Source organism: Narcine bancroftii, chromosome 6 (genome assembly GCF_036971445.1).
Source record: "Narcine bancroftii isolate sNarBan1 chromosome 6, sNarBan1.hap1, whole genome shotgun sequence".
NCBI lineage: Eukaryota > Metazoa > Chordata > Chondrichthyes > Torpediniformes > Narcinidae > Narcine > Narcine bancroftii.
In genome coordinates this window covers 77,648,711-77,937,068 of record NC_091474.1, presented here as the reverse complement: position 1 = coordinate 77,937,068, position 288,358 = coordinate 77,648,711, and the positions used below count along the sequence as shown (strand labels likewise).

General features: G+C 40.6%; 8 protein-coding genes and 2 long non-coding RNA genes across 25 annotated transcripts in view; 4 read left to right on the top strand and 6 right to left on the bottom strand.

The window, feature by feature from the left end:
* Positions 1–49,153, bottom strand: part of dlg5a (discs, large homolog 5a (Drosophila)) — a 159,136-nt gene extending 109,983 nt beyond the window's left edge. For all 5 annotated transcript variants that reach the window (XM_069885456.1, XM_069885460.1, XM_069885457.1 and 2 more), the window contains exons 1-3: positions 48,983–49,153; positions 18,546–18,656; positions 2,988–3,056 (exon numbers count right to left, since the gene is read on the bottom strand). In XM_069885456.1, the coding sequence (XP_069741557.1) occupies positions 2,988–3,056; positions 18,546–18,564 (88 nt within the window). In that variant the 5' untranslated portion in view covers positions 18,565–18,656; positions 48,983–49,153. The remainder of the gene's footprint in view (positions 1–2,987; positions 3,057–18,545; positions 18,657–48,982) is intronic.
* Positions 37,750–44,689, top strand: LOC138736255 (uncharacterized). Its single transcript, XR_011340183.1, has 3 exons — positions 37,750–38,248; positions 43,531–43,634; positions 44,295–44,689. It is a non-coding gene; the product is annotated as an uncharacterized lncRNA (long non-coding RNA).
* A 133-nt stretch (positions 49,154–49,286) lies between the features above and the next one.
* Positions 49,287–57,195, top strand: LOC138736250 (jerky protein homolog). Its single transcript, XM_069885452.1, has 2 exons — positions 49,287–49,418; positions 52,498–57,195. Exon 2 carries the CDS (start codon positions 52,753–52,755, stop codon positions 54,493–54,495), a length of 1,743 nt encoding a protein of 580 aa, XP_069741553.1. The 5' UTR covers positions 49,287–49,418; positions 52,498–52,752; the 3' UTR covers positions 54,496–57,195.
* Positions 57,196–58,580: 1,385 nt separating this feature from the next.
* LOC138736251 (very long chain fatty acid elongase 6-like) lies at positions 58,581–136,285 on the top strand. 3 transcript variants are annotated; one of them, XM_069885454.1, is made up of 8 exons: positions 58,581–59,051; positions 62,902–62,963; positions 67,141–67,238; positions 69,529–69,565; positions 70,930–70,991; positions 125,411–125,542; positions 130,358–130,509; positions 133,282–136,285. In XM_069885454.1, the coding sequence occupies exons 4-8, from the start codon at positions 69,551–69,553 to the stop codon at positions 133,701–133,703; spliced, it is 783 nt and encodes a 260-aa protein (XP_069741555.1). In that variant the 5' UTR covers positions 58,581–59,051; positions 62,902–62,963; positions 67,141–67,238; positions 69,529–69,550; the 3' UTR covers positions 133,704–136,285. The 3 variants fall into 3 exon arrangements, with proteins under 3 accessions (XP_069741555.1, XP_069741556.1, XP_069741554.1); XM_069885455.1 differs by lacking the exons at positions 58,581–59,051; positions 62,902–62,963; positions 67,141–67,238; positions 69,529–69,565 and adding an exon at positions 70,473–70,527; XM_069885453.1 differs by lacking the exons at positions 58,581–59,051; positions 62,902–62,963; positions 67,141–67,238; positions 69,529–69,565 and having other exon boundaries at positions 70,549–70,991.
* Positions 136,286–146,437: 10,152 nt separating this feature from the next.
* LOC138736247 (ferroptosis suppressor protein 1-like) lies at positions 146,438–165,647 on the bottom strand. Of its 3 annotated transcripts, XM_069885448.1 has the most exons (10): positions 165,419–165,647; positions 163,110–163,324; positions 159,725–159,906; positions 157,897–158,012; positions 157,362–157,481; positions 157,159–157,251; positions 155,007–155,115; positions 153,476–153,628; positions 148,677–148,877; positions 146,438–146,814 (listed from the first exon to the last, which is right to left on the bottom strand). In XM_069885448.1, exons 3-10 carry the CDS (start codon positions 159,897–159,899, stop codon positions 146,660–146,662), a joined length of 1,122 nt encoding a protein of 373 aa, XP_069741549.1. In that variant the 5' UTR covers positions 159,900–159,906; positions 163,110–163,324; positions 165,419–165,647; the 3' UTR covers positions 146,438–146,659. The 3 variants fall into 3 exon arrangements, with proteins under 3 accessions (XP_069741549.1, XP_069741548.1, XP_069741550.1); XM_069885447.1 differs by lacking the exon at positions 163,110–163,324; XM_069885449.1 differs by lacking the exons at positions 163,110–163,324; positions 165,419–165,647 and having other exon boundaries at positions 159,697–159,859.
* cdhr1a (cadherin-related family member 1a) lies at positions 164,403–288,132 on the top strand. Of its 4 annotated transcripts, none has more exons than XM_069885439.1 (24): positions 164,403–164,530; positions 166,503–166,624; positions 204,766–204,861; positions 205,953–206,098; positions 208,210–208,260; positions 209,322–209,411; positions 209,513–209,599; positions 211,618–211,734; positions 212,083–212,226; positions 214,590–214,668; positions 216,252–216,352; positions 217,304–217,507; positions 219,664–219,816; positions 219,909–220,073; positions 223,751–223,818; positions 225,157–225,385; positions 227,157–227,411; positions 266,616–266,679; positions 269,023–269,179; positions 269,860–269,981; positions 272,469–272,622; positions 274,745–274,862; positions 281,601–281,714; positions 287,824–288,132. In XM_069885439.1, the coding sequence occupies exons 3-24, from the start codon at positions 204,825–204,827 to the stop codon at positions 287,980–287,982; spliced, it is 2,814 nt and encodes a 937-aa protein (XP_069741540.1). In that variant the 5' UTR covers positions 164,403–164,530; positions 166,503–166,624; positions 204,766–204,824; the 3' UTR covers positions 287,983–288,132. The 4 variants fall into 4 exon arrangements, with proteins under 4 accessions (XP_069741540.1, XP_069741539.1, XP_069741541.1 ...); XM_069885438.1 differs by lacking the exons at positions 164,403–164,530; positions 166,503–166,624 and adding exons at positions 188,356–188,379; positions 199,491–199,640; XM_069885440.1 differs by lacking the exons at positions 164,403–164,530; positions 166,503–166,624; positions 266,616–266,679; ... (4 more) ...; positions 281,601–281,714; positions 287,824–288,132 and adding exons at positions 188,356–188,379; positions 199,491–199,640; positions 232,820–233,406.
* On the bottom strand, positions 170,188–188,250 carry LOC138736246 (ferroptosis suppressor protein 1-like). Of its 4 annotated transcripts, XM_069885444.1 has the most exons (10): positions 188,021–188,250; positions 186,350–186,455; positions 184,176–184,357; positions 182,450–182,565; positions 182,227–182,367; positions 180,005–180,097; positions 176,586–176,694; positions 174,623–174,775; positions 173,486–173,686; positions 170,188–170,754 (listed from the first exon to the last, which is right to left on the bottom strand). In XM_069885444.1, exons 3-10 carry the CDS (start codon positions 184,348–184,350, stop codon positions 170,600–170,602), a joined length of 1,143 nt encoding a protein of 380 aa, XP_069741545.1. In that variant the 5' UTR covers positions 184,351–184,357; positions 186,350–186,455; positions 188,021–188,250; the 3' UTR covers positions 170,188–170,599. The 4 variants fall into 4 exon arrangements, with proteins under 4 accessions (XP_069741545.1, XP_069741544.1, XP_069741546.1 ...); XM_069885443.1 differs by lacking the exon at positions 186,350–186,455; XM_069885445.1 differs by lacking the exon at positions 186,350–186,455 and having other exon boundaries at positions 182,227–182,346.
* Positions 241,831–246,808, bottom strand: lrit2 (leucine-rich repeat, immunoglobulin-like and transmembrane domains 2). Its single transcript, XM_069888216.1, has 3 exons — positions 246,735–246,808; positions 244,228–245,009; positions 241,831–242,636 (listed from the first exon to the last, which is right to left on the bottom strand). Exons 2-3 carry the CDS (start codon positions 244,994–244,996, stop codon positions 241,831–241,833), a joined length of 1,575 nt encoding a protein of 524 aa, XP_069744317.1. The 5' UTR covers positions 244,997–245,009; positions 246,735–246,808.
* On the bottom strand, positions 252,148–260,143 carry lrit1a (leucine-rich repeat, immunoglobulin-like and transmembrane domains 1a). The gene is made up of 4 exons (XM_069886872.1): positions 260,133–260,143; positions 259,478–259,950; positions 256,364–256,669; positions 252,148–253,232 (listed from the first exon to the last, which is right to left on the bottom strand). Exons 1-4 carry the CDS (start codon positions 260,141–260,143, stop codon positions 252,148–252,150), a joined length of 1,875 nt encoding a protein of 624 aa, XP_069742973.1.
* On the bottom strand, positions 272,038–284,276 carry LOC138736249 (uncharacterized). 2 transcript variants are annotated; one of them, XR_011340181.1, is made up of 3 exons: positions 284,204–284,276; positions 283,485–283,604; positions 272,038–272,234 (listed from the first exon to the last, which is right to left on the bottom strand). It is a non-coding gene; the product is annotated as an uncharacterized lncRNA (long non-coding RNA). The 2 variants fall into 2 exon arrangements; XR_011340180.1 differs by lacking the exon at positions 272,038–272,234 and adding an exon at positions 274,575–274,848.
* Positions 288,133–288,358: the final 226 nt, after the last annotated feature.

The following is a 288,358-nucleotide window of genomic DNA, read 5'->3' as shown; positions in this document are numbered from 1 at the left end:
GAGAAGGCGCAGCCTAGGAAATGACCCTACTGGACGGTGACCAATTTTACCATAGGCTCAATTATAAAAACGAGTCAAGATCCTACGGTTTATTTCTGGTCACAAGAACTTCACCAAACTAAATAATAACCCCAAAACACTTCTAATATTAATACATAGGGAGAATGGGTCACAGGAAAAATTAGTGGGTGAATGCAATGGGCTCTGTGAGCTGCCATGGACTCGATGGGCCAAATTCCCAATTTCTCTTAGGGGGTAAAGAAATATGGAAGAGATGTACCATTGCTGTTGTTAAACCAACGTATAAGGGGAATTTGAAATCTTGGATATCAATGAAGTACGTAATGAATTTAAATCAAGTATGCTGAGCATGGACAACACTTTCTTGTTTAATCTTTTAATAATAATCTTTCAGTAATCTAGACAGATATCTCTGAAAAAGAAATTATTATGCATTTAAGTTTTAATTGGATTGTTAGTAATTTGGCCATGCAGATCACAAAGCAAAAGTCAGTTTGTTTCACCTTTTAGAATCTGGCCATTTTTAATCTTTTATAATATATAATCCAGACTGAGTTTTTACAGTACAAACACCATTATGTACCAGCTGGTGGTTGGGTATAAAGCCAATCCTGGAAAATGGGGACACAAAATATATGCACTTGTTGGTAGTCCCTGAAAACTGGGACATGGAATCCAAAGAGTTAAAATTTCCACTAACGTGGTTTGGAGCTCAAAGACCACTCCAGACTTCAGCACATAATCCAAATGAACGACCCTCCTCAGACAACAAACAAATTAATTGGTGATTAATCTTACTGCTGTTTCTGAGAACTTGTTGGCACAAAATGGATCCCATAGTTGCCAGAGCAACAGTCTGCATGGAAAGATTTATTTACTTACAGTGCAAAACATGATGTGGGACTGCCGAAATAACAGAACTAATTAAATGCAAAGGAAGGCTATCCTGTTTATTTCACAAGTTACCAGGATCTCTATATATACATAGTTTGCTCAGACAGAAATAAGATATTGGGACGATCATTATGGTTCAAAGCTTATTAATGTCAGAATAAAAGTAGAAACCTTTTCTTAATTTTTAAAAAACAATCATGATTGTCCTATTGCACCTTATACTTTAAAAATGATTAATCAGTTTCAAGGGTTTTTATAAAATGCTGGAAAACAAATGGGCACTGTGAAACATTTTAAAACAAATCTTTCCTTTCTCAATAAAAACAACTTTCAACATATAAATGTTCAATGGCCTACAAAATCTATGCAGAAAAATGCAGATTTTCACTTTTATTTGCATGTACCCCGTGCTTTTTCCAAATCACCTTCAGTGTCGGTGAAATTCTTTCAATCACAGTTTCTTGTTTGGAGAATAATTTACTTTCTGGGTTTACTACATGAATTTTAATGATTCATCTAGTGTCTAGATATTAATTTTAATATCTTGGTCATCTTTACTGATCTTATTTTTTTATATAAACCCAAGATAAAACATATGAAACTATTTTGCCCCACGTTTATAACCTTGACATTCTTTGAAATGTAAGCTCCCTGAAAGATGTATAAGGAATTCTGTGGTTGTAATAATTTGTTTTAGCATTTTGTACTAGATTGTTGAATTAGATTTAAATGGATGGAGTGAGATTTTGGAAACAAAACTGTGCAGTTATGGATTCATATATAAAATGAAAGTCACTCAACCCCATATTTCATCCTTAATCACACTTTCTCATAATCCTGCAATTTCTGCTCATCCATTTATTTCCCTTTGAAAGTTATTAACTGAATCAAACTGCACCACTCACTCAGGCATTCCAAATGCTCACCATTAATTTTGGAGGAAAGTTTCTTGATGCTCTTGTCTTTTGTCATTTCCCTTCAACTTCCTTCAGTTCCCTTCTGCCATTGGAAATATTTTATCCATCAAATCTCTTCAATCTTGACTGATCTAAACGGAACCCAATTTATCCTGTCTAGCTGTTATAACTGTAATCCCTTATTTCTGGTTCAATTTGAGTAAATCTCCTCTGTCACCTTGCCAAAGCCTTTAGTCCTTCCTGAGTAATAGGTTAGGTAAGTTATTAAGGACACCAGTCATACCTAGAATAATTCACCTATTGAAACAGCTAGACTAAGTACCATAAAATGTATGTTTTATTTCACTCTTGCCCTCATATAACCATAGCCATATAACTGTTTACGGCATGGAAACAGGCCACGTCGGCCCTTCAAGTCCACGCCGGTTCACTTGAACAACTCCACTAGCTTCCCCCTCCTGCTCTCCGCCCATAACCCTCCAACCTCTCACATCCATGTACACAACCAACCTTCTCTTAAATGACAGAAGGGACCCTGCCGCAACTATCTCTTTTGGAAGATCATTCCATTCTGCCACCACTCTCTGAGTGAAAAAGCATCCTTTAATATTTCACCTAAAGTTTTGCCCCTTTACCCTTAACTTAGGCCCTCTTGTTCCAACCTCCTCTGCCCTCAGGGGAAAGAGTCTACTTACGTCTACTCTATCTATTCCCTTCATAATTTTAAATAACTCTATCAAATCCCCTCTCAGCCATCTACATTCCAATGAATAAAGTCCCTGTCTCCTTAATCTTTCTCCATAATCTAGATGTTGTAAGCCAGGCAACATCCTTGTAAATGAATGAGATTCCAAAATATACCTTAGTTGCAACAAAGTGATAGGGAGATGAGGATATCTGCCAGTTATTGGGCTAAGGTGGTTTGCATTGAGATGCATTAAAAGCAACCATCGTCACATTTAGTTGCTTTCGAGTTGTTGAAGAGGGATTTTTGGATCTTGGATTGAGAATATGGATCGTTAGGCATGAGATGACAGTGGCACGTTTGGATGAATCTACGCATACCCTTTTATACATTCACACTTTGGCTCATATATGTCAAAGACACAGCAACAATGAGTTTGGGATCGATCACTGATAAAGTTGAAAACTTACCAATACTGCTGAGGGAACTGCTACTTTCTGAGTCAGAAGGCATTGTTGACAACACGCTATAGGTAGATCCTGAAAAATAAATTTTAGGCAGGATATTAATAGAATTCTTAATCTTCAAAAAGAGTCCATATTTCAAAATCAAGCTTACGGAGTGGGTCTGAACTCAACTCAACTGTTTCAAGTTAAAACACAGCACTGAAATAATTCAACAGGTCAAACAGTGTACTTTGTGTAGCGAAGCTCAAGCACAAAACGTTGGTTATGTATGTATCTTATCTTTGTTGTATAAAGGACACTGTTTGATCTACTGAGTTTCTCCACCATTCCGTTTTTACTTCAACCACGGTGCTTTCAGACTTTAGTGTTTTACTTTCATCTGTTTTAAGATGAAATAACAATACTCAGTAATGCCCCAAGCTAAGCACAAGTCATATTCTTTTTTTTTCTTTGGCTTGGCTTCGCGGACGAAGATTTATGGAGGGGGTAAAAGTCCACGTCAGCTGCAGGCTCGTTTGTGGCTGACAAGTCCGATGCGGGACAGGCAGACACGGTTGCAGCGGCTGCAGGGGAAAATTGGTTGGTTAGGGTTGGGTGTTGGGTTTTTCCTCCTTTGCCTTTTGTCAGTGAGGTGGGCTCTGCGGTCTTCTTCAAAGGAGGTTGCTGCCCGCCAAACTGTGAGGCGCCAAGATGCACGGTTTGAGGCGATATCAGCCCACTGGCGGTGGTCAATGTGGCAGGCACCAAGAGATTTCTTTAGGCAGTCCTTGTACCTTTTCTTTGGTGCACCTCTGTCACGGTGGCCAGTGGAGAGCACGCCATATAACACGATCTTGGGAAGGCGGTGGTCCTCCATTCTGGAGACGTGACCCACCCAGCGCAGCTGGATCTTCAGCAGCGTGGACTCGATGCTGTCGACCTCTGCCATCTCGAGTACTTTGACGTTAGGGATGAAAGCGCTCCAATGGATGTTGAGGATGGAGCGGAGACAACGCTGGTGGAAGCGTTCTAGGAACCGTAGGTGATGCCGGTAGAGGACCCATGATTTGGAGCCGAACAGGAGTGTGGGTATGACAACGGCTCTGTATACGCTTATCTTTGTGAGGTTTTTCAGTTGGTTGTTTTTCCAGACTCTTTTGTGTAGTCTTCCAAAGGCGCTATTTGCCTTGGCGAGTCTGTTGTCTATCTCGTTGTCGATCCTTGCATCTGATGAAATGGTGCAGCCGAGATAGGTAAACTGGTTGACCGTTTTGAGTTTTGTGTGCCCGATGGAGATGTGGGGGGGGCTGGTAGTCATGGTGGGGAGCTGGCTGATGGAGGACCTCAGTTTTCTTCAGGCTGACTTCCAGGCCAAACATTTTGGCAGTTTCCGCAAAGCAGGACGTCATGCGCTGAAGAGTCATATAATATACATTTAACAGCACATTTATGAGCCGAGACATCTCAACAGTCTCTGGTTGCCGCCTTATTTTTCTGAATCAAAAATAATGTTCATTATCAGCAAATTTAGTGATGAGAGAGAACAATGAAAAAAAGTTCATGAAATATTGATGCTCCAGTTAATCAAGTTTATTTCCTACAATCTTTTTCCTCAGCTTCCCCCTTCATAAATACTAGTGACAAAAGACCACAATATTATAGATGAAGAAAGCTGTGACTGAATACTTTTAACATTAACTACTGACATTCATTATGCTAGTTTGTTTGAAATATTTTTAATTGATACAAATAGTCAATTTTAAAACTCATTAATCATTTTAATTGTGCCATCACTTTCTCCGAAGGAGATCAGCGTGAACTGTCAGAATTTTATATTGTTACCTCTCTTCAAATTGATATAGACAGTGCAAAAAACAGTCTTCCATCTCTTGGCCTTAAGTTTCCAACTAAAGCATGACTTACTGCTATAACGCCACACTTTAAAACATGAGCAAACCAGATTTGAATCTGGCTCCATCTACACGGAGTTTGTACGTTCTCCAAGTGTCTGTGTCGGTTTCATCCAGTTGCTCCAGTTCCACCTTTCAAATACATGCAAGTTTGGGTGGCATGGGCACGAGAAGGGCCTGTTACTGTGCTGTATGTCCAAATTTAATTTAAAATGTAATTTTTAAAAAAATCATTACTTTAAGAGAATTCAGAGATTAACTTCTGAGGTAAAACCATAATTATAGGGACAGAAAAACAATGCTGTGTTTTTTTCACAGGCTTGGCTTCACATGAACCAATTGGTTGCATTCATTTAAGATGCAAGCAAATGGGAGAAGCATAGAGACTCTTAAGGCAATAAAATGCATAAGTACCCAACTATGATAAGAAAAGACATCATCCTATCTTCAAAAAGAAACCACTACTTACAACCAAGATAACTTGACAATGAGCTGAATGAAACACAAGACACTGCAGACAGTGTACACTGTGATTGTAGAAAACACACCAAAATGTTGGAGGAACTCAGCTGGTCTTTTCAGTTTATTAAACATTACAAATCATTACAAATCTTTAAGTTAAAACACAACACTGAAATAATTCAACAGGTCAAACAGTGTACTTTGTGTAGCGAAGCTCAAGCACAAAATGTTGGTTATGTTAAATTATCATATTATCATAAACCATAAATTATCATAAACCACGTGAAAACTTTAAAGAAAATAATCTTTTACATCTTGAACACAAAGCATTTTCCTTCATTAGCATATGTGCCCTCCCTTTAAAGGTTGATCCTAAAACCTTAAAACATTTGAGTTGCACTGTTAGTGTAGTGGTTAACGTAACACTTGCAGCACCAGCGATCGGGCCTGGGGTTTGAATCTGGCGCTGAAAGGAGATTGTACATTCTCGCCGTGTCTGTGTGAGTTTCTTCCCACCATTCAAAAAAATTACCAGGGGTTGTCAGATAATTGGATGTAATTGGGCAGCGTGAGAGCGTAGGCCTGTTACCATGTATATGTCTAATTTTTTTTAAAATCTGTCTTTTATAGCTTGTACCTACAGAATATAGATCCCCAAGCAATGAATATAAACATTCAACAATTCTGGGTAATGCTGCATTGCAGGCAGGAACTTCCTTTGGAAATTACTCTTCCCTCCACTGGCATATGATTAGTTTCAGTTTCTTTTTATTGCAATTTTACCATGGTTGGAGTACGAAGCTTTTCCAGAATCACACACAAAATGTAGAGGTGCACATTCTGACCAGAATACTGTCTGTCATAAAGCTTAATGCAAAAGGTCACAGCTTGTTGAAATGTTTTAAATCTCGTGTATATTTTAATAACATAAGCATAAAAGCAGGATGAAGTAGCTTGGATATCCATTGGCGTATCAGAATTCTTTATGAATCAGAGAACAAGACATTTTTAAAATTATTTATTCATTTGCTGAGATTTTGAAGCATCATGTGCTGGATTATCATTTACTGACTGTTCACACATGATGACTTCTACTGCTGTGATCCTCTAGTAGAGGCACTCCCACAGTGCTGATTACTAAGGAGTTCTGGATTTGGACAGAAATGGAGACAGGTCCTCCAGCTAATGTCCCATGCCAGCCAAGTTGGCATTCTGGGTTAGTCCCACTTGCCTGCAAGTGGTCCAAATGCTTGTAATCCTTTCCCATTCATAAATCTCCCCATATGTATTTTAACTTAAGAGTTGTGCTCTGATGGTCAGTCTCTTCTGGTAGCTCAAGAAGGTGCCAGAATCAGAATCAAAATTAATTGTCACAAACATGCCACAAAATTTGTTGTTTTGTGGAAGCATCACAATGCAAACATTACATAAACCACATTACAAAATCAAGAAAAATTGTGCAAAAAAAAATCAAAATTAAGGCAGTGTCTGTGATTCATTGTTCATTCAGGCATATGATGACAGATGGGGATTTCCTTGTGTCGCTGAGTGCTCATCTTTAAGTTCCTGTACCTTTTTCCTGATGGTTGCAAAGTGAAGAGGAAATGACCTGGGTGGAGAGGGACTTTGAGGATAGAGGCTGCTTTCGTAACACACCGCCTCTTATAGGAGTTAAGACTGGTGCCTGTGATGCCGCAGGCTGAGTTAACAACCCCCTGGGTTTTTTTTTCCTTGTCCTGAGCATTGGCACCTCAATGCCAGACGGTGATGCAACCAGCCCAAATGCTCTCCACGGCCAACAACATTAAAGGATCCTTATCACCCTGGTTGCAACTTTTTCCTCGCTGCTACCTTTGCGGAGAAGGTTCTGTTATGAACCGTGAGGTAATGAGCAGCAATAGACAATGAACCTGACAGTGTTTAATTTTAAAACACTAATTTTATTGCATACTCTTAAACTATAGTCTTAACTCAAACTATCCATAACCCTAAATATATCCCCAACTATGCGCAGGTGTCCTAGTGTATGTGTGTGATATACCCAAAACATTACAGTCCAGGCCAAAATCTAGAACATTACTTCAAACTTCAGTCTTTCAAATTCAACATTGAAGTGTAAGCTTTTGAAATTTGATGCCAAGAATTAATGATGAACTGATGGGAAGACTGGAGTTGTCGCTGCTACAGGCTCACGAATTCTCCTTGTGTTGCCTTTGAAGAAATGTCCATCCACACTCCTGTTCCATTTGTAGGCGAGACTTGAACTGGGCGGCTTCCACAAAGCTTCCAAGATCCTGGCACCAGTCTCGACAAGTGACTGTCACTGTTAAGTCACGCACAAAATGAAGTGGTCTCTCCAAGTGACCTTCACTGTTAGTCATAATCGAAATGAAGCACTTTGCTTCCCAAAAAACCCTCCTGGCACAGGTCAATCCCCCAAAAAGGCTCTGAATTCCACAAAAATGGCTGGCCACAAGAGCTGCTTGAAAAAGCTGTTTTCTCTTCAGCAGTCAGAATGGTTCTCTCTTGCAAAATGTCTTTGGAAATGTTTCAAATCTGGAACAGACTGTGACAAACCTTCCCTCAGCTCTTCCAATGTATCGAATTATCGCTGGGCTGTGACTTGTGTGAAATATTAAATGTTAACTGTGACCATTCAGTTCCTCCTGTTTGTACTATCCATTATAGTGATAATCCCATTTTACTAAAATGGGAGCTCATAATAGTTCAGCACCTCAAGGCTCAAGAACAATTTTTATCCAAACATGATCAGGCTCTTGAACTTCCCCTTACCACCTTAACCATAAATCATTTCAGGACCTCAAAAAAGACCTGCATGCACAATTGAAACACCACTTTCCTTGCACACACTGGAAATATTTATTAATCTATCATTTATGTTTTTAATTTTAACAATACAGCATGATAGAAGGCTTCTCCAGCCCATGAAATTCATGCTGCCCGCCCGAAAACATCCTACTGACACATCTCTTTCTGTACTGGAGAATTTAGTGTATGCCATTATAGTTAAACAAGAAAATCTGCAGCTGCTGGAGTCGAGCGCAATGCATAAAAGTGGTGGAGCAACTCAACAAGACACTCGCAATCCATAGGAAGTAAAAGGTAGTAACCAATGAAGGGCTCAGGCCCAACGAATTGGGAATCTAGAAAGCACTTTTTTTTAACAAAAGTACCTTTTTAGCTGCAGCAAGCAAGAATTTCACTGCACATATACACTGCATGTATGATAATAAACTCATTTCATTACCATTGTTTATGTGATTTTATTTACCCCCAAAAATGTACCTTAAGCAATTCATGTGGTTTGACAGCAGTGTTATTATTAAAAAGATTTTCCTAGTTGCATGTTTTGTCCAAGTTTTTTTTTCTGCTATACTGGAGCTACATATTTCAATAACATTAAATGCTTATCCATAAATAAACTAAAAAAAAATCTTAATATCCCCGTGGGTCTTATATGCGATCAAATCTGGTGGAGTGTAACTTTCTTAGGGTGCCACATTGTAGGACTGATTTTAAAACAGATTTCCAATTTATTCATGAATCAGTAGTGTCTGAGCATTCAAGGTGAAAATACTTTGTCTGGTTTCAATGCACAATATTGTGAAAGAAACACAGTAGTGCAGTGGATTGTTGCATCGGCAAGTTTTCTGTTTTGTAAGCTTTAACCTTCTTTGTATTTAATGCATTTGATCATGTGACTTACTGGAGTAGTGATTATGTATGCTGCCTTCTGACAGTTCTTGGTCACACAGATCTTTGAGAAAGAAAGCCACTGAGGTTCCGTGTGGTATGCCCACGTGATGCCTTCAGTTTTCTGCTGCATTGTTTTCAATGATGAAATGTGAAAGGATTTTATAAGCTGGGTCTCTTCCAATTTCAGTGCACTGGTACCCCACACCAAGTTGGTCTGCCGCCAACTCTTCGGATTCATTACAGCTTCAGCAACATACAGTAAATTGAAATGCTTGACGCATAAAAAACTTGAACATTAGGCCTCACAAAGTAATACCTTACGAGAAGAATTGTATGAATTTCAGAAGCTAACAACTTCCCTCCTGGATCTTTTAAAACATGATTTTTTTTCCAAAAAACACAAATCTTTCAACTCTGTATTCCAAAATAAATGGCATATTTATCATGTCATGTAATAATGAATAAAATTGAAGAGTAACAGTGACATCTGACATGGACTTGTCAGCCACAAACGAGCCTGCAGCTGACGTGGACATTTACCCATCCATAAATCTTCGTCCGCGAAGCCAAGCCAAAGAATCATTAATATTGATACTGCTTAGAAGCATAATTAGCCAAACATTTTTATGGAAAATATAGATTTGAAATGAATATATCTATATGCCTGTGATGTGATCATGCTTGAGGTATATAATATGAAAGCAGAGGTTAATGTTAGGCCATGTTTGAGTACTGCAGACAGTTCTGGTCACTTCAAAACAGCATAAAATATGAACCACTGGAGAGAGTGCAAGAGTAATTTATGAAATGGTAATCGGTACTGGAAAACTGTAGTTCAAGCAAGATCAAGTGAGAACAGTGGAGGCTGAATGGAAACTGGAAGAGGGGAGGTGAGGAGAAAAGTATGAAGCACTTTTTTCTTCACAAGTGGAATCATTATTAAAAGCAATTGATAAGAGAACTGGAGGAAATTAAAATCTTTTCATCCAGAGGGCAATGATGGAATAGAATTCCTCCTGGTTGTGGAGACATGCAAAAGTAATTGGGTATATTAGAGAGCCATCACTGATAATATGCTGGACAATGGGATTTGGCAAGACAGTTCTTTCTCAATTGGCATCAATACAGCAAAGTAAATGGCTGCCTCCTTGGGTGTAAATTTTTCATGAATTAGATGTTATTAGCACCATTTGTGCTTTGGCTGGGGGCATACAAAGACATTAATCCCTCTATCTTGAGAGTTACTTTGATTCATTCGAGATCCACACTTTAAAAGTTTTAAATACAGTGAATTTCCAAACCACAACATTTCCCACTTATATCAAGGACAAAACACTTCAAACTCAAATGATAATTCCTGAGAAATAATAAACAATTTTTCATCATAATAACAAATTGGAGACAAGTTTTCAAATTGCATCAAATCTGGCCTTAGGAGTTACGGAATTGTAATTTTCTCTAAAGATATATATCCACGTTTTAATCATGAGTATTCACAGTTTAATGTAATTTAGTGACTAAAAGTGAATAATAGCTGTGTACCAAAATAGTTCAAATGAACTTCTTAATAACAAAGTAAAAAAAAATCAGAAAAACTGCAGATAGTGAACATCTAAAAGAAAAACAAAAATCACTGGAAATACCCAACAATCCGACAACATCAAATAACATTAACTTTGTCTGCACAGATGTGTTCTGAGCTGCTGAGCATTTTCTGTATTCACTTTATGTTCAATAATAAAGTTCAATACACAGGACTGCACACAGTGAGCTATTACAAGGAATATTACACTCATCTTAAATGAAATAGCATGCACCGAGTGTGCCATGGAAGAAGCAACAAATGTTATCAAGAACAGTATCAAATCAAATGAACTAACACTCAACTACATTTACAACTCTGATTATCTGAAATCCTCATATATCCAGATTTTTTTTTAAATTTCAGATCAATGAGGATATCCGAAACAAATCAGAAATCCTTATTTATCTAAAAATTTTTCAGACCCGAACTGACCTTACCAGTTGAAAAAAAAATTCATCCGATACAAAATTAGAATGACGGTTGTCCTCGTTTCAGGAAACTTCCTCCCCTCTCTCTTTCCATTTCTTCTTTACCTTCCCCAACTGACTTTTCTCTCCAACTCTCCCTCTCAATCTGCATGCCACTGTCTCCCAGCCGCAAGCAGTCAGAAGAATCCCCTGTCCCGGCGTCATCCCGGGCAGAAGCGGGACCTTGGGCTCAGTGGCATTCCCTCCTCTCCCCAGTGCACGTGTGTAGTAGGCTGAATGGAGATTCGGATTCAGGCATCAGGAGCTCCAATGACTGGAGAGGCGGGAACCCGCCACTTCGCCGGTGAGTCTTCCACTGGCCCGGGAAACTTTCCTGGGGATCAGCAGCAGGGATCGCAGTGGCGGCTGGGAGGTCTCGATGATCAGCAGTGGCGATAGGGACATGTCGGGGTTGGTGGCGGCCAGCATTTTTTCTGATAAGAATTAAACATTATTTTAATGCTTAAGAAGTCTTCCCTTGTAGTTTGTTGTTGTTTAAACATTGATACTAGCTGTTGCTACTGGGCTGTTTTTTAAAAATGGCCAGTTCACTGAAAAAAACATTTATCCGAACATTTTGGATAACTGGAGTTTTACCGTATATGCAAACTACGTCTCTTTAAAAATTTCAGTTAGTTTAAATCTTTGGTGTACTAACTACCTGACTAAATCTTTCTTTCTTTGGCTTGGCTTCGCGGACGAAGATTTATGGATGGGTAAATGTCAGCTGCAGGCTCGTTTGTGGCTGACAAGTCCGATGCGGGACAGGCAGACACGGTTGCAGGGGAAAATTGGTTGGTTGGGGTTGGGTGTTGGGTTTTTCCTCCTTTGTCTTTTGTCAGTGAGGTGGGCTCTGCAGTCTTCTTCAAAGGAGGTTGCTGCCCGCCAAACTGTGAGGCGCCAAGATGCACGGTTTGAGGCGAAATCCGCCCACTGGCGGTGGTCAATGTGGCAGGCACCAAGAGATTTCTTTAGGCAGTCCTTGTTCCTCTTCTTTGGTGCACCTCTGACACGATGGCCAGTGGAGAGCTCGCCATATAACACGATCTTGGGGAGGCGATGGTCCTCCATTCTGGAGACGTGACCTACCCAGCGCAGTTGGATCTTCAACAGCGAGGATTCGATGCTGTCGGCCTCTGTCATCTCGAGTACTTCGATGTTAGGGATGAAGTCGTTCCAATGAATGTTGAGGATGGAGCGGAGACAACGCTGGTGGAAGCGTTCTAGGAGCCGTATGTGATGCCGGTAGAGGACCCATGATTCGGATGCGAACAGGAGTGTGGGTATGACAATGGCTCTGTATATGCTTATCTTTGAGAGGTTTTTCAGTTGGTTGTTTTTCCAGACTCTTTTGTGTAGTCTTCCAAAGGCGCTATTTGCCTTGGCGAGTCTGTTGTCTATCTCGTTGTCGATCCTTGCATCTGATGAAATGGTGCAGCCAAGATAGGCAAACTGGTTGACCGTTTTGAGTTTTGTGTCCCCGATGGAGATGTGGGGGGGCTGGTAGTCATGGTGGGGAGCTGGCTGACGGAGGACCTCAGTTTTCTTCAGGCTGACTTCCAGGCCAAACATTTTGGCAGTTTCCGCAAAACAGGACATCAAACGCTGAAGAGCTGGCTCTGAAAGGGCAGCTAAAGCGGCATCGTCTGCAAAGAGTAGTTCACGGACAAGTTGCTCTTGTGTCTGGTGTGAGTTTGCAGGCGCCTCAGATTGAAGAGACTGCCGTCCGTGCGGTACCGGATGTAAACAGCGTCTTCATTGTTGAGGTCTTTCATGGCTAAATACAATTCTACTATCCATCATGGCTGACCTCAAGGTGAACATGTTTTCTACTAAAAAAATATAGATGTGCAAAATTTACATTTAATTATACAATAGTTGATTAGCTTTTTAAAATGAGGCTCGATTATTGTAAAACTGATAAAAACTAAGACTAATATCAAAAAGCCTAAAGTAAAAATATTCAAGTTAGAACAAGTATGTCTCATCATAAAGATGACAAACATAAATTGTGTATGCTTTACTAAATAGCACAGGCATTTTTGCCCAGCTGAACATACTCTTCAAGGACAACAAATAAATATCTCCCATTATTCAAAGTTTGCTTTAAGGGATTCGGCCTCACTCCAGTAATACGTTAACAAATGCACAATCATCAAAAGGACTTGAACGCTATTGTTTACATAAAGAGAAAGTTGGCTCAGGAAGACTAGTTATTTTTGACTACAGAATAGTTTGTGGGTAATTTTGATTAGAGTGGCAATGGCAAACAGCACAAAAAATTATGGCTAGTTTTATTATATTTCTGTCGCCAACACTTTGTTTTGTTTCGCCTATGTTTGATTTTTTTTTGACTAATGCTAGAAACATCCTTTTCTATCAGTTTACATGAGATTTTAAGATTTTTATTAGTTGAAAATAAGAACAATAGTGGTGGTGGTGGTTAGCATTACGCTGTTACAGCGCCAGCGACTGGGACTGGGGTTTCAAATCCCATGTTGTCTGTAAGGAGTTTGTACATTCTACTTGAGACTGCTCCAGTTTCCTCCTATTTTTCAAAAAAATCTACTGACAGTATAAGTCAATTGGGTGTAATTGGGCAGCATGGAGCTGTGGGCCAAAAGGGCCAGTTACCTTGCTAGATGTTAACATTTAAATTAAAATTAAAAGAAAAATAGAGTTGAATTTTGGTCAAATTCCCATCACTTGCTTAATTACAAATTTGACAGCCAGTGGCCCATTGAATACATCAATCTCAGGATAAGACAAAAATCAGAACTCGTGGTGCATTCAGAGCTGTAATTATGATAACAGAAAGAAACCCAATTACCATGGAAGGCTATGGTGCTAAGAAGCAAAAAGGTTGACTATTAGATTATTTACTTCTGAAAATACATAAGCATAGAGCTGACTTTAAAAAAATCAACAGATTACGTTTATGTTGGAAGAATTCTTGAATTTTCAAATGGCAATCAAAATTCTACAATCAGTAGATTTCAGATTCAGATTTATTGTCAGAGTACATACATGACATTACATACAACACTGAGATTCATTTTCCTGCGGGCGGGCAGAATTAACACATTGGCAGAACGAAAAAAAAACTGGCTCAACGTGTACATGTAAACAAATAAACTGACTATGCAATACAAAGAGACAAAGTCCTTAAATGAGTCCCTGATTGAATTTGTTGTTGAGGTGTCTGATGGTGGAGGGGGAGCAGCTGTTCCTGAACCTGGTGGTGTGAGACTTGTGGCACCTAGACCTCTTTCCTGATGGTAGCTGCAAGAACAGAGTGTGCTGGGTGGTGTGGATCCTTGATGAATGCTGTATCTGGTACCTATGGAGATTAGTACTGAAGTTTCTGATTGCTTGCTGCATGATTAGTGAACTAACAACAAGGCACACAAAATTTAAAATTCTGTATTTTTTACCTACTGTATATGTTGGTGTATAAGAAGGTACTTTGACCTTAAAAGCGTCATCCCAAAACTAGGTGGGGGGGGGGGGGTGACAGTGCGAGAGAGACTGCGGGCAAGCAAGGAACTAGTTGCCTTTTCCTTTAAAGTCGCAGTGTGCCTTATTATAAGGGCTGTATGCCCAGAGCACTCACGTAAAGGTTTTCTGCTGCACGGAGGACAGGTCCGCTATCGCTCAATGGGTCACTCAGGACGTCATCACTGGAAGATAGGTGTTCCTTTGTTCTGTGCTACTAGGTTGGTCCAGTGTGAACAACGCTACTGGTTTTTCTAAATAGTTCATTCACCCACCAATTTAGTGGTTTGTAAATGTTAAAGGGGCTTAAGGGCACAACAGATTTCAAAGCCACTGCTTCATGGTATAGTCATTTTATGAAAATAAATTATCTAGTAACGAGGCAGTAAACTAAAATATGCAGAAATTACCAGCAGATCTTGACGTTAAAATTACTACTTTCCATCATTATGTCAAACAAGTAAGAAACATAATTGTCTATGAAGCAACATCAGAAACATGGATGTAACACCTATGAATTTGTTTGGTAAAGGACTGTTGGCTCAGCAACAGTGCCAGATTTGCAATAGTCTCATCGAGCGAGTATAGTTCAAAACCTATATTTTAAATGGAAATTGGGGTGGGGGGGGGGGGTAAAGAGGCGTCACCTTATACATCCAATTACTTCTATGGCAACAAATACGGTATTTGTTTTCCACAATTTTTCTGCCAGTTACTTGAATTCTGGTTAACAGAGCTTTTACTGTATTTAGGATAATACCCCATTGTCAGCATCCTTTTATTGAAGTGAAATGCTGTTCGACAAGTTGATCACATTTTTGTTTGAGAATTTGATGAGCAAGATGGATAAATGGGAAAATGTATATACTGAACATCAATTCCCAGAAGTATTTTTGCAAGTGGTACAAAGGAGGTTACTCACAAAGTAAACCAGAAGTTCTTGTGGCATGTTCACCTGGAAGGAGGATTAACTAATCAGTTAAATAAATGGATCGCATTCAGATTGTCAGGCTGTAAACAGTGGGATACACAAGAATCAATGGTGAAGACATGACTATTTACAATCTATATTAATGAATTGGATAACAGCATTTATTGCAACCAATTTAATGATATAAAGATAGGTGGGAGAGAATCTATAATACGGAAGTGGATAAAAATCTGGCAGTGGATTGAATGTGCGGAAATACCAATTTACTCATCTTCTTTGGAAAAGCAGATTATTTGAATGCTGGAAGTACTGTAGGATCTGAGTTTCTTCATGTATTAACCACAGTGTGCATAACCTCAATTAGGAAGGTAGAGTACTGATCTTCATTACAAAGTGGTTGAATGGTTTTGAAGTTGGGAAGCCTTGTAACAACTTCGGAAGAGAGCATCAAACAAGGACGCAGTGTCAGAAAAAGTTTGTCACATTGAGACAGGTATGAGGAGAATTTTTCTCTCAGAGGATCACGCATCATTAAAATTTATATCAAAGAGAGTGTTGGGATCTATATGACCCCTGGTATGCAGAATTAAAGCAACTGGCAAAAAAATATGAGGAAAATAAATTTTAAAAATTAAAATAAATCAGAAATAATAGGCTTTAAAAAAAAAAGCAAATTTGAAATTGTAAAAGTAACACATAAACCTTTGGTGAAGATGGGAGCAAATATTCAGCCAGCGGTCTGCTTTGCTCGTATCAGCTATTTGAATAAAATGACGTTGCCCAGGATGAAGAGCTGGTTGATGCCTCTTGCTATTGGGGTGACTCTCTTAAAGATCTCCTTACCCCACTTAGTACAAGTTGCCCCAGTCAGAGGCTTTATCTGTAAACTCAGGAAGGGGGCGGAGTTAATTATCTGTGATGTTATTGTTTGTCTTTTGGGTAACTTCGTGGAGGGGAGGAACTTGCAGATGCGCGACGGCTAAATATTTTTAAAAAAATGTAACTGAAAATAAAGTAAAATGTTTTAAGGCTTATATATTCATGCAAGTTTATTCAGTGCAAGTATAGTATTTTTGTTTTTTTAAACTGTTCATTCTTAATGCAGGTATATTAGTTATGCATTGTAATAAAAAGCCTCAGGCAACCAGAAAATTCACTTATCCATCATCTTACCAATCCCCGTAGGTGCTGGATATTGGGGTTTTACTGTATGTGATTTAGGAGTGGGAGTAAGCCACTCAGCCATCCTGCCCCACCATTCAATATCATCGTGAATCTGACTCAATATGTCTAACAACCAAAACAACTAGTTCATTCCATCTATTTGTTTAACCTGAATCACTTCAAACGTTAACACCCTTCTTAAATAAGCACTAAAATGTTCAGATGTGGTCTCACAAATGCAGCACAATACCATTGCAGGTATTGCAAACGTCTGACAGCTCCTGCAAATAGAGCTTGTTCCAGACCTGCATCATTGTCCGACTAGAGTGTGCACTTTCTCCCAATGGATTGAAAGCTCTTCCCCCAGGTGCTTCTGTTTGTCTCCCTTTCCATGTCTGGTGGCTATTGGTTAATTGGCAACCGCAAGGTACCTCGTATGTAAATAGCTGGGAGCATGGGAAATTAGTGCTTTCCCATCAAAACTGACAGTCAACCCAAGAAAGATAAGATTTTTAATCTGTTCAAGAGTATTTTAATTGCTCAAGAGGTCAGACACTATCTTTGCAACACAGTTAATCTTTTTGCACAATAACCTTTGATCAACATTTTTTTTCTGAACAAAGCCAAAATTCAGAAGGGCTTCCAAATTTATTTTCTTTCTATTACTTATTTTGTTGTAGCATCAACAAGTTAAAAGTTTGATACCAATAACTAATAATGTAGACATGAATGCTGTGGAGGATATGCTGATATCTTAGAGTTGCTTTAAGATGTATGTATCCATGGCACTATTCTAAAGAAGAAAGTTGGGTTTTTTAATATTCCTGAAGCAACAACTAAAAGAGATCATCTGATCATCGTATTCCTTCTTGTGGGATCCTGTGCACAAACTGAATGGCATATTTGTCTGCATTACAACACCAAATGACCTCAAAAGTTATAGAGGCTGTGAAGTGCTTTAATACACTGAATGTTCACAGTAAATATACAAACTCAGTTCTTCATCACAGCAGACTGTGAAAGCCCCACTGGATTTACTCAAAAGCAAACTTAATCTTGCATACACTCTACTTGATTCAGCTTTGCCTAACTCCTCTCAAATTCTTTTGAATGTGATTTTAAAAAATGAACACAAATCTGAAAGTACTCACTAAACTGCCATTGATCTCATTTAACTATTGAATTAACTTCGCCAATTTCACGATAAAAATGTTTAGATAATTGTCTTGCCTGACATAAAAATTGCATCAACTTCCTATATGTTTTTATCTGAAATATTACCTCAACAAGAACTGGTACTATACTTTAAAAAAAAACAGATTTTCTTTCTCCCACTCAAGCAGTGTTTATTGAAATCACACAAGGGAAATGAAGAATGAAGTTAGTAAAAAAAAATGTAGACTAAAAAAAAAACTGCAGACTTTCTAGTGGCAAGATCCACTGGTTTAACTAATTCTGTAGAGAAGGAAATAAAAATCAAAGAAATATAGTCAGAATCTGAAACAATTGAGCAAGCTACACAGTGATATAGCTTAAAAATAAAAATGTAACTATGACATGTTCTCCATAAAGAGGTCATTGAAATTTTAATTGATTCTCTATCCATAATTGCTGCTCGATTATTTTCTACAGATTCTGCTTTATTACACAGCACTGCCAGTTAGTTAACTTCTGGAAGTAAAAAATACAAACCCTGAATTGAATTCATATCTTTAAAACTGAAGTTATGTGCATTTAAATACACTGACATCAGCCATCATTTTTTGTTAACTGCTAATTTGTAGGTAACTTATTGTTAACCCTACTGTGGCCATAATTAATATTCAAAACAACCAGTAACAGCAAACTCACCAACACAATCCTCAGCCATGTTTCTTTTACCACATTCTGCTTGGTTTAGAATGATTCAGCTTGCAACTTTTGAATTTCTTAATGCAAGAGTAGGGCCATTCATGCTTCTTCCTGCAATGGAATCAAAGAATTTAGTTACAGGAAAAACTGCTAATCAATATATGAAACCAAGCAAAAAAGAACGACTTTAACTACTTCATCATTTTTGTCAAGTGATTTATAATAATCTGAGACACAACAGACCAAAAGAGTTTGAAATCTGTTGTGACAGGACTCATCACAAGATCTTACACGTGTCAGGAGATCTAACGTGTGTCATATGAGGTGCAGAATGACTGGGTTCAATTTCTGAGAATGTTTCACAAGTCGGAACTGAACAGTATGTGGGAGAGGATCACAGAAACAGTTGCAATGAAAGAGCACGCAGGTGGGGGACGAGTGGCCGCTGACTCAGCGCGTCTCCTCAACCCTCCCAGCATGTTGGCATGCCCTGTTCCCACCTACCAGTCGGTGCTTGCTGCAGCCAGCAAGTCCAACTCCATCTATCCTGCCAGTCTCCCAAACACATGTATCTCCATATGTTATATATTCATAACCCATGGAGGACCTGTAATGACTTCCAAAGCAACAAAATGTTACTATAGCTTTGGGTGTTTTGAAGAGTTAGCATGTGCAAGGTAATACTTTTTTTTTTTCACAACTTTATTTATTAATTCAACAAGGTCATTACATACAGTGGGAAAAAGATACATATTGTGAACAATAAAAAAAAATTAATAAAAAGGAAAAAAGAAACCCCCCCCCTCCCTCTCTCAGCCAGCTCTCTTTAGGAGAGCCAAAAAGAAAAAAAAACTAAAATATAAACTAAAAGATATTCACTAAAATCTAATCAAAATAAATTTAAATGTAAATATTCTGAATATAAAGACCACTTATTAAGAAAAAAAGAATAATTAAAACATACGTAATTTTTTCCATTACCAAACAAGTTTTCATCTCATTATTGCCATCTGTTAATATCAATCACATTAGCATTTTTCCATGTTCTTGCTATACATTTTTTTGCTACAGATAAAGCTAAATATACAAAAGCAATCTGAAATTTATCTAGTCCCAAATCTTTCAAAGGTTTCAACTTACCCAACAAAAATATTGTCGGGTCTAAAATATTTTAATCTTATACAAATGTTCCAAAAACAGTTGAATTGCTTTCCAAGGTAATATATTCTAAAACAATGTTGTGGTATTGATTTTGGAGATCAAGTTAAGAGCCAAATGTATGGAAATATAAAGAGCTAAAGTTTAATTAAACTAAAATAAATACAGAATAGAGCAAGTTGTTTCCATTGGTAGGGGAGATAGCCTCAAGATTCAGGGTAGTAGATTTAGGACAGAGATAAGAAAGGATTTTTTTTAACCAGAGGATGGTGAATCTGTGCAATTTGCTGCCCATTGAGGCAGTGGAGGCGTCCTCAGTAACAACATTAAAGACAGAGTTGGATAGATATTTACATAGTAAGGGAATTAAGGGATATGAGGTAAAGATCAGTAGATGGGGATGAGCTGACCATCAGATCAGCCACAATCTCATGAGATGGCAGAGAAGTCTTAATGGGCCAGAGAGCCGACTCCTGCTCCAACTTCGTATGTTCTTGTGTAACACAGGTGACAGTCTGCCCTTTTTTGCCATGTGTTAGTGGAAAGGAGGATGAAATCACAAGCTCTTCTTCAAAATAACCCCTAGCACTTATGAGCATCCTCGTGAACATTAAAATAATGCGACAAACCTGGCCGAGTGGTTCCAGGTGATTCTAGAATGAGAGGGCAAAAGGGGGAAAATTTGAGAGGAACTTAAGGGGCAACTATTTTTCACCAAGGATAGTCAGTATCTGGAACAAATTGCCAAAGGAAACTATAGAAGCAGGTCCAATTACAACATTTAAAAAACCTTTAGATAAGTATGTTCATAAGAAGGATTTGGACCAAGTGCAGGCAAATAGAACTTGCTTAGAATGTCAAATGATTTATGTATTGAATAGAATTATTTGTCAAATCCATCAGGAAGAAAGTGGGCATTATATTGATGATGCTAGGTAGCAGAGACACACATACTGAAGCCTCTCTGTACATAATGTCTGCTTGGATCCATGGTTGGTCACAGGAAGAATGAGCCAGTGTTTGGGCGGCATGGTTGTCACAGTGGTTAGCTCAATGCCTTTACGCACCAGCGATCGGGATCAGGGTTCAAGTCCCACGCTGTCTGCAAGAAGTTTGTACGTTCTCCCTGATTATGGGAGAAAGCAATGGCAGACCTGACTTCTCAGAATGCTGTCCAGCAGAGAGACCCCGCCATGAATGATCCGTTCATGCAGCCGGGCACACAGCCCTTTCTCTGGGAGGGCAAGTCCGCCATCGCTTTATACACTGTTTATAAATTGTACACAATAGCGCTACCAACGTTCCCATGCTATACAAATTGTACGCTATAGTGCTATAAACTTTCTCACTCTATATAAATTGAGCACTTATAGTGCTACCAACGTTCCCACACTGTCTAATAATTGTCCACTATTGCTATTTATTGCTAGTACTTTACCACAGTCCCTTATAGAGGTTTATAAAGGTCAGCACAACAACAACAGGGGCTGAAGGGCTCATTCTGTGCTGTACATAAAGCTTAATTATGTTATAATTAGGCATGATTAATTTTGCTCAAATATAAGATTTAGGGCAGGTCCACTATCGTTTGATGCGTCATGACATCACTGGTAGAAGGTAGAACAGTCCTAACCCTGGGGATGACTCCTTGCAAGTGTGAAATCATTCAGTGTCCCAGTTAAGGGTGGTCAAGTGTGAAAAGGCAAACCCACATTCCTATCCCAGGACTCTGAACGGTCAATTGCAGAAAATAAAAAGGAGTAAAGAGGAAATATGTTATTTTGTCAAACTTTCAAATGACCTCCAAATCCAACCAAAAGAGCCAACTACAGGCAAAATATTAGATCTTGATAATGATGCAAGTTTTATTTAGAAGCCTGAAAATCTTGATGCCAAAATCAAGCTATTTAAATAAACAATTATATTAATGTGAACATTAAAATGAAATTAAAACAGAAAATCTGAAATAAAAAAAAGAAAATATTGGAATCATTCAACAGGTCAGACTGTGTAAATGGGAAAAAAAAAACAGGGTTAATTTATTGTCATGAACAGGTCACAAAATTTGTTGTATTGCAGCAGCATCACGGAGCAAAACATTTATATAAACCACCTTCCAAAATAAATAAAAAATAATGCATGATAAAGTCAAAGCAAGGCAGTGTCTGTGGTTCACTATTCACTGTGGTTCAGAATAAGGGACCCTTGGACAGAACTGGGAAAGAGAGAAAACAAGGTAGAAATCAGAAATGTAGGGGAAGGATTGATTTGGCAATCTCCAATAGAGCAAGGCCAGGGTTCCCATTGGGTAAGTAGTAGATGTCATCTAGTCAATGGAGCAGGTAGAGAGAATAAAATATGGAATAAAAGCAATGAGATCAGTTAAGAGAGTGAAAATTCAAGGAGAATTTGAAAAGTCCAAAATGTATATCTGCAAGACATGCCCAGCAGGTTGGGATGATTTCATAATGGAAAAACTAAGTCAATGTTTGTATGACAATCTGTTACTTCCAGATATGGGAAACATTCAATCATAATCCTGGAAGGGCCAGTACTAGTTTGTTTTTGACAATGTTTAAGTGTCAGTGATTGTTGCAATCTGGAAGCTGGCGGTGTTTTTTTTTACGAGATTAGTCCAAGCTTGTATCAGGAGGAAAATGAAAACTAGGATACCCTTGTGTGTATATTTATCAGGGTCCTATCAACTATCATGTCTTACAAATTTGAAAAAGCTTTTATTGAGGAAGTGATAAAAATGGCTTGATTGTGGTAGGGCAGTGGATATCGTCAGAAGGTACAGGTGCATGGGATCCATGGTGAATTGATAGTTTGGATTTGGAATGGTCTTGCCTGTAAAAGACAGCAGGTAGTGGTGGAAGGGAGACATTTTGGCTTGAGATCCATGACAGGTGGTATTCTGCAGGGTTTAGCATTGGGTCCTCTGTTGTTTTCAAATGAACCAAAGATTGGTACAGCTGTGGACAGTGTAGAGAGCAATCAAAAATACAACAGAAAGTAAATATCCCCATACTTGCCACTGTATTTGGGGCTGTCAAGATTTAAAACGATCGAATCAGGTTTAAATTGAGCATGACTCTTTGTTCACTTGGTTCAAAAGAAAATAAATGAAGCAAAATTCAGGTAAACACGAAATTTGCATATGCTGAGATTTAGTCAGTAATCGTGAAAAGCAAAGGGCAGTCAACATCACAGGCCTGGGTCCTTCCTAAGGTACACCAAAAATCAGGAGGACATCTGAATAAAAATGTGGAGTGGGGGACCACAGGTTCACAGATGAATATTCAGAGTCCATTTTGTAAACTATTTGATTCTGTGGTCATTTAGTGACGAACTAAACTCACCAGTCACTGTAATTGAGTTAAAACCAACTGCCTTACTCAACTCATGTGCATTTTTAAAACACCCGCGCTCCCAACAGCCTTCACGATGCTCAGCCTAGAAATGATGTCATTTCCCATTGTATATACCCCGATGCCTCCTTAGGTGGGAGACCTCTCCTTGGCGGCCATGCAACTGTCACTGGTTGCTGCCATTCCATGTGTGCTGGCTTGAGGCGGTCAATCATGGTGGTCTCTTGCATGTCCACTACACAAGTTATGCTGTCATGCCGAATCATTCTGAATGGGCCCTCGTCGAGAGGCATAATGCGTGTCACTTTCCTCATATTCACAGTCCTTGAGTCCTTTGGGATATATGAGTGGTTGCACCATGCCTTGAGGTACGAACAGGTGCTGACATGCTGACTTTCTCCCAAAACCTTGTTAGGAGTGCCGAGGGAAAATCCATCTATCCTCTTGCCACTGGCGTGAACTCCCCGAAACAGTGAGTGACATGTCATACACTAGCTCAGCAGAAGACATGGCCAGATCCTCTTCTGGTTCCAAATGAATGCCCAGCATCACCCAAGGCAACTCATTTATCCAATCAGGGTCTTTAAGGCGTGCCATGAGGGCCAACTTCAAATGGCGGTGGATTGTGGATGGTACACCTTGGTATGATGCAACTTTGTGTCAAGTAGCCGGCTAGTGCTGTCCACAAGGTTGATGTGAATTGTGCGCCGGCCCCCCCACCTATGTCCACAGGTAACCCAAAACAAGCCACCTAGTTTGCAATAAATACTCTGGCACACACCACACAAAGGAGGTGTCTGTGAGTGAGTGGGACAGCTTGCAGCCACCTTGTAAACCTATCAATCATTATCAGAGGGTACCTGGCCCCTCACAATGGTGGTAATGATTCCATGACATCTTATATGTACGTGGTCAAAATGCTTGTGTACGAGGGGAAAAGATTGGAGTGGTGTTTTTATATGCCGCCGTGATTATGAGGTCTGACATTGTACACAAGTTCTGGCCCAGTGTGCAACCTATTTCCTTAGGCCGTGCCATACAAATTTTCCTGCTACTAGTGCATGGTGGCTTGTATAAAAGGATGCACCAGGGGCTATGTATCGTGTCAAATACTTGGCATCTCCAAGCTAAAGGCATAATTGGTCGGCACTGCCCTGTGGACACATCACATAAGGATTGTAGCCGTTGAAGGTCTGAATCTCAAATCCTCCGGCTTAAGACTGTATACTGCAGTATGGTAGGCAGCGATGTCATCCTCCTCCTGCTATGCTACTGTGAGAGCTGAATAGTTTAAACATGGAGGCCATGCCTGAATGGACTGGTGTGTGAGATAGCACATCTGCTATGTGATTCTTTTTCCCCACAATATGGTAAATGGATGTGGTATATGTTGATATCTTTGGCTTGGCTTCACGGACGCTTCTGTTGCCTTGCCAACCATAGGTCTGAAACCTTAGCAAAGAAAAACTACAGGGGCTTGTGGTCTGCGAATACTGAAAAATTTCTTCCTTTGAGAAAGTACCTGAAATGGCAGATGGCCATGATGGATACAACAACTGTGAGAGCTGTGGGCACATTGGGTCAAGGGTGCACCAACATGGTCATGTTGGCCAGTGCTTCCCTGGCTTTGTCGAAAGCAGCTTATTTCCTCATCCTAGTTCAGGTCTCTGGGTTGCCCAGAAAAACATCAGGCTGCCAATGGCAAAAATTTACTCTTGCAGTACTTTAACCGTGTTTGGCCTGGAGAACTTTCTTTTTGCCTCCACCTTAGTGGGGAGAAGCACCACTCCATGCCGATCAATCTGATGGGCGAGGAAATCAATGGAGGACAGGCCAAACTGGTATTTAGCTGGATTGATAGTTCTTGGCATAGTTGATGTGTGATGGCTATGCTCTTGACGAGAGTGGGTGGCGATCAGTATATCATCAAGGTAAATAAATACAAAATCGAGGCCATGACCCACAGAGTCCATAGGTCAGTGAAAGGCATATGCAGAAATTCAAAAAGGCCAAACATTGCGATGATCATCGTCTTCGGGGCGTCATCAGGGTGGACCATAATTTGATGATATCCCCTCACCAGGACGATTTTGGAGAATATCTTGGCGCTGTCCAGGTTTACGGTGAAATCCTGGATGAGCAGGACAGGGTACCGGTCAGCTGTTGAAGTCGTTTAATCAGCAATAATCTCCACATGATCTCTATCCTCTGGTAGCTTTCGGCACCATGTGCAAGGAAGATGCCGATGAACTGACCGAACGACGCATTATGCCCATGTCCTCCATTTTACTGAACTCCTCTTTCACGATTCGTAGCTTGTCCAGAGGTAGTCTGCGCATCCTGGAGTGCAGCAGAGCTCCTCTCGTGGGGATATAATGCTGGACTCTGTGCTTGGGCACGACAGCAGAGTGACTATGGCTGTAAATTCTCCAAGATCTTGGCATACTTGTTCGAGGAGAATGTAACCAAGCCCAAATGACACACCAGCAGAGTGGCCTGATGCAAGGCGAGAAATTCAAATGTTTTGGAGTAAACCTATCGCTTTCCTTTCAGGTCCACTAACAGAGAGTTAGCTCATAGGAAATCTGCACCTAGCAGAGGTTGTGATACATCAGCCAATGTGAATGTCCATACAAACTGGCGAGAGGCAAAATCAAGTGCAATAGTCTGCACAACATATGTTCTAATATTGCTTTTGATAGCAACTGTAAGGGATGGTCCAGACTTTCCATTACAGGTGTCCCAGCCAATAGGAGGCAAAAAACTGACCTCCACTCCTGCATCTAACAGGAAACGATGACTTGAATGCTGGTCCCATAGGTAGAGGAAGATGTCTCGATGGCCAGCTGCCGCAAACACTAGCGACGACCTGCCCGGGTGTTTCACTGGTATGAAGAAGGCGAACAGCACGGGCCACAGAACCTCAAGCTTGATGACAGTAACACTAGTGGTCTTTATTTGGACTGTCGTCCACAGTTGTTGTCACTGCCATACATCCTGGAGCATTGACCCATCAAGTGCTCTGGTGTGGTGCAGCAAATAAATCTACGGTCGCTCCTCCATGTTGTTGTGCATGCCAGAGGATATCCGTGCAGCCTGCCAGTTGTCATTTGCCAGGAGCAGGTGAATATCCCCAGGCATCTGCTCCAGGAACAACTGCTCAAAAAGCAGATAGGGCCTGTGGCTTCCCATCAGCTCCAGCATTTCATTCATTAGGGCAGACCGTGTTCAGTCACCCACGCCATCCATTCGTAACAGCCTATGCGAATCAGTCATGCCTTAATGGCATCATACCTGTTATTCTCAGGGGGTTGATTCAGGAAATCAACAATTCTTCTTTCAGTGTCCTGGTCCAATGAACCAACAATGTAATAGTACTTGGTGGAGTCCATTGTGATTTTATGAATGTGAAACTGGGCTTCTACCTGCTGAAACCAGACTACAGGCTGCGAGGTCCAAAAGGTAGGCAGTTTGAGTGCTACAGTCAACTTGGGTCCAAATCGCCAATTGGGCGCCATTGGGGACACCACTGTGGTCATTTAGTGATGAACTAAACTCACCAGTCGTCGTAATTGAGTTAAGACCAACTGCCTTACTAACTCTGATGCATGCTTTAAAACACCTGTGCTCCGGCCTTTGCGAATGCTTGGCCCGGAAATTATATCATCTCTGATGATTGGCAGCAAGCCCGGTATTCCAGGGCTTTCTGTTCTTGCCAACTCAAACCTCCAAGAGCCTGTTCATTGTTTCACACAGTTCAGCCCACTACAATACAGAATTTTTTTTTTGCCTTATTCTATTACTCTAGGTGTAATAAAAATGGAATTGACTGGTTCATTAAAACATTCCTTCTCATTACTGGCTACAGAAAATGTCTTTTGTGTAATTGTATAATTTCACCTCTTTTAATTACTGCAGATCAGAGCCAGAACTCAAGAGCAAGAGTAATATATTCTAGGCAAATGAGCACACAATTAACATCATCCTGCTGCACTAAATGCATTTGGCCTGTGCTACTCTCTATTAACATCCATTACCAACACATATCACATAAATTGCTCAGTAGCAATAAGATCTTGAGTTAATTTCATACCTGCAAGGGCAGTAGACCAATAAGAATAGCATCATCCTCCACGTCATACACCATTTTAACTGAAAATTATATTGCCATTCCTTTATATTGCTGGGTATAACTCCTCAAATTTTCAACCCAATGTTCTATAGAAGCACTTTCACCCAACATTGCATCAATTTGAGGCTGTTTACCTCCTACCTTCCCATGGAATCTGAGTATAAGCCATGAATACAGGAATTGCCTTTAATGTCCACATTAGGAAGATAAATTTAAAAAAAGTTTCATTGACATATTTTGAGTGTTGAGTCTTGGGTTGCATAGCAGAAACTAGTTGTCACGGTGATATGGGAGATGCTCAGCAACGTGAAACCACCATCAGGGTATACAAACAGTATGTTGTGTCAGCTGCAATGAACAAGATTTTATTGTAGCACTAGAACTGCAGAAATTACATTGAGAGTAATTAGGCTGCTTGCCATGGTTACCACTGCTTCCAGATGACAAAGAGAACAAGTGCACAATGGCTTCATTTCTTCTCCCGGTACCAATGCAGTAGATGCAATGCCAATCAAGTTATCTGAACTATAGGGAATAATAATTGAAAGTGAAGTAGTTGCCACATTATTGGACAATGGAACTACTTGTAAAATAATCCACAAGAACTAATCATATAGTAATTGGTAGAATTTTGAATATGGATTTGGAATTTCAGAATGTACATAAAATTAGAATATCAAAATACATAAGTCAGTATAACTGTGACCATTCAATTTTTGAGTGAATGAAAGCAATTAGAATCTTCTATTTGTTCCCTTTCATGCACCAAACTAACACTAGTTCTTGAGTACTGTGTATTTTCACAATGGGCCACTCAACCCTTGAATACAGTTTCGTATCTGAAGTTTAAAAATGTCTCCCATTGCTTCAGTGGCGAAACCAGTTGTTCCACTATGGCTGAGAACTCAAGCACAAGACACTACAACCTTAGGAAGTAATGAACAAACTGATATTAAATTACCACACTGCAAAGGAGTGTGTGAAACACCATAATATAGCCAAAAAATTAACAATCAAATACATTCCCCTGCAAATAATTTGGCCAAGGCTAGACTACAATTAACTCAGACTGAAAAAGCATGTATTTGAATCTCTCAGGGACAAATTTAAATTTAGACATATACCACGGGAACAGGTCTCTCTGGCCCGTGAACCCATGCCCCTGCCCCCAAAATTGACCAATTAAACTACAATCCTGGTACGTTTTTGAAGGATGAGAGGAAACTGAAGCACCCGAAGGGAACCCATGCAGACAGAACGTACAAACTCTTTACAAAGAGCGCTGGATTGAAACCCACGATGCTGTTGTTGAAATAATGTAGCACTCACTGAATAAATTCAATTCCTCGAGATTGGGGAAATCGCATTTGGGTTGCAGAATAGTAACATTTATAACCCTTTTTTATTAATGTCTCTGGGCCTCTATATGGTCCAGGTATGGCTGCCAGACAAAAAGGTCTTATTTATTCTTTAAATTGTGGTTCTTTATACAGTTGTTCATTTCTCCAGTCCATCATGCTGTAAGTAGAGGGGAGTTGGACTTCCAAGTGATCGCAATACATTGTTTTTTTTTTGCTTCCGCCCGTGCTATTTTTATAAATGAGATTTGTTCCTTATTTCCACAAAATTACCTAGTAGCTATAACTCTGGGTCACCCATGAAGTCCACTCCTGTTGTCTTGGTTAATTTTTCTGTGATATCTTGCCAAAACGGCCCCACCCTCATGCACGACCATGTAGTATGTAAAAAAAGTTCCTGTCTCAGTCCCACATCTGAAACAAGTCTCTGATATTTCGGCTTTTGATCTATGTAACATCTGTGGGGTAAGATATAATTGGTGTAAAAAAAATTATACTGAACCAATCCATATCTTGCTTTTATAATTGATGTCATGCTGTCCTTACACCAATTATGACCCAGCTTCTTTATGAAATCACCATAATCGAAGTCCAATTCCCATCTTTCTTCTGTAACTCAGTTTTGCACTTTTGTTCTGGAGAGCAGAGTACATTTTTATTATAAATTTGGGTGTACTTCCCCATCCAGACCATTCATTCCATTTGACATGACAGACTCTTGAGAAATATTGGATCAAAGCATTTCAAACTTTCTCTGCACTTTTTTAAAGTTAATTTTAAACCAAATCCCTTAACTGATTAATTTAGTATCGTTGGAGAGAGTGACATAACATTAACGATATCTGTGCATGTATTAGCTTTTTATTTCCCTTATGGCTCGATGGGTAGAGTTGCTCAGATGGAGGGATGTTACCCCACCTAACCCTGCTCAATGGCTAAGTGACATGTTTAAATTTAGAGAAGATTAGATGCTCAATTCCCGATTTGAATGTAAATTTTCAAACACTGTGGGGAACCTTTCTGAATTACTTTTATAATCTTTGATTTCTTGAAAGGTGGAAATGTTGACTAATGACGTAATTTATCATTCTGATAAGAATTCAGTCTTTCTTTTTTTGGCCAAACAGCTTCTTTCTTGGTTGTGGGTTTACATTTTTCTCTTATATATATATATATGTTTGATTAAAATGGGGAGTACCTTGGATGAAATGATATGAATTAAGTCTAATGTATCTCTTGAATTTTAAGATATATCCATATGTACTCTGTATTTTTGGATATTAAATTTCAATGTTAAAATAAAATATTGAAAGAGAAAAAGTGAACCAGGAGTCTATAAAAATTACCATTTATTCCTGAGCTAAAAAACGGTTTGTGCAACCAAGTAGAACAGTAGGAAATTTGCACATGACATTTTGTAAATCAGAGGTCAAACCATTTTTGATCATGGGTTTTGAATAGGGATAAACTCATCTGCTCAATTCACACACTAAATGAATTGTTAAAAGATAACAGGCAAGGAAGGACAACTAAAAGAATTGAAGAACATTTATATCATTTGTTTCTCAGGAAAGTGGCCCCAAAATCTGAAGGTACTAGTAACATATAAACATGTTCAGATTAATAGAAAAGGTCTGAACATTTGATGGAAAATTTATAATTTAGCAGGCATCAATGGCACGGAAGTCATTTCAAAATCAAGATTTATTGTCATGAACAAGTCCTGAAATTCAGAATTTGGCAGCAGCGTCACAGGGCAAACGTTCATACTATAACCACCTTACAACATTACTACAAAAAATAATAAATAACAATAATCGTGCACAAAGAGTGAGGCAGCGTCTTTGGTTCATTGATCATTCAGGAATCTGATGGCAGTGGGGAAGAAGCTGTCCTTGTGCCACTGGGTGCTCGTCTTTAGGCTCCTGCACCTTTTTCCCAATGATAGAGTGAAGGGGCCATGGCCTGGTTGCTGGAGGTCTTTGAGGATAGAAGCTGCTTTTTTAAGGCACCGCCTCATGTAGATGACCTCAGTGGAGTGAAGTCTGACGCTTGTAATGTCACAGGTCAAGTCAACAACCATTTGAAATTTATTCTTGTCCTGAGAGTTGGTGCCTCCATACCAGGCAGTGATGCAACCAGCCAGATTCCTCTCCACAGTACACCTGCAGAGGTTTGAGTCTTCAGTGACATAATGAACCTCCTCAGATAACTCACAAAGTATAGCCGCTGGCCAGCCTTCTTTGAGATTGCATCAATGTGGAGGCTCCACGACAGATCCTCGGAGATGTTGACACCCAAGGATTTGAAGTTCTTGACCCTCTCCACTACTGAGTCCTTGATGAAGAATGGGTTATATTCCCCTGGCTTCCTCCTGAAGTCCACAATTATCTCCTTGGTTTTTCGGACGCTGGACGCAAAGTTGTTGTCATTACACCATGAAACGAGCTGATCTATCACTGCCCAGTACACTTACTCTTTGCCGTTTGTGAATCTTATGGTGTCACAGACAAACGTAGATGGCATTAGAATTATGCCTGGCCACCATACGTGGGTGTGTAACGAGTAGAGCACACATCCTTGGGATGCGCCTGTGTTGATGATCAGTGAGGAGACATTGTTTCCAATTCTTACTGACTGGTTTCTTCCGATTAGAAAGTCAAGGATCCACTTGCAGAAGGGGGTACAGAGGTCTGGAGTTTGTAGCTTCTTGACTAGCACTGAGGGAAGAATGGTTTATGAAGGGCAGCTGTATGTACGAATTGCTGTTTTCAAGATGATCCAGAGCTGAGTGACGAGCCAGCGATATTGCATCTACCAAGGAGCGATTCTAACAATAGATAAAGTGGGTCCAGATTTTTACTTCAGTTTCTACTGTCACATGTAAAAATTAATAATCAATTATTTCTTTTTAAATTCCATCAATATTTCCTTTGAACATGAAAAATAATGGTTCTGAATAGTAATGTAGCTTACTGATAAATAGTTTATCAACTATATTGCTATTCAGAATCAATATCAATTCAGAATCAGGATCAATGAAATTTGAAGGAGATCGACAGAGTCTTGTGTGCACAAGACAATAAATAGTGTGTTGTGGATTACCTTAGCTTCAATTCTATAATCAAATCTATTCAATACACTTCAATGGATAATTTGGCATCAAGTTTCATCATGAAATTTAGCTACAGACAATACATAATGTGCAAGAATATTGGAATTAGTTTCACAGCATTGCTCTTAGCTGCACAGGATTATTCGGCCCACAGTACTACACCGTAATGCAAAACCACGTAACCTCGAAAGATGAGGGCCGCTTCAAACCTCAGACTATGGCAGGCAGAGGTGTTAACTATCTTATAAAACCATCCTTATTTTGATTCTCTGCAATAAGAAGCTTTTAGTACCATTGAATCCTATGTTACCAGTGAGCATGTGCTCCAATCAAAAGTTTACTCTCAGCAATAATGCCCCTATGGATTTGTGGTCTAAAGGCAAGAGCATTCTGATTATATTGGCAGGGGAGAAAGAGTTGTACTGATTGAGTAAAAAGGTTTGATAAAGTTTCATTATAAGAACATCAATTGAAAAGACTGACTCATCAATTTCCGAAGCAAATTCCTTAAGTGATCTTTGCCGTTGATAATATTTTGCATTTAATTTTGCTTCACAAATTCTGTCTGAATGAATTTTTATTCTGTATCTCAAATTTTTTGGCTGTGATTTGTGAATTATTTGACACAAACTGTCATAATTTGGGGTGGGGGGGGTTGGAAATTACATTGCAACTACAAGATGGTATTTGCAATAATGTGGATTTTTCATCTTTCTCACCATCAGTTACAAAGAAATTTGCAATATTCATTAGTGAAGAGGCCAAGATATAGATTGGTACAATATAACTTTCTACATCAGTTATATTTAGCACCTCAAAGATTAAATTTTATTTCTTCATATTTATTTTTTAGATGTCATCAAGAAATAGGTTCTTTTTTTCAACTTGGCAGTGTATTAAAGTTAGGTCTTTTTGGATACAAATTACATTATTTTTAGAAAAAGTGTTAAAGGTTAAATTTTCATTAGATCCAATGATATTTTTATTAGGAAACATTAAAATGTATAGTTTAAAATTAAGGTTAACTATGTATCAAATTGAATTTTTATGACTGGTGTTGGCTGATGCAAGGAAATGCGTAGCCATTACATGGGAAATCTGATACAGATTTTGGGATACAAAGATAGCATATTGAAATGAGGTCTTGTACCTCTCTTGAAAAACAATAACATAATTTACGTGATGAGTATCATTTCTTTTTGAAAATATGGAGCCCATATTTACAAATAGGCTTAAAAATCTAGACTCTCATGACTCGCCCTGGATGGTACTTGGCTCCACGGCAGAAAATAAGAATTTATATTTTCATTGATAATCTCTTTTCTTTCTTTGGGGTGTTGGGGGATGGTCCGGAGGGAGAGTGGATATACCACATGTATGCTTTTTTTGTATAATCTTTTATTAATTGAATGTACTGTGGGGGTTTTTTTTCCTTAAAATATTTAAATAAAATAGTGCAAAAAAAAAGTGAAGTGGCCAAGTAGGCAGGCAAAAGGAAGAGTTCTCCAAAACAAAAACAAGAAGTACAATTAAATTGGCTAAAAAAGATTTTATATTGTGTAGAATGAAGAGTGGAAGACCAATTTAATGTAGAAGTTGAAATTGAAACTTACAAAAATTATTAAACCTCTTAACATAGTCTTCTCTAAAAGAACCTGATTTATTTGGTCTTCAGTTGGAAAACACTGGGCCTGGTTTAGCATACCATGAAAACCTCTTACTGCTTGCAAAGTGCAAAATTTTCAAGGTTTATTCTAGGAATCATTCGAGTCTTATTTCTGAAGATTACAATGACAAAAGATGCATATTAGCACATTTGCCAGAAGGTACTGCAGTTATTATTTCACTGATAAACTCACACGTTGACTTCAAATTCACAAATGCCAACCGTAGTTCAGCAGCCTTGGGAATGTAAAACTCTTCTTCATTTGAAGATAATTAGAACTGCTGCCAGTCTTTAACATCATTCATGCCTGAACATGTAGGTTACAAGTTTAGCTGCCACTGGACATTCAGTATAATCAAAAGTAACATTTGAGGCTAACAAGTGACCACCAGAGTTGCTGTCATTCAGGTGACCCATTTATCTCGTCATCCAAGTGTGTTTTTATGTCAATGTAAAAGATCCCATCTCCCATTCAGTAAACTGACAGGATATCCCCAATATCTTGCATGTAGAACAGAGAACACAAAACTGTCAGGATTTCTTCAAGTACAATACAAAAATACCAGGTATATTATTTTTTTACAAATAAAGAATCATTATCCATATGCAGACACTTGTATGAAAGCACTAGTAACCTTTGTGCTCTTGGTTCTCATCCTCTGGCATCTGCCGAGATCTAGCCCTTTTTCCACTGGCACCTTGTCCCACCCAGGAATTGAAGGGTCAGTATTAAATAACATCAAATCATACCAGGGATTGACAGCCTCGACCCCTACTCAGCTGATGCATGCATGTCGATTAAACCAGTGGAAAAAGGATAACTTGTATATTGGTACAGAAATTACCACATTTTTCACGTGACCACGTTCTACCACGTGCTGATTGATACTCTTCCTCTCCTCAATTAGAAGTGCAATCCAAATGATTGTAGTTTATAAATCAAGTGTGCATTTTAAAAAGCGAGTATTATAAAATTTAGTGTACAGTATTAAAAGATCAGATACAGAATAACAAAATAAATTCTGCCTGCAAACAGAAGGGATAGGGAAATACAAAAGCTACTCTCGCTGAGCTTGGAGAAGGCTGTAGGGAATGATTTGATGGGCACTATTAGTTTTAGGATAGGGTTAAATAGGTCCCAGGTCAAGACACTTCAGAGGTTTCATCAGGTGATGGTCCACGACAGGAGGAGTGGGAAGGGCCATTTAGACTGGTCTTATTTCAAGCATGCATATCATATCTGGGGTACCAGCAAGCAAGCTGAGTCCCTCTCCCTCGTAGCCAACATGCAGCCTAGTGAGAGGGCTGCTGCATCATCTCCTGATCAGTTTGCAACTGGAGGAGGAAGACAGACCAGAGGGATTTGAGGACCAGATGCCCCTTGTACCTCACCTGCCTCAACTCCCCCCAGTGGTCTTCTCTTTCCACCCCCTCCTCCTCCAACCCATACTGAACCTTCTCCCAGCAGACTGAAAATGCCCAGAAAAGAGGGACCTTCTCTGCTGCTGCACCAGAGATTGGTAAGAATCATATTTCATCTGTTCATTGTCAATTATTTGCTTATGAGTTCATGGTCTTGACATGGCATGTAAATCTCATGTGTTACACTTGTCATCCAGGAACTGAAGGGAGGAAGTAGTGCAGGAAGCCCACAAGAAGGCAGAAGGCAACAACCGAACTCCAAGGGTTCCTATGTGAACTAGATCTGATGGACCAGGAATGAGTACAGGAGCATAGGAAGAGGCAGTCAGAGATGATGCAGGGGCTGGTGGAGGCATACCTGCAGGAGAGTCTGGAACGTAACACTGACGAGCAGAAGCGCCAGGCAAATAACAAAGGATTATAGCACCTGATCACTGAGATTCAGCAGGAGATGCAGGCCCAGATGGGAGTGATAAGGAACCTGGCAGCATCGATCAATGTGATTCACTGTGTCCAGCCTTGGCCCTCCACCATCCAGTCTCCGACCACCATTAGCCAGCCTACTGCATCCTCCCTCCAACCAGCTGCCTCTACCCTGCAGCCACATGCCCCATTCAATAGCCCTCCATCATCTCACCACCAGCAGTCATTCCCATACAATTCTCCTCCATCCTACCACCTTCCACTGCCTGGCCCTTCCAAATTCCTTCCTCTTCCCACTGCCATCTTCCTGCACCTGTGAACCCCACCTACATGCCCACTACCATAACCCCCCTCAAGAATGGTATGCCTGTCACAGTGTGGTGATGAAGTTTCTACAGATGACTCCCTCATTTACCCTTTCCACTCCTCTTACATCCAGTTTCTGGAGGAAGAGTGATGAGAATGCCAAGCAAGCAAGTGCACATGATCCCACAGAAAATTAGATGTTTCTCTCCAAAGTCGGAATGCTTCCAATTGTTCATAGTTGTAATCATAGATGAGCAGTGCAATACGTTACATTTATTTATTGTTGAGTTACAAATGTGATTTCAAATGTGGATTACAAACTTTTAGAATTTACAGTTGCGCTATTTTGCGATAATGTTTATGAGATAAATGTTCGTGAAGACCTTAAGGAATTGCAAGATGCAAACACTGTTTACCTGACTGTTATGTTAAATGTTGATTTCAGAAATGCACTGCTTTTAATTAGATTTTAAGTCGATGTTTACAAATGTTATACATGACTTTCCTATGATCGTTCAGAACTATATTCTTACACTTTAAGAAGTTGATGTTGCATTACGTTCTAAGATGCACAATAAATCTTAGTGACATTTACATGACATGCCTCAGCTGTCTTCTTCACATCAGCACAAGACGGACATAATAGCCTCACGTATGGCCTGGTGATTCCAGCTTGTTGGACCCTTGTAGGGAACCCTTTTTGGCAGAGGGAGATCCGCTTCAACAGTCCTCCACTCTCCCAGGAAGCGTTCTTTGTTAATCTCAAATGTTATGCAAGACAGCAAGCAACAACAACCTCTGGCATGAAGGCAGTATTAATGTCCATTCTTTTAGGCAGGCATCTCCAGCAGCCTTTGAGACATCCAAATGCATTTTCCACAACTATTCGTGCAGAGCTCAGTGCATAGTTTAATTTGCGATTATGCCAATTGATGATATGATACTGCGTGAACCCCTTCATCAGCCATTTTCTGAAGAGGTAGGATGGGTCCACGATCAAATGTGCAGGGACTTCCAATCCATCAACATTTTTGGAAACCTGTGAGCAGAGCAATGAGAAGTCACGGGATGCTCATAAGTACAAGGCACACAAAAAAGAACTTGAGGCCTTTACATGACACTCGAGATGATTATATGTGCATGTTACAAGCTTCACCTTACAAAGTTATATTTACCTAGATAGCCGTCTGCATCCTCAGCCATTCAGTAAATGGGAGAGTTGATAAGAACTCGAGCATCATGGATGCGACCATGCCTCCCCATACACCTCTGTGAAGCAGGAAACACAAAAGGACCATGTATGGAGTGACACAAGGCCTGAATTATTAAGTGACACAATCGACATTAATAGCCACATCATCCTTACCAGCAGTTGTGGTTGACAACAGCTTGCAGAATAGTTGAGTGCCAACCTTTGTGATTGTAGTAGGAAGATGGATCTTCATGTGGGGTGATAATGGGAAATGTGTGTGTGCCACCGATGGCATCTGCACCCATTGCACAATTCACCCCTTCTTTCAAATGCAGCAATCATCTCCTGAAGCAGCTCTCCATTCGGCAGCTCAATGAAACCTTTCGTGAGGAGCATTTCACTGCAATTCTCACTTGCCTCACCACCTTAAATAGAGTGGCTCCACCCACACCAAACAGAAGACTGATGGAATGATACTCACAAGGGGTGGCATACCACCACAAAGCTATTGCAAATCTGAGCAGAGGATCCAGAGGCTTCCTTCCCCTAGTTGGTGATCTTATGCTTCAGCTGTGGCTCAAGGATTCCTGCAATGAAATCAAAGGTTCCAAGACACATTCTAAGATTCTCACGCCACTGCTTATCATCATATTGATCCATGACTGCGTTCCAGAACACGAGTCCTTGAAGTCTCTCCCTCTTCCACATTCTTCTGCTACTATGCACCTTTTCAAAATACTGCATTATAACCAGGCATTTTCTCTGGTGGCTTCTCACCACTGCTCAACTCTCCTCCTCAAATCCCTCCCAGGTTATCTGCAATATTTCGACGGATTCTTCCACCCAAGACCTCATACACAGGCTTAATTAGGCTTCCCCCATTGTTTGCATCGATTTGCAGATAAGGAGACTGATAAGACCTAACTATATGAAGACAGAGTCACACAATTTCAGGGCATCTAAAGTGACCTGTTGGGTGTCTGCCATTGTTCTGAAGAATTATGATGTCATTTTCTGCTATTGTGTGTTTCGTCACACAGGACATTTCCAGTCGAAGGTAGACTCTCCGATCCTGGGGGTGACATCTTCAGTGGGAAAGTAGGTAGTATCCTGGTTAAAAGTGGCCCAGTGGAAACAGCAAAAACGACTTCTTTAACCGAAACACTGCACAGCCAATTAACTGGGATGCCAGTGGAAAAAGGGATTAGATCTTCGCTCTCCTTTTTTTGTCAACCAGAAATACCAGATATTTCAGCATATTAAGTCTTCCGGCAGATAGGTTGAAGCCACATCTTTAGCCTTATTTTAATGGCTTTATGTTATATCTGGCATCTAAGTCAACCCCCATTTTTTGGGGCTGTCCAGGACTCCCAGGAACAACCCAACATTTCTTAAAACACCCCAATTGAAAGTGACAAAGCTGTAAATTAAGCAAGTAAAAAAAATAACCTCAGGACCAGTGACAGCTCATGGAGCTGGAGCAGCGACATCGTGCTCCTGGCGCGAGCAGAAACCTCAGCCGACCAGGCAGAAGTGATGACGGCAATATTAGGGTCCCAGGTAGGAGCAGTTATGGCGGCGCCCAGCAGTGGGGAGGTGTCGGGGAGTGGCAGCGCTGGCGGTGGGGCGGTGAGCATCAACATCGATCTGATTTATTCAGTGAATTAAAGGTCTCAAAAGTATATCTGGCATACAAGTCAACCCCAATTTTTTGAGGGATTTACAAATTAATTTTTTCGCCAAAATATACAGTAGTTCAATTCATTCCAACAAAAAAAAAAGCTACTTCAGCTTTTCAGTGCTGGACAAATGAGTACCATCATCAGTAAACTTTTAAATTCACAACTTACCTCTTCCATTGAAAACCACAACCTCTTTTTTTCTTAAAGATTCTTAAATCTTTACAAAATATTTTAATAAACAAGCTTCAATTTTCCTAAGCTCATGCAACATATTATTCCAATGGATAAAATGATTAAAATATGAGTTCCATGTCAATCCATGATCCAGAAACAGCTCTGAGCATTTTGATCATATTAAAAAGGTTATCTAAAATCATTAATACATGCAGAGAAACTATCAGAAGGAAATGTACACTGTACATATACAATGTGCATATTGTATATACAATATGAATGCATATACAATGACAGCATACAAATGCTCATGAAAAGGCATATTAAATTTCAATTCTAAAACTTTTTACAGTTTTAACAAAAATAATAGAACCAATGAATATAGAAATATACTGCTCAGGCATTAGTCCTCTTGGCCCACCTCATTGACCATGATGCCTACCTCTACTAATCATATTTGCCTGCATTAAGTGAGTTTCCTATTCAAGTACCTGTCCAAATACCTTTTAAATATTGTAACTGTATATTTTTCAGCCATCTCCTCCGGCAGCTATCCTCTGTGTGAAAAACTTACCCCTCAGATCTCCAAGTGAGACAAACACATTCTCCACTTACAACTAAAAATATTATTTGGCAAGTTCTTTGCACAAATTGTGTATTCTCTGCCAAATGTACATTTCTCAAACTGTAAAGGGGGAAAAATGTCACAATTGGTCATTTATGGCCCAAGTTACTTCCCAAAAATTAGGGTTCTCAAGGATTTGAAAAATTCACTACAAACTCAAAGCAGCTTGAGATATGTTAATCTGTAAATGCCCTATGAATTTTAACACGAGCTCACTATATTTTGAAAACAGACTTGCATCTCAGTGGTTATTTCAATTGATATTTAAAATTAGCAATGAAGGGAGATGAAAGTTCATCACAAATTGAAGTACTTCATTGAAGGTACTCAAGTTTTTAATGTTATAATGAATCAATTTGAGAAGCCTGTAGGTAATTTGTTAGCTTCACATTTTGGAGCAGGATCTGGAGAGTGGTTGAACTGGATTATTCCTGTGAGCAGATCAGGGGAAGAAAGGCAGATTTCTACCAGCTTGCACCCATGTCAAAAAATGTACTCATAATGGGAGAAAAAATAAATCTTTGCAACCCTTCAAACAAACAGAAAGTCATTTGTACCACAAAAGCCGTGGACACTCTGTGACCTGACTCAAGCAAACCACACAGTCCTATATAATCGAAGAGCATATTCGCCCATTATTGTTCTTCACATTTGGAAATCAACACTCAAGCACAGTAGAGAGCAGACTGGAATATTGAGCTTTGGTTGCACAATCTTACAGTTTTCAAGAAATGAAATGATGAAGTTTTGAAGAAAATATTGTAAATCAGTAGATGAGGTCAATTAGTCATTTAAAATTAAAATCATATAGCATTTAATCTATCATGGTCTAACCAGTATTTTATTATAGTCAACTAATCTATGTTCAAAATCCTCAATGATTTTTCTTTTACACCACCGACATTCAGAAGCAAATATACTCCATTCTTTCACCTTCACAAATGTCAAGATTGTAGTCCAGTCATTTATAAAATTGATACATGCTGTTGCAATCTATTTGTATTAATAACTGCAATACATTTACATCGACCTTTTCCAAATCCATGAATTATATACTAGCTTCACTATACAGTGCACTGGATTAAAATAGGCAGATTTCTTGCCCCTTAGGGATTCCATTATAAACAATGAGAGATCTTGGATACACAAATTACTCAGCTTCAATTCTAATTCCAAATTCCACAAAGCATTGCAAGTTACAACAGAACAAAAATTTCCAACAGTACAAGCCTGTTGGTTTCAGTTCTGCATGTACATTTTTTTTCATAAATAGACACTTATAAAAAGATACTGGCTGAATAAAATCTTTTCCCATGCAATCTAGACAATATCAAGTCCTAGATCTCAATTTGGAAAAGAATTACAGTAAAAGTCCTAAAATCAGGACTGCTCAGGGATTGATTCGGTCCAGATTTTCAAATTTTCCAAATTCTTGGGCAGTACTTTTAAAATTCAAATTTCAGGAAGAATAAAGAAGAGATGAACAAGTAAAGTTTGATAGTCAAGTCATATTTATTGTCATGATTGCATGAGTGAACCCCGATAAAGCAGCGTTCTCCAGTCCTAGTTTAGAATGATAGTTTATTCATTAACACATACAGCATGCTTCATTTATAAAAACGAGCATTGTAAACAAACAATTGTTTCCACAACTGAAGTGGTAATGCTTGAAATTATGTTTAAAAATGAACATTGTAAAAGAAAAATGCAGTATACAAATGAATGTGATAAGATTACCTGTATTAAATACGGTCGCTTGTTGTTGCTGGGCATCTGTGGCCCTTACACATGTATGCATGCAAATGCTTGTGAAATTTAACAAGTTTGAGGGTTTTGAAAAGTCCGGATTCTCAGGTAGACCAGATTTCTGGACTTCTACTTGATAGGAAATGCATCCAGCAGTTTTGTTTCTTGTCTATCTGATTGCAAACTATTTCAGCATCTCTGCTACATAAAGAATGCTGCATGACTTATTAAATTTCTCCCTCATTTTTGTGTATACTTCACTATGGATTCTCTTTTCACTTTTAGTCCTCTTTTCCTCCTAAAGTAGTTGATTCATTGGTTGGATTTAATTCCACAAAGCTAGGTACCCTCTGGAACACTGACAAACTCTACCCTAGCTACACTTAACCTTGACAGCTGCAAAGAGATCAAAAAAAGCACTCTGCTATTGTAATCATACTTTCATTTACCTTATCCAAGAGAAATCTTTCACAATACTTCAATAATGAGATAATTTAGTGTTATTATCTGTGGACAAATGAGGCAGCCATTCAACATGACCAAAATTCCACAATGAAATTAATGACCAGTTAATCCAATTAAAACATGCAGAGGATCTTACTTCACCATTTCAATGAAAATACTGTACTTCAGTATGTTTTTTTCCCCCGAACAGTGCAACAAAATGCCAGCCTAAATTACACATTAAACATATGCTTCAGATTCATAATTCATTAATTAAACTTAACTAATACTTCCAAAGTAGATATCCTAAAAGTATAGCCAGCTTTGGAGCACAGGGATCCATAATATTTTCAAAGCATTTTCTGCATTAGTTTTTAGTCCAAGACTGAAATGTTTTTAAAAAAATGTTCATTCAATTTAATTTGAAATATGATGTGAAAATTTCTTGAATGAATGAAGTGTCCTTCTCCACCACAGCACTTTACAAAAGAAAATGCAGTCAATATTCCCAAATAAGAAACATAGCAATTAATCTGTAGTGTTTAAGAAACAAAGCACGTAACCAAGTCCAGATAACGGTTCAGTGATATGTAATTGAGGGAATAAACCTCCACTTCTGCTTTAATGCAGTTACATGGAATCTTCATGGATGTGGCCTTCTTTTACTATCTTATTCATAAGACAATTGACAGAGCATCGCATCCTTGGAACTCAATTAATGAATCAGTTTAAATTTTTGCTCAGATTGCAATGACTGAAATTAAACTATCAATAACAGCATGGTTAGTGCAACGCTGTTACTGTGCCAGCGATTGGAACCCGGATTCAAATCCTGTCTGTGAGGAGTTTCTACATTCTCCCAGTGTCTGTGTGGGTTTCTTCCAGGGGCTCTGGTTTCTTCCCACTGCTCAAAATGTACCGAGGATTGTAGGTTAATTGAGTGTAACTGGGCAGCATGGGCCAAAATGGTCTGTTACCATAATGTCTGTATTCAGAGGCAAGGGTGCTACCCACTCAAACATCATCATGGATAATAGATTACAAACATCCTTGGTGGCTCTTTACTTTTGAACACAAAAACTATTTTTTTTAGAGGGAAAAAAAAAGTCATTTCTAAAACAAAGAGAAAAGTCCCTTCAGAAATATTAAATAGCTGCAGATCTTGCTGCCACCTCCATCACATCCTGTAACCAAACAGCATGTTGTTCAGCAGTGAATCTGAACTCAAGGCTCCAAATTAAGATCACATGTTCTTGACCCTCAGTCCTAAATCCCCAAAGCATTATGAAGCCGTCAGCGCCAGAGGTCTTTCAGGGACCTGGCTTATCAGAGTATTTACTTGAATCCTATTGGTTGCCAGAAGCCAGTCATTGACAGTTTGTGGCCTGGCGAGAGGCCTCCAGCCACTAGCCCATTTTACACAGAGCCGTAAAGCCGGGTTTTATCCGCCTTTCGAGCTCCGTAGGGGAAAAAAAAGTCAAGGGTGAATTAAGTGTTCCAGACTTGCCTGTCTTCAATCCTCTGGGGGGGTTGTCTCAGTCATGGAGCATATTTACTCAAGGAGCCGACTTTTATTTTGGTTCTGTATGAACACGCAAGTCAGCTTCCTAATACGGGTCATATCTATGGGAATTCTGCAGTAGAAAAGGAGCTACTGATCCCAAGCTGGGACCTGCCATAAACAGCACTTAGCCAGGGCTATCATATAATTATTTTGAAATAGATGAAAACAAGAAAAATTATGCAGATAGCAGCACAAATCTAAAATTCACCATCCAATAAGCTTACAAAGTTTCTAAAAATATTTAGAAATTAAAACCAAATTGTTGTTTTACAAGAATGAAGATAAACATGTATATCAGTGTTGAATACAATGCAGCCCCCCATACAACATTTTCATTCAATCCATTTAAACCTTACTGCTATAAAAGCCCCATTCCCATAATTTTAATATAAATTTTGACATGAGACATGTCTAAGAATCAGAATTTCTAATCTTTTTAAATGACCTTATATGCAAATAATGACAAATATTCAACTATTAAAAATTAATAATTTTGATGCCAAACTCAAATCAAATAAAATTAACCACAAGAATTGAATTTAACATTAACTCATTTATGGAAAAAAAAATTGAAACTTAATGTCTAACATGATGTTGATTCATTCAGCAGGCAAATTTCCAACATTATTAATGACAAATGATCAGATGTTGGCATTCCATCACTGGATTCCATGAGGATACCATTGTCTGGACTCAGTCAGAATAACAGTGGTAAGGATCTTAAGTGAAGAAGTGGATTTTGTACAAATGACACTCAAGGCAATTTGGTTTGTCAATCTGGTCCACCCAATTACAGAACAAAGGTCACACATCACTTGTGTATAGCCAAAAAGCAGATTTCTACTCAGTAGCCACATGCAGTAAAATATATCAATAACAATTGGTCAATTTAGCAGATAAGCAAACTGGAAATGGTTCATAGTCACTGGTAGATGAACTTTGATGTGCTCCATTACCAGTCACTCAAAGCACTTCATGATCATGGAGGTCAGTGCAACTGGATGGTAGTCACTTCGTCCAACTACCATCGCTCTCTCGGGCATGGGGATGATGGTGGCTGTGGGGGATCATTGACTGTTGTAGTGGGGTACCAAAGATGTCTGTTAGGACCTCAGCCAGCTGGTCCACACAGTTTTGGGGGGATGGGGGGGGGGGGGGGGGGAAACAGCCTTGTAGGCTCCAGGGATGCTTGTATACACCCTATCCAAGATGTTCTGTACTCTGGTTAGAATGTTGAAATGCTGTTGAAATTTTGGCACAGCTGTTTTCAGCTTAGCATGGTTGAAGTCACCAGCAATAATCATACAGTTATCCAGGTGTGTTGCTTGGACTTCACAGATGGCCCTCTAAAGCTCTTTCATTGCTTCTCAGGAGAGAGAAAAACCGCTGTGATCAGAATGGCTGTGAAATCCCTGGGTCGGTAGAAAGGCCTGCACCTCACCATTAAGAATCAGTGGTCTTTACTATGGAGACATTTGTACACCAGTCTTTATTTATGTAGATGCACAGCCCTCCTCCATGGTTCTTGCCAGAAGCAGCTGCATTTCTGCCAGAAAGGAGAGAAGGCCTTCAAGCTGGGTGACCAAATCTGGAGTTGAGTCCTGCTGTTTGGATCAGGAGAAAGCGCCGGATTGAATACTCCACACAGATGATGAACATGATCTCCAAAATGGGCTGGGGTTGGTTGGAAGGGTGGAAATTGAACGCTTTACACAGACATTAATAGAACAATCCAATCTGAATCAAATAAAATCATGTCACGGCTACTCACTCGCCTGTCTTATTTGTGGTTTGTGTCTAGTCTTTTGTTGAATCTATCAAAAACACTGGCATAATAGGAATTACAATGCCAAGCCATGGGGAACTCAAATCAAAGCCTCCCTGTACATGGATGACATCACTGCCTTCTGCTCAGACCCACTGATTGATCAGTATTTTCAACTAGTTTCAACAGGTCTCAGGGACGAAAGTCAACTGCAGCAATAACAAGGCCACATTCTTTAAAGATTGGCCTGATTGATGCTCTGAACTCTTTACCATCAAATCAAACAACTTGAAGGTACTGGCAATGTGGTCCAGAAGGGCTAGGACATGTCTGGAAGAGGCTGAAACACTGAAACAGATCGAACAGAAATTGGGAACATGGGAGCTGCTCTATCTCTCAATGGCAGGCAAAAACTTGATCAGTAAGTAAGATATGCAAGATCTGCAGCTATTTAATATTTCTGAAGGGATTCTTTTTGTTTTAGAAATGACTTTTTTTTTGCCTCCGGGCAAAAAAAAAAGTTCTTGTATTCATAAGAGCCACCAAGGATGTTTGTAATCTATTATCCATGTTGATGTTTCACCAACAAGAGTAGCACCCTTGCCTTACTCCATACCTTACCTCTGTGCCATGCTTTCATTTCATTTGGAGATGTGAATGAAACAAGTTCTTCAGCTTGTGAAGTCTCCAGAGAAAAGGAGACTCAAAATAGCCCTCATCCTGATGTCTACCTTTCATGATTGCTGCATTAAAGTATACAGACTTGAGCACACAAATTCAAAATATCTGCCTGTGTCAAGTTTCTACTTACCCCTGTCGTGAAGATGGACTTGGTCTAGTTGATGTGCAACACTTCATTCAACCGAACCTTAACATACTATCTCTCCTTCGTAAAGGTTTCAACACTTTATACTTGGCTGTTTGCTGGAGCAGTTGTTTTTATTCAGTGATTTGAAAATAGCACTTTTCTTTGCTCTTCTGGTTAGATGCTGGTTGCATTTCATTGGTTTTGTAATATACTTGGCACAAGGACAATAAAGTTGAATCTAATCTAAACACTTTCACATGTCCATCAGGCAGTGTTCAGCACAGCCCTGTGGGAGGACAAGGGGGAATGGTTGCCCAAGCTGACTAGCAGCCATTTGGCAGAATGCTTCATCACGAGAACTCACAAACTAGGTCTCAGGTGGTTGTCGGCAAAATAGGTCTTCCCCATCAAATCATTTCCACACAGTCGGAGTCTCACTCTTGCCACACTGTGCCCTTGAATGGCTAAAGTATAGATGAGACCTCTTATCCACACCTCTCAGTCCTTGCAGACTGTGCGCTGGAAAGAAGGTCTGGGAAAGAATGTGATGGTCCTTGTCGAGACTCACCAAGATGTTGCACATTTTGATCTACAGGCTACATACTCAGAAAAACATCACCTGCTGCTGTTGGATCAACAACATGGCAGAAGGCGCACTTATGATGAGCAAAACATATTGATGTTCAAGTAATAGATGATGTCTGCAAGCAAAGGCAGGCAATTAGTACATTCTAAGGTGCAGGAGTATGTGCCGAAGAACACACTGAATCTCAATGTGGTCACAAAGACTCTAAGGGACCACAGACAAGTCCTGCGACACCTGGATATTGAGGGGACGAGCCCTGAGTATTAACCTCTCAAAACACTTCTCCCATGTATTATTTATGAAGAAAACATGAAGATTTGATGCACTGTAGAATGTACTAAATTAATAGAACAGTAAGTGTAAAGAAAGATGTACAAATAAAGTTCTAATCACATTGTTGCTTTTGGGAATTTGCAGCGCACTAACTGAATGCTACATTGCTTGAATAACAAGTGACTCAGCATTAATTGTGAGCCGTGCTTCACTGATATTTTTGATAGTAATTCAGAAATTGGGGAAAGAAAAATGAAAAGAACAAAGGAATTTTGCATACTGAGGAAGATAAAGCAATAACATTAAAAAAGTACTCCAGAGAGACAGATCTGTTATTTGATTAGTCTTCACATTCTTTCAATTTCCTCTCAATTCCAAAGTAATATCCACTTTTTAAAAAAAAATGCATTGATTCTGCATCAACAACCTTCCACCACATCACACATTCTTCCAGAATTTTTTTTCCCCCAGATCAGTTACTGACAGGATAACAGAATCAACGATAAATAAACGTCTCTCTGGTGCTATAAACATAGAACCACTTCTCAACTAGAGAACCATTTATTTACTTGTTTTTTATTACTCAAAACGTTTCTACTAAATCATCCTTTAATTTCAATGCCAAGGAATAGGTTGTTGACTCAATCCTTCATTTTGGTTGACACCTCGTAAATTCCTGTAGGAAGTAAAATTGTACAATGTACCCTCTTTCAACAAGCAAATTTTAAACAAATCACAGGAGATCTGATCAGAAAATTATCTTGCAAGACTGGCTGAGTTCCTCCGGCATTTTGGTGTGTTTTTACTACAATCACAACATCTGCAGACTAATGTTTCATTCAGCAAATTAGCAATCATTTGTAACACACAAATGTAAAATACATGCTTTAGTTTTAATTGCATTCAGATGTTCACAGGAAAACATGTTCCTGACTTCAATGTCTCACAGGCAGCCACAAATGATACATCATCCACTCAAATTCACTGGTAGCTGCATCCTCACCTTTATGAGCAAAAACATTCAAACAAAAATATATACATACATGAAAATTTTTCTTTCATTCAAAGAATTATTCTTCCGTCGACATCTGATCACAACAGCACTGTGCTCATAGAAGTAGATCAGGTATGGAAAACTGGATGTTAACTCACTCTTTCACTTCCATTTAGAAACAGATGGATACATAACCTTTGACACACATACAGGAAAGTGCAAAGTTCCTGCACTCGCATGTAGACTTTCTCAAGCAAACAGAAGTGCACAAATTCTTCTACAGGTACACACAACTTCGCAGCAGGTTGAGTCATGAGTATTCAAACGTCTGGCAGAATTACCCATATAGCTAGTCTGACGGTGAGACTAACTTGGCCAAAATTAACAGTGTATATTACCCCGCGAGTAATATACTTTTAAAATCTCACGCCCCAATTTAGAATTTCAAAGGCCAATAAATAACATCATTTTTAATAATTTCATTTTTACTTCAGTATCTTCAAGTAAGCAGGTGTTTTACCATACCAACATGCAAACACTGTACCAGCCTCCCAGAGGTGGTCACAAAAACAAACATATACAAGTTCCAGTTTTATTCTCAGAAATCAATAATGGTTAAAATGCACTGTTTCATTCTACTACACAGACCACAGAATATTACAGCACACAAACAGGCCCTTCAGCCCTTCTAGTCTCATTGAGCTGTACACTGATATAGATGGATTCAACTTCTCTAATGCTAAAACATTCATGGAGAAAGTTACAAATAAACAGACAAATTCACACCCCGTGGAGACCGATCACAGGCAAAAATCCTCAAAATCAAATCAGATTTGTAAACAACTACACAATCTCACAGACTAGTTTGAGTTTTGTCACACAAATAAAAAAAATTAAGACTCTCAATTATAATCAGAATGCTCCCTTACACAATAAGGTTCAACAGAAGAGTGGCAGAATTTCTCAGGTCAATAGATGCCTCCATCAAAGCTCCTGCATGTACTAAATGAGTGGCAGATGAGGGGAAAGCAAGGATTTGGAGTGGAAGCAAATGGGTGAGATTGGTATGTTGTGGAAACTGGTGGGCATTAGGGGAAGAGGTGGATGTTTGGAGCAGGGGGTGATCTGTGAGGACAGGGGAATGGCCGGTGTGGGGCAACAAAAGGGGCTGACCAGAGAAGAGGTAAAATTAAAGGGATGATGATTTGGCGAGTGGAAAAAACAGCGGGGTGTCACCAAAGGTGGTGGGGGGGAAGAAAAGAAGATGTCAAAGTTCTTTTATATAAAGGGTGTTAGAGAGAGGAGAGTTGGGTGTGCTGGGGTTGAGGAGGGAATTGATGAAGGATGGGGTAAATGCAAAGGGGGTTGAAGTGTTATGGGAGTTGACAAGTGGGGAAGATGTAATGGGGGTTGGTATAAGGGGTGCTGCGGGGAGAGCTTCTGGGTAAGGTGGGCACAGTAGGCACTACCGGCCAGGGAAGGTGCTGCACGGCACGGCGGGTGTTGCTAGCCAGGGTGGGAGCTGGAGGCAGCGATGAGCTGTGGGAGCTCGGGGAGACACAGCGCCCGCCCACCCACCCCGCGGGTGGGCCATTGCTTCCCCGGACACTCCCTGCCACAGCTCCCCTCTCACCTCAGCTTTCCCCCAGCGGCCGACCCGCACCGATCCTCTGTTATCTGCTCCGCAGCGAGCTCGGACGGCGGGGAGCCGGCGCTGCTCGGTACCGGTACCAGAGGCCGCTCCTTGACCCCATTCCCGCTCCGAGGGCGCCCTGCTTCTCTCCGCTCGGCCACTGCGTGACGCCAACTCCGGGCGCATGCGCGCGGGCTGGAGCCAGCGAGCCCGACGCAGCTCCCCACCGCGCTTGCGCGCAGCCAGCACCACCGAACCGCTCGCGGACTGCAACCGCCTTCCCTCGCCTCCACAATGAGCAACTGATTGGTGGGGAGCAGCACTCAAAGTCCGTCACTGCGCATGCCCGGTCAATCGAGTCTCCCTTCTGCGCATGCGCGCTGAGGTGGTTGACAGATTGATGGTCGTTTCACCGGCGAGAGGACCGATGTGAAGAGTAAGCGCTTAACTTATTATGACCACTGTAAATTTTTTTTCGTTTTCTGGTACTGATGGATCTTATGCATGCTCTATCTGGTCAATTTATCGAGATTATATCATCAAAACTGCGAAAGCGGTTCAAAATGGGTCTGCTTGGCCCGTTTGCAAGCTGTTTAGTACTTGCCAAAGATTAATCTTGGCTGAGGACCAATACAGTTCGGAGCACTGCATCATTTATACATATTTTTCACTCTTGATAAACCAAATAGAATGCCAAGCCAGATTCCTCACGTAACAATTAATTGTTATCGAACCCCAAAGCTATTTTACTTCTTGCTGTTTACCACTTAGGAAAATATTTCAATGAAAATGACTGCGGTTGGGTTTTTTTTTTGCATTTGGTAATGTAGCAGTATTTTTTGCAGTAAGATTGATCGTATGTGCTGGAGGGAGAGGTGGATATCAAAACTTTGCCTTGCCTGTCACAAATAGAACTATAAATTACTTTCCAGACAAATTTAAGTACTTGTTGAAGTTTGATACATTTTCTTTAAAGGGAGGGAACACAGCAGACGATTTGTATACAGCGTGCAATATGCTGAATGAATGTAATCGTTTCACTAAAATGCTACAAAGTTGAACTAAGTCTGAGAAACAAGGGCAGAATTGGACTATTTCATCATTAAAAATTGTTTTCCCTTCTTGTCCTCCTATATTTTGATTCTGAATGACATCCAAAATTTGATCATCTGATTTCTTGATGAAGGCAATGGCTGAGCTTCCACATCCTTTCAGAATAGAGAATCCCAAATATTCACCATGGAGAAATTTCTTATTTCTGTCTTTTTTTTCATTTAGAGATACATGGCAGTTACAGGTTCTTCCAGCCCACAAGCCCTCATTGTCCAAATACATCTATGTGACAAATGTAACCTTCTAAGCCATATGTCTTCTACTTTTTTTTGACACTGTCTTTAAAGACTCCTCAACTGAGGGAAACAAATCCCCTCTGTTCACCCCTCCAAAATTAATTTTCTTTTCACTGAGGTCACCTATTGTTCTAAACTATAAACACCTAACCTACTCAAATTGCCCTTAAATGAATGACCTCTTCATAGGAAATAGGCTGATGAAAATTCTATTGTACTTTTTATTTAGGTCAAGACAGTGTTAAGTAAGTTGTATAAAATACTCTACATATGTTCTTACCAATGGCCCTACATAATAATAAGCCCCCTTCACTTCTATGCTCAAATCCTCTAACATTCAAGGCCAAAATGCCATCTCAACTATTGGTTGCAAAGACGCTCAGGTCACTGGAGATCAACATTACCCAATCTCTCACCAAAAATTTCTTTTGTTGATGCTCCTTAATTCAACCTTGAAATTTCTGTATATCCTCATTACTAGTCACATTCCCACTTAAAAGCAGAATATTCCGGAAGTATTCAGGTAGAAACAATGGAGAGGAAACAGCTTTAATGTGTTTTGAGTAATATTGAGTGTTGAATTAAGAATTAATTAAGATATAAAGAAAACTATGTTCCTGCTCTTCTTCAAAATAATGCTGTGAGGGTCTTAGTTTAACATAAATTAAATCAGATAAGTCCATTAGACTTGTTCTGCCATTTAATAAATCAACACTCATGTATTAACCCCAAAAGCCCAATCTGCTTAATCTTATCATGCAGGACAATTCAATCCTACTTGATCCCATGATTCAAACTGATGAATAGTAACCCTTAGTTCCAGATTCTCCATAAGAGGAAACATTGCACATGTTTCAATCAAGTCTCCACTCCCTGAGAGGGTTGTGTGATGTCATGTATGTACTCTGACAATAAATCTGAATCTTTTCTAAACCCCAGTTGATACCACTCTGGTCTGATCACCTTTTCCTGCGAAGACAAGCTGCCCCTTTCAAGATATTAATATGGCATACTTAATCTGAAATTCATCTAAGCATTCCCAATGAGGTCTTGACCCTATCAGCTCGAATAATTCAGCAAGGTTGAATTAAGGAGCATCAACAAAAGAAATGTTTGGTGAGCGATTGGACAGTGAGGGTCTCAACATGAGCCCACCTCACTGACAAAAGACAAAGGAGGAAAAACCCAATACCCAACCCCAACCAACCAATTTTCCCCTGCAACCACTGCAACCGTGTCTGCCTGTCCCGCATCGGACTTGTCAGCCACAAACGAGCCTGCAGCTAACGTGGACATTTACCCCCTCCATAAATCTTCGTCCGTGAAGCAAAGCCAAAGATATAGTCTACAATTAACTAACATTTTGATTTACTGTTCTAACTTGTCGCTTTTTGTTTTACTAATTCACAAGACTAGTGATTTTGATTTAAATGCTACCTTTATCAACTGGCCATGACCACTCTAGTAGGGGTTATAATCTCTGAGGTGCAAACTTTCTACTGCAACACTTCTTCCTGAGTTAATGCTGTGTGAGTAAAACTGATATGAAAATATGAGAGATGAAGAAAGCTAGTATGGATATATGTGTAATGAATAAAGCCAGTATGAATAGGATAAGGATAGATAATAGAATGTAGGAAGTAAAGTTAGTCTGAATAAGTTAAGGGTCTTCTAGCCTTAGACAGAGTCAGCAAGTTCCGCATATGTAATTAGTAAGCCTTAGACAGAATTAGCAAGTTCTGCATATAAGAGTTAGTAAGCCCTGAGGGTTGGGAAGGTGTGAATAAGGACAAAGGCAGGTTTGTCAAAAAGGACAATGACATGATGGGACACCGACAGGATACCCCCTGGTCCTCCAAGTTCACAGAAACAGCATGTAGGCAGATAGGATTGCCTAATGCCAAACTCATCCAGGAGGCAGAAGAATGTAAGGGGGAGGGTACTTCTATACTGAAATGAACTGTATAAAAGTTGGGTGAGCCCCAGTGTGTGTGTGTGTGTATTCCCAGGGTAAGGGGAAGCACCCAACTTTGCATTGTTGTATAATAAATGTTCTTTGTTCTCAATTTTTGTCTCGAGCAAATTCTGTGAAGGTACTTCTGTTTCTCACAATGCTTATGATGGCTTTGACAGCCTTTTTTTATATGATTTTTCTTCTAAATACAGTAAAATCCCCATTATCTGGAATTCAAGCAACTGGCAACTTCAAGAAACCAGCAAAATAAATCACAGAAATAAATATGTTTTAAAAAATTTAAATAAATAAGAATAAAATAATCGGTCAAAAATATGCAAGTTTAAAATTGGGGCGCCTCACCAGTATTTTGCCAATCTACCACTCACGCACCAGGAGACACCTGCAATCCACCTTGTGACCGAGGTAAACAAACAAAGATTCCTTTTCACAGGACATCCTCCAAGATGGACTTACTTGACCAGGCTCTTTTTGAATGGTTTACTTTGAAAAAGTCGGAAGGTGGTTGCATAACAGGACCCATGTTGCAAGAAAAAGGAAAGGAGTTCCACAAGAAGATGAATATTGAGTCCGAATGTTCTTTTTCAAATGGCTGGCTTAGCAGATTCAAGATTCGCCATGGTATCCGTACATCAGACTTGTCTGGTGAGCAGAAATCAGCAGATCATGAGGCAGTGGATAAGTTTTGCAGTGTTTTTCAAGAGCTAGTTGCCAACAAAGGCTTAACCCCAGACCAAATTTACAATGCTGTTGAGACGGGGTTAATGTGGAAATGTCTGCCTAACACTACTTTGGCTAGTGTTGATGATAAAGTTACTCGAGGTTCCAAGCGGAATAAAGAAAGAATAACTGTGCTTCTTTGTGCAAATGCATCTGGCAGCCACAGAGTGAAACTGACTGTGGTTGGAAAATGTGCTAAGCCAAGGTGCTTTAAAGGCATTGCTCACCTTCCTGTTGGTTATCAGTCACAGAGCAATGCTTGGATGGATGTTGACATCTTTACCAGGTGGTTTCATCACATCTTTGTCCCCAGTGTCAAAGTGAATTTACGTAGGAAGGGTATGAAAGAAAACAGTAAAATTATGTTGCTTTTAGATAGCTGTCATGCTCATCCTCCTGCTGAGGAACTTATGAATGGTAACATTTTTGTATGTTATCTCCCTCCAAATGTGACAAGCCTGATTCAACCCATGGATCAAGGGGTTATCCAAAATGTGAAAATGTTGTATCGACGTGATTTCATGCGAAAAATGACAAACTTTGACGGCACAATACTGGAATTTCAGAAGAAATATTCACTCAAGGATGCTATTTACAATGTTAGTTGCGCTTGGGATTCTGTGAAGCGTGAAACATTAAGGAGATGCTGGCAAAAGTTGTGGCCACTTGTAATGTTTGAGGAAGGATCCGAAGACGAGTTTAAGGAGTTTTCAACACACGGGATGAGAAAGAAAGTTTATGATGAGGTGCGTGAGTTGGTTGACTCTGCTCGTGATAAGATGCCTTTGTCACGCTTTGACCTTGATGAATGGCTTAATGTGGATCAAGATGCTCCCGTTACTCATACACTAAATACGGAAGAGATAATACAAGCGGTTGAGAATCATGGAAAAGAAAACCAAGCAGAGGAGGAAAGTGATGAAGAGGTCGAAGAGGTGGGAAAAATCTCCTGGAAAAATGCTACTGCAGCATTTAAAACCATCTTTGCCTTTGCAGAACAGCAACCTTTCTTAACTTCTCAACATGTTATGCAGCTGTACGTCATGCAAAACCTGACTTTGCATGAAAGGAGAAGGGCCTTCAAACAAGCTGGTCAGAAATTATTGAAGAAGGCAACCCAAAAGGCTGCCAGTGCATCCACTAATCCTGATCCGCAGCCATCCACATCATCTGCTGCAGGACCGCAGCCATCCACATCATCTGCTGCAGGACCACAGCCATCCACATCATCTGCTGCAGGACCGCAGCCATCCACATCAACTGCTGCAGGACCACAGCCATCCACATCATCTGCTGCAGGACCACAGCCATTCACATCATCTGCTGCAAGACCGCAGCCATCCACATCATCTGCTGCAGGACCGCAGCCATCCACATCATCTGCTGCAGGACCACAGCCATCCACATCATCTGCTAACCTTGATGACCTTTCAGTTGTTGCTGGTGATCTTTATTTTTATTCAAGCTAATTGTTTTTTTAAATGTTTATTACTTTCAAGTAGCAAGTTAAGTTTGTTCAGTGTAAACGGTTAACGCTAGCAGATAGAACAGTACTGTTACAGAGCCAGCGACTGGGGTTCAAATTTAAATCTTATCAGTTAGGGGAATTATCTGATTGAAGTGAACTTTACATAATTAGGGGATACAATACTGATATGTTTCAACTTACTTTTCGGATTTTCTTTTGTCTTTTAAACTGTTTATTCTTAATGCAGTTGTATTACTTTGGCATTGTAAGAGTATGTCTCAAGCAACCAGAAAATTTCACATATCTGGCATCAGCAGTAGGTGCTGGAGACTGGGGATTTTACTGTACTCTCTTTGTTCTTGCACCTGCCCAGGACCCTTTCGACTCCAAAGTCTATCATACAAGTTGTCCTTCATTCAAGGACTTGGCAAACAAGACACATCTGTTTCACCCTCCAGAGCAGAGGGTTCATTAGTTGAAAGGATGCTTGTTAGCCTTTTGCAATTCATCAGGCCGTCCCTTTCACAGGATGTCAGTTCTCAAACACCCTATCTGATCATTTTATGTCCCAAGATCAGATCACAGAACTGTCAAAGTAATTCTTCTTCCTCAAGTGAATGCTGACCAGCTGTTGGTCATGTGATCTTTCTACACTGTGTCTGTCCTCTTTCTATCTCTTTCTCTCTATCTGTCTCAATCTCCTATCTACATATATCTCTAGCAGACTGTCCTCCCAGAGTTTGTCAGGACACTTGACATCTTGTCTCCAGCAGCAGTGTTTCATAACTGACACATAACTTGTCTACTTTTGTATTAAAAGGGAAGGTTTAGCTTTCCTATTACCTACTTTTACCACACGTTTACTTTTTGAAAATTATGCATTAACATGCATTGATTCCCCCCTCTGCAATGCAAAGCTGTGCAATTTCACCATTTGGACAACTGACTCATCTATATTTTTCCACATTATAGCAATGAACAATTTTGCATTTTTCTGATATTACACTCCATTTGCTAGATCTTTGAATCCTCACTTAACTCAAGTCCAAATGCATCCATCTGATGTCTCTTCATAGTTACCTGTCTTTTTCTGTTGTCGGCAACTATACCACAATGATCTGTTCATCAAAGTTATTTTTATAATCTGTAAAAAGTTGAACGTTTGATCCCATATCTTTTCAAATACTTTCTGGAAATCAAATTTAGTTTCAATTATCCTGGCATTGAGCAGACAACACAGCATTCCTGACTCTTCCATTTTTGCCAGAGAACAATGTCAATCCTACTATCTAAAAAAAGGAACATGATAGGAACATTTTAAGGTGATTTTCATGATCAACAGCCAAACATCCATTAAAAAAAAACCCCAAAGTGTTCATGAAACAAAATCTTCATTGTCCAGAGTAATTCTCATTTTTTTAAAAAGTGAGTATCTGGACTGACAGCACCATGAAAATACTAATCCTACTATCCTTTCATTTATGTTCGCTTAAATTGTTTCCTGAACCACAAAGACAAGCCATCTTTCCAATTAACTGTCCATTCACCCTGAATCCATTATCATCCAAACAAGCTGAATGTACCTCATACCTATTGGAAAATCAAAAAGACTGAGGCCACAGCATTCTTGGCCCATGAGACCACTTTCCTGCCTCATACAGCAGAATACATGAATATTTTCCTCATATCATCCTCAATCTCCCTAGCAATAAAAATAGCATCCATTCATAATATAGATAAATGCTTATTTTCATGGTGCTGTCAGTCCAGATATTCACTTTTTTTAATGAGAATTACTCTGGACAATGAAGATTTTGTTTCATGAACACTTTGGGGTGTTTTTTATGGATGTTTGGCTACTGATCACGAAAATCACCTTAAAATGTTCCTATCACGTATCTTTTTTTAGATATTACATATTTATTGTCATTTCCCAACATATTCTAAGTCTACTAGTATATTGGTCAGTCCAAGCATGCCTGAGCATGCACTCAATGCTGGTGCTATGCAAATGTTGTCTTAAGCCTGGGCATGCTTAGGCAGGATAAATACCGACAGGCTATAAAAGCAGTTCACATACACAGATGCTGTGTATTACATTGATTATAGATTAAACATAACAATAATAAAGATTATACATAAATCTTCGTCCGCGAAGCCAAGCCAAAGAAAAGAAGATTAAACACATGTTGATGCACATGTTCTTCTGGTAATAGCACAGTGAGTGCACTTACAATAGCATGTATTGTCTTCAGGAAGATTCAGTACAGCAGAAATGTCTCGAAAATTTATGACAAGTATACATTTAAGTATGACTGCACTTATTAAGAAAGCCTATGAGCTCTATTTCAGTTGTAAAATTGGTGACTAGACAAACCCTGGGCTCCTCATATGGGTAGTGCAACATATGCAGTCAACCTGAGAGCTTGGTTCAGAGGTACATCATGCGATTAAACGTGCTTAATTCAAAAAAAGTTAATATTTTTCCAATTTCCTACGTGATATAGCAAATCTGAAATTATCTACGTACTCAGCTTGAAGTTGTCGATCATAATCCCCAATTTTTGTTTTCAGGAAGCAAACCTGTTAAAAAAAATTTGTTGTCCAGTGTTATTGAATAGCTGTCGGAAGACCAGATGTACCCTCTGCAAACACACCATGTAGCCCAATTAATAAACTGCAAACTGCAGACTATTGCAAACTTGTGTCTCATTGTGGCTCTTTGGATTGATCAGTGAGGAATTTCTGTGTGGTCCCACTGCATTATTCTGAAGTTCAGTGAAAAATAAGCATACAGTGGGGCAAAGCAGAGGTAATAATGCAATAAGTGAGCAGAAGGAGAGCTGGAAGAAGCGGGAATGTGGCTTAGGAAGCTCGTTTTATAATCATGCACTGAAATCTATTTACATCAATATTCAGCCCCACCTAAGTATGTCAAGCAGTTTCTCTTGGAGATTTCAGATTTATTGACAATATACATGGCATTACATACAAACCTGAGGTTCGTTTTCTTGCAGGTGAAGCAGAATCACCACTTATGTAGTGCAAAGAAAAAAATGTACACATGTAAATAAATAAAGAAATGGAAACAAACTGAATTTCAGAGGGAAACAAAACTCAATGAAGTGCAAAAGTAAATGAGTCCCTGATTGAGTTGGTTGTTGAGGAGTCTGATGGTGGAGGGGTGGGAGCTGTTCCTGAACCTGGTGGAGTGAGTCTTGTGGCACCGACACCTCTTTCCTGATAAGCACAGAGCATGTGCTGGATCGTGTGCATCCTTGATGATTGCTATTGCTCTCTGATGGCAGTATTCCCCGTAGATGTTCTCAATGATGGGAAAGGTTTTGCATGTAATGTCCTAGACTGTGTCCACCACCTTTTGCAGGGTTTTATGCGCAGAGGTATTGGTGTCCTCATACCAGACCGCGATGCAGCCGGTAAGCACACTTCCCACCACACATCTGCAGAAATTTGCCAGGGTTTCTGATGTCATGCCAAATCTTCGCAAACTCCTGAGAAAGTGGAGGTGCTAACCTGCTTTCTTCACAATGCCACGAGTGCATTAGGTCCAGGAAAGCTCCTCTGAATTAGTGACTCACAAGAACTTAACTCCTCCTCTCCATGACAACTTCCATATATTTCACTTTAACCTCTAGTGGATGTCATCTTAAACCATTCTACCAACATCATTTTTTTTATCTCATTGGCTATGCAAATTGAATGCAATATCAAGTGCAACAGGTCAAATGGGTTCAGAATGCTCGAGGAGAAATGAGGTAACAATTTGAGCAGGGAAATAATCTTAAAGTAGTCACAATATAATCTAATCCTCGTCAATATTTATCTTTAATCCAGAATCTCTCCAATAGCTGATTCACCTCCTTGTTTTATTGGGGACATTACAGTGTTCAACGGTGATTCACAGCCTTCTGAAAGTTGTTTTAGAATGTCCTGAGGTCAGGGAAGACGCTGCATGGTTTTATTTCTTCTCAGCTGTGGTAACTGTAGTTGAAACAATTTAAGTGGGAGGAGTATAGCTGACCAAGAAATAAGATCCGTGGGGAATTTCCATGCATTTATCTTTCTACGCTTGCAGACCAAGTGGCATTGGCATGGAGAGGAAGCCAGGTTGGAGTGGGGTGATCAGTAGCTGTTCAGAAGTACAGAGATTTCAGTATTAACTTTTGCTCAAACTCAAGGGAAAATTATGAGATTTCAGGTTTATTGTCAGTTCAGACATGACATCACATACACCCTGAGATTCTTTTTCCTCCAGGCCAGACAGAATTGCCACTTATTGTAGCAGAAAAAGACTAAATGAAAAATGACTCTTGCCTTTGTTTCCATCACTGTAGATTTTCACCACTCTAATCCAGTCAAGACAACCTTCACCTAGTGAACCAATGAATTTTGTATATTTTTCAGATACTGGAGATATTTCCACAAAAGGGTATCAGTCAAGAATCACTGACATGCTTGTATTCAGCGAAAAGAGAGATTCTGTACAAATATGCCAAAGGGATTGCCTTCACATTAATGGATCTTGTATAGTACAAGGTGAATGTTGGGCATCGGGCTATTTCTACATAAAAATATACATGGACTCACAAGTCTAATATTAATTAACTGGAACTGCTAGGGGATCTTAATTACTAGAATATAACATTTCAAAGCCCTGAAACATTGTCACTCACAAGTACTCCAGATGAATATGGTATTCCTGAAGCCTGAAATAGAAACTAAGGGATGTTATGTATGTACTCTGACAATAAATCTGAACTTTGAACATTCTTTTTAGGCTTCAAACTTTGCAGTCCTTCTTCCACACTTCCAGTATACCCTGCAGATTTGCTAAAGACCTCATGCACCTGTGCCGATGGGAATAGCTTGTTCTGCCTTTTGGATCGTGTGCTCACTTTCACCCAGGCCTAATACAAGGGTGTTAATGCAATGTGTCCTTGAACTCGATATGTACCTCTGAAAATCAAAAACTTTCAGATGCTACAAATCTAAAATAAAAACAGAAAGTGTTCAGCAGATCAGGCACTCCTAACGAAATGAGAAAAATGATCGACAGTGCAGCAACTAAACAGGCCCTTCAGATCACAAGGTCTGTGCTGCCCATGATGCCAATTTAAACCAATCCCACATGCTCCCTATCCATGCAGTCCCGCATATTCATGTGCCCCATTCCCTTGCAGACATGTCCGCCCATGGTCTCATGCACTGCCAGACTGAGACTACCTATAAATTGGAGGATCAACATCCCCATCTTCCAACTGGATGGCATTAATATTGACTTCTCTGGCTTTCATTAACCACCTCCCCCTCACTTCTTTCCCCTGTCACCTTCCCCCAGCTCTGTCTCTCTCCCTTTTCTCTGTCTCCTTTCACACTGACATAATCATTTTTTACCTTGATCATATCCAGTGAATACCTTTTGTTGGTCTGGATTCCTCCTCTAGCCAACATTATCTCTATTCTGAGATTTCCTGGGGTTTTTTTTTTTGCATCATGCTGCTTATTCTTTGCTTATTCCTTGAAGGCCCAAAATATTGCCAATGTATCTTTGTTTCCTAAGGACTCTGAAAGAATGGCTGAGTTCCACCAGCTTTTCAGTGGGTTTTTTTTAATTACAAGCACAGTGTCTGCAGACTTTTGTGTTTCACTGTATTCATGTGCTTGTCCAAATCTGTCTTAACTAGCACCATGTTATCTGCTTCCACTACCCCTCCCACCCCCAGCAGCCATTCCAAAAACCAAAAACTTGCCTTGAATATCTCATTTAAATATCCCCTCCTCATCTGAATAGCTATGCCCTCTAGAATTTGACATTTCCACTCAAGGAAAATGAGTGACGAACTATGACATCTATGTCTCTCAAAATGTTATAGACTGATCAGGTTTCTCGTCTAGTGCTCCGGAAAAAAATCCAACTTTGTCCAATCTCTTTTGGCCAAATATTTCTTATGCTAGCAACATCCCAGTGAATTTTCTCTGTGCCCTCTTTATGACCTCCACATATCCTATAATGCACTCATATCAGTGCCATCCATAGGCATAATTTTAATTGTATAGGAGATTATAAATCCAGCAATTTCTCTCTCACTGAATGAAAGATCTGTTCTGACGCACATGCAAGATAAATAACTAAGGGAAGATTGCCAGTGGTTCACTGTTCAATATTCTGCCAAGATGAAAAACATCTTCAAAGTAAACCCTGAAGCTGGTTTAAAATAATGAGAATATTGAAATCATGGAATAGCATTAAGGCATTTGCAAAGTCATGTCCTAACTAACTGTTGACACATACAAATTCATATATCCAAAAGGGAAAAGTTGTGTTTTCCATTGACATTAACATATCAATCACAACAGGTCTCAGAAAGTCTTGTGACTAGCATTTTTCAATGATGTTGATCAACCGTCATGAATTTGTTGTTGATTGAGGTGCCATACTTATGTCTTCTTTGTGACAAATAATTGAGAAGTATACGGAAGGATAAGATCTCAAAAAAAGGGGCAAAAAAATAACGATATTAAGAAACAAAGACATTTTATTAAGAAGACCAATTTTGTCAATGCAGTGATTCAGAAATGATCTGATAGGATTTGACTTCTGTATGTATTAAAATCATTCATTCTGTAGTTAGGGCACCACCTTGTGGCATACTTCAAAGCACCAGAAACATTATGCAATGTCAAAGCATAAGTGTAGAAATGAATACCTGATGGATATGTCAGTGAATATGTTTCCATCACAAGATGCAAACCATCATGGAATATAGGGACTGGTTGATGAGTGGTGAGAGTTGAAAGTGCAAATTAAAATCTTGTTTGAGATAGTTCAGGCAGCTGATCAAAGTTATGGCTGTGAATATGAGATTTTTTTTTAATTATGCTTTTGAAAATGAGGCTCAGTGTCTGAAAATAAATCTTTCCCCTATATTTTCAGGTGCTGTTATAGTCTTGATTAATGCTCAATTTGTTTCACTCTAAGACCATTAGAGTACTCGAGAATACTTCCTGTAACGACTCATTAATTTTTCATGTTCAAATGATCAATGTTAGCTTTTGTGTGAAACCTTTATTACATTTAGATTTTTCATGTGTTCTTCCTTAAATCCCTGTAGTGATTTCAATGAATTGAATTTTGAATTGAATTATTTATTGCCTCGTGCATCGAAATACACTGAAAAGCTTTCTTTTGCATGCAATCACAAAGAAGGCTCGCTAGAGGCTATACTCGGTTTGTCACTGAAAATTTTCAAAAATTGTAGAGAGCATTCTGGCATCACTGCCTGGTATGGAAGCATCAAATCTCAGGACAAGAATAAACTCTAGAGGGTTGTTAACTCGGCCTATGACATCACAGGCACCAGACTTCACTCCATCGAGGACATCTACACGAGGCGGTGTCTTTTAAAAGCAGCCTCTATCCTCAAAGACCCCACCACCACCCAAGCCACGCCCTCTTCCCTCTACTACCATTGGGAAAAAGGTACAGGAGCCTAAAGATGAGCACTCAGTGGCACAAGGACAGCTTCTTTCCCGCTGCCGTCAGATTCCTGAACAATACTTTACTTTTCGTGCACTATTAATTTTATTTTTTATAGTGTTGTAAGATGGTTATAATATAAATGTTTGCACTATGTGTGACAGTACAGATTCTATCACCAATGTGTATATGTACAGATTGTAGTGTAGGATGACTGTGATTGGCTGAGAATGTAGCCACACCTACTGGCAGGTCTTAAAGTGTTCCTCCTAGCCAGACTAGGTCATTCTGGACTGGTCGACCTACATCTGATACGCTCCAGTCTTTTAGTTAATAAAAGCCTTGGTTTGGATCAACAAGTCTTTGGTTTTTTCGATGTGCTCTACACTATGATACAGCCATAAAACACTAAATTTCATGACTTGTTCATGACAATAAATTCTGATTCTATCAAGGCAAGTCAGCAGGTAGTAAGTACAGTAGACAGTGCAAGAGTGAAAACAGCATTAGAACAAACTAGGGTATACTGTCATTTAAGACAAAGTACAGAGTGTGGTTTTTTAAAGGGAAAAGTGCAATTAAACAATGCAAGGCATCATCTTCTGATGGGCTAAGGACAGGTAAACCTAAAAGTAGGTTTCATGGAGCATTTCTAGTATCTCTAACAGTGTTGGAGTAGAGATATTAAAGAGTAGAATGATAATAGTGGGATATAAGAAGAGCATCTGAGAGGAGCAGCTCTCAAAATATCACCATGTTCTGGTGCCATTTAAGACATGCGTAAGAATTAGGATTCAGATTCAGCCTTGAAGCAAAGAATTATGTAACAGAGTTTGTAACAGAAATGTTTTAACTGTGATCCCAAATTGATTTTTGTTCTTTAATATGTAGTTATTTTTTTAAAAATAGAAAAATTCATAAAATCAGGAACTGCAATTCCAAAAGAAAAAGAGATCATGGACATTATGATGGTAAGTTTGTTCCAATCGGATGTGCACATATTGATCTCTAACACACAGATGCACTATTTCTGAGATTAAAGGAGATAGAATTGAGTTGGCTAATTCAGGGATAGTTAACAAGCCAAAATGATAAAATTAAACAAAAACAAAGAAAATAGCAAGTGTAAAGATGAATATCCATCACTTTCATGTTTCAAAAAGAATAGCCACCAGCTCATTTTAACCCTCTCTCAGAGGTGAATATGTACAAATTTTGGAAGCTTTGCTTAGTACAATATTCAACTCAGCAAATTTGCAATATAATATTGTTAACTTTCCTATTATATCATGAGAACAATCCTAAATTAATCTCCCTAATTTACATCACTTTTAGTGAAGTTTTCGGGGGAAAACTATGAATTATATGGCTCATTCATTTAATAATTTTATCAATGCATGTATGTTTTTCATACACCATCCAATTCACTGGTCTTGCTATTTAAAGCAGTCAACTGGAATATTATTTTCAATATCAAGTGAATTGGATATAATAGAGATATTTCTTTCACTTGACTCCATTTTTCAAGTCTACCCAATGCAGATTATTCCCCTCACATCAGACTGCACTGGCATTTACAAGGCAGAGTCCTCAAACCAAACATCTTCAGCTTCATCATCATTAATTCACTTCATCACAAGGTCCGGGGTCTGGTGGGGGTCTGTGAACAATTGCATAACATTCCATTTCATTTGCATTTCATCAGCCATAATGGTGTATGATTGGGATGATTGACCTCAATAACATTTCTAATATATTGTCAGAGTTTATACACGACATCACATACAACCCTGAGATTCTTTTTCCTGCAGGCGACACAGATTTACTACTGATTGTATACAGTTTTTGTTTGCACTACCAATGAACAAATAAAGAACTGTAAACAGATAATGAATGTCAACAAACTGACTGTGCAATACAAAGAATTTTTTAAAAATCAATAAAGTGCAAAAGTAAGAGTTTGTCGTTGAGGAGTCTGATGGAGGAGGGGGAGCAGCTGTTCCTGAACCTGATGGTGCGAGTCTTGTGGCACCGATGCCTCTATCCTGATGGTAGCAGCGAGAACAGAGCAATATATGCAATATGCAGCAGGCAATGAACATCTACCACAAGGAAATGTAACCAGTTCATGATGGTAATCGGTAACATTCCTTGGGCATCGTTGAGGACACAAATGACCATAAGCTTACTTGGAAGCAGTGCACATATTCATTCTGTGAATGAATCAGGTAAAACATCAGCTGCTATCCTGATGAGTATTGGTACTCAAAGCTGATCCTTACAAACTAGGAAATGTTTTTATGGTTAGATACCTCAGCTGGTTGAAGATGTCAACTTTCCTATCTCCTTCCTGCTGCGACATTACTTTCATAGAAGTTCCCATCTGGTTTGTTGCAGTTAAAATTGCTTCGCAAAAGGCAAATATCAAAAATGATAGAGCAAAAACATGTAAATGTAAACAAAATTCAGTACAAATGCCAAACATGCAGGACAGAACTCTACTGAATTAAATATCTAAAGGCTTAGATTTGAAAATTTGGTAACTTGGAGACATGTGAAAAAGTAAACTGTAAGAGCCATTCAGACATGTAACCTAAACTTTTGGACTTCATAAACTAAAGCAGTGTGCTATTCAAGGTTGAATGCACATTTCTATGTCTTTTATTCTTTTTCCATTAACCTATGATAAAGGGTCATTTCCAGTAACTATTTAGGACACCACATCTTTGGGATGACAAAGGAAACTAGAGCACCGAGAGTTCAAGTTCACTTATCAACCTATTGTAGCAGTCCAACCTGACAAAACAGCATTTTCTGGTCCCCAATGCAATACATGAAGACATGTACCGACAAACAGTGTATATTGTGAAGAAAGCGCGTTGACGCCTCTACTTCGTCAGGAGTTTGTGGAGGTTTGATATGACATTGGAAACCCTGGTAAATTTCTGCAGATGTATTTGTGTATATATATCGACACGCTAACTGCTACATCCGGTGCTGTCCATAAGGAGTTTGCACGTTCTGTCTCCTATCTTTGTTGATTTACCTACCTACAGTAGGTTAATTGAGCTGTTGGCACGGCACAGACCTGTTTCCCTGCTCTATGTGTAAATTTAAATAGTAGACTCTCAGAGAGTGTACAAAGTTTGCACAGACAGAACTCAAGTTCAGGGTTGAACTTGGACCTCTGAACCTATGATTTCTGTGCCAGTTTGATCTCAAGAAATCAAGGAGACAACCTAAGGAACACTCCTAGTATGCATTGCTTGAAAATCCTTGGAGCTGGAGTCTGAAAAATTAGTTTGCTATCAGAACAATTCTGAACATTGATCTATTGAGTTACATGTTCTATTTCAAATTGTTACATTTAAGCTACAATGTTCATAGTGGTAATTGTTTTATTTCTCGAATCAAATTTGACCTTCTGTGCATTTTTTTAAAATCTGCCAGTGTTTAAAAGAATAAAAACATTTCAGAGGGAATTGGACAACAGATTGATGGAACGACTTCAAGAGATTCTGAGAAAGAACAAGGAAATTAGATTCGAGGAAGCAGTGATACAGGAGCATTGAATTAAAGGGCCTCGTGTGCCTTTTGTGACCTAATTCTTTGATTCTAGGTAAAAAAAAAACATAATCTTGAACATCATGCTTCCATTGATTTTACCATGATTAAATTTCCACACTGAACTAGATTAACCTGAAAGTCACCTCCTGCCCAGAGCAGAGATTTCTTTTAATATAAAGTGCAGATGAAGCTGAAAATAAAAGGCAAATTTTGAAAGCATTAGAACTAATAATAAATCCAACTTGCTTCCTATTCACTGATTTTTAATTTTGCCAAGCAAAATGTTTCTTTCACAGAAAATTTATAGCAACAGTCCATGATGCATTTTTCAGGGTATATGTATTCCAAGCAATAACATTTTTTTGAAATTAAAAGCACTAAGTTTTAAATGTGACCCCCCCCCCCCATGGTTCCACGATAATTTATTAGAATTCTGTTGCACTTCAACAGAGTAAATGAAACTACTGTCTGAAAGTGCCACCATGATATTTCATTTGTTCTATTTTTCCTTCTACTGAATGGCAAAAGACCACCATAATTATATTTCCTTCCATCTTACATATTCTATTCCGCAAAAATATGCAAGTGTATATGGCTGTTAATCCATTTACATGCATATATAATTATTAGAGTTACTTTTGTGAACGCCAATGGAAGTATGTGCTTAAATCACAATTATAAATATCCATCTGAGATGCCAGACGTTGATTTCAGAGGTCTTGTCAGAATACATACATGATTCTTTTTCTTGCAGGCCAGACAGAATTACCACTTATTGGCAGTGCAAAAAAAAAAGATTTAATGTACACATGTAAACAAATAAAGAAATGTAAACAAACTGACTGTGCAATACAGAGAGAGAGAAAAATGAAATGCAAAAGTAAGAGTCCTTAAATAAGTCCCTGATTGAGTTTGTTGTTGAGGAGCCTTGTGGCACCGATACTTCTTTCCTGATGGTTCCTGATTAGAATAGAACATGTACTGAATGTTGTGGATCCTTGATGATTGCTGCTGCTCTCGGTTGGCAGTGTTCCTTGTAGACGTTCTTGATGATGTCAAGGGTTTTACCCGTCATATCCTGGGCTCAGCCCACTACCTTTTGCAGGGGTTTACACTCAGGGGCATTATTGTCCCCATGCCAGACCATGATGCAGCCAGTCAGCACACTTTTCACCACACATCTGAAGAAATTTTGCCAGTGTTTCCAATGACATACCAAACCTCAGCAAACTCCTAAGGAAGTAGAGGTGCTGACATGCTTTCTTTGCAATAACAATTGTGTGCTGTGTCTAGGAAAGATCCTCTGAGATATTGACTTCTGAGAACTAAAAATTGTTCACTCTCCACCTCTGATCCCCCAATGATCACTGAATCATATTCTTCCGATTTTCTCTTCCTGAAGTCCACAATCAGTTCCTTGGTTTTGATGACATATTGAGTGTGAGGTGTTTATTGGAGTACCATTTAACCAAGTTTTCAATCTTTCTCCTGTATACTGACTCATCACCCCTTTTTATACAACTCACTACCATGGTATTGTTAGCAAATTGTAATTTATACTTACTATTTTCATTACTACAGATTACTGAATTTGATCAGTCAGAGAAGTAAAAGAAAGAAAAAGGACAAAGTAAACCCAGGTGTATCTCTGCATCTGTGAACATAGCATAACAGTCAAGGTAAAAAGAAGTATCTGAAGGCCTGTCTAACTGAACAAGAGTTATAAGTGCAAAACCCAGCAGGATATTTTAAATGTAGGCAATTAAATACATTTTTCAGAGATATGTATCCAATTTTGCATCCCAAAAAACATTAGAGAAATTCAATACAGTTATGAATATTGCTAGTTTGTTTTTATTGCTTACTCTTTAATTCTATAGATATATATATTAGCTGTATTAGAATGAAGGATAACAGTTTCTTTATTCACTTAAAGCTAAATCTAAATATATGACCAATTTGTGAAGGGATTTATTTGAGATTGCACTCTCTGTACTCAAAAGATGTAACTAATGACAAATATAAACTAATCTCACATGCCCTGTAGTAATTGGCCTTTCATTGACACTTTACCATAAATCAGAATTCCATTAGCAAAGAGCTAATATCTTTGTAAAATATCACTGTGATCAGAGATGCTCTTTTCCTCTTTTTATTTTGTGGTAAATATTACAATCTTAAAATTCTTTCCTGTGTTGTTATTAAATACATTGTTTCCTGAGCATCCGTAACTAAGGAAACTCTTTCCTCTTTGGAAAACATTATTCCAACTTTTGATTACACTGACCCACCTTCATCTGACCCATTTATTTTCCTTGCCTCTCTCTTCCTTTATTCTCTTCCTCTGTCATGTTTCTCCATTCCCTTCTTGCTATTACTTTCAGACAGAAGCTATGAAAGCCTGAAGTCCAGCATTTCTAGGTTCAAGAGCAGTTTCCCCCTTCCCCACCCCAATAGCTATCAGGCTCTTGAACAACCCTACCCCCCCCCCAATACTCCAAAGCTACTTTAATAATAAACTAGCCCAGGAGCACCAAACAATCTGTCTGCACTACATACGAACTGCAATTGTAATATTTATCCATTTTTAAAATCTTTTTATGTCTTTGCAAATCATGATAATTTATACTATTGTAGTTGACTATCTTATGCACACAAATTTGCTGCAGTAAGTAAGATTTTTGGTCATCTGTAATTGTACTGTGTATATGACAATAACCTCTCATCTCAACATCCATGGAGAGAAATGGGCAATTTATGTTTTGGTTTGACTAAAGTGGTCTCAGACTGTAATAGATCCTGTTCTATCACTGATATGGGCAGTGAATTCCCAAGTTATAACTCCCTTCAAAGTAACCAAAAAATGCTTTTCCTATCAACCTTGTATTTGTTGCACTCAAATTCAGACCTCTGGGCCCTGTCTTCCTCAACCTACTCTTTCTTAACCATGGATCAAGTATTTTATGGCATTTACTGATGATGGTCAACCATCCTCCAGAACGTGTTAATAGTTCCGTGGTGGAGGGAGTGGAAATCACAAGCTTCCTTGGTGTGCATCTAAAGGATGATCTATTCTGGACTCACAGCACCTCCTCATTAGTCAGGAAGGTGCAGATCCTCAGGAGGCTGAGGAAGACAAGGCACCTGGCCCCCATCTTGATAATACTTTACAGAAGCACAATTGAGAGTGACCTGTCTGGCTACATCATCGCATGATATCTCAAAGCATCACATCAGAAGTTCAAATTTAATACAGAGGATTAACACAACGTCCAAGAAGATCATTTGGGTTTCGCTTTCCTTTATTGACGACGTTTTCTGGTAACTTTGCTTTAATAAGCCTCAAAGAATTATAAATTTCCATCTAGCACACTATCTTTGACACCCTCTCATCAAGGAGCATCAAAATCAGGACACCCAGGTTGGGAAATACAGTGCCTTCCATAATGTTTGAGACAAAGACTCTTTTTTCCCCCTTTATTTACCCCCCTGTGCTCCACAGTTTTAAATTTGTAATCAAACAATTTACATGTAATTGAAGTGCACATTCCAGATTTGATTAAAGGTTATTTGTATATATTTTGGTTTGACCATGTAGAAATGCAACACTAATTAGACTTAGTCCCGATTTATTTGTATAAATACAAAATACTTTTAAATTATGCTTTTATGCATATCTGTGAGTATGATGTGCGAAAGTGTGTGCACCGCAGGTGGAGAAACGCTGTCAGATGATAATAAACTTGAACAAAGGTAAAATAACCTCAGTATTTAATTTCATGTTAATTGTCTGATTGTAAAGAATAGTATTATGAATATTAAGCCCCTTGCAAGCAATTTATCATGGATAACGCTGTCTTTTTAACTCCGAATGTCTGGCTCATGGAGCCAAGAGCAGTGTCAGTGGGACCCGAAACGTTGATGTTGCTTAACCCTCTCCGCCCCTCCACCGGGCTGCTTTTGCTCCAGATTACAACATCCTCAGCCTCTCATGTCTTCAAAGAAGGTACATTTCTTCATTCTTTTGCCACGTTTCCATCTACAAAATAAACCCAAGTAAAATGTGCTGAGGCGATAACTGGTTTTAATATAGAAATCAAAACATTCGGGAGGGTTTGTGCGAGCTCTGGGAATGGAATGACAGTTTGAAAAGAGGGCGAAGATTATTTTTCCAAGATATATTTATTGAGCATCAAAGCCACCTTCATTCACATGATACAGATCTGTCGGTGGTGCCCCCCCCTTTTTTTTAAACAGAAACTCCAATATATACATAGATATTCAAATGCACCCTCAGGTACACGCCCAGATCCCTCAACCCCGACACCTTTGCTGATCGGTATATTGCCGATTATACGAATACATAACGGAACATGATTTAAACGTCTCGCCCCCAAATTGTGAGATTAATTCTGTAAAAGTTCAAAAACTTTGGATAAGAAGCAAAAAGTTGCACATGCTCTGTCATTTTTGCGGAGTGGGGGGGGCGAGTTCACCTTATTCTGGTAACTCCGCTCGTTACTGTGGCTCAAGCCATCCATTTGAGTAAGATTCGCATTTAAATCCTGGCGAGGATGGGACCGATTAAAAACAAAGCGTGTACTCTGGAGAAGTTACAACACTGTGATCACTGTCCGTGACAGTCGATTCTGGTTCAGACGAGCGGAAATCATTTGCATTCTGTCTGTCCGGGCAACAGGTGGCCAATTCTGCACACGGGCAACACGATGAAGAGTTTGGGGAGAGGGTGAAGGCCCATTGAAGATGAAAATCTTCATTCCACAGACTCGGTCCCCCGCAACCACACAGATTGGGCACCATTCTCGTCGCATTCACCATCCCAGGGATAGTCTGGGCTTGTGCGCCTGCGCATCTTAGACCTGTCAGTGTACCCTACCCAAACCATTGTTTGGGGGGGGGGGATGATGAGCTACGGTACATCCCTGTTTTTAAAAATCGTAGGAAGAGGTAATAACGCCTTGAACCTGGTTGCATCATTATTTCAAAATACAAACTGATCTGCTTGGGAGGTCATTCGAGGGCGGGGGGCATGGTTGCGGGGAGGTGCCTCTCCCCGGTATCCCTGCGAGGCTGCGGATGGGCGCTGCGATCCGGGCTCGCCCCCCTTTTTCCCCTCCCCCGTGGAGCGCTCACGGCCACCGCTCGCAGACGCGACGCAGCGCAGAGGTTCTGTCCTTTGCCGGGCACCGCTCAAAGTCATTGGCGCCGCTTGCCACCCTCGGCGCGCTCTCAGCTGCCGCTCTCTTTCAAGGGGACCGTGGTCTGTCAGCGACCTCCTCCGCGCAGATTGCATGCCCGCCGACCGCACTAAAGGAGCGGAGAATGAACATGTCAGTGATTTCTCTGCAGGAATACGAGTTTGAGAAAGATTTCGATGAAAGGGGAGCCATAGCGTGGATGCAGGAAAACTGGTGAGTGAATGCAGTGCACTGCAGGTGTGTGAAGCCACAGCACCCCCAAGGATGCACCGCTCCAGTTAACATCAGACCCCCTAAAACATATCGAAAATTTGGCTCGGGCTTCCTCTAATCAATATTTATGAGAGGATGGGATCTGTGTTTCTGAGGCGAACTGGACAGCATACTCGTGAAACAAGTTGTATTTTTTTTTGCATTTTAAAACGCGACCCTAACAGTTAAAGTCGCTGTCTGACATAATTATATTTGACAGCATGCAATAATCGGGTGTAACCGTGCCTGTCAGCGTAACAGGGCAGGTAAACAGACAGGAACAGGGTGGATACCTTCAATATAATGCGGATCATGTCTAAGTGAGACAGTATTGAAGCAATGCTCAGCCTGTGTAATGATACTGATGGCTGACTGAGTGTTATTCAGGTTGGGGGGGGGGGGGGGGACAAATTTTAGAATTAGTTATTTAGAAAGAGCATCGATGAGCAACTTCCACTGTGCAGACACATTGAAATAATATGGATGCGACTTGGCAATAATGATTTCAGACAACATCAGGAATATGAAAAATATTTGCTGTCTTCGAATTGGGTTGGAGTGAATACGTTGACAATCCCGTAAGAGAGCAGGGTGTTAACAGAGGCACAATATCCTTTGTCTGCTCTACTGCCACTTTGCAACAAAATCAAATGTTAATATAAACTGCATGACTTAAGTAATGGAACTGTAAACCGTGACGTCAGTTCAAATGGATTGCATCCTTCATTTTCCACCCATTCATCACACGTTAAACAGCAGAATGCATGTCTGCAAATAAACGATATTAGTGTGGTCAGCTCTTGTGTTTGAATTTATTTATGGAGAACCTCTGATGAGCGATGAAGTGACTAAGAAGTGGTCCTAATTCATCATTCAAGTGAAATTGTTGGAGACGTAGAGGTTTTTTTTTTAAATTCATGCCACATTAAGCACTTTGTAAATTATAGCAAAACAAGATTGGCAACTTTTTCTTTTAAAGTCAGTAGAAATGTTGACGGAAACTTCCTTGAACTTGTGTTCTGCAAAGTTTGGATGACAGTGACACTCAGCTCTCATAACACCTATTAATCACCTGGTGCAAAAAAAGGTGATGTATATAGGAATAGATCAGTTGCAGGATTATTGTTACAAGAGGGTCAGAGTTTTGCAGGCATCGATGAAATTATGCCGTAGACCCCACAGTTAACTGAACAGCTGAGCAGGAGGGCAGCAAGTAGATCTGTAGTGGGGACAGGGGTTCGATCCTGACCTCCGGTGTGGTCTGTAAGGAGTATGAGTATTCTCTCTGTGACTGCCTGGGTAACCTCTGGATGTTCTGATTATCTCCCACATCTCAAAGGTAAGCATATTGAGAGATTAATTGGCCACTCGAGATTATCCCTAACGCGTAGGGAAGTGATGCAATCTGGAGGATCCAATGGGAAGAAAAAAAAAGGATTTGTATCCGATTACTGTACATGGGTGCTTGATAGTTAGAATCGACTCTTGCGCTAAAGGACTTGCGTCTGTGTTGTCTTAATGTATGGTTCCATCTCACCTATTTCCCATACCTCTGCTCTGAACTCTCCTCTTGGACAGAGCTTCGTTCTTCACTTTCCTCCCCACCAATATCTGAATTCAATAGACCATCCTCCATCATTTTATCATCAGAAACATCTTCCTGTCCCCTTCTGCATTTAAAAGAGACTCCACCCTTTATGACTCCTTGGCCTGTTTTAATCAAAGACAGCGAAATGCCCTTTAGAGCCAGAGTTTCCCAAACTTTTTTCTTTCTAACAGGAAAGGGGTATAGGTGCCACAAGACTCACACCACCAGGTCCATAAACAGTGGCTACCTCTTAAAGTGGTATGTGAGTGGAAAGAATAAGTTTGGGCAACCCTTCTTTTTTTTTTTAAATTTTTTATTTTTCACACCATAAATCACATTAGCCATGATATACACTATTTCTTTTTCACACATATACAGTGAATTTTTCTCCCCCCCCCCCTCCTCCCAAGCCAACCCCCCACCCCCCACCCCTCTCATCCATTTTAGGTATACAATCTAGGTTGCATTAAGCCAGTCAGACAATGTTGTCATTCAACAAAAATACACCAGAAATTCTACTGAGTCCATTCTTTTCTTTCCTTCTCCTTCCATCAACTTAGGTAATGTTTGTCCCCGGTAGGTTTTCGCTATTGTATTTAATGTAAGGCTCCTATACTTGTTCGAATATTTCAATATTATTTCTTAACCTATATGTTATTTTTTCTAATGGAATACATTTATTCATTTAAATTTAGTAGTTTCTTCCTTTTAATTTGGTTATGTATTCCATTAATATTTAAAGTCATATAGTTCAGCGTAGCCCTTTTATATTTTGTTTATCTTCTCTTTCCGTTTTTCCATCATTACCTTTCCTCCTTTTCCATTTCTGTTTTCTTATTTTCAACTCTTTATAAGACAACATTCCTACAACATCCAACATTTTCCTTATTCTCCTATTTCTATCTTATTTATCCCCAATCTCCCCTTCACCTCCTGAGTTGTCCTTTATCCCTTGTCGGACAACCACATCTCCCCTCTCCATTTGGATTTGCGAATCCACTCGCAAGCATCAACTGATTTTGCAGTGACCGCTATTTCCCCCCACCCCGCCCCCCCCAGAAAAGATTTCACTTTTCATATGTCACAAAGGTCACTCTTTTAATTCCCTCCTTATTCTCTCTATTCCATTACCTTCCCTTATTAATTCTTGTCTATACTATCTATATTTTCCTCTAAGTACAGATAAATTCACGTATGCACATTGTCTCTATTCACTCTTATACCTCTTTACCCGCATACATATCAATCGTGATCATTTTTACTCTCATTACCCGTCTTCATCCCTCAGTCTATTTTTGTCTTTACCCACATACATATCAATCGTGATCATTTTAACTCTCATTACCCGTCTTCCTCCCTCAGTCTATTTTTGTAATTGTTCTGCAAATTTTCGTGCTTCTTCTGGATCCGAGAATAGTCTGTTTTGTTGTCCTGGAATAAATATTTTCAATACCGCAGGATGCTTTAGTATAAATTTATACCCTTTCTTCCATAAAATCGCCTTTGCTGTATTGAACTCTTTTCCCTTCTTTAGGAGTTCAAAACTTATATCTGGATAAATGAAGATTTTTTGCCCTTTATACTCCTGTGGTTTGTTGCCCTCTCTTACTTTTTCCATTGTCTTCTCCAGTACCTTTTCTCTTGTAGTATATCTTAGGAATTTTACTACAATAGATCTTGGTTTTTGTTGTGGTTGTGGTTTAGAGGCCAATACTCTATGTGCCCTTTCTATTTCCATTTCTTGCTGTAGTTCTGGACATCCTAGGGTCTTAGGGATCCACTCTTTTATAAACTCCCTCATATTCTTGCCTTCTTCATCTTCCTTAAGGCCCACTATCTTTATGTTATTTCTTCTGTTATGGTTTTCCATTGTATCTATTTTTTGAGCTAGTAGTTCTTGTGTCTCTTTAGTTTTTTTATTAGATTCCTCCAATTTCTTTTTTAAGTCTTCTACCTCCATTTCTGCTGCTACTGCCCGCTCTTCCATCTTGTCCATTTTCTTTCCCATTTCTGTTAAGGTCATCTCTATTTTATTTATTTTCTCTTCTGTGTTGTTTATTCTTTTTCTTAAATCCTTAAATTCCTGCGTTTGCCATTCTTTAAATGACTCCATGTATCCTTTAATAAGAGAAAGTATATCCTTTATCTTGCCTTTCTTTTCTTCTTCTATTTCTCTGTACTCTTCCTCTTCCTCTTCTTCTTCCTCTGGGTTGGCCATCTGTTGTTTCTTTGGTGCCCTTTCTTCCTCTTCTTTCTTGTTTCTATTGTCTTCTGTGGTCTCTTCTTGCTGCAGGTGTTCTGCAGCTGTCGTTGCCGGCTGTGGAGATCGACTCCCCAGCTGGTCCCCCCTCCCGTCGGTGTGTTTTTTTTCATTCGCATCGCGCACTTTTACTCGGCTCTGCGAGCCATTTTTGTAGTCCATTATTTACCGACCTGAGGGAGCGGGTTTCTCTCTCCGCAGCGGGCCTCTTCGGACAGGTAAGGCCTTCACCTTTTTCCTCCTTTGTCTTCTCTTCCTCTCTTCTTACCGTTGCTTTCGATTTTTCTTTTTTTGTCGCCATCTTCTTTCCACCTTTATACTCACTTTTCTGTAACTTTTATTTCTGTGCCTTTGTGTTTTCCTTTGTTTTTCCCGACTTTTCTGGAGAGGGCTGGAGTTCACCGTCCGGCCACTACTCCATCACGTGACTCCTCCGGGCAACCCTTCTTTAGACCATCAAACATCAAGCAACTGTTTACACTAATCCCATTTTTATTCTTCAGATTCAGATTTCAGATTTATTGTCAGAATGCATGCATGGAATCGCATACAACCCCGAGATTCTTTTTCCTGTGGGCGAGGCAGAATTACCACTTATTGGTAGTGCAAAAAAAAAACTGTCCTCAAGGGGCACATATAAACAAATAAAGAAATGTAAACAAACTGACTGTGCAATACAGAGAGAACAAAAAGAAAATGAATCAAGTGCACAAGTAAGAGTCCTTAAATGAATCCCTAATTGAGTTTGTTGCTGAGGAATCTGATGCTGGAGAGGTAGCCACTGTTTATGGACCTGGTGGTGTGAGTCTTGTGGCACTGATACCTCTTTCTTGATGGCTGCGATGAGAACAGAGCGTGTGCTGGGTGGTATGGATCCTTGATGATTGCTGCTGCTCTCCAAGGACTGCATTCCCCATAGATGTTCTCAATAGTGGGAAGGGTTTTACCTGTGATGTCCTGGGCTGTGTTCCCTCATTTCGATTAAGATATTCCTCAACTCTACCAATCATCTAAACATTAGAGTGACCCACATGTGTTTGGGACATGGGAGGAAACCGAAACACCTGGAGAAACCAAACGGAGTAGGTGCAAACTCTGCACAAGCAATATCAGAAGCAGGATTGAACCCAGGTCACTGGAAATGCAAGATAGTGCAACTGTGTCTCCACCAGTTACTCCTCTTCTGGAATTTCCTCATGCAACCACAGAGAATGCAACACTTGCTTTTTTACTTCAGTCCTTCCCATCCACTGAGGACTCAAACAATCCTTCCAGGTGAAGCAGCAGTCTTCTTGCGCTTCTTTGAACCAAGCCTGCTCCATTCAATGTTCATAATGTGTTCAATAGGGCATGCAGCATCCATAGGAAGCAAAAATATGTAGTCAATGTTTAGGACCTGAGCACTTCGTCAAGGTATGCGCAAAAAGCAGAGATGTGACTGAATATAAAGGTGGGAGAAGGATCACAGGCCAATGGGCATTTGGTGACAAGTGGGTGGAAGGACAGAAGAGAAAAAAGCTGAGAAGTGATAGGGGCGGGGGGGGGGTGGGGGAGCTCTCTGAACTGGGAACGAAGGGCATGGGGAGAGGAAGGAAAGGAGACGGAGCTGGGGAAGAGAGAGAGCTGGGAAGGGACTTGTCAATGTTAATGGCATCTGGTTGGAGTGTGCCCAGATAGAACCACATTGAGGATCACATGGTGACTATGGGACTTACTGAGTAACAAATGACATATGATTTGTCACTACACACTGGAATTTGAGCTCAATATTACTGGATTTTGATCCTGAGACAGGATCAGAGACCCCATTGAATTCTTAAAGAGTCTTGTCCTGTTGGTTAGAAGGGAAATGGTAAATTAATATATTTTTAAAAATATTTTGCCCAACTTTAATATTTTAATTAATTTTACATCAATTTAATGTAATAATGTTTGTTTACTTTTAAAAATTATATATTTCAGTTTTAATTGTTTTTAAATGTCTGTGACATTTGTTGTCGGGCACACTGCATGGTTTCGTTTGTTCTGTTGCCCATTACAGTCATTCAGCCTATTTACACGTTTTAATGAGTTTCAGTTTTGTTTTTTGCTCTGCTAATTTTCTGAACATTGCAAAACTATAATACTCAGATCCAGGAGGCCTTCAAAGCCAGTGAAAATGGAGCTATAGGCTTGCTGGTTCCTGGATGGACATTCCCAAGTATCTCCATCTTTCCTGACTGGATGGGTCCAATGCTGCATGTTGAGGAGCAATGGAAGGAGGCAGCTCCTCGTGCTCACACACGTGATGGTCTTTCTGATACCTAGACCTTTGTTGAACATGTGCAGAGGATTAATCTCTCTGTGTTCAGTTGCAAAGTTATCAACTCATTCTTTATAAAAGAGTTTTACAAATTTGTTGCCATAGGTGAATTCTTCCTATTGAGGTGATAGAATCAAAATCAGAATTCATTGTCATTAACATGTCATGGAATTTGTTGTTTTGCGGCAGCGTCACAGTGCAAACCTTTCTATAAACTACCTTCAGAAACAAATAAAAATAGTGCAAGAAAAAAAAGTCAAAGAGAGACAGTGTCTGTCGTTCATTGTTCATTCAGGAATCTGATGGCAGAGGGGAAGAAGCTGTCCTTGTGCCATTGAATGCTCGTCTTCAGGATCCTGTAGCTTTTTCCTGATAGTAGCACAGTGAAAAGGGCAAGGCCTGTGTGGTGGGGGTCCTTGAGGACAGAGGCTGCTTTTTACGGTACTGCCTCTTGTAGATGTTCTCGATGGAGTGAAGACTCGTACCCGTGATGTCGCAGGCCAAGTTAACAACCTTCTGGAGTTTTTTCTTGTCTTGAGTTTTGGCACCTCTGAACCAGACAAGGATGCAACCAGCCAGAATGCTCTCTATGGTACCCCTATAGAGCTTTTCGAGAGTCTTCAGTAACATTGTATTAATACATATAGCCTTGAATTGAAAACTAAATTATGAGGGAGTGAGAAGGGAGGCTGGATTGAAATGTTTGGCCACCAGGTTTGCAGTCAGTTTGTACAAGACATTTACATAAATTATAAAAGTTGAGGCTCCATCTCTGATTTCTGTGGCTCACCACATATTAAAACTTGCCAACCAGAAGAAAAGTAATTTATCTGGACATGAGGCTGCAGATTCTGCAAACCAGAGCAAAAACAAGCTGCTGAAGGAAATCAGTGATCGGGTAGCATCTGTGGCTGTAAAGCAACGGTTATCAAAATGTTCCTTGGGTGATTGTTGCATCATGGAAAGAATTTCAACCAGGAATTGTTCCCTGACTATATTTTTAATAAAAATGTCAGCAAATATTAAAAATATAATGCTGGAGGAACTCAAGCCTGAATGTTGGTTTTGTATCTTTATCTTTGCTATATAAAGGACACTGTTTGACCTGCTGAGTTGCTCTAGTGTTGTGTTTTTACTTCACTCATAGTGTTTGCAGACTTTCGTGTTTTATTCCCAGCAAATTTTACACAGCTTACAGATTTATCAAAGCATATGTGACAGTGAGATTGGCTTCTGATTTTTAAACCAAATGCCAGTACATGCATGATGGATGGAATTTTGCCTTCCGTTTTAAAATGGTTGTAGACTTTCCCATTATCGCAGACAACAAATTCACAGAATAATTCTCTGGACCACGAGGGATTATGGCTAAAAGTTAATTTAAATAGAATGCTTCCTTCACATGGGCGGAAAACCTTAGAGGTATTGATGCAGAGGTAATGAAATATAGATATATATCCAGATAATTCTTCTGGTCCACGTCAGAGGTGGTTTTAATATTCCATCACAGAGCTGAGGGAGTGCTCAGCTGTCAACGTGAGTTTTCAGATGCTTCATTGAACCGAATATTTTTGGAACTTTCAGACCCATAGCCCTATTTGAACAGGGCAGGGGAAACAGTTATCACTTATCAGTCGAGGAGATTATCTTATCCAGTGCAATTTTCTTACATTTGAACAGTAACTAGCATCCAAACTATTTCATTTCCTCTGAAATAGATTTTCAGGGATGTGAAAAACACCAAGAAAGTGGAGCAAATGCACAAAGCTGGAGAAACTCAGCAGGTCAAGCAATGTCCTTTATACAGAAAAGGTAAAAAGGCAACGTTTCAGACTTTTTTTAGTTCTTTAAATGCAATAATTTTTGCTGCGTGTAATCCAAAATGAATCTAAAGTGGTGACTTTAAGTAGAACTCATGCCTCATTGGCTTCGAGTTGGCAATTCAGATTATCTTCCAAGATGTAATTGGATAATTTATCCATAAAGCCATTTATAGTAAATCTACTCTGGGTATAGATAGAGTAAATACAAGCAGGCTTTTTCCACTGAGTTAGGAGAGAAAAACTAGAGGACATTGGGGACTAGAAGGGGGGTAAGTTTAAAGGGAACATTAAGGCAAAGTGTTCACCTAGAGAGTGGTTGGAGTATGTATTGAGCTGCCAGCTGAGTTGATAATGCAGGCTCAATTTTGACAGTTAAGAAAAATTTGGACAGATAGATGGATTGGAGAGATATAGAAGGATATGGTCCAGTCTGGGTGTAGGTCAGTGGAACTGGACAGAATAGTAGTTTAGCACAGACTAGAAGTGCCAAATGGCCTGTTTCTGTGCTGTGGTATTATATCTACTATAATTCTGTCATTTCAATTATCATTCAAAGAATATTAAACGTAAAATATTTCTAAAGAGAGATATACATAATATAGACACACACGCGCACACACACACACACATACACACACACACACACACACCATATTCTTCTGGTAAAACATGAAAGTGTGCAGATTGAAGTAAAAACACAATGCTGGAGAAACTCAGTAGATCAAATAATGTTCAAAGATAAAGATACATAACCAACATTTTGGGCAAGAGTACTTCATCAAGTATACATTCATCAAGGTCTTCATAATATACCTTTTTTTTATTTTTTTTTATTTTTCACACTGAACCATATCAACCAAAATATTTACAAACATTTCTCATTAAATATACACAGTGGCATTTTCTCCTTTTTTTTCCCCCCTACCCTCCCTCCCCCCCTTCCCACCCCCTTCCAAGACCAATAAATATTTGACATTTACAATTCAATAAAACCATAAAACAATGTCTTCACACAAAGAAAAATAAACAAGAAAAATGCCTGGTCTGCTTTTACACACTGAATCAAATTGTTTTGTCTTATCATTTTAGGGGGTGGAGGTCCAAGGCAAGCTCTCCCTGTTATGTTCCATGTATGGTTCCCAAATTTGTTCAAATAATGTGACTTTATTTTTTAAATTATATGTTATTTTTTCCAATGGAATACATTTATTCATTTCCATGTACCATTGCTATATTCTCAGGCTCTCTTCCATTTTCCAAGTTGACATTATAAATTTTTTTGCTGTCACTAAGGCTATCATAATGAATTTTTTTGCACTTTATCCAATTTGAGGCCGAATTCATTACTTCTTATGTTACTTAAAAGAAAGATCTCTGGATTTTTTGGTATGTTATTTTTTGTGATTTTATTTAATATCTGATTTAGATCTTCCCAAAACATTTTCACTTTCGCACATGCCCAAATTGATTGTACTGTTGTTCCCATTTCCTTCTTACAACGAAAACATCTATCTGATAATGTTGGATCCCATTTTTTTAACTTTTGGGGAGTGATATATACCCTGTGTAACCAATTATACTGTATCATGCATAACCTTGTGTTTATTGTATTCTTCATAGTTCCAAAACATAACTTTTCCCATACTTCATTTTTTATCTTTATGTTTAAATCCTTTTCCCACTTTTGTTTGGGTTTATAGCTTATTTCATCATTTTCCTTATCTTGAAGCTTAATGTACATGTTCTTTATAAATCTTGTAATTATCATTGTGTCTGTAATCACATATTCAAAGCTGCTTCCTTCTGGTAATCTCAAGCTGTTTCCCAATTTATCCTTTAAATAAGCTTTCAGTTGATGATATGCAAACATTACACCATGAGTTATTCCATATTTGTACTTCAACTGTTCAAATGTTAATAAATTATTTCCGAAAAAAACAATTTTCTATTCTTTTGATTCTTTTTCTCTCCTGTTCTCTAAAGGGAAGGTTATCTATTGTAAAAAGGGATTAATGGGTTTTGTGTCAATAACAATTTTGGTATTTGGTCATTCATTTTTTTTCCTTTCTAAGTGGATTTTCTTCCATATATTAAGTCAATGATGCACTACTGGGGAGCTTTTATATTGCACCAGTTTTTCATCCCACTTATAAAGTATATGTTCCAGTCGGTACCTTCTCCCCTATTTAATCTAGTTCTATCTTAGTCCAGTCTGGTTTTTCCCATGTATGGTCTTTGGCTTGGCTTCGCGGACGAAGATTTATGGAGGGGGTAAAAAGTCCACGTCAGCTGCAGGCTCATTTGTGGCTGACAAGTCTGATGCGGGACAGGCAGACACGGTTGCAGCGGTTGCCCTTGTATGGTAAAAGTCTGATAAATACCTTAATTGTGCGACTGTATAATAATTTTTAAAGTTTGGTAACTGCAAACCACCTTGGTTATACCTCTCTGTTAATTTATCTAACGCTAGCCTCGGTTTACCCCCTTTCCACAAGAATTTCCTTATTATTCTCTTTAGTTCATTAAAATATTTCTCTGTTAAGGGAATTGGTAACGATTGAAATAAGTATTGTATCCTTGGGAACACGATCCTTTTCATGCAATTTACCCTCCCCATCAATGTTAGCGGTAATTCTTTCCGATGTTCTAAGTTTTCCTGCAATTTCTTTATTAGTGGCTGATAATTTAGTTTGTACGAGTGGCTTAAGTTATTATCTAACCTGATCCCTAGGTATCGGATTGCTTGTGTTTGCCATTTAAATGGTGATTCTTTTTAAAATTCTGTATAATCTGCATTACTCATTGGCATCACTTCACTTTTATTTGCATTGATCTTATACCCCTATATTTCTCCATATTTCTTCAAATTCTTATGTAATTCTTTTATTGATATTTCTAGTTCTGTTAGGTATACTATGATGTCATCTGCAAATAAACTGATTTTATACTCCTTCTCCTTTATTTTTATCCCTTTTATTTTATTTTTGTTCTTATCAGTTCTGCCAATGGTTCTATTGCTTTTTTAAAAACTTTATTTATTCATTCAAAAAGCAAATAATATACGACATATACAGCAATTAAACATGAACATGAACATTTTTATATATATAAAAAAAGAGAAAAAAATGAGAAAAAAAGAAAAGAAAAGATCCCCCCCCCCTCAGCCAACTATCCCAAGGAGAGCCATAAAAAAGAAAAAAGAAAGAATATTTAAAAAAGTTAAATATAAATATACATATTAAAATCTAATCAATATAAATTGAAATGTAAATATTCTGAGTATAACAGCCACTTATTAATAAAATATTATAATTATCATGCAAATCATGTAATTTTTTCCATTATTAAACAATATTTACCCCTCCATAAAAATTCCCTAACCATTTTATTCAAATCTCGAAAAAAATTTTCATCAAATAAATACGGAATAGACTGAAACAAATATTGTATATGCGGAAAGATATTCATCTTAATTGTATTTATCATTCCCATTAAATTAATAGATAAATCTTTCCATTTAATCAAATCAGTTTTAATTTTTTTCATTAATGGAAACTATCTGGAAACCCAGATATTTAATTCGATCAGTCCACTTCAAATTAATAATATTCTTATAAACTGAATAATCTCCTTCACTTACCGGTAATATTTCAGTTTTTTCCCAATTAACTTTATATCCAGAAAGACATCCATATTGTTTTAAACATTCCTTCAAGTGCAAAAGTGACTGAGCTGGATTTGTTAAATACACCAATATGCCATCAGCAAATAAATTAATGTTATACTCCTCATCTAAAACATTTATACCTTGTATCTGTGTATTTTGTCTCATCAACTGTGGTAAAGGTTCAATCACTAATGCAAACAAAGCTGGTGATAAAGGACAACCTTGACGAGTTGATCGAGTTAACTTAAAAGGTTCCGAAATCAAACCATTCATCAATACTCTACCTACCGGTTTACTGTATAAAGCCCTAATCCAACCAATAAAAGAAGGACCAAACTTAAATTTCTCCAAAACTTTAAACAAAAAATTCCATTCAACTCTATCAAATGCTTTTTCTGCATCAAAGGATATCACCATCGGATGATCTAAAGATTGTCGAAATCTATTAATCAAACTAATCACTCGCAAAATATTAGCTGAAGAATATCTATTCTTTATAAAACCTGTTTGATCAATATCAATCAACTTTAGTAAAAATTTTGCCAATCTATTTGCTAATACTTTAGCTGTTATTTTATAATCTACATTTAACAACGAAATTGGTCTATATGAAGATACTTTCAAAGGATCTCTATCTTTTTTAGGAATTACTGTAATTAAAGCACTAGAACAAGACTCAGGTAAATCAAAGTGTTCTCCAACTTGACGTAACACATCCCCAAACACTGTAGATAAATCATCATAAAAAAATTTATAAAATTCAACCGAAAATCCATCATCACCAGGCGATTTACCATTTGGCATTTCCAGCATAGCCATTTTAATTTCCGAATCAGTAAATGGTTCTTCTAACTCCTGTATATCTCCATCCTCTAATATTGGTAAATTCAACTGTGATAAAAAAAATCAATTGATCCAGTTTCCTGTTTTCCTTCAGATGTATATAACTTTTTATAAAATTTATAATTAATCTCACAAAGTTTATAAGTAATAAGAGAATTCTGTCTAACAGCATTAATAGTCTTCAATATCTGTTCTTTCTTTAATTGCCACCCCAATACCTTGTGTGCTTTCTCTCCCCATTCGTAATACCGTTGTTTAGTCCTATCAATCACACATTCAAATTGATAAGATTGCAAGGCATTATATTTCAGTTTCAGCCTCGATAATTCTATTTTCTGACCTTCTGCAGCATCTTTCTGAAATTCCTTTTCTAACTCATCGATCTGTTTCTCTAATTCAAGACTCTGATTTAATCGATTCTTTTTTATTTTAGAAGCATAACTAATTATTTGTCCTCTCAAATAGGCTTTCATAGTATCTCATAATACAAACTTACTTTGAACAGATTTAGAATTTTCTTTCAAAATTCATCATTAATCTCACGAGGTTTATGTAATAAGAGAATTCCGTCCAAAAGCATTAATAGTCCTCGAAATCTGTTCTTTCTTTAATTGCCACGCCAATACCTTATGTGCTTTCTCTCCCCATTCATAATACCATTGTTTAGTCCTATTAATCACACATTCAAATTGATAAGATTGCAAAGTATTATATTTCAGTTTCAGCCTCGATAATTCTATTTTCTGACCTTCTGCAGCATCTTTCTGAAATTCCTTTTCTAACTCATCGATCTGTTTCTCTAATTCAAGACTCTGATTTAATCGATTCTTTTTTATTTTAGAAGCATAACTAATTATTTGTCCTCTCAAATAGGCTTTCATAGTATCTCATAATACAAACTTACTTTGAACAGATTTAGAATTTTCTTTCAAAATTCATCATTAATCTCACGAGGTTTATGTAATAAGAGAATTCCGTCCAAAAGCATTAATAGTCCTCGAAATCTGTTCTTTCTTTAATTGCCACGCCAATACCTTATGTGCTTTCTCTCCCCATTCATAATACCATTGTTTAGTCCTATTAATCACACATTCAAATTGATAAGATTGCAAAGTATTATATTCCAATTTCAACCTCGATAATTCTATTTTCTGATCTTTTGTAGCATCTTTCTGAAATTTAATTTGTTTTTTCAAAACATCAATAAATTCCATATTTTTTAACAACATTGTATTAAATCTCCAATGATAAGCTATTTGAATTTTCTCAGAAGTTTCATATGTAAAATATATCAGAGAATGATCTGAAATCACCCTACTTTTATATTCCGCTTGTTATATTTTCCCTTGTAAATGTGCCGATAGTAAAAAGAAGTCAATCTTTGAAAACGATTCATGTCTAGATGAATAAAAGGAAAAATCTTTCTCTGTCGGATTAAGACGTCTCCAAATATCTACTAAATTAAAATCTTTCATCAACTCTTGGACCTCGATTGCCATCTTGGATTTTTTAACTTTCTTCGGAGATTTATCTAATAAAGGTTCCAAAACACAATTAAAATCACCACCAACTAAAATATTGTAATTAGCTTGACCCAAACATAAAAATGCATCCAAAATAAATACTTCATCATCTGCATTTGGAGCATAAATATTGTAAAGTCCAAAATTCACTAAAAATCTTAAAATTCAATTTAAGAATACATCCTGCCTTTTGTCCATTGATAGTGATTCAAAAGATATTTTTTTATGTATCAAAATTGCTACACCTTTAGCTCTAGAATTAAATGAAGAAAATATACATGCCCAACCCAATCTTTTTTTAATTTCACACTTTCCTTCACATTCAAATGTGTTTCTTGTAAAAAGGCAATATCAATTTTCATTTACTTAATATATGCCAAGACTCGCTTATGTTTAATCGGACTATTTAATCCTCGAACATTAACTACTATTATTACTAAATACCAATAATATCTTTATATAAAAACTCAAATCAATGTATATGGGCCCTTCAATTAAAAAAATCACAAATTAAAAACTAAGAAAAAAGTTAAAAAAAAAATATTAAAAAAACAATAAAAAAATCCCCCCCCCCAAAAAAAACCTACCAAAAGGTAGTAATCCCCTAAACAAAAATTTGGTGTGGATCACCCACCAGTGGCTGATTACTAGTAAAGAACTTAGTGGAAATCTCCCCCTCCCCAGCCAAACAAGTATTTTTAATTAAGTAACATCCAAGTATCATAATAACAAGAGACAAAATAAAATAAAAAAATTCTTCTTTTCATCTAAAAGACTCCAATCTTGAAGATCCCATTTCGGAAGGAGGTGGACTCTTTCCATTCCCATTTTTGCCATTTCTTCCATTTCCAGAGCTACCAAATTTTCCTCTTATATCTGGCAAGGAGTCAGCAAAAATCATTGCTTCATAATCAGTTCCAAAAACCGAAATTGATAGTCTCCGTAAAAGACCTTCAACACTGCAGGGTTATGAAAAGTATACTTACAACCTTTACGCCACAAAACATCTTTAACTGGATTAAATCGACGTCGACGTTGAATGACATCTTGACTCAGATCAGGATTTAAAAAAAGACTACTATTCTGAATCAATAATGGGGTTTGTCATTGTCTCATATTTTGTACTGCAAATCAAATTATTGCTTCTCTATCCAAATAACTCAGACATCAAATTATTACCGGTCTCGGGGGCTGACCAGCTGAAGGTATTCTTCTTAAAGCTCTATGGGCTCTTTCCAGTGCCAATCCCCCAGAGAAAAATTCTTGCCCTAATATTTGCGGAATCCAGTCTTTAAAGAAACGAAGAGGATCTTGTCTTTCTATACCTTCTGGCAAACCAACAATTTTCACATTATTCCTTTTGCTTTGATTTTCCAAATAATCTATTTTTCTTTCTAGCTCCTTCTCACGATCTCCTAATTCTACGACTGATTTTTCCACCTTCAAGACTTTTTCTGTTAGAAGTCACTTGTTTACAGTCCAAAAAAGCAGTCTGAATTTTTAAAAATTCTTCATAAGATGCATCCACACGTGTCTTAACCATATTTAATTCTGAACTTATACCAGCATTCATTTGAACCATTTCATTCATCAGAGATGTCAACAAAGGTTTAATAACAGCTTGAATAATTGCATTCAATTGCGTACACTGAAAATCAGTAAAACTCAGCTCTGCTCTCTCTGACATAGTGGCAGAACAAGGTAACTGCAGCTCCTGCTGCAATTCAACAGAAGGCATTTAAAAATTTTTACTGCGGGTCTGGACTCCCAGCGATGGCACCTCGACTTCTTCAGGGGGTCGCCGCTGGTCTCCCCCCGCATCTTGTTGTTTTGTCATCCAATCCAATGTCATCCAATTACTCAATTTGGTGAGTAATAGATTTTTTTTCCCAGCCTCCACAGACGATCTTTGGGATTTAGGCAATGAAGAAATTGAGTCTGGGGCTGTTTCAAGTCGTCCAGGCCCCAGATCTTCAGCACTTCGAAAATGTATCTTCTTTTGAATGTGAGATTTAGTCTTCTTACCATTAGTGGCCATAATAATTCCTTAATACTTTAAACTAAAATTTAAAAAGTTTAAACTTGGTAACAAAGGGTTAAAAAACAGGTATTTAAAAGTCTGGCCAGAGGTCGAGATTGCACGTCTAGACTCTACGCCACCTTGCCACGCCCCCTAATGGTTCTATTGCTAAGGTGAACAATGAGGGGGAAAATGGACCAGTTGACCTACTTAATTTAAATTGGCTCGATACATATCCATTTACTGTTACCTTTGCCAATGGTCCATTATATAATGCTTTAATCCAATTAATATATTTTTCTGATAGATTGAACCTCTGTAATACTTTAAAGTTTCACTCTACTTTTTCTGCATCTAAAGCAACAGCCACTGTTGGCTTCTTATTTCCTTGAACTGCATGAATTAGATTAATAGGTTGACAGACATTATCCGCTGTTCGTCTTTTTTTAATAAATCCAGTTTGATCTTGTTTTACTATTTTTGGTACACAATCGGCCAATCTGTTTGCTAATAATTTCACTATTATAGTATAGTCTGAGTTAAGTAGAGATATTGGTCTATATGATGCTGGTGTTAGTGGATCCTTCCCCATCTTTGGTATTACTGTAATTATTGTGGGCTGATATCGCCTCAAACCGAGCATCTTGGCGCCTCACAGTTCGGCGGGCAGCAATCTCCTTTGAAGAAGACCGCAGAGCCCACCTCACTGACAAAAGACAAAGGAGGAAAAACCCAACACCCAACCCCAACCAACCAATTTTCCCCTGCAAATGCTGCAACTGTGTCTGCCTGTCCCGCATCGGACTTGTCAGCCACAATCGAGCCTGCAGCTGACGTGGACTCTTACCCCCTCCATAAATCTTCATCCGCGAAGCCAAGCAAAAGAAAGAGAACATGAATCTGGCAAGTTTTGTGTTTCTTCTATCTGGTTCATTACTTCCAGGAGAGGAAGAATTAAAAATATCTCTTTAAATGTTTTATAGAATTCAATTGGAAATCCATCCTCTCCTGGTGTTTTATTGTTCAGCAGCTTTTTTTAATATATCCTGTACTTCCTCTATTTCAAATGGTTTTATCAGTTTGTTTTGTTCCTCTTCTTGCAATTTCGGCAGTTCAATTTCAGCTAAAAACTCTTCTATTTTATCATCTTTCCCCTCGTTCTCAGTTTGGTATAATTGTTCATAAAATTTCTTAAAGTTTTCATTAATCTCTATTGGGTTATAAGTAATTTGTTTGTCCTTTTCCTTGATGCCAATACAGTTCTTTTAGCTTGTTCTGTTTTAAGTTGCCAGGCTAATATTTTATGTTTTTTCTCCCAGTTCGTAATAGTTTTGCTTTGTTTTCATTACCTTCTTCTCCACCTTATATATTTGTAATGTTTCGTATTTTATTTTTCTGTCAGCCAATTCTCTCTTTTTTGTTATATCATCCCTTTTTACTAGTTCCTTTTTTGTATTTACTATCTCCCTTTCCAACTGCTCTATTTCCCGATTGTAGTCCTTTTTCATCTTAAGTTACATAACTTATTATCTGCCCTCTAATGTAGGCTTTCATTGCATCCCATAATATAAATTTGTCTTTTACTGATTCCATGTTTATTTCAAAATATGTTTTAATTTGGCATTCAATAAACTCTCTAAGTTCCTGCCTTTTAAGTAGCAAGGAGTTTAACCTCCATCTATATGTTCTTGGTGGGATGTCTTCCAGTTCTATTACTAATAATAGGGGTGAATGATCAGATAGTAGTCTAGCTTTATATTCAGTTTTCCTAACTCTCCCTTGAATATGAGCTGATAACAAAAACATATCAATCCTTGAGTATGTATTATGCCTACTCAAATAATATGAATATTCCTTCTCTCTTGGGTGCTGCCTCCTCCATATATCCATAAGTTTCATTTCCTGCATTGATTTAACCATAATTTTGGGTACTTTATTCTTTTTGATTGTCTTTTGTCCAGTTTTATCCAACATTGGATGCAAATTAAGGTTAAAATCCCCTCCTATCAATATATTTCCTTGTGTATCTGCAATTTTCAATAAAATATCCTGCATAAAATTTTGATCCTCCTCATTAGGTGCATATATATTGAGCAAATTCCAAGATTCTGAGTATCTGACATTTTATCATTACATACCTCCCTGCTGGATCTATTATTTCCTCATCTCCTTTGGTTGGTACATTTTTGTTAACTAATATGGCTACACCTCTAGCTTTTAAATTATATGATGCTGCCACTATGTACCCTTTAATTTGTTATGTTCCGCTTCAGTTAGATGCGTTTCCTGCACAAATGCTATATCTATTTTTTCTTTTTTCAGTAAATTTAATAGCCTCTTCCTTATAATTTGATTATGTGTTCCATTAATGTTTATAGTCATATAGTTCAACATGGCCATCTTATATCTTGTTTACACTCTTTTCCACTTCCTCACCACCTCCATCCTCCTTTTTCCCATTTTCATCTCTCAGTTTTCCCCTTTTAAACTCAATGTATGACAACACATTTAAAACATAAAATACTCCAACAATTCCCATACCCAATATTACCTTACCCCCAAATGCCCCCCTCCCTCTCTGAGTTGCCCTTTATCCTTTGCCGGGCAACCACAACTCCCCTTTCCATTTGGATTGCGATCTTGCTCGCAAGTGTCAACTGATTTTGCAGTGATGGTTATTTTCTCCCCCCCCCCAAAACCCCCTCCATGAAACACTTTTTTTACACATATAACAAAGCTCTCCCTTTTTTCCCCCTTACTTCCCTCCTTCCCCTCTCTTTTCCCTCTTTAGTTCTTTACATATACATTGTTTTTACAGCTTTTTATATAATCTTTATCTCCGTTCTTCATTCTTATTACATCTCTTTATCTCTCCTTCTATCCTGCAAATGCTCTGTGAATTCTTGTGCTTCCTCCAGATCCAAGAACAGTCTGTTTTGCACCTCGGGTATAAATAAGCATGGCTGGATGTCTTAACATGAATTTATAACCTTTTTTCCATAGAATTGATTTTGCTGTATTAAACTTTCCTCTTCTTTAAGAGTTCAAAACTTATGTCTGGGTAAAAAAATATTTTTTGACCCTTGTATTCCAATGGTTTATTATCTTCTCTAACTTTATTCCTTGCCCGTTCCAGTATATTTTCTCTTGTCGTATATCTCAAAAATTTTACTAAGATGGATCTTGGTTTTTGATGTGTTTCGGAGCTAGTGCTCTGTGTGCCCTTTCTATTTCCATTTCTTCCTGCATTTCTGTCATTCCCAGGACCTTAGGGATCCATTCTTTTATAACTTCCTTCATGTCTGTGCCTTCTTCACCCTTCTTCAGGCCCATTATTTTTATGTTGTTTCGTCTACTATAATTTTCCAACATATCAATTTTCTGAGATAACAACTCTTGTGTCTCTTTAATTTTTTTGTCACTTTCTTCCAATTTTCCTCAAGTTGTTTACTTCCATTTCTACAGCCGTTTTGCATTCTTCCACATTTTCTACTCTTTTCCCTATGTCTGTCATCACCTGTTCTAAACTCTGCATTTTATCTTCTGTTCTTTTCATTTTTCTTTTAATTGCACTAAATTCTAATGACAACCATTCTTTTAATGCTCTCATATGTTCTTCAAAAAATGCTTTATCTATATTCTGTCCATCTGTTTTACCTTCTGTTTCTCTGTGAAGATCTTGGTTGTCTTCTTCCTCTTCTTCTGTGTCTGTACCTGCATTTGTGTCTTCTTCTCTTCTTTGTATCTGTGTCTCTTCTGATTCTCCTGATGAGTTGCTTGTATCACTTTGTCAGGCCTCTTCTTGCTGGGCCTCTTGTTGTTGATCCTTCTCTCCTGGACTGCTCATCTGTCGGGCCTCATGCTGCTGCTCCTTTTGCCGTTCACCCCGTCGACTTTCTTCCTCGCCTGGTTCCTCACTCCCTCTCCTGCCACCTTCCTCATCTTCCAGCTGAGAACCCTGGTGTCCGGCATCCCTCAGCTGGTCGCACTGTGGTTGCCCGCTCCTCGGCTGAGCCCTCCTCCCGTCGGTGTTTACTTTTACCTTTGATTGCGCAGTTGCGCACTTTTGTTTGGCTCAGAGAGCCATTTTTGCAGTCCACTGGTCGGGGGGTTGCGACTCCATGGGTCGGCACCAACCTCGGAGATCAGGCGCTCTTTGCCACCCTGTTCCTTTATGCAGTTAAGGCCGCCTTCTTCTTTTTTCCCCATTTATTTTACTTTTTCCTTCTTGGGTGCCATCATCTTTCTCTTCTCTGCAACTTTATCTTCTATTTCTTATACTTTATATTTGTTAAGCTTTGTCTTTTCTTGACTTTTTTTCTTTTTTTCTGGAGAGGGCTGGTTTTACCCGACTGGCCACTACTCCATCACATGACTCCTCTCTTCATCATATACCTTGATGAAGACTCAAGCCCAAAACGTTGGTTATGTATCTTTATTTTTGCTATATAAAGTACACGATTTGACCTGCTGAATTCTCCAGCATTGTTTATTTATCATATTCTTTGGCCCACCATGTCTGCACCAATCTTGATGTCAATCTAACTAGACCTTTCTGTCTGCACAAGGTCTGTATCCCTTAACTCCCTGTTATCTGTTATGAAATATATCTTTTAGCCTCCAGCATAATCATGTGTATTCTCTAACCTTTATTAAGTATTCTGCATAAAGTTTCAGAAGGTAATTAAAATTGTAATTTTTCTAACCTGGTTACTCCAATAAGGATTATTTGACATATTTACTTGATAGCATCACAGCAGTTGGATGTCAGGATCCTATTCGGCTAATCGCTGACAGCAGTAGGCATTGGGAAAGGAGAAGTTCACACTCTAGCAGTTGCCAGACTAGTAACATTACATTTGTTGGGACCAGAAGCAGTGACTTAAAGAATACAAAAAGATGTAAATCAGTTACAAATATGGACAGGGAAACTGGCAGATGGCATTTATCTCGAAAAGTGTGAGGTGTGCACAAGATCACAAGATACAGGAGCAGAAGTAGGCTCATCGGCCCATCGAGTCTGCTCCATATTCTGATCCATCCACCCACCCATCCCCACTCCTTGGCTTTCTCCCCGAAACCCTTGATGCCCTGACTAACCATATACCTGTCAATCTCTGCCTTAAATACACCCAATGACCTTGCTTCCACAGCTGCCTCTAGTAACAAATTCCACAGACTCGACCCTCTGACTAAAGAAATTTTTCAGTATCTCTGTTTTAAATTCATGTCCTTTTATCTTAGAATCCCCTACTGTGGGAAACATCCTTGCCAAATCTAGGCCTTTCAGCATTGGAAATGCCTCAATGAGGTCCCCTTCATTCTTCTTTTCTCCAACAAGTACAGTCCAAGTTCCTCATATTCTAACCCTTTAATTCCTGGTATCATTCTAGTAAATCTTTTCTGAACCCTCTCCAACGCCAGCACATCTTTTCTCAAATACAGCGCCCAAAACTGTACACAGTTCTCCAAGTGAGGTCTTATCAGTGTTTTATAGTCTCAACATTACACTTATAAGGAGAACATTTATACTTCATGGCAGGATTCTCAAAAGTGTTGATGTGCAGAGAGACCTGGGTGAGGTAAAACTCTGCTGCTTGCATTTCCCTCAATATTCACATGCCTATTTAGAAGCCTCTTAAGTGCTGTTATTGTACCTGGGTGAGGCAGGGTGGGGGGTGGGGTTGAGGTTGTTAACAACCATAAATCCCTGAAAGAGTCCTGAAATAAGTAGATAGGGTGGGAAAAAAAAGGCATATGGTAAAGTTGGCTTTATTGGAAGCGGCATTAAGCATAAAAGTAAGGAAGTAATGTTGATGCTGTATAAAACTTTGGTTAGACCACACTCGTGTGCAACTCTGGCTGCCCCAAAGGATATAGGGGCTTCGGAAATGGTACCGAAGAGATTTGTCAGGGTGTTCCCTGGAGTAGAGAGAGATATAACTAATGTGTTATTTTCCCTGCAGTGTAGGAGGCTGAGGGGTAACCTGATGGAAGTTTAAAAATTATGAGAGGGATTGGTAGAAAAGACAGACAGATTTTTTTTTAACCAGGGTAAAAATATTACACACCAGAGGACATACATTTAAGATGAGGAGGGGGAGTTAAAGGAAGATGGGCTGGGTAAGTTTTTACACAGAATTCTAGGTGCTTGGAACAGGCTGTCAGTAGTGGTAGAAGCAGATACAATAACAGCATTTAAGAGGCTTCTAAATAGGCATGTGAATATAGAGGGAAATGCAAGCAGCAGAGTTTTACTTAATTGTTCTATGTTGTGTACATTGACTTAGATGATTCAACTCTATCCTCTTGTTCAAATTGTACTTTGAGATTGTATTGTGGTTCATTTGGGCAGTGTGGAGCAGGAGCGGGCAACCTTTTTCCATGCGTGGGCTGGATCATGTGTCAGTGGTTGAACGGCGAGCTGTACTGATGCTACCATAAATTAAAAATAACTACTGATACGCAGACATTATATAATTTAAAGTTTTTGATGGTCTCTGCTTGAAATGCACCAAAACTCACGAGTTAGTCATTAACATGACAAAATTTTTTAAAACATGAAAGTCAAAAAGGAGAAAAATTAGTCATATTAAAAACAAAATAACAAAGCCCAAAACAGACAGCAGCTCAATCAGTGGGAAACTTGATTTTGTTTGTTAGAACATAGAACAATACAGCACACTACAGTCCCGTCAGCCCTCAATGTTGTGCCAACCCATCATATATTACTTCCTAAAGTACTAAACCCACCCTACCCCGAAACCCTCTATTTTTCTTTTATCCATGTGTCTGTCTAAGAGTCTCTAAAATGCCCCAAATGTTTTAGCCACCACCACCAGCTTTGGCAAGGCACTTCAGACACCCACAACTCTCTATGTTAAAAAAAACTTACTCATGATGACTCCCCTAAACTTCCCTCCCTTCACTTTATACATATGTCTTCTGATGCTTGCTGATCCTGCCCTGGGAAACAGGTGCTGGGTGTCCACCTTATGTATGCCTCTCATAATCTTGTAGACCTCTATTGTCTCCTCTTTCAATGCTCCAAAGAGAAAATTCACAGTTCTGCTAACCATGCCCTCATAAGACTTGTTTTCCAATCAGGCAACATCCTTCCTATAATGGGGTGACCAGAACTGAGCACAATACTCTGTGTGGTCTTACCAAAGATTTGTAGAGTTGCAACATGACCATGCTACTGAATTCAATCCCCCATTAATGAAATCAAGCATCCCATAGTCCTTCTTAACTATCCTATCAACCTGTGCAGGGATGTATGGATTTGAACCCCAAGGTCCCTCTGTTCATCCACATTCTAAGTAACCAACTATTGTATCAAAAGCATCTTGATATTGGGTAACATAGTTGTTGATGCCAATAGCAAGACATCATTAGTCATATTTGTTCTCAGTGGTTCTTGGTGTACTTCATTTTTGAGGACAGTTACTCACACACGTATGTATTGGCAAACAGACTCTGACTTGAGGCGACGTGAATTTGACACGATGTGAATGTCACGTGACACGAATTTGACTTGAAGTGACACGATTTTGACTTGATGCGACATAATTTGTTGCAACACGACTGTCTCAAAGCGACACCAACACAACGCAACTCTGACTCAATGTAATGTAACTTTGTCTCGACATGACACGAATTTGACTGAATTTGACTTTTTTGCACTTCATGTACCTGCGGGCCAGGTGCATGTGTTACTTTTACATTGGGTTGTGGGTCAGATAAATTTGGATCCACCCCTGGTCTAGAGGCTGGTACCTTCAATTATGCTCTACTCTTTCAGTACAGTATCAAACCATTAATCTTGTCTAGGACCTGGAATGTACTTTGAGCCCCAAACAATCTCATTGTGAGCCAAGATACTTGCTGATCAAAACTGATTACCTATGGTTAGGTTATCAGATCAAAGGAGACATCTCTTTTTTTTCTGGTAATAAGCTCCATCCCTCTCTGGTTACATCATTTAGATAATCAATGAATCATCAAAACATAAAGCCTGACCCACCAAATTCACAACAACAAACGAACAACCACCCATTTACATCAATCCAACATTAATCTTATATTGTCTCCACATCCATCCAACTCTTCCAGGTTCTACCATTTACCTGCCCACTAGGGTAGCTTACAGTGGCCAATTATACTACCACCCATGTATCTTTGGGATGTGGGAAGTAGTCGGAGCACCAGGGCAAAATCAATGCGGTCACAGGAAGATAGTGAAAACTCCACACAGACAATGCCTGAGGCTAGGATTGAATCTAGGTCTTTGGTGTTTTGAGGGAGCGGCTGTATTAACTATGCCACTGTATCATTCCTGCCTTTGTTCTGCCTGGCCTCCTAGTTTATCTTGCCTCACAGAAACTGCTGAGAGCAATACTGGTAATCATTGTATTTGTAAAATGGCCATTTTCTTTGCTTGCAAGAAAGCAATAACATTCTTTATGATTTTTTTTTGCTTTTTTGGAAAACCGACTCCTCCTTAAGTTAAGAAATCATTCATCAAAATTAAATCTTAAACCTAATTCAGAAGAGAATAGCAACACTTCACAGCCTTAATGGCACATGCATACTTTTTGGATGAACTGAATGGAGAATGAAATCTGGTTACATATCAACAATAGTTTGAGGTTTTGCCAGGATCACAAAGTGAAATTTCAATTTTTTTTTGACCAACTCCACAACCTATTTTCCCCATTGCAGAACACAGATGATTAAAGTGCATTTAACTTTAATGAGATGAATGAATCATTTTAAATCATCCATCAATTCAAGAATATTATTTAAAAAAGGAGAATTTGGGTTCGACATGACTTGAATTAGAGTAATTGAGTTTGTAAATTTCCATGCCATTTTTCATACTATTTACTTGATTTATCCCACTGGCTAATGTACTAATTTTATGCAATAAATTTGAACTTCATACTTCTGTAGGTATCAAATCAGCACAAGTACAGTAAGTGAATTGAACTTATAGGATCACTTGGGATTTATAATTTGCTTAAAAAACAAAATTTACGCATTGGAAAATGGGTTTAGATATATACACAAGATGAAGATACCAGGTATAGAGAAAATAGTTTTTTTTTAAAGATGTAAGGGTGAAGGATAGAAAAGACTGAATTCTGCATGAGACACCAGTTCACACGAATGAGAGTCACCAATGGCCAGGACGACAGTGTCTGAACATTTCATTTTGATTCGCCATGCTTGCTGCTGGTGCCTTCTCTTTGCTTCTATCCCTCAGCTTAGGTTGCCAACAGTTCCTTATGTTAAAGTACAATTGACTTTTCATATGAGAACAATATGGGGCATTCTTTTTCCCAGGTACTTCTCCTAACTGCACTTAGGAAAAAAACAGTCGGTTGGATTGTCCAATCAGTTGGAACACAAGGCTTTTTGACTGGCTCACCATGTTGTTCTTTCCCCATTTCTATCCAGCCCCTACAAGCACACTTCTCGCTCTTCCTTCACAGTTCAAGGGCACTCCAAATTCCCTTCCACTTCAAATTCAAAGTGAAACTCTTCCACAGACATCTCTTAATACTTTCTCCAACTCTAACCTCACCTCCTGTTATTCACTTTCCCCTTTAATTCTGCTAGTTATTTGCATTTTAACTTCACTTTGTTTACTTTTGAAAAAAAAACAGGCAACGATTTTTCCTTGAGTTTGGTTAATATCTTACTTGCTCATATTTTTAAAAATTCTAGTTTAACTATTTTTCATCTATAAGGTTGCTTTTGACAGCTGTTAATATCAGCAAGTCTTTGTGTCAGCTAATCAATCCTGTCCATTCTCCCTTCACTGAGCACAGCATAGCTTGCACAGCACAGAGAGAAAAAAAAAATCCTGGTTCTCTTTTGTTTTTAATCAGATTAAGTTGTCTTTTGAGAGGAAAAAGAGGATTGCAGCTGGGCTTTTGAAAATTGAGAGGGAGCTAGTTCTAATTCCAAAATGTGTGTTCAATTTTTTATGTTCTTGTTATTGGTATCTAAATTATCTTTAGATTTTGGTCTTTATACAGTCATTTGTTTGTGTTTTAGAACTGACATGCTCATTTTAACATTGTGCATCCTAAATGTTTTTACTAAAAGAAGCCCCAATTCCTCTTCCATTTATGCTTAAGTTAAAGATAGGGCAAAGATCTCCTGGAATAAGTATGAAATAAATTAAGAATGTTCTGCTTTCATATCAAAACAATTCTCACTATTCAGTTCAGATGTGGAATAATGTGGTGCAGTGGGTAGCAATAATTTCTTTCAGTGAAAAAATATTGAGGGGTCAATCCCACACCAGAAACATAAGCACAAAAATTCTAGGTTGACCTTGAAGGGCTGCAATGTCAGAAATGCCATCTTTGATTAGAAGGTACACTGAGGTTCTCTATTCTCTGTTAGAACATAGAACACCACAGGACAGTACAGGCCCTTTGGCCCTCAATGTTGTGCCGATCTATAAATTCCCACCAAAATATACTGAACCCTACTAACCTCATAACCCTCTATATTTATTTCATCCATGTGCCTGTTTCAGAGTCTCTTGTATGCCCTTAATGTTTCAGCCTCCACCACCATCCAGGCACCCAAAATTCAACTTACACCTAATGTACCCCTGAGGGCAGCAAGGTTCAAGAAGGCGGTTAGCGCAACACTATTACAGCTCCAGCGATCGGGACTGGGATTTGAATTCCGCATCTTCTAAGGAATTTGTACGTTCTCCCTATGTCTGCTTGTGTTTTCCCCATGGGCTCCAGTTTCCTCCCACCATTCAAAACCTACCTGGGGTTAGAGGTGTAATTGGGCACCACAGACACGTGGGCCGAAAGGACCTGTTAACGTCCTATATGTCTAAATCTAAATCAATCTAAATGATGTCTCCTCTAAACTTTCCTCTCTTCACTGGTGAATCATCTGGCAGTATTTTCTAAAGAGGCTAAAAAAGCTGTTGCTTGGCTGAATGTATTCTGTACTGATCTATCGTTGGCATACAGATGAGTTCAGATCTGCTATAGAGATGATTTCTCATATCTTCCTTTCAAGCAACTCCTTAAGGTGGAAAGAAAGGAAGAAAAGAAGACTTTAAGGCAGCCATTCTCAGCCTTTTTTTGGCTGAGGCCCCTGAGAACTCTGCTAAAATGTTATCCCACCCCCCCCCCCACCCTCCCACCTTCTCTGTGAAGCAATCAAATTTTGGTTTCTTCCATACTTCTATCGACTACATAAAAAACATTTTAAAAATTATGCTTTGTGAGGTGTAAAGTAAACAAGGATTTTACTTAAATATGCTGTGACCCTGGGGTGGGGGAGTTGTAAAGCCCCCGTTGAGAATGACTGGTTTAAGCTATCAGTTAATAATCCCAGTTAAAAGCAGTGGTGTTCAACTAAGTTGCCATTAATTTGAGTTTGTTTATCATCATGAATTGAGGTGCAGTGAGAAAGTTTATTTTGCAAGGAATCAGCTAGTCATCCCGCGTCTAAAACATAGTGCAGACTTGCAGAGAGAGGTCAGTTAGCCCAGAGCAAAGGCCACATAAATTTACGAGTGTGAGCTTAATTCAGAAGACTGATAACCACAGGAAAGAACCTGTCCTTGAAACCGATGGTGCGTGATCTCACACTTGAGAATCTTCTTCCTGATATGAGAAGGGTGAAGAGAATCATGTCCAGGGTGGGATGAGCATTTGGCTGCTTTTCCAAGGCAGCGGGAAGAATTGATGGAGGGTGAGGGGGACTTGTGCGATGGAGCGAGCTGGGTTCACAACTCTCGGCAGTTTCTTGCAACCTTGACCACATGGTGATGCATTCTGATGGGATACTTTCAAGGGTGCACCTGTAGAAGTTGCTGGGTGTCACAGGCAATATACTAGATTTCCTTAGGCTTAGGGAAAATGTAATTATAATTCATTAAAAACACAACAAATATTGTCCTATGTATATTGCTTTCAGGAAGTTGTGGTTTTATCACGGATGAGTTGCAGAAACACAAGAAGAAACAAGATTAAGACACTTATCTGATGTGACAGCAACTCGAAGTTGTGCCCTGAAACTATATCTGAACTAATTTAAGGGACAAATCGCCCACAGAATGAATAGTTGAATGCAAAATTCTGCTCAATCCATCAAAGCCCATGGCTCAAGTGAACTAATTTACCAGTCTGACATGCAAATACTTTCAATTTAACACAAACTAAGTTTCAAAGGGATAAATTAGTCTCTTCTGTCATTTGATGCATTATTGCCAATTCTGTTAAATATATTCACACTGGAACAGATAAACTGTAAAGTTGGAAATAGGAAGAGAAAACAAAAGATGTCTGAACAAATATTGGCTGTTCTTGCTACTCTCAGATTCTGGTTCTCCCCAGAATTATTGAAACAGTAAAACCTGTTATTCAAAATTCAAGCAACCAGGAAAAAAAATCAAGGAAAATAAATTAAAAAATTAAAATAAATAAGAATAAAATCATAGGCAAAAATATGAAAGTTTAACATTGTAAAAGTAAATGATCTCTGAAGTAACACATGAACCCTTCGTGAAGTTGGGAGCAAATATTCAGTCAGTGGAGTGCCTTGGTCGTGCTTTGCTTTGTTTGAATAAAGTTGTGCTGCTTTGCGTTGGGATGACTTTCTTAAAGTGTCTCCTTATCACTGCTTAATAAGTCACCCCAGTCAGAGGCTTTATCTGTAAACTTGGGGGAGGGGGTTAATTATCAATAAAGTTATTGTTCAACTTTCGGGCAGCTCCACGGAGGGGGAGTAACCTGCAGAAGCAGCGACAGTTAAATCTTTTCAAAGAATTATAATCACAAACCATCTTTAATAATTCATCTACAGACTTTAGATGTTAAGCATTCATTTAGTAATGACCAGATTAATATTTGTTCCATTTTAGTAACACGTTAAAATGAGGCTTGTTAAGAGTGGTTAACATCTGAACCCTGTATGGGACTTTTGTTTTGCTGTTTGACATGAGAATCCCGGGTGAAGGCAGATGTTCATGCTATTTCGTTTTGAGCAAACTGAGAGAAATTGGAGGGACTCAGCATGTCAGAGATGAAATTGACAGTTAACATTTCAGGTCAGGACCCCTATTGAGATGCTCAAGAAAGGGTCCAATCTGAAACGTTGACTGTCTATTTTTCCCTATGGATGCGGCTTCTCTTTGTTTGCTAAATATTCCAGCATCTGCAGTTGCTTCTCATGGCATCTTGTTTTGTTCTATGATATTTAAGATTTTTTTCCAAATTCTGTCCTGTGGCTAATTCCATTATTCTGATGCACACATCTGAACAGGGTGTGAATTAATGTTAAAACATTCATCAACACCTTCAAGAAACCAATATACAAAAATCCTGACTAATGCCCAAATGACATGTTAATTAATTAGATGGTGTGGCATCATACCACTTCTGCATAATGAGATATATAACAGGTATAGGAGCAAGATGTGAAATTCCAGATTACATGTGGATAAAGTGGAGGGTATTGCCTTAACTGCCCTACAAGACACAGATGACCAAAAGGCTGGATTTCCAACTAGGCTGATTCAGCCTCTTAGTTAAACCACACATCTAACATTATCAAATATTTATTTCCAGTGAAATATTTTGATTTTGCCAGCAAAACATTTCAGACATCACATGATCTGAATGTTAGCATCATCTGTTTCTCAGTGATGCTTGCAAATATTCCCATCTGTTACAAGGTTCAGTTTCCTTCCACAGACTGTTTCCAGCTGGTATGATGCCAGTGGTCGATTTGGCTGATGCTTTTCCTTTCTTAGACTTATGGAATGATGCAGCAGAGAGGGAAAGGCCTATCGTCCCAACTTCTCTGACTATCAAGATGCTTATCTATGTTAATCTCAGCACACCTTGTATTTGACCCATATCCTCCCAAACCATTCCCATCCATTACCACCAAGACAAACCAAAGTGGAACATACATAATAAATGGTAGGGGACTGAGGAGTGCGGAGGAACAAATGGATCTGGGAACATAGATACATAATTCCCTGAAAGTGGTGTCACAGGTAGACAGGGTGGTTAAGAAAGCTTTTGGTTTCTTAGCCTTCATAAATCAAAGCATTGAGTACAGGAATTGGGATGTTATGGTGAGGTTGTTTAAGACATTGGTGAGGCTAAATTTGATGTATTGAGTGCAGTTCTGGTCACCAAATTGCAGGAAGGATATCAGTAAGATCGAACGAGTACAGAGAACATTTACTAGGGCGTGGCCGGGTCTTTAGAAGTTGAGTTACAGGGGAAGATTAAACATGATGGGACTTTATTCCTTGGAGCGTAGAAGAATGAGGGGAGATTTGATAGAGGTTTGCAAAATTATGAAGGGTATAGACTGAGTTAATGTGAATAGGCTCTTTCCACTTTGATTTGGAGAGATAAATATAAGAGGACATGGCTTTAGGGTGAAAGGTGAAAGGTTTAGGGGAATTTCTTCACTTGGTAAATGTGGGCTCAATCTTACGTTCTAAGAATAAATTGGATAGATAAATAGATGGAAGAGGTCTGGAGGGTTATGGAATGGGTGCAGGTCACTGGGACTAGAGGAATAATGTTTCAACACAGACTAGAAGGGCTGAATGGCCTGTTTTCTGTTCTGTAGTTTTCTGTGGATTCTACCTCTCTCAGCTCATTTCATTTAAAACTTCCTCCATAAGGTCCCCTTTAATCCCATTTTGCCCCTCTGTTCCTTCTTCAATCTGTCATCTGTTGGCTACTGAGGCAAGGCACGATAGCCTAATTTGTTTTCCTTGGTGTATGGAAGGTTAGGGAGTTGGAGTTACATAAATATTGTCGAGGGTAAGAAACATTTCCTCATGGCAAGGTATCTAAGACCATAGGACATAGATTTAAGGTGAGGAGTTAGAGAGGGATCTGAGGATTCTTTTCTCTCAATTCCTCCAGATTTTTTTAAAGTTTACAGCACAGTAACAGGCCCTTGCGGCCCACAAGCCCCTGCCGCCCAATTACACCCAATTGATCTATAACATAAGCATGAATGTTTTGAATGGTGGGAGGAAACTGGAGCACCAGAGGAAACCCACACAGGTACGGCGAGAACGTACAAACCCCTTACAGATAGTGCCGGATTCAAACCCAGTCGCTGGCGCAGTAACAGCATTTGCTAACCATGTCGCTCACACATTTTCCTACGAGAGGATACACCCTCTCCATATCCACCCTAACAGCATACTTAAAGAAATTCAATCATCAGCTCTTAACTTTTCTATATCTCCAGTGATTACAAACTTAACTTGTCCAATTTTACTTCCAAGAAATCAATTACTTTTTATCTTCAATGGGATGAAATTATTTATCCTCTCAAAATAGATTTTTATTGATAACTGCATATCATTTACTTATTGGTTTAAAAAATCCTTAAATACTAATGGCTGCAAAGAATTTTGATTTTTTTTTGCCCATAATAGATTAGAATTTAATTTTCTACTTATAAGTAATCCTTGTTAATTCATAGGATGGCTTTCTTCAGCTGTGTTAAAACTAGGCTGAATGTTGCTTGCAAGGTGAGAATGACACAGTGTCCTTTTCCTCCCATGAGAATAGTTTCGCCTGGAAATTCAGCTCAAAGCTGATGAGACCTCAAAAGCGCATTTTAAGATCAGTTCATCATTCTGATTAGCACACTTGGCAAAATTGATGCACACTAATTTTGGACTGAGGTAGAGAAAGCGATTGCTTCAGTACAGAGGCAGTGCCAAGTCAGGAGTTTTTAAGTCACATGGAGATGCATTTCATGATTGGAGAATGCTGAGTTGCGATTTGTGTTGTAAGTTAACAGTAGCTTACAATTGTAAGCTAATAAGAATAAACACCCCAAGATGCTTCTTATTCCAAACAAATATTTAATGAAGCATAACCTCTTCAGTGTGTTGAGTTCAAATAGCAAGGTTTTAACGAGAGTTTTAAAAGGATGGAGAGGATTGGAATGGATTTCCCAGATTTTAGAGGAAAGACTTAAGGCCGAACTGAGGGACAACATTTTACAAGAGGTTGTTTGGTATGTATAATGAGCTGCTGGAGGAAGTGGTAGAAAAAGGGTAAGTTACAACATTTAAAAGACATTTGGACAGGATTACATAAGAATGATTCAGAGAGAGATGGGTCAAACACAGGCTCATGGGACTACTTCAGGTTGGGAACATAAGTTGGGATGAATGGCCTGTTTCCATGACACTAATAAAGCCTAGACAACAAGAGCATCTTGGTGAGCAGATGTATGGAATGAAATCCTTGATATGAAAGGATAATGCAAGCTGATGTTTACAGAAGCCATGAAATTCAGAGTTATGGATACTTGATAAGCAAGGGGGGTTGGGGGGGGGGGTGAAAGAATACTGGCATTAATAAAACTGAAGGTGAGGTTATTGAATGGTCGAGCAGTCTCAACAGGTTGAGTGGTTCTCTCCTGGTCCTAATTCAGTGGAGTAAGTCTGCAGACCATATCTTTGACATGCAGAGGGCATTTGCGCTCATGCAGAAGTTCTGGTAAATGGTGCAGTGGGGAGAGGCTTTGGGACAGAGGAGGATCATGAAACTGATGGCTTCTGTGCTTTTAAATTTAGATCTACAGCATCCTTCTGGCCCATGAGCCTATGCTGGCCAATTACACCCAATTAACCTACAACTCCAGTGTGTTTTGAAGGATGAGAGGAAACCGGACCATCCTGAGGAAACCCACGCAGACGTAGGGAGAACATAGAAAGTCCTCACAGACAGCATCAGATTTGAACTGGGTCACTGGTGCTGTAATAGTCTTGCGCTCACCAACCACGTGTCTCCTAATGCATATGCTGGAGAGGGAGAAGAGAGTGTGATCGGGGAGGGATGGGTCCTTTAATCTGTTGTCTGCATGAGTTTTGATGGATGGGAAGTAGGTTTGTGTACTAGCCTGAGCTCCATTCATGGAACTGTAAACTTCAGTCCAGTTCATAGCACCTGCTAGGAAAGAAAAGCTTGATAATCCAAGTCCCTTAGCCTCACAACCGAGGTTGACAAGTCAACACAGGAGTTAGGGCAATGCTTTCTCTTGGATGTCAAGTCAAGTTTATTATCTTCCAATTGCACAAGTACAACCCAATGAAACAGCCTTCTCTGGTCCTTAATGCAAAACCTGCAGGCACACAACCAGACATGGTATATATATATATATATATATATATATATTTATAGAACCATAGAACTATAGATGATGGTACACATATACAAAACAAATATTCATATATACAAATAAATACATATATATTGTTTCATAAATATGCTGAACTATTCCAGCTAATACCAGCAGTTGCAAGCTGCACCTCAATAACATGAGGGGGCTATCATGAAGGAACTCTGCTTTTTTTTTAAAGTAAATGTCTAAAACACATTTACATCTACCAAGGCACACATTTAAAGTGAGTAAAAATGTATAAACTATTTAAGTGGGAGAATGCATTCAGGAGAGAACCACAATTTCTTGCAGGAAACGGCTAACGTAAGAATCTGCTTGCTTACAAGCTACCTAATAGATAATGTGTCAGACCAGCCAAGGTGTTTTCATCTCTCCCAAGTACAACTCGAGATGTCTGCAGCTTTGACGAGATCACTGACTGCAACGTCAGCACTTTCATTGAGGTTGAGATCGAGATCAACTGCTTCATGACCAGGGCTAACGAGAAACAATGGTTGGATGCAGAGGTCTGGGCACTTCTCAGTGTTTGTGACGCTGTCTTCAGAATGGTGGACAAGATGGCACTAAGACCAGCCAGGCTGAACTCTCCTGTGCAATCCAGAAAGCAAAGTATGGGGATGCACAGGGGATGCACAGACAGCTGTGCGACACCGGCAGCATGAGGCGCATGTGGAAAGGGATCAACCCTATAACAGATCATAAGTCAACCCTGTGAATTAAATTCAACAACACCTCCCTTCCAGACAGACTGAAAAGAACAGGATAATGCCAAAGAAAGCTTTGTGCCCACCTGATGAAAGGGCCACATGCATAGCTGCGTCTGAGGTAAGGAGAATCCTATCCAAGGTGAGCCCACACAAGGCCGTGGGACCAGACAACATACCTTCTTGAGTACTGAAGGACTGCGCAGAGCAATTGATGAGTTCTTTACAGACATGTTCAACATGTCACTGCAGCAGCCCATCATCCCAGCGGGCTTCAAGACAGCCATCATCATCCAGGTACCTACAAGGGCTACAGTAACAGACCTTAGTGACTACAACCCTGCAGCACTGACCTCCACCATTATGAAATGCTTTGAGCATCTGGTGATAGAATGCATCAAATCGCATCTCCTGGAGACACTGGAAATATCTCCATTCTCATCTCCAAGAAACCGTTCCACTGATGATGCTGTAGCCTTGTCCCTCCACTCTCTCCTGACACACCTGGAGAATGATGCCTCATACACCAGACTGCTGTTCATTGACTTCAGCTCTACATTTAATATGATAATTCTCCAGAGGGTGGTGGAGAAGTTGTCTTCACTGGGACTCAACATCCCTCTTTGTAACTGAACTCTGGACTTCCTAATGGAAGGGCCACAGTCTGTCCTGGTCGGTACCAGAACATTGAATACCATCACACTCAGCACAGGCACACCTCAGGCCTGTGTGCTCAGCTCACTCCTGTTCACGCTGTTGACCCACGACTGCATCAACAGATCCTGCTTCAAAAGTGTCACCAAGTTTCCAGATGACACAACAGTAGTTGGCCTCATCAGCAACAACGATATGTTGCGCTATATAGAAGAGATGGAAAATCTCATGAAATAGTGTGAGAATAACAATCCGAGTCTCGACGAAGACAAGACAAAGGAGATGATCATGGACTAGGAGCAACCATTCTCAACTACATATCAATAACTCGGTAGTAGAGAGAGTAGAGAGCACCAAGTTCTTCGGAGTCCGCTTAACAAGTGACCTACCCTGAACACACAACATCTCACTTGTCAGGAAGGTGCAACAGCAGGCAAGGCTACCAGCCACCATCATGTTGACCTTCGATAGGTGTTCTAATATGAGTGTTCTGGCCAGCTGCATCACAATGTGGAACAAATACTGAAGAGAATTGGATTGGAGGTCAATCCAGAGGACAATTAGAGTGGCAGAGAGAATCACTGGGGTCAACCTCCCCCTCTATTGATATGATCTCCTGGGATCATTGTCTGAAAAGCATGTGCAAAATCATTGAGGACCCGTACCATCCCGCACACTTTCAACTCCTTGCGTCAGGAAAGAGATCCAGGAGGATTAGAGCCAGCGTCACCAGGCTGAGAACAACTTCTTCACATGAGCATCAAGAATGCTGAACGACCAAAGCAACTGTTCAAACTGACCATCTGAGAATTCATGAAATTATGTATATATATATATATATATATAAATATATACAATTTTTTTTATATATGTAGATTTGTCCTGCATGTGTGTTGTTTGTTTGTATGTATGTGTGTATTGTCTGGTTGTGTCTGCATATTTTTCACTGAGGACCAGAAAACGCTGTTTCATGGGTTGTACTTGTACAATCAGATGACAATAACCTTGAACTTGAACTTATTCTTTGTTGTGGGGCAAAAAAATTGTGAACATTCCTGTCCCCCATTAATGCAGCTCAGGGTACCTGATACAGTTATTTATAAAATACAAGCCAGTAAATAGCCTACTGTGTTTTGATTTTTTTTTTTCCTTTCTTTTTTATAGAGCTATTTATATTGGGTAAGGAGTTGCAATCAACTAGTAGTTCTTGCTTTAATTAACCTTTACAGGTAGTTTTACTTATTCACAAAGTATACCAGAGAAACAATGACCTGATAGCTAATATCAGTTGGTGCAGTGTAGGTGCTCAACTAGTTGAATGGCTACCCCACAGCTCCAGCAATCCTGAGTTTAATCCTAACCTCTGCATTTGTGTGGAGTTTACACATTCTCCCTGTGACTACACGTGCTTCCTCCAGGTGCTCCATTGTTCCTACAACATCCCAAAAACATGAAGGTTGTCAAGTCAACTCGACGAAACAGCTATCTCCGGTCCTCGATGTAAAACACACAGTCACACAACCAGACATAGCACACAAACAAGCAATCAATGCATGTGTAGGGTAAGTTTTCATATGTACAAATAAACAAATAAATAAATAGATGAATATTGTTATGGAAATATGAGAGTCTCAAATAGTTTGTGAGCAGTTCCTCAGCATTCTCACTCCCCGTGGGAAGGAGCTGTTCCTCAGCCTGGTGGTGCTGGCTCTGATCCTCCCGTATCTCTTTCCCAGTGGGAGCATCTGGAAATTTCTGAATGCAGGGTAGAAGGGATCCTCAATGATTTTGCATGCCCTCTTCAGACAATGATGCTGATAGATCACATCAATGGTGAGGGAGGGAGACTCCAGTGATTCTCTCTGCCACTTTTATGGTCCTGTGAATTGACTTCCAATCTATTTCTCTGCAGCAACCGTTCCATACTATATTGCAGCTGGCCAGGACACACTCGATAGAGCTCCCATGGAAGATTGACATGATGGTGGCCAGTAGCCTTACCCATTTCAGTTTTCTCAGGGAAAGGAATCACTGTTGTGCCTTCCTGACCAGTGAGGATGTTGAGTGTTCACAATTAGATCTAGTTAAGGGAACTCCAAGAAACTTGCTGCTCTATCTACTCTCTACTACAGAGTTGTTGATGTGTAATGGAGGGTGGTCAGTCCTGATCCTCCTGAAGTCCAAGATCAGTTCCTTCCATATTGATATGTTAATTGGATGTTATTGGATTGGCCCCAGTGTGCATATTACTGGGAGAATGGAGGGGGTGTGATGGGAATGTGGGGAGAATAAAATGAGATTAATGTAGGATATACTGTACAGGTGTGTGATGGTCAGCGTGAACTCAGAGTGCCGAAGAGCCTTTATCTGTGATATAAGATTCAACTGTTCCAGCCTAATAATTCATCATGTAGCTTACAGTAGACTGATTGAATTACCAGTTTCAATTATAATTGAACATCATTGGTTTAAAAACATAATTGAAAATAAAGTACAACTTTGCTAAATAACTCAGTATTGCCTTTGTGTAATTGTACAATGGAGTAACTCCTCCAATTCCCTTATCCTTCCCAGTTTTTTTTAAAGATCCCCACTATGTCTCTGCTGAGACAGGAGAACCAGTCCATTTGTTACAATTACAGTAAAACACAGCAGTCAGCCAGAATCCAAGTATTGACGTCAATGCCACTTTGCAAATTGATGCATGGACCTCCATGTATTAGATTTGTGTGATAACCGAGAAGGTCATCCTGCCTTTATTCCTGTGTTAGCTTTTTGATAGAATTGGGGGTTTTCTGATGGGGAAATATTTTACCTTTAAGTAGAGTATTTATATAATTCTTTCATAGGTGATATTGAACTTAGTTGCACCAAGCATTCCAACAGTGCATTCTATATCATAAATGTTTTGTTCATTGGGCAGCACAGTTAGCGAAGTGGTTAGCGCAATGCTGTTACAGCGCCATCGACACGGGTTCAAATCTAGTGCTGTCTTTAAGGAGTTTGTAAGTTCTCTCCATGTCTACATGGGTTTTCTCCAGGTGCTGCGGTTTCCTCCCACCATTCGAAACATATGGGAATTGTAGGTCAAATGGATGTAACTGAGCAACACTGAGCAACTGCACTGCGCCAACTGATATTAGCTATCAGGTCATTGTTTCTCTGGTATACTTTGTGAACACGCGCTCATGAACTGGAAGGGTCTGTTACCATTATGTATGTCCAAAAATGTTGATACTTCTGATTAATTTTCCTGATGCTGCAAATGGTGATAACATTAAATCCAAACTGATTGATAGTGATTTGGATAACTTTTTTTGCCAATCAAACCATGGAATGACTAACATGATTTTAGTCATATTCCACAAATGAATTTCTCTTAAGATAGCTTAAATTATGCATAATTTGTGTATGACAATATATCCTGCTTTTATTGAGAGAAGTTGCTGTAGCTTGATTCATATATCCTGTTGACTTTTCAAACACAGCATGTTTTGAATAAATTGTAAACTACACCACGCATTGTAGAACTGGGCTCACAGATACATTTTCGATAACCCTGTGTTTTCTATTTACCATTTATGTTAAATCTGCATCCATTGACTACCTGCTGTTTTGTCACTGAAAAGGAATTTATGCCCCCAGATTCACTTGGATCACTGATCTTCTCTCCATCCTATATCTTTGTCTGCAGACTAAATAATGTTTCTTAGGTCCAATGAAACATTAACTCTGCTGCTCTCTCCGCAAATGCTGCACAACACGCTGAGTATTTCTAGCATTCTCTTTTTTTCACATATGGCCTGAAATGACAGGGCTCAGAGGTCAATGCCAAGCCTGGCAGTGCCACCCCTTCCAAACTGCACACCATGATGTTGTCATCTCTAGTTGGCAGCAAAAATGTTTTCTTTATGCTCTACTATTGTAGCATGTTTCAGCTCAGTTTTGAATCAGTTTTTACAGCCCAACGTCCATGTTTGCCTTGTCCACCCAAGACAAACATTTTCAACCATCTTTGGCCAGACAGATGATCCGTCGTGACTTCTTTTTATGATCCCTGCCGTCACAAAAGGTCACCTTATGCCAGTTTGATTCACTTCACATGCATTATGTGACTGTACTCAGTGATATCTGGAAAAGGCAAGTATATGGCGTAAGGTCACAGATCAGCTTGGCTCTCATTAAATGTCAGAACAGGCCAGAAGGCTATATTGCCTCTTCCAATCTTCCTATGAGATTCTGGAGCTATCTTAAGAGAAATTCATTTGTGTAAGTGGATTAACATCTTAAAATGTCAAATGAAGGATTATCAAATTAAGGATTTTAGGATTGTATGAAGGATTTCCATGTTAATATTGCATAGTAATTTAGAGACCCTGTTTCTTAAGTGGGCATGCATTCCACTGTAATGTTAATGGGAATTAGATTAGATGGATTACTGAACAGAGCAGGTGTGCATCAAGCAATCTGATTTTAGTAGTGTGGCAGTGGAGGGCTCCAGGTCCAAAATATCTATATTAAACTGGCAACAGAGAATCAATGCTGTGAAGTGAATTTCAATTTCCAACTGGCCATGCCCAGTGAACAGAGTTGAGTTTGTCAGCATCGGAGGAACCAGGCACACCAGCTTGACCTGGGGCACATCTTGAGTTCTATCCTCAGTCAAGCTGCTGAAGCAGAAATGTTGGATGTTTTATACTGGTTTCTGTAGCAAGGAATGCACAGCAGAGCAGAATCTATGCTTGTCTTACAAGAAGTGATTAGTGAGAGGTGGATGAGGAGAGAATGTTTCCTCTGTTTAACAATTAGGGATTGCCCATTTAAAACAGAGATGTGGCAATTTTCTGTCATGAGACTTTTGGAACTCTCAAATGTCCATGAAAGAAGAGTTTTTAAATACTTTCAAAGCAAAGGTAGCAAGGGGGTGAAAGGAGATCAAGGATCGGCGAGAATGCAGAGTTGAGGTTACAATCAAGTCAGCTTTTTAAAGGTCAGAGCAAGCTTGAGGGACTCATTGACCTCCTGCTTCAAAATTGAATGTTAATAATTGGAACTAAAACTAAAATTGTTCTCGAAGAAGAGCATCACGTGGAGCTGGTATGGCCATACCTTTCTTATCTCAGATACTAGGTGATATTATCAAATCAGGCAAGTTCAATTCACAGAGGACATGCTGAAGGCATAACCTCACTCTTTCCTCATCCAAATTGGAGTCCTGTATTCTGTGAGGTAAGGAAGGCATTTAGTTTTCACATATCCTATTGAGGGTCTTGTCAAAGTTGAACCAGAGACGCACAAGAGTCACTAGTGGTGCTGGAAATCAGAAGAGGCTCAAAAGAACAACTTGCTTGGATAGGGCAGAGAGCTCCTGGAGGGAGCCTTGTTGTTCATCCTTACATTAAAGTAGTGGCAAGTCTTCAGAGATAGTTCATTGACTATGATGCTTTTATATGAATATTTTATTTTTGCTTTTTTCTTACCAAAAAACGAACAAAACAAAACAACTCCCCCTTTTCGTAATATAAATACACACACCATCAGGGCTCACTTTTATATTAACTATAAAAAATTTTACACGGGGAAGTCGCTTGTATTTATACTATAGCAGCATCTATTATTGTCCTTTTTATTATTGTAGTTATAACTATAATTGGCCCCTATGTGATCCAAATATGGCTGATGTATCTTAATAAATGTCATATTTGTTCTTCAAGTTGTATGTAATTTTTTCCATAGGTATGCTACGGTTCATCTCAGGAGTTCATCGTGCTATATGTAGAGGCAAGTTGTATTTCCAAGTGATTGCAATACATTTCTTAGCCACTGTTTAGGCTATTTTAACAAATTAAATTTGGAATTTAGTTACCCAAAAGATAAAGCTCAGGTTTGCCTGTGAAGGCCACCCCTGTTATCCTTGTTAATATTTCAGTAATATCCTGCCAAAAAGGTGTCACCTTCACGCATGACCACTTAGGATGTAAAAATGTTCCTATTTCTGTCCCACATCTAAAACACATTTCCGATATTTCAGATACTTCTGTGGTGTGAGATATAATTGGTGTAGGAAATTATATTGTACTCATCTGTATCTTGCATCTATAATTGATGTCATGCTATCCAAACGCCATTCAGATCAACATCTTTCCAGCATTGCAACACCAAGATCCAAAGAAAACAATAGAAAGTCCCATTAGCTACATCATATTTATTTCTTGATTGTTCAAAAGACCAGATTTATGGGTAGCAACACATTTTTACATCATGGTGTTCTTAGTGATACACCTGTTTTTTTTCCAATGCACTCATTCATTTCTTGCCATATTCTAATCATATGTATTTGTTATCCGACATTTTTGTTATTAACTTAACATTCCACTTATAAATAAAGTTCTTCACTGTCCCCTCTTTTATTGAGTATAATCCCATTCGGGTTCATGAAGGGGGACTGTTTTCTTCAAAGAAGCATGATAAAAATCTAGCTTGTGCTAATAAATATTACTTCTTGAAATCTGAAAGCCTCAGTCCTCCCAGTGTATAATGCCATGTTAGCTTTTCCAGTGAAATTGCCTTGTATAATTATTTAATAATTTAAAGAATTTTTTAGGCAGTGATTTAAAAATTACTGTAATCTTTGCATCACATTCATTTTCATATAATTTATTCTTCTCACTAAAGTAATCAGGAAGTCTTTCCATTTCTGTAAATCTCTCTTTTTTTTCTAAAAGAGGAGTATCATTAAATTTATACAAGTTCTGTAAATTATTATCTGTCATTATTCCTTAATATTTGATTCCATCCGTCTTCCATTTTAATCTACTATCTTTTTGATATCTTTCGTAATCAAAATTTGTCAATGGCATAATTTCACTCTTATCTATATTTATTTTATAAACTGATACTCTTCCATATTTTGCTAATGTTGTTTGAAATTTTATCAAGGAATTAGCTGGGTCAGACATTATAGAATCGCACATCATTAGCAAATAAACTAATTTATGTTCTTCCTGTCCAACTTTGAAGCCCTTAATATCCAGATCCCTCCTTATAATCTCCGCCAGCAGTTCAATCACTAAGATAAAAAGCGCTGGGGATAGAGGACACCCTCGATCTACTCAAGGGAAAAACTGCTGACATCTGATTATTCATTATAATTTTGGCTTGTGGTTTACAATAGAGGTATTTATTCAATGCCTGTCCAGCATCGGACTTGTCAGCCACAAACGAGCCTGCAGCTGACGTGGACATTTACCCCTCCATAAATCTTCGTCCGCGAAGCCAAGCCAAAGAAAGAAGAGAAGATTTATTCAATGTATAAACTTTCTGTCAATACCAAATTTTTCTAATGTCTTAAATAGAAAATATCGTTCTAAATGGTAGAATGCTTTTCTGTGTCTAGGGAGACTGTTATGCTCGGATTCAACTTTGATTTTGCCATATGTATTATGTTAAATAGTCTACTTAGACTATTTGAAGAGTTTCTTCCTTTAATAAATCCTACCTGATCTATATGTATTAATTTTGGTAGATATTGCTCCAATCTATTAGCTAGCACCTTCACCAATATCTTATAATCAGCATTCAGAAGTGATATAGGTCTATATGTTGAAGTTTTTAATGGGTCTCTATTTTTCTTCAGTAGCACTGTAATTATTGCAGATGAGAAAGATTCCAGGAGAGTCTAGGTCACCATCACCCAGTCAAATATATCCATTATAATAGGCATCAGCAATTTAAATTGTCCATAAAACTTGGGAGGAAATCCATTCTCCCCCGGAGACTTATTACCTTGTAAAGTACCCAAAGCTCCTTCAATTTCTTCTCTTGTGAAAGGGGCATTTAAATCAACCTATTCTCTATCTTATAATTTTGGAAGTTCAATATTTGCTAAAAATTCATCCATCTCATTTTCATCTCCAAATAATTCTGATTTATATAGTTTTGTGTAATAGTCCAAAATATTATTTATTTATTTTTTATTATATATTATAATATCAGCCTCTGTTTTTATTGCATTTATTATCCCAGATGACTCCTCTGCCTTAATTGCCAAGATAGAACTTTGTATGCCTGTTCTCCTAATTCATAATATTTTTTGTTTAGTTTTTAATATAGTTTTTTTTTTCATTTTATGCATTTGTAACATGTTATATCTCAGTTTTTAAATTCTCTAATAGTCTATACTTTTCTTGAAACCCTGTTCTTTTATATTCTTTTTCCAGTTTTGTTATATCTTTCTCCAAATCATCCAACTCTGTAGCATATTCTCCCTTAAGATTTTTTGTATAAGAAATAATTTGTCCTCTTAAGTAAGCTTTAAGTGTTGCCCATATTAAAAAGCTATCATCAGTAGAAGATAGATTAGTTTCACAAAATAGTTCTATCTGTCTCTTAATAAACTCACAAAAGTCTTTCCTTCTCAGCAGTATGGCATTGAGATGCCATCTATACACACATTTTGGTTTTTCTGTTTTCACAATAGTCAAAGTTGATGGCAAATGATCTAATAAAAGTCTCTTGAAATATTCCATTTTTACCACTTTACTTTTTAACTGGACAGGCATTTAAAAACAAATCAATTCTTGTATGTGAATCATGTACCCTTGAGTAGAACCAATAGTCTCTTTCTAAGGGGTTAAGTTGGCTCCATATATCAATCAAATTTAAATCTTGCTTAAATGATAGTGTTGTTTTTGCAGCTTTTGCCTTTGTTACCATTCTCACTGAACTATCCAATATTGGATCTAAGCAGAAATTAAAATCTCCTCTGACCAGTATATTTTGTATTCCCTCTGCTGTTTTTAAAAAGGTATCCTTCTTAAAGGCTTCATCATCATAATTAGGTGCATAGATACTCATAAACGTCCATTATTCTGCATAAATTTTACAATATGCCATTACAAATCTTCCAGTTTGGTCAGTCAATGACTCTTTTATTAGTTATTGGTATATTTTTATTAATTAAAATTGCTACTCCTCTTGCTTTTGAGCTGAATGAAGACGGTGTTACTTGTCCCACCCATCCTCTTTTTAATTTAGCATGTCCGGATTTGGTAAGATGTGTTTCTTGTAGAAAGGCTACATCTTGTAGAAAGAATATTATCTAATAAATTTTAATGTTCTATCCACACTGATTTTTAAACAAACATTGTTTAACAATAAAACCTTTCAAATTGTTTAAATAATACAGTGACCTTTCCACTTTAAAAAACACATAAAATGTCCCTACCATGACGGTGATGATAACAGTAAACCCTGAAAGCCTGTGAAAAAAGCCCATGGAATCTTTCACGAAAGAACCCCTCCCTTCAGTACCATCTTTTCCTCTCCCAGCACCATTCTTCCCCCTTAGATCTGAATCTCCACCTTGCTACTATTCCCAAGTTTTTCGCTCTTTCCTGAGCTCTCCATGAACATTTCAATAAAATTTCTTGTTCAATAATAAATACAAGATGGTTTAAAAATACAACTTTTACTTAGTCCCATTGTAAACATTCTTCACTGTCTTCCTTTTGGTAACCTTAGTCTTTTCATAATCCTTGCAGGAAATCTTATACTTTGTTCGTAGTCTTGAAAAATCACTGATTACCTTCCGCTATTTCGTCCCTCAGAGTCATAGGGTAAATCATCAGGTATTTCAAGTTTTTAGAATGCAGTTGCTTTTTAACATCAAACTCCTTCCTTTGCTTAATCAATGTAGGACTAAAATCCTACATCATGGTCGCTGATTGCAGGCTCTTCTTGGTCCGAGAATCCAGTGATCCCTTTCAATATGTAGTTTTTTTCTGAATTTGTCTTCTCCAGGCACTTGTTGGATCCATGTTTCAAAGAAGTTCACTGGATCTCTCCCCTTGATCCCTTCTGTCAGTTTGATAACTTAAACTTTATTTCATCTAAGTTTTAGCTGATCTTGTGTATTTACCAAGTCTATTCCTACTTGAGCCATTCTTTGCATTAAATCTTCAATGGTTTCCTTAATTTCAGTCATCCTCTCAGACATGTCTCTCATTACACCTTTGATACCTGCAAATCGACAAATCAAATTTTCAATTTTCTCAATGATAATATTTTGTTCTTGTCCTGACTCCCCAGCTCTGCTGGGGTCCACTGGTCCTGAGGCCACTCTTACGCTGCTCCCTTTCAGGCTTTTGCTTGATGTTCCTGGCTTAGTGGAAACTTCCACAGCTTTTGTTTTTTTTTCTGCCTTGGTAATGTGGTACTTGCTTTATCCATATTTTGAGAAAAAATTTCTTGATTTTGAGATTTTAACTGTCGTTTTGATACGTTCACAGAGAGCTCAACCAAAACACATCTGTCTAAATCATTCACATGACCACGCCCCATGACTATGAGGCATTTTTTGATAAAGTTAGATTATAAAACATCTTGTTTTGCCATTTTCCAATTCAGTGATCAATGAGTCATGAAGAAAGTGCAGTCCATTTGATCGTATACCCTTCCAGGTTGCCTTACTTATCTTCTTTGCATGAGAGATTACAGTTGTTTTAGTACGAGTCCAGTGTGTGGAAACATCAGCCATCTTCCTGACAACCCACTCTATTTGATATCCATTGGGATTATTTTATTTCCTCTGGCCATCCTTGCTAATTCGGAGTGATGGTATATAAATTAATCATATCAACCTGAACCATTGGCGTCCATGATAGCAGTTAAAAAAAATCACTGCTTTCCTATGCGGTGCCAATATTTTATGGGTAGCACGGTTAGGGTTATGACTGGGTAGCATAGTTAGCATTGCTGTTAGCACAATGCTGATACTGCGCCAGCAACACAAGTTTGAATCCAACACTGTCTTTAAGGCATTTGTACATTGTCCCCAGGTCTGCGTGGATTTCCTCCGGGCACTCTGGTTTCCTCCCACCTTTCAAAACGTACAGAGGTTTCGGTCAATTGGGTGCATTTCGGTGCCAAGGGCTAATTGGCCAGAAGGGACTGGTACTGTCTTGTATGTCTAAATTAAAATATTACTCAGTTTTTCCCACATGCAATTCCATCCCTAAGAGAGGTTGTGGATTATCTTCTAACGATGGGACAGGAAGAGGCCATTGAGTCCACCAGGTCCCTGCTAACTCCCAAGGGAGCAATCCGATCTGACCTATTCCTCCTCGTTTTCTTGTACCCTGTTACTCCCTCTGATTCATGGCCAAAAGTACTTATTTGATTTGTTCTACCATTAACTTGTACTAAAGAGTCATTTACAGCAGCCAATAAACCCATGGGCACATCTTTGGCATGTGAAAAGCCACTGGAACACCCAGCGAAACCCATGCTATAAACCAGGGGTGTCAAACTCAAATTCACGGAGGGCCAAAATTAAAAACTTGGACTAAGTCGAGGGCCGAACTAAATATTTATTGAAAATTTTCCACAACATCTGCATGTTTTCTCTTCTTTCAACATATGTAATGTTAAACTTTAGGATATAACTTTAGGAGGATAATGTTACAGGTCAGGAGTAGGTAGCTCAAGTTCACCCTTTGCTTGACCTGAGGGAAACATATTTGGTCCCTGTGGAGATGTAGTCAGCATTCACAGGCTGTGTCCATTTTGACTCAGCATTTCCTGCTCACTCCTCAGGCTCTAGGCCTCTATTCACCCTCGACCCACCATCCCTCTACCTGACCAGTCCTTTACCCAACCTCTACTCACCCCTCACTCCACTCGCTCTGCCTCTACCCACCCCATCCTATACACGCCCCTCTATTGCCTCTCCCCTCAACCTGTTCCTCCCTCTACCCGTCTCTCACCTTCTAATCACCCCTCCCCTACTCGCTCTGCCCCTCCCCTTTTACCTCTTCTCTATCCACCCCTCCTTCTACTCATCCCTCCCTCTAACTGCCCCTCGCACCACCATAACTTCCCCTGCCCATTACTCCTCACCTACACCCTCTGCCCACCCCTGCTTACCCACCCATTCAGGCCCAGCGCGCTGCCGATCAGCCTTTGCGGAACAGCGGGGGCCGTGCGCAGCCTGCCATGTCCGTGGCGCCGACAGGAAATCACAGGCGCTCGCCCATCCACCGCACCGCTCGACAGGTGGGAGAAGTGACTGGTTGTGCGCGGAGCCTTCCAACTGGCTTGCCGGCTGATGACATCGACAGACTTCTCGTGTTACAATTTCTCGTGTTACAATGGGGAAGGATGTGCAATGAAGGGGGAGGATGGTGGGGGTGACATTACCAAAAAACAGCATCGGCTCTCGCTGCAGGGCGGGCCACCTCTAATACATTTTTGAAATGATCTTGCGGGCCAAATATAATTATATCGCGGGCCAAATTTGGCCCGTGGGCCAGAGTTTGACATGTGTGCTATAAACTAACACTCTTGTTCCTCATTGTTTCTCCAAATGGTACACAGGTTTGGTGGCAAACGCTCTGTTTAGGAGGGCCACATAATGCCTTTCCTTAAAGTGGCTTGAGGTTGTAAATTCCCTCTCCCAGATTTGATAATCGAATTTATATCCATGAGTAGCAATTAATAATGTAGGAGCATGAGTTTAAACAAGCTAAAGTACACTTTGGCAAGGCATTTAATGTCTGTTCGCTAGACAGTTCGAGCATCTCAGTAATCAGGGGAAGATCGATCAGACACAGCAGTTAAAAAAACTGTCTTCTCACAATTAAATGATGGTTTTGGAAAATGCATGAGTGAGTTTGACTTCAAAGGTAGAAACAATGTCTTTTCTTTAAAGTGGGGGATGGGAAACAGCCAAATTTGTACAGAGAAAAAAAAATTACTGTATAAAACTGCCTGAAGCACAATTGGGCCAGTTTTTAAATCACCTCAGAGCTAGCAGGAGAGGCTCAGATGGAGCAATGTGGTCCCAATGGTCACTGGTTTCCTGTGAAACAATAACAACCATATACAAAAAAAGGCAGTACTGTCAAAACTGCGGTAACAGCCGCTGGTGTAGACCAGGGACAGCAGAGACTCAGCGCTCCTTGAAGGATCCTACTGGCTAGTACTACTGCCAATAGCTTTGTACAGACTTTATACAGCCCGATCGTGGGATCTGTCCCCAAGATGGCAGTGCCTGTGTACTTCAGCAGCCATGAGGGATTGCAGACTCCAAGAGAGGAGCAGATTGGCAGCGGGCAGCAGTAATGGGAAGAACACCCCCTGTTGAGAAGGAAACAACTCTAACGATGGTGAGCAGGGTGGCAGACCAGCAAGGGGCTCTGCGGCAGAGGGACACACACAAGCAGTGAGCTGTTGACCACTTGTGTGAGGAACCTACACAGGCTGCGGGCTGCTGGAGCCTGGCTCATGAGAACCAGGTATCAGAACAGGGATTCAAGCAGGTGCTGAGAGCAAGAAAGGCTTTCAAAGGGCCCTGGGTGCCAGAGGCTTCCTTATCATGTCAGAGGTTTTGATCTGAGCTTGGTTTGAACTGAACTGGAGTCTTGAGCGGCTGCAGGAACACTGGAGGGAAATCCACTGACATTCAATGACACTGTTTTGCTTCTCTTTCTCTGACTGTCAGGGTGGGGGGGGGAGGGGGGTAGTGCCGAGCAATGCTAATGGAAAATCTCTCTCTGCCTATGGCACTCTAAAGGCAATTTCATGTAATATGACATTTCTGTTTGATTACATGAGAATAATCTGACATCTTGCCAAGAATTCCATGCAGGGATTGCATTCTGAGTCTTTTTTTAACAAGCAAGCCAAAACTCTAGGTAAGGTGAATTTCACTAACCAACTGGCCTTTGCTTGAAAATAATGTTAAAATGGAGAGGGCAGGTGATTTTGGAATGGTTGCCCTCCATTTAACCTTTCTTCCACCACCAGCAACCCATTAAGTTAATGACTCGATCAGGCAGTATTATTAGACCATTATAGGGATAATGTATTTCAAGTCATGGTTTTGCTCTGCTTCCATAAGGTTAGAATGAGAAAAGCATACAAAGTGGGGGATGACATCACGGTGGTTGTCACTGGTCAGCACATTTGATGCAGTAACATGGTTCAGATCCCACCTCGCATTCTGGTGAATTTAAATTTTAAATTTAGACATGCAGCACGGTAACTGGCCCTTTTGACCCATGAGCCCGTGCCACCCAATTGACTTACAGCCCCTGTACATTTTGAAGGGTGGGAGGAAACCAGAGCCCTGGGGAAAACCCACGCAGACTCTGGGAAAACGTACAAGCTCCTTACAGACAGTGCTGGATTCAAACCCCGGTTACTGGCACTGTAACAGCATCACCTAACTGCTATGCTAACTGTGCCACCCTTATTTGAATTTAAATTGAAGTAATGAAGTAAATCTTAAAATTAACTTCTGTCACATTAATTGTTGCATAAGCTGCCCCACTTCACCAATGTTGTTCACAGATGGAAATATTTTGCCCTGTCCAGACCCTGTTTGCGACTGCAGACTCACCATTATTGTTGACTTTTCACTGAATTAAAAAGCTGGTATCAGTAACCTCCAGTAACAGTGACCATGAAACCACCAGATTTTCATTATAAACCTATCTGCTTTACTAACGTTCTTTTGGGATGGAAATCTGTCATCCGAATCAGATCTGTACTAAAGGTGGCGCTGGACCCTCCAAAATGATTGCGTTTTCATTGTTCCCTGAAATGGCTTAGCATGTTTCACTTTAATGATGGATAATAAATGCAACCTTGGCAATTCATCTTTTATTCCGTGAAAAAGTATTTACAAATCTTCTTGATTGTAGAATAACATGCGACAGGAAAAACCTCTCTCAAGTAGAAAAATGTCTGGTACCTGGGTCTGAGACTTTAAAGGCTCCCTGTGCAACATGAAACTGTTTGTTTACATAACAACATAAGAAATAGAAGCAGGAGTCGGCCATTCGGCCCATCGAGCGTGCTTCATCAATCAATGAGATCATGGCTGAACTGATGATAAGTTCATCGCCACCAACCTGCCTTTTCCCTGTATCCTTTAATTCCCCTATGATGTAAAAATCTATCTAACTATGTTTTAAATATATTAACTGAGCAACCATTCTCAATGGGGAGGGGCACTGCACATTTAAAGGGAGCCACGGACTGAAATCCTCAATATTTTCTTATATAGTTGGTAGGAGAGAAGTACAGAAGAAACCAACTAAACTTGACTGCTTCACAGGGAAGGAGCCCATAAACTTTGAGCAGAGTCTTCAGGGGGCCGTAGCCAAACAAAACCGCTGAGAATGACTGCACTCGAGGGAGGTCCTCAGCAGCAGTAGTGGTGAGGATGGGTTGCTGCTCTGACCCAAACCTACTCGTATGGGACAGTTTAAGACAAATACATTTGAAGCAACTGAATTAGTGGGAAGTGGAAAATCATTATGAGCCAAAAAGGATCAGATGTTGCAGAAAAGCCCATAATACATAGGAGTAGAAATAGGCTATTCAGCCCATTGAGTCTGCCCCACCATTTAATCATGAGCCGATCCATTTTCCCACTCAGCCTCATTGCCCAACATTCTCCCCATAAACTTTGATACCCTGGATAATCAAGAAACTTGAAGGAGTGGAAATAGAAAGGCAAGCACATTTAGGGAATAAAAACTGCTTTTACAAATTTACATACATCAAAGGAGACCATTTTGCCTTTGACTCAGTACTGGCTTACTGACCAATCCCATTCCCTCTTTAATTTCCCTGTAATCTATTCTCCTTGCATTCTCAGCATCTCCTTACAGATTTGTCTGTTTACCTGCACACCAGGGGAAATCTAGAGCAGCTTTGAGATATGGGGTTGGGGGGGGGGGGGGTGGTATGATGAAGTGGAGAACTCTGATAAAGTCTATGCAGTCACAAGGAGAAGCTGCAAACTCCACAAGATAGGACCGGAGGTCAGAATTGAACCTGGGTCACTGGTGCTGTGAGGAATTCACAAAATTCCTTCGAGCTTTTTCTCCCTCTTCCTGAAGGTAATGGCTCACTTTCCCAACCTGCATTTTATCAACCTGGTTCTCTTTCATTACCTATTCTCTCACAGATGATGAGAACAGAGGTGAGATGAAATTTTTTCAGCCAGAGGTTGGTGAATCTGTGGAATTTGTTATGAGGGCAAAGTCGTTGCGTAGATTTAAAATGGAGATTGAAATATTCTTGATTAGCAAAGGTGTCAAACAATATAGGGAGAGGCAGGAGAAAGGGGCTGACTCTGCTCCTATTTCTTATTGTCTAATTATGGTCTTGATAGCTCTGCTTCTCTCCGGTGGATATTGCCTCCCTTCCTGACATTTGGATCCACTAGCTTGTACTACACTGATTCTTTGGCATCTCCAAAGTAAATTGCTCCATTGTTTCATCCCCAGTTTCTCATAAACCATCCCCCACTGGAAGGGATCACTGGAGTCTCCCACCTCCCCACCCCCATCAATGTGATCTACAGAGATAGTTGTCTGAAGAGGTTGCGCAAAGTCATTGAGGACCCCTTGCACCCTGCACACAGTATCTTTTAGCTGCTCCCGTTGGGGAAGAGATAAGGGAGCCAGCATCACCAGGCTGAGGAACAGCTTCCTCCCACAGGTAGTGAGAACAACTAAAGGAATGGCTCACACTAACCATTCGAAACACTCATATTTCCCAAATAATATTTACTTATTAATTTGTTTGTACATATGAATACAGCATTTGTATTGTCTATCTGTGTGTTAGATCTGGTTGTGTGACAGTTTGTTTTGCAATGAGGACTGAAGAATGTCATTTTGTCAGGTTGTACTTGTGCAATGTGATGACAATAAACTTGACTTCATGAACCCTCTCCTGCCAGGCAGAACCTATGAATGTCCAGGTTCTACACATCACAATGACAAATTGTAGTTTCAGCTGTGAGTGCTTTACCTTCAAAGACTTGAAGCTTTTTGATTCATTTCCCTGTCTTCATGGATGATAGATAGGCAGCACTGAAGAAGTTGGAATGCTTGCATTTTATTTCAAATTGAACTGTCCTACAGTCTGGAACATAATGAGCTTTAACTAGTGGTTTCCTGAAAGGACTATAGGCCAATACTAGGTGTCACCTCCTCTAAGCAGTGTCCCTGGTTCAACTATCTTCTGTTGTTTCATCCATCCTAAGGTCAGAAGTGGACACATTTGCTTAGCGAACAATTTTCAGTTCCATTCACAACTCTCAAGTGCAGAGTGAAGCTATGGGGATCATTTGGAGGGCAGCTCTGGACACTTTCCCATTCATGTTGGAATTCCTTCATGGATTGGTCAGGACCTGGACCTAGTGAAGAGAACTCGACTGGCCAACGAAGCAAGGAGGCATTTTATGTTAGTTCCAGGCTCTCGTCTGTGACTGCAGAAATGCCTTGGGCAGCGGCAGCTGCAAGTTTAAGTTTCCAGTCCATTCAGGCTGAACTGGAGATCTCTAGGAGTGCAGTTCTTCAAATAGCCACTTTCTCTGAGTCCCAGGTGTTTGCTTTTATTTCATCTTCTGCGCCTCTCCACCAATGTAGATCAGAAATTAACGGTGAGAAATTATGGCTATAAACCATGGAGCGGCATGCAGCAGTTAGAGCAATGCTGTTACATTGCCACTAACTGGGGTTCGAATCCTGTGCTTACATAGGTTTCTTCCAGGCACTCCAATTACAAAACATACTGGGGCTGTAGGTCAATCAGGTGTAATTGGGTGGCACAGGCTCCTGTGCCTAAAGGACCTGTTACCACATTGTAAGCCTAAATTTAAATTTAAGGTTTTATGACACAAAGACACAAGTTCTCCTTCTGGAACGGTATTTTACAAAATTTAATAGCAATAACATTGTATCTCATTTCTGCTGTGGATGACTGGGATTCAACCAGTGCTCATGAATTAATGGCTTGTCAAAAAAGATATTACATTTCAGATAATTGAACCATGTACATTTCTCTGAAATTGACAACTGCAGGAAAACCTATGGTATTCACTTTGCTTTGCAATATGATCGCTGCCCTGACAGAATCCTGTAACAGTACACTTACCCTGAGTAGACGGTTCAATTCACCAGACCAGCAATGTTGTTGATTTCCTGCCTGATGCTCTTGATGCAAAACATGGTTTGAATCAGAATTTATTGTCATGAGTGTCTGTGGTTCATTGTGCATTCAGAAATCTGATGACAGAGAGGAAGAAGCTGTTTTTGTACTGTTGTCTTCAAGTTCCTGTACCTCCCTCCCGACGGTAGCAGTGAGAAGAAGGTGTGACCTGGGTGGAGAAGATCCTCTGCTTTCTTGAGACACCACTTCTTGTAGACACCCTGAAGGGAGTGAAGACTGATGTCCGTGATGTTGCTGGCTGAGTTCACAACTCTCTGTATCCTTTTCCTGTCCTGTGCATTGGACATCCATACCAGACTGTGATGCAACCAGTCAGAATCCTCTCCACAGTATACCTGTCGAAACTTGGAGTTGTCTTTAATAATATCATCAAACTCCTCATGAAGTATAACTCCTGGTGAGCCATCTTCATATTGTTTATGGTTCCAAGAATTATGGAAATCTCTGCTACCTCACTTAGATGAGATTTACTAATGTGATAGAGCAATTAAAACGCTCATCACAAAAACACAATATTTTAATTACCTACCTGTAACAAGTAACGAGAAATGCTTTAATGGAAAGATCCTTTATTTGTGTGAAAGTACAGATCATTTTGTAGAGTGGAATAATTTTCTCAACTGCTGGGGTCTATTTGTCCTTCAATCCTTGACTGGATAGATTTGATTTTCCTCTATCCATATCCCTCCCTCCCTCGCTGTCTGTAACACAATACCTGTGATCAACTAGGGAGATGAGATTAGAGGTGATGAGTCATGGGGAGCTCAGAATCTGAGTCTTCAGAATATCATGTGATTGAGTTCACTGGTACTCTCTGGACCAACAGTGTTCTTGTATCTTTTTGAGCATACAAGTCTGCAAAGTAATTCACAGACAAAAGAAACTGAATGGTGTATTTTATTAGGGCTGGAACATCAGGCCAGCTATTTGTAACATACACAGAAAACTTGTGAATTAGGAACAGACATAAGCCAAGTCTCCTCTGCCATTTAATAAGAGTAAAATCCAAAAGTTTGCGGACGCTGCGATTGTAGTAAAAACACGGAAATGCTGGAGGAACTCAGCCGAGCCCTGCAGCGTCCATAGGAGGGCAAGATTTATTACCGACATTTTGGGCCTGAGCCCTTTCTCAATGCCCAAAATGTCAGTAATATATCTTGACCTCCATCAGCCACTGTGAGACCTGTTGAGTCCCACCAGCATTTCTGTGTTTTTACTGCCATTTAATCAAATCAAGACTGGTCTTATTGTACCCTCAGCTCTGCATTTCTGCCTACCCTCAGTAACCTTTTACATCCTTGCTTATCAAGAATTGATACGTCCGTACCATAAAAATGTTCTAAGACAGCTTCTATTACCATTTGATGAAGAGTCCTTGACCCTCTGAGAGAATTTTTTTTAAATCACTTTCTTTCTTTTTGTGGGCAACCCCATATTTTTAAGCAGTGAACCTTAATTCTAGGTTCTCCCATTAGTGAAAACCTTCTTTCCACTTCCAACCAGCCAAGATCCCTTAGGATAATTTCCATTTCAATCAAATTCCTCTAAACTCCATCAGATGAAAGCCTAGTCTCTGTGTATATACAATGTGTAAAATATAGAAATCTGGCATTTATGATTGTTAAACAAAAAAATCTGCAGATGCTGTGATTGTAGTTTTCACAAGTTTCTCCAGAATTTTTTGTGTAAGTTAAATGGCATTAATGATTGTCTCTCCCCCTTTCTCATTAGGAGCAAGTCGTTCCTGTTTTCTGCAGTTTACGCTGCGTTGATCTTTGCAGGGCAATATTACATGAGAGAGAGAAGGAAGTTTGAGCTTCGAAAGCCATTAGTCTTGTGGTCGCTGAGCCTTGCTTTATTCAGGTGAGTGACTGATATTTCATGGCAGCTTATAATTTTTAATTGATAGGCTGGCACAGCCTGCGAATGGAGAAGAGTGAAGGTTTGGACATCTTTTTCACTGATCTCTCAATTTCAGAAATACAGAGCATAAATGAGGGTTTGGAGACAAATTTAAATGAGAAATTAAAGAAAATGAGACCTAGATGTTCATCTTTTGGGGGGTATCTGAGCTGACAAATTTAAAAATAGTCTTAAAAGATCGAATTTCATCAACTCTGAAGTTCTTACTGCTGCCAATGCTTCGACATGCAAGTGCAATCCCTTTTAATATTTGTAATAAGTACACAACAAAGAATAAAGCAACTCAAGAATTTCAGGCTGACATTTGAACCAGGCATTAAATTATTGACATGAAGCCATCCTCAAGCTATGGTTTCTACCTCACAAGTCACCGATAATTACAGATTAATTTTAGGCAAGGCATGGTTTCCTGGACTATCATAGCCCCCTGGCTCCGATATAAACCACTGTTCAGCCAGCAAGCTTTCTTGGTGAACAATGTGAGGGCTGAAGGAAGACAGTTTATGCATTTGGGAAGCTGGCCCCATTTCTCCTGCCGTGCAGCTAAGCTTGTGAAATATTCCACTGTTCATCTGTCATTGTTTTTGGTGTTAATTTTTCCCTCAATTGAGAATGACTATCCTCTGTCAGATCAACAGAAATTTCTCAGAGCATATACAGCATCTGTGGGGAGAAAGTCGGCATTATCATGTCAGGTTTGTAGCCTTTAATCGGAAGTCACTGCTCGTTCTGTTGAAAGGTCACAGACCTCAACCATTAACTCTGTTTCTCCCTCTGCCGATGGTGCCTTACCTGCTAAGTATTGTGATTGGAATCTGGAACACCAGAATCAGAATCAGAATTTATTGTCATGAACATGTCACAAAATTTGTTGTTTTGCAGCAACATTATAGAGCAAAATATTTATATAAACCACCTTACAAAAACAATTAGTGCAAGAAAAAGTCAAGTCAAAGAAAGGTAGTGTCTGTGGTTCATTGTTCATTCAGACAGGGGTGCAGTGCTGCTGGAGCTCACCGGAGTGTCGCCCCAGGCACCCACTTGTTGCTGTTTTTTATGAGCTCCTCATCATTTAGCACTGCATTTCTGCATTCAGGAATCTGATGGCAGAGGGGAAGAAGCTGCCACCGAATGCTCATCTTCAGCCTCCTGTACCTTTTTCCCGATGGTTGCAGAGTGAAGAGGGCGTGGCCTGAGAGGTGGGGGGGGGGGTCCTTGAGGATAGAGGCTGCTTTCTGAATACACCCCCTCTTGTAGATGTCCTTGGTGGAGTGAAGTCTGGTGCCCATGATGCCACAGGCCAAAGTAACCACCCTCTGGAGTTTTTTTCTTGTCCTGAGCATTGCTAGTCCACAGTCCACCAGTAGAGGTTTTTAAGAGTCTACGGTGGCAGAGCAAATCTCATCAAACTCCTCACAAAGTGTAGCCCTTGATCCTTCTTCACGATTGCATCGACATGAAGGCTCCAGGATGGAACCTCGGAGGTGTTGACACCAGGAATTTGAAGTTTTTGACCTTCTCCACTACTGAGCTCTCAATGAGGACTGGTTCATGTTTTCCTGACTTCTGAAGTTCACAATCATCTCCTTCGTTTTGGTGCAAGATTGTTGATCTGACACCATTCAACTAGCTGATCTATCCCCCTCCTGTACGCTTCCTCATTGCCATTTGTGATTTACTGACAACTGTGGTGACTGTTAAACAAGGCACTTCTATGGGTCTGCAAGCATTATTTTTGTCACTCTGTTTACAGTTCCCCTTAAATGACTGGTTAAAGTTCTTTGGCATGGGTTCTTTCACAAGCAGCGTTCCCATAAATGCAGATTGTGGACTTAGACTGTAATAAGCCAAGGCCCTAGAGCTGATGTTTATTTGTCTTCTGCAAATTCATTATCATTATTGCGAGCATCTAGGCTGATGGATAGTGTTGGTAAAGAGGATTGTTCACAGCTTGCAAAACGCATGCACCAATTGAAAATGGAGAAGGAATGATCTCAAAGTGGTATGTCATTGCAAAGCATGGGGGAATAACAATTGGGAAATACTGGAAATGGCCCAAAGAAGACACAAGGTAGAGTATTCGATAAGAATATTTCACAATGTTTGGACTGTAATCTTGGAAGTGGACACATTTGCTTGTGTGAAATCTGTGAAGCTTGCTAAATGCTTTGTGATATTAATGTTACTCCTCCCTTTGCACAGCAGATATGTGTAATTTTACACTGTTTCAAACACAGAAAGAAGATTATACTTTGATTTGTGTGTCATTATACATAATAAGACACTGAAAAGAATTAAATATTGGAGTTATTGCCAACTTCTATCGACTGACAGAGTGATGCTTCTGACAAATCTGCTCAGAGGCTAAACATAAGCACAATACTTCAGTAAATTCTGTGCTGACCGTTTGGCCAATACCGGAACTTGACTTTTCTTCACACATATATCCACGTCTTTGTCTAACCTCACACTTCCCAGTTAATGTGGTGACATTTGAGTAAAATTGGAGACTTTCACTTCTCATTCTTTAATAGCCTAGTAGGCCGTGCCAAGTAATGACTAAGCTACCTGTTGGACACTTAAGATTTCAGATTTATTGTCAGAGTACATTCATGATGTCACAGATAACCCTGAGATTCTTTTTCCTATGGGCGAGGCAGAATTATCACTTATTGGTAGTGCAAAAAAAATACACAAACATACACATGTAAACAAATAAAGAAATGTAAACCAACTGACTGTGCAATACAGAGAGAAAAAACTATAAAGTGCAAAAGTAAGAGTCCTTAAATGAGTTGAGGAGTCTGATGGTGGAGTGGTAGCAGTTGTTCCTGAACTTGGTGGTGCAAGTCTAGTGGCATCTATACCTCTTTCCTGATGGTAGCATGGGAACAGAGCGCGTGCCGGATGGTATGGATCCTTGATGATTGCTGCTGCTCTCAGAAGATAGAGTTCCCTGTAGATGTTCTTGATGGTGGGAGGATTTTGCCTGTGATGTCCTGGGCTGTGTATAATACCTTTTGCAGGGCTCTATGTTTTGGGGTATTGGTGTCCTATACAAGACTGTGATGCAGCCAGTCAACAGTCTTTCCACCTGTAGAAATTTGCCAGGGTTTCTGACGTCATACCAAATCTCTGCAAACTCCTGAGGAAGTAGAGGCACTAACGTGTTTTCTTCACAATGCCATTAGTGTCTTGGTTCCAAGAAAGATCTCAAGCAACCAGATAATTCACTTGTCCATCATCTACCAATCCCCATTGGTGCCAGATACCTGGGTTTTAACTATACTATTGAATTCTGTTCTGTGTCCTGTCCCTTTGTCAGCCTAAGTTCTAATAAATCATGAATGAATGACATTCACCTTCACCAGTGCAGAAGTTCTGCCAAGTGGCATAGAATTGGGATGAAGGAGGACATGCAGCTGATGGCTTCAGTTTTCCGAACGCCTACCCCAGAAATAATTCTGACCGCACACAGACTACACAGACTACCACAGACACTACTCCAGTGATGTCTGATGGAGTTTGCATTTTCTTGTGGCCATGCAGTTTTCCTCCCACATCCCAAATGTGTGCAAGTTAGTTGGTTTATTGGCGTATGTAAGTTGACCCAGTGAGTTGGTGAGTGTTGGAATTTTCGTGAGAATAGAAAATATGGGATTAAGGTTGATTAGTGTAAATGTGGTGATGATCAGCACAGATGCGATAGGCCACAGTGTTAAAGGGAACATGCAGGAGAAAGGAGCTGAGGCCAAGATCAGATCAGCCATGATCCCTTTGAATTGAAGAACAGGTGGGGGGCTGAATAGCCAACTCCTGACCGTATTTCTTATATTCTTTTGGCTGATCCTTTTGGTGGTGAGGTGGGAGAAATGGCTAAGCCAGCAGCAAAATGCACTGTGCAAAGTAAGGGAAAAATGAACTTCTACAGCAGTACACAAAAGTGCAAGAGAAACTCAGCAGGTCACACAGCATCTATAGCAAGCAAAGGGTACCAACGTTTTGGGCTTCAGCTCCCCAACAGGTATGAGCAAAAAGCAGGCAGGCGCTGGAATAAAAAGATTGGGGCGAGGAAAGGAGAAGGCAGTGGGAGGGAGCACAGGTCAAAAGGCAAGAGGTCATGGGTGGGAGGGCAGAATAACGAAAGGGGAAAAAGAGAGAGACGGGCAGGGTCCTAACAGAAACTGGAGAAGTCGATGTTAGTTAATGCCATCTGGTTGTAGAGTTCCCAAACAGAATATTAGGTGTTGCTCCTCCAATTTGTGGGTAGCCTTGATTTGGTAGGGCATGAGGCCATGGACAGACATATCAGAATGGGGTGTGGAATTAAATTAGTTGGCTTATTAATTAACTTAGTTTTTTGGGGAATAAAACTGTAAAATTGCAGAGATCTTCTATACAAGATCAAATTTAAAATTAATTACTCAAAGTACTCCAAGCAGCATGCATTCCTGAAACGTGTACAACATCTCAGTGGGAGCTCAAAGATAGAACTAATTGATCTGCTGTTTCTTTACTGAACTCAATTAAAATGCAGCAGTGTCTTTGTGTGTTTTCTGATGCATCATTAGAAAAATACGGTTTTCCCTCGTGTCATTTGATACTTTTGAAAGGAGATGATATCATATTCCAGAAAGATTGTTATTTATTAGCACACTAATTTATCCCATTACTGGATTGATAGAAGAACTGGGGAATAGACATACAAATTGAAATACTGTGAAAATTATGATAATTTTTTTTTCTTCCCCATAGTATACTTGGTGCTTTCAGAACAGGATGGTACATGTGGCATGTACTTTATACGAGTGGCTTCAAGCAATCTGTGTGTGACCAGAGCTTCTACAATGGACCTGTGAGCAAATTTTGGGCATATGCTTTTGTCTTGAGCAAAGCCCCAGAACTAGGTAAGATGAGGAACATTTTTACTGAACTATTTCAGTTGCAACCCATTTCTTCTGATTAAGAAATTTGTGACCTGTCAGAATTATCCTTCTGTTTTGTACCATTCAAACCTCCCCCTTTAGGAAATAAAATGAGCAAAATTTGATTAGATACCTTTGGGCTCAGGTTGTAGTCAATAACTAAATAAATTTTAAGTAAATTTTACAGGCCCTTCTGGCCCACAAGCCCATGCCTCCCAAATAACCTACAGCTCCGTAATTTTTTTGAAGGGTGGCAGGAAACTGGTGCACCCAGAGGAAACCCACGCAGACACAGAAAAAATATATAAACTCCTTACAGACGGCGCCAGATTCGAACCCGGGTCGCTGCTGTTGTATTGGCATTACGCCAACTGGTATGCTAAACATGCCTAACTATTCCTTTCAACTGGCCTTCCTCTTTCAAAGCAAACTTGATTTTTATGGAGTAAAAGTTTTACCCCTCAATCTACTGCTTGAGAGATGCTGTCCATTAGAAATAAGGAGATAAACCACACACATAAGAAATAGGAGCAGGAGTCAGTCATCTAGCCCATCAAGCCTGCTCCTCCATTCAATAAGATCATGGGTAATCAGAGTGCGGACTCAGCTCCACTTACCTGGCTGTTCCCCACAACACTTAATTTCCCCCAGAAATTATCTGTATTTGATTATTTATTTCAAGGGTGACATGTCATTGGATTAGCAACATCACACAACTTTCGTTTTCAATGACTGTGTGGACAGTCTGAAATTTCCAAAGTAGAGATCCACAAAGCGAGAAGAGGTTCAGATCTTTCTCACGGAATGCAGCTAAGTCCTGACACTGGATTCCTCAGAAGGGCCAGCAGCAGAGTAGGAACTATGAGCAGCCTTTCTGGGAATCTTGACCGCTGAACCGGCAGCAGATTCTGCTGCTCCATCTGTTTCCATAGATCACCGCTTGGTCTGAACTTTCCCTCTCTGAGACAGAGAGCTCAGTCCTCTGTAGAGGGGCCTTACCTTCATCCACCTCCACCCACACCTTAATGAATTCCACACACCTCATGATGCCAAACTCTTCTTCCATAGCCTCACACGAAACAGCACAGTTGCCTTTACAGCGCCAGCAATTGGGACCGGACCCGGGGTTGAATACTGCTCTAACTGTAAGGTATCTGTACGTTCTCCCCATGTCTGTGTGGTTTTTCTGGGGGTCTGGTTTCCTCCCACCATTCAAAAATATACTGGCGGTGTCGGTAAATGGGCTGTAAATTGTGCAGCATGGACTCGTGAGCTGAAATGGTCTGTTACCATGCTATATGTCTAAATTTAATTACAAAAGAAATGTTAGTTATGCATCTTTATCTTTGTCATATAAAGTACACTGTTAAACCAGCTGAGTTTCTCCAGCATTGTGTTTTTACTGCAACCATGGACTTTCATGTTTTACTTCCCAGAAAATCTGTTCATTTTCCATTTATTTGTATTACTATAAATATATTTGTTTGTTTCAAAAAGTTTTCTCATAACCAATGTTGAGTAAAAAAGCAACGTTCAATTTTTGCTAGTTTTTAATGTTTGTGAATGTCAAAAACTCTCAGGCTGGTGGACAGCTCAGTCCAAGGGTCTATAAGCATTTCCACAGGCCCTGCACTGCACAACTGATCAGATCAGATCCAGCGTCTTGCTGGGAAATCCACTTGAGGTAAGAGCAGAATTTGCAGCAGGCACTTGCAGAGGGTTACTTCATGGCGATGTTTATTTCAAGGTATAAACTCAGCAAGTCCCTGACTTTCTTGTTGATTTATTTGCTCTCTAAAGTAGCTAATACTGGCTTTGTAAACGCACATGCTACTAAATACTCTGGACAACAAAGAGTTTGCTTCCTGGACACTTTTGGGTGTACTTTGATCTGTGATGCACTATCAATTACTCAAAGACTGAGGTTGCGAAACCATTAGGCTTTTAGTCTCTAAAGAACGAGCCACACCCATACTACTCGACTGTCCTGCATTGAGGAGAAGCCTGTGGGAGAGGCCATAGGTACAGCCAGCCAATAGGTGTGCCCGACCAGTCAAATACATACAACAGAGGTTTACCGCATGAAAGTCAACTTAAAAATTTTCTATCACATACCATTTCTTAGATATTAACTATTTTTGTGATTTCCTGTCATATTTTAAGTCTACTTCAAGCATACAACACCATGAAGTGTAACGTCATTGAAAATTTATTTTCTGCATTTGCACTTGGACTTCTTCTCTGCTGACCTTGGTGCAGTCAGTGACGAACATGGTGAAAGGTTTCACCAGGACATTGTGACCATGGAAAAAGGATACTAGTGCAACTGGAATCCATCAACGATGGCCAAAAATTGTTGGGCATTGACACAAAGGGCATCAGATGCTGAGTCCAAACAAAAATCAGCGGCAAAACATTTTTAGGTCAGTTGTGCTAATGCAATGTGTCAGCATCATTATGCGACTAAACCTGCTAAATTCAATAAAAGTTAATTTAATGTTTCTCCAAATTCCTTCATGATGCAATAAATCTGAAATTATCTTTGTGTTCAGTTTGAAGTTGTCTATCATAATCCCCAATTTCTTTTAAGGAAGTGAACGTTTTAGAAAAATATTGTTGTCCAGTGTTATTACTGCCGATCAAATTGGATTGGGGCAATAAATCGTGGAGAACACATGCCAGGCAATGAGCAAGATGTGCTTTCGGCTTCCCTCTGCTGAGATTTACCTGAACATCTGGTACCTTCTATTGCAGGTGACACAGTATTCATCGTCCTACGGAAGCAGAAGCTGATATTCCTGCACTGGTATCATCACATCACAGTGTTGCTCTACTCCTGGTATTCCTATAAAGATATGGTCGCAGGTGGTGGCTGGTTCATGACAATGAATTATGGTGTCCATGCCTTCATGTACTCATACTACACCCTTCGGGCAGCGGGCTTCCATGTGCCCCGTCGGTTTGCCATGCTTATTACCCTTACCCAGATAATGCAGATGGTCATGGGAATGCTGGTAAATGTGCTGATTTACATGTGGATGGAGGAGGGTCTTTGCCCTTCTTTCTTCGAAAATATTATCCTGTCTTCCATCATGTATTTTAGCTATTTCCTTCTCTTTTGCTGCTTCTTCTATGAAACCTACTTGAGCAGAAAGAAGGGTTTGAAGGCTGAGTAAGTTCAGTGCCAGGAATGGATTAAATGGAAAAGTGTCAGGCATGGATGGTGTTCAGATTTTCATCAAAATGGTTCAGGGTTACTTGACACCAATTGTGGACTGACGTAGACTTTGATAGGATCACACTCTTCCATGTTCATGTTCCCCACTGCTCTCTCCATCAGATGGTGTTGACTAGCACCCATCTGCTCCTGGAAACTCTGATGGCATCACAGTGCCATCACAGGCTGATCCCATAATGTTTGAACCAGAACCCTGTCCTTTCCTTGTGTTCAATAAGTCATGTGACCTTGAACCAGAATCGAGAGTGTGCAGACGTGGTAGACAGGACTGGGACCATGCCAGCAGAGCACGCCAAAGAGCTTTGCTGTGGCTGGAGATTATGGAAGGGTCATAGTTGTTCCTGCTTCAGTGTTCTCCCTGAGCCTCTCCCTGCATTATCCTGAAGCCAGAACACAAGGAAAAAGGACAGACTATTGGAAGTCTTTCAAACTTAATACTGATTTAAAGGAAATTTATTTTTGAGAGCTTTAGAGGCTTTGTTTCCTGACAGTCCAACTGATGCAAAAATTGCTGAATAGTGTGTGGAACAGGCTTTGAGGGATATTACACCTCTCCCACAATAAACCTAAAATTCCCTGTACTTGAGACACTTTGTGTCTGGATTTAACACTTGTGTTTGTCCTATTAACTGCACATATCGACAGGAGGTAATAAAGTTAGTGCTTGGTGAGTTTATCATTCTACCAGAAGCTGGAGAACCAAGTTTTGGTGGTATTCTATTTATAAATGCAAAGGTATACAAGGTTGTTCTTCCTTTGCATTGTATATTGTTACCTCAAAATGAATAGGATTTTAATATATATTTTCAAGAAACCAAATCTCACTTAATAAAGCTGCACCTTGAATATTAAGTAATGAGTTTTTAAAAAGTAACAAGGGTGGCAGTGGAACAGGAAGCAGTTGGTAGTTTTGTGACTTTTAATAGCTAGATTTATTCTATCTCAATATATATAGCTATGAAATTTCTGCTGGCAATCGTGGTTAGCAGTTTTCGGACAAAAATCCTTAGCACATTCTTTTGTGCATCTTCCATTTTGGGAAAGTTATCCAATTTGAAATAAATAAGCAAATTTCCATCAGAATGGAGATTATTATTATCATTATCATCTTGTACAACCGAATGAGAGTAAAGTTGATAATAATAATAAAATAGCAAGAAAGAAGATCATCCGAAAGCTCTGAGTCAGTGGTTATCATCAACAATAATATGTAGATTGTTGGAAAGGCAACATTTCGATTTATATCCTTCAGTATATAAAAAAAATCATTAGTTTGCCAAAGCCTTTCTCAGATTATTGATCTTAATGTTAATCACCACACAGAATCCTTCACTGTGAGGACCAGTCCTTAGACCTGGCCTCTCATGACAAGTTCGTTAACCATGTCTAGTGTTCTCATTTCAGTCCATGCAGTAGAGAACTTGTGGTGTGTTTATTAAACACAAGGTGTATGGGCTTCAATTGGTGAATAATCAGAGAAGATGCAAAAGATGTCTTTATTCCCATTGGTGTTGTCCACGAATGGATCATTGCATGACCTTTGATGCCCTGACATGGCCACCCAGTCCAAGGGCCACTGAAGGAGGACCCAGCCCTGTTGGGCTCTGTATCTGTTAGCTCAATTTTACCCTTTCAGAGGATTTCAGAAGACCAGGTTCAAGCAAAGACGTTACTGCAGCATTGAACAGAAAACCAGCGAGACCGAATCCTGAAAATAGCACACTCATTCCTTCTGGAATTTACTGGAAACCTGTCCTTTGTGCACTCAGTAAATGTGAAAGAGCAGTAGTAGTAATCACAACTGTTGCCTCAGTCAGGACTCGATAAATAGAGAAAAGACCTATCGTTTAAGTTTGTGGATAAGCAGGTAGTTGGGTGGCTTTCTAGCATCCTTTGAATCCACCACTGGAGAATGTGGTTGTATTTATTCTTAATTTTAATCGAGAAATTAATTACATTTAATGTAAAGAATGGTACAATGACAATCGACGCACAGCAAAATCCCTGTCATCCAGAATTCAAGCAACTGGCAAAGAAAAATCGTGGAAAATAAATGGGTTTAAAAAAAATTTCAAAGTTTACAATTGGTGCGCCTCACCATTAATTCTCCATTCAAGCAATGCGCAGTCTCAAGCAACCGGAAAACATGCTTATCTGGCATCTACCAATTTCTGTAGGTGCTGGATACCAGGGGTTTTACTGTACTTGAAATTGTTGTAAGACATAGGACATAGGTGCTTGAGGGTCTGTGAGAAAAGATGAAGGAATTTATCTTCTCAGACAAAGGTGAGGGAATTAAGAGTATATAAACATAGAGAACGTAGAATAATTCATCAATGAAAATAAAGGCCACACATGTTTGCATCTGAAATGGGCTTAGGCTCACAGTGCTTGCGAGGGTGCAAGGGACTTGCACATTTTAGAACATTTTTTAATAGCTGCTTTCCCGTTGAATAATTGTAGGGGCATTAAACAGACTGAGAAAGTGTGAACAGAAACAGAAAATGCCAGAAATGCTCAGTAAAACAGGCCGCATCTGTGGAGTGAGTATCATTCAATGCTGTGGGTGAATGACCCCCCAGGTAACAGTTCTGATCAAGGGTCATTGATCTGGAGCATTTGCCCTTGTTTTTCCCTCCTGATGCTACCTGGGTCACTGAAACGTTTCTGGCATTTTTCTGTTCCTGTTCTAAATTTCCAGCAACTGCAGTTTTTGCTCTGATACAGGCATATCATTTAATATTTATAGATAGTTTGGGTTCCATTTTTTTGGGCAGTATTTCTTTATGTTAAGTAAAAAGAGCTTTAAAAATCTGTTTATTTTTACATAAAAATATAAGAAAACTTTAAAAAAAAAGAGAAAATGCTTTGATGCAGAGCTGCCAGATTTTATTTTGCACTTATTAAAGGGCAGCTTGAGAATACAACCTGAGCATGTGGTTCTCCCATCTCATTACGCACTATTCAATAGGGTGCTTTTTTTAAAAAAAAATGAAAGGCATTAGTTTAATTATTTTTTCTCATCTGATGTGAATTTCTGTAACATCAGCTCTAATTATTGTCTTGGGACATTAGTATTTTGCAGTTAACTGAACGTGGTGAAGTAGAGTGTTGAGCAGAGAGAACACAGGTGCTTTTTTTAAGGCAATTAATTTAACTCAAGATAGGTGGTTTGAAGTGCAGAACACCTTTTGTTAATATGTTCGTTCATGAGATGTGGTTGTGATAGGTTAGGCCAACATTTATTATCCATTCCAGATCGATCCCTCATCCATCTGGTTCTTTGGACTGTGGTCTCAATAGTCTCAATAGTCAACTACATTGATGGGTTTGGAGTTAAGTATAAGCTAAACTGGGCATGGACAATAGTTTTTCTTCACCAAATTAGATCAACAAACAGATGGATTTTTAGGACAATCTGGTACTTTTCAAGGTCACTGTTACTGATGCCAACTTTATATTGAAGATGTTGTTAATTATCATATATATTCGTGTAAAAGATAGGATGTAAAAGTCGACCCTCTATTTTTTGGATCAAAAATCTGGTATTTTCTATATATCATGTGTAAAAGTCAGGTCACCCCCTCTTTGTGGCCCCGCTGCCCATCCATCAGAACCCCCACCACCTTGAATGCAGACATATCACCCAGTCCCAGTCACCTGCCCATTGGAACTCCTGATGCCTCGAATGAAGCAGATATTCACCACAGGTGCAAGTATCCTTGTAATAGTCGACAGCATAAAATTTAACATTAAAAAATGGTCTGCAAAACTTGACCTTTACACGAGTATATACGATAACTGTGTTCTATGCCTGCCATGGTAGAATTTGAAATCATGTGTACAGATCAGTAGTCAGAACCTCTAGTTGCATGTTTAGTGCCACCAGAGGCAAATGAAAGGGGGCCCTTCAAAGATTCAAGATTCATGGCATAAAGACAATGCAATATTACACAGAATTTGCTTTTGTCTGCTGTAAGGCAGACAGATTTGCCATCAGCATAAATTGCCTGAAGCGCCTCTTGCAGTTAGAGAAAGAGAAGCAAAAGAGATTCCGCTCAGAGTCACCGTGCGTTCATTCCTCCAGTGTTCTGCATCCCCCCCCCACCCCCAGCCACACAGAGTCCAGTTAAAACCATCAGCCGCCCGAGCTCCAGATCTGAACCTCTGACACAATCAGGAACCCTTCAGTGAACCGTCTCTCATCCCAGTTCTGATACCTGGTATCCCTTCAACCAGTCTTGATCCATTCTCCAGCAGTCCGCAGCCTAGTATGAATCCCTTGAACTAAGTCACCTGCAGCCTGCAAGGGTTCCTTGCCTTGAGTCACCAACAGCCTTCCATCTGTGTGTTCTTTAGCCACAGAGCCCCTTGCTGGTCTGCCACTGTGGTCACCATCCCATGGGTCATCTCCTCTGCTTCTCCTTCTCAAATGATGGTTGATTTCATTTTCTGGTGTGGAGAAGGATATTTTCCTCCAACACATTGTTTCAAGTTGAATCACAAAAATAAGATAAAGACATGAAGTCAACTTCATACAAATGATTAACATCATGAATAACTTTATTGTTGAATAGTGGAGGCCAAATCCTCTATCTTTCAGAATGTATTTGGATGTTGAGAGGGAAGGTATTTTAGCTTCATTAATGAGAAGATAAACTGGCTAAGTCTCATGGCCTCCATCACTTGTGTATATTGAAATGTTTTATTCAATATATTTCATAGACTCTGCAGAACTTAGAAATGAATTCAGTTACTAGATTCATGTTGAATAGTAATATAACTAGAATGGCTTTTTTCCTGTGGCCTCATTACTACTCAATTGTATCAGCTTTAATGCACAAGATTGCATATTTTTGAATATCTGTCATTTTATGGGAGGACTCTTATTTGAAATGTTTCTGGAAATTCCAGTAACTACTTGATATAAATGCATTAAATACACCTTGGTTAAGATTTGCACAAGATAGTTTTGAAGTCAGTATTGTAAGGTAGCACTCAGTGTCAACATTTACATTTTTTTATATTTACATTTCGAGGTAGCACAATAACAGGCCCTTTCAGCCAATGAGCCCGTGCAACCCTATTACAACATGGACTATAAGTTGTTTAAACATCACAAGGAACAAACAATTGTTTCAGTCAGTATTAGTCCTTGGGTAACTGCATAAATAGCCCAAACTCCTGAATGTTTGTACAGTAAGAACATGGCATATTTGTTGAAACAAAAGCGTGAGAGTGCACGTGCGCTGTAGGGAGGGTTTGCACCAGAGAAGGAGGGGGATGCATATGGACTGCAGTGAAGAGTGTCCTGTGTTTTGTTTGGCTGGTTGTCTGCCCTGCTGAGTATTGAAGGTGTGTAGTTACACAATCCTTATTACTGGCAGTAACATTTAGACTGCTTTAGTTGCATAAGGGGGCATGGCCTAAAGTACAAATATAGGATGCCATAGGTGCTCTATGGTTAATAAGGGATCACAAATTGGTATTGTGGAAAAAAAGGTTGAGAACCACTGCTCTAAGTCTACTAAATAATCTCAGTGCTACCTGGGCCTGCAGTAAGAGGGGCTGTTCATGTGTGTGAGCTGCGTGGAATTTTCTGAGCTACTCTGAACCCCAGGGGCACAGCAAGGCTCCATTTTGACTAGCATAAGGTTGGTGTCTGGAGAGATCTTCTGAACTAAAATGACTTAATTGCCAGCTGGCAGATATTAACAATGTGAATGCATGGCTCAGGGTGATGGAACAGATAAAGAGGAATTTCTTGGATCAAACAGAAGCTCTCAATGAAATGCAATTGGAAACCATTATTTCCAAAAACCATCTGCAATCATTTCATGCCAAGTTGCACATTTTGTTTAACTCTATAAAATAAATATGGGGCAGAAACTAATCCTGATGCTGGCATCATATATACAGGTTTGATGTGCCGATGTGTTATCTTCTGCTTCCAAAGATTTGCTCCACTGAAGTCAACACATCTCATCTTTGGAAGCAGAGCACAATGCAGGCATAACTGCACTATGCAAGCAGATCTCAACCCCATATTTTCATTGTTTGATTGCATTTATGGCTGACTACAATATTCCAAGTATTTTCTTTCATGGGCTTTTAGCCAATTCTGAATTTATACTTGAGTTTGTTATCTTTGGAATAAGAAAGCCATAAAATAATCCAGCTTTACTTAGTGTGTATTTTTATTAGTTACAAGTCATGAAGTAGACTTATTTTTCAAGAACTGGACATTGATATCAGGAACAGGAATTTTTAGGTCTATCCCTAACTAACCATGAACTCAATAGCTTGCTTGTCCATTTAAGGGGGCATTTAAGAGTGAACCAGATTGGTAAGTCTGGAGTGACATATAATCCAGACCAGTCTGATTTCTTACCCTGATGGACATGCAGTTGTGTGGTCACCATTATGAATGTCTAGAGTTTTAATTTCCAGATTATTAAAGACTGCCATTAGTGAGATTGATTGAACTACAAGTCTAGTACTTTATGCACCTGCTGTGAGACATTAGAGGTTTAAAATTGGGTTAGAGAAGGAAGACTGAGAAGGTGCCTCCATTTGCAGGTTATGTCAGAGCTAGGAATGAAATGTCTTAAATGTATGAGAGTAATAATTTAACTAGAGAGGAGGCCTTTTATCCACAGGGAGGATTACACTGTGAACCTTACCAACACAAGGAGTGAAGCTTTAAGGAAGAAGACAAACTTGTGATACAGCAGGGAAGAGGCTAGTGTTGCGTGAAAAGCGGCAGAACAAATGTGTGGACAAACACCAGCATTGACCAGTTAAGCCCTCCTGCCATTTAAATAAAGAGGAAGTAACTGGCAGGTAAACCTTTGGTCAAAATATTAATCTTTAAAGTCACTTTAGGAAGTGAAAAACCACACCCAAAGTAATGCCTACTTAATGAACCAAATTAAATATATTTCACTCACATCTATATTTTGTTTTATACATAGAACTAACATTTTATTTTTGTTCAAATTTTTTTCTTACCTTCTGTTACAGCTGCTTACACATGAAAGACCAAAACTCAAAATCTCCGGTCCCTTGCGCGATTTTACACTGAATACTGGAAGTGCAGTAAGTAAAGAGGCGAAACTTGCAAATAGGTGCGCTATTCATTAACCCATAGTTGCGGACTGCCTACAATTCAGTTTAGACTGCAGAAACTCTGCAAAGATTATCTAGGGCTGCCACAGAAAAAAAATTGGAATGGGAGTGAGTCGCTTATTTCTGTTCCAAACTTTTTACGTGGTCTGCATTGCAGGAATTTTACGAAAATTTCCCATTGCACAGCAGCTGTGTAAAAACCATAAATATCTCACATAGTCAGGGAAGGGATGAGAATTTTTAATTTGTTGAGAGGAAATGAGATTTTAAAACTTTAGCATGAGAGAGAAAAAACAACTCTCCTCAAATTACTTAACAGTAGAGTAACTGTTTATTTTCATAATTTACAAAGGAGAAAACAGCAAAATTCTGCACAGCAGAAATTGGTGACTAGTTCAAATGATAATACATACCCATTTACCTGCCAGTTACTTCCTCTTTATTTAAATGGCAGGAGGGCTTAACTGGTCAATGCTGGTGTTTGTCCACACATTTGTTCTGCCGCTTTTCACGCAACACTAGCCTCTTCCCTGCTGTATCACAAGTTTGTCTTCTTCCTTAAAGCTTCACTCCTTGTGTTGGTAAGGTTCACAGTGTAATCCTCCCTGTGGATAAAAGGCCTCCTCTCTAGTTAAATTATTACTCTCATACATTTAAGACATTTCATTCCTAGCTCTGACATAACCTGCAAATGGAGGCACCTTCTCAGTCTTCCTTCTCTAACCCAATTTTAAACCTCTAATGTCTCACAGCAGGTGCATAAAGTACTAGACTTGTAGTTCAATCAATCTCACTAATGGCAGTCTTTAATAATCTGGAAATTAAAACTCTAGACATTCATAATGGTGACCACACAACTGCATGTCCATCAGGGTAAGAAATCAGACTGGTCTGGATTATATGTCACTCCAGACTTACCAATCTGGTTTGTTCAATTAAAATATCTGTGGACTTTTATCTTTATTCTGACTCGCCATTTCCGCCAGTGATGTCGATGCACTAGCTTGTCCACCAAGGATGGTGATTTTCTGATTTCTGAGCAGGATCTGCTTAAGGGTGATGTTGAACAGGAATCTGGCCAATTGAAAAACAGGTAGGATTTGAAGTAGATTTTCAAAAATAACTGAAAGAATACATTGAAATAGAAGTGCATTCAGGTGTAAAATAAACCTGACTTGACCATGGGCAATCCAAGCCCACGAGCTATGTGTTCTTCCCTAGCTTACCAATTGACCAGTGTTGGGCATATAACAGTATCATACATGTTGTTAACTTGTGTGAGGAAAAATACCAAATATTAATCAAGAACAGGGATGTGTGCAGTAATGCAGAGCTAAATGCAGTAAAATACCCATTATCCAGAATTTAAGCAACTGACAAAAAAAGTTGTGGAAAAAAAATGATTAAAAATACGAAAGTTTAAAGTTGACACCCCCTAGCAATCAATTTGCCAATCTACACAACATGCAATCTCAAGTAACGAAAAAAAATTCATTTATATGGCATCTACCAAACCCTATAAATGCTGGGGGTTTTACTGTATTTTGATCTGAATGAATTACCGAGCTGGCCCATCACAGTCTATGAAAATCAGAATGTATACCTGGCCAATCAGGATACAGCATAATTGGATGCCGTCAGGCTTGGATGAGTAGCTAAGTCCAGATTAAGGATAATGTTGGTTTCACTCACTTCTAGCCAAGCCTATTCTTTCCAATGCATCTTCCACAGTATTTCAAAGAAGAGCCAAATGATTACAAATGCTCTGGTAAACAGAAATTAATCTGTTTCTGAGTCAGTTGATCAGAAGTTTCTGAACATGTAAGAACACACCAAAATGCTGTAGGAACTCAGCCGGTCTCTCTGCATCCATAGGAAGCAAAGATATATTGCCGACGTTTCAGGCCTGAACCCATCTGCATTGAATGACTCAGGTCCGAAACGTCGGCAATATATCTTTGTCTCCAATGAACACTGAAAGACCAGCCGAGTTCCTCCAACATTTCAGAGTGTTTTTTTTACTACAATCAAAGTGTCTGCAGACATTCATGTTTCACTCGTGTGTTTATTCCGTACCATGTTCCCATATCGAGGAATCTGCAGAAAGACCAACTGTGGAGAAAAGAATCCAGACCTAAATCCCAGCCATGTCTCTACTTGACCTTTTTTAAAAAAAAGCCAAGATTTTTAAATGCAAACCAAAGATACTCCTGACTGCAGGCTCCATGTTGCACTGTTACTTTAATTCCATCTCATCCTTGCATCACTCACTGGCCACCAGTGTTAGCCACTTGAGTAGTGGGAGTTGGGAGATAAATCACAGATTTACCCTCTAGTGGTGTTGCTACTACCTGTACTTTGTATGTGCCAAAAGAAACTGAATACAAAAATAGCAGTGTCACATTGCAACTTCACAATTATGCTTTCCACGGACTTCTAAGGTGTTGCTGGACTTCAGAGCCTGGGTCTAACATAAATATTCCAAACAAATCCATCTTCTGATCCAGCTGAGGTTCCTTGTGACAAACCATAATGTGGTGAATAAGCATCCGTCAATCATAAGGAAATCCTGACATTTGTAATTATTACTTGTCATGCCCACACTGCAATCGATATGACTGCCTGCTTATGGAAACCATTTCAGTCTCTTGTCCAGTGCAGTGCCTTAACAACGGGGAGCAGAAACTGGCACCAATAGGTGGGAGATACTCAGAAATAAAGCCCCCTTTCTCCAACATCCATTTGGCAGTCCACAAAGCCATACGAAGTGATTGTTTTAACAGTCATTTCATTGTGAATTGCCTATCCTCGTGTCAGAACTGACTGGAAAGAAGCTGATCCAACAGATATCATGGTGCCATCTTGTCCAAAGCACCCACGTCTTTTTGTTTCCCTTAAGTCTGCTTTTCAACAATGTCCAAATGTATTATAATGTACCAAATCTTCTGTACATACACATTCTGTATGCATTTGTGTTTAAAAAATGCCAAGTTCATTGTCAATGTATTCATTAAAAATTTAAACAATTTCTTTATCGTGCTTCATCTTAGGGAGAAAGTATTTTTGATTTTCTTGGTTTAGTGTGTTGAATATCTAGAATGCTTAGCAGCAGAATTTACCACCCATTGTACAGGCAAAAACGACACATTTCATTAAAGTCATTTCTCACCACGAGACACTGAGCCCTGCAGCTGCAAGGGCTCATCCAGATGCTTTTGAAATGCCTGTCTTGTGCCCTGTTTTTTTTTCAAACACTGACGGCAACACAGATCTTCAAATGTGCTGCTTGGAAGAACAGCAGCAGTCAACAACCTTGGTGTTATGTAACTCAAAACATCATGTAACACTTTCTTGTCAAGGACATTGGAATCATTGAACACAGCACACAAAATAAACAGACCCTTCGGCCCTTCTAGTCTACTACCTAGTCCCACTAACCTGCTCCCTGTCCATACCCCTCCCATCCTGTCCAAATGTTTATTAGATGTGAAAAATGAGCCTGCATTTGCTACTTCATCTGGCAAGCTTGTTCCACACTTCCACCACTGTGTGAAGTTTTCCCTAATGTTCCCCTAAGCTTTACCCCTTTCACCCTTAACCCACATCCTCTGGTTTGTGCATCACCTATCCTCGGTGGAAAAAGCCTACCTGCATTTACTCTGTCTACACGCCTCATAATTTTGTATACCTAATCAACTCTCCCTCATTCTTCGATGCTCCAGGGATTGACCAGAATCTCAAGCACATTAATACACCCATTGTCAGTATTGCAAATCACTCATGTCTCAGACCTGCTTAAACTCGAGTTTTGAATAAAAACAGAGGCAAATCTCGTTGAAATACAGGATTCCAAGAAGATATTGGCTCTAGTAGATGAAACTGCAAAGAGGGCATAATTTTAAGATAGTGTCACCCATTAAAGATCATAAGGACATTATTTTTGGAACAAACGTAAATGCTGAAATGCCGGAGCTACTGAATGACATCAATAGACCTTCAGCGGGAGGGAAAAATCAGCAGAAAACTAGTGCAGATCATCCTCCATCTCATTAAGAGGGAGGGATGATAAGCCTGCTCCCGCTTTTATTTCTTATAACCTGTTAGCAGCTGAACTACACCCATATAATTAGGCGAAATATACTCCCACTGTGGCTCAGATTAGTGACCGCACAATGTTGGAGAAACTCAGTTGGTCAAACAGTGTCCTTTATGTAGCAAACATACATAACCAACATTTTGGGCTTGAGCCCTTCATCAAGGTATGGGCACAATGTGGGCAGGCTCCTGCACCTGGTGCGGTAACTCATGGGGCCACCCCTCCTGAACCTGGTGCGGTAACTCATGGGGCCACCCCTCCTGCACCTGGTGCGGTAACTCATGGGGCCACCCCTCCTGCACCTGGTGCGGTAACTCATGGGGCCACCCCTCCTGCACCTGGTGCGGTAACTCATGGGGCCACCCCTCCTGCACCTGGTGCGGTAACTCATGGGGCCACCCCTCCTGCACCTGGTGCGGTAACTCATGGGGCCACCCCTCCTGCACCTGGTGCGGTAACTCATGGGGCCACCCCTCCTGCACCTGGTGCGGTAACTCATGGGGCCACCCCTCCTGCACCTGGTGCGGTAACTCATGGGGCCACCCCTCCTGCACCTGGTGCGGTAACTCATGGGGCCACCCCTCCTGCACCTGGTGCGGTAACTCATGGGGCCACCCCTCCTGCACCTGGTGCGGTAACTCATGGGGCCACCCCTCCTGCACCTGGTGCGGTAACTCATGGGGCCACCCCTCCTGCACCTGGTGCGGTAACTCATGGGGCCACCCCTCCTGCACCTGGTGCAGTAATTCATGGGGCCACCCCTCCTGAACCTGGTGCGGTAACTCATGGTGCCACCCCTCCACCCCACCATGCCCCCATGAACCTCCTCCTGTACCAGACCATACAAAATCCTCAGTAATGTTTTTTTTGTACTAATGTTAATCGTGAATCACAAATACTAACTACCACAATATTGTAGCTAAAGCAGCTGAAAATTTGACAAAAGCAGTGACTTTAAAAACACCAGCAGTAACGAAAACAACAGCTTGTGCTTGTGGCGTGTGCAGATGAAACAACATGATTAGAAGTGTCATTGTACATGGGTAATAATGACACCTCTGACCGGAGAGCATTAGAAGATTCAAAACGTAAATTAGCACCGAGCTTGAGCCTTGTAGGTCTATTGATACATTTAAGATGGGCTGACAAAAAATGTTTTTGTTTAACTATAGGGATATTTTTTAAAAAAATAATACATTTCTTCTGGAACAAAGATTTTATAGACAGTCATTTTGGTATCTTTATGGAGGTCACTGTACAAAAAGGGGATAGAACAGGGGTAAAGGCCTGATGAGACTAATCTACCAGGTACCACCACAGACTCAGTGGTCCAAATTACCCCTCACAAATGGCTGAAACAATTCTATGACTAAAGGTAACCCCATCTCATTTTGATTAAAATGAATAATTAAAAATGTTCAACAAATATCCTTCGACATACAACACAATGCATTTCAAAATCTTATTTATTGGTTAATGTTTTCAAGTTTAATTGACAATAAACAAGGATTTGGTTTTTCTCCACAAAATACCACATTTTGGAATGGTTTTGCATAATTTTATGGCACGATTATGTTGCAATTAAGTATTTAGCAATTCGATGAAATCACAGACGAAAGGGAACTAAGGTGCAGCTGTGCATGGGAGAAAGGTGACGAAGAATTTGGGATTCATGAAGGTGCTGTCTGGCCCATTCCTTTCCAGCTTTTCCAAACCATCAGATCTTTACTTTTCAGCGGCACAACCACAAATTTTCCAATGTGGAATCCGAACAGCTGACCAATCCCATCATTCCGGCCCATTGACAATAGCATGCTGAGTGAACCTAGGAACAGAGAGAGGTACAAGAGGTGAAAGGGCCGCAACACAAAACCCTGAACCTCTGTCTCCATCCTCTCAGAAGCAGGGTAGATCAAGACAGACCCTTAAGAATTAGTTAACTTAGGAAGTGGTTAACTTATTAGTTTCCCGTCAGATCATTTGTCTGAGTGCCATGTAGCCCAGTGTTTCCTGTCACCTGGTTGGGTAGTCAGCAACTAAACTGGCTCCAGCAAGCTTGCCTGGTGCTAGACACCCTGTAGGATGAAAAACAAGACATGCCAAAGGGCGGATACACTCTCTCATGGGGTCAATGGTCATCTAGCAAACACGTGCCATGAGGCACAGAAAGGGAATCCCTTGCATTGAAGCTTGGCCTGGCCATTCACGACAGAACTTTCCCTAGCCACCTTGGATTGCACCATGCCGCTGGATCCAGGAGGAGATGTCGAGAGGGTGGATTTGGACCTATGCAACCCCTACACACCAAAATCGGTATTGTCTACACCTTTTGGGCTGGAACCAAATTCGTGCAGCGATTCACTGGCACCAAAACTTAGCACAGCCAACAACTTTCCTCATCTCAGTGAGGCCAAAGCTACTGCACACATCTGTGCATGCTCTGGGGCTAATGAATGAGTCACATCAATGCGATACTAAAGCAGCATCCCAAGGACATTGCTGAAAAATTCTCACGTGGCCATGCTGCCCATCAAGCCTGTGCTAGCTCTGAGCAATCCCATTCCCTACTCATTTTCTGCAACCAACTCCCGAGGAAGTAGAGGCCCTGATGTGCTTTGTTACGATGTCATTAGCATCTTGGGTTCAGGAAAGATCCTGCAAGATAGTGACTCCCAAAAACTTAAATTTGCTCACCCTCTCCACCTCTGATCCCCCAATGATCACTGGATTGTACAGCTCTGGTTTTTCCTTTTGATGACAAGAGTATGAGGTTGCTATGAGTGCACCATTTAGCCAAGTTTTCAATCTTCCTCCTGTATGCTGACTCATTGCCCCATTTTACACAACCCACTGCTGTGGTATCGTCCATGAATCTTGTGCAGGAATTAGAGTTTATTGGAGAGGGTTGAAAGTTGTCGAACAAAATTTGATATCAAGATAATGGATTCATCTGGCCAATTCCACTTTAAATGCAAAGGCTATTCAATCCTCTCACAATAGCTTGCATTCCAATCTTAAGGTATGCAGCGGAAAAGATGCATTGCCTCAATAAATCTTCTCCATCTTCAGGTAAGCTTTTGCTTCTGTCTACTACAGATCGTCCTCAATTTACGATGGTTCGACTTACGATTTTTCAAAGTTATGATGGCAGAATCTGTACTGTGAGTTTTGGCTAGGCAGTGATGTTCAGTGTCCCCCTATAGCCCTGTATTAGTCCTCACACTGATCCCGTTGCTCTTTTTCGAGAATGATTTTTTGACTTAAAATTGGAGTGCAGGAAAACAACCCCATCGTAAGTTGAGGGCTACATGTATCTCTCAGAGTGGCAAGGTAAGAGTAGTTACCTCCTTTTAAAAAAAGAACACTGTGTACCCATACCAACAGGCACAGGCATCGATAGCTAACTGAACCTCCAAAATATGTCCCAAGCCATCAACATTGCAGTTAGCACATTATTTCAGCGCCAGTGACTGGGGTTCAATTCTGGTGCTGCCTTTAAGGAGTCCTTTTTCCTGTGTCTGCATGGGTTTCCCAACACCAGGGGTTGTAGTTCAATTGGGTATAATTGGGGCAGCATGGGCTTGTAGTCTGAAAGGGCTTTCACCATGCTGTAAGTGTATGTCCAATAAATTCAGTTTCCTCACTAATATGCAAAATAATTTTGCTAAAGATCTCAGCGGGCCATACCTGGTTTGTAATGTTTCAGAGGCTTTTTGGTCAGACTTCTGACAATATTATCCACAGCAACATCCGCATGTAATCCAGCATGATAGGCCATTTTAGGCTCTTTGATATCAGCACAATCACCTATTGCATAAATATTTTCCATCCCACTGACTTGCAGATGCTCATTGACGAGTAATGCACCATTCTCAGCCACCCGATCATCTGTGGAAACAGATCACAAGTCACACTGTCATGTTTTTTTTTTCTAATTCTTTATTTATCGCACTATGAACCTCATCAACCAATATATTTACAGATGCATCTCTAAATATTCACAGTGACATTTTCTCTTTTTTCACCCATCCCTCCCTTCACCCCCCCTCCAAAAACAGTAAATATTGAATATATAAAATACAATAAAACAATATCTTTATACAAAAGGAATAGAAACAAAGAACACGTATCTGATTATTCATATTAAATCTGTTCGTATTTATCTTATTTTAGGTGGTGGTGGTCCGAGGCCTGCTCTTTCTGTTATGTTCCATATATGGTTCCCAGGTTTTTTCAAACATTAACTGTCTTTTAAATTATGTGTTTTCCAATGGGAGATACTTAAACTTGGTTAAATATTCCATTAATGTTTATAGTCATTTGGTCCAACGTGGCCATCTTTTATCTTTATTTTAACTTCTTTTCTGCCTCTTCACCACCTCCATCCTTTTTTTCCCATTACTGTTTTTTTTAAGTGTTCCTTTTTAATCTCAATATATGTCAATGCACTTAAGACATGAAATACCCCAACAATCCCCACAAGCAATAACCCTTTAACCCCAAATGAACCTCCCCTCCTTGGATTGCCCCTTGTCCCTTGACGGCAACCACAACTCCCTTTTCCATTCGGTTTGCGAACTTACTCGCAAGGGTCAACCGATTTCACAGTGACCGTCATCCTCCCACCCCCAGAGAACACTATTTTCCTATACATATAACAAAGCTCTCTCTTTTTTCCTTCTTCCCTTTCTCTTATCCATCTTTAAATCTTTATATTTATATATACACATTATCTTTACTATATTTTTATATATTTTCTTGTCACTCCTCCTCCTCCTCTCTTCTCCTGTCCTGCAAATGTTCAGCAAATTCTTGGGCTTTCTTTGGGTCCAAGAACAGTCTATTCTGTTCCCCAGAAATAAATACTATGAGTACTTCTGGATGCCTCAATATAAAGTTATACCCTTTCTTCCACAAGATTGTTTTCGCCGTGTTGAATTCCTTCCTCTTCTTTAAAAGTTCGAAGCTTATGTCCGTGTAAAAAAATATTTTTTGTCCCTTATATTCCAACGGCTTATTGTCTTCTCTAACCTTATTTCTTGCCTGCTCCAGTATATTTTGTCATATTTCTTAGGACACACATGTCAAACTCTGGCCCGCGGGCCAAATTTGGCCCGCGATATAATTATATTTGGCCCGCAAGATCATTTCAAAAATGTATTAGAGGTGGCCCGCCCTGCAGCGAGAGCCGATGCTGTTTTTGATAATGTCATCCCCACCATCCTCCCCCTTTATTGCACATCCTTCCCCATTGTAACACGAGAAATTGTAACACGAGAAGTCTGTCGATGTCATCAGCCCGCAAGCCAGTTGGAAGGCTCCCCGCACAGCCAGTCACTTCTCCCACCTGTCGAGCGGTGCGGCGGATGGGCGAGCACCTGTGATTTCCTGTCGGCGCGACGGACATGGCAGGCTGCGCACGGCCCCCAGGCAGCGCGAGCCCCGCACGACTGGCACCGGACGGCCCTTCCACAGCGTGAGCACACTTCACCCGATCGCCACGGCCTTCAGCACTTGCACCCGCGCGGACCCCAGGGATAGCTGGTTCGGCCCTGCACGTGAAGAGAGAGATGGTGGCTGTCCGCAAAGGCTGATCGGCAGTGCGCTGGGCCTGAGTGGGTGGGAGTGAGGAGTAATGGGCAGGGGAAGTTATAGTGGTGCGAGGGGCAGTTAGAGGGAGGGATGAGTAGAAGGAGGGGTGGATAGGGAAGAGGTAAAAGGGGAGGGGCAGGGTGAGTAGGGGAGGGATGATTAGAGGGTGAGAGACGGGTAGAGGGAGGAACAGGTTGAGGGGAGAGGCAGTAGAGAGGCGTGTATAGGATAGGGTGGGTAGAGGCAGAGCGAGTGGAGTGAGGGGTGAGTAGAGGTTGGGTAAAGGACTGGTCAGGTAGAGGGATGGTGGGTCGAGGGTGAATAGAGGCCAAGAGTCTGAGGAGTGAGCAGGAAATGCTGAGTCCTGATGCAGGCCAAAATGGACACAGCCTGTTAATGCTGACTACATCTCCACAGGGACCAAATGTTTTCCTCAGGTCAAGCAAAGGGTGAACTTGAGCTACCTACTCCTGACCGGTAACATTATCCTCCTAAAGTTATATCCTAAAGTTTAACATTACATATGTTGAAAGAAGAGAAAACATGCAGATGTTGTTGAAAATTTTCAATAAATATTTAGTTCGGCCCTCGACTTAGTCCAAGTTTTTAATTTTGGCCCTCCGTGAATTTGAGTTTGACACCCCTGTCTTAGGAGTTTTACCACTATGGATCTCTGTTTTTGATGTGGTGGCGGTTTCGGTACTAGCGCTCAATGTGCCCTTTCGATTTCTATTTCTTCATGTGAATCTGTCGTTCCCAGCACCCTTTGCCTTCTTTCAGGCCCACTATTTTTATGTTGTTTCGCCTACTGTAGTTTTCCAATATGTCAATTTTTTGTGACGATAAATTTTGTGTCTCCAAATTTTTTTTGCTCTCTTCCAACTTGCCTCAAATCATTTATCTCCAATTCTACAGCAGCTTATTGTTCCTCCACATTTTCTACTCTTTTCCCTATTTCAGTCATGACCAACTCTAAGCTTTGCATTCTGTCTTCAGCTCTTATTTTTCTTTTGATTGAACTAATTTCTAATAATAGCCATTCTTTTAATGACCTCATTTGTTCTTCGAAAAAGGCTTCATCTGAATTTTGTCCTTCTATTTTACCTTCTTTCCTTTGAAATTCTTAGTCGTCTTCCTCCTCTTCTTCTGTGTCTGTATCTATGTCTGTGTCATCTTCTCTGCATCTTTGTATCTTCATCCTTCTCTAGTGAGCCGCCGACCCGCCGCGGGGCCGACCCGCAACCCGCTGCCAGTCACTCCGTTGCCATTCACCCTCTTCCAGCCCTTCATTTTCTTTCTCACCACTCTTCTTTTCTTCTTTCTAGCTTTCTTCCCCCAGCCGAACACCCCGATACTGGGCGTCTCTCAGCTGGCTGCTCCACAGCTGAATCCCCCTCCCGCCGGCATTAACCTTTTTTTACTTGCACACTGCCCATGCGCAATTTCACGCATGCGCAATTGTGCACCTCCTCTTGGCTCTGAGAGCCATTTTTGAAATCTGCTGGTTAGGAGGACACCACTCCTCTGGAGACTCACCAACATCAGAGATCGGCCGCTCCTCTCCACGGTGGTTCTCTGCTCTGACTTGCATATCAGGCCTTCTTCCTTCTTCTCCAGTGATTTTTCTTCTCTTTTCTCTGTTATTCTTATTTTTTCTCTTTTGGGTGCCATCTTCTGTCTCTTCTCTGTAACTTCATCTTTCTCTTCCTGTATTTTATGTTTATTGAGCTCTGTTTTTTCACACTTTTTCTTTTCTCTGGAGAGGGCTGGTTCCACCCGACCAGCCACTACTCCATCACGTGACTTCCCCTCAGTCACACTGTCATGTTGATTTTGGGGAAATGGCCAGGTCTCGTAGATCAGACAAAAATCAATAAAAGGGAGGAAAAAATACCCTGTATACCCATGTAATAGTTAATACCATGTAAAAGTCAATCCCCCTATTTTTGCCCCAACCATGGACTCTCACCCAGGCCATGTCCACCCACCCACCAGAGCTCCAGATGCCCCAACCACAAACTCTTGCCTCGTCTCCAGCCATTTACCAGAGCTCCAGATACCTCAAACAATGAAGGTACATGCCGCAGTCTAAAGTATTAAATTTTACCCTAAAAATTGGTCCACAAAAATTAGACTATTACACGCGTTTCTACAGTACTTTTAGCTATGGCGAGAGAGGAAAGACCCAAAAGGTAAAAGACAAAAAGGTGGTTTCTAACTGGTGAACATTGTTCAAAGGATGGAGAGATCCCCTGATTCAAATAAACTGAAGGAAGCAGCAAACACCCATCCAATCACATCCTGATCTGCATCAATTATCATTGTCAAAGGACACCACTTGAACAAACTGATAAAATCCATGCACTCCAGTTGAATAGTTCCAATTTTCATAAACTACTGTCGAATGCAGTAGGATAACAAAAAGTTATGAATCAGTCATAATACCAGGGCAGCATGGTTAGCGTAGCAGTCAGCACAATGTTGTTACAGTGCCAGCAATCCAAATTCAGATCATGCACTGTCTTTAAGCAGTTTGTGCATTCACCCTGTGTAGCATGGGTTTCCTCTGGGTATTCTGGTTTCCTCCCACCAACATCCTTCAAAACGAATGAACATTGTAGGTGAATTAGGTGCAATTGGGCAGCACAGACTCATGGACCAGAAGGGACTGTTACCATGTTGCATGTATAAACATAACATTTAAAAAAAAATGTAATGCAAAAATTTTAAACTCAGCAGGTCAGGCAGCATCTGTGGAGGCAAAGGGATAGTTGACGTTTCAGGTCAAGAGCCTGCATCAGGACTTGAGTTTCAAGGGGAGATAGTGTAAAGAAGTGAGGGGGAAGGAGAAAAGAAAGTATAGTCCACCAGAATGAAGAGAGAATTAAACTTACAAAAAGCCTTTGAGTACGCTGAAGAGTTGATCTTTATTCCAGTACAGCAGATGACCATGTCTGCAATGATTTCCATACCCTTGTCTGTCAATATTTTCATATCAGGGTTTATTTCATTCATCACCAAGTCATTCAAGTTGGTGACTTTCTGCCCTAGTGGAAAACAGCAGAGAGGCAAGAGTTCACGTTCTTCTCAATGCACAACTGCAATCAAATAGAAATGTCAAGGGATGGCCTTGCTGCCTGCGTGAAGTTAGCAGGGTGTCCTCAAGACACATGGGGGTTTCCTCCAGATTCCACTCCCATCCCAGAGATGTGCTCATCAATGGGCTTAAGCGGCTGCTGCAAAATGCTCTCATGAGAGTATTAGTGATGGGAATGAAAAAAAAGAATTAACGTAGGACTACTCGTTGGTGCTCTGTATGGACTCGTGAACAGTGATTCTCAACCTATTTTTTCCTCCACTCATATACCACCTTAAGCAATCTCTTACTAACCACAGAGCACCTCTGGCATAGGAGACATGCAAGTGGAAAGAAAGGTTGAGAACCACTGCAATAGGCAAAAGGGTCATTCTCTGTGCTCCTCAACAGAATTCTCAGCTTAGCCACTGGGGGGATCAGGACTTGTAAGCTCACTGATTTGCAGAACGAACAGCTCCAGCAATCAGAGTTCCCTCCTGACCTCCAATGTGAAATGTGTGGAGTCACACGGTTTCTGCTGGATGCTCCAGTTACTGCTGCATCCTAGAAGTGCCGTAGGTTCAGTGGCCACTAAAAATTGTTCCTTGTGTAGGTGGATGGTAGGAGATTCAGGAAGCATTGATTGATGTGAGAGGGAAAGGAATACAAAGGGAAAGTGGATTTTTCCTGGAGCTGGCATACACTCAATGTGCTGAACGGACTCCTACTATGTTGTAAAAAAGTGGGAAATCTTTATATGTTCATACAAGTGAAGTTTGTTCAGTGTTTGTACAGTGAAGCAGTTTTCTCTTTTTAAACTATTCTTAATGCCAGTGTATGTGTAGGCATTGCAAGAGTCAGTCTCAAGCAAATGGAAAATACACTTATCCACCATCTACCAATCTTCATAGGTGTTGGATACTAGGGACTTTACTGTTATAACAAAAAAGGCAACCAGAGTCAGATTCCAGTCTGGACCAGTTCAGAGATGCCTCCTGCAGAAAGGCTGTTAAAACCTGCATTTGTTGCAGGTGATGAACAGGCACATCTCCAAACAAGAAACTCCAGCTTCCCATGCAACACTCAAATGATGGAATTGCATGGATGCACAAAGTGTGATTTGGAACTGAAAATCTTGGCCAAATTTTTGATGAGGAATAATTATGCTGACATCCAACCCCAAATACAAATGATTTTTGTTTGCATAGATTAAAATAATGATGACTTTACAAAAGTTAGCAAGCCACTGAAGGAACAGTAAAATCACCCCCTCCTCAAAATAAAGGCACTGGCCAATGAAATTGCTTCACCCTTCCAATTTTGTTTTGCTGTATCTTTTGCTAATGTACCTAACTGCAGCTGAACCCCTTTCTGCAACAGGATTTCTTTCAACCCTTGCCTGACACTTGGCAAGAGCTGATCATCAGCCAGAGGAATCTTGGAATGAATTAAGGTCACCTAAAAAAAAAGAGAAATTATTAGTATTGTGGAGGGCAGGGGGGAAAACGCATGAAAATAGGGACAGGAATATGACTTCTCACTGAAGTGCATACATTAAACATATTCACAAGTTTTTCCACTCAATCTACAACCCACTGCAAAATCAACATCCTCATCACAACTCACCCTTCCACACAATTTTGGCAACCTTGCATTTTGTTCCATCCTCCAGCTCATGTACAAATAGAAAACAAATGAGAGCCAATTGCGATCCCCCCCCCAGGCACTCCATTAGTTTCATCCTTCCAGTTGTAGATGATCCATTTATTCCATCTCAATTTTCTCAATTCAAAGCAACATGCTTTGAATTCATCCTTACAAACTTCCTTCAATTATCTAATATATATTTGTGCATGTTTGTTTGTCTGTCCTCCATGCAAATCAATATGGAGTACTCTAGAAATGTCCAAGGAGGTTCAGTAGGGGTAACATTTGATGCTGAATGTCATGACCACATTGATTATCCTTTTAGGTCATATGAAGTTCAAAATAAAATTAAACTTGCACCAGGATCACCTCAATTAGTTACAGGGCTGTGCATCAATGTGCATTCAGAATAAAAACAAGTGGCCAAAACCAGTTCAATATGGGCCCCAAAAAGCAAAGCAACATTGGCAGAAGCTCTTCACAAGCCTGTAGAGTTAGACAAAGGAGAAAGCAGAGCAACAGCCATCTTGGCTCACTGTTGATGCTTCCAGACATGCAAGGAGCAGGCAGCAGGAAACCGAACAGCAGAGATATGCCTGTCTCAGTGCTTGGGCCTCCAGACAGGTAAGGGGCAGTTTATGCAGATTACCATGATGTTTTTTGGATATTCTGTTTCAACCATGTAGTCAACAACTGAGTGTTATTTCCCAGGCAACGCCGGGTATCCTGCTAGTAATAATAAATTCATCATATACATTGACAGCATGGAAATTCTTGCTGCAGCTGAATGAGTATTTGTAAAAAAAACTTAATTGAATTAAAGACAATAAATACAAAATCGATGGATGATAAATATTCACAGCAATCCTTGTGCAAAAAGTAGTGCAGTCTTTTTCTGCTGTCAGAGCAGGCCATCCATCATTGGTGTAATGAGGGGAGATTGGAGAGTCTGATCACTGTTGGAAAGAAACTGTTGTTGAACTTGGAGGTGCTGGTTTTCCAGATTCTGTACCTTCTGCCTGAAGGTAGCAAAGAAAAGAGATTTCAAGCAGGGTGGTGGGAGGTGGAGGGAGTTGGGTCCTTTAGGACATTGGCTGCCTTCTTGATGCAGTGCCTCACAGATGTCAGCAATGGATGGAAGGTCAGAGTCTGTGATGGAGCTGCCTTGGTTTGTTGCTTTCTGCGTTCCTGGGCATTGGAATTACAAAACCAGGCTGTAATGCCTGTAACTCAGGATACTTTCCGCAGTGCACCTGTAGAAGTTTGATGGAATATTTGACAGCAGGCAAAATCTCCTCAAGTCTTGTTAAAAAGGCATGCATTCTTCACAATTGCCTCAAATGTGCTGGCTCCAGGAGAAGTCTTCTGAAATATCAATTTTCAGGAACTTGAAGGTTCTGACCACACACTTGCACACATGTCAATGCACGAGGCAATAACCCTAACCCTAAATTTAGGCATTAAAGTATAAAGATGGATACAACAGATCAAGCAGGAAGGGTAGGTGCTCCATGAGAACAGGTCATGCTTGACCCAGCAATGGAAAGGAGATTTTTCTTTTGTTTAACTTCCTCTTCCAACCCCAAGATTCTACCACTCAGAAAAGCTAGACACAATTCAAAACAGCCAATGTACATACCAACCCACATATCTTTGGGACAAGGGAAGAAATCAGAATACCCAAAAGAAACCCACATGATGACAAGGAGAATATACAAACTCAAAAAAAAAACTGCATTGAGTAGAGGGTGAAAGGAGAATTTCTGGAGTGACAAGGCAACAACTTGACTGACTGCACCACTGTTAACCTCCCACCACCCACCATCTTGTATCCAGACTGACAACGCGACATGCCTCTTTGTCCGGAAATTCAGTTTTGACCTCTGCTGCCATTTCCACACCAGCTGATCCACCTCCAACCACAACAATTCTTGGAGCTGACTGAACCTGTGAACAGACAAAAAAAATTTGAAGAAAAAAAATTATTTATTTATTTATTTTACAAGTACCAACAGATTATAAAACTAAATTGGATTCAGTCTGCAACACAACAATACCTGTTTAACAAGATCTTCATACATCTGGATGGCATTCTGCATTTCAACTGGTTTATTGAATTTTCCAGGGAATGGGCCAGAGCTGCCAGTTCCCAAAATGAGGTGAGAATAATGCACAACCTTCAAAACAGAACAACCAGTTAAAATTGTGTTCTTGCATATTGAGTTAAGAGTTTTGTTGAGGTTACAGAGATAGTGAGGGGTGTAGGGGTCCGGAGAGGGTCACAGGGAGGGGTGTAGGGGACCGGGGGGGGGTCACAGAGACAGGGAGGGGTGTAGGGGACCAGGTGGGGGGGGTCACAGAGACAGGGAGGGGTGTAGGGGACCAGAGGAGGGGGGTCACAAGAGACAGGGAGGGGTGTAGGGGACCAGAGTGGGGGGGGTCACAGAGACAGGGAGGGGTGTAGGGGACCAGAGTGGGGGTGGTCACAGAGACAGGGAGGGGTGTAGGGGACCAGAGGGGGGTCACAGAGACAGGGAGGGATGTAGGGGACCAGAGGAATTCTAAAGCATTCAATTTATCCCATTTGCCTACCTCCCCGCTCTCCAAAATGACTGCTTGGTTTTCCAAATCAATATCAATGACATTGCCTTGCTTGAAGTTCTCTGCAAATGTCTCTTTGAATGAAATAAATGTTTTCTTTGCAAATCCTAATAAAATAAAAAAGTAAAACTAAAAAAAAAATTCTATTTTGAAAACCTGGCTACATTTCTAGTTATCAGACAGTCAAAAAATCTCAACAATGGTCGCATTTTACAAGAAAAAGCATCAGCTGGGATAATGGCTCAGATCAGCCAGTGCAACACTGTTACAGAATTAGCAACCCAGGTTCAAATCCAGCGCTGTCCATAAGGAGTTTGTACGTTCTCCCTGCATCTGCATGGGTTGCTTCTGGGTGCTCAGTTTCCTCCACCATTCAAAAACAAACCAGGGTTATCTGTCATTGGGCAGTACAGGCCTGTGGGCCAAAAGGGCCTGTTACCGTGCTGCATGTCTAAGCTGAAAATGTAATTTAAAATTCTCAATCTTTTCTCAGCTATGGTCCCCTCAGGTCTCTGCTCAAAGTATATTAGGACCCCTTCCCTGTGAAGCAGTAAAGTTTCTTCCATATTTCTACCCTGAATATGTTGGACCCCCTAATTATCGGTTTCAATCACAGCCCCCCCCTTTAAATGTGCTGTTCTCTCCTCTCCCCTCTCCTTCCCCCCCGCCCCCCCCCCCCCCCCACCACACACACCCACACGATCTGTACAGTCCCTGTTAAGAACAGCTGCTTTAATTTCTGGACTGTGTGAGGTTTAGAATTCTTTTCATCAGAAGGTTGTGGATGTTTTATTGGTGGTTACGTTTACCGATGTGACCAATAGATTTTTAGGTTACTAACATCAAATGACATGCAAAGTGCTCTGATCTCTTATAAGATTGCAAGTTGCCAATTCTACTTGGTCCACCAAGTTGGGAGACTAATAAAACAGAGCTTCAACCAAGGGTTTTGGTTTAAGATTCTCCCATCTTCAGACTTTGAGCTCATACTTGCAATGCCAATGGTTACAGAAAACTGCTCAGATAAAAAAACCTGAACATCACATTGTTATTTGTACCAAACCTTCAACAATAGATCCAAATCAGGCCAGCAGATTATTCAGACGACTTAAAGTGGGGAGAACTGAAAGGGCATTGGGAGAAAGTAATCACATATCCTCATGACAACTCTAGATCTGCAATGAAACTACAGTAAAAGTCCAGAAATCTGGACCACCTGACAACCCAGACTTCTCAAAAACTCAAACATCTTAAATTTAATGGGCTTTTGTGTGTATGCGTAAGCGCCCCCAGATGCAGAAATGAACAAATAAATATTGATTTAGCTTTTTTGTATTTTATATGAAAAAATGTTTTGTTAATAAACTATCAAAATTTAACTGTTCACCTCTTCTTTATTCTCCTTAAATGTGAATTTTAAAGGTACCACCCAAGAATCCAGAAAATCCAAACCCACCCAATCCCCGAGCAGTTGGAATTTTAGGACTTTTATTTACATTAAAATGTCTTCCAACTTCATAAAACTAACAACCGTCCTGCAGTTCCTTCCAGATGATTGGGTGGGAGAGCACACTCAATCTTCAGAGTTCATCCCTTCAGAGTTAATAAAACACTATCAATACCCTTCTCCCAAAATTACTGCTTCAAAGTTGCAGTACAATTTAATGCAACAAGGATGACTTTCTTTTGTAAAAAGAAAACCTCAGGAGAAGCATTATTTTCACACATTCGCCATTGCGGGGCAGTTATGGGAGAGAGAAAGGAACGAAAAGCAACACATGGAATTCAGACCCATAATCAACTCTTCCCATAACCGCACCACTTTCCACTGATGCTCGGAGGGCTCCAGGATTGTGATGCAATGCATCTTTTACGTCGATCAACGTGAACGGAATCGCGCAGGATTTCAGCTGGCTTCCTGCTGCAATCCCTCCAAAACCTCCACCGACCACCACAACGTGGACCCCCTCATCCACGGACACTGCCCCTCCCATATCGTTTCTGCAGGGGGAGGGTAAAAGAAAACATGGGAGTGGGGGTGAGTCTTTTAATGAATGTTACGAGAACACTGACATTAGTTGATCCTAACAATAGCAGACGCATTACTAAATGACTAGGACCAACAATTCCAATAGATTTGTAGTTAAGTACAAAAGTACAATATTTCAATCATGTATTCAAAGGGTACAGTAGCATAATAGTTAATTGGCTTGGGCAATTGATCTGGCAGAAACCAAATTTCCACCAACTCCAGACCCAAAGCAACAATTCTTTTTGAAATCCATTTTTTGGGGGAGAATTCAGAATGGATATTAAATATTGGTCTGGCCAGTGGCATTCTCAGTCAACGAAAAACACATAGGGAAAAGGGATACCATGGTTTATATCGATCCTTCACACATCAGGGTACACACTCACACTATTAGAGAAGTGAATCCTCAACTTGTTCATTGGAAGACCACATTTAGAATATATCATCATGAAAACTTCACAAAATCCATCATTTTATGGCAGCATCTCAGTGTAGATATTTATATAAATCACTTTAAAAATTAAATAAAAATAGTGCAAGAAAAAGACACAGTACGGCAGTGTTCTAGGTCACTGTTCATTCAGGAAACTGATGGCAGTGAAGAAGCTGTCCTTATGCCGCTGATTGCTCTGGTATCTTTTTCCTGATGGTAGCAGAGTGAAGAGGATGTGGCCTGGGTGCTGGGGGTCTTTGAGGATAGAGGTTGTGTTTTTTAATAAATATATATATATATAAATAAATAAAGACACCATCTCTTATAGAGTTTCTCCAAGGAGTGAATACAGTAGCCGTGATGTCACAGGCTGAGTTAACAACCCTCTGGAGCTTTTTCTTGTCCTGAGCGTAGGCACCTCTGTACAAGTGTCCGTGCACACCCCGACTAGTTGGCTGGCACAGATTTCCAGTAGGTTGCCAGGTATGTCATCAGGGCCTGATGCCTTGCATCCTGAATGATGTTCTGATGTCAGCCTCCGAGGCAGATATCACAGGGTCCTCAGCCCTTGCAGGGATTCTCAAATGCATAGTTGAGTTCTCCTTCTTAAAGCAAGCATAGATGGTGTTCAGCTCATCAGGAAGTGAAGCATCACAGCCATTTATGGTTTTCAACCTCACTTTGTAGGATGTATTGGCCTGCAATTCCTGACAACTGGCGAGCATCTGTCTCTAGCTTCCTCCAGAATGGGGGCTTTGTTGCTGAGATAGCCATCTACAGGTTGTACCTGGACTTCTTGTCGAGGTCTGGATCACCAGCCTTACAAGCCTTTGCAACAGTGCAAATAAGTAACAGACACACCTCAAGGATACCAGCTTAGCCCACTGCTCTACTGTCTCTACACCCACAACTCAAATGACATCTTCAAATTTGCCGATGGCACCCATGGTTGTCAGCAGAATCACAGACAGCAATGAGGAAGCGTACAGGAGTGAGATAGATCAGCTCGTTGAGCCATGTCACAGCAACAACCTTAGACAATTCAACTTTAGCAAAACCAAGGAACTGATTGTGGACTTCAGGAAGGGAAACCAGGAGACTACAAACCAATCATCACTGAGGGGTCAGCAGTGAAGGAGGAAAAGAACTTCAAATTCCTGGGTGTCAACATCTCTAAAGATCTGGGATCATCATGTCAATGAAATCACAAAGAAGCCTCACTAGCAGCTATATTCTGTTAGGTGTTTGAGGAGATTCGGTACATCACCAAAGACTCTTGCAAATTTCTACAGGTATACCATAGAGAGCATTCTGACTGGTTGCATCACTCTCTGATATGGAGATCCAATGGACACATCAGGGAAAGGCTACAGAGGGTTGTAAACTCAGCCGGTGCCACCGTGGACATTAGTCTTCACTCTATTAAGGACTTCTTTGAGAAGCAGTGTCTCAAATCAAGAAAGCAACCTGTATCCTCAAGGAGCCTCACCACCAAGGCCTTGCCCTCTTCACTCTGCTACCGTCGGTGTAAAAGGTACAGGAGCCCGAAAACAAACACCCAACAGTACAAAAACAACTTCTTCCCCTCCGCCATCAGATTTCTAAATGGACAATGAACCACAGACATGACCTCTCTCTTCTTTTGTACTCATTTTTACATCACGAATTTACAGAAATGTAATTTATAAGCAATTTATTGTAATGCTGCACAACAACAACAAATTTCATGCCATGTGTTCTTGACAATAAATCAATTTCTGAATGTAACCACAAATACATTGTGCACCGGGAACTGACAGAGGAGAGTCCGCCAATGTCAGCAATGTCTTTAAGTGATTGTTTAAACTCAGAAATGCTAAAGTTCAATTTTGCACAGGGATTTGGGCCTGCTGGGATTAGTGTAGATAGACATCATGGTTGAGATGGGCCAATGGGATTAGTGTAGATCAGTATCACGGATGAGGTGGGCAGAGAGTGTCCATACAGCTCACTGACTCAATGGAAGAAACTTACTCTCCAGAAGCACTTTAAATATTGCATCTAAAGCAAATCACCCCTTTACCACTGGTATCCCAGTTAATTGGCTATGCAGCATCCTGGGATAGGAAGCTCTTTGTGCCATTTCCACTGGCCCACCCTTAACTGGGACACTAATTGCTTTTCCACTCCACAAACTCATCCCTGGGGATCAGAGTGTTCTACCTTCAACTGGAAACAGGTGACTTTCTGCTGTCTATTTTTCACTGTTTTTTTTTAAGCACCCTGGTGTCAGCAAACACCAGGGATATGAGTAGGGGTCGAGGCGTGAAATAATGTCCATATGAATGCCAGCGTTCAGACAGTGTTCCTTTTCGACTGGACCCTGTCCTAGTAAATTCCCAGTCAATTCCTGGGACAGGGTGCCAGTGGAACAGAGGCTAGTGTCTCCTGCAGGAGATTAGAGTTGTCAAAAATAGAAACATTAACTAGTTACAAGATTAGTTTTGAAGATAAACCATTGGGAACTATCAGCACATCACCAGAAAGTAGAGAAACCTGTCTTTATTCAATCACTTAAATTACATGAATGTTGCAGGAATGGTTCCGACCTTGGCTGCAGGCAAAATTCTGCTGTTCAGCCAAACAAATGTTTAGCAGACCCATTCTCCACAGGGTGACTTTTAAATGAGGTTGATTAAATCACAATTTTATGTTGGAAGCTTGGAACCATGATAAATCAACTCAAATTAATTACACCACCTTTAGCAGCTGGAAGAAATCCTCCAATTTTCAAGAGGTTGCATTTCAGATTGGGCCAGTGGTTTTTTCAGGGCTCAGTGCTGGGTCCACCATTCTTCATCATCTCATTGACTATTTGGACAAGGACATGGTTGGCAAGCTTGCCAATTGCATCCAAATTGCAGTTTGGAGGAAAGTGAGGAAGGTTGTCGGAGATGAAATCAGATCTGGATCCACTGGAGAAGTGGGCCAAGAGATAGTAGATAGAACTTAACTCAGGCAAGTGTGAGGTGTTGCATTTTGAGATGGTCAACTAGGCAGGACTTGCATTAAATGCAAGATACCTGCAAACATTGTACAACATGAGCCCCTTTTCCACTGGCATCCCAGTTAATTGGTTGTGTGTGTCCCAGGATAAGAAGCTCTTTGTGCCATTTCCACTGGGCCACCCTTAACCGGGACACAACTCATCCCCAGGGATCAGAGTGTTCTACCTTCAATTGGAAACAGGTGAATTTCTGCTGTTCCTTTGCACTAGTTTTATCAGCACGCCGACGTCAACTGATGCCAGGGATACGAGTAGGGTGTAAAACTCGAGGGCTTTAGTTTACAATGAGGGAGAAATTTAAAGGGGACCCAGGGGACAACTTTTCCTCCTTCAGAGGATGGTAGAACAACCTGCAAGAGGAACTGGTGGACTCAGGAATAATCACAACATTTTAACAGGTAAATGAATGGCAACAGTTCAAAGGGAATCAAACCAAACAGTACCAGCTCAGGGAAGCACAACCAACTTGAGGGGCTGAAGGGCCTGTTTCCATGTGCAGCCATTCCACCCAACCAGCTCATGCTATTGTACTAAGAATGATTAAACTGCAGCCTCTGGGTAGCCCTCCTGGGACCCAGGAGCAACCACTGGGTCAAAGGTTTTGAAAGCACCTTTCAAATTGCAGGAGGAATCTATCCATTAAATCACCAACCCAGCGATTTAAGGGCATCCCGCCCCCTGCGATGACGTGGTAAGTGATGCGTCACACGCTCACAGGAACTATTGGCAATCTGTCTCTCCCCCCACCGTCAATTGCCACCCTCTCAATCAGTCACCATTCTCTATCCCTTCTACAGAAGCCCCCTCTAACCCCCCCCCTCCACCTCCTTCCCATGGCAGCGTCCTCTCTCCCCCTGATCATGGCACCCCCTCTGGAAGCAACCTCTTCTCTTAACCCCCCCCATAGCGGGGTTTCAGCCAGGGGGTTTCCCTATGATGCAAGCGCTGATGTCACTAGAGTAATCAGGTCAGTCAGTTCCCCTTTCAAACCGCTGGAGCAGGACGCCCGGCTAAGTTTTACTGGGTTCCCTGACAACCTGTGACCCCGTTTTACATGTCACTGTTCCAGCGCCAGTGACCCGGGTTCGAATCCTGTGCAGTCTGCAAGGAGTTTGTGCGTGGGTTTCCTCCCAGCGTTCAAAACGTGGGGGGGGGGGGGGGGGGAAGAGAAGGAGAGAGCGACAGAGAGGGGTTGTCGGTCAGTTGGGAGAGATTGGCCGGAACCAGTTCTACCATGTTAGAAATGAAAAAGAACCCACTCTCCCTGTCTGGCATGGACACAATTGCAGGGTCCCGTGGCTGGGTACAGTAGTTACTGAGTTTGGTTCTCTCTCCACCCCCCCCCACCACCCCCACCACCCACCACCCCCACCACCCCACACCCCCACCACCCCACACCCCCACCACCCCACACCCCCACCACCCCACACCCCCACCACCCCACACCCCCACCACCCCACACCCCCACCACCCCACACCCCCACCACCCCACACCCCCACCACCCCACACCCCCACCACCCCACACCCCCACCCCCCCACACCCCCACCCCCCCACCCCCCCACCCCCCCACCCCCCCACCCCCCCACCACCCCACACCCCCACCACCCCACACCCCCACCACCCCACACCCCCACCACCCCACACCCCCACCACCCCACACCCCCACCACCCCACACCCCCACCACCCCACACCCCCACCACCCCACACCCCCACCACCCCACACCCCCACCACCCCACACCCCCACCACCCCACACCCCCACCACCCCACACCCCCACCACCCCACACCCCCACCACCCCACACCCCCACCACCCCACACCCCCACCACCCCACACCCCCACCACCCCACACCCCCACCACCCCACACCCCCACCACCCCACACCCCGCCACCCCACACCCCGCCACAAAGTATGTTGCGAATGAAAATAATCCGTGTTTAAGACTGCATTTCCAAAGCTGCTCGTTGTTTCCTTTTGTGCCGTGGAAGCCTGTACTCACCGTGCCGGACGGCAGCTCCCTCAGCCCCGCTCGCAACTCGTTTCCGCGCCGGCGGCTGCAGGACGAAGCCGGGCCCCCTGCCGCCTCTCGCCGTGGAGGAGACACAGCCCTGCTGCTGGCCCGGCCCGAAAGCCGAACTGGACCCTGACACGCGAAGGGAAAGCAGCCCCGGAGCCACGACCGCCCTGCGCTTCGCCAACCCCTCCTCCCGCCCCAAGGTACCGTCATCTGTCGAAACCCAGTCTCCCCCCCCCCCAGCCAGCGGCTGCGCTCACTTCCCCCCAGCCAGCGGCTGCGCTCACTTCAGCACTTCTTCTTCGAAGCCCGCTCATTATCGCTACAAATTGCCTTTAACCAAGACAGTCAGCGTCATTTATTCATCAGAAAATGCAGACACTGTGATTGAAGTTTAAAAAAACCCCCAGTGCTGAAGAAACTCGGGTGAAACCCGCTGAGTTCCTCCACCATGTATTCATCATTACGAGAAGTAGAGCCTCATTTAAGATCAGAGAGAACTGGCAAATAAGCTGGGGAAATGGATTGATGGGGGTGCTCTCAGAGACAGCATAAACATGATGGGCCAAATGGCTCTCTGCAGGCCTTTTTAATGGGGAATGTAAACACTGATTCTCCATCGCTGTACTTCCCTCCATAAAAGGTCCGAAGGCGGACAGACTGCTGGAATACGCTCCAGCTTCCATCCGCCTGGGTGGGTGGGGGGTCACTTAAAGGTGGAGTCAAAAACTACAAATGCTGGAGAAACTCAGCAGGTCAAACAGTGCCTTGATGTAGCAAAGGTGAAGATGCGTCACCAACGTTTCGGGCTTGAGCCCTTTATCAAGGGAAGGGGGGGGGGGGGTCACTCCACCCCCTCCGTTCAATGAATACCAATGAAAGCGCTTGCAAAGGGGAGGGCGCGATGACATGGTCGCTCATTGTGTTCAGATGCAGGGCAATAGTGACCGATTTGTCTCGAAAGGATCTTTTGAGTGATGGCTAAAGTTTCTTTGTTCTTTTGGGCGGGAGGGAATGTCTCTATTAATTTTTCATTTCCCACCACGCACGTTTGATGTCACAACGACAGGCAGCACGGACGGCACCACTCACCCCGCCTCCCTCAGCTCTGGAAGCCGGCTCCCAACTCTGCTCTCCGTAAAGGCAACGCTGGATCCGCCTTAGAGGCTGCCGCGAATTCAAGAGCTAAAGGTGTGCTAATCCTACAATGGAATTCAGGTGTTTCTGGGTGTGGAGAATGGGCACTGGTATGTCATGGGACTTAACTGGTGGACCTCAAGCAGGGATGTTTGTTTTCAGAGACCTTATGACTGAACCAAGAAAGGGAATAGGCTTATCTGAGAGATAGGGCCATTATTTTTTTTGTCACATCAAAAATGTATTATACATGACATATTTCAACCTTTGTCTGCCATAGGGCAGACAAAGAATCACTGCAAGCATAGCGTGCCGCCCCCAACAATAAGAAAAACAAAAGCAGAGAGTCCCTTCAGAGTCACTAAGTATCTGTAGATTTACTTCCAGTGCTTCTGCAAGGGAACCCTTCTTGCTCTCAGCATCCTTTCTGATACCTGGTTCCTATGAGCCAGTCTCCCAACAGTCCCACAACCTTCGACCACCAGTCATCTACAGCCTGCGTGGGTCCCTCAGCCACTGAGCTGTCTGCTGCTGTGGACACCGTCCTGGAGGGTCATCTCCCAGGCTTCTCCTTCACATTGAATTGTTGTGCTTTGGGACCCAGAAAGCTATTTGAAATCTGTGCAAGATGTAGCAGAAACAGAACATTTTGAGATGGTGGAGGCGGTAGATGTGTATTGTGTGAAGAAACACGTTCAACAAGCCCCAGGAGAGATGAGACTTGTATGCAGGGGAGTCTCAGTAGATGCATACACTTACCAGATTATATGACACACCCACAACCACTCCGAGATAAAGCTTTATAATCAAGTTACAATATGCAATGCCCAACACCCCTTGATATACTGCAGGCACAGCTCTTAACCACTCTAAACTAGACACACAATACACAGCTTCCAACCCTTAAGCACATACCTTACCGATGACTCTAGTATCATCCATGGTTCACAACCTGGAGTAGAGCTAGGGTTCATCCCAGAAGAGAAAAAAGTCAGATGGTTTACACATGGTGGGCTTGATAATGCCATCAGCTGGAGAGCCCAGCCCAGGTACTGATGAGGTAATTAAAGGGGCCAGTCACCAGGGCTGTGGATGGGGATTGACCTTGATTGGGGTGAGGTGACTTTCAACTCGGTTCCAGAGAGGCCACATGACCCTCCACACTAGAATGAGCAGACAAAAAAGTAATCCCCAGAGACTGATGAGATGTCACCCAGACTGGTACGGGAAGCAAGAGGGGAGATAGCTGAGCCCTGAGGGGGAGTTTTATATTTTCATTGGTCACTAGTAAAGTGTTAGAAAACTGGAGAGCAACAAATGTGGTTTATTTATTCAAGAAAATGGGAGGCAGGGATGAGCCACTATAGACAGATAATTACAGGACAAGGGTAGAGAATTTACTGGGGGGAGAGAAGAGGTGGAAGGTCTCATGAAATGGTGCAAGGGTAACAACCTGGTCTCAACGAGGCCAAGACAAAGTAGATGATCATGGACCAAGTGGATCAGGAATGATCACCCTCCACTACACATCTACAACTGTAGAGGAGGCAGTGGAGAGCACCATGCCCCTTGAAGTTCACTTAATTAGTGACTTATCATGGACACAGCATCTCCTCACTTGTCAGGAAGGTGCAATTGCGACTGCACTTCCTGAGAAGACTGAAGTGGGCAAGGCTACTGGCTACCATTATGTCAACCTTCTCCAGGAGCTCTCTCGAGAGAGAGAGCGTCCTGGCCGGCTGCATCACAATGTGCAGAGAAATGGAATGGAGGTCAATCTACAGGACCAGAAGAGTGGCAGAGAGGATCACTGGAGTCTCCCTCCGCTTCTCCACTCCCCCTCCCCTATCGACGTGATCTCCCAGGATCGTTGTCTAGATCATCGAGGACCCCTTCCACCCTGCGCACAGCATCTTTCAACTGCTCCTGTTGGGGAAGAGATAAAGGAGTATTAGAGACAGCACATCCAGGCTGAGGAACGGCTTCTTCCCCCGGGCAATGAGAATGCTGAATGACCAAATGTTAACCATCTGAGACTCTCATATTCATGAAACAATATTAATTTATAGAAATGAATACTTTGTCTTTCGTGTGTGTTGTTTGTCTGTGTGTGTGTTGCGTCTGGTTGTGTGCCTGTGTGTTTTGCATTGAGGACCGGAGAACTCTGTTTCGTTGGGTTTGATTTGTACCCCAAATGAGGCACATAATGCCATAGGTAAAATACTAAGCTAATCTGGTCCCAACCAAATTCAAACCTAAATATTTTATAGTAGGTTTCTATTACACCAGGGTCACATCGTACATTTCGTGCCCACCTACTCTCACCTATCAAGGTAAAAGATCCCAAGGAACTATCTCATAGAAGAACATTGGTGAGCCCATATTTTGAGCATTGTGTACTGTTTAGGTCACCAAACTACAGGAAGGCTATCAACAACAGTGAAACAATACAGAGATGATTTACTACGATATTGAAGAACTGAGTTACTGGGTAAAGTTATTAAAAACTCCGAAATGCTGGAGGACCTCAGCTGGTCTATTCTACATCTATAGGAGACAAACATACATTGTTGACGTTTCAGGCCTGAGCCCTTCTTCAAGGAAAAATCAGAAAAGGCAGAACCAGGAGAGTCAATCGATAGGGGAGGAATCCAGACCAACAAAAGGTGTTAATTGGATGTGATAAGGGACTAGATGGAATTTATCATGTCTGTGTGAAAGGAGACAGACAATGGGGGAAGCAAGGGGTTGGGAATTTTTTTTTAATGAAAACCAGAGCAGTCGATATTAATGCTATCTGGTTGGAGGATGCCCAGTCAGAAGACAAGATGTTGTTCCTCTAATTGACAGGTGGTCTCAGTCTGGCTGAAGCTGAGACCATGGTCAGACATGTCGACAAGGGAATGAGATGGAGAATTAAAATGGGTGGCCACGCTATTGCAGCAGACAGAGCGGAGGTGCTCAAGAAAGCGATCTCCAGTTAAACGGTTATACCGGTTAGGACTTTATTTCCAAGAGCTTAAAAGAATGAGGGGAGGTTTGATGGAGGTTTACAAAATTATGATGGGTATAGACAGAGTAAATGCAAGTAGGCTTTTTTCCACTAAGGGTTGGTGAGATACAAACCAGAGGACATGGCATTAAGAGTGAAAGGGGAGAAGTTTAAGGGGAAACATTGGGGGAATCTTCTTCACACAGAGAGTGGTGAGGTGCATGGATGGGAGAAGTGTCGAGGGCTATGGACTGAGTGCAAGTCAGTGGGACTAGGCAAAATAATAGTTTGGCCAGATTAGAAGGGTCAAAAGGCCTCTTTTCTCTCCTGTAATTTTTTTTGATTCTAAGTTCTCAGAACCAGGAAGCAAACTCAGTCTCCTTGTAACAATAACCCCCTTTTGACATTCCAGTATCAGATTTGGTTGTAGCACATTGCTGTTTGAGGGAACTTACTGTGCGCAGATTAGCTGATGAATTTCCTCCTCTACAATACTGATGTTAGTGGCTGCATGTATTATGAGACATTGTGAAAGGGATGTCAGTGGAATAAATATGTCTCCAGTGCACGTTGCTGCGTTTCCATCTATAATGCTACATTAAAGAAAAAGTCAAACCTCGATGCATTTCTTGTCCACAACATCTTTATTCATGTGATCTCCTTTTGCCATTTCTCCTGTAATCCAATTAAGTGTCCACACTTAAAATACAAAGCCCAGCAGCGTCAGTGTTGAGCATCTGCTTTCAATCTGTGTGAACAAATTCTTCTGCTCCAACCAACTCCATTCTGCCTTCCAAAGTGATTTAAATTATAGAACATATAAAATCTAAAAGTCGGACAAGATCAAAAGTTTTTAATTAAGCATGGATTTATGTCTGCACGCTCTGGCCCAAATATCCTTGGCCTTTATTATACAACACAAACTTTATATATAGTAATTAGAAGGATTTAGGGGGGAGAAAAGGTATATAAACATGAGGTACTGGTTCTCCCAAGAAAGGGGAAATATATTTATATAATGTAGGAATTGAACTTCATCAGTTTGGCATCCTTTGGCCCATTTTTTTCCAGCTTGTCTTAACCAGGAGGTCCTTGCTCTTGACGTAAGTCACAATGAACTTCCCAACATTGCATCCACACATCTGACCAACCCCGTCATTCCGGCCCATTGTCACCATCATGTAAGGAGCACCTACAATCAGAGCAGTGCACAACATCAGTCAACAAGATCAGGAAATGAGTGACTTAGATCAGTCCAATTCTTTTTAGTGTTCTATATCCACAGGTAGCTAGGACTTGAGCAAAATCATGGATGGAAGATGAAGTGCAGGGGTTTCGATGCAGAAAGTTTAAATGGGATAAACTGTACTGGATGCCCTACATCAGGGAAGGTCAAACTAAGGCTCCTGGGCCAACTATGGCCCGTTGCCCATTTGTAAGTGGCCTAAGGGTGAGTTTTAAAAAATAAAATGGAAGCTGCCTCTTTGGAGCATAGTCTCTAACATTGCACTTCTTAGTTTCAACACTAGATGCCACTGCCATTTTGAACAATACAGGTGCAACACCAACCATTGCAATGTTACTTATTGATGAAACGTTTACCTCAGTTGAACAAAAAAGACGTGAAATAGCAAGGTGGAATACTTTTTCATAGAAGTCAAAGGGAAGTGAGTTTGTTTGATTTGCAAGGAATCTGTTAACTTTAATTGCTTATCTTTAATATCAACAAATTTACTCATTGCATCATAATCCTTAAGGTGGACTCTTGGGCCATGAACTGTATTCACTGGAGATTTTTTTTTAAAGAGTTTTATTGTAGTCTAAATTAAATTTAAGAGCAGCAGATACAGAAATGCCTCCTGTAATATGTGAGCACATCAATGTCAACAGTTAAACTGTTCAGTGGACTTGTATAATTATTTTGATGGAAAATTAATTTTCCATGGCACAGGAGTTTACTGGTTTCAAAACACTTTTTCTTGCAGTGTAACTGGTTGAAAACTGCCGGTCTTAATATTGTTTGGCCTGCGACTCCTTACATTTTACTGTGTGTAGGCCACAACCAAAAAGATTTGGCCAGCCCTGCCGGACATTTTCATGTGATGTAACAACAGAACATTTGGTCCATCCTCTCTGCCAGCTCTCAGGGTTTTGGAATGATTTCATTTTTCCACTTATTTCCTGTGAATGTTTCTGAGCACATCAACTCTCCCTGCCACTCACTTACACTGGGGGCAGTTTGCAGTAGCTAATTAATCCACCTGCATGTCACTGAAATTTGGGAAGATTGTTTAAATTTTAAAATTAGAATGTACAGCACTGTAATAAGGCCATTTTAGCCCAATCAGTCTGTGGCTCCCAAATTACACCCCATTAACCTACAGGTTTTTGAAGGGTGGGAGGAGACCAGAACCCCCGGAGAAAATCCGCGCAGACACGGGGAGAACGTACAAACTCGTTACAAACAGCGCGGGGTTCGAACCTGGTTCCGGTGCCGATCACTGGTGCTGTAAAGGCATTGTGCTTGAAGGCAGAACTCATAAATTCCGCAGAGGTCATGATGGAACACGTGTCATTGATATGTAAAAAGTACAGGAGGTATGCACAATGATTGAGTTGGATTAAGTCCAATGTCTATTCAAATGTATTCTTTTGGAACTTAATACTTTAATATTCTTTATCACAGAACGTATGATAAGATATCTAATTGTCTTGGGAGGGGTGCTTGTTTGGAAATGAAAATGTTGATTGTTATCCTTCTGTCAAACTACATCCTCCTTGTTGTTTACTATCAACTCCAATTTGCACAAATCTTACCTTAATTTTATTATTTTAATTCTCTGCATGTTCTCATCAACGCCCTGCAAATTCAATATATATGTTGGAGCCAACATACAGCAGCCAATTCACTGAACAACCCACACATCTTTGGAGTGGGGGAGGGAACTGTCGTGCCAGGAGGCAACACAAAGAGAACATCCAAACTCACCCAGACAGCATCTGAGGTCAGGAGTAAATCAAGTCACTAGCACTTTGAGGCAATGACTCTAAGAACTGTAGCTCTGTGACCCCATTCTAAATTAAAATTTAGACATACCGCACAGTATCATGCCCACAAGGCCCATGTCACCTGATTACACCAAATTGTTCGACTCCCCTGATTAGTTTCTTTTTGAAGATGGGAAGAAACGAGAACACCCGAAGGAAAGCCATATGGACATGGTCGCTGGTCCTGTAACAGTGTTATGCTAACCTTGTCACCCTAAAATTAATCATTTCATTCTGAAATTGTTCCAGTGTATTTGGTGGAGACTCTAATCTTGAATTATGCTCATTCCTGCTTGTATCTACTCTGTCAAAACCCTTCTTCAATTTAAAGATCCTCTGCCTTCTTTTACTCTACGAGCTCACTGTTCATCCATTCCTGACCTATATTCCCTTGCATTTCAGATGCATTCTTTAAATCTTCTCTCGTTTTCTCAGTCCCCAAATGCTCCCCACATTGAACAATAAAGAGTGGCATGATAAGTGTAGTGGTTAGCGCAACGCTGTTGCAGCGTCAGTGACCTAAGGTTCGAATCCGGCGCTGTCTGTAAGGAATTTGTTCATTCTCCCCATGTCTGTATGGGTTTTCTCCAGGGTGCTCCTGTTTGCTCCACCCTTCCAAAAAAAAAACTAATCAGGGGAGTTGGACAATTTGGTGTAATCAGGCGACATGGGCTTGATACTGTGCGGTTTGTCTAAATTAAATTTAATATGACAACTAGAATTTTATGCATTCACCCAAGCATTGTCTAAGGTTCAATGCAGGTTCAGAATAACTTTCAGTTCCCCATTGATAGCCCTTTGAAATATCATGTGACTGAGGCAGCATAAATGACAGATGACCTTGACCTTCTGGAGTGAGTTTCCAGCATATCTACCTGGTTTGTATAGTTCCATAGGTTCATGTTTAAGGCTGTGGATGATATTTTTCACACATGTCATTGCTTGGAACTCAGCAGTGTAAGCTGATTTATGTTCGTTCACATGTGCGCAGTCTCCGATCGCGAAAACAGCCTTCATTCCCCTGACGTTCAGATGTTCGTCGACTATTATTTCATCATGTTCGGTGAGGGTACTTTCTGTTAAAAAGAAAGAGGTCACACAATGTACTCTTCTTCAACCCTGTTCTATTCTAATGACTCAATGTGTACGGTTTAATTTGTTTGAGACACAGTTAGTATCTATTTTGTTTTTTGAGTAATTTAGGTGTGACCCAGGAAAGTCATTTTTTGATGTTCAGTGACAGTTGTTTGGTTTTTACCTAGGTTATTCAGGATGTTGTCTAAGAGACACTAACATTAGATATGCTATTGCCCTTATGATATTTAAACCAATGGAACACTATTGAAGAGTTAGAAAAGTACAGGAAAGCACAATGGTCAAGCAGAGAGAGTAATCGCCATTTAATCTCTGTTCATGATGTTGGTTGAGTTCTGTGTTGGCCTGCACCCTGGAGAACTTCCCAGCTCTTCAGGGAGTTGGTGCCTGTCCTCAATGGCTGTACCTTGTGTCAAATCCTCTGGGCAGCAATGGGAAAAGTTACTTGATGGTTCAGGAAAGCTGTGGGTTAACAGACCAAAGAGCAGTCAAATTCAAATGACCCCCACAGCTGTACCATTCATAAAAACACTTGCAGTAAGACAGTACCATATATACTCGTGTAATAGTTGACATTTCCACCTGTTTGTTGGCCCACAAATCACGTGTTTTCCATATCACCCGTGTAAATTTTTATTTTAAACACAGAAAATATACACAGATGAAATTGTTCTGGAGATAAATCATGAATATTTCGCAAAGTTACTTTTCATACTTCAGAGCTGCAGAGATTTTGATGGAGCAATTCCTCACGTGTTTTGGAGCTAAGATTCTTTAGTCAAACAGTATTAGACAGCCAAAGCTTTGCAAATGAAAGGGATGTTTGCATCACCACAAAACAGAGATCAAGACAGACTGTGCTACAGAGACATTATCAGATCTTATACAAATGATTACACATTGGAATTAGAACTTACGAAGGGCATTGGCGTACGCTGAAGAATTAATCTTTAATCCAGTACAACAGATAACCATATCTGTTATGATCTCCTGCCCTTTGTTTGTCAGCACTCTCAGGTCTTTCTGTGCCTTATTCAGAACAAGTTCTGTCAGGTTATTGACTTTATGTCCTTTTGGAAAGAAGAAAATGCAAAATATGCTGTGATTCGGATTGTGAGACAATTGGGCTCCTTGAAGCCAATTGCCATTTAGCGGAACCAATAAAGATGGAGGTTACACTGGACAATGAACAACTTGCTTCCTGAACACTTTTAGGTGCATTTTATGGATCTTGGATTTCTGATCACAAAAATCACCTAAAATTTATTGTAGATATAACCATTTTTTGTGATTTCCTGTCATATTTTAAGTCTGCTTCAAGCATACAAAACCATGAAGTTCAACATGTCATTGAAAATTAATTTTCTGCATTTGTCCTTCTTCCCTGCTGATCCTGGAGCAGTCAATGACGAACACGGTGAAAGGTTTCACTAGGACATTGCCACCATGGAAAAGCGGTATCAAGGGCTCTGGAATCCATCAATGCTGGCTGACTATTGTTGGACACTGACACGAGAGGCATCAGATGCTGAGTACAAAGGAAAATCAGCGGCAAAACATTTTTAGGACAGTTGAACTAACACAATGCATCAACATAATTAAAATTGTGATTAAACAAACTAAATTCAATACAAGTTAATTTAATGTTTCTCCGACATGATACAGCAAATCAGAATTTATATTTGTGTTAATCTTAAAGTTGTCCATCATAATCCCCATTTATTTTAGGAAGCAAATCATTTGGAAAAAATAGTTGTTCAGTGTTATTGTTGGGATTGCATGTGTCTCTGTGCCATTGAGTGACTTGAACCAGGTTCATGGGCATAATTTTATGTCAATTTGAATTCCAATCTTAAAAATGTTACTGCATGAACATAGAGTGAAACCCAGTATTTTCCCCAACGAAGGGAAGGAAAACTTGTGGTAGAGATCTCCTTCTTGTTATCAACTACCAAGTAGCAACAATTGGGAGATGTACAGTGGCAGCCACTTTCCTCTCCTTCTTGGATGAGGAATGTGACATGGTTCAGTCAAACCCAAATGGAGCAAAACTTCTGATAAAAGGACATCATTTTCAAGGCATTGTGGATAGAATGGGGTTTGCAATAGATCTAATTGGATCATGCACAAGCATAAGCTTTGGTTACAGAGAATTAGTTGTGATTTATAAGTTACAGGGCAACATTGAAAATAGATTTCTTTAAACATAGATTTATTGCCACCCTCCTCTCCATAAGTAAGTCACAGCATTCTTCTCCTGCCTGAATATGCATCATTTCCTCACCAACATTCAAAATACACACCCAAAAAATGAAGGAATAAAATATAATGTATTATATTTCATTAAATCAGGTTCAAAACCATTTACATTGTTAAATTAAAAATTTTAAATATTTAGACATGCAGCCATTTCGGCCCAAGAGTCCGTGGTGCCCAATTTACACCCAATGGACCTCCAACCCATGGTACATTTCGAATGGTGGGAGGAAATCAGAGCCCCCGAGGAAAACCCACACAGACACGGGGAAAGTGTACAGACAGCGCGGGATTCAAACCCAATCCTGATGGTTGGTGCTGTAAAGACGTTGTGCTAACCAATATGCCAACTGTGGTGCCCCATGTCCTTCCTCTCACAGGATAGTGATAATATTTCACTGTTTATAAGATGAACTTGAAATAGGAATTAACTTTATAAATAAGATAAAATATGTGAGATAAAAGTAATAACATCGTTTCTCAAAAGTGTTTCATAGTTTCATGAAATCAACAATTGGAATAGATATTTCTATTGTAACTGTACATGTAAATGTCATTACATTAATTGATCTAATCAATAGCAGTTTTAATCCTACAATGTAACATTGATTTATATTTTATTACCTAGCAGAAGGTGGGCCCCTTTATTCACAAGAATTTCTTTCACTCCTCTCCTAACACTGGGTAAAACCTCAGAATCACCCAGAATATAAGTGGAATGAATTAGTGTTACCTGGAAAGAGAGAGAAAAAAAAATCAGAATTTATTGTCATGAACATCGCTGTTTTGTGGCAGCATTACAGGTGCAAATATTGCTTTGCTATAAATTACATTTAAAACTAAATAAATGAGTGCAAGAGAAAGTGAGGTAGTGTCTGTGGTTCATTGTCCATTCAGAAATATGATGGCGGAGGGGAAGAAGCTGTCCTTGTCCCTCTGGATGTTTGTCTTCAGGCTCTTGTACCTCCTTCCTGACAGTAGCAGTGTGAAGAGGGTGATGGGGGACTTGGAGGAAAGAGGCTACTTTCTCAAGACATGTCCTCAATAGAGTGAAGACTGATGACCATGACGCCACTGGCCAAGTTCACAACTCTCTGTAGTTTTGTCCTGAGCATTGGCACTTCCATTCCATTCAGTGATCCAACCAGCCAGAATGCTCTCCACGGTATACCCAGGCATTTGAAGTTCTTAACCCTCTCCAATGCTGACCCCTCGATGAGGACTAGTTCATGTTCTCCTGATTTCCACAATCAACTCTTTAGTTTTGATAAAACTGAGTGCAAGGTTGTTGCTGTGGCACCAGTCAACTAGGTGAGTTTCACAGTTTAATTGTGTTGGAACTTGAAATAACATTTTCCAATTCTTAAAATCCAAAATAAAATTCTGGAAAGTTCCTCGATCTTCTAATGAGGTAAAGTTTGCTATACAGTGACTAGAATCTGCAAGGAAGGCAGATTCAATTGTGACATTCATGAAGGAGCAAGATAAGTCTTTAACAGAAAAGAATAATTGCAATGCTGAAGAGAGAGGAAGGAGAGTAAGTTAAAACCACCATAGACTGGATGGGCCAAAAGGCTTCGTTTGTGCTATAACCTTTCCCTCATATTGGCCATCAGAATCGTGTCTCAGAAGTCTTATGGATGCTGAAGAAGTGGAGTTCTCTCAGGTTAAAACTTAAACCTGAATAATTAATAATAACCCGAAGTTCAAAATCTCTCTGTAATTGCAAAAGATTAAAGGTTAGATTTTGCCAAGACAAGACGAAGCTACCCCAGCAGGACCTCGGTCTGTTCCTTAACGTCTACAAGAGATTGTGAGGAGAACCAGATGGAAAACAGAATTAATCACCTGAAACAGTAGGCAGCTTCTGAAGAAACAGTGGCTAATCATGGCACAGAATAAACCCAGCCTTGTAAAGTTGTAATGTGGAGCATATGGCAGAGTGTAATCTGAGATCAAAGTGGTTCACTGCTTGTGAAAAGGCCAAAAATATTTTCATTTGGCAGCTTTGAAATTCACCAGTGTTGCTGTTGTCTGCATCAGGCTTATTGAGTGATCGCTTGAACTCAACAACATGGTGCCAGAGACTCAGTACCAGAACAGAACAACTCCAAATGGATGTGATTGCAAATCTTAATATTAAAGCTAGGATGAACTGATTAAAACTACTGTAAGGAATCTGTAGAATGTGAGTGAAGCATAAAATCATTTTACAGTAAATTGTTTGATTGAAACCTTGAGCCTGATTGTACAGGGCATTCTCACAAAAGTGTTAGCTTGAAGCTATTATCACATGTTTTATTCCTTGTTTTTTAAAGTTTTTCACTTGTGGATATTTTTGAATGTCACAAAAGTCCAATATCTCCTCATAACTAAGGTTAGGTTTCTGGGTGGTGGTGGAGATATGGGTGGGGGTGTGGAAGTCAGTGAGATCAGAGGGTTGGAGCCAAGAATGTTGGGGTAGGGTTTGGCATTAGTAGTGAGCCTTGTATAATTGCCTCGGGGGGAAGGGGTGATTCAAAGGGCAGGGGTGATTCAAAGGGCAGGGGTTGGGTATTGTCATGTGCAGACCTCTCCAAAGGATCAAGATCAATGTGCAAGACTGAGTTGTCCATGGAGAGTCTAACTCTCTCACTCACAGGCCAACTAGATCCAATTAACCTGCAATGTTTCAAAAAGAAAATTGAATGGAAAATGATGTCCTCTCCCATATGACTAAAGTGGAAACCATATAAATTATTCAAGAGCGAATCATGCCCAGATGTGTTCAGTCAAATTGGCAGAGTGGAGCCATTTCAGCCGGAAGCAGTTGTAATCATGTTCCACTTTGTGAAGTAATTAAGGGGCTGAAAAAAAAATAGAAGCATTCTGATTTCAAAACCAATATATTTTCTGAAACACGAAAATCTGCAGTCGCTGTGGTTGTAATAAAATTACGGAAATGCTGGAAGAACTCAGCTGGTCTCGCGACATCCATAATTTCATGACTGAACTCTTTTCCAAGGTATTTTTCCTGGTTCATTTGGAATTAAAGAAGGAAGCTTCTATCTTAGATTTGTGAAACGCAGGGAATGAGAAGGAAACATTGGTCACCTGTGACCACTGCATTACATAAGCATGGATCAGGTTTAAGTATGACTGACACTGAGGGCTGAGATAAATCCATAAAATGATGGAAAGACTTGGAAGCATTTGTGGACAAAGATAATGATCATCCATCAGAACTCATTAAGGCTTCATTTGTCGACTTGGAGAATGGAGGTAACAGCAAGAGAAAAGAATCAGTTTAATTAATTATGGAGAAGGATAGGTCTGAACCTTGGGCTGAGACCAAATTTGGAGTTTTGGTCACTTAACTACAGGAAATAAATCAGTTAAGATAGGAAGAATGCAGAGATTTACTAGGATGTTGCATGGACTTCAGGAACTGAGTTACAGGGAAAGGTTAAACAAGTTAACACTTTATTTCATGGACCATAGAAGAATGAGGGGTGATTTGATAGGGGTATTTAAAATTATGAGGGGGATAGACCGAGTAAATGTAAATAGGCTTTTTCCACTGAGGGTAGGTGGATATAAACCAGAGGTCATGGGTTTAGAGTAAAAGGGGAAAAGTTTGGGGGGAACATGAGGGTGATTTTTTTAACACAGAGAGCGGAGGAAGTACGGAATGAACTTCCAGCTGAAGCGGTGAATGTGGACTCAATTGTACCATTTAAGAGGAATTTGGACAGGTTCATGGATGGGAGAGGTATGGAGGGCTATGGTCAGGGTACAGGTCAGTGGGTGTAAGCAAAAAAAAAATGGTTCAGCACTGACTAGAAGGGCCAAAGTGGTCTATTTCTGTGCTGAAATGTTCTATGGTTCCATGCAATAGATCTGAAATATAAACATCACTGGGCTCATGAAACGGTAAAAGTAGCACCTTCTCTAAGATATGCAAATATATCAATTTCCAGGCATTCATGAGCACTTGCCACTGCTACCGGGTAGCCAGACATAAAACAGAAAGTTTATCTGAAACTTTATAGGGACCAAGTTACCTTTTTGGTGGGGTAATCAGTTTTGATCTCTGCTACTAACTCAACACCAGCAAGCCCACCTCCAACTACAACAATTGTTTCAGCTTCCTGAATCTATATGGCAGAAGAAAAAGAAAGGGATGAATTAAGCTAGAACCTTTCACGTTCTCTGTTATCCCAATGTGATCTGTGGATAACTGCACGGTTTGCATAGCGGTTAGCACAATGCTATTGCAGCGCCAGTGACCTGGGCTCGAATCTGTAAGGAGTTTGTATGTTTTCTCCGTATCTGCATGGGTTTCCCCCAAGTGCTCTGCTTTCCTCTCACCTTTCAAAATGTTCGGGGATTTGTAGGAGAATTGGGGTATTTGGGCAGCAGATGATCGTGGGCTGGCAGGGCCTGTTAATGTGCTGTTTCTCTAAATTTAAATTTAAAATTTCAGTACAGCTTCTATCTTAAATCTTCAATTGCCAAATCTTAAATCTGCATTGCCAAATCCCACAAACATTAATGTGATAAAGAATAGATGACGTCTTTTTTTTCACTGATGTCGGTTCAGGGACCAACAAACTGCTGCTGTTCCTTTGATAAAATTTGGCCAAGAAAATGGAAGAAGCTTCGACATTTTTTTTTTCGACATACAGCACGGTAACGGGCCCTTTTGGCTCATGACCCCATGTTGCCCAATTAACCTACAACCCCCATACATTTTTAAAGGTGGCAGAAAACCAGAGTGCCCAGAGGAAATACACGCAGACACAGGAAGAACTCCTCACGGACAACGCCGGATTCGAACCCCGGTTGCTGGCACTGTAACAGCATTGTGCTAACTGTGTTGCCCTGATTAAATGAAACTAAACCACTCCGTGAGCCAAACACACCAGGAATATATGACGTTCATTTCACATTCGTGATTTGAATATATCACCTTGGTATAAGTTGAATTTAAACCTGCCACCCCACCAGTCAGAAATGTATATTTTTAGTGGATTTCAATTCCACAAGATGGCACAAATTAAGCAGGAAATGTTAGCTTTGTGCATCTTTAGAAGAAGGAACATTTTATTCTATATATCATGCAATGTCATTTAAATCAGAGCCCCAATTATTATACATTTCTTAAAAAAGATTTCTATCAAAACTTGGCCCGATTAATTACTTCTGCTTTCAGCAAAATTCAAGTAATTGACTCAAACGTAACCAAATTAATTCTGCAAAATTATTGGAGAATTTGGCAATGAAAATACATGAATGTTAGAGGGGGGAAAAAAATCAATTTACTTTAAACACAGGTGAGCTCAATAGCTTGGAGTTTAAGGCCCTAAGCAAAATTCTGGACTCAAATGTGTCAGACAGGCTTCAGGTAACAATGAGCATCAGTGATGTGACCACCACGTCCACCAATAATCAGGCAGGAAAAGACGGTTGGCAGTTGCAAATAGTCCTCGAAGTGTCTGAGTGGTATAACAATGGATAGAGTCCTCAGAGTCATTGAGGCTAGAACAAGCCTTTCGCCCCAACTTGTCCATGCCAACCAATATGGTCTAATCCCACTTAGTCTAATCCCCTCTTATCCATAAACCGGTCCAAATCTATTTTGAATGCTGCTGTTGTTGTGTCTGCTTCTACAGTTTTCACTGGCAGCTAATTAGTGATAATGGCATTAGATTTAGTGAGAACAGAGAATCTGGCCTGTATAAGGAATCTAGAGAAGAAACGGGATTCATGATCTTATAGATATTGACCATCCTTTCTTGTGGAATGACAGCAAAATGGATAGAAACTGCATGTGAGACAAGCTAGCTGGCCTACCCAGGACATCACGGGTAAAACCCTTCCCACCATCGAGAACATCTACAGGGAGCCCTGCCTTCGGAGAGCAATCGTCAAGGATCCACATCGCCTAGCACACGCTCTGTTCCCGCTGCTACCATCAGGAAAGAGGTATAGGTCCCACAAGGCTTACATTGCCAGGTTCAGGAACAGCTACTACCCCTCCACCATCAGACCTCAGGGACTCATTTAAGGACTCTTACTTTATTGGTTTTTTTTTCCTCTCTGTGTTGCACAGTCAGTTTGCTTTTATTTCTTTGTTTGCATGTGTAAGTGGAATCAGTTTTATTTTGTATGTACTACCAATAAGTGGTAATTCTGCCTCACCCACAGGAAAAAGAATCTCAGGGATGTGATGTCATGTATGTACACTGACAATAAATCTAAAATCTGGAATCTGAAATATTACCTCCTTTACTAAATCTTCATACATCTCGATGGCAGTTTCTCTACTAACTGGTTCAATTAATTTTCCAGGAAAAGGGCCTGTGCTTCCAGTTGCCAGAATAAGGTGCGAGTAATGTATGACCTTTAAAACACAATTAAAGCACTGTATTTGTTGGAGTTGAAACACTTGAGAACTATCTTAAAATCCAACTTATTAAATCATAAGAAATATTCTTTTTTTTTACCTCTCCATTCTCCATAATGACACCTTGGTCTTCCAAATCAATATCCCTTACTTTGCCTTGTTTGAAGTTCTCTTTGAAAGTCAGGTCATACGATATGAATGTTTTCTTTGCAAACCCTAATTTAAAATATGCATTACAGTTGATAGAACATAGAACAGGCCCTTCGGCCCACAATGTTGTGCCAACTTGTATGTACTTATCAAAAAAAAATGAAACCCTCTCTACCTCATAACCTTCCATTTTTTTCATCCATGTGCCTGTCTAAGAGTCTCTTAAATGCCCCTATTGTTCCAGCCTCCACCTCTGCCCCTGGCAAGGCATTCCAGGCACCCTTTCCCCTGATGTCTTCCCTAAACTTCCCTCCCTTCTCTTTGTACAGATGTCCTCTGGTGTTTGCTACTCCCACCCTGGGAAAAGATGCTGGTTATCTACCTTATCCGTGTCTCTCATAATGCTGTAGACGTCTATTAATTAATCTCTCCTTTCTAACCTTGCCTCAGAAGACCTATTTTCTAATCCAGGAACATCCTGGTAAATCTCCTCCGCACCCTCTCCATAGATGGTATGAAAATATTAGGAACATAATGTACAGTGAGGCAAGATGTACAACTTCTAAAGTTCCTCCTTCAACAATACAATTTATGATTAGCAAAGTCAATGAATGTAATGGATGGGTAGTTGGACTTATTTTAGAGATTGTCATTGCCTGGCATCATGTGATGTGAACATTACTTTTCATTTAATAATCCATGTTTGAGTATTGTTTAAGACTTAGCACAATACAAAGGGCCTTGGTGAGTCCACACTTTGAATACAGGACTTTGCTCTTTTCACCTAAAGAAACACATACTTGCTCTCAATGGAATGCAATCATTTTTCTGCACTAGTCCCCGGGATAGCAGGTCTGCTTTATGAGACAAGTGTCTCAGCTCCCGTTCTCAAGTTTGGTAGACTATGAGGAGACATCACTGAAACAGACAAACACATTGATAGAATAGATTTGGAGAGTGTGTTTGCTCCCAGCGGATGTATCGAGAACTAGGGGTTGCAGTCTGAAAATAAGAGGTAGGCCATTTTGGAGTGAAATGAGGAGAAATGTCTTCACCCAAAGGTTAATGAATCTTTGGAATTCATTACACTGGAGAGCTGTGAATGGTAAAACTTGAACAGTTCATCATTTTGCAGATGATACAAGGATTGATGGAGGTGTGAACAATCCTGTTCAAACAATATAACAAGATATGGAACAGTAACAGATCTGGGCAAAGGAATGTCATGTGGGTTTGATCTGGACAAGTGTAAGTGGTTGTAATCTGAGAAATGAAATGTAGGGGGAAAGCATTAACCTGCAGAGGGATCTGGGAGTTATGATCCATAGATCTTTGAAAGTGGCCACACAAGTACATCAAGTGGTAAAGATAAATGGTATGTCTGCCTTCATTGGGAGCAGCGCTGTAGAAGGAAGTCATGTTTCAGTTATGTAAAACTTGAGTTAGGCTTTACTTAAAGTTGTGTGGAATTCTGGTGGCCTCATTACCGAAAGGATGTGGAGGCTTTGAAAAGGGTACAGAGGAGATTTAGCAAGATGTTGTCTGGATTAGAGGATATGTGATACAGGAAGAGACTGGACAAACCTGGGTAAGTCTAATATATGGATTCCAGATACCAGGGGTTTTACTGTAATTAAGGTAGAGATTGCAGAGCCCCTTATTTTCCTCCAATTTACCTTCCTGTACCGATGCTCTTAGAGCCCCCATGTTGTGGTGGAAGGCGTATTTTATGTCAATCAGTGTGTAAGGGATCCTGTGGTTGGACAATTGTTTGGCGGCTGCGATCCCTCCAAAGCCCCCACCAACTATGACGACATGGTTGTTGGAACTGACGGAGAGTTTCCCTCCCATTCCGCCTCTGTGCAAATGAGAGAAAGTGGAAGATTTAAATTAGAAATCAAAGGGCTGCATTTATACAGAATTTTTTTTCACAGCCTCAATCGTTTGCAAACAATTTGGAGCCGTTTGAATAGTAACAGATGAAAGGGGGCAGTCAAGTGAATACAGGAAATGCTGCAAACGCTTGGGTCAAGAAGCATCTGTGGAAAGAGAAACAGAGTTAGTTAACGTTTCAGGTTGAATATCCTTCAGAGAGAAAACAGATTCGTTTCTATGGCAGGATGATTAGCATAATGGTTAGCCCAATATTACTACAGTGCCAGAGACCTGGGTTCCAATGCGGTACTGTCTGTAAGGAGTTTGAACATTCTCCCTGTGATGTGTGGGTTTCCTTCGGGTGCTCCAGTTTGCTCCCACCGATCAGGGGTAGCATGAATAAAAGCTCTCACAACTGGAGGGAGGACAAACACTTTTATTAGCTTATAACTCAGGGTTGGGTCTCACGGTAGTTTTCGGAAGGGTTCTGGGTTTCGGCGGGAAATCAGGGTTTTATGTGAGCAGATGGGGTGGAGCCAGCCATCATAACACACGACCAGTGAATCCCAGTTCAGTGCAGGGGGTTTGTGGGTTAATTGGTGTATTTGGGCTGCATGGACTTGTGGGCCAGAAGGGCCTGTTACCGTGCTGTATATCTAAATTAAAAAAAATATAATTTAAATTTGACTTGAAGCTCTTGTCCTTTTATAATTATAGAAGTTGTGGGTTCAAGAGGTATCACGAGAGAAGCCTAACAGAATAACTGCGGATGATACATGGTCCAAATACGATGTGCCAGACAAAGAGGGGAGGAATATCTTAGGTAAAAGCACTGAAGTGCTGGAGGAACTCAGCAGATCTTGCAGCGTCCATAGTAGGTAAAGATATATAACCGACATTTCGGGCCAGGGCCATTCTGCAAGGTGTGAGTGAAAAGCAGGCCCAAAACATCTATGGTATATCTTTATTTCCTATGGATGCTGCAAGACCTGTTGAGTTCTTCCAGCATTTCTGTTTTTTTTTTAACAGCAATCACAGACTTTTGAGTTTCACTGAATATCTCCGGTGCTGGGTTATCAATCAAGTGGACTTCTTTGATAGAACATAGAACATTACAGGTCCTTCAGCCCAGGATGCTGTGCTGACCCACATATACCTACAAAAAAAAAACCTCTCCCTACCCTATAACCATCTATTTTCCTTACATCTATGTGCCTGTCTAAGAGACTCTTAAATGTTCCAGCCTCCACCACCGTATATTCCAGGCACCCATAACTCTCTGTGATGCCTTCATTTTGTCCCGGTTTATTCAAGCTTTGTAAGTGTGGTTGGAACTACACTCATCTAAGTAAGTGGATCACCCAATACACGTTAATGAACCTCTGGGAAAGTAATAAAACTGCAGATGCAAGAAAACCAGAAATGATGGAAGAATTCAGCTACTCAAGCAACAACTGTGCAAAGAAAAAGCCGTCAACGCTACAGGCTGAATAAGGATCGCTGTTCTGAAACATTGACCGGTTTCGAAATCCATTGATGCTGCTTGAATGGTTGAGTTCTTAAAGCATTTCTTGTTTTATCCTACTTTTCTGGCCCTCGTATTTATGTGGCTGTGCAGTTGAGTTACTGTCAATGTAGAATATCTGAATGTCAATGGTGAGCACTCAATGCTGGTTGATGGGTAGATTGTCTTTTGTTGAATCAGTGCTTGATATTTCTTGACATCTTATTTGCCATCCCATGAATGAATGTCATCTAGGTCTTGCTGCTTGCTGTCGGAGATGGCTTCAATTGCTGGCTTGTTTTTTTTAATTACCATTTTGACATACAGCACGTTAACAGGCTCTTTTGACTCACGAGCCCACTTCGCCCAATTACAGCCAAATTTACCTATATGCCCCGTATATTCTGAAGGGTGGGTGGAAACCAGAGCTCCCGGGGTAAACCCACGCAGACTTGGGGAAAATGTCCTTACAAACAGCGTGGGATTCAAACCCCGGTCCCGTCGTGCTGTAACAGCGTTGCGCTAATCGTGCCGCCCCAAGTCGAGAAGATGTGATCATCAGCCACCCTCTCCGCATCTGTGGGAAGACATGAATACTCTCAACTTGCCCGGACAAGTGTGACTGCAGCAACACTTTGGACCTGTGCAGGACCAAACTATGGTGTATCAGCCAATTTGCACAAAGTTCCCATTTTGACAGTTTACTATTCACAAAATGGCTGCTGTATTTCATACAGAACAGCTGCATCGACATCAATTACATGTGAAGCATTCCCCATCACTATTCACACCGTCATTAAACTGCAAGAATGGAATTTTAATCACATTACATGATCAAAAGCACACCCATCTATGGCTAATCTCCAAGCTGAAATTTGTTAAAAACAGATCATACCACTTGCTTTCATTCCACCCATTCATATTGCGATAAAGTATTTGTTGCTTGGTTAAACTGGACTGACCCCAGATTAATCTCATATTTGCAAAAGGCACCTAATATCACAACTATGGATGTGGTGAGTTATTTTTTAATATGAAAAAAAAACTTAATTACTGTATATGTTGGCATATACGATGTTATTTGAACTTTAAAAATGTCGCCCAGAACCAGGTTTCTTATACACTAAGTGAAAAAAACGAATCTTAATATCTTGTGTTTTAGAGTGCTCTCCTCAGCATAAAGCACTCGCATAACTCCGACGGTCCTACCACTAAATATTTTTTCAACTGAAACTTAATTTGGGAAGCTGGATTAATAGTAATGTCCTATTAAAACAATAAAATGTGTCTAACATATCTTAAAATAGCAGCACAGTAAATAAAGCTACACCAGCCACCATTTACAATAGCTGATGTACAGTGAAGTCTCAGCACTCCCCCACGGGGTCCGTCCACCCAGCCTGACCTCCATTAGCTCTGTACAGGCTTCAAATGGTCAGTTAAAGGAGCTGACGGTGGTTTATTTTAAAATATACTCCTGAAATTTAAACCTTTACTGGATAATTTACTTTTAAAATTTTGTGACAGCATCACTCCACTGGTCAGTAAGATGGTTGGTAAAGGACTTTTGTGGAAGTAAGCACTCAGCAGCAAGTGCCAGACTTGGGGTAGTCTTATACAGCGAGGATCGCTCAAAACCTACATTTTATATGGAAATTCTGTGGGTCATCTTCTCCGCCAGTCGTCTTGTACACTGACATATATGGTATTCATTTTCCCTAATGATTATGACTGGTGTCATTTTATCAACAGATTACAATATAATAAACATTTTATCATAACCCACCATTTTACAGTAAGGTTTCTGCTCCATTTCTACCAGCAGTTAGCAGAAACCTTACTGCTGGGATGACATACACTAACTAGTAAACAATGGAATTTAGATCTTAAAGTTTCTATATTCTCAACTTTATCGCTGTAAGAATACTGAATTTCAGATAAATACTTGTCTAATTTCTTGGGAGGAGAAGAATTTGGCCACTAGTTGAAGCACTCCTGAACTAATCTATCGCTGAAATGTCAATAAAGCAGCAATAAAACTAAAGAACACAGTGATCCTCACATAGGAACACCTTGGAAGATTTTGTTTTACATCAGAGGCATTTTGTTTCTAATTATGGTCATATAATCCATTTTACTCACTTATACAGTGTCAATTAGGTCTTTGAGTTCGATGTGATATTCACCACTGGATTGATTGTTTCCCATCATATAGAATATTTAAAATCTCTCATTCAATTTTCACACTTTGAGTACAAGATTCTCACTTTCCCAACTTATTTCTTGAGCACCTTCACCCTTGCACCTCAACGTAGAATGGATGGGTTTCCTTAAATTATTGGTCAAGTCACCAAGTCATTGGACAATGATTAAGAACCTCTGCAAAAAAAAAATCCATTGTTCCATCAACATCAGGACAGCCCATTGTGAGGTAAGTTTGAAACAGTGGGCATGTATATTAAAAAAAACTCCATTCAACATGTGTCCAAGACAGAGGGAAGGTAACATCATTTCAGTTCCCTCCAGTTTTGGATTGTGGTCCTCTGATACTTTACAGGAGTGCTATTAATGCAAGGTTTCAGTTGAAGCGGCCATGCAAAATCATTGAGGACCTTCACACCCCCTCATGGAGCATCCTTCAGCTGTTCCCATCAAGGACAAGATATATGAGGATCAGAGCCAGCCCCACCAGGCTGGGGAACAGCTTCTTCCCACGGGCAGTGAGAAGGTTGAACGACCAAAGGAACTGCTCACACTCACCTTCCAAGACTCTCATATTCATGAAACAATATTTATTTATTTAGATGAATACTTGTCCTGCATATGTATTGCTTGTCTGTGTATGGGTAATGTCTGATTGCGTGTCTGCGTGTTTTGCACCGTGGACCGGAGAACTTTGTTTCGTCGGGTTGTACTTGTGCAATCAGATGACAATAAAATTGGCTTGAAGGAGATTTTTATAGATTAAGTGACCTAGAGTCAGGGCAGGAAAGTAACACTGAAGTAAAAGATAAGCCATGATCTTTTGAATAACATGTCAGGATACAGGAGGTTTTGGGGGGAGGGAGTGGGGTGGGGGTAGTGAATGATCCACTTGTGCTTCACTTTTTAATGTTCTTTTTATTAGATAGCACACAGTTGGTGTAGTGGTTAGTTCAACGCTGTTACAGCGCCAGCGGTCATGACCAGGGTTCAAATCCATGCTGTCTGTTTGTACGTTCTCCCTGTGTCTGTGTGGATTTTCCCCGGGGGCTCCGGTTTCCTCCCACCCTTCACAACAAAACAGGGTTATGGGTTAATTTGGGTGAAATTGAACGGCACGGGCTCGTGGGCTGAAAGGGCCTGTTACTGCGCTATATGACTGCATTTAAAAATTTTTTTAAAAGACATGACTTGTTAAGAAAGCAGGTCATCGAAGAGAGGGTGAAAGGTTCAGTGGAGATGAGTTGAATGGTAGATTACAGGGCCCAGCAGTTGAAAGCTCAGCCCTGTGCTGGAGAGGGGAGGTTTGTGGAGAACGGTGACATTCTCAGACCAGAGGAAGGGCCTGCGCTGCTGAACTGCAAGGCCAGCAGAGAACTGAAAACAAGCATGACAATTTCATCCTCAAACCAGAAGCACCAATAGTGTTGAATCCACACATATGGTTCAGAGTCAGAATGTTGAGTCAGTGAACCTCATGTGGAAATCCCTGCGTGAAGCAGCTCGGAGCATGTGGTCCCATCTCCCACTGTCATGAATGTTTCTGACGCAATGATCAGAGTTGACGTCATTGCCCTCAATCATTCTGATTTGCCAAGTTGCAAACTGGATAACTAATAAGCTGGACAATGCTGAAACCATGAAGAAAGGTCCAGTGGATTCGAGCCGAGGAACCGAATATACTAATACTTAGTCAAAAGTGGGAGTAGAGAAGGCTGATAAATGCTCATGGCCCTATCATCCACGTCCCAGACTTTAGAAAGAGCAGGTTTTAGAGATAGAGAGCGCTATGGTTATTTTCTTCCAAAATCTGAAAATGTTTCTGTGATTTAAATAAAGATAAAAATGAGATCCTACTCTTTAATTTTTTTTAATGTTATTTATATTTTTTTTAATGTAGGCATACAGCATGGTAACACACCTTTTCAGCCCGTCAGCCCGTGCCACCCAATTACACTCAATTAATCTACAACCCCCGGTACGATTTTGAATGGTGGGAGGAAACTGGAGCTCCTGGGGAAAATGTACAAACTCCGTACAGACAGCATGGGATTCGAATCCTGGTCCCGATCGCTGGCGCTGTAACAGCATTGCACTAACTTGGCACCCTGCTCAGGAGAGGGAGACCAGGACAATGTAGGCTAATTACATTGGTGTAGATTCATAATGAAGATTGTGATTTAAAAAAAGTCTTCAAAGAGGATTGAACAGGGACAATATAGATTTATGAAAGGAGAACTGTGCTAACCAATCTGTTGGAATTCTTTGAGGACTGATAAGGGGAAAGAAGTCTGCAGTTAACTGGTGGGGTCAACTCTGACCTCCGGTACAAGGCTGCATGGAGGTTACAGATCTCAAGAGTGTGTAGATTGGTAGGTTAACTCAAAGTTGCAAAAAGCACAGAAATGCTGGGCGAACTCAGCAGGTCTCACAGCATCCATAGGAGGTAAAGACGTGTCATTAACATTTCATGTCTGAGACCTTCTTGAAAGTATGAGGAAAAAGCAGACAGGGGCCTGAATTAAAAGGCTGGGGAGGGAAGAACAGGCAGGGTGATGAGTGCAGACTAGCAGACAAAAGGTGTTTATTGGACATCAATGGGACACAGGTGAGAGGAAAGGTGAGAATTCACTGGAGGGAGGGGTTTTGTTTGGGGCAGGGGAAAGGAGACAGAGGGAAAAGGGGAGAGGAAGAGGAAAGGGGACAAAGGGAAATATGGGGTGGTGGTGGGCGGGGGAGGGTTAACAGAAACCAGAAAAGTTGATGTTAATGCCCAATGCCATCTTGTTGAAGGTTTTTGCTAGCCCCACCTCATCCCCCCCCGCCCCCATATTTCCCTGTGTCACTGGAAGATCGCTTCGTTGAACACTTCGGCTTTGTCCACCGCAATTGCAGGGATCTCCCTGTGGCCACCCATTTCAATTGGCTGCTCAATTCCCTTGCTCTCTGTCCATGCACTGGCAGACTGGGACCACGCAAAACTGGGAGGAACAACACCACGTATTCCCTCTGGCCAGCTTCCAACTGGATGGCATCATTTAAAGACTCCATTGGCAGTGTAATAGCCCAATCATCTCTAATACACCTGAAAATCGCTTGATTATCAACTTCTCTAGCTCCCATTAAACTCCCCTCCCTCAAGTCTTCACTCTTCCTCCAGCTCCTTACCTACCCTCACCCCCCGCCACCCCCCGCCCTCTCCATTCAGAGAGCTAAGCTGACCCCATTATCTCGGCCTATTTCTCTTCTACCATCCAACCTATATTCATGAACGATCTCCTCGCCAGCCCCTTTCCTCCCTCCGCTCCTCTCCCCCCACCATTTAACTCAGGCACCTGATAAAGGATTCAGGCCTGAAACGTTGATTACCCTTTACTTCCAGTAAACGCTGTGTGACCTTCTGAGTTTCTCTCACACTTTTGCTTATAATGCTAATATAGAATGGATTTGGAATTGGTGTATAATCAAGGTCAGAAGAAAAAGACTTATTGCCCATTTATAGTGCACAGTATTGAATGGGTCTAAATATCCATTTTGTTCTGCGCTTTTTAAATTGTGCTGATCTCTTGAACCATTGGAACTAATGAGCTCCTGTAAATGTCCTTCTTTTCTTCCTTCTTCCTTTACTACTTTGACCCTGGGTCTTGATTCCGTTTGAAGCAGTGCTCTGATGTGAGAATATTTAGTCATGGATCAGATCAGTCCTTTTGCTTTCTTCCCAGTTTTGAAGAACTGTGCTGTTCTTTATTATTGGATTGACCTGCACAAATAAGTCAATTAGTAGAGATCCAATTTTCTCATATTTGCATTAAATGCAAAATGGTGGCCTACAGGTCACTCGAGGAAATCATGCTGACAAATTCCTTTGAAGTCTATGGTGAATACTTATTGGTTTTTCAGGCAGAATTTGCCCACTTATACCAAATATATCAGATTCAGAATCAGGTATATTGTCTTGAACATGTGTCATGAAATTTGTTGTTTTGTGGTGCCAAATTATGCTAAATTTACAATTTACAAGATTTTTAAAAAAAGAGTAACTCATTCAAAAAAGAGAAAGAGTGAGGTAGTGTCCATAGGTTCATTGTCTGTTCAGAAATCTGATGGCAGAGGGGAAGAAGCTGTTTTTGGAATGTTGATTGTATGTCTTCAGGCTCCTGAACCTCCTTCCTGATGGTAGCAATGAGATTAGGCCTGATGATTTCTTGAGGCACCGCCTGTTTTAAATACATCTTCTACAATGGTTCAAGCATTTCACTGAAGTGATTCAAAGATCTCAAATGGGCTTTTATAATGTGTATATTTTATATGAATATTTATTTATTGAAGGCTGAACTAAATGCTTAATGGTTATAAATATTGAACACAAACCAAACATTTATTTGTGAGTGGACGTTTATAGTTTTCTTGAATTTTGAATGACATTATGATATTTGGCATTTCATCCATCCTCAAAGTTATTGCCACAGTCCCTCTTATGCTTTTCCTGGGGTGTTCAGTATAAATGCTGACGTGAAAGAAAAGCAGATTAACGACCAGATGTCAGCAAGTTATCACCTTTATAAAGAGCATCAGAAAAAAAAATGGATTAGTTAGTTAGCAGTGTGTGATTTTCATCTGCAAATTATTATTCTATTTGAAAACATTTTAGATATATGGATCCTAATTTTATTTTGGCAGCTTTTAATGAGGGATGAACAAACTCCTGAAATTAAGCAGTGAGTTGATTAGAGAAATGTATCAGAAAAGACTTCTTCATTCGATAGTAAATGCTCAGTGGCGGACTGATCCAAGGGAGATGACCGAAGAAATTGAATCTGACTTCAGATTATGGTACTTTAAAATATGCCATAAATACCCAAGATTGGAATAGCGACACGGTTAACGTAGTGGTCAGCGCAACGCTATTACAGTGCCAGCAACCAAGGTTCGAATCCAGCGCTGTCTGTAAGGAGTTTGTATGTTTTCCCTGTGTCAGTGTGGGTTTCCTCCCACCCTTCAAAATGTACAGAATTTGTAGATTAATTTGGGCAATTGGGCGACACGGGTTAATGGGCTGGAAGGCCTGTTACCATGTTGTATGTCTAAAAACAAATTTTCATTTTGGGCGGGACTCAAAGTTCAATGTTCAGATTTATTGTCAGAGAACATACATATGGAATCCTGGGATTTTTTTTTCCTGCAGGCCGGGTAGAATTTCTACTTACCTATGACTATACACTGTACTCAAGAAGAAAGAAATGTATACAAAAAAGAGAAATGTAAACAAAGAAAGAAGAGCAAACAAAATGACTGCAATACAGAACATAAATATTCAATAAAAATAATGTCCAAAATAACAGTCCTTAAATGAGTTTGATGTTGAGGAGCCTGATGGTGGAGGGGGAGCAGCTGTTCATGAACCTGGTTGTGTGAGGCTTGTGGCACCTATACCTCTTTCCAGCGAGAACAGAGCATGTGCTGGGTGGTGTGGATCCTTGGTGCCGCCCCTCTGACGGCAGCGTTCCCTGTATATTTTCTTTTTTTCTTTTTTTTCTTTTTTATTTTTCACACCATAAATCGCATTAACCATGATACACATTTTTTCCTTTTCACACATATACGGTGCCATTTTCACCCCCCCCTCCCTCCTCCCATCCCACCCTCCCTACCTCCCCCCTCCCGTCCATTTAAGGTATAAAATCTAGGATACATTAAACCAGTCAGACAATGTTGTCATTCAATAAAAATACACCATAAATTCCACTGAGTCCATTCTTTTCATTTCCTTTTCCTTCCGTTAACTTAGGTAGTGATTGTCCCCGGTAGGTTTTCGCTATTGTGTTTAATGTAAGGCTCCCATATTTGTTCGAATATTTCAATATTATTTCTTAAACTATATGTTATTTTTTCTAATGGAATACATTTATTCATTTCTATATACCATTGTTGTATTTTCAAATTATCTTCCAATTTCCAGGTTGACATAATACATTTTTTTGCTACGTCTAGAGCTATCTTAACAAATCTTTTTTGTGCATCCTCCAAATCAATTCCAAATTCTTTGTTTTTTATGTTACTTAGGAGGAAGATCTCTGGATTCTTTGGTATATTGTTTTCTGTTATTTTATTTAATATCTGATTTAGATCTTCCCAAAATTTTTCTACTTTCTCACATGTCCAGATTGCATGAATTGTTGTTCCCATTTCTTTTTTACATCAAAAACATCTATCAGATACTGTTGGGTCCCATTTATTTAACTTTTGAGGTGTAATGTATAGCCTGTGTATCCAGTTATATTGTATCATACGTAACCTCGTATTTATTGTATTTCTCATCGTTCCAGAGCATAACTTCTCCCATGTTTCCTTTTTTATCTTTATATTTAAATCTTGTTCCCATTTTTGTTTAGTTTTACCATTTGTTTCCTCATTCTCCTTTTCTTGCAGTTTAATATACATATTTGTTATAAATCTTTTGATTATCATTGTATCTGTAATCACATATTCAAAGTTACTTCCCTCTGGCAAACTCAAACTGCTTCCTAATTTATCCTTCAAGTAGGATCTCAACTGCCAGCGCTGTATCTTGAGTTATATTGTATTTATCTTTCATTTGTTCAAAGGATAAGAATCTATTTCCTGAAAAACAATTTTCTATTCTTTTAATCCCTTTTTTCTCCCATTCTCTAAAGGAAAGGTTATCTATTGTAAAAGGGAGTAACTTGTTTTGCGTCAATATTAGTTTTGGCAATTGATAATTTGTTTTATTTCTTTCTACATGAATCTTCTTCCAAATATTGAGGAGATGATGTAATACTGGAGAACTTCTATGTTGTACCAATTTTTCATCCCATTTATATAATATGTGTTCAGGTATCTTTTCCCCTATTTTATCTAATTCTAACCTAGTCCAATCTGGCTTTTCCATTGTTTGATAAAAATCTGATAGGTATCTTAATTGTGCGGTTCTGTAATAATTTTTAAAGTTTGGCAGTTGTAAGCCTCCTTGTTTATACCATTCTGTTAATTTATCTAGTGCTATCCTCGGTTTCCCCCCTTTCCATAAAAATTTCCTTATTATTTTCTTTAACTCCTTGAAGAATTTCTCTGTCAGTTGTATTGGCAATGCCTGAAATAGGTATAATATCCTTGGAAAAATGTTCATTTTAATACAGTTTATCCTTCCTATTAGTGTTAGTGGTAAATCTTTCCAATGCTCTAAATCATCCTGTAATTTTTTCATTAGTGGATAATAATTGAGTTTATATAGTTGGCCGAGATTTTTGTTTATTTGTACACCTAGGTATCTTATTGCTTGCATTTGCCATCTAAATGGTGATTCCTTCTTAAATTTTGAGAAATCCGCATTATTCATAGGCATTGCTTCACTTTTATTTACGTTGTTCTTGTAACCCGACACTTCTCCATATTCCTTCAATTTCTTATATAATTCTTTTATTGATAGTTCTGGTTCTGTTAAGTATACTATAACATCATCCGCAAATAAACTGATTTTATATTCCTTGTCTTTTATTTTTATCCATTTTATATTATTTTCTGTTCTTATCAATTCTGCTAGTGGTTCTATAGCTAACGCAAACAATAAAGGTGATAGTGGGCATCCCTGCCGTGTTGACCTGCTTAAGTTAAATTGCTTTGATACATGTCCATTTACTGTCACTTTCGCTAATGGTCCCTTATATAATGCTTTAATCCAATTAATATACTTCTCCGGTAAACTGAATTTTTGCAATACTTTGAACAAATAATTCCATTCTACTCTGTCAAAGGCCTTCTCTGCGTCTAAAGCAACTGCTACTGTTGGTGCTTTATTCCCCTCTACTGCATGAATTAAGTTAATAAATTTACAAATATTGTCTGTTGTGCGTCTTTTTTTGATAAATCCAGTTTGGTCTAGATTTACCATTTTCGGTACATACTCTGCTAATCTGTTTGCTAATAGTTTAGCTATTATCTTATAATCTGTGTTAAGTAAAGATATTGGTCTATATGACGCTGGTGTGAGTGGATCTTTCCCTTGCTTTAGTATTACTGTAATTATTGCTGTTTTACATGAATCTGGTAAGCTTTGTGTTTTATCAATCTGGTTGATTACTTCCAGGAGGGGCGGAATTAATAAGTCTTTAAATGTTTTATAAAATTCTATTGGGAATCCATCCTCTCCTGGTGTCTTATTATTTGGTAATTTTTTTATTATCTCTTGTATTTCTACTATTCCAAATGGCTCTGTTAATTTATTTTGTTCCTCTATTTGTAGTTTTTGTAGTTCAATTTTAGTTAGAAATTCATCTATTTTCCCTTCTTTCCCTTCGTTTTCAGTTCGGTATAATTGTTCATAGAATTCTCTAAAGTTTTCCTTAATTTCTTTTGGATTATATGTAATTTGTTTGTCTTTTTTCCTTGATGCCAATACCATTTTCTTAGCTTGTTCTGTCTTAAGCTGCCTTGCTAGGATTTTGTGCGTTTTTTCACCTAGTTCATAATATTTCTGTTTTGTCTTCATTATATTCTTCTCCACCTTATATGTTTGTAGTGTTTCATATTTTATTTTTTTATCCGCCAATTCTCTTCTTTTAGTTGTATCTTCCTTCATTGCTAATTCTTTTTCTATATTTACTATTTCCCTTTCCAACTGCTCTGTTTCCTGATTATAGTCCTTCTTCATCTTGGTTACATAACTTATCATTTGCCCTCTAATGAATGCTTTCATTGCATCCCATAGTATAAACTTATCTTTCACTGATTTCGTATTTATTTCAAAATACATTTTAATTTGTTTTTCAATAAATTCTCTAAAATCCTGCCTTTTAAGTAACATGGGGTTTAATCTCCATCTATACATTCTTGGAGGGATGTCCTCTAACTTTACTGTCAATATTAAGGGTGAATGGTCCGATAGTATTCTAGCTTTATATTCTGTTTTTTTTACTCTATCTTGCATACGAGCTGATAACAAAAATAGGTCTATTCTTGAGTATGTTTTATGTCTAGCCGAGTAATATGAATACTCCTTTTTCTTTGGGTGTTGTTTCCTCCATATATCCAAAAGTTGCATTTCTTCCATCGATTTAATTATAAATTTGGTTACTTTGTTCTTTCTGTTAATTTTTTTCCCAGTTTTGTCCATATTTGAATCCAAATTCAGGTTGAAATCCCCTCCTATTAATATGTTCCCTTGCATATCTGCTATCTTCAAAAAGATATCTTGCATAAACTTTTGATCTTCTTCGTTAGGTGAATATACATTGAGTAGATTCCAAAACTCCGAATATATCTGACATTTTATCATTACATATCTCCCTGCTGGATCTATTATTTCCTCTTCTATTTTAAATGGCACATTTTTACTAATTAATATAGCTACTCCTCTTGCTTTTGAATTATACGATGCTGCTGTTACGTGTCTTACCCAATCTCTCTTTAATTTCTTGTGCTCCAATTCAGTTAAATGTGTTTCTTGCACAAATGCTATATCAATTTTTTCTTTTTTCAGTAAATTTAGCAGTTTCTTCCTTTTAATTTGGTTATGTATTCCATTAATATTTAAAGTCATATAGTTCAACGTAGCCATTTTATACTTTGTTTATCTTCCCTTTCCGTTTCTCCATCATTACCTTTCTTTCTTATCCATTTCTGTTTTCTTGTTTTGAACCCTTTATAAGACAACATTCCTAAAACATCAAACATTTTCCTTATTCTCCTATTTAAAACTTCTTTAGCCCCAATCCCCCCTTCCCCTCCTGAGTTGTCCTTTATCCCTTGTCGGACAACCACATCTCCCCTCTCCATTTGGATTTGCGAATTCACTCGCAAGCATCAGCTGATTTTGCAGTGACCGTAACTCCTCCCCCCCAGCCCTCCCCAGAAAAGATTTCACTTTTCATATGTAACAAAGGTCACTCTTTTAATTCCCTCCTTATTCCCTCTATTCCATTTCCTTCCCTTATTAATTCTTGTCTATACTATCTATATTTTCCTCTAAATACAGATACATTCATGTATGCACATTATACATATACACACATATACCTCTTTACCCACATACATATAAATCGTGATCATTTTTACTCTTATTACATGTCTTCATCTCTCTGTTTGTTTTGTAGTTGTTCTGCAAATTTCCTTGCTTCCTCTGGATCTGAGAATAGTTTTTTTCCATAAGATCGTTTTCGATGTATTGAACTCCTTCCCCCTGTATATTTTCTTGATGACTGCAACTATCCTAGAAATTATAACAATGTCGCAATAAACTGCCAATTATTTCAAGATTTCAGTGACCCCCTACCCCTTAAAAATATGGTCACCTCTCTCGAGTGCCCTGTCCAGCTGGAACACAGTGATGAACAGTTGCTGCAGAGAAATATATTGGAGGTCAATCCATAGGACCATAAGGCAGCAGAGAGGACCACTGGAGTCTCCCTCACCCCCACTCAAGATGATATACTGGGATCATTGTCTGAAGAGGGCATGCAAAATCGTTGATGACCCCTTCCTCCCTGCACACAACATCTTTCAGCTACTCCCGTAGGGAACAACATCCAGGAGGATCAGAACCAGCACCAACAGTCTGAGAAACAGCTTCTTCCCATGGGCAGTGAGAATGCTGAATTAACTGCTCATACAAACCCTCTGAGACTCTACTATTTATTAACAATATTTATTTATTTTTATAAAGTATACAATATTTATTTATTCTTTATGTGTGTATGTTTGTTTCCATGTTTTGCACTGAGAACCGATGGCACAGACTGGAAGGGTCGAATGGGCTGTTTTCTGCACTGTAGGTTCTAACCGGAGAATCCTGTTTCATCAGGTTATACTTGTACAGTCAGATGACAATAAATTTGTTATTCTGCCCTGATCCCATTTTTTTCTTCCCCCAAATTCTGACCCTCATCTGCACATGAGAGACAATTTATAGTGTCCACTTATTATGTCCAATTTACCTACGAATCCCTGAGACGAAAGTGGAGAAATGAGAGGAAACCCTTGCCTTCACAGGGAAGAGCATGCAAACTCCACACAGAGATAACAGAAGGTGTGGAGGTCTGGATTGAATAAGGGTCACAGGGGCAATGAGTCAGGAGGTCTGCTGCCTTTGCCATGGTGCTGCCTTCCATCATTACTATATTTTTAAATCCATATTAATAGCTTAACAAAGTTCACGTGAGAAAATTCAGCAAGGCTACGGATTCTAAAAGCCCATTGTGCTGAGATGATAATGTGGTGAACCAAAGCATTTATTTAGGTTTATTGAAAAATGGAAAACATTCCTAATCACATTAATGCAAGATTTAAGTGTTGTCAGTTGTGTGATGGATTTACCCAAGACAACAGCTTCTCGTCTGCTCTGAACAATGAGTCATCCGATTAAAATCTTAGCTGCTGGTTTTGCATCTGTCCAAAGGCTGATTCAGTGCACGGGCCATCAGAATGCTCCCTCCGGAATAAAATCAAGATTATTTTCAATGAAATCAGCCCCGCTGATGTGCTATAATGAAGCATGTGGAGATTTGCTACAATTCCATCCTCTTCACTTTGACATACACCTCTCTTGGTAAGTGTGTGTTTCCTAGATATTTAAAAATGCCTCTCAGAATGACCAATACAGTGTAATCCACAATAATCCTTGGGATAATTATTGAGTGTGTCATCCAAACGACTTCCATAATATCATAATATTAACTAATAATAATATCAACCGGGAAATTTCTTGAGCATTGAATGTGATTTTATTTTTGGAATCTGGTATTGTGATGTCTTCTTATCATGTTGAACGAAACCATTTTTTCCTCGTTACATTTGCATTCATTCTTGCGTGAGAAAACCATGAAACATTTTTATTATTATGCTGTTCTAGCTAACTAGTTCTTCAATATATATAGTGTGAAACTCGTCCAGGATAGCCTAAAGGTAAACTTGTAGGTGGTGAAGAAGGCAAATGAAATGCTGGCATTCATTTCGAGGCAGTAGTGAGACTTCATTTGGAGTATCACGAGCCATTTTGAGCTCTTCATTATAAGAAAGAATGTGTTGACATTGGAGAGGGTTCACAAGGATGATTCTGGGAATGAAAGGGTTATACGAGGAGCATTTGACAGCTCTTGCCCTGTACTCAATGGAATTTAAGAGAATGGGAGGTGATCTGACATAAACATATTGAATGTTGAAAGACGTCAACAGAGTAGATGTAGAAAGGTTGTTTCCCATGGTGGGAAAGTCACAGGGAGGGCAACCGTTTGATTTTTAATTTAGACATTCTTTTCTTTTCTTTGGCTTGGCTTCACGGGCGAAGATTTATGGAGGGGGTAAATGTCCACGTCAGCTGCAGGCTCGTTTGTGGCTGACAAGTCCGATGTGGGACAGGCAGACACGGTTGCAGCGGTTGCAGGGGAAAATTGGTGGGTTGGGGTTGGGTGTTGGGTTTTTCTTCCTTTGCCTTTTGTCAGTGAGGTGGGCTCTGCGGTCTTCTTCAAAGGAGGTTGCTGCCCGCCAAACTGTGAGGCGCCAAGATGCACGGTTTGAGGCAATATCAGCCCACTGGCGGTGGTCAATGTGGCAGGCACCAAGAGATTTCTTTAGGCAGTCCTTGTACCTTTTCTTTGGTGCACCTCTGTCACGGTGGCCAGTGGAGAGCTCACCATATAACACGATCTTGGGAAGGCGATGGCCCTCCATTCTGGAGACGTGACCCACCCAGCGCAGCTGGATCTTCAGCAGCGTGGACTCGATGCTGTCAACCTCTGCCATCTCGAGTACTTCGACGTTAGGGATGAAAGCGCTCCAATGAATGTTGAGGATGGAGCGGAGACAACGCTGGTGGAAGCGTTCTAGGAGCCGTAGGTGATGCCGGTAGAGGACCCATGATTCGGAGCCGAACAGGAGTGTGGGTATGACAACGGCTCTGTATACGCTTATCTTTGTGAGGTTTTTCAGTTGGTTGTTTTTCCAGACTCTTTTGTGTAGTCTTCCAAAGGTGCTATTTGCCTTGGCGAGTCTGTTGTCTATCTCGTTGTCGATCCTTGCATCTGATGAAATGGTGCAGCCGAGATAGGTAAACTGGTTGACCGTTTTGAGTTTTGTGTGCCCGATGGAGATGTGGGGGGGCTGGTAGTCATGGTGGGGAGCTGGCTGATGGAGGACCTCCGTTTTCTTCAGGCTGACTTCCAGGCCAAACATTTTGGCAGTTTACGCAAAACAGGACATCAAGCGCTGAAGAGCTGGCTCTGAATGGGCAACTAAAGCGGCATCGTCTGCAAAGAGTAGTTCACGGACAAGTTCCTCTTGTGTCTTGGTGTGAGCTTGCAGGCGCCTCAGATTGAAGAGTCTGCCATCCGTGCGGTACCGGATGTAAACAGCGTCTTCATTGTTGAGGTCTTTCATGGCTTGGTTCAGCATCATACTGAAGAAGATTGAAAAGAGGGTTGGTGCGAGAACACAGCCTTGCTTCACACCATTGTTAATGGAGAAGGGTTCAGAGAGCTCATTGCTGTATCTGACCCGACCTTGTTGGTTTTCATGCAGTTGGATAACCATGTTGAGGAACTTCGGGGGGCATCCGATGCGCTCTAGTATTTGCCAAAGCCCTTTCCTGCTCACGGTGTCGAAGGCTTTGGTGAGGTCAACAAAGGTGATGTAGAGTCCTTTGTTTTGTTCTCTGCATTTTCTTGGAGCTGTCAGTAGTTCTTCTGTTTGCGCGAAAGCCGCACTGTGATTCTGGGAGAATATTCTCGGCGACACTAGGTATTATTCTATTTAGGAGAATCCTAGCGAAGATTTTGGCTGCAATGGAGAGCAGCGTGATTCCCCTGTAGTTTGAGCAGTCTGATTCCTCGCCTTTGTTTTTGTACAGGGTGATGATGATGGCATCATGAAAGTTCTGAGGCAGTTTTCCTTGGTCCCAACAAAGCTTGAAAAACTCATGCAGTTTGACATGCAGAGTTTTGCCGCCAGCCTTCCAGAGCTCTGGGGGGGATTCCATCCATACCTGCTGCTTTGTCACTTTTCAGTTGTTCGATTGCCTTATATGTCTCATCCTGGGTGAGGACCTCATCCAGCTCTAGCCTTAGGGACTGTTGAGGGAGCTGGAGCAGGGCGGAATCTTGGACTGAGCGGTTGGCACTGAAAAGAGATTGGAAGTGTTCTGACCATCGATTGAGGATGGAGATCTTGTCGCTGAGGAGGACTTTGCCGTCTGAGCTGCGCAGCGTGCTTTGGACTTGGGGTGAGGGGCCGTACACAGCCTTTAGAGCCTCATAGAAACCCCTGAAGTCGCCAATGTCCGCGCTGAGCTGGGTTCGCTTGGCGAGGCTAGTCCACCACTCATTTTGGATCTCCCGGAGTTTGCGCTGAAGATGGCTGCATGCGCGACGGAAGGCTTGTTTCTTCTCTGGACAGGACGGCTTTGTAAGGTGAGCCTGGTGGGCAGCTCGCTTCTTTGCCAGCAGCTCCTGGATTTCCTGGCTGTTTTCGTCGAACCAGTCCTTGTTTTTCCTGGAGGAGAAGCCCAGTACCTCTTCAGTGGATTGCAGTATGGTAGTCTTCAGCTGATCCCAGAGGGTTTCAGGGGACCGGTCCTTGAGGCGGATTGCATCGTCGAGCTTTGCTTTGAGGTTTGCCTGGAAGTTTCCTCTCACTTCGTCTGACTGCAGGTTTCCAACATTGAAGCTCTTTCTGGGGGCTTTACTGTTCCTGGGCTTTGGCTTGAAGTGAAGGTTGAGCTTGCAGCGAACCAGCTGGTGGTCAGTGTGGCATTCCGCGCTGGGCATGACCCTCGTGTGGAGCACATTTCGTTTGTCACTTTCTCGCACCAGGATGTAGTCCAGGAGGTGCCAGTGTTTGGATCGGGGATGCATCCAGGTGGTCTTCAGGCTGTCCCTCTGCTGAAAAAGGGTGTTTGTAATGACAAGTCGCTGTTCTGCGCAGAGCTCCAACAGGAGGCACCCATTGTCATTGCATTTGCCGACGCCATGCTTGCCCAGGATTCCTGGCCTGGTTTCTGAGCCTTTGCCGACGTGAGCGTTGAAGTCGCCAAGGATGACAACCTTGTCGGCTGTAGGGGTGCGTTGGATGAGGTTGCGCAGGTCAGTGTAGAACTTGTCCTTTTCTGCTGGTTCCGCCTGGAGGGTTGGAGCATAGACACTGATGTGGGTGATGCGACGCTTGTTTTGAAGGGGGTGTCGCATTGACATGATTCGGTCCGAGTGGCCTGTCAGAAGGTTTTCGAGTTTGGAGGCAATGGAGTTCTTGACCATGAAGCCTACACCAGATAGGCGTCGTTCATCCAAAGGCTTGCCAGACCAGTAGAGTGTGTAGCCCGCGCCGCGTTCTTGGAGGCTGCCTACATCTGCCAGGCGGACTTCACTGAGAGCGGCTATGTCGATGTCAAGTCTGAGGAGTTCATGTGCAATGAGGGCAGACCGACGTTCAGGTCGGTGGCTGTCAGCCTTGTCTAGCATGGTTCTGATGTTCCAGCATGCTAGCTTGAGTTTGTGAGCATCTTTTGAGGGGGATGACTTGGAGGGGGAGGACGTGGAGGGGGAGGACGTGGAGGGGGAGGACGTGGAGGGGGAGGACGTGGACCTGTCCTCGGGCCTGCGCTAAGGAGCTTTTAGGTGGAGTGCAGTGTGCGCAGTACTGGCCCCACCCTTTACACCCATGGTTCGTGTGCCGTGGCCAAGCAAGCTGGGACGTGGCAGCGAGGTCCTTGGGTTGTAGGTTTTATATCGGAGTGGCCTTCTCCTATGCAAGTTTCTTACCCGGGCTGGAGGGGTCTGCCTCCCCTCCTAGGTCGTTCCATACTGCCCGGACCGGGGCCGAGGCCGCCGCTGCTCTCCCTGTGCCCTGACTGGAGCCGCCACCTCCAACTCTCTGCCCGGACCGGGGCCTCCGCCTGCCTCACTCGACCGAGGCCGGGGCCGCCTCCCCCTTGCTCAGTAATAGGCCATTTCAGCCCATGAGTACGTACTGGGATGTAGGTTAATTGGACGGCATGGACTTGTGGGCCAAAATGGTCTGTAACCGTGCTGTATGTCTAAGTTAAAAATTAAAACTTTGGACACTCCTGAGACAAGAGGGCACAACATCAGAACTGAAGGTGGTCCGCTTAGAGCCGAGATGTGGAGTTATTTCTTTAACCAGCGGGTGATAAATCTGTGGAATTTGTTGCCATAAGCAATTGTGGAGGCCAGGTTATTGGGTATATTTAAGAGAGAGATTGATAGGCCAGGGCATTAAAGGTTAGGGGGAGAAGGCCAGGCAGTGGGGCTGAGTGTGTAAATGGATCAGCTCATGATTAACTAGCAGAGCAAATTTGATGGGCTGAATAACCTATTTCAACTTTACATAATCTTTTCAGAGGATTGAGGCCTGACAAAAAGCTTCTCCCCACAGGCAACAAGCTGAATGACTGCTGAACTCCCTGTCACTATACTACTTACTAATAATATTTTTAATATATGTATATAAGACATGTATATAGGTTCTGTGTTCATGTATTGTTTGTCTGTGTGTTATGTCTATTTGTGTCTGTGTGTTTGCACTGTGGAAGGAGAACACTGTTTCATTAGGTGGTACTGTTACAATTGCATGATAAATTAATGTGTTAAGTTGTTTTCAGAGTCCCCAAAGCTTGTGTTTCGTTTGGAGATTACTTAGTTAACACGATTCTGAATTTCTCCTAGTTCAAGCAGATTATGCTCCGTATTTCTACGACAATGCACTGGACAGCACCAATGGGAACATGGCCATGCTGAGCATTCCTGAAGACACACCCATTGGTAGGTGATAGAAATACTTCTAGGGGCTCAGTGGTATGTTTTGCAATGCTTGATCCTCTTTGTCAGGAGTTTGAGATGAAAGTGTGGTTGATCCATAACTCTTCCACTTTTCTGGGCATGAAGTACAGTGGTGGGAAAATGGGAATGATGCAATGACCTGTCATCCCATATAATGGCAGCAAATATTCCAGAGCAGCCCATAGAGGGCTTTGAGCTTTTGTAATTATAGAAGGGATTTTATGGCTTGGATTTAATGCAACATTGATTGAATACCAGGAAGAATGTTTATCTCAATTAAGATGTACAGTTCGAAATTGGATCCTTCAGCCCTACTTATCAATGCTGACCAAGGTCCCATCCTGAGCTGGGCTCAATTGCTTGCAATTGGCCCACATCCCTCTAAACCTTTCCTATTATCTATGTTCTTGCCAGAATGTCTTTTAAATGTAATTATGCCAAATTCTACTACTTCCTCTGCCACTATCCCACTATCCTCTGTGTGACACCCCAGACCCCCTGTAAATTTTACCCCCCCCCCCCCTCACCTTATAACCAAGCCCTCTAGTTTTAGACTCCCCTGTCCAGGAGGAAAAGACTGTGACCATCCACCTTAACTATGCCCCACATGATTTTATAAATCTCTACAAGGTCAATACCCCTCAGCCATCTTCATTCCAGGGAAATCTCTTTAATCCTATCTGGTCTCTTTCTATAACTCAGGCCTTCCAGTCCTGGCAACACCCTTGGGAAACTTTTCTATGTCTTCTCCAGTTGAATCACGTCCTTCCTATGGTATTATAACCATAGATGAACACAATACACCAACATCCTAAATGTCCCAACTCATGTACTTAATGTCCTGTCAAATGAAGTCATACATGCCATTTTCTTTCTTCATTTTTGTACTCCTACATCCCTGTTATTTACTGGGTAAGTCTTGCTTTGGTTTAACTTTCCAAAATGAAGAGAGAATTAATAAGATTGGCCTAAGGTCAGTAAATAAGAAGAATGTGGGCAATGATGGGCACGTTGTTTTTGGTAATGCCTTCCTGATGATATAAACTCACGATTTTGGATCCCCCCCACCTTAGGATCCCATCTGTACACTTTAAATGGCACAGACCTGGAGGGAACTTCTGTCACATATGGCATGACATTTGAACCAGGGTCAAAAAACTATTTCGCAGTGGATCCACAGTCTGGAAATGTCACTTTGGTGGAAGAGCTTGACAGAGAGGTACGCCTGCTCGATCTTTCATTTACGGTGATTGCTCGAATTTAATCAAAACGCTGAACAAGCAAAGAGGCTATTTGGCCCATTATGCCTTTACTAGTCACTTAAAATTGGATTTTCCTCATTTTGGGGATTGTCATGAATTTTTGCACATCTCATCTTCAAAGGATCATGGAAGTAATTTTTGAATAGATAAATGGTAAGCAATGGGGCAAAATATTGTTGAGAGAATGAAGGTTATAATTAGATCAGATGTAATTTTAGACATATAGCATGATAACAGGCCTTTCCATGCCATGAGCCTGTGCCGCCCAATTACACCCAATTAACCTACAATCAAAACTTACCGGGGGTGTAGATTAATTGGGTGTAAATTGGGCGGCATGGGTTCAAGGTTCGAAATCGCCGGTTACCGTACTGTATGTCTAAATGAAAGAAAATTTAAACCATGGCATGTTTTAAATGGTGGGAGGAAACTGGAGCCCCTGGGAAAAACCCATGCAGACATGGGGAGAAAGTACAAACTCCTTACAGCCAGCACCGGATTAGAACCCCAGTTGCTTGAGCTGCAACAGCATGGCTCTAACCACTCCACTAACCTCGCCGCCCATTCCTCTACCACCTTATTAAATGGTGGAGATGGATCGACGAACCATGTAGCCAACTCCTGCTCCTAATGCTTCTTTCTCTTCTGCCCCCCCCCCATCTATATCTCTGACCTATTAGCTTGTGCTCCTCCCCCTTCCCTTTCCTGCTCGCGCCCCCTCTCCTTTTTATTCAGGGACCTGCTTCTTTGTCGACATTCCTGACGAAGGGCTCAGGCCAGAAACATCGACAGCCTTTGACTACCCATTAATGCCACATGACCTGCCGAGTTTCTCCAGCTCTAGATCCCAGAATCTGTAGATTTCTTGTTTCTCCTTCTTTGGTATATTCCCACACTACTTCCCCATTCTACCCAACCTTAACCATAACCTACTCCAGCACCACTAAAAGATCTGTCTGCACTATTGAAATATTCTGTTTCTTTCTTGTACAAACTGTAACTGTGAATATCTATGCTTTTCTATTTATTATCTCTTTTTCTGTCTCATGTTGAATAATGAAAATTATAACTTATGCCCGTGTAATTGGTTTTTCTTATGTACATGTATGACAGCAACAAGTAAGAATTATTGCAGTCAGACAGGGACAGTTAGCATAGTGTTTAGCGCAATGTTGCCACAGCTCCAGCGACTGGGGTTCAAATCCAGTGCTGTCTGTAAGGAGTTTGTACACTCTCCCTGTGACCTGTGTGGGTTTCCTCCAGGTGCTCCGGTTTCCTCTAAAAACATCTAGGGGTTGTAGGTTAATTTGGGTTTAATTGGGCTTCTGTAAATAAAATCTTAAAAATTTAAATTTAACATTTTGGTGCATCTGTACATTTTACTGATGTAAATGACAATAGATTTTCATTTCATCCGGAGGTCCCATTACGATGATCTACCACATCAGAGAGACTTGGTGCAGACTGGGAGATCTCTTCGATGAGAACCTTCACAATCTCCCAGTGGGCACCCATTTCAATTTCCCTCTCCATTCCCTTGCTGACCTGTCTGTCCGTGGTCTCACAGACTACCAGACTGAGACCACCTGCAAATTGGAGGAACAGCACCTCATCGTTCCTCTGGGCACCCTCCAACTGGATGGCATTAATGTTGCCTACTCTGGTTTCCATCAGCCCCCCTACCCCATCTATCCTTATTTCTTTCTTCCAACTCTTTCCTTTCCTTCGGTCTCCTTTCCTCCAGCTCTGCATTCATAGAGCCACCCCCTCTCCCCTATCAATTCTCTCTTTTCCTTTCCAACCCTCCCCATATCAAATTAACACTTTTCCTGTGGGTTTGTGCTCTGTCCTTTCTCCCCCAGCCTGCCCACTTTTTACTTATACCTTGAAGGAGGGGCTCGGACCTGAAATATCAGTAATATATCTTTGCCTCCTCTGGACGCTGTGAGATCTGCTGAGTTCCTGCCAGCATTTCTGGGCTTTTACTGCAGTCCCAGCGACTGCAGACTTTCATCTCATCATCATTCATATGTGGCTTTGACTGGTAATATTTAACTTTTTTTTTCAGAAAGAAGATGAAATTGAGGTCTTGGTCAGTATTTCTGATGGCATGAATAAAGTAAGATTTGTGACATTTATAAAAGTGAACAATTTCTGACAGAAAATATAAGAAATGAAAATAAGAATCAGTATATATAGCTCCTTGAACCTGTTACACTGTTCAATAAGAATCACACAGCACAAAAATAGGCCCTTTGACACACAATGTCTACACATACAGTTTTACGTCCATGTATACTAATTTCATTTACCTGTATTATAGCATAGGAACATGCCCTAAGGCTCAAGATCTCTGTGCTGTACATAATGTCAAATTAAAATAAATCTCTTCAGCCTGCAGATGATTCATTTCTCCATTCCCTGCACACTTATACCCATACCTTAATTGCTGAGATCAATATTTGCTTCCACCATTACCTCTGGTTCCAAGAACCTGTCTGCGTAAAAGATTTATCCTGCAATTCTCCTCTAAACATCCCTCCCCTTGTCTTCAATGTCCGCCCTCCAGTATTTTGCATTCTTAACCTTGTCATCAACTTGCACTGCCACCTTCGAGGATTTTTGGACTTGAACATCCAAGTTCCTCTGAGTCTCAGTATTCCCTGAGTCTTTATCATTCATGATAATTGTCCTGGCCTCATTAGTACTCCCAAAATGCATCCAGTTCTCAGCTCATTTCACCAAAAACATCAATATCACCGTGCAGCCTAAGACCACCCTCTACCTTATCAACAATTCCACCAATCTTTGTGTCATCTGCAAGTTTATCTACACATGTTCATTCTCTGAATACATTTAGCAAATATTTTTCCTTTGTAATTTGGAATTCATTACATTCTATCTCTCTTTATTCATTTAGTAGTGATTGTCCGGAATCTCCAATTGAAAAGCACCGCACACTGTCCCCTGTTTAACTGTATCGTTTCATTTCTCAACTCATAGTAGTTCAATAAAATTCATGGGATCATTGAGTCTCTTTATTGATGAAGGGTTCATGATTATAATCATTTTACTCAAAATAATTGCCACTGATTAATGATTTTTAGTGAATATATTGTACAGAGTTTGTAGTATCTTTTAATTCTAACATTCTTTCTAAATAAGCCTTTATTCTTGAAGGTTGTTGAAAAGGTTCGAATACTTGTCACGGACGCCAATGATGAAAGCCCAGAGTTCATTAAAACACCTTACATCATCAATGTCCTCGAGGTGTGTTGGTTTTGAAGTTTGAATTCCTCATTTAGTAAAGGAGGAGTACTTATTGCAAAAGCCCTTGACAAATAATATTTCTTTGTTCTTGGATTGGATAGAACACACCATCCGGTGCAAGTATCTTCAAAGTCTATGCAGTGGACAAAGATAATGGATCTGGAGGTAGTGTCACCTACTTTCTGCAGGTTGGTCTTTCTAACAACTGCTTAGTTCACCTGAGGGCATAGGATATAACTAGCACTTTGGACTTCCTTTCCATTTCAACACATCAAGAGCAAAACTTCGGATATTTGGAGAAATTTTATCACGGTGATGGTGCAAAATGGGATTCTTTGATGATCCTTTAACATAAGATTAATATTGGGAAGCATGGTTAGTGTAGCGGTCAGCACAACGCAGCTATGGCACCAGCATCCAGGGTTTGAATCCAGTGCTGTCTGTAAGGAGTTTGTACATTCTCCCCCATGTCTGCATGGGTTTCCTCTGGGGACTCTGGTTTCCTCCCAAAAATGTATGGAGTTGTAGGTTAATTGGGGTATTTGGGCACACGAGCTCATGGACTGGAAAGGCCTGTTACCATGCTGGATGTTTAAATTTAAATTAAATTTTAAAAAAAATAGAAGGAGGCCAACCTGATCAGAATCCTCACTGTTATTTTCAGTATCTCTCCCTCAGGTGGATGTCTCAAATGGCTAAATTTAAAAAAAAAAATTCCATAGTATAACAGTTAACAAGTTTGTGATAGGTCTTCAGTTCCAGTGTGGGCAGAAAGATTTATTTAGCAGATGAGACAGTGGTGCAGCTTGTCGAACTGCTGCCACGAGCTCCTAGGTACATGCTTTGCATGTCGTATTTACACATTCTCCCTGCGATTGCACATTATTCCAATTACTGCGATTCCTCCCTCATACCAACGTTGTTACTAGCACCATTGATTGGAAGGTGGAGAAAATTTAAAAATGAAATTGGTATCAATGATACCAATGATGATTGGTTCAGACCTCAGGGGCAGAGGGGCCTTTTTCTATGCTGTGTGACTCAGTGATGTTTTACCAGTCTCATCTCGCTTTCTAGGAAGTTCAATTAAGAGAATTTTGGGGGGAATGGAGAGCAGGTTCCTTATTGAGAACTAAGATTATTGTTTATATCCAAGCCAATGAACAGTTCAGTTGCATTTTTAATAAAGGAAATCTGGCCAAACTCCCACATCAAGATAACATGATAATGATGTTTTTTTTAGAGATTTGAATTTAGATATACAGCACAGTTACTGGCTTGTGCAGCCAAAATACACCAATTAAACTACAACCCCTGTATTTTTTTTAAGGGGGGAGGAAACCAGAGCGCCCGGAGGAGACCCATGCAGACCCAAGAAGATCATACAAACTCCTTACAGACAGTGCCTAATTAGAAACTGGGTCACAGGTGTTGTAATGGCGTTGTGCTAATCGCTACGTTAATCATGCCTCTATTCCATTCTTGGATGTTTACGGCATGTTTCGATATACAAGAATCTTATAACCTAATGCGCTCACTGTGCTGCCTTGGCGTTGATGTTTATCCCCTGGATGTTGATGAATTAAGGATAACTTTGCTTTATTCAAAATAACATTGGAATTTCTTTCATGTTTACGTAAATGGACGTGTAGGATCCCATCTTAATATCTTCATCAAAAAACATTTTAAATTTAACAATTTTGTTTCCTCTAATAAAAAATAAAAAAAAATAAACAAGAGGACTGAAATAGGAAATAAAACCAGAAAATGCTAATGGTGTGCAACAGATCAGACATTGTCTGTGAAAGATAAACAAAGTAAACTTTTCAGGCGACCTGAAATGTTACGGATACTATGGATGATGTGACCTGAAGGGTCATCTCCATTTCTCTCAACAGATGCTGTCTGATTTGTTGAGCATTTTCAGGCACTTTTTGGTTTTCGTTATTTTCACCATATTATAATCATAAACGTCGTGGATTTTTAAAATTTTACTTATCTTATTTGCAAAAATAGCACTTCTTGCTTTTGACTGATTTAGATTTTTTTGTCTGTTTTCATATCAGATCTGATACTATTTATTGTCATGTAATAAAATAGAAATGTCATATTACATGCCTCTAATCTGCCATAATTCAGACAAAGATTCACCATTAGCATTGCTAACTTCTCTAAGTTCTTCCCACCTTTGGTTTAACTCTTCCAGAACATGCGCAAAAGCAAATTTTCCATTAACCGATACAGTGGAATTCTTCGTATAAAGCCAAGCGCATCTTTAGACTTCGAGAAGTCCAAGGTTCATATTATCACTGTTATAGCAAAGGTAGGTCAACAACTTCACAGCTTATTGGAGAAAATGAAATTCCAGGAATATCCAATTTATTTATATTTTATATTTATTATTTTATATTGCACAGCAATAGGCCATTTCGGCCCAGGCCACCCAATTACACCCCATTTACCTACAAACCCCAATATGTTTCACATGGTGGGAGGAAACCAGAGCTTCTTGGGAGAACTGGGGAGAATGTAATAACTCCTATTGATGGTGTGGGATTCGAACCTCGGTCCCAATTGCTGGCGCTGTAACAGCGTTGCGCTAACCACTTCACTGATCATGCTGCACCAATGTCAACAAGGAAATGCAAATTTGTTTGTACTTCTATCACAGGATGGTGGAGGGGAACACAAAGGAAAACATCAGATTTGCTCATCAACTGCCATGGTAACAATTAATGTTGTGGATGTTCAAGACACTCCTCCTGTATTTGATGGCACCCCATATTTTGGATACGTGCATGAAGACACAGAGCCTGTAAGTCATTAGTTGCCCCAATTGCCTTATTGTTGTTCTTACATTGACAGGATGCAGAATGGCCATTGCTAACTGCGCTTGAGAAGGTGAGTCATCGTGTTGAACCACAGCTGTCCTTCTGATGAGGTGTGTTCAGTTCCAGTATTAACTTTGATCAAACATAAAGTAGCTTATGACAACTAATGCAGGTAAAACCACTTTAATGGCTTTGCAAAGCAGGTGCTCTATTGCATGGAAAGACCTGTTGTATCCTACAACAGGGTCTTTCTGCAAGAAAGCCCATACGCAGATAGTCACAAGCCTCTTTAATATGGTTTAGCTTCCCATTTTTACAGCCTGTTCACGACTATTCACGTGACCTGTAATCTTCAAAACATCGAGCATGAGTTTCAAGAACAGCACAGCCTTGGTTCTCGTGTCTTGCAGCTGCGCTACTAAAAGAAAACAATTTCTTTAACAGGCTCTAGTGTTTTCCCAGAGAAATATTATTTTTAAATTTTTTTATTGCTGCTAAAATTTATAGAAAGAAAAGAAGTAAAGAAAGCAAATCTGTACAATCTATCACCAGGATTTAGACCCAAAGGTGATCAATTTCCAAACTGACCTGGAGAGAGATCTTCAGGTGGTGGCATTACCATGTACCTATCTTGACGGGAAAGAATGGGAGTTCTATTGGAGTAGGCTGAGTGAGGAACTGCAGTCCGCTCTGTCAATGGTATTCTCCACAACTACAGTAGGCAGGGGTAGAAGGAATGAATCTTCAGTGCGATGGATGAGAAGTCAGTCAAGAAGGTTGCTTTCACTTTGATGAGATTGAATTTCTCAGGTGTGGTGGGAGCTGCACTCAGACGAGGAAGTATTCCATTGCATTCTTGACCTGTGGATGGTTGAAAGACTTCACCACCATAATTACATATTCAATTATAATTACTATCCCTGGCAAAATTTGTTTTGTGCCTTATCTTTTTACTCTATTTGTTCTCCCACTTCATAATCACAGCATTTCATGAAAAGTAAACCTCTTGGTCAGCTGAGAAGTGCTTTTAAAGTCCTTTTCTGAGTCAGTTAAATAGAAATGTGTGATGAGGGTTTTCATTTCTACAGAACCTCACATCCAATTGGGCATCCTGGAACCCTTCACAGCTCCCGCAACACTCTTGAGGTGTAATTAGAAAACATAGCAGTACTTTGTGCACAGAAGGATCCCACAAACAATGATGAGAACATTATAGGTTGAGGGCAGGTATTGACCTTCTCCCCTGCAGCGTCTTCAATGCTTACCTGAGTGAGCAGGTTTCAGACAAGCCATGGATTAGTATCTCATCTACAAGACAAAACCTCTGGTGGCACAGCACTCCCTCAGTGCCACAACAAATCATCAGTCCAGACGTCCCAGAGAGGCATATGAACTTTCTAAATCAGGCATGCGTATTCCAACTGAGTTACCACTGAGATTTATTTTTCTTCAATGAGCCAATTTCAGAAATCTGGTCTGTTGTACAGCTGAATTGTAACATCAAGGAATGAGATAAGTTGGTAGAAGTTTATGAGTTGTGACTGATTTATAGGGAAGAGTCACAATTGGGCAAGGAGGTCTCTGCTTGGGGCAATGCAATTTCTTTAGCTTCGGTGCATCAGTGGCTGTAGGAGCTCACTTATGTCAATGACAGCCACATGGTTAAGTGGGGATGAAGAGGAGAAAGTCATCTTCTGAGAATTATTTCAGGGACGTACCCAGGCTTGGGTATTGGAATAAATATTGGAGGAACTCAACTGGTCAATCAGCGACTGTAGGAAGTAAAAATATATTACCAATATTTCAGGCCTGAGCCCTTCTTGGAGGTCATATCTTTATCTCCTAAGGACGCTGCGAGACCTGCTGAGTTCCTCCTGCAGTTCTGCGTTTTTACTACAATCAAAGCATGGGCAGACTTTTGTGCTTCACTCCTCTGTTGTAGGAAGTCCTTGGAAGCCAAAGGCCAAATGTCAAAACGTTAAAAAAAAGCTTATATTTTAACAATGCAAATAAGGAAACTGTGCATTCATAAACAATGTTACATATTTCAACTTAAAAACACAAAAATGCTGGAGGAACTTAGCAGGTCACACAGCATCCATCAGTGGTAAAGTGTTCAACCAACATTTCAGGCCTGAGCCCTTCTTCAAGGTATGAGCAAAAAGCAAGCATGTGCCTACTTATACCTTGATGAAGGGTTCAATCCCGAAACGTTGGTTATATACCATTACCTCCTATGGATGCCGTGAGACCGGCTGAGTTCCTCTGGAATTTTGGTGCTTTGGCTGCAATCACAGCGTCTACAGGCTACATGGTGTTTCACTCCATATTTCAATTTTCCTTTCAGGGTTCAGAAATATTTAAAATAGTGGCTTACGATGGAGACCGGGGCAACCCAAATCCGATCCGTTACTCAATTGCACATGGTAAGCCAGAAAACACAAGTGTTCACCAAAGTTACGTGTCCATAGTAGCATGTGGCCTTGAAGTTGTAAACCTGGCTGACTGGCCCTTCAAACCCAGGAATCTGGGTTATGTCTCCATTCATCATATTTTTTCCTGTTTGAGTTTCATAGACCTATTAAGGGTCAGAGATTGTTCTGTTGCCTAATTGCAGGGTAAATTCTGAGTTTGGAAACCATGGCTGGTAACTGACACCAACCAGAGGCAATTGAAGACATAACTTGCTGAAATCTGGAGCAACAGAGATGAATTAAAATTGATAGGGGAATCGTCATAATGGCAAAAATGGAAAATTCAGTCAAGTGAGAGTATAGGTGGAAGAATCAGAATTATTGGGTTAAAAGAATATCAGAAATAGAAGTAGGAAATCTACAGTCACTTGCAACTACTATGCCTTCAAAAGAGATTCTATGCCAATTGTCTACCTTTCCACCTGATCTTGTGATTCACAGTGTCCAAATAGTTATAAAGTCAAACAATGCAGCTACAGGTGTTTTTGCCCATAGTGTCTATGCCGAATACCTAGAACCTATCCATGCTAAACCCATTTGCTAAGTCATGGTATGTCGTTTGGCGACTCATGCTTGTCCAGATATCTCTTGAATGTTGTTATCTTTGCATACACCTCACCTTCTAAAGTTGAGAATTTCATACAATTACAGCCCCTCCCAATTTCTCCTCGCCTCATTCCTTATTCACACTGCCTTGATCTCTTAAGCCTGCTCCGCCATTCTGATCTGATTGCAAGCTCCACCTACTCTTGGTAACTTCTCACCCAGTTACACCAAGAATTTATTGAATTCTGCCTTTAAGAAATGTGCTTCCACTTTCTGCCTTAAGTGAGCAAAGGAAAGACACAAAGCTGGAGAAACTCAGCAGGTCAAACAGTGCACTTTATACAGCAAAGATACATTTCGGGCTGGAGCATTTATGCTGAGTAGTATAACCTATGGCATCCACCACTTATGGGGATTGGTAGATGCAGGATAAGTGAACTTGTGGTTGCTTGAGATTGCATGTTGCAGGGATTGGCAAACTAACACTGGGTGGGGGGGGGCAATTTTAAACTTTCGTATTTTTTACCTATTTATTTTCTACATTTTTTTGCCCATTGCTTGAATTCAGGATATTGGGGATTTTACTGTCGATTTTTTTTAAACGTACAGCACAGTAACATATCCTTCTGGCCCACGAGCTCGTGCTGCCCATTTGCACCCAATTGAACCTCAAGCCCCTGGTACGTCTTTGGAGTGTGGGAGGAAACCGGAGCATCAGGAGGAAACCCATGCAGACACAGGGAGAACGTGCAATCTCCTGACAGGCAGCGCCGGATTGAACTCCAATCACTGACGTTGTGGCGCTAACCACGACGCTAACAGCGTCATCCCTCCTCCTTCAAATTAACTCCATCCCATTTCCCCCCCCCCCCCCCCCCCCCTTTCCACAGATGGAGCCTCAGAATTACCAGCAATTTCTGCTTTTATTTCTGTGATGTTAACTTCATAATTTGGGTACAGTTAACTTTTATTTTGCTGTTTGTTATCAGGAAATGATGGATCATTTGAAATAAATAGTACAAGTGGGATAATTACTCTTCTGCAATCTACAGAACTTCTTCAGAAGGATCTTTACAAACTGTTAGTTCAGGTGAGTCAGAACTGGCACTGATGTTATACTTTCAATTCAGTTTGTTCCTGAGAAATATACAATCGACCGGGGAACTCAGCGGGGTCGAGCAGGATCAGTGGGAGATAAAGAGTGGTCGATATTTTGGGTCGGGAGCGAGAGCGAGTGGCCAGTGTAATAAGGACAGAGTGGGAGGGGTGGACAGGAATGAGTAGGGGATTGGTGAACCAGGGAGGGGGTGAGGATGACAGACAGAGGCAATTGATGGGCAGGTGTCAGATTAAAGTAGAGCGAGAGTGAGAGAGAGAGAGAGAGAGAGAGAGGAGAAAAATAGGTGTCAGGTGGAGGGAGATGACATACAGGGTAAGGCTAGAGATGGCTAGAGGAGGTTGATGTGGAGACTTCAGGTTGGATGGAACCAAGGGCGGGTAGGGCACGGTTTGTGAGGGGAATGTGTAGCTGAAACTGGAGGTCGATGTTACTTGGAGGAGCAACACCTAATTTCCCATCTGGGCCCTCTGCAACTGGATGGAATTAACATCGACCTCCATTTTCTGCTAGCCCACTCCTTGTTCTCCCTTCCTCCCCATCCTCTGTCTCCTTTCCTCCAGCTCTCCACCCCCTTCACTCTCCATTCACAGAACTCTCCCCCCACCTTATTTGCTGCCCTCCCTCCCTGATCCAACTATTAACTCCTGCCTGTGGAGCTGTGCTCTCCCCTTGTCCCCTTCCCCACCACCATTTTGTTTGGGCGTCGGCCTGTATCGTACCTTGATGATGGGGTCAGGCATGAAACATTGGTTATGTACATTTATCCTTGCTCTATAAAGTACACAGTTTGACCCACTGAGTTTCACCACCATTACGTTTCTTCTCATTTCACCTTTGAATTTGTCACACTAACTGCTCACAAGTGAAACATGAGCACTTGGGATGTAACTCAATAAAAATCTTCACTGTGTTTTGTACAAGGCCTCAGAAGTTAACCCAGACGTTGACACGCTGGTGTTTATGACAGCCATGGTCACAATCCAAGTGGTAGATCTCAATAATCATCAACCTACCTTCTATGGTGAACACGGACCCCAGTCACAATTTGAGATGACAATACAGGAACATCCACCTGAGGGAGAGATACTCCGTGGTCTGAAAATAACAGTGAATGACTCTGATCAGGTTGGTCTTTTTATAATTTAATTTAAATTTATACATCCAGCACAGTAACAGGTTCTTCCTGCCCAAGAGCCTGTGCCAACCTAATAACCCACGTATGTTTCGAAGAGTGGAAAGTAACCGGTGCGCCAAGAGGAAACCCACGTGGTCACAGGGCGAACTCCTTTCAGACAACGTGGGATTCGAATCTGGGTTGCTGGCGCTATAATAGTATTATGGTGACAGCTACCCAGTGGTTCTCAACCTTTTTCTTTCCACCCATGTAGTACCTTAAGCAATTCCTACGAATCACAGAGCTCCGATGGCATAGGGAATACTTAAAGTGGTATGTGAGTGGAAAGAAAAAAGTTGAGAACCACTGTGCTACACTAACCATACCACCCTAATAGTAACTGTTTCATGGACTAAACTAGGTACTGCAACACTGTGAACAAAAGCGTCATTATGTCATCTTACGCAAGCATATGGAGGATTATAAAGTCGGCAGAGCTAATGGAACAAAAAAATCCTGAAATTATTTCATGGATATATTGCCATCTACTGGTTTTAAAAAATGTTGTTCTGTTATTCAAGGAATTATGTACATTCAGAAAAGCAGTTCACATTGAAAAGGCCACATTATCGCTGACATTTATTTCCATTGCTGTCGGGAAAGTTTTCCCACAAAGTTAGCATCAGCTTGAGTGATGAAATTACTTCCCTTTCCAAACTAGGCTGAGATACAAAGTGGAAGCAAAGATATCCCATACAAAAGGCTCAGGCCCAAAATATTGGTTACTTCCTACAGCACTGGACCCTAGAGCCTGCAGATTTTCTTGTTTAACACCATATTCCAATTGGCAGAGAATGACTGAAATTTATGGTTGGGGTTCTTGTGATGCTTCTCCAGGTCTTTTTAAATAATCAAGATTCCTTTATTGTCATGGAATAGTACAGAACATGTAATATTACACAAAATTGCTTTCTGCCTGCTGTAATATCGCCCGACGCCCCTTACAGTAAGAGAGAAAGAGAAGCAAAAGAAAGTCCCTTCAGAGTCACTGAGTGTCCTTGGATTTGTCTCCAGCGCTCCTGCAGCCTCTGCAGCCGCACGGACTCCTGTTCGATTCATCAGCTGCCCAAGCTTCAGTACCTGGGAACCCTTCAGTACCTGGGACCCTTTAGGAGCCCTTCTTTCCCTCAGCACCCTCTCGAATCCCTGCTTAGATACCTGGTTTCCATGAGCCAGCCTGCAGCCCATGTGGGTTCCCCAACCGCAAGTTGCCCTGTATGGGCCCCTCAGCCACTGAGCCCCTCTCTGGTCTGTTGCTGTGGAAAATTCAGATATCTAACTTAGATTTGCCATTTTAGATTCTGTTCATTGACAATCAGTTTGAGAGCTGAATCGCAGGTATAATTATTATTGCAAAGGCATTGTGAATATTAACACATCTGTACCCTATATCAGTGGTTCTCAACCTTTTTCTTTCCACTCACGTACCACTTTAAGTAATCCCTACACCATTGGTGCTCTGTGATTAGTAAGGGGTTGCTTAAGGTTGTATGTAGGTGCAAAGAAAAAGTTTGAAAACCACTGTTTTAATTGTATCTAATTGACTTGTTTTGCACACGGTTTCAGAACTCCAAAGGAAATGGCCCAATGACAATCTTTCTCAAGCAAAATATTTCAGTAACAATTGGGTCTAGAGCAGTAGTTCTCAACCTTCCCTTCCCACTCACATACCACCTTAAGCAATCCCTTGCTAATCACAGAGCACCGATGGCATAGGGATGACTTAAAGTGGTATGTGAGTGGAAAGAAAAAGATTGAGAACCACTGCCCTATATTAACCAATTCTTGGATAACAAGGGAGTTAAAGAAAATAAGAGACAGACGAGGACACAAAGTTGGGGCAGGCATGGGAGTGCAGGTTGTCTCCCTCCTGCTCCCATTTGTTAACTAAATGATTCAAATTAACTATCTGTTAGTTTCACAAACATTTGATATAAAAATTTACACGACATGTACTGACAGGTCTGACTGGAGAGATCTTGAAAATTCACTTCCATTCCAGGAAACAATAGAGATAAGATTTTGCCAAAGGTTTTCCTCAGAACAGTATCTGTGCACCACTAATGAGAATGAACTACTCTGTAATCAATCTTCATTTCTGTTTCAGGGGCCAAATGCACAATTTAACCTCAGGTCGGTGGGAACTGGTGGAATATTCCGAGTTATTCCCCAAACCGTCCTCGGTGAAGCCCAGGTCACAATAATAGTAGAGAACTCAACTGCCATCGACTATGAGAAATTCCCAATGTTTACTTTTAAGGTATGAGTCTCAAGATCCTTGGGCCAATTATTAACATAGTTTTATCATTGATCTCCCACCTTCAATGAAAATGCTTTTTTTTCACTCCGTAGCTCCTTGCTGTTGAATCTGATACTCCAGAACAATTCAATTCCACAGCCAACATTATTATTCATATACTGGACACAAATGACAATACTCCAGCATTCACTTCAGAACTCTATGTCGCACGGATTCCTGAAAACTCACCTGGGGGATCACCTGTCATCTGTGTATCAGTAAGTGTGTTTCAATCCAGTAATTTTGAGAGCCTCTCATAAATTAATGGATAGCCCTACAGGTAAAAGTCAGTTAATCCTTTCAGAAGAGTGAGGTGTGGCTCCAAGTTGGCTTGATCTGAACTATGTGGTAGATTTCAGATTTATTGTTAACGTACATGCATGACATCACATACAACCCTGAGACTCTTTTTCCTGTGGGCGAGGCAGAATTACCACTTATTAGTAGTTTTAAAAAAACTACTCAAATAAAGAAATGTAAACAAACTGTGCCATACAGAGAGAAAAAAAGAAATCAATAAAGGGCAAAAGTAACCATCTTTAAATGAATCTCTGATTGAGTTTGTTGTTGATGAGTCCAATGGTGGAATTGTTCCTGAACTTGGTGGTGCGACTCTTGTGGCACCTAGACCTCTTTCCTGATGGCAGCAATGAGAACAGAGCGTGTGCTGGGTGGTGTGGATCCTTAAAGATTACTGCTGCTCTTCGACGGCAGCTTTCCCTGCAGATGTTCTTGACAGTGGGGAGTGTTTTTCCTGTGATGCCCTGGGCTGTGTCCACTACCTTTTGCAAGGCTTTACACTCAGGGGTATTGGTGTCCCCACACCAGACTGTGATGCAGCTGGTCAGCGCATTTGTAATAATCTTCCAGGGTTTCCGGTGTTACACCACACCTCTGCAATCTCCTGAGGAAGTAGAGGCACTGACATGCTTTCTTCATGATCCCATTGGTGTGTTGGATCCAGGAAAGATACCTCAATATAGTGATCCCAAGAACTTAACATTTTCTCTCCCTCTCCACCTCTGATCCCCCAGTGATCACTGGATCATACACCTCTGGCTTTCCCTTCTGATGTCAACAATCAGCTCTTTGGTTTTGGTGACATTGAGTGTGCGGTTGTCATTTGTGCATCATTCAGCCAAGTTTTCAATCTCCCTCCAATATGCTGACTCCTCGCCACTTTATAAACAACCCTCTCCCATGGTATCATCATTGACTTTGTGGGTCATGGGTCTAAAGTGAGTAGAGCAGGGGGCAAAGAACGTGCGGTGCTCTGGTGCTGATGGAGATTGTGGTGGACTTGTGATAGAAGGACTGTTACAAGTGTTGGCTTTATTTGTTGGCAGTTAAATGAAGTTGAAATTTACATCCCTATTTGTTAACCACCAACCAATTTTTGGTCTACTTTCTGGGTCTGGTATATTCAGTCAGCTTGAGGTTAATCAGAGTCCTTACCCACTTTCAGTTAAAGTTTGCTATGAATTCTTGCACATATTCACCATTGTATCTTCTCAAAAATAGCACCAGGTATATCAGCTGCTCTCTGCCAGTTTTTCCAAAAGAAATCCCAGTGAATATCTCACATTTTATCAGTGATACAACACTCCCCTGGCTAATCTCCAACCTGCATAAAGATGCTCATCCAAAACCCTGTGCTTGAATTCACTCTCAGCTTCACTCATCAATCCTGCCTATGCTTGTTGAGCCAGTCTATAATTCTTCGGTGAATGGCCTTGGGGTATTTCTATAATGTGGGGTGCTGCTATCTAAAGCAGTCCTTCTCAACCTTTTTTCGGCTGTGGCCCCCTAAGGACTCTGCTCAAAGTTTATGGGCCTCCCTCCCCTTCCCTGTGAAGAGTCAAGTTTTGGTTTCATCCTTACTTCTCTCCTACTGAATACAGGAGCTCCTCTACTTATGTTCAGATAAACCCATCATAAGTGGAAAAATTGTGTCAAGAAACAACAGCGCACCTACCTTAAATGTGCTTACCATACCACCTACCATAGTCTACAGCTGGGCAAATTTATCTAAAACAAAGCATATGTTATAATTAAATGTTGGATGCCTTTTGTTCCACACTGAAAAAAACAATATTTAGTAAAAAAATATAGCTCCAGCCATATTGAGGATATCCAATAATGACGGTCACACCAACATTACCATCATAATTTTGAAAAATTGTAAGTCGAGCCATCGTAAGTAGAGGAACACCTGTACATTACAAAAAAACATTTAAAATATTTATGTTATCGAGGCGAAAAGAAAGCAAGGCTTTTACTTAAATGTGCTGAGTCCTCCAGAAAGGGGCTTAATAGCCCCGTTGAGAACACAAGGGGAACAAGATCACAAGATTTACTAAAATGATACCAGGAATTAAACTGTTAGCATATGAGGATCATTTGTCAACTCTTGGATTGTACTCATTGGAGTATAGAAGGAGAGGAGGGACCTCAATTTCGAATGCTGAAAGACCTGGACAGAGTAGATGTGACAAAGTTGTTTCTCGTGGTCGGAGAGTCCAGGACAAGAGGCTATAATTTCAGGATGCAGAGGGCCATGAGTCTGTGGAATTTGTTGCCACAGGTGGCTGTGGAAGTGAGGTCATTGAGGCAGAGATTGACAGGTATTTGATTAGTCAGGGCATCAAGGGTTACGGGGAGAAGGGCAGGGAGTTCCCTTTAGCTTTTCTAGTCTGTGCTGAATCTTGCCTTGTCCCACTGACCTGCACCCAGTCCATAGCCCTCCATACCTCTTCCATCTATGTACCTATCCAAATTCTTCTCAAATGTTAAAATTGAGCCTGCATTCACCACTTCAGCTGGCAGCTCATTCCACACTCCCACCACTCTCTGTGTGAAGAAGAACCCCCTCATGTTCCCCCTAAACTTTTCCCCTTTCATCCTTAACCCATGTTCTCTGGTTTGTATCAGTGAAAAAAGCCTATCTACATTTACTCTGTCTCAAATACCTCTATCAAATCTCCCCTCATTCTTCTACACTCCAGGGAATAAAATCCTAACCTGTTTAACCTTTCCCTGTAACACAGTTCCTGAAGTCCGAGCAACATCCAAGTAAATCTCTGCACTCTATCTCTCTTATTGGTAACTTTTCCGTAGTTAGCTCAGCTCTTGATTAAATAGCAGGGCCAACCCAATGGGCTGATTGGCCTACTGCTCTTATATATTGTGATACTGCGAAGGGGCCCCAATCTAAAAGATCAACTGTGCATTTCTCTCCATGGATGCTGCTTGATCCACTATCCCTCCAGCTTATCAGTGTGCTCTCAAGATTATATCCCAGCAGTTGGTGCCTCGAGTACATTATTTATCAAAAATCCATCCAACCTACCTTAAAAATATTGCAAGACCCTGTGAGGAAGAGAGTTCCAATGCAAAAGGCAAAATGACTGTTTAAATCAATTCTGCTTTCATGTTTCTCTGTTAGCGCCTCTCAAATCAGTGCGTTTCTCAGGGGTATTACTTCTACCTGTTAGTATTACAAGGCAATGGAGTGTGAAATAATTGAACAGTTCAAATAATTCAAGCTATTGCTATCTGAAGACTTTCTTCCTTATTTTTCTTTTACAGTAGACCAGTAGATAACCAATTGTGATAGTACAGATTCTATCACCAATGTGTATATGTACAGATTGTAGTGTAGGATGACTGTGATTGGCTGAGAGTGTAGCCACGCCTACTGGCAGGTCTTAAAGTGTTGCTCCTGGCCAGACCAGGTCATTCTGGACTTGTCGACCTACATGTGATATGCTCCAGTCTTCTAGTTAATAAAAGCCTTGGTTTGGATCAACAAGTCTTTGATTCTTTCGATGCGCTCAACACCAATCAAATAAACAATGATATAAACAGGACTCAGGTTTGCTTTTATCCCTCTTAGGCAAAGGACCCTGACTCAGAAATGTGGGGAGACGTCGAGTACTCGATATACGGAGCAGGAGCAGATCTGTAAGTAATATGAGGAGGGTCTTGAGGATTTACAGAATAATTTCATACCAGGTGGCATGGTTCGCGTAATGAATGGCAGCCGGGTGGCACGGTTAGCGAGGCAGTTAGCGCAATGCTGTTATAGTGCCAAAGACAGGGATTCAAATCTGGCGCTGCCTGTAAGAAGTTTGTATGTTCTCCCCGTGTCTGCATGACTTTCCTCCGGGTGCTCCAGTTTCCTCCCACCATTGTAAGTTAATTGAGGTATTTGGCCAGTACAGGCTCATGGGCTGGCCGGGTCTATTACTGTACTATATGTCAAAATTTAAAATATAAACAAATTCTGCTAAAGCACTGATTGAATTGCAGGTAGGGTTCAATAGCATCAAACTTGCACAACTTCCTATTCAAGATCAAGATTCAAGATTCAATTTATTGTCATAGTAATAAATTGTGGCCGCTTGCCAATTAATAGGTGTCGCCATCTTGGGCACAGATGCATTCGTGGGATTTCAAATAAAAAACCCCCCGTCAGCTCCCTCAATGGGTCATTCAAAGCCCATTTGGAGCTGACAGCAGTCGACTGGGCAGCTGGACCCCACAGGAGCACTGCTTCTCTGCTCCCTCACTCCCGGTGGGTCTGTACCAACGGCAGCGCTGCCAGTCCAGCAGATCCAGCAGTGTCGCCATCCTAGAATGACATTCTGAGTGATAGAGGTTACAGTTTCAGGAGACGGTCTTGAGGTAATTTTGCAGTGACATTTGTAGATGCCCCCCTTCAAGATACAAGATTCAATTTATTGTCATATAATAAATAGTGTCATATTACACAAAATTACCTTTTGTAAGGCAGACAAAATCGTCATCGGCAGAAATTGCCTGAAGCACTTCTTACTGTCAGAGAAAGAGAAGTAAAAGAGAGTTCCCCCAGAGTCACTGAGTGTCCGTGGAATCGCCTCCAGTGCACCACACAACCTCCCCAGCCACACGGAGTCCAGTCCAAACCATCGCCAACCTGCACTCCAGATCCAAACCTCCACGATTAGGAACCCTTCAGCGCCATTTGCACCATCCCACATCCCGCTTCCGATACCTGGCACCCCTGCAGCCTAGCACCCCTGCAGCCAGGCTCCAGCAACCCGCAGCCTGGTGCGAGTCCCTTGACCGCAGTCTCCAGCAGTCCACAGGCTGAGTGGGTTCCTCGCCTTGAGTGACCAACAGACCACCGCCTGTGCAGCTGCTGTACACCAAGTTGGAGGGAGTGAAGAGAAGTCAAGAACCAGAGAATGCTGCAACACAGAAACAGGCCTTTAGCCCTTCATTATTTCACCATTATTTTTCTGAACTCTTACTTTACAGATTTCTAATTCAGCCAAGCACAGGAGTTATCTACACTCAGCCCTGGGCAGTGCTGGATGCTGAAGAACAATCTAAGTACAACTTCCACATTAAAGCAGACGATGTGGAAGGGAAACACAGCTTGGCAGAGGTCTTTGTCACAGTTCTCGATGTCAATGACCACTACCCAGAATTTAACGAGAACATTTTGAACAAGGTTATGATCATTGGATCACCCGTAAAAGTTGAGGTAAGCCACAGGAGATCATCTATTTCCCATGTTGTATCCTGGTTCACAAATAGATCAGAGGGCAAAAGTCTCAGGCACCCTCATTCTCCCCACATTTTCATCCACCCTCCCTACACCCCATCACTCAGATATGCACGAAGGCTGAATGACATCGTCTGGGTAATCACCTCCACATTTCCCATGATAAATAATTCACAAACAAAAATGTTTGAAGTACCATCATGATCAAACAAACTACCTTCTGTGATTTACTTTGGGTTGCAAAAATTGAAGACATAAAATATGGGTCATGCAACTTTTGTGTGCGCCAAGTGAAAATTGTCCTCTTGCAGGAGGACATCCGAAGCGGCAGGGAACATAGGAGAGCCTCTCTCATTCTTTGATCTACTGTGTGGCACAGTTTTGGTGGGTGGTTGGAGTGAGTAGAACATGTAACAGCACTGATTCACCACAGCTTACGAAGAAATAAAGAATACACTCATTCATTTCTCCCAGCAGATCATGAAGTCGACTTTCTTTTTCATTATTCACCAGACACAACATCCTTCAACTTCCCAAACATCACCCAGCCTAACTCCTCTGACCTTCTCATTGACTCACTGCCACATGGGTGATCCTGATGCTCTCACTCTCCTCCTCTGAGATTCATCACCAGTAAACTGACACTTAGCACACCCGCGCATGCGCACTATTACTCCCGCACGTCGCATCGCTTACATCATTGGCAGCGGCCGGCACCACTCCTGACGAAGTTAAGTATGTGACCGCGACTAACTAACCTCTGCGTCGATGAGAAAGATTCACCACCAACTGTGTCACATGTACTGTTGGCATCACTGTCTTAAAATCCTAGGCAATTTATGTCACAGAAGGAAGTATCCTACCTGTGCCAGTTGAAAGACGGTTACCCTGCCTAACCCAGCACTAGGTTGATAGCCCTGCAGGTTCCAGGACACAAGTTCTGTTGAAATGTTTCGGCCTCTCCCTTCCTTTCAGAGTTCCAGACCATCTCAGGCAGAAAATGTTATCTTTGTCTCCATCTAATCATTTCACCACTTGTTTTAAATCAATACCCCAATTTTGTTAAAATTTCACCTCCGAGGACAAGTCTTTCTCAGTTACTCTATTTAGGCCCCTTATAACTCAATTAAATCTGCTAAACCTTCTGAACCCCAACCTCAGGTTTAGAACACATGTGACATCACATTCTTTTACATGGGGACGAGCCAGAATTACCACTTATTGGTAGTGCAAAAAAAATCCTGTACACTCAACCTACACATGAACAAATAAAGAAACTGATTATACAATAGAGAGAGAAAAAATTCAATAAAGTGTAACAGTAGGAGTCCTTAAATGAGTCTCTGATTGAGTGTGTTGTTGGGGAGTCTGATGGTGGAGGGGGAGCAACTGTTCCTCAACCTGGTGGTGTGGATCTTGTGGCACCGAGACCTCTTTCCTGATGGTAGCAGCGAGAACAGAGCATGTGCTGGGTGGTATGGATCCCTGATGATTGTTGCTGTTCTCCGACGGCAGCATCTCCGTAGATTTTCTCGATCGTGGGAAGGGTTTTGCCTGTGATGTTTTGGCCTGTCTCCACTCCCTTTTGCAGAGCTTTTTGCTCAGGGGTTTTGGTGACCCCACACCAGATGCAGCTGATTAGCACACTTTACACTATACATCTGTAGAAATTTGCCAGGGTTTCTTGCTCTTGGTGTGTGTTTTAGAAAGAGGTACTGGCTGTGTCACCTGCATCTAACTCTTAACACAGGCCAAAGATGAGGATGCAGAAGAACCGAATAATATTGTTGATTATTCGATAATGCAAGCAGATCCAGCCAATGTTTTCGACATCGACCAAGCCACGGGGGAGATAATGTTGAAGTCCTACATCAGGTCTCTGGAGGTCATCCACAACATCACCAAAACCAAGGACTGTCAATGGTCACTGGTAGTGCAAGCTAAGGACAGGGGCTCTCCTTCATTCAGCACAACTGCAGTGGTGCGAATTGATATTACGGAGGAGGTAAGTGTATGTTCCCAAAGTTTTATGTGTGATTCTGCAACCACCTGATCAGAATCAGACTCAGACTAACGGAACATTTCCATCAGTGTCTGCATGCATTAGCTGGTTTTAAGCCCATGTGATGAAAATGAGCTTCTTGTTGGGGCATGCTTTCCATTTGCTTGCTGGAATATTAATATCCCGGACAGCAATCCTTCTGCACCTGGTATTCCCAGTGGTCTCCTGTCCATTTACAGGCAGGTCTGCATCTTTTTAACTCAGATACTCACAGGCAAAACAACAGCAACTCTGATACATTTCTTCTACCATTGTTAATCAACACTTCTGCACGTTATGAAACAATGCATCTCATTAAGAGAATTTAAATTTTAATATCAATTTAGTTATACAGCACAGTAACAGGCCCTTCTGGCCCATGAGCCCATGCCGCCCAATTAACCTACAATCCCTGTATGTTTTGAAGGGTGGGAGGAAACTGGAGCACACTGTTGGAAACCCATGCAAACATGAGGAGAACATTCAAACTCCTTACAGAGAACGCTGTTGCTCTAATCACTATGTTAACCATGTCGCCCCTTGTATTCCATTATTGTCCACTTATTTATGTACAGAAAGGTCATGTGCTTTGTCTCCACATCCCCATATTTGTCAATTCTTTAAAGCAAAGTGGAAGAGCTTGGTAAAATGATCAAGGAAATTCTATTTTCCCCTCTGAACATTCCAAGCTTCAAACTGGAAAATCCAGCTCATTGTGACTTTATTCAATTGTGCAAATTTCTACGATGATCCCAGGAGGGGTAGGATGGGGAAGGGGGAATTTGTGTGGAGGGAGACTCCAGTGATCCTCTCTGCCATTCATATGGTTCTGTGGATTGACCTCCAATTGATTTCTCTGCAGCAACCATAGCACACTGTGGTGTAGCCAGCCAGGACGCTCTCCATAGAGCTCCTGTCAAAAGTTGACAGGATGATTGCCGGTAGCCTTGCTCGCCTCAGTCTTCTCAGCAAGTGCAGTCGCTGTTGCGCCTTCCTAACAAGGGAGGAAATGTTTTGTGTCCCTAATACGTCACTTCTTAAGTAAACTTCAAAGAACTTGGTGCTCTCTACTTTCTCCACTATAACCATAACCATATAACCACTTACAGCACAGAACAGGCCAGTTCGGCCCTACTAGACCATGCCATAGCAAATCCCCACCCTCCTAGTCCCACTGACCAGCACCCGGTCCATACCCCTCTAGTCCCCTCCTATCCATGTAACGATCCAGTCTTTCCTTAAATGTAACCAATGATCCCGCCTCGACCACATCTGCCGGAAGCTCATTCCACATCCCCACCACCCTCTGTGTAAAGAAATTTCCCCTCATGTTCCCCTTATAATTTTCCCCCTTCAATCTTAAACCATTTCCTCTAGTTTGAATCTCCCCCTTTCTTAATTGAAAAAGCCTATCCACATTTACTCTGTCTGTCCCTTTTAAAATCTTAAACACCTCTATCAAGTCCCCCCTCAATCTTCTACGCTCCAGAGAAAAAAGCCCCAGTCTGCACAACCTTTCCCTGTAACTCAGACCCTGAAATCCGGTCAACATTCTCGTGAACCTTCTCTGCACTCTCTCTATTTTGTTTATATCTTTCCTATAATTTGGTGACTAAAACTGTACACAGTACTCCAAATTTGGCCTCACCAATGCCTTGTACAATTTCATCATAACCTCCCTACTCTTGAATTCAATACTCCGATTTATGAAGGCCAACATTCCAAATGCCTTCTTCACCACACCATCTACCTGAGTATTAGCCTTGAGGGTACTATTTACCATAACTCCTAAATCCCTTTGTTGCTCTGCACTCCTCAATTGTCTACCATTCAATGTATATGACCTATTGAGCTATTAATGTGTAGAGGAAGGTGGTCATCCCTGATGTTCCTGAAGTCCACAATCATCTCATTCATCTTGACCACATTGAGACGGTAATTGATTGTGAATGGACAAACGCTCTCCTCAAAGATTCTATGTTCTTTCTCTTCCACATTTACCCATGAGAGTTGTGGAGGTTTGTTGAGGAAGTGGGTTGGTGGTGCTGGGTTGTGTGGGGAGATGCAAAGCTGAACCATAGAAGTAGCAAGTCCCTACCTCGGACACATTGAGACAATTAGTCAAGCCACCAAACATTTGAGTGTGAAGTGTGACTAAATATATCTTTACGCAAATAAAGTTTGAATGGAGGAGTAAATGTAATTATCAAACCGTTGCTTGTTAACTTATTGACTGAATGTCATTGATAATTTTATAATTAACTAGTAGATTGCCTTGAAGCAGATGTCAGGAAATGATTAATGGCTGAATGTCACGCCATCAGACAAAGTGATCTCAGAGCATAAGTTTGATCAAAGATTTTGTTAGCATAACTGAAATCTAATGTTTTAACACTTCCAGATTAAATCAAGGCTCAAATCTTATATTTTGGGCCTAAGAAACCAGCCCTGGAGAATATTTAAGATTTGTGTGAACACGATCATCCTCATCATTTCTGTAACAGTAATTATTTCTGTCCTGGTGTTCTGGAAAACTGCTAAAATGTCCCAAATCCATCCAAGCTGCAACATCCGAAAAATTGTCAAGAGGCCGGTGCAATTAAAAGTGGCAGATTAATGAGAGGACAGTATTTCCACTTAACCTCAGCCCAGCGGACGGGATGCAGAAGTCACTTTCATTTCCATTTCTTCCAATATTGATACCATGGAGGTCTGTAAAGGAGTACAGAAGCAATGAATGGAAATGTGACCAACTGTCTTCTTGGACAGTGGAAGCACTCAGAATACTGTTTTTTTTTTACAACAGATAGTGGGAAGCTCTGATACTGGAAAGAATTCTGAAGCTTGCACCGTGATGATCACTGCCCAGAGCCTATGCCTGAGGCATGGTGGAAATTCACAGTGTCGTATGACTGATTAGGCCACAGTTTTCTCTATCTGTGCCTTGATTCCCCTGGTGGAAATCTAATCCAGCTCGTCTTTGGTATGATGCATGTGGCTTGCCGAACCTTAAGCCATTCTGTTTAGCTGCGTTAAGGAATGGCACAAAAGGTTTCTTATCTATGTTCAAGGTCTGAGAATTAAATCAGCATAAGGCTGCTAATCCCAAACTGTCCTTGAGAGATTGTGTTGAGTTGCCTTCTTGAAGCACTTGAGTCCATGGACTGTGAAGGAATAGATTTCTCGGAGCTGTTAGATTGGTAATAGGTGTGTGGGATAAGTAGGGAAGTGTGCAGACATTGGCATTTCCATGCACAATTTGTGGGTTTGAGAGGCGCCATCAAAGATGTCTTGGCAAGTAACTGCAGAACATTTTGTTGTTCATAAATACTGGGAGAATGGCATGGAAGATGGAAGGAGTGACTGCTTAGCTTGGTGGACAAGGTGCAAAGCAAATGTTTGCCTTATTCTGAATGGTGAAAACACAATGCTGGGGAAATTCAGCATGTCAAACAATGTGCTTTATATAACAAAGTTAAAGATACATAACTAACATTTTGAGTTTGAGCCTTTCATCAGGGTATGAAAAAATGTAGGCAAGGGCCTAAAGTACAGGCGCCTGCCGACATTTTTTCCATAAGGTGATGTCGGGCTCAAACCCAAAATGATGGTTATATGGTTCAGGTACTTGCCCAAATATGTTCATCTACACTGCCCCAATGAACTGCAACTGCTGGAGAAACTCAGCAAGTAACGCTGGATGACCTTATGAGTTTCTCCAGCACTTTTGTGCATTGCAAGACAATCACAGCATCTGCAGACTTTCCATTTTAAACACAACTGCAAACTGATAATCCAGCCAGCAATGAGTTTCGCTCAGTCTCCTTGTTGTAACTCAGTCAAATCCTGCGCCAGTATCAACCATGTTCATTCCCAGGTCATCTCTGGGGTTCAGCTCTTTCATTCATGTTTGAACAAAAGCTCCAATGAGTTCTGCAGTTCACTTGGAGAAAGCAAACTTAGCCTTTGTTATTGTCATAGTAAAATGTGTCTTGATAGCACTGATAACTGGATTTTGCCTCATGTTCTGCTGATGAAGAAGAGTCCACTTAGTAGCCCCAAATAGTCCTTTCCAAGTGAAGCAACACCTCACTTGTGAATCTGTAGACATTGTTCCCACTGTTACATTGTGCTACATTGGAAAGACTGCTCGCAGACTGGGAGATTGCTTCATTGAGCATTTCATCCTTGTCCGCCGCAACAGCGTGAATCTCGCAGTGTTCCATTTGCTTGGTGACTTGTCTGTCCACAGTCTCATGCATTGCCAGGCTGATACCACCTGCAAATTTGAGGACCAATACCTCATATTCCAGCTGGGCATCCTCCAACCAGGTGGCATTAACATCAACTTCTCCAGTTTCAGTTAGAACAGCCCCCATCCCTCTACCATCCTCTTCCCAACTCCATTCCTCTCTCCCTCAGATTCCTGTTTTTTCACTCACACCTTGAAGAAGGGCTCCGGCCCGAAACATTGGTAATATATCTTTACCTCCTATGGACGCTGGAAGACCAGCTGAGCTCCTGCAGTATTTCTGCGTTTAGTCTACTGAGCAGGATAAGATTTATCTGCATGTTGTGGAAAGTGGAAATTTCCACAATGTCGTGTAGATCCCATTGTTACAATTGTACTGGAATATCTTGGCCAGAGGCACAGATTGCTGAAGAGAACAAGACTTCTGCAGTAAAGCTGGGATTGCTGTGACCATTGTTTTCCACCATTTCTTGACATCACGTACTGCAAACCAAATCAACTCAAGAACTGGCTTCTAAGATGCTGGGTATGCCAAGAGGAAGGCAAAAAGCATAAACTTGGCATTTCTTGCTGAAGTTGCAGATGCTTCGACCATGTTTTTTCACGTTCATCCCAGGCTCTATATGGTATGGATGCACATAGATCCTGCTTCTACCTTTACTTGTTCAATTACACACACAAGAAAAAGTGATAGGGCAGTCGTACTGGAATATCTTGGATCGAGGCATTAGCCATGGGAATGTTTCATTTTGTTTGCTGCTTCTGCTGTTCACTGCCCACATACTCCCACAGCTTTGCCAATGCATACGCTGCTTGTCAGTTGGAAAATGATGCAAGATTTAAAATTAAAGCTTCTAAAATTCAAAGATCAACTTTACATATTAACTGAAATCTTGGCTTCTTCTTCCATTGAAATCAGGGCTCAAGCTTTATTCTTTGACTATCCAAGTAGATTACACAGCAGAGACAGAGGGGATGAACTGATCCAGGGAATGAAGAGCAATTCTGTCTTTTGGACACCTAGTAATTGTGTCCAAAACTATCTCATGAGCACTATGTATATATCGTAGATATGAGGAACCTAGGACTGAATCACTTGTCTTTTTGTACTCTTTTACAGACTTCTGGCAAAGGGCATTTGGGAGACTTTTTGTTGCAATCTAAAGATAATCCTATGAAAGCCTTAGGAGCGATCGCTGGAATAGTTTGCTTTTTTGTGTTCCTGACTGTCATAATTTCAACGGTCATGTTTTGGCGGAACAAGAAGTCCAATAGAGTTGGCCCAGTGAGGCACATCATAAAGCGAAGGCCAGGCTTCAGACTGCAGACACGCAGATCCAAGTGGTTCCGGAGTAAGAAGACCACCCAAAAAAGGACCTTCACGTCTGACCAGCACTTGCAGAACATGAGCGCAAACAATAACATTCCTGCACTTCCACTGGCCTTGCCAAGAGCCCCTTTGCTTCCTCCCCCTCAATCGACCCATCCAAGCAGACTCAATAAGCCCAAATGGGATCTCCCAACTGTGTCCGGGTCTATCAGTCCCAAAAGAAGCTATATCCCCCAGCAATCAAAAGGCAAGGCCTCAAACATCAACAATGCACTCGTGTTGGAACTCAAACAGCGTCTTGAAAGGAAAATGAATGAAGATGCATCAAAGTTATACTTATAAAGTGTTTGGATGCTATAATAAAGTCAAGAACATGATATGATTGAAATAGCTTGTTGTTGCTTTGTGTTAAAAATCACCTGTTTAACAATTCACAGGTTTTAAATGCATAATTTCTTAACCTCCAGGCATGGGTAATGTAACAAGCTTCACGTTTACTTGAAAATTATCTGCGATTTAAGGTCCTAGAGACCAGGACATACAACATATGAAGGTTATAGATTAACTAGATATAGTGAGGGGCCTTGGAGACTGGGAGGAAAAGGCAGCAGGCTGTCTGGAGTGATCAGAAAGGAGTGAACAGAGGGTTATTTCCAGCACCACAGATGATGTACATCAATGTACATCTACCTCTCATCTCCCAGACATTGATTCCTGGTTGCAGTCTTTCACATGAATTCAAATAATGATTTAAAAGATGAATTGAGTGCACTGTTTTCTCAAAGAAGACCACTTTGAAATGTTTTTACATGGATGCATGCAATTTGAGAAAATGTTTGATTATACCTTATTTCTTTATAATTTGTTACTCGTCAGAGCAGAACTTCAGGGAATGTCACCTCATATTTATTATGCTAAGAGGTATTGACAAAAAGTATTTTCTGTGCTCATGCATTCCTTCTGTTTTAATGGAAGAATTTTAAAAGATTAATGTGATTATTAAAATAGTGTAGGAAGAATGTTGTGGTGACGCATTAGATGTTTCCTAATTTACAATGGAATAATCTCACAGTATGTAGAAACTTGAGCGTAATCTTCCCAACCAAACCTTAAATTGAATCTGCTTACTATGTTAAATAAGTGATCTCTCCAAGCCGATGGAAACACTGTCCAAATGAAGGTTGGTGGGAGGACGCAAGAAATTATCCTTTAAGGTGGAGCTGGTTGAGAGTAAAAATGAATGAGACTGAAAAGGGAATGAGGGAGTGACTGAAGAGATGGCATTTGCTGTTTCATCAGGGAGGGGGTTAAGAGTTTGAGGCATCCTGGCAATGGCCAATAAAAGAACAAATGACTTTTGCATTTTGTGATGGTCGGTGTGCGCCTTATTTGTTATGTGTACTTCAAGCATGGGGGGACCTACCTCTATCTTTCCTCTAGCTCAGGGAAGTCAAAAAACTTTTGGTTCAGAGGATAGCACTGGGGTATCCTGTAATAAGTTTAGTAACAATCTTGTTAAAGCATAATCTACTTTTTTGCAGTGTTCATATACGTTGACTTATATTTTATGATACATTATTAAATAAAAGTTGAAGATTTCTGATTCTCTACAACCACTGTTTGTGTTTCAGACAATTCATATCTGTCTCTGCTGAGTATTAACTTAAATGTACAAACTTATTAGGATAACCAAGATATTTACAAGATCCCAATTATTCTGCCCATGAGATGAATACCGAGCTGCACTTTTTGCATTTAGTATCAGATGCAGGGTTAATATAAACATTATGGGCATTGGATGCCAAAGTTTGTGCTGTGTGGTTCTCTATTTTCAAGGGCTCCCAATCTATAACAGAGGTAATATTCCATACCACCCAACTGAGAAGGAACATTAGGACAACCAGTTCTACCAGACAAATCAATGGGCTTGTGACGCCACTGATGAATTTCTAAGCAGAACGTTTTCACTTTTTGTTTTTCTTTTACTGACTAATTGGTGAAGGGGGAATGGCAAATTTTGGGCCTTGATAAAATTAGGATAAATTAATATGCATAAAATGTATTTTTTCTATCAAAGGTGTGGTATTGTGTTTAATCCACATATTTTAAAATATGTGCTGTGAACTTTTTTTGAGAAAATATTAAATTTAACTCATTTAAAATTGAAGTTCCTTTAATTTGTATTTGTTCTGCATAAGTTTTAACAATGATTGATTTTATTACAAAAACCAGGGTCAGAAACTGTGGAGATCTGGCAGAGATTATTGTATCTTTCTTAGCTACGGGTAAGGTACTGGCAGGTTAGAAGGTGACAAATATTTTACTTTTATTTAAGTAAGGCTGGAAGGACAAACCAGGGAACTACAAGCTGGCGAGCCTAACATCAGTGGTGGGTAAGTTGTGGAGAGGATTCCGACAGGCATGATCTATCTGTATTTGAAAAGACAAGGACTGATAAAAGACTGGATTGGAAAATAAGTTTTATGATGCAAGGTTAGCAGAGGTAGGGCTTTTCTCTTAGAAGCATGGAAAGAGGAGAGATTCTGAGAGGCACAGATAAGGTAGATAGCCAGCTCCTTTTTCCCAGGGAGGGAGTAGCAAACACTAGAGGATGTCTGTACAAATTGAAGGGAGGAAAGTTAAGGGGAGTTATTAGGGGTAAGTTTTATACACAGAAAGTTGTGGGTGCCTGGAATGCCTTGCTGGGGAGGTGGTAGAGGCTGAAACATTAGGGGTGTTGGATGAAAGAAAAATAGAGGGTTACAAGGTAGGGTTTTTTTTGGTAGGAACATATAGGTCAGCACAACATTGAGGGCTGAGGGGCATATGATCAGCATGGCTTTGTGCATGGGAAATTGAATCTTTCAAAGAGGTGACCAAGAGGATTGATAGGGCCAAAATTGTCTTTGTGGACTTTAATAAGGGTATTGATAGTGTTCTTTTAAAGGGTGGAAGGAAACCGGAGCCCCCAGAGAAAACCCACGCAGACACTGGGAGAATGTACAAACTCCTTACAGACAGCACGGGATTCTAACCCATGTCCGGTTCCGAGCGCTGGCGCTGTAAAGGTGTTGCACTAACCGCTGCTCCAACCTGCTGCTCACAAATCTATATCAACTGGGAAAGTGGACAAAGGAATGACTGTTGGAATTCAATTCAGACAAGTGCAAATTGATGAATTTTGGGATGTTAAACCAAGGCAGTGATTACATAGTGAATGACAGGGTTCCATGGAGTGCTATAGAACAGAGAAATCTAGGGGTGTAAATACTTTGTTCCCTGAAACTGGCAACACGTGCAGACAATGTTGTGAAGAAGGCTTATGGCACATTTGTCTTCATTGGGTGATTACAAGGGCTGGGGTGCCAAGGATAGAGGTTATTGGTCTGCTCTCACCTGGAATATTGTGCGCAGGTCCGGACGCCACATTGTAGGAAGGATGTGAATATGCCAGAAAGGGCACAAAAGAGATTTGCAAGGATGTTGCTGGGGCTGTTTTCTCGATGAAAAGGAGGCTGAGGGTTGATCTAAGAGTTTTTATAAAATAACAAGAGGTAGTGCTAAGGTAAATATAGTCTTTTCCATAAAGCAGGGGAGGCTAAAATTGGAGGCCGTAAGGTGAGAGGGGAAAGATTTAAAGGGAATCTGAAGAGCACGTTGTGTTTTTGAGGATGTAGTAGAGATCGGTTTAGTTCCAATATTTAAATTAAAAATGTTTTAATTGAATTTAAATTTAGACCTAATGTGGTAACAGGCCCTTCTGGCCCACGAGCCCGTGTAAGTTTTGAAGGGTGGGAAGGAGCTAGATTCGAATGATCCCAGGTCGCTGGCACTGTAATAGCATTGCGCTAACCGCTGTGCTAACCGTGCTGTCCAAAGAAACTTGGACAGGTTCTTGGATAGGAAATGTTTAGAGCTTTATAAGATTAACTCAGGAAGGCACCATAGTTGGGAGGCGCAAGCTGGACTGAGGATTCAGTTTCCATAGTTATGATTCTGTGACTCTAAATAATAACATTAATTCATTCTCAGAAACATGCGGAACAAAGACCATCTCATTTGACATCTTGGTCTTGATCTTGGACTCATTTATCTGATTTTGATGGATGTGAGTTCATATCATATTTGAGACTCAATTCATTCCATTCATCCAGAAACATCTTATTGAATCCACCATGGATTGGTGGACATAATTGCAATATATCAGTCATCTATTAAATTTTTAAAAATGTAAATGTTTTAATTTTTTTTAAATTTAGACATTCAGTACGGTAACAAGCCCTTTCGGCCCACGAGCCCATGCCATCCAATTACACCCACAACCCCGGTATGTTTTGAAGGGTGGGAGGAAACCGGAGCACCCAAAGGAAACCCACACAGTCACGAGGAGAATGTGCAAACTCCTTACAGAAAGCGCCGGATTCGAACCATGGTCCCGATCATTGGTGCTGTAACACTGTTGTGCTAACCACTATGCCCTAGCAGTCACGAGGAATTTTATATTACAATACCAACAGAATTATGTTATTATTTTTTATTAATAAGAAGAAGGTTGAGACCCCAGTGGTATTTTCAGACTATTAGAGCTCACCAGAAAAAGAGGATTTTGTTCCATTAATCTGGACTGATTTTAGAAGATGGGCAAGAGCAGATTAACTCCTATTTAACATCCTGAAGATTAACTCCATCCATTTAGCCAGAAGGTAACCTACTTTTAAAGTCTATTTCTAAATTGCATCAGCCTCTCAATGTAAAGTTTTGACTTATAATTCCAAAATAAATGAATTGGAAATAATATCTGCCAATTGCATGGAATCAAATATTGTATATCATGCAAAAAAGGCCATTCAACACATTTAATCCAGAGAAAATAACACAAGTTTGTCCAACCTCTCTCCATAACTCCAAAAAAAAACTCTATGGGGGTTGTAGGCTAATTGGAGTATTTGGGCTCGTGGCCAGAAGGGCCTGTTACTGTGTGGTACATCTAAATTATAATTCATACGATCTATTGCCAGTCAGCATTTTGGTAAAAACGTCTGCACCCTTTCCAAAGCTTCCAAACCAGAATTGCACACAGTATTCAAGTCAAGTTTATTGTCATCTGATGGTACAACCCGATGAAACTGTGTTCTCTGGTCCTCGATGCAAAACATGTAGACACACAACCAGACGTAACACACCTACAGATAATATATATGCAGGATAAGTATTTCATCTATACACAGTTAACGTAGTGGTCAGCACAACGCTGTTACAAGGCCAGTGATCATGACTGAGGTTGGAATCCCACATTGTCTGTAAGGAGTTTGTACATTCTCCCTGCGTCTGTATGGGATTTCCCCAGGTACTCTGAATTCCTCCCAACATTCAAAAAATCCTACCAGGGTTGAAGGTCAATTGGGTGTAATTGGACAGTGTAGGCTCATGTGTTAAAAGGTCCTGTTGCCTAATTTTTAAATAAATAAATTTTGTTTCATGAGTATGAGAGTCTTGGAGGGTCAGTGTGCGCAGTTCCTTTGGACGTCCAACATTCTCACTGCCCATGGGAAGAAGCTGTTCCTCAGCCTGGTGGTGCTGGCTCTGATACTCCTGGATCTCTTCCACACACAGGCTGACCAAAGTCAGTGTCCTGCTCAACGAAGGCAAGCATAGCCCATGCTTTCTTTAACACCCTTTCTCTTTGTGTGGCCACCTTCAAAGAGCAGTGGACCTGAAACCCAGATCCCTCAGTTCATCATACTGTGCTCAGGCACTGAGCTTTGGTTACACGTCAATGGCTGCAAAACAGCTGTTGTGGTACAGTCGCTGCCCAACGAACAGAATGGCAGCTGTTTTCAAAGCATTGCCAGTTAAACAGTGGGTGACAATCCTTTGTGGAAGGGAGACATGGGATCTTCAGGGGTGGAATTTTGGTTGTATGTGCAGATGGACATAAGTCGCATAGGTTGTAAGTCCGGGAGTACCTGTATAATGAAATGGTGTTGTCCTCGTACCGAGCCACTCAGTCATAGGTGTATGCTCTCCTATGACTCTGGGGTTCGGTATGACAATACCATCTACAAATTTGCTGATAATGCCAGGGTAGTGAGTTGTATAAAAATGGGTGATGAATCATCATACAAGAGGAAGACTGAAAACTTGGCTGAACGGTACTCCAACAACAAGCTCACACCTAATGTCACCAAAACCAAGGAGCTGGTTGTTGACCAGGAAGAGAAAACCCGACGTTTATGATCAGTGATCAATGGGAGTTTAGAGATGGAATGGGTTAAGTTCTTGGGAGTCACTATCTTGGAGGATCTTTCCTCGACCCAACACACTAATAGCATCATGAAGAAAGCACGTCAGTGCCTCTACTTCCTCAGGAGTTTGTGGATGTTTCATGCGACATAGCGTCCCTGGCAAATTTCTACAGATGTGTGGTGAAAAGTGAGCTGACAGGCTGCATTGTGGTCTGGTATAGGGATACCAATGCCCCTGAACGTAAAGCCCTGCAAAAGGTAATAGACACAGCCCAGGACATCACAGATAAAACCCTTCCTACATCAGAGAGCAGCAGTAATCATCAAGGATCCACATCACCCAGTACACACCCTGCTCTCTGCTACCGTAAGGCTCGCCCCACCAGGTTCAGGAACAGCTGCTCCCCCTCCACCATCAGACTCCTCAACCACAAACTCAATCAGGGACTCATTTAAGCACTCTTTCTTTTGCACTTTATTGATTTTTTTTCCTCTCTGTGTTGCACAGTCAGTCTGTTTACATTTCTTTATATATTTTTAAGTGTACATTGATTAGTTTTGTTTTCTTTGCACTACCAATAAGTGATAATTCTGCCTCACCCGCAGGAAAAAGAATCTCAGGGTTCTACGTGTTCTGACAATAAATCTGAAATCTGCAATGGCAGAGAAGAAAATCTTACGTGATCAAAAAGTACTCAGTTACACACCCAATTCTTGCATGCGGAGCTGAGTATAAGAATACAGTATGTTCCAAACCATATGGATCGGTGATCAGGTGGTAGCAAAATACTATACAAAGCAATTATCAGCTCCGCTTCATTTACTTTGAAGAATTTGTCTCTTGTAATCTGGCAGTGGATTTTACCTGGTAGATTTAAATACTTTTACGCAAGATACAACTTTTGGCACAACGCCTTTACAGCACTAGTGATCAGGTCCCGGGTTCAAATCCCGCGCTGTCTGTAAGGAGTTTGTATGTTCTCCCCGTGTCTCCATGAGTTTTCCCCAGGGCTTCAGTTTCCTCCCATCACTTGAAATGTATCAGGGTTAAATTGGGTGTAAATTGGGCGGTAACAGACTCGTGGGCCAAAATAACCTGTTACTATGCTATATGTCTATTTTTTTAAATTAATAATAAATGTGTAAGAACAATGAGGAAAACTAGATAAACATTTCAGCTCACTACCATTAACAGGTTCATGTTAAATTAAGACCTTTCAACCAAGGACAGAAATACAAAACAAATGCCTGCAGCATGCTACACAGTACTTTAATCCGGATATAGCCTGGATTTTAGTTGGATCCATGACGCTATGAAAGCAGCTTCTGTGTCATTTGCTCTCAATATGCTCCTCTTACATAAAAGTATCATCTTCGCTTTGATAGAAATTGATTTTACCCAGACTACAACTGTTTGATGTGTTCATGTTTTGAGGTATGGGTATTGCTGATATGACCAGCATTTATCGTCCTTGAGGAGATGGTGGTATGCTATCTTAGTGAATGCAATCACGCTGTGGTTATCAGTTCTGGGACAACTAACTTCCCAGAAAGGACTGTAGACAAACTCAGCCTCCAACACTGCTTCACAATTTGTTGCAAGGCTTTCTACTTATAAACAAAATCATAGAGAATTTCTGTGTTTTTACCACAATCAGTGTCTGCAGATTTTCGTGTTTCACTTCATAAATAAAATCATGTCAAAATACCATGTATAAAACCTTAAAGTGGGGATTGTATTGTGTCTGAATTCTCTTGTCCACCCACCCTCAAAGTCACTTTTCTTGAGCACACTTGTTTAAATACCCTGCAAGCTATACCAAGGAAATAAACAATGATTTAGCTAAATCTCCACGACAGTCCATCAGTGAAAATTCCCCGTGAACTTGCCCTGTGGTCAACAGCTGTGAATATAAAAACAAAGAGGGAGAAGCTGGAGGATCCCAGTGGATGAGTTCAGAAAAATATACATCAATCCGAGACATAAAATGTTCACTAATCATTTAAGTTTTCTCTACACTGGACAAGAAAGAATTTGCTTCCTGAACACTTATGGATTTTGAGCTGCTGATTACAAAAGTCACCTTAAAATGTTCCTATCTCGTACCATTTTTTAAATATAATCTATTTTTGTGATTTCCTGTCATCTTTTTAAATTAACTTCAAGCATACAATTCCATTCTCACTTGGAATTCTTCCCTGCTGATCTTGATGAACACGGTGAAAGGTTTCACCAGGACATTGCGACCCATGGAAAAGCAGTATCAGGGCAACTGGAATCCATCCATGCTGGGCAACTATTGTTGGACACTGACATGAGAGGCATCAGATGCTGAGGCAAAACATTTTTACGTCAGTTGAACAAACGCAATGTGTCAGCATCATTATGCGATTAAACCTGCTAAATTCAATACAAGTTCATTTAATGTTTCTCCATCTTTCTTTGTGATACTGCAAATCTGAAATTATATTTCCATTCAGCTTGAATTATCTATCATAATCCCCAATATTTTTTCAGGACACAAACCTTTTGAAAAAATTTTGTTTTCGGTGTAATCAATACAATTCATCGCTGTTCTTGAGTTCTTTTTTCATCTTGTGGGTTTTGTCATCTGACTTTTTATGCCTCCTCCTGTCTTCCTTGGAATCTCGGTTGCAGAGTTTAGCATCACTCCCTGTCTGCAGACTGTCGAAGGTGACATTCTGCGCCCCCTTCCTCAGTGTCCTCTCTCCTCGTCTCTGTCGCCGACAAGCCTTGGCACATTTGTCAAAGCAGCTGAACCGTGTGTCAGTCGTGCACACATACAACCCGGCGGGGACTGCCAGAACCATGGCACAGACAATGACGATGATGTGAATCAGCTTCTCCCTCTGTTCCATTTCACTGATATCGGTGCCTGTGATGAACACAATACACTGACCTCTTTTCGGAGATTGGTTCTTCAGTGCCACGCACACCTTGTACTTTGTGGCTGGAAACAAATCATTAACTGAGTAAGTGTTTATGCCCGGTCCGATAGAAATCTTTTCCCTTTCAGCATCCTCAAATTTCCCAAAGTGTAGCGTGCACCAGGTCTCAGCAGGGTTCTGTGTAGTGACATGCCACTCTAGTGTTATACCATATACTGTCTGCTTTGCAATCCTGACATCAATATATGCATTCTCCTCTTCCAAGGGTGTGTGGGGCAAGGAGGAGGGGGTGGATAAAGGGAGTGAAGTCAAAATTTTCACCAGGATCTGCACCGTTGAATTTCCCAGATAGTTAGCGGCAGTACAACTGTAATTTCCTTCTTCTGGGCCATGTGCAGATGGAATGACTAGCTCTGATTTCACAGTTTCTTCATCAATGTTTTTGAGCGTTACTGTAATCAATGTAAAGAAATGGTGAAGTAACAGTGTAATGATGGACCATATTTAAAGTATAACATGACCTGGATCCCTACCATTGGGATGGAGATAAAACTCTGGCAATGGTTATTGTCCCACCTCACACTGCCATCAAGTTCATCAGTGTGACTGGTCCTCTTAACACTTCATTTAGCTCGAACTTGATTGCTTCCTTAAAAGAGATCCATTGGATTTAAAACCTACTTTAGCCAAGAATGTGCCTCGCACATTTCTTTTAGAAATAGGTCAATCAGCACAACTTTTGCATGCTGCAGGACTGTTGCTGGTCCAGACCCAGGGAGAGCAGAGAGGAGAGACCCAGCACTTCCCTGTGGGGTCCTACTTCCCTGTCCTACTGTCGTTGGCTCAGTACAGGCTTATAGGATTTAAATGGCCTGTTAAAGGATTTGACGATATTTTATTTAAAATCCTACTACCACGAGGTCTGGGCCTAATAGGGTGATGCCTGAGTTTGGCAGCAGAATCGAGAGGCTGCAGTTTTGGAGGAGCAGTAGACTGGAAATTGGGAGAACATCCCCCCCCCCCCCTTGAGAGAAGGAGATGGGAGAGGAGATAAGCCTAAGGACAGTGATCATCGTGGCAGACAAATGAGGGACTCTGTGGCTGAAGGACACACACAGGTTGCGGGCTGCTGGTGACTTGAGGTCATCGGACTCCCACCAGGCTGCGGGTTACTGGAGACATGTTGAAGGCAAGGAGGGCTCTTAAACATCCTGGGCTCTGAAGGCTTCCTGATCGTGTCAGAGGTTTGGATCTGGGCTCAGGTTACTGTGGGTTTGAACTGAACCAGAGTCTTGTGCAGCTGCAGAGGCTATGGGAGCGCTGGAGGCAAATCCACCGACACTTAGTGACTCTGGGGGGCTCTCTGTTCTGCTTCTCCAACTGTAAGGGCAATGATAATGCTAATGGCGAATCTGCCATCATGGCAGAGTAAAGGCAATTTTGTGTAATATTACATTTATCTTTTTAACATGACAATAATGTGTCTGATCTGATTTTTCCAAGTATTACTTTATTAATTTAAAACATCGCCTCTCACTCACAGGAGTGTAAGATCAAGGGCAGGAGGAGAAAATGACAATTTTGCATTCATTCCGAGTGAAGAACTTCAAGCGTTTGATTGGCATGGACCAAAGGACTTAATTTCAAATCACTGCACCTGGAGATATTTGGAATCCAATTCCTTATTCACTGCACTTCTTCAATCTTGTTCAATTTGTTTCATCAACATAACTTTCCTGAAGTAGAAAGTGTTGATGCCAACTGGAAATATACATTTGCACTGAGATGTAATCGAATTGATTTAATTTGAGATATTTAAAGGTTGCAATTGTCCCCATTCTACCTCTGCCTCTGGTAGCTGGTTCTACCAACCTACACAGATGGAGAATCTGTCTGCCTTGTTTGAAATGCAGGGATAGAACAGATGAGATCTGGCCTACATTTAGCATTTGCCCACATTCTCCAAAAGGCAGCTTGGATTCTCTTTAAATTTTGACCTTGTTCCAGTTTATCACCAGATTCTGTCTATGACTCTTGGCTTACCATTAAATTTCCTGAAGATCCTCACACCTTTTGTCCACCACATCGTAGGGGTCGGATTTCCTTTGGCTCTGCAAGACAGATGTAATTTCTGTCCATAAGGAACGCTGATGTTCGTATTTTCAGACATGGCCAATGGCTTAAAGCAACTCTTTAATTCCACTTGTTCAAAAAATGCCCCTGCCCTGGTGTCCGGCCCTGAACAGGTGAGGTAAGAGTTCATGAGAATAAGAGGGGGTTTGATGGATTTGAAGAAGTGTACAAAACTTTCAAGGCGACAGTCACAGAACCAAGGATTATCATGGAGAGCCAGGACAGCATTGGAAACAGCATCACCTGGGCCATCATACTGCTGTGTTCTCAGATAGACCGGCCAGTTCAGGAACACATCTCCAGAAACCACAGTCAGCCTGTTGAATGATAAATCCAAATAAATCAAGTTGGTAAGGTGCCTCAGTGCATTTTCTGGAAGGCCGTCAAGTCTATTATTCTTTAAATCCAAGATTTTCAAGGCTGGGCAGTCCTGGAAAGTTGTCCATGGCACTGTCCTCAGTTTGTTCCCTTGCAGGCGCAACTCGGATAGTTTGCTCAGGCCCTCCATACATCTGGTGTGCATGACTGTAATGTCATTGAAATTCAGCCACAGGTATTCTAAGGCAGCCGCTGTGGAAAATGCACCTTGGCGCAATTCCGCCAGGTGGGAATTTTCTATCCTGATTTTTTTAACAGCGGACGGGACATTCTGTGGTATTCTTTGCAGAGCTGAAGTCATGCAAATCAGACTCCTGAGAAATAAAGCATACTTCTGTAAAAGGGTGTTTATCATTAATACTGCATTGCAAACACCAATTCAATATGTAAATTATATATATCTATAAAATATAAATTATGTAGAGAGAATTTATATATAAAATACATTATAAAATTTATTAAATATATAATATCCCATATGAATGTTACAAATTATATATATATTAGAATATAGATTGAACTCAAAACGGTCAACCAGTTTATCTACCTCGGCTGCACCATTTCATCTGATGCAAGGATCGACAAAGAGATAGCAAACAGACACGCCAAGGCAAATAGCGCCTTTGGAAGACTACACAAAAGAGTCTGGAAAAACAACCACCTGAAGAAACACACAAAGATCAGCGTGTACAGAGCCGTTGTCATACCCACGCTCCTGTTCGGCTCCGAATCATGGGTCCTCTTCCGGCATCACCTACGGCTCCTAGAACGCTTCCAACAGCGCTGTCTCCGCTCCATCCTCAACATTCATTGGAGTGACGTCATCACCAACATCGAAGTACTCGAGCTGGCAGAGTCCGCAAGCATCGAATCCACGCTGCTGAAGACCCAACTGCGCTGCGTGGGTCACGTCTCCAGAATGGAGGACCATCGCCTTCCCAAGATCGTGTTCTATGGCAAGCTCTCCACTGGCCACCGAGACAGAGGTGCACCAAAGAAGAGGTACAAGGACTGCTTAAAGAAATCTCTTGGTGCCTGCCACATTGACCACCGCCAGTGGGCTGATCTCACCTCCAACCGTGCATCTTGGCGCCTCACAGTTCGGCGGGCAGCAACCTCCTTTGAAGAAGACCGCAGAGCCCACCTCACTGACAAAAGACAGAGGAGGAAAAACCCAACACCCAACCCCAACCCACCAATTTGCCCTTGCAACCCTGTGCCTGCCTGTCCAGCATCGGACTTGTCAGTCACCAAGGAGCCTGCAGCTGACGTGGACATACCCCTCCATAAATCTTCGTCCGCGAAGCCAAGCCAAAGAAAGAAAAGAAAAAGAAAGATTATATAGGCTCTAAATGTTGAAGGGTGGTAGTGGGGACGAGCTCCCGCTGCCTCACAAAGCTCTTCGTGGCTTGTATCTCAAACAGCCTCTGACAACCAAGTCCAACTCCTGGCCTTCATGTGGGGGGCATAGTTCTTCTACCAATAAATCTTCGTCTGCGAAGCCAAGCCAAAGAGAAAGAGAGAAGAGTTCTTCTACCCGGCGGAGCTGCTCTCACCGGCGGGAGAAGGGGCCACTGACACCTTGCTCCGGGCAAGGCTCGTTCACCGCGGATGGTCACTCATCCAGGAGGGGGAGAACTCCGATTTCAAACCTCCGCTGCCCTGTGGCTCTCCCCGCTCACGGGAAAGGCTTTGTTTGGGAAGGGAAAAATCCAGAGTCGGAGCCCCGAAGGTGGCTGACGGCTGCACCCAGCACCAGCTCGGTATCTCCTGCGATGCTGTTGGACCTTGTCATTAGCGGGCGGGCGGAGGGGTGGGGGGAAACAAACTCCCTATCAACTATGCCTTGCCTTGCTCCCTGGAGAGGCCACTCCAACTTCGCTTTATCCAGAGAGAATATATATACATGATAACATGTATATAAGCAAATAAATCATAATATTTAGTAAATATATAGTATCCCAAGTGATACGTTTATATATAAATTTAGTTCATCGGATGCGATGTTTCCGAAATCCGACACAGGGCTCATTTCTCACCTTCCAAAGCTGTCATTTCTGCAGGTACACCCTGTTACACAGGATGCAACCGTTTGTTCAGCGCAACAGATGAGGACGAGACTGAAAACCTTCCACATCTTGTTCCCGACTTAAATGTAGGCAGCGCTGCGACCGAACGCGCGGAGGTGGGGAATTTGGGATGAACTCTAATCACATTAGCAGTAATCTTATCTGACGTAACCTTGGAAGGCAAAGGTGGGTCAGGCACTGAAGTTGGAGGAACCCAAGAACTGACGGTGCTGGGATCTCAGGGCAAACGCCCAGAAGCTGGAGAGCGGTGGAGAGAGAGGACAAGTCAACATTTTGGGGCGGGATCCTGTGTCAAGACTGAAAGGTGCCGACCCGAACGGTTGGCTGACTAGTTCCAGCCACGGGTTCTGCCTGGCCCGCAGAATCCCTCCAGTTTCTCCTAAGTTTGTTTATTACTGAAGTTCGGCCTTCGCTCCATAGAGAAACGAACCCCATCTGGAATTCGACCCACGTCTGTAAAATGCATCAGTCAATGTTCAAATTGGTGAGAAAATACCTGAAGTTGAAGCAGTAAATTCAGGGTGGGGTGCTGTTTTAACAAGTGGATGGGATTAATCCCAACTTTGTATTCAACCTTAAGTATTTAGTCGGGCAAGAAAAAGAGTAAGTTTGCAGATACAAAGCTGGAGAAACTCAGCAGGTCAAACAGGGCACTTTAGCAACGATAAAGATACAGAACCAAGGTGACCCTGATACTTTCCTTATGTCACTTTCTCTTTGCTATCTGTATAAACTACGCTGTTTGACCTGCTGAGTTTCTCCAGCATTGCGTTTCCCCTTCAATCACGGTGTCTGCAGACTTTCCAGTTTTATGGCTATCCGGAGGCGGTGGGCGATATCAAGCACTGGTTAGGCGGTCGGTAAAAGAGACCATTCTGACTGGTTCTGGTATGGAGGTGCAGGACAGGAACAGGCAACAAACTCGCCCAGCGCCATCATGGGCATGAGTCTACCATCTTTAAGAAGCAGCCTCTATTCTCAAGAATCCTCACCACCCAGGCCATGCCCTCACTGCTCCCAGCAGGAAGGAAGGACAGGAGCCTGTGGACAGGCACTCAACATCAGAAAAACAGTTCCCTCCCCGCCGCCAGCAGATTTCTGAATGGACATTACCTCACTTCTTCTCCTTTCTGCACTAGTTATTTATTTTCTTAAATCTTGCATTCAGAAAGTTGTCATTCATCTTCATGTTTGCACTTTCTTCTGCGCAAAATTCATCCTCATGTTTGCTCCTTGTTCTGTACACACACTGCTGCAAAACAACACATTTCATAACAATTTGTTCGTGACAATAAACCTGATTCTGATCCTGCCCTTTGATGACACCAATCTGAAGCAGGGAATAAATTAGTTTGTTATTAGACTAATTCATAAGAAAAAGATACAGCGACTTGAGTTCATATCGCACCATAGTAGCTCAAGATTTTAAATTCATTATTTTTCTTTTAAAAAGATAGTGATGGAAGGCATAATGGCTAGCATAGACATGGTGGGCTGACAGGCCTGCCATTGCACTGTGCAATGTAATGACTTTATAGGTTCAGGGCAATGCATGACTGAGATATGATATGCAAGTGCATTAAACAGGAGAAGGAAGGAATATGCTCTGAATACAGTGATGTTACTAATATTCCTAAAATTAGTCCCCAGCTTCCAGAGATCTAAACAGAGTGGTTATGAATATTTCATCAAATATTAAAGTTTCTTTCCTAAATCAAAATGTTAACTTCAAGAGAATCGCCCTGATATTTGTGAATTTACAACTGTACATATTTATGGAGGAAAATTTGGACAGACAGTATGGTAACAGTCCCTTCTCTTTCCCAATTGACCTACAACCCTGCTATGTGTTTGAAGGATGGGAGGAAACCAGAGCGCCCGGAGGAATCCCATGCAGACACGGGGAGACTGTACTTACAGTCAGGGGTGGATTTGAACTGGGTCACTGGCGCTGTAACGGCAGTGCACTAACCGCTATACTAACCGTTCTGCACCTACACTCACTGCGCTGCCCTTGCCATTTTAGTCAAAGAACAGAGAACCGTTCTGAATCCTGCCCAACTTGTCTTCTGTATTAAATAAAGTAAAAGCAAGGGAAGTTTACAGATTGTTGCTGCAGGTTTATATAAAGTTTTTAACAAGCGATACTTACAAAGTAGCACGCGTTTCTTTCTTCAGTATTGTTGGTCCAGGACTATTCGTGAGAAGCATCAGTTCTTCTTTGTTGTCCTCAAGAAGTTATGATCTCAGGTGAATGGTTAGGCAACAGTAGTGAAATGGAAAGGATCAGTCTCACCCACAGTGATCCATAACATGCCAGCTGGCATCCAATGAAAATCATTTCATGTTCTCACTCAGTTTGTCAAAATCTTGTAATTTATGACAAAGGCATGAGATGTTACAGTTTCACAATGTATTAATATTTAATATATACCTATTATCTGATTCAAGTCGGCAAACATTTGAAAAAGCACTTCAATTACATTGACTTTATTAAGCTGGAGAAGTTCTAAAGTCTACTTGAATGTTGATTCATGACAAGAAGTCCCCAGCAATGATTTCAAAATGTAAAATGATTTATATTTTAAATGTTTCAATTAATGACTTAACCAAGTAGACTTTAGACAATAAGAATAAAGTAGAGATTATACATGTGGAAGGAAAGGTCTGCCAGGATTATACTGCAAATAATAGATGCCTTCGGTGGTTAGAAATTTCAAAGACTGGAAGCCCCTTTGAAATAATTTACACACTAGAATTCATATAAAACAAAAAGATATTGTAGAAAAGCATTCACATGCCTATTTGTAGCATTCTTACAGAAGTACAGGACTTAAATAAAATTCATGCATCTCAACCATTAATTTACAAGAAAAACTTTACAATTAATGAAGACCTTTTGGTTACCTGAAACATGGCAGCGTTCTGAAATGCAAAGTCATGCTAATTGCCACTGCTTGTGTCCCGACATGCACCAAGTTGCATTTACCTTCTGTTCAATTACCCACATTGTAACGTTCATCCCTGGATATAATGTTCATCCCTGATGATATCTTCCCTTCTTTAATACTGACCTTTTGACATTCATCATTCTAATGGCTCCATGCCCTTTAGTCACAGAATTTCCTTCCGATATCTTGTTATGCGCTCATCTCTTTGACCAAGATTTTGGTCATCTGCCATTATATCTGATAAAGTGGTTCAAGATCAAATTTTGTTTGTACAAGTGTTAAGATGTATTATTATACACTGTAAGTACAAGTTATCAAAAAATAAATGATCCATAAATGACATATTTACACAGGAAACCTCCCACTGATTACCATCTCTCAAGTGATGAACATCCTTCCACGTTGAACCATTCGGAAGGAGCACTGAGAGTTCCATATTTTACAGCTACCCAGGAATGTTGACTCATTCCAAAAGAAACACTACAGCCCAACATTAATTCTGCTTTGGTGTTGCTGCCTGGAATATTATGTTGAAGTCTCTGAAGTGGGACTAGTATGCACAAGTATCTGACTTGAAGTGGAGAGAGTGACCAACAGCAAAGACACTGAACTCCACTTGAAGTTAAATGGAATTAACCACCAAATTTCTCTTCCTCAAGCAGGAGTGTGAAGGAATACAGGTCGAGTACCCCTTATCCAAAAAGTAATGGGACCAGAGGAGTTTTGGATTTTGGATTAACGTGTGTAGGGTGACTAAGCAGCGCAGTAGCATCAGCAGGAAACCTGTATCAGCTGTTAAACAACAACAGCGGTCTCCACCTACGATCAAAAGGTTACAGCACACTGTAATTTTTTTCAACACAATAATGTTGCTGGCCATGTTACACTTAAACATGGCATTTTAGGTGGAGATGAATTTCAGATTTCATATGAAAATAATGTTTTGTACTTAACAAAAAAAACTTGATCTCTGCTTACAAAAGAAGATAAATGCAGCACCAACTACTAGAAATTCTGCTGGACAGCGTTTTTAAATGTTTCCTCCAGAGTCATTACAGTGAGCAAATGCATGTAGGTCTGGTGGTGACAAAGGTTGGTAACAAACTGGTGCCAACAAAGCATCAGAGCCCCACATGGGCAGGTGTGGAATATTTTGTGGCGTCATGTCGGTGCACAAAATGTTTTGGGTTTTTGCATAAGCGGTACTCGACCTGTAGTTTCTACTTGTTTGGATGGGAAGAACTTCACAACATTCACGAAGGTTGACAGCATCCAATAATAACTGTGGTGGGACCTCATCCACCACTTGAAGCACTCATTCTCTTCACAGTCATGACATTTTCCAGGACGGCCATCCTGGAAAAAATGGCGACGCTGCCGGAACTGCTGTATCGACAGTGTTCCTGCGGACACTGTGCTCCCGCGGGAGGTTTGGATCTGGAGCTTCGGTTGCCAATGGTTTGGACTAGACTGTGTGGCTGCAGAGACTGCGAGAGTACTGGGGCAAACCCACGGACACTCAGTGACTCCTGGGGGATCTTTCCTTTGCTTCTCTTTCTCTGTAAGAGGTGCTTCAGGAAATTTCTGCAGGTTACCTTACAGCAGGCAAAAGGCAATTTTGTGTAATATGAAACTTTTTATTACGTGACAATAAATTGAATCTTGAATCTTACATTGTGGATGCACCATCCAGCAACTGCAATGAGTTCCACTCATCAAAACTCATACCATTGGCCTAGAAAAACAAGGGTGCCAATGAGATAGGAACACCAACGGCCACAGATTCCCCTCTAAGTCATATACTGTACAATTTTTCCATTTGAAATATTTTGCCTTCCTTGAGAGCTAGGAATCCCTTACCCAACAACATTTTAATGCAGGGGAACCAATGGTTCAGAAAGGTGGCTCACCATTGCCTTCTCAAGGTACAAGTGCCAAGTAGGAATGAATAATAAATGCCAGCCTAGCACCAACTTTTGAATTCCTTGAAAAAAACAACTCTCAAAACTTTTGATTAGTGATCTCAGTGCTAATTGACAGGCCATTGTTAACATTTCTTTAAAACTATTTGGCTTTTAACATGACTCCAAGGAATAGATTCTCAGTTGTTTAAATCAATCTAAAAAAAAGTGTATTTCCATGGAGGTTTTTGGAAATTATAGCCAGCAGGTGCCAAACAAAATATTAAGTTGGAATGGAGAGATCCTTGACTTTTTAAATGTTGTTCTAGTTTGACGATGTTTAACCCTTTAGGCTTTGGCCATTTTTAACTTTTCATAAGACATACTCTGGACTGGATCCATGGGTAAACTACAGTATGAAAGGTTAAAAGTCAGTATGAACCAGCTGGTAGTTGGGTATAACACGGACTCGGAGTCCAAAGGGTTAAATCTCAGAAATATATCTTGATATCAGCAGAAATATTCATTTTGCTGCGCTTCATGGTTTGTTACTTCTTCGGAATCGAGACTGGACCTCGGTGACAGGAGTCTGTTGGCCTCATCTTTACTGTGATGAGTCAGATACTCTACTTCAGCAGGGTCTGGCCTGGGTTCTGCCGCCAAGCTTTCAAACGTAACAAATGAGTTGTTTTGATAATCATCTTCTGGAGGCTTTATCAGGAACTTTCTGCAGCGTCTCTTCAAAGCCCCACAGCAGACAATGAGAGTGAGAGGGACCACGATTACACAGGCCACCGTGATCACCACCGCGTTAATCAGTTTCTGTGTCCCACTTGCATGAGCCACCTCATCGGTGGAGAAAATCACACATTGCTCTTTCTGGGGAATGATTCCTTTGACACAAACACAGACAATGTACTTGGTCTGTGGCATCAAACCATCAATGGTGATCTTGGTCTTCCCAGGGCCCACGTTTATTCTGCTCATATCCCTTTCTCCAAAAGTAGTATACAAAACACTAAAAAGAGTGATGTTCGTGGCCTTAGGTGATCTCCAAGCCAAGGACACGCTATGATACGTACCTCCGATTACCCTGAGAGTTCTGACTAAGCAGTCGGATTCCAGTTGGATTGATGGTCGACTCATTATTGTACTGCTGGAATCATTGATGCTTCTTCGATTTTCCAATAAACCACTAATTTTGGAAGGATCCATCTTTAAGGAGACAATCTCTGGGATATTTCCATTTGATCTCTTCTTATTGTGGTCCATGACAAAGTAATCTTTCCTCCTGATAGAATAGGAACCCCTTGATGATTCTCCGGAGGTTCGGAAACTTGCAAACCTGGCTATCAGTTTCCTATTGCCTTCACCGAGTTCCTGATTTCTCATTTTTCGGACACATCTCTGACCTGGTGTGCATTTGACAGATACCATTGTGATAGCAGGGTTGATCACAATGAGAGAAATGGCAGCACCAGCTATTCCCATCAAATTGCTGGCTCTACACAGGTAATCACCAGAGTCCTGATGGGACACATCTGATAGGTTGAGTGTAGACCACTTTACTGCCTTGTTGGTATTGGCCACTATCACTGAAAAACACAACAGGTGCATCACATGCAATTATAGTTACGGTGTAAGTTCCAAGTGCTATCATTTAATTAAGATCTGAACGCAGTGAAATATACCCAACTCTTGTTTCTCATTGCATTTGCATTTAGAACCATACAACATCACAGCACAGAAAACAGGCCCTTCTAGACTGTGCTGAACTATTATTCTGCCTAGTCCCACTGTCCTGCACCCAGTCCACAGCCCTCCACATTAAGCCCATATTCATCACCTCAGCTGGCATCTCATTCCACCCCCCCACCACTCAATCTCTGTGTGAAGAAGTTCCCCCTAATGTTCCCTCTGAACTTTTTCCCTTTCACTCTTAGCTCATGTCCTTTTGTTCTGTATCTCACCTACCCTCAGTGGAAGAAAGCCTATTTGCATTTATTCTATGTGCATCTTTCTTAATTTTGTATACCTTTATCAAATCTCCCTTCATTCTTCTTTCATCCAGGGAATAAAGTCCTGACCTTTCCCTATAACACAGTTCTTGAAGCTCTGGTAACATCCCAATGTTTTGCTTATGCTTTGTTCTCTTTATACATTTATGTTTTGTTTGTACTCTTTGTTGAAAACCCATTCTTCTCTACGCATGTTAAACAAGAAAGTCTGCAGATGCCAGGGACAAACATGTGGGAGAAACTCAGCAGGTCACGTAGCATCCATAAGATGTAAACGGTAACCAACTTTTTGGACAAGGTAAAATGCAAGCACATTCTAATGATAGAATGGGTTCTTCTATGTTGAAGCCTAAAATATATCACGTCAATGATCTTAAAACTAGTCACAATTACCTTGACTTATTTGTCTGTCAAGACCACTTTTCTAAAGAAATTTTGAACAATGCTCTTGAAAGGATAGCTCAAACACCTGGCTAAATATCACAAATATATGCAGCTTGTATGTTGTTAATGTGTATCAAAATTTCAAGATTTTACATATTTGGCATGTTTTGTAAGAATTCCCACTGGGCAGCAAATTATTTTTTTACATTTTAAATGTAAAAATTTAATCGAGTTAAGACAGAGAGAATTGATTGAATTAATTCAATCACGAAGGGGCTCAAAGATCGGTGGAATTGTTCACTACATCTAAGTTCTTATTCTAAATTACAATCTTTCACCATATTTAAACAGGTTAAGGGAGAATATGTGGATATATTAAAGGTTCAAGTTATTGTATAACTTCCTATGACAGAGAAAACATATTTTTGCCTCTGCAACAGAATAAATATGGAATGCAATCCAATGTTTGCAGACAAAGGAATATTGAAAGAATGTTGGATGAAAGGAGAAATATACATTTTTGCTACAAGTTCATTGTCATTCTAGTAATATTGGAAATGCAGCAACAAGCTCTAATGCATGCAAATATTTATCTGTCATGTTAATGATAAGTGGGAGATCATATTGGTCAGGCCAGGTTACCAGGAATAATTTGCTCTATAAAATGTTATGAAAGCTTCTCTCTCTGGCAAGAGGACAGGTTAAGTCTAATGGTGCCATCCCTTCTGCCAGTCAGAAACTCCTTCAGCATTTATTTTTGCCCTGAAGTAGGAATTTAACAGAACATTCATGGTCAAGAAGTCATGCACTGTATGGTAGGTAGGTAAGTAAGATATTTCCAGTGGTAGGTGAGTCGATAACTAGGAAACATAGCCTCAAGATGAGGAGGAATTACTTTTCCCAGAGGATGGTGAATCTATGGAATTCTCTGCCCATGGAAGCAGTGGAGGCTATCTCAGTAAATATAGTTAATATTTTTGCATTATAGGGGAATTAAGGGATATGGGGGAAAGGGAGGTAGGTGGAGATGAGCCTATCTTCAGATCAGCCATGATCTTATTGAATGGCAGAGCAGGCTCGATGGGCCGGATGGCCGACTCCTGCTCCTATTTCATATGTTCTTGTGTGACAACTGACACCCACACAGCTAAAATCATAATTAAGTCTCAGGTTTTTCAACTGTTTGAACCACTATCTAAATCCAAAAACTTGATTGTTCTCATTTTTATATCAGGATTAAGATCTGTTTTCAAAGAGGATTTGGTCAACACGCGTGCTAAAATTAATGTTTGCTATCCCTTCCTGATTTGATGGGCCAAATACCCTCCTTCAGTTCTTTAATTTTTAAAAAACATTTAGACAACAGCACAATTACAGACTCTTTCAGCCGCCCCCCCCTTCCCCCGAGCCCATGCTGCTTAATTACACCCAAGTGACCTACAACCCTGGGAGGTAACTGGAGCCCCCAGAGGAAACCCATGCAGACACAGGGAGAATGTACAAACTCCTTACAGACAGTGCCGCATTTGAACCCAGGTCGCTGGCATTAACTGCTTCACTAACCGTGTCACCCCTGAAGTGATTCTCTTCTATTCTCAGAGAAGACAAAGTGAAAGGTGAAATCCCTGTATTTACAGGTGCAACTAATAGAGCTGCTGTCTCACAGCTCTGGTCATCTGGATTCATTCCAGACCTCCAAGGCTGTGCGTGTGGACTTTTAGACAGCCCCATTGTAACTGTGTGGATTTATTCCAGGGACTTTTGACTCTCTGGGCATATAGATTGGTTAAGTGGCCATCCCAAAATTGGCACGAGCATGAAGGTGAATGATAGGGTACAGTTAACAGGGAAAAAATATGAAACTAGTAGAGGATTAGTTTAAATGGGTGGTTTATGGTCAGTAAAGATATGGTGGGCAGAAGAGCCTGTATCCCTAGTGTGAGATTCATTGATTCTGACTGTATTACAGGAGTAGGCCACTCAGCCCTTCAAGCCTGTACCAGCATTCAATGAGATAATGACTGATCTGATGATAGGCTCATCTCCACTCCCATATCCCTTATTTCCCCTACTATGCAAAAATCTATCCAATCCTGTCTTAAATATGTATTTTCAGGTTACTTCCACTGCTTCCATGAGAAGAGAATTCCCTCTGGGAAAAGCATTTCCTCCTCATCTCCATCTTAAATCTACTCCCCTGAATCTTGTCTTGCCGACCAGTGGAAAAAAACTTACTTACCTATTCAGAATGAATGCAACTTACGACTGATTTACAACTTTTTGAATTACTAAACAATACTTGCCTACAATGACCAGGCACCTACCTGTGCCATTCAGTGGGACGTTATCCAGCCTCCTCCAGCTGACAGCAGGGGTGGGAACTCCTGTGGTTGCACAATTAAGTGACACGGTGCTCCCTGTCTCTGCGATCACTTTACCTTCAGCGACATGAATGCTTGGGGTCTGGCACTTGTTTAGCTCTATGTTGCTGAAGAGAGCCCCAGAGAGGTGTTCTGGTCTGGAACACTTTAATCCAGGATCCATCAATGCTGTTGTTGGATTGTGGATCTTAACAATATTAACTAGTTCTGATAATCTGCAGTCACATTCCCAAGGGTTGTTATGTAATCCTGTTGAAAATAATATATTTGCATATTATATTAAATGAAAAATAATGCTGTGCTCCAACAGTTTTCCTTCTACGCTAATATTAGTAAGATTTAGTTAACAAATTTCTTATTAACAGCACCATGTCAGTGCGCTGGAGATAGATCATGTGGTTTGACTCAAAGCCAACAACCTCTTATGCAGCAAACATTTAAGAGCATAAGACATAGGAGCAGGATCAGGCCACTTGGCCCATCACTTGCGCCACCAATCAGATAATGGCTGATGAATCTTTCATCCAGATCTGGGTAATTTGTTTAATATTTTTCAGGGAATAACATATTTCAGCTGCTTATACGCTGGAAAATGTTGGGTCAAGAGAGAAAAAAAATTAGAAGTATTCAGGATCAGCTTGGACTTAGATTAGGTAAGAACATAAGAAATAGGAGCAGGAGTTGGCCATCTGGCCCGTCGAGCATGTTCCGCCATTCAATAAGATCATGGCTGATCTGATGACAGGCTCATCTCCACTGACCTGCCTTTTCCCCATATCCCTTAATTCCCCTAGTGTGTATTTTTTTAAATTATCCATCCTTGTCTTGAGTATATTTACTGAGGTCGCCTCCAAATTTAATAAAAAATGTTACATTATTATGGTTTTTTTTAGTTTAAATTTAGACATACAGCATGGTAACAGGCCCTTTTGGCATATGAACCTGTGCCACCCAATTACACCCACTTAGCCTACACCCTGGTGTGTGGGAGGAAACTGGAGTACCAGGAGGAAATCCACGCAGACATGGGAAGAACATACAAATTCCTTCCCGACAGTGTGGGATTTGGACCCCATTCCTGATCACTGGCTCTGTAGCAGTGTTGTGTTAACTGCTAACTGAGTAAGGTTGGCCAAGTTCTGGTCTAGTTTTAATTTATAGTTAAATTAATTTAGAATGTTTAGTTAACAGCTGCGTACAATCTTACAGGAAGACAAATGCAAATAAGATGATTAATGCTCAAACATCTAAGATCTCCAAGACATTACAGGTACAGAAGCTGAAATCCAGAACTTTATAAGCAACAGCTATCAGGCTCTTGAACCTGCCCATATTACTGTTCCCTAACCATAAACTACTCTGGGACCATCAAAAATCTGTCTGCACTATTAAGATGCCACCTTTTCTTCTTTCACTCACCACAACTGTGAATATTTATTTATCTGTCTTTGTATTTTTTCTTAACATTGTGCTAATTTAATTTATGCTGCTGTAGTTGCAAGGTTTCCCAAACTTTTTCTTTCCACTCACATACCACCTTACGTAATCCTTATGCCATTGGTGCTCTGTGATTACTTAAAGTGGTGTGTGAGTGGAAAGAAAAGGTTTGGGAAACCCTGAGTTAGAGTATCTTATATACCTGTGTCGCTACAGCAGGCTAAGAATTTTAGGGTATCCGTACTTGTGTATATGACAATAAATTCACCATCATCAGGAATCTACCGCTCTCATTATTAAAAAAAAGTTTGCCCTTCACATTTCTCCTAAACTCTTTGCCTCACTGTAGATACAGCGATAAACGAGTGCAGAAACTAATGGGAGACTACAGCATTGGATCCTTTGCTGTTCACATTTGATGGGAAGAAAGATTGTTACCCACCTAGGTATAATGATGATGCAAAACTAGGCAGGAAGCCTAGATTTTGGCAGGTCAAACAAGTCAGCAAGATCGATCACAGTTTGGGAAATGATGATGTTTAAATCTTTAGTAGAAGATTGGAAATGCAAAGTCAAGAGAATCTATTAAACATTTGTGTGTGAAGAGAGCGAGGTGCATTGGTTAAGAAGATGCAGATTTGTGGGAGTTTCAATCAGGAATGCTCTTGCTATATTGCCCTTGATTGCAAAGTAGTTGAGCTACAGAAGTATGGACATTTTGTTGAGCTTTGGTGAGACAACATTTGGAGTATTGGTTTGGGTTAGGGTTAGGCCTACCTATATTTTGATCGTAACTTGATGAAGGCCTCAAGCCCGAAACATTGGTTACGTATCTTTATCTCTGCTGTATAATGTATGCTCTTTGACCTGCTGAGTTTCTCCAGAAATCTGTCCTTACTTCAATCACTCCGTCTGCAGACTTTTGTGTTTTACTCTGTTCATATGTTGGAGTTTTAGACCAAGAATTCAGTGAGAAATCAGCTGGATATTGAACTGCACTGGGCAATGAAGATTTTGCTTTCTGAACACTTTTGGGTGTATTTTATGGATTTCGGCTGCTGATCATGAAAACCACCTTTAAAATTTTCCTATCACATATTGTTAGATAAAACCTATTTTTTTGTGATTTTTAAGTCTACTTCAAGCATATAAAACCATGAAATTTCATTGAAAATTCACTTTCTGCATTCACGCTTGGACTTCATCCCTGCTGATCTTGGTGCAGTCAGTGATGAACATGGTGAAAGGTTTCTCCGGGACATTGTAATCATGGAAAAGCAGTATCAGGATTTCATCAGTGCTGGGCAACTATTGTTGGACACCTATATGAGAGGCATCAGATGCTAAGTACAAATGAAAATTAGCAGGAAAGAATTTTTATGTCAGTTGAACTAATGCCATATATCAGCATCATTTAAACATGCTAAAATTCAATAAAAGTTCAATTAATGTTTCTCCAACTTCCTACTCAAATTAGCTTGGTTGTCTATCATAATTCCTTTTATTTTTCAGGAAGCAAACCTTATGAAAAAATTGTTGTCCAGTATTATTGGTGAATTTACTCCAAAATATTTCAACTGAACAGCACAGATGAAACACGATGAATGTTGATTTACCTACCGATGATCAGTTTTAAATTTCCAGTGGGTGAAATCACTTTGGCCACGCCTGGAACCATCAACCATGTTGAGATCACACTGGATGAGAGTGTTGTCAGCCTGTTATTTGATAGATCTAGGTAGGTGATGTTTTTGCAATAAGCAGCTGCTTGGGTTGGTATCGAAAGAAGGATGTTGCCCTGTAAATCGAGCAGCCAGAGGTGTGGCAGGTGGGAGAGGACGTGCCAGGGAAATGTTGAGAGTTCGTTGTCATTCAAGCGAAGTTCTCTCAGTCCAATCAGACCTTGCAGACTCTCCTCACTGAAGTTGCTGATGGGATTGAAGGACACCCTGAGACACTCCAGATGGACTGCAGAAGAGAATGCTTGTGCCGAAACTCGTCTAATTAATGTTTTCTCAATCACCAATTTTAAAGTGGCAGCAGGAATGTAACTCGGAATCAAAGTCATTTTTGGATTGTTACACAGCACAGACCTGAAAAGTAAAGAGAAAAATTGTTTAATTATTCCCCACAAAGTACAAAATGATTCAATAATCATTTAAGCTAAGTGAAAGCACAGTGGCCATTTGCCCACCTGTAATCATTCCAATTTACACCTCTTTTGAAACCTCCTCCATTCGAGCAAGATTTATAATTGCTTCTTCTGTTTACTGACCAATTAGTCATCTATGAGGGAGGACCTCATAGAGGTATTTCGAATGCTGAAAGACCTGGACAGTGTAGCTGTGGCAAGGATGTTTCCCATGGTAAGTGAGTCTAGGACAAGAGGTCGTCAATTTAAAACAGTGACACTGAAAATTTTCTTTAGTCAGAGGGTCGTGAGTCTATAGAACTTGTTGCCACAGGCGGCTGTGGAAGTGAGGTCATTGGGTGTATTTAAGGCAGAGATTGACAGGTATTTGATTCGTCAGGACATCAAGGATTGCGGAGAGAAAGCCAGGGAGTGGGGCTGAGTGGGAGGATGGATCAGCTCATGATTAGAATGGTGAAGCAGACTCGATGGGCCTGCTCCTATGTCTCGTGATCTTTCATTTTGGACCGAGGCAGACAGTTTTTTTTTTCTGTTGCAGTGGGGCAGACCATTATGAATGCCACAGCCATCTTTTTCACCGTTGAAGTGAATAACAGGAACACTGAGTGATTTAATCTTTGCTGGTGTGGAGAAGAAAATTTCAGTCTTGTTACCCTCAATCAAACTGTAGAACATGAGCAGGTATAAGCCATCCCACATCCAGAGCTGCTCCATAATTCTGCTAAATCACGGTTTACTTCTTCTTCAGGTGCATAGTCCAGCACTATACCCATATTCCTTGACTCCTGCAATCTCCAGAAATCTATCAATGTCTTCATAGAAACAAAGCCTCCACATTCCACCTGGATGGAAAATTCCAAAGACCTCTCATGCATTTGACACCAAGCTCATTGCCTGCATTCAGAAGTGTTACATTTACACTGTTCAATCTAAAGCCCAGCATTTTAATGAATGAATGGGTCACCTCGTTTTAATTGCTAAGATGGAAACTGCCTTCAGATCATGAAGAAGCAAATGGGTGGATCCAACATCTAGAGCTAAATGACTTTTGACAATGTATTATTGTGATAAATATAAATCACAACAGAGTCTCTGCCTATCATTTTGTAAAATTGACTGTCTCTTTACAATTTATCATTTTGCTTTACTTCAGAATGCAATTATAAGAAGATAAACTATTAAATATTCTGATGGGATTTAGGAATTGTAAATGCAGCAAATATAACTATTTTAAGCCTATAAAATATTTTCAAAACTATGCAGCCAAAGTTTATAATTTATCAAACTCCATAAGGTGTCATGTGCATTGACATCAGATATTGCTGTTTTAAAGAGCACAATTCTAAATGAACCAATTTCCAAATAATTAATTTTGTACAACTTTTAAACAATGCTTGAGTTGTCAATCAATTCTATCCCCTTCCACATCTAAGATCAAATTCAAGCTTCTGGGATACCTTGCCTTGAGTTGATCACTGTCAGTCTGGAAGGTGCAGATGCATTGGGAAGGACACAGGCAGAATCCTACAGCTAGAAAACTGAACCATAAATAAGAAATCAGCCAGGCACTGAGCGATATTTCCATTGCTGCTCACAGCAGGAGTGATCCAAAGGTCTCTATGGCTTAATCCCGTTTCAGCCACATCTCCTGTCTACACGGCTCTCAATCCCACAGTGCTCATCTGCCACAGAGTGAATCCCGAGTTAAAAGGGACAGAAGAGGATTAAGGAGAGCTTTTTTAGTTATTTCCACTTGGACGCTTATTGGCTTCTGCAAACGCGCGAATGAGATGTTGCATGAACATTGCAGGCTGAAGGAGTCCGTGCTAAGGGACGCACTGAGGCTTGGCACGGCCAACATGAGGGCACTGCAGTGAAGAACCACAGTCTGGAGTCCTTCTGCTACTGGTCATTGAGGGGCTGAGACCAAGGGGAGTTCCTCAAACAGCAGAGGAGGAAGGAACAATGAGGTGCCACAGTGGAGGGAACGGTGCTAAATAGAGAACGGATGTAACAAAATGCAGTACTGAAGATATACAGTTATGACACTAAGGGCGTGAAAAGACTTCAAACATTTTTCTCTTTTGCAAACAATTTATTGTGAATAGAGTTTATTTTTTGAAAACATATGTGGCCCAAACAGTCAACAATGGCGAGCAACTGTGTAAATTTATCCTTTGTTGAATGTGCATCGATGAGATTCAATGCAGAGATAACATTCCTCAGTGTTGTTCCATGGCAGGTGAATTGTATGATGTGGTACAAAGCTCTGGGATAGGGTTGTATACCCATTAGCCTGTTTGTATGCTGTGTTTTCAAATAAAAGCGAGATGAAAAAAATATTTAATTTCAAATGGTCTTTGTTACATCAGCAGTGTTGCTGCCATTTAAACTTTATCCTGGATGAAAGAGCAGTTGTCCACTTGTCCATAGCTGTTCACACTGCTTCTCCACTCATTTCAGCTATTGCTGACCACAAACACAGCAATTCCGGTGTTCCAGGTGTATTTTGGTGGTATATGTGAAGCGAAGGCTGGTAGGGACAAAACCTCTGTTGGACCCACACAAGGGAGGTCTTTTTTTTTTGTTTAAAACAATACAGATTCTCCTCAACGTACAATGGGGTTATGTTCCGATAAGCTCATCATAAGTGGAAAAATTGTAAGTCGAAAAGAATACTGCACCTACCAAACATCATAACCTAGCCTTCCTTAAATGTGCTTAGACCACTTAACCGTAGCCCATTTGAAAATAAAGTGCTTGAATATCTCATGTAATTTATGGAATACTTAAATAAATCTTGTTTAGCTTAAGCTACCCCAGTCCAGGCTAGCCCACCTTAAATGTGCTCAGACCACTTAACATAGCCTACATCTGGGTAAATCTATCTAAAACAAAGCCTATTTTATAATTAAATGTTGAATATCTTTTACTGCACACTGAAAAAAAACAATTTTTAATCATAAAATATTGCTCCAGCCAGAGCATCCATCAGCTGTTGTGCGATAACCAATAACAATGGTCACACCAACACCACCATGCAGCGAATTGTGAAGCTACAGTACCAAGTGACGACATTCAGTATCTTCATGAGAATGCGTATCGTTATCATACCATCATAACTTCGAAAAATCATCAGTCGAACCATTATATGTAGAGGAGCATCTGTAGTCAACTTATTTTTAGTAAAGTTCCTTTTATCAGAGAGTGATACTGTAGAGAAATGGATTGGAGGACAATCCACAGGTTCACAAGAGTGCAGAGAGGGTCAGTGGAATCACCCTCCCCACCATCGATGAGATCTACCATGTTCGTTGTCTGAAGGGGGTGTGCAAAATCATTGAGGACTCCTTCTTCCCTGCACCCAGCATCTTTCAACTGCTCCTGTCGGGGAAGAGATGCCCGAGTATCAGAGCCAGCACCACCAGGCTGAGGAGTAGCTTCTTCCCAAGGGCAGTGAGAACAATGAATGACCCAAGAAACTGCTCACACTGACCAGCCGAGACTCTCATATTCATGAAGCGGCATTTATTTATTTATTTGTAGAGATGAATACTTGTCAAGTATATGTATGCTTTGTCTGTATGTGTGTTATGTCTGGTTGTGTGTCTGCGTGTTTTGCACCGAGGACTGGAGAACGCTGTTTCGTCGGGTTGTACTTGTACAATCAAATGGTAATAAACTTGGCAGTGTTTTCATCCACTCTCCTTTGGCATTTATACTCTTTCAAGATCAAGGTCTAATGATTTATTTTTACCTGGGGCAGCTAGGGGTGTATTTAGGTGCCACTCTTGCCATGACGGCTGCATCCTAAGTGATTATTGGTAATAGGAACATGGCTGCTGCATAGGAGACCTGTAAGTGGATGAAGTGGGTTCAGGCTTTTAAGAGATTGCTCTGTGCTCTCCAGTCTGCACCCAGGGGGATAAAAGCCCCCTGACTTTTATCCATATGCAAGACCTGGTGCCCACAGATATCACACAGGCTGAGGGTTGCTGCCAACTTGCGGTCAAAGGACCCACACAGGCTGTGGGATGCTGGAGACTGGCTCATGAGTGAGGGCTGAGGGCAAGAAGGGCTCCCAAAGGGCACCAGGCGCTGAAGGCTTCCTGATCGTACGGGAGGTTTGGATCTGGCGGTCAGGTTTAAACTGGAGTCTGTGCCGTAGCAGAGGCTGCGGGAGCACTGGAGGCGAATCCACGAACACTCAGTGTCTCTGAAGGGACCCTTGTTTGCTTCTCTTTCTCCTGTTGTAATAGGATGCTCTAGTTCTGGAATCAAGAGAGGTCATAACACGTAAGTGCAACACACATCCTTCCTCACCATATATTGTCGAACCAATAGAAATTTTAAAAACATTCTGGTGTTTTATTGTCGTTGTAACTGACACTTCATTCTCAATACTGAAAAAAAGACTGCATGGTGATACAGTGCTTACATTCATATTTCCATCTTATTACCCACTGCTCTGGGATTACTCAGTAAATTTAACTTCTATGCCATTGTGTTCAGCCACAGGTGTTCAGTGAAGTTGCAATGAAATGTGATTATTGGTATAGCATCTATGTTCGAAGAATTTTCAGCGTCCTCCAAATTACATCAAGGTGTTGTAGTGAATGAAGACTGGGATTTGTGTTACCTGCTGCGTTTCTTTCATAAATTCTTTCTCATTAGGAATTCCCCTGGGATGATTTATGTCATGAGTTATGATACCAGAGTCATATGCACTGAACAGCAAAATGTACATATGTACAATTCTCACTTGTTGCACTCACAAACGATATGGCAACAATTAGAGTAGAAATTAAATCTCCCCAATTTGCCATGAGACAGGAAGAGATATAATAAATAATAGGAAAATTAATATTCCCGATCTCAGTGAAGCAAAAAACAAAGTGACGTTTTAAAAGATTGAAATGGCTCGCTTCCATTGTGGTTTGTTCTGAAGGGACTGGTGGGGCCAATGTGGAAAACTTAGATTCTTCCACCATTGGGGCAGGAAGTGACTGACTGAAACGTGGGTAGTTTGTAAGGTGGTACACTGTTCATACAGTGGTGGTACACTCTTCTTACAGAGTTTTGGCATGGATGGAACATTCTTAATACCATTCCGACTGATCGTTCTCTTCCTGCAGTGGTCATAGGCTAGAGATTTCAAAGTTGTTAGGGATGTTCCATTTTTTTGTCTATGAGGCATGTAAGTATAGTAGTTCAGTGCTCAATTGGAAATTGCATCTCACATTCTGATTTCCTTTCAAAAGCTATTACTCAGGAATATTTGAAAATCCAAACCGGATGATGGATTACATATTCAGCATCACCATCTGTTATTTTGCAGACTTACTTTTTAATGAAATCTGATTTCACTCAGATATAGTCTGGAAAAGGATTATCTCATTCACATGGAGCGATTACATGAACATTCCCAGAGGGTGACTGACAGTAGTAATCATTTGATTGCTGCCTAAAAATCTTTTGGACTTCATGACAATGGCACTGCGTTCAACAAAACATTGAACAATTCTGTAGGATTTTTATAAACTATTGAACTGCCAATTTTTATCTGGAATTTTTTCTCCACATTCCCCCTCTTCCTCAAGACTTTTGTTCTAGTTGATAGCAAGTCTAAATGGCTGTTAATCATAAATGAGTATATATATTAAGTATTGGTGATGTAATCATTTTAATGGACACCAATTCAATCATCAGATGGTCTACCCTTCAAAAGTTACAGAAGAATTCATGTGTAAACCCTTGATAGCTATCATATCCTCGGCCAACTGTGCCAAAGGCATTGCAGTGCCCATTACTGCAACCCAACTGAGAGAAATTAATTTTTTTGCAAAGTGTGCAGGAAATGCCAGTTGACACGGTAACAAAGGTAGATCAAGTTCTCCCAATTTATAACCTGATTTAAATGTAAAATATTTTTCATTTTTCAATAAAGACTGCAGAGAATTGTGAACTCAGCCAGGCCATCATGAGCATTAGTCTTCACTCAATCAAGGACATCTACAAGAGGAGGTGCCTCAAAAAAGCAGCCCCTATCATCCAGGATCTCCCATCCCCCCCCCAGGCTATGCCCTCTTCTCTCCACTACCATCAAGAAGGAGGAACAGGAGCCTGAAGATGAATACCCTCTGGGTCAGAAACACTTCTTCCACTCCGCTATCAGATCACTTTTTCTCTTCTTATTGCATTATTTTTTTTTAAATAGTGGATTTGGAAATGTAGTCTATAGCAATATCTTAACATGCAATGCACTATAATGGTGCTGTGATAGTACAGATTCTATCACCAATGTGTATATGTACATATGTATAGATGGTAGTGTAGGATGACTGATTGGCTGAGAGTGTAGCCACACCTACTGGCAGGTCTTAAAGGATTGTTCCTAACCAGACTGGTCGACCTACTTGTGATATGCTCCAGTCTTTTAGTTAATAAAAGCCTTGATTTGGATCAACAAGTCTTTGGGCCTTTCGACGCGCTCTACAGGCGCCACAAAACAATGAATTTGGTGACATAGGTTCTTGACAATAAATTCAGATTCAATATTTACAGTAAAAACTGATCAAATTTTGCCCATTTTCTGTTTTGTTCAAGGAACTTTCAACATCAAGTATTTCTAGGAAACAAGCTGTGCAAAGTAGAACAGCAAAAATAGAAGGTAACTCAACCTTAACCCTTGGGACTCTGTGACCTGGTTTTGAGGGGCCACCAACAAGCGGATACACTCTATTCCAGTCTTCAGGGACTGGTTTTGTAGCCAACTACTAGCTGGATCGTACTGGTGGCTCATACTGTAGTTTGCCCATGGATCCAGTCTGGAGTATATATTATGAAAGCTTAAAAATGGCCTGAGTCTGAAGGGTGAGGGAAGTTTTTGCCAATAGCAGTAAAATCTGGCTTTTCACAATCAGCAGGTGTAATTTTATAAATTCAGGGTGAGAAAGATGCAAGGTTACCTCTTGAAATTAGCTTGGATTACTTTAATTACATTTAAATTTTGGCATAAGTTGACCTAAAAATAAATCACTTTTCACTGCAATATGAAGCAGAGATTGACAATATTAATTGCAGGAATGAAGAAATGGGTTCTGGGCACTTTATTCAATAAAACTCACTATGCTCCATGGCATGCCATCTAATCTTTTGTCTTAACAGTTCCGATCTCCAAATTTAAAATATTTAAATTTGTTCCATCCCATTCCAATTAAAAAGAAACAATATCAGTCATGTGCAGGTGCCGACTTTTATTATATGGTGCGAGAATAAATCTCGGTGGTAATTTTATGATAAGGTATAGGAAATTGGAGCAGAAGTCAGTCATCTGGCCCGTCGAGCCTGCCCCGCCATTCAATGAGATCATGGCTGACCTGATGATAGGCTCATCTTCATCGACCTGCCTCTTCCCCATTTCCCTTAATTCCCCTACTATATTTTTTAAAAATCTATCCAACATTTCTTAAATATATTCACCGAGGTCGCCTCACCTGCTTCAATGGGCAGCCAATTCCAACACATGCTAACTGGAGCATCACATTTAATTAAAGCCACCAAATTAGTTTCAAGTTCTTTAAAACACTTTTTGAATAGGATCTTGCAAAATAGGTCATTAATACAAATTGTGCATTGTGTTGGGTTTTCTGATTTAACCCTTCCCTCATTTATGCTGTACAAATTAGACCTTAAACTACAGTAAAAACCCTTGTTATTTCATAGTCCTATTGTTGAGGAACAGACCCACGTGCCCAACTCGTCCATGCCAAATCTATGTGCCCTCTAGTATATTTGAGAGACCAGCATCTTCAGGAAGCCAAACCTAGAGTATTCTGTCCAGTCCCAGTCAGTGGACCTCAAGAATATACTCACTGGAGAGTGAGTTATAGATTGGCCTGATTGGTTCCTGTATTGGTGTCCTGTCAAATGATGACAAATTCTATTCTAAAACATTTGACAGCTGTTAATGGCAAGGAGTAAGATAATCATTAAAGTTATCATCTAATGTACCAGAGGATTGCCAATGTATAAAAATGGTGTGGGAATGTCCGAATTCAGCAGAATTGCAAGAACTTTGAACTGCGCTTCTCGACAATACTTGGTAGTAACTGAATTGATGTATTTCAGGCTCCATAAAAACATCATAATAGCTTACAAAACAGTCATGAGACATTCTTCTCAGGATTACAGTGCCGAAACCTGCACCTCTCTCTCTCTCTCTCTCTCTCTCTCTCTCTCTCTCTTGCCTTTACTTAAACCACTGGCACATATTCGAATTCAAATATTTCCTTTAAAAAGCATCTCCGTTATCTTGGTAAACAGTGTTGCAGAGTGTAAAGATGGTAATGTCCAATCCATTAATTGAGGGATTCAGTGAGTTGGAAGTGTTTGCATTGGGAACTGCTCTATTACTGGAAGGTAATGATTTAGAAGCTTTATATTTGATTTCATAGTAGTAAATGAAATAAATGTTTATCAGGTTGATCATATTTGTATATTAAGCTTTTATTCCCTGTTTAATTGATGTTTAAATGATAATTCTGTGCAGCTAAGCTAAGGAATATTTCTGATTGATTTTAGGATGGATTTAACATGGGTGGACTGGATGGGTAACGTTACTTTAATAATTTTTCTGTTTACACAAATCTGCGAAAATCTTCAAGGAGACCTTCTGCATCATTTGAGCGGGGCTAATTCGGTATGCATGGTAAATGTACTTGGAGTAACAATCATCTTCATTGTTCCATTGCATAACAAGCAATAATGGCAACTGGTTTGAAAGCAGCCTAAAATCATGTCTTTCCATGGTACTCACAATCTATTCAACTTGCAGTGTGCTACATTCTGAAGACCGTTTCGTTCTCCAGATTTGAATTAGTTGCCTTGCTCTGGTTTCTGTTTCTCGCCATGGCTAAATAAGATATTTTCATTGCAACTTTGTCAGCAAATCTTAATGTCACAAGAATGGTTTTCACTGACCCGTGCTGTGTTTCTCTGAATTGTTCCACAGCACTCATTGGACTGTTCTTGAACAGCATCACAATATTGTCCTTCTTTAAGATCAAGGAGCTCCAGAATCCAAGTAACCTCATAGTGGCCAGCTTGGCTGTGTCTGACTCGGGCATCTGCGTGAATGCATTAGTCGCTGCATTTTCAAGCTTTCTGAGGTAAACTCGGTTTGACTTAGATAGAAATATGCCAAACATGTGGCACAGAAGCAATAACACTTCAGCAAACTAATCCACATCAGTGTTTATGCTCCATATTGACATCTTCCCACCATAGGCGGCACAGTCAGTGCAATGTTATTACAGTGCCAGTGATCTGGGTTTGAATCTGGGTCTGTTCGGAGTTTATACTGTACATTGTCCATGTTCCTCCAGGTGCTACAGTTTCTTCTCATGTTCCAAAGGCAGACAGTGGGTTAATTGGACACTGGTATATTTGGGTGGCACAGGCTCATGTGTCAGAAGAGCCTGTTTTACCATGCTGTATCTCTAAATTAAGTTAATTTATCCCATCATGATGTTTTTCTTTTTCTCTATATTGCACAGTTTCTTTTCATGTATTTGTTTCATGTGTCCATTGTGTAGTTTTTTTTTGCACTACAGATACCTGGTGATTCTGCCTCACCAGCAGGAATAAGAATCTTAAGGTAGTATGTGACATCACGTATGTCCTCTGACAGTAAATCTGAAATCTATTCTTTCTTCATCCAGTTTTCCCTTGACCATTGACCAATTATTCTTACAGTGGTGTTTTTCACTCTTTAATATTACTCTGCAGTACCCAAGAACGGGCTTTAACAATCCCCATTTCATGCCACATCTCATCTTTTCTTTCACAGGTACTGGCCTTATGGATCTGAAGGCTGCCAGACTCATGGATTCCAAGGTTTTCTGACAGCCCTGGCCAGCATTAATGCCTGTGCAGCAATTGCCTGGGACAGATACCATCTGAACTGTGGCAGTAAGTATTTTCAATTTTCAATCAAAACTCTCCATGCTTTAGATCAGTGATTTTCTTTCCATTCACATACCGCTATAAGTATTCCCTATGCCATAGGTGCTCTGTGATTAGTAAGGGATTGCTATGTGAGAGGAAAGAAAATGTTTGAAAACCACTCTTTTAATTGTACCTAATTGACTTGTTATGTGCATGGTTTCAGAACTCCAAAGGAAATGGCCCAATGACCACTTTTTTCTGGCAAAATATTTCAGAAACAATTGGGTCGAGAGCAGTAAAAACACAAAAAGCTGGAGAAACACAGCAGGTCAAACAGTGTCCTTTGTCTAGTGATTCTCAACCATTTTTTTCCCACTCATATCCCACCTTAAGTAATCCCTTACTAATCACAGAGCACTGATGGCCTAGGGAATACTTAAAGTTGGATGTGAGTGGAAAGAAAAAGGTTGAAAACCAATGCTTTAGATGGCAGGGCAATCCACACAATCTGACATCTGGCAAATGGAAATAAATGCGGTCATGTATTTGTCAAAGTGTAGTTCAATGAAGTTAGGTAAAAGATAATAAAATGCAGGTTATTGATTGATTGATTGATTGAAGTTTAGAGCCAATGTCCATAGGACCTTAAAAGTCAAACCACACAAAGTGAGTAAAGGTGGGATGGAGGCTGTGAGAAAATGGCTGAGGCTTTCAGTAAAAATGGGTCAAATAGGCAGTGTTTAATCCACTATATCAGCTGGAAAATCAAATTAAGTTCATCCCTAATTGGGACTGGACAATAAGTTTGTTAAAAAGGCAGATGGATTTGCCCATTGTTGGCTGAGGCACAGAATACAGGGTTTAAACCAGGTTGAGTATTGTACATGATTCCACTTCAAGAGATTTAGATCAGAATTTTTTAAAAAATGTGACTAAACCTTTGCATGTGACAGCTTATGTAACTGTATGCTGAGCCTAATGAAATCTCAATGAAGAAAAACAAGGTTATTTATCTGAATGTCAGAGATGTGAATACACTGCGAAATGCAAAAGAGGAAGAATTCCAAATCAGAGATGAAGGGTTTCTGCTCAAAAGTTCGGCTCCTTTGAGTCGAAGCTGCCTGACCTGCTGAATTCTGAATCCATTGACTCTATTGAGGCCAGCTCATCCGAACAACCGACGTCACTGAGGGACTGATGAATGCTCTCTTTGTGGCAAAATAAGGATTAGTGAAAGACTCCTAACAACACGTTGTTGTGATGATCTTTGCTCTACTAATCTTGGAATTTATTTTTGCCAAGTGCATTACCGAAGATGTGGTTTCCAGAAATCTGAATGCTTTTCAGCTCTGTGAAGTTTGTGGAAATAATTGCATTCTTTTCCTCAGCTGATTGCTAAAGCTGATTTATTTCTTACAATACCATCATTTTTCATCCCTAACATTTATCCTAAATACCCATGTAAAAGTTGATCACTTGGAAAAGTCGCCACCCCTCTCCCCCCTATCTTTGGCCAAAAAATCAGGAATTTTCTATATGTAAAAGTCGACCGGAGTCTCACCTCTGCCCCAGCAGCCCGCAGACCAGAGTTCCCGACACTTCGGTCGCAAGCTCTGTCTCAGCCCCTGGTCATCCGCCCATCGGAGCTCCCGATGCCTTGAATGTGGACTCCAACCTTGCCCCCGGCTGCCTGCCCATCGAAGCTCCTGACGCCACGGTTGCAAGCTTGTGCCTCGTCCCGTTTCCCCCCCCCCCTCCCCAGCCATCAACCGATCGAAGCTCCTGATGCCTCTAATGATCCAGATACCTACCACGGTCCCGACCTCCCCCGTGGGGACGTGCATTTTGATGCACAGATTCTGCGCTATTACTTCAGTTCATTGTGTTTTTGTTCTTTATTCGCTTAGCGATCATTTGGACTTCTGCTACTGATATGGTATCATGGATTCCGGTGTGAATTTCTGCCCCTCAAAAGTAATGTCCATGTAATAGTCGACCCCAGAAATGTAACATTAAAAAATGGTCGACAAAATTTTACTTTTACACAAGAATAAATGGTAATTGTGAAGTCAGTCAAGTGGTTTCATGTGAATTGTGGCAATGAAGGCTACTGCAGGGAAACCATCAAGGCTGACCTGTAAACTATTCACGTGTGTCCTATTTTGAAGAATATCACTGGAAAACCTTGGTTAATATCATCCTGGATAACCCCAGCTATCCAATATAGCCAAAATAGAAGCAGTGAATGCTGGCGACAATCAACAGCCCAGGCAGTATCTGCGGAAAGAGAAACAGAGTTAGTGTTTCAGGTTGAAGATCCTTAATCAGAACAGCGGGAGAGAAAAAAAAAGATGGATTTATGTTGCAAACATGGAGGAACTCAGCAGGTCTCACAGCATTCATCATGTATACTCTATATCGAGTAATAAAATTGCAAGCGGGGTGTCTCAGTTAGATTTAATTTCCATTCATTGTGATGAAGAAGAATTATTTTTTAAATCTGTATTTCAGGGTCAAAACTGCAATGGAGCAGCACCATGGTTGTTATATTATTTAACTGGGCTTTTGCGGGTTTCTGGTCTCTTATGCCGTTGCTGGGCTGGGGTGAATATGACTATGAGCCACTGAGAACCTGCTGCACATTGGACTACTCCAAAGGTGACAGGTTGGTACAAGAATTTATCTTGCCTAAGTCATTCCCAAGAAGTTACCATGTCAGGAAATGCCAGTAATTGTTGGCCATCTCCAATTGTCCTGCAGAAGTGGTGAAGGGGATTAATTCTGTGGAGTGTTTGAATGGTTGCCTCGGCCAGTTCGGAGGGCTGGTATGAATCAACACAGGGCATGGGACTGGAATCATACAGGGATCAAACTGGACAGATCAGGATGAATCCAATGCCCTACCAGTTCTTAGGACAATCTATCACAGTAGTTCTCAACCTTTTTCTTTCCACTCACATACCACTTTAAATAATCCCTATGCCATGGGTGCTCTGTGATTAGGAAAGGGATTGCTTAAGGTGGTATGTGGGTGAAAAGAAAAAGTTTGAAAACCACTGTTTTAATCGTTCCAAATTGACTCGTTATGTGCATGGTTTCAGAACTCCAAAGGAAATGAGCCAATGACAGTTTTTCTCAAGCAAAATATTTCAGTAACAATTGGGCCTAGACCAGTGATTCTCAATCTTCCCACTCATATCACACCTTAAGCAATTCCTTACTAATCACAGAGCACTTATGGCATAGGTATTACTTAAAGTGGAATGTGAATGGGGAAAAAAAAGGTTGAGAACCACTGGTCTATCAGCTTCAATTTTTAACATTTGAAATTTAGACATACAGCACTCTGGCCTATGGGCTCATGCTGCTCAAATATGCCACTTAACCTACAACACACACCCCCAACCCACCCCCACCAGTGCATTTTGAAGGGTGGGAGGAAACCCACGCAGACACGGGGAGAACATACACACTCATTATGGCGCCAAATTCGAACCGGGTCACTGGAGCTGTATCAGCATTGCTCTAAACATGCCATAGCATTTTTGAAACTACATTTTAATATCTAGAATTTTTAAACTGTGTACAAAATCCAAGGGTAATGAGAGTAGATCCTTTTTTTTTCAATTTGTTCACAAAGCAAGTCATGGAGTTATGCAAGGTGGAAGCTCGACCACGCTGACCAAATTGCCTAGCTGTTCCCACTTAGCCCATATCCCTCTCAACCATTCCTACCCATGTACCTGTCCAAATGTCACCCTCCTCTGGCAGTTCATTCCATATATGCACAAAAATGTAAACCTTTGGGTCCCTTTTAAATCTTCCCCACCACAACCCCCCTCCCCACCCTCAGAATCTATGCCGTCATTAGCAAGGCCAGCATTAATTGCCTTTAGAAAGGTAATGATGACTTAGTATCTTGACCCACTGATGTTCTTGGGGCATGAAGTTTCCAGCTTTCGGCACAGTGGCATTGAGGAATACTTTTATTTCATGGTCACAGGGATATTTAACCTATCATTGCTGGTTTTTCTATGCAAGTGTAAGCCTCATCTTCAGTGGAAAAGGATCACAGATTGGACAGGCTGAAGTACTGGTGAGTATCTGCAGTGTGTTTTGCAACAGACCCAGGCTATAAGCTGGTATTGAAGGAATGGCATATTTAGTAAGGTAGATTGAGTGAAAGACGTGATACAGTAAAAATCCCGGTATCCCCACACCTCTGGGAATTGGTAGATTTCTGGTTGTTTGAGATTGTGTGATTGGCGAACTGAAGAAAGGCTCAAGCCAGAAATGTTGGCAATATATCTTTGACTCCTATAGATGCTGAATAGACCAGCTGAGTTCGTCCAGCACTTCGGTGTATTTACTACAATTACACAGCGTCTGTAGCCAGTCATGTTTCGCTCAAAATATTTGTGTGATCTTCACAAACTATGCCCGACACCAAGTTCAGTCTGAAACGGAAGGTGAATGAGATCAACACCCCACATTGGCCCGATTGCAGATCTAGAGCCGGTTTAGTGCTAGTGTGAATTTTAAACTGCATCATTCCAGTTCTAAAACACTGAGGTCATTTATTTTGGCCCTTCAGAAAGCAGAGAAATGGAGATAAATAGATATTGAGAATATCTTGACAATATGGTCTCAAGTTATGTGAATGGAGTCGTTCAAACCAGCCTTCCATCAGAACAATATACATTGCAGAATTCTACTGCACTTTGAACAAAAACTGTTTAAAATAGCTTGGAATCCAACATATAATCTCCATTCTTCGTTCTTTCCAGAAAATTTGTTTCATTCTTCATTCCTGTGGCACTTTTCGAATTTGTCCTTCCACTTTTCATCTTGTTGACTTCTTACCAGTCATGTTCGAATAAATTCAAGAAAACTGGACAAGTCAAGGTAAAAAAAAATACACTTAATCTGAGTAACAGCATGACAAATAATCCTTAAAGCAGGGGTGGACAACTTTTAAATTTTTTATTTAGATATCCATCACGGTAACAAGCCATTTCGGCCCACAAGTCCGTGCTGCCCAATTAACCTATATCCCCGGAACCAAAATGCCCTGTTACCGTACTGTATGTCTAAATTAAAAATTAAAAGGTTGGCCATCCTGCTTTAAAGCTTTTCATTGATTCAGCAGTATATTTTCAGTTTAAAATTATTTTCTTCTCTTAGAAATCTCCACATTTTATCTGATTGAAATTATGTTTCAGCCTCATGTTTTAAATCTCCAGTGAATGAAATGAACATCATAAGTTCATGGAGGAACATTAAAATGTTGGCAAGACCGGAGCTGCCTCTCATGCAGACCTGGGAGAGCACGGAGAAGTGGCACAGCGATGGTCTGCAGGATCCTAGTGCCCGATCTTCATGCCAACTGCTCCATACAGGCTTTAAACCGTGCTAACTAGTGCCCAAGATGGCAGTGCCTATACTGGGCAGCATATCATGAGGGGTTGAGGACTACTGGGGAGCAGCGGACTGGCATAGATCACCAGATACAAGTAGAATATTCCCTGTATTCTGATGAATCTTTGTTTGCCTTACAGCAGGCAAAAGTTGAAGTATATCTTGCATATTTCATTTTAATAAAAGGAACCTTGAAGAATATTTTCTGAATTATTCTTTTGCGTTCATGAGGTTCAGTTATTCCACAGCAACAAAAAAATTTCTAGGTTAGAAACTAGCATTTCTCATGGACATAATTTCATTACATAGTGAATAAAGTTCCCAAAGCACAACTCGAATGATGAATTATTACTGTAAAAGCCAGCTCTTCTCATGAATCTTCCTGCAGCTTCTCTTGATGCGGCTGATATTCTGATATTGTACTGGTCATTTATCTTGAGACACCCATTTATGTAAAGAGGTTTTCATCCCATTCATGTGGCTCCAAACTCCAAAGCTAAAGGATCAAATTTCATTTTTTTTAAATTTAGTCATACAGCATAGTTACAGGCCCTTCTGGCCCATGAACCCATGCCACCAAATTACACCCAAATGACCTCCAACCCTCAGTACATTTTGAAGGATGAGCACCCAGAGTAAACCCACACAGACACGGGGAGAACATACAAACTTGTTACAGACAGCGCAGGATCGCTGGTGCTGAAACAGCTTTGCACGAGCTGCTACGCTAATCATATCGTCCCAATTTTGAGCCATTTCAGACACCAGAATTAAAAACAATTGACAGACTGCATGGCACTCAGATTGGTTTTCATATAAAGCTCGAGGAAGTGGAAAATTATTTTGCAGTGATTTGTAACTTTCTTTTCAAGATTAAGATGTGACTAACACTTACATTCAACCAAGCACTGACTGGGGTGCCATTCAACTTAGCAACAATGAAGGAAGGCCAATGAAGTGGGAGAAAAAGACTGCAATACAGTTGGGTGCTGAGTGGCCTTCAGCCGCTGAGCGCCTCTCTAGTCCATTGGCATGGACACCATCCTTTAGAGTTATATCCTATGCTTCTCCTTCTCACCAGCAAAACAGTTAAAAGCAGGGCAAGACTATCATCTTATACCAAAGAGAGGTTCATTTATGAATCTGATCACAGCAGGAAAGAAACTGCCCCTAAATTTGAAGTTTCATGATCCCAAGCTCAACTGGTTGAAGTGGGGAGAAGAAAGAGCGGGTTTAGGAATCTCGGTTAATTTACCTTGACAGGAAGGAAGATTCCCTTAAGTCTAGCAATTGTGTATTTTTTTTAAATATTTTTTTATTTTTCACACTATGAACCATATCAACCAAAATATGTTCAAACATTTCTCATTAAATTTACACAGTGGTCTTTTCTCCCTTTTTTCCCCTTTCCCTCCCTCCCTTATACCCACCCCCCCTCCAAAACTGATAAATATTCAACATAGACAATATAATAAAACCATAAAACAATATCTTCACACAAAGGAAAGTAAACAAGAAAAATGTGTCATCACACTGAATCTAGCCATTTTGTCTCCTTATCATTTTCATTCTCATTCTAGGGGATGGAGGTCATAGGCAAGCTCTCTCTGATATGTTCCATGTATGGTTCCCAAATTTGTTCAAACATTGTGACTTTATTTTTTAAATTATATGTTATTTTTTTCCAATCGAATATATTTATTTATCTCCATGTACCATTGCTTTATACTCAGGCTCTCTTTCATTTTCCAAGTTGACATTATAAATTTTTTTGCTGTCACTAAGGATATCATAATGAATATTTTTTGCACTTTATCCATTTTGAGGCCTAATTCTCTACTTCTTATGTTACTTAAAAGAAATATCTCTGGTTTTTTTGGTATGTTATTTTTTGTAATTTTATTTAGTATCTGATTTAATTCTTCCCAAAACGTATTCACTTTTGTTCATGCCCAAGTGGCATATAATATTGTTCCCATTTCCTTCTTACAGCGAAAACATCTATCCGATAATGTTGAATCCCATTTTTTTAATTTTTGAGGAGTGATATATACCCTGTGTAACCAATTATACTGTATCATGTGTAACCTTGTGTTTATTGTATTCTTCATAGTTCCAGAACATAACATCCCATACTTCATTTTTTATCTTTTTGTTTAGATCCTTTTCCCACTTCTGCTTAGGTTTATAGTTTATTTCATTTTCCTTATCTTGCAGCTTAATGTACATGTTGGTTATAAATCTTTTAATTATCATTGTGTCTGTAATCACATATTCAAAGCTGCTTCCTTCAGGTAATCTCAATGTGTTTCCCAATTTATCCTTTAAATAAGCTTTCAATTGATGATATGCAAACATTGTACCATGAGTTATTCCATATTTGTATTTCAACTGTTCAAATGTTAATAAATTATTCCCCAAAAAACAATTTTCTATTCTTTTGATTCCTTTTCTCTTCCATTCTCTAAAGGAAAGGTTGTCTATTGTAAAAGGGATTAGTGGATTTTGCATCAATAGTAATTTTGGTATTTGATTATTCGTTTTTTTCCTTTCTAAGTGGATCTTCTTCCATGTGTTAAGTAAATGATGCAGTACTGGTGAGGTTTTATATTGCACCAGCTTTTCATCCCACTTATGAAGTTTATGTTCCGGTACCTTCTCCCCTATTTTATCTAGTTCTATCTTAGTCCAGTCTGGTTTTTCCCTTGTCTGGTAAAAATCTGATAAATACCTTAATTGTGCGGCTCTATAATAATTTCTAAAATTTGGTAACTGCAAACCACCTTGATTATACCTCTCTGCTAATTTATCTAATGCTACCCTTGGATTCCTCCCTTTCCACAAGAATTTCCTTATTATTCTCTTTAGTTCCTTGAAGAATTTTTCTGTTAAGGGAACTGGTAATGTTTGAAATAAGTATTGTAACCTTGGGAACACGTTCATTTTAATGCAGTTTACCCTCCCTATCAACATTAGCGGTAATTCTTTCCAATGTTCTAAGTCTTCCTGCAATTTCTTTATTAGAGGCTGATAATTTAGTTTGTTCGAGTGGCTTAAGTTATTATCTAACCTGATCCCTAGGTATCGGATTGCTTGTGTTTGCCATTTAAAAGGTGATTTTTTTTTAAATTCTGTATAGTCTGCATTACTTATTGGCATCACTTCACTTTTATTTGCATTGATCTTCAATTTCTTATGTAATTCTTTTATTGATATCTCTGGTTCGGTTAGGTATACTATGATGTCATCTGCAAATAAACTGATTTTATACTCCTCCTCGATTATTTTTATCCCTTTTATTTTAATTTCCATTCTTATCAGTTCTGCCAAAGGTTCTATTGCTAAGGTGAACAATGATGGGGATAGTGGACATCCCTGTCTAGTTGACCTACTTAATTTAAAGTGACTCGATACATATCCATTTACTGCTACCTTCGTCAATGGTCCATTATACAATGCTTTAATCCAATTTATATATTTTTCTGGTCGATTGAACTTCTGTTATACTTTAAATAAGTAGTTCCACTCTACTCTGTCAAAGGATTTTTCTGCGTCTAGAGCAACAGCCACTGTTGGTTTCTTATTTCCTTGAACTACGTGGATTAGATTAATAAGCTTGCAGACATTGTCCGCTGTTCGTCTTTTCTTAATAAATCCAGTTTGATCTAGTTTTACTATTTTAGGTACACAATCGGCCAATCTGCTTGCTAATAATTTTGCTATTATCTTATAGTCTGAGTTAAGTAGAGTTATTGGTCAATATGATGCTGGTGTTAATAGGTCCTTCCCTGTCTTTGGTATTACTGTAATTATTGCTGTCTTACATGAATCTAGCAAGTTTTGTGTTTCTTCTATCTGGTTCATTACTTCCAGGAGAGGAAGAATTAATAACTCTTTAAATGTTTTATAAAATTCGATTGGAAATCCATCCTCTCCAGACGTTTTATTGTTCGGCAGCTTTTTTAATATATCCTGTACTTCCTCTATTTCAAATGGTTTTATTAGTTTGTTTTGTTCCTCTTCTTGCAATTTTGGTAGTTCAGTTTTAGCTAAAAATTCCTCTATTTTATCATCTTTCCCCTCATTCTCAGTTTGATACAATTGTTCATAAAATTCTTTGAAGTTTTCATTAATCTCTGTTGGATTATATGTAATTTGTTTGTCCTTTTTTCCTTGATGCCAGTATTGTTCTTTTAGCTTGTTCTGTTTTAAGTTGCCAGGCCAATATTTTATGTGTTTTTTTCCCAATTCGTAATACTTTTGCTTTGTTTTCATTATATTCTTCTCCACCTTGTACATTTGTAATGTTTCGTATTTAATTTTTTTGTCCGCCAATTCTCTCCTTTTCATTATATCATCCTTTTTTACTAATTCCTTTTCTGTACTTACTATCTCCCTTTCCAACTGCTCTATTTCGTGATTGTAATCCCTTTTCATCTTAGTCACATAAATTATTATCTGCCCTCTAATGAAGGCTTTCATTGTGTCCCATAATATAAATTTGTCTTTCACTGATCCTGTGTTTATTTCAAAATATGTTTTAATTTGGCATTCAATAAACTCCCTAAATTCCTGTCTTTTAAGTAGCACAGAGTTTAACCTCCATCTATATGTTCTTGGTGGGATGTCCTCCAGTTCTATTACTAATAATAGGGGTGAATGATCTGATAGTAGTCTAGTCAACAAAAACATATCAATCCTTAGGTAAATTTTGTGCCTACTCGAATAATATGAAAATTCCTTCTCTCTTGGGTGTTGCCTCCTCCATATATCCATAAGTTTCATTTCCTGCATTGATTTAACCATATATTTGGCTATTTTATTCTTTTTGCTTGTCTTTTTTCCAGTTTTATCCAACATTGGGTCCAAATTAAGGTTAAAATCCCCTCCTATCAATATATTTCCTTGTGTGTCTGCAATCTTCCAAAAAATATCCTGCATAAACGTTTGATCCTCCTCGTTAGGTGCGTATATATTGAGCAAATTCCAAAATTCTGAGTATACCTGACACTTTATCATTGCATACCTCCCTGCCGGATCTATTATTTCCTCCTCTATTTTGATTGGTACATTTTTGTTGACTAGTATGGCTACATCTCTAGCTTTTTAATTATAGGATGCTGCCATTACGTGTCCTACCCAGTCTCTCTTTAGTTTGTTATGTTCCTTTTCAGTTAAATGCATTTCCTGCACAAATGCTATTGTTGTGGTACACCACTGGCCTACTGCAGGGAACAACCTGTGTACCTGCAGGAGTGTAAGGGGACACGACAACACCTGGCCGGCTGTCAATCAGTTGGCCAGAATGGATCAAGCCCCACCCGGTTGGGTGTCAATCACCCTCTGGGATGTAAGCATCCGCCGGCCAGCCACAGCCAGCCTGGGTCTGTGGAAGTCTTTGTGGATTAAAGCCTGTTGTACAGTCTTACCTTGTGTGTGTCTGATTCTAGCTAACAGCGCACCACAGCTATATCTATTTTTTCCTTCTTCAATAAATTTGGTAGCCTCTTCCTTTTAATTTGGTTTATAGTCATATAGTTCAACATGGCCATCTTATATCTTACATACACCTCTTTTCCACCTCTTCGCCACCTCCATCCCCCTTTTCCCCATTTTCATCTCTTAGTTTTCTCTTATTACACTTAATGTATGACAACACATTTAAGACATAAAGTACCCCCGCAGTTCCCACATCCTCTAATACCTTAACCCCAAAAGATCCCCTCCCCTCTCTGAGTTGCCCCATATTCCTTGCCGGGCAACCACAACTCCCGTTTTCATTTGGATTGCGATCTTGTTCGCAGCATCAAGTGATTTTGCAGTGACGGTTATCCTGTTGTGTATTTAAGGTAGAGATTGACAGGTATTTGATTGGTCAGGGCATCATGGATTATGGGGAGAGGGACTCAGTGGGAGGATGGGACAGCTCATGATCAGAATTGGCCGATGGGCCTATTTCTGCTCCTTTATCTGGTGATCAAAGAGGAGGTGAAAGGCTCATAAAGAAAGGTGGCAAAGCTAAAGAAAACTGCTCAAAGATCAGCCAGTAATAATGCGTTAGCTTTAAATGATGATATCTGTATTAAATAAAACCGAGTGAAGTTAGGGAGCGTGCAGTATAGGGATTTACTGGTTCTGCACTTAAAATATATGGTTCTTGTTTTATCTGATGCTATTGTTTGATAATTTGAACCAAGCTAACTCAATTCTTTTGTTTCTGGTTAGTTTAATACAGCACTGCCTATGAAAATCCTTCTCATTTGCTGGGGCCCATATAGCCTTCTCTGCATGTATGCTGTCATTGAGAATGTGACGGTCTTATCTCCAAAACTCAGAATGGTAAGTAAAATTGTGTATAGGTATTTTGAGAAAGCCGTGAGCAAGGCAAGATTAAGGTGGGCTAGTTAGTTAGCTATCTCTGCCCAAAATGTAACTGCATCAGAGCAGTAGGGAACACCCCAAAGAGTTAAACAACAACATTTGCTGATTCTGGGGTCAAAGGTGCTGGAGAATCTTTAGGAAGTAAAGAGTAACCAACATTCAGAGCCTGGCCCCTTCATTACCCATGGGCCCAGGTCTGAAACATTGGTCACCCTTTTCTTACTTGGAATATTGTGTTCAGGTCTTCGTTACAGGAAGGATGGAGAGGGTGCAGAGGAGATTTACCAGGATGCTTTCTGGAATGAAAAACGTACAAGGTTAGCAGGATGAGGGGGGGACTTAATTTCTGAGAGGCATAGATAGGGTGGACAGTCAGCATCCTTTTCCCAGAGTGACAGCAGCCAATACCAGAGGACATCTGTTTAAGGTGAAGGGAAGAAAGTTTAGGGGAGACATCAGGGGTAGGTTATTTTTTTGTACACAGAATAGTAGATGCCTGGAATGCATTGTCAGTGGTGGTGGTGAAGGCTGGTACAATGGGGCATTTAACCCTCTGGACTCCATGTCCCAGTTTTTAGTGACTACCAACATGTGCATATGTTCTGTGTCCTGATTTGCCAGGACTGGTTTTATATCCAACCACCAGCTAGTTCATACTGGTGTTCTTACTGAAGTTTACCCATGGTCCCAGTCCAGAGTATATATTATGGAAGGTTAAAAATGGCCAGAGTCCAAAGGGTTAAAAGACTCTCAGACAGGCACATGGAGGCAAATGAAATAGACAATTATGGATGTGAAGTAGGGACGGTTTAGACTGTTGAGTCAGCACAACATTTTCGGCCTGTGTTGTAATGTTTTATGTTCTAAAAACCTACTCCTTTGAATCTTGAGGCTGTGTCCCTCATTCTGGTCTCATCTACCAGTGGAAACAATATTCAATCTTCGATCATATCTATCTCTTAAATCTTTCAATTAGATGCCCTGTCATTTTTCTGAATTCCGGTGAGTACAGTTCCAGGCAGCACAATCTCTCCTCATAGATTAACCCCTCAACTCTGGAATCAACCCGATGAACCTCCCCTGGACTGCCTCCAAAGCCAGTGTACCTTTTCTCAAGGAGACCAGAACTACATGCTGGGTGTGGTCTCACTAATACTCTGTAAAGGTGCAGCAGAATCTTAATAATTCTTTCTGTAACAGTTATTGCAGCGCCAGCGACCCAGGTTCAAATTTTCGCTGTCTGTAAGGAGTTTGTATGTTCTCCCTCGGACCACATGTGTTTCTTTCCACCCTCCAAAAAACATAAGGGGTTTGTACGTTAATTGGTATATTTGAGCAGCATGGGCTCATGGGCCAGAAGGGCCTGTACCGTTCTGTATCTCTAAAGAGAATTGCCCGACAGAAGTGCAATGTTCGTGGGATCTTACTGGTGGGAACTCAGTGATAGTAATACCACTGACCTTCAATGAGACAGTCCAATTATCCATACTTAATGATCAGTCACTGAACTTCTACCAGTAACATCCCATGAACCATAATTGACTAGAACCTTCACTAGACAATGAAAGTACTGTGACACAAGTCTCAGCAAATGATTCCTTGAGAAACTCAACAGTGTACTTTATGGAGCAAAGATAAAGATACATAACCAATGTTTTGGGTTTGAGCCCTTCATCAGGGAACTTATGTACCATGTACTTACCCAGACTCACTTCCATTCCACATTACCTGTTTGACCTGCTGAGTTTCTCCTGCTCTGTGTCTTTACTACAACCATGGTGTCTGCAGACTTTCGTGTTTTACTTCCAAGTGATTCCTTGAAGTTTTTTTAAATATTTGAAAAAAATCCTGTCAGATGAAATACTCTGAATCAGAATTTATTGTCATGAACAGGTCAAGAGATTTATTGCATTGCAGTGCAAATATTGCTGTGAATTACATTTTAAAAATAAATATATTAATGCAAACGATGAGGAAGTGAGGTAGTGTCTATAGTTTATTGTCTATTTAGAAATCTAATGGCAGAGGGGAAGATGCTATTTCTGTGCCACAGGGTATTTGTCTTTAGGCTCCTGTACCTCCTTCCCAATGGTAGCAGTGTCAGAGGACATGGCCTGGGTGGTGGAGGTCTTTGAGGATAGAGACTGCTTTCTTGAGATACCCCTCCTTGTAGGAGTGGTCTGGTACCCATGGTGCACAGGGCGTAGTCTCGCCCTGTCCTGGGCATTGACAGTTCTGGTGAGCTTCTGGTTGTCTAGCTGAGTACTACTTTTGGTAGCTTGATTGATTGGTGCACAGTTCATCAACCTAAACATTCACACCTTCATGTACTGGGGCTGCAGTGTGTACCACCTAAAGAATGCATTGCAGTTTTTTTTTTAAATATTAAAGCTTTTTTAACTGAGATTTCTAAACACATTCCAAGAAGACAGACAGGATTACTATACCTGCATCTTCTCTCCTCCTCCAAGTCTGACTTGTAAATATATTATTGTTCCTCCATCCTCACTGGGTCTAAATCTAAAATTCCCAACATCACTGTTAGAGTGTATTTACTTAAGGTATTGGAGCAGGTCGAGAAGGTCATTCCCTTATTTCTTTATATTTTTTTTTAATTTTTCACACTATGAACCATATCAACCAAAATATGTTCAAATGTTTCTCATTAAATTTACACAGTGGTCTTTTCTCCCGTTTTTTTCCCCTTTTCCCCCCCCCCACCCTTTCCATCCCTCCCCTCTACCCACCCCCCTCCAAAATCCATAAATATTCAACATATACAATACAATAAGACCATAAAACAATATTTTCACACAAAGGAAAATTAACAAGAAAAATGCGTCATCTATTTATTACACATTGAATCTAGTCGTTTTGTCTTCTTATCATTTTCATTCTCATTTTAGGGGATGGAGGTCGTAGGCAAGCTCTCTCTGATATGTTCCATGTATGGTTCCCAAATTAGCTCAAACATTGTGACTTTATTTTTTAAATGATATGTTATTTTTTCCAATCGAATACATTTATTCATTTCCATTTCCTGCATTGATTTAACCATAAATTTGGCTACTTTATTCTTTTGACTTGTCTTTTGTCCAGTTTTATCCAACATTGGATCCAAATTAAGGTTAAAATCCCCTCCTATCAATATATTTCCTTGTGTGACTGCAATCTTCAAGAAAAAAAAATATCCTGCATAAACTTTTGATCCTCCTCGTTAGGCGTATATATATTGAGCAAATTCCAAAATTCTGAGAATATCTGACACTTTATCATTGCATACCTCCCTGCCAGATCTATTATTTCCTCCTCTATTTTGATTAGTATATTTTTGTTAACTAGTATGGCTACACCTCTAGCTTTTGAGTTATAGGATGCTTCTGCTACCTGTCCTACCCAGTCTCTCTTTAGTTTGTTATGTTCCGCTTCAGTTAGATGCGTTTCCTGCACAAATGCTATATCTATTTTTTCCTTCTTCAATAAGTTTGGTAAACTCTTCCTTTTAATTTGGTTATGTATTCCATTAATGTTTATAATCATATAGTTCAACATGGCCATCATATCTTGCATACAGCTCTTTTCCACCTCTTCGCCACCTCCATCCCTCTTTTCCCCATTTTCATCTCTTAGTTTTCTCTTATTACACTTAATGTATGACAACACATTTAAGACATAAAGTACCCCCGCAGTTCCCACATCCTCTAATACCTTAACCCCAAAAGATCCCCCCTCTCTGAGTTTCCCCATATCCCTTTCCGGGCAACCACAACTCCCCTTTTCATTTGGATTGCAATCTTGTTCACAGTGTCAACTGATTTTGCAGTGACGGTTATCCTGTTGTGTATTCCCCCTCTACCCAGCCCTCTCCAGAAAACACTTTTTTAACATATATAACAAAGCTCTCTCTCTTCTTTTTTTTACCCTTACTCCCTTCCTTCCCTTCTCTTTTCCCTCTTTAGTTCTTTACATATACATTGTTTTTACATCTTTAAATATACTTCATCGCCATTCTTCATTCTTGTTACATCTCTTCTGTCCTGCAAACGTTCTGCGAATTCTTGCGCTTTCTCTGGATCTGAGAACAGTCTGTTTTGCTCCCCGGGTATAAATATTTTAAGCACGGCTGGATGTCTTAATATGAATTTGTAACCTTTTTTCCATAAAGTTGATTTCACTGTATTAAATTCCTTCCTCCTCTTTAAGAGTTTAAAACTTATGTCTGGGTAAAAAAATATTTTTTGACCCTTGTATTCCAGTGGTTTATTATCTTCTCTAATTTTATTCCTTGCCCGTTCCAGTATATTTTCTCTTGTCATGTGTCTCAAATAATTTTACTAAGATGGATCTTGATTTTTGATGTGCTTGTGGTTTCGGAGCTAATGCTCTGGGTGCCCTTCCTATTTCCATTTCTTCCTGCATTTCTGTCATTCCCAGGACCTTTGGGATCCATCCTTTTATAAATTCCTTCATGTCTGTGCCTTCTTCACCCTCCTTCAGGCCCACTATTTTTATGTTGTTTCGCCTCCTATAATTTTCCAACATATCAATTTTCTGAGATAACAACTCTTGTGTCTCTTTAATTTTTTTTTGTCACTTTCTTCCAATTTTTCTCTTAAGTCATTCACTTCCATTTCTACAGCCGTTTCCCGCTCTTCCACATTCTCTACTCTTTTCCCTATTTCTGTCATTACCAGTTCTAACCTTTGCATTTTATCTTCTGTTCTTTTCATTTTCCTTTTAATTGCATTAAATTCTAATGACAACCATTCTTTTAGTGACCTCATTGGTTCTTCAAAAATGACTTTATCTATATTCTGTTCATCAGTTTTACCTTTTATTTCTCTGTGAAAATCTTGGTCTTCTTCTTCCTCTTCTTCTGTGTCTGTATCTGTGTTTGTGTCTTCTTCTCTTCTTTGTGTCGATGTCTCTTCTGTTTTTCCTGATGAGCTGTTTGTATCTCTTGTTGCTGGGCCTCTTGTTGCTGGGCCTCTTGTTGCTGGTCCTCCCTCCTGTGCTGCTCGTCTGTTGTTCCTTGACCTCCAGCTGAGAGCCCTGGTGTCGGGCGTCCCTCAGCTCCTCGCTCTGTGACAGCCCGCTCCTCTGCTGAGCCCCTCTCCCGCCAGTGTCCTCTTTCTCCTTTGATTGCGCACTGCACACTTTGTTTGGCTCCGAGAACCATTTTTGTAGTGCAGTGGCTGGTGGGCCATGAATCCGCAGAGCAGGCACTGATCTCGAGAGTTGGGCACTCCTCATCAGTACAGCGTCCTGTTCCTTCCTGCAGGTAAGGCCTTCTTCTTTCTTCTCCGGCGACTTTTTTACCTTTTTTTTCCAGTTGTTCTTACTTTCTCCTTCTTGGAAGCCATCTTCTTTCTCTTCTCTGCATCTTTATCTTCTATTTCTTATATTCTATTTTTATTATACTTTGCTTTTTCCTAACTTTTTTCCTATTTTCCTAGAGATGGCTGGTTTTCCCGACCGGCCACTACTCCATCACGTGATTCCTTCTCTAGAAGGTCATTCTCTTGAGGGCAATTAAGATTTGGAAGCAAGTGCTTGTTAACAAAGTCCTCATCTGATTGAAAAAAAAGTTTACAAGTCCTTTGGAAATTATTTTTGAAATATTGTACGGATTACAGCCAAGCAAACTGCAAAATTGCAAAGAAATCTGGCACAGGGTTAGTATAACGCTGTTACAGTGCTAGCAATGGGGACTGGGGTTTCAATCCCGTATGATCTGTAGGAGTTTGTATGTTTTCCCGGGTCTGCATGGGTTTTCCTGGGGGCTCCGGTTTCCTCGCACTGTTCGTAACGAGCCGGGGTTGTAGGTCAATTTGATGTAATTGGGCAGGAGGGGTTCATTGGCCCTCTCTGTATGTCTATATCTAAGTTATTGTTAAAAGTAAATAAATTTAAAATTTTTAATTTTAAATCTTCACTTTTGATTTGAAACAGTCACACCTTTGGAACACTGACTCCTGCGGGGTCTCTAGGTATTTGCTGTTCCTATTAGTTTAGTTCAAACCTAATGAAAAGTTCGTTCTCTTCTAACTTACATCTGTGCTTCCAGCTTCCTGCCATCCTTGCAAAGACTTCCCCCATAGCCAACGCTTTTGTCTATGCATTAGGAAATCCGAATTACAGAGGAGGTATCTGGACCTTCCTAACGGGACAAAAAATGGAGCCAGCTGAAGCTGATGGCAAAGTTAAAGAAACAAAATACAACTAGTTATAGAAAAACCAATGGAAAATGAACTAAAAGTCAGAGAGCAAAATTATTAACCTGACCTGTTTGTTACGCAGCTTTCACAACATCTTAACATGTAACATGTCTGAATAAATGTAGTTCTAAACATGAACACGGCCGTTAAATTCCAAACTTCCTTTAACCCAAAGAATTACAAATATTTCAAATAAATGATTTTTGTTCTCTGTGTGTTTGAGTCCTTTGGTGTACCCGTCTACTGTTTAGTCCCCGTGGAGCTCGAATATTACAATCAGAGATGGCTTTTGCTCCTGTTTAAATTGAGATTTTTTTTGAATTACAGACTCAGAAGAAGCCCAGTTCCAGCCATTTCAACTCGGCTTGCCCAATTTCACCCTAA

Coding starts and splice junctions, on each gene's coding strand:
- lrit2 (XM_069888216.1), bottom strand. CDS start 244,996: ATGACTTCAGCTCTGCAAAGAATACCACAGAATGTCCCGTCCGCTGTT. Junction 242,637..244,227: donor GATCTTCAGGAAATTTAATG/GTAAGCCAAGAG, acceptor CATTGATTACAG/TAACGCTCAAAAACATTGAT.
- LOC138736247 (XM_069885448.1), bottom strand. CDS start 159,899: ATGGGAGGGGCAGTGTCCGTGGATGAGGGGGTCCACGTTGTGGTGGTC. Junction 153,629..155,006: donor AGGGGTTCAGCTGCAGTTAG/GTACATTAGCAA, acceptor GTTTTCCACTAG/GGCAGAAAGTCACCAACTTG. Junction 148,878..153,475: donor AGCGTACTCAAAGGCTTTTT/GTAAGTTTAATT, acceptor CTGTTTCCACAG/ATGATCGGGTGGCTGAGAAT.
- LOC138736246 (XM_069885444.1), bottom strand. CDS start 184,350: ATGGGAGGGAAACTCTCCGTCAGTTCCAACAACCATGTCGTCATAGTT. Junction 182,566..184,175: donor AAGAGCATCGGTACAGGAAG/GTAAATTGGAGG, acceptor ATTTTAAATTAG/GGTTTGCAAAGAAAACATTC. Junction 180,098..182,226: donor ATGAAGATTTAGTAAAGGAG/GTAATATTTCAG, acceptor TCTGCCATATAG/ATTCAGGAAGCTGAAACAAT.
- LOC138736251 (XM_069885453.1), top strand. CDS start 70,657: ATGGGCGCTGCGATCCGGGCTCGCCCCCCTTTTTCCCCTCCCCCGTGG. Junction 125,543..130,357: donor CTGAGCCTTGCTTTATTCAG/GTGAGTGACTGA, acceptor TCTTCCCCATAG/TATACTTGGTGCTTTCAGAA. Junction 130,510..133,281: donor GAGCAAAGCCCCAGAACTAG/GTAAGATGAGGA, acceptor CTTCTATTGCAG/GTGACACAGTATTCATCGTC.
- cdhr1a (XM_069885438.1), top strand. CDS start 199,580: ATGAAGCATGTGGAGATTTGCTACAATTCCATCCTCTTCACTTTGACA. Junction 212,227..214,589: donor TGCATGAAGACACAGAGCCT/GTAAGTCATTAG, acceptor TTTTCCTTTCAG/GGTTCAGAAATATTTAAAAT. Junction 217,508..219,663: donor CAGTGAATGACTCTGATCAG/GTTGGTCTTTTT, acceptor TTTCTGTTTCAG/GGGCCAAATGCACAATTTAA.
- lrit1a (XM_069886872.1), bottom strand. Junction 256,670..259,477: donor AAATTTAAAACTGATCATCG/GTAGGTAAATCA, acceptor TATTTTCAACAG/GATTACATAACAACCCTTGG. Junction 253,233..256,363: donor CGTCCCACTGAATGGCACAG/GTAGGTGCCTGG, acceptor TGTGTTTTTCAG/TGATAGTGGCCAATACCAAC.
- LOC138736250 (XM_069885452.1), top strand. CDS start 52,753: ATGGACTTACTTGACCAGGCTCTTTTTGAATGGTTTACTTTGAAAAAG.